Raw genomic sequence first — 260470 nt, 5'->3', positions numbered from 1 at the left:
GAGTCACAGGGAGAAATATTTTTTGCCACGAGTCTCTTCTTTAGAATTCTAATTGAACACCAACTATATGCCAGGCCAGGTCTGTATTAGACTCCCCAGGAGTCTGTTCTCCTGCTCTGTGCCTTGTGTATCTTTCCAGGGAGGTTCTGTTCATGGGCAAACAAAAGCTTCTTAAATTAATTAGCTAATTGATTTAAAGCATCTGTTATGTACTGACTGTATGCCAGGTACTGCTCTGAATAATTTGCATGTCAATCTTGGTTTCACTTCACCACAACCCTATAAAATAGGTAATATTCTGATCCCTGTGGTGTAGCAGAGGAAACTGGGGGTACAGAAAAGTCGAGAAACCTAAGCTGTTACATGTAGGGTAATGTCGGGTAAAAATTTAATGCATGAAAATGTTCTGAGCACCTCATTAGTTCATTCACTAGTCGAGTCCTTGTAACCAGCATTACTCTGTGAAATCAGCATGACTCTACAAAGCCAAAGCTCAAATCCCCGTCATCTTGAGGTTTTTTGCAAAACGACTTCCTACTTAGCTGCCTCTCTGCTTATTTAGATGCTTTGTCCTGGAGGTTCACATTGACCGTGTTGGTGGGGCTCAGAGTCATAACTTTAGTGATAATACATTTCAAAAGCCATTTACATCTTTTGAAGGATAAGTATATCCATTAGCACCACGAGAGCATCAGAGCAATCCTCTGAGACGGGACGAAGCCGATCTCACACTTCAAAGATCTGACACACCCAGGAACTTGAGATCTGAACTGGGTCCTCCGACTCTGGAGCTTTCTCTATCACACTAGGCTGGGAGGCCAAAGCACCCAACCCAGGGACTCTACCAAAGCACCCTGGGAGGACAAAGCTCCCTGAGTTTTCATCTCAGAATAGCTTCCCCCTCCCATGACACACAGAGAGTTGTTTTAATCTGTCTCTCTAATTAGATGGAGGCTCCAGGAGACAGGTAGCTACCTTATTTACCAATGCACTACCAGCACCTATCCCAAGGCTCCTGGAATCAACTGGATGGATGGATGAAAAGATGGATGGGTGGACGGATGGATGGATGGACGGATGGATGGATGGACGGATGGACAGATGGACAGATGGTTGATTAAATTGATGAGTATATGAATGAATGGATGTGTGTGTACGTGGAAGGATGGAGGGATGGTTGGACAAATGAGTAAATGAAGGGATGGATGGTTGGTTGAATGGATGAGTATATGAATAAGTGGATGTATAAGTAGATGGGGGATGGAGGGATGGAAGGATGGGTAAATAGATAAATGAATGGATGGGTGGGTGGATGGATGGGTGGACCGATGGTTGGTTGAACTGATGAGTATATGAATGATTGTATGTGGGTGTAGATGGAGGCTGGAGGGATGGAAGGATGGATGAAGGGAGGGAGGGAGGGATAGATGGATGGGTGGATCAACGGATGGATGGATAGATAAATGGATGGAAGGATGGATGGATGGCTGACTCTAAGAGAAACCAAGAGGAGTCATTGTCAAGGTCATTGGCCTCATGGAGATTCCCCAGATTCCCACTGCCTTCTGGGAAATAGAGATATCCATGAAGCTGGTATATATAGATCCGATTGTCCCTTCTGGCAGGGATCAATGGTATAAGAAATAAGACCACAGCCCCATGTCCTTAAGCAACACCAGCACAGACAGTTCTCCCAATGACCCACCAGGTCAGTGAGCACAGAACCAAAGGGTTCCTTTCCCCTTGGACTTCTCAAAGCAGAAGGTCTGCTTTCAGAACATCCCAGTTAGGCCTCCCATCCCTTGCCTTAAGCCAACCAATGCACCCCGCCCTTAACTCAAGCCACTCTCCACGTTCGGATGCCCTTTGAGATGACACCCATTACTGCTGGTGCCACCCGTCGGCCGTCTCTCACTCTTTCTTGGCTGGCAGTCCTCTCGTTGTCCAAGTATCCGCTCCTTCCTGTGGGAACCAAGGGAGATCTTGACGGGTCTAATTCCATATGGAAATCGCGTTTCCCATGCCAGGATTGGCACGTGACCCGGGTTTGCCAAAGAGATGAGAGACGGATGCAGGAGGAAACAGCCATGGGATTTACCCTGCATTGCGCAGGCACCTTGCTGACAACAGGGGGCGGGTTCAAGAGAATGTCCTCAGTGGGGACCTTCCCTGAAGGGCAGCGGTTCGGCCTCTCATCGCCTCAGACAATTGAGTCTGGATTTTCTGCCACTTGCCATTGAAGGCACCCCGTTGCAGAAACTCAGAAGAGCTGCGTTCTCTCTCTTCTCCCCCGAGAAGCGTCTGCTCTCTTAGCCGCCCTTTGAATGCTGACTCCCTTTTCCACAAATCTCAGAGGAAGCCTTGTACCCCGTTGAGCCAGATGTCATCATGCCAGAGAGAATCCAGATTGGCCCTGCGTCGTGACCTTGGGAAGAGCCCCGAGCTGATGCTGATGAGGTGACCCACAGAGAGGCCCAAGATTTAGTCTGATGTCAGGGTCGGTCCCACCCAGAAGATCAACCACGTGATCAAGGTCAAGTCAGGTGGGAGAGATCCATTCATCCTGTCCTTGGGGGAGAGGGAGGTCAAGTCTAGACCCGTGGCCAATGAACCCATCAAGTGCAGAATGAAGACTTTGTAATAATGAAGGGGAAAAATAAAAGCCCCACCAGTTTGGTGATCACACACCGATCTGCTTGCTGGGACATTGACACATTCTGAAAATCCGGACACTTCAGGTTTGGGATGCTCCCAGACCAGATCCCATCAAACTCTTCATTTGGATGATTTTGATTTGTGCCCTTCCTGAGAAAACTAATCATCGGCATGGTGGTTCTGCTGAGTGACATGAGTTGTTCTAGTGAGTTGGGAATCTGAGGAGCTAGTGGGAATGTGCTAGAATCCTAGGCCAAAGACCCGACTCAGAGGATGGGACAAGTCCAGCCACTTGCCCCCTGAAACCAAACAGAAGAGGTAATGGTGAAAAGTAGGGCAGGAACTTGAATCGGTGCCACTGCAGCCAGGAAGACAAGGGATCCCGTCCTCAGCCTGTCTTCCAGGGACTGACAATGACTTTGAGGTTTTTTTTTTTTGGTAGAAAGAGTTATGAGGGCCAGGGTTGAGGGAGGCTTCTCACAGCTGCCAATGCAGGTGATCTTGATCAGGTGTGGTCTGTCCCTCATTGCCTCAGGACGGGTCAGGTATGTCCTTGTCCAGGTTCAGACAGGTGCTGTCACCTAAGGAGATACCTTGGACTTATCTCAAGATGTTTATCAGGTCAGATCTTGTTCCTGGGTTCCAAGGTGACCCTGAGCAAAAGAGACACCTGCAAAATGGAGGCAGAGAGGTCAAGTCTTTAATCCGGCTTTCAGCCACCATTGGACATGGCAGGCAGGAGCAGATGCTCTAAGTCCTTGTGGTGGGAGTCCCTGAACTGTAACCAGCTGGTCAGAAGTCTAGGTGGCCGGGGGACATCTGAACCTATGGAGAGTGCCTTGAAGACATCCTTCTGGGGGCACTGCGCTCTTAACCTGGAGAGTTGACCTAACCCTAGGTAGTTAGCATCACAGTGGCTTTGCAAGAAGAAAACTGTAATCCAGATAAAGTAACACAGACCCTCAGCCCTATGACTGAGCCTCTGGCCAAAAGAAGCCCTAATTCAAAGGTGCAAAACAGCCCATTTGTATCTGCCCTCTTCTTTCAGAAGCAACCTCACTCCCACCCCAACTCTCATTCCCTGCGGATTCCAACCCCAGGCGTGGTTATGTGACCAAGACCTGGTCAGTCCAAATGGCTCACTCCATATAATCCAATCAAACTCGACCCCTGAACCTCTAGCAGGACTGCAAGAGAGAATGGGGAGTGTTGACTGTAAGATAAAACATACTGAGGGATTTGGGGGAGTCATCACACAGAGACCCAACCAGCAAAGAGAGAAAACCAAAGCTGATCCACGCAGCCAGAAAGAGGTCAAATCTTGATTACATCCCCTGAGCAGCAGGACCCAGCCAGAACTTTGAACCGTTCCGTTATGGGAGCCAACCAATTCTCTCTTCTGGCTTAGACCAGATTCCACGTGATCTCCTTCCTTTGCAATAAGATGCCTGATTAATGCAAAGGAGAAAGCCAAAAGATCTGTGTGTGAGCCCAGCTAAGTTCCAGATGCCCCTGAGGAAAGCCCCCTTCCTCTAACAGATCTGGGGAGAGAGTCCTCAATAATAGACGGTGCATGTAAAGCAAAGAGGAAATCCTGAATTAAACTCACAACATCCATCAGGAGAAAAGGGAAAAGCTAAGAATGCAGATGTTTTATCACTCAGTTATGCAGCAGGTGTGAAAGTGCCAATTTGGATTTAAAAGAGCATGAAACCAAGGCAAGGGGCGGGGGGATTGTTATCAGAGCCAACCCTTATGTATCTGCCTCTGTGGAACGAGGGGCTGGATAAGTGAATTTCCTAGCTCAGTGGTCTCCAAAGTAGGGGATGATGCGCCAGTCGGCCCATTAGGGAGCAGAAGAAAATATTGGAACGTATATTTACTGCTATCCTCATGGAAGGCGTGCTTTAGACTTTATTGGTAGTTTAGCTGCAGACTGACTCTGACACCCTATTTGGTCTATACTGAGAACGGCACCATCTGTCGGGTATCCGTTAAAGAAGGAAACCCAAGGGGAAAGGAAAGTTTTTTCCTTCGATATGAAGGTAGGATGGTTTAGATATGTGGTGTCCCTCAAAAGCTTATGTGTAAGGCAGTGCCAGAATTTTCAGAGGTGAAAGGATTCCATTTTGAGAGGCATAAATTCATCAGTGGATTAATCCACTGGTACATCTTAACTGGGCAGTAACAGTAGGCAGGCAGGGTGTGTGGACAAAGTAGGTCACTGGAGGTGTGAGATTGGGGTTTCTATGTTGTCCCTGGTGGAGCTGAGCTCCTCTGCTTCCTGGATTTTATATCCTGAAGCTGCTTTCCTCCACCCCATCCTTCCGCCATGATGTCTGCCTCACCTTGGACCCACAGCTATGGCGTCAGCCAACGGTGGACTGAACCTCCTGAAGTCATGAGTCAAAAATAACCTTTTCCTCCTCTCATTGCTCTGGTTGGGTTTTTTGGTCACAGTGACAAAAAAAAAAAAAAAAGCTAACTAAAAGTGAAGGGGATAACGAGGTCATTCTTGTCTTCTCCTCTTGAGTCTGGCTTCCCATAAATAGGTCTTACTTCCTCAGTCTACAGCGCCTCGCCTTTAAATCTCCTGCCATGTTGATTACAGAGTGTCCTGTATGTCTGTGAAATCGGCATTGCCCTCTGCACCCCGGCAATGCAGCCAGATACCGTGGTGCTCCGTGGTCATTGCTCTCTGCACCCCCAGGATGCATAACGTACCTTGGTACTCGGTGGCCCCAGATGGCTGCTTTTCTAATCCTCTCTCCTTCCTCTCCTGGGGTCTCTAGGGTATCTCCTAGAAAAAAAAACTGATGCTGCAAAGAGAAGCAATGTGCTAAACTTGTTCAAGAGAAAGCTGCAAAACTTTACACAACATTTCATACACACACACACGCACACAAGCATGCACACACACACACATAGCTCCAACTGAAATTGGGACACAAAACAGCAACTTCCATGTTCCAAAAAAGAAAAAAAAAATGCAAGTCACTTTTCAGGACACAGGCACAGCACCCTAGGACCTGACTCAGAGGACCTTGAGAGCCTGGAGGAACCCAAGTCTCCAACAAGCCTAGCAGAACCTTGAAGAATGAGAAAAGCGCCTTCAGGACCTAGAATAAAAGAGCTGTGGTCAACAGTGCAGGATGGACCCGAACAGTCAGAACAGCCAATCAGAGGCCGTGTCCCCTTACCCCGGGCCACTGAGATTCCTTTGCCACTGGGACATGGGGAAGATGGATCTGAGCATGCCTCCTGGGACAACAGGGTTTGGGTGTTGGGACTTGGATTCTGTTGTTTTTTTTTGTTGTTGTTGTTGTTTGTTTTTTTGTTTTGTTTTGTTTTTTTGTTTGTTTTTTGCAGTGCTGGGGTGTAACCCAGGGCTGTGGCATGCTAAGCAGGGGCTCTACCACTGAGCTGCATGCCCACCTCACTACTCCCAGTGCACTGGCCACCTTCCCCAGGGCTGAGGCCACAGAAGGTCCAACAGTCAGATTCCTTCGTTCTTCCCATAGATTGGCTCTTCTGATCACATTCTGATTGTCTCCCCCACAGTGTGGATAACAGAGAGGGTGGAGGTGTCCGGGGACTCAGAGAAGCAGAGAATCCACACCAAAACCATTCTTACTTGGGGTAACACCGAGACGCCACCACCCAGCCTTGATTAAGCAGCAGCTGCGTCTCACTGCAAGCAGCCCCAGCTGGGGAGAGAATGGAAAACAAGGCACAAAAACAATAAATGTGATGCTTGTTTTTTTCCTCTTTATATGAGCTCGTAAGAGGATTCCATTACACATGCAGCAACTCGAGGGCGTTGGAAATGTGGTCTCATTGACAAACATTTTATTTATACTTGATTATTTCGTGAACCACTGGTTGCCTTAAAGCAGGATCCATTATCCTCCTTCTCTCTTCTTCAAGTTAATATTGTTTTGTGTTTCCAGAAAACTCACCAGTGAAGAGTAGTAGCAGGAAAGCCAAATGAGCTCTTCAGATGGTAACAGATTCAGTCCTCTTCTCTTCCACAGCCTCAGTTTCCCCATCTGTAAAACGAGAGAGCTTGATTATAAGGCCTCCAGACCTACCTTTCTACCAAGACCAAGAAAGTCATACAAATCAATGAAGGGATCGGGTAGAGTATCATGTGTCTCCGGTTTGACAGGCATTGGGCAAACAAGGTACTAGAGACAAAGGGATAGATAAGCCATAGTCCCTGCCCTGGTGAAGCACTTGGCCTTGTGAGGTAAGCAAGCACAAACAAATGCATTAATCACCTTTCCATTGCTATAATGAAATACTTGAGCTAATGGAGTTATAGAGATGAAAGGTTTACTTTACCTCCCAGTTTTGAAGGTTCAGTCCATGATTGATCATTGCTTTGGGGCCCGTGGTGAGACAGCACATCATGGTGGGGAGCACACGGTGGGGCAGAGCTGCTCACCCATAGCACCATCCAATATGGCAGCCTCATTAGATGCATGTGGCTACCGAGCACCTGCAATATGGCCAGGGTACATTGAAATGTGCTCTAAGTACAAAGCACACAGGGGACATTGAGCACCAAGTATGTAGACTATCTCATTTCATACTGATGACATGTTAATAGGTTAAAATTAATTTCTCCTTCTTTTTACTTTTTAAATGGGACCAGGAGAGAATTCTGAATCCCATATGGGGGCTCACATCATAATCCCATCCGAGCTGAGTTAGAGGGCCTGAGATTGAAGGAAGACCAATGAGGAGACATCGAAATGTCAGGAAAGCCCGTGAGGTTCTGAACCACGCAGAGAGATGAAAACAGAGAATCAGAGGGAGACAGATGCAGGACTTTGTTGTAGGGCATAAGGATTCAAATTCTAGCTCTGACACTTACCAGCTGTGTGACCTTAGGCAAGTCATTTAACCCGTCTGCTGTGCCTGCATTTCCTCATCTGTACCTGGTGGATAGTAGTAGTACCTGCTACATAGACATATTGTGAGTTAACTCAATGAGTTCGGTCATTGATTCCCGTACTTGACTGCCAACTTGATTCACCTGGGGAGATTGGAAACTCCGCGTACACAGAGATTCTGATTTCATGGGTGCAGGGTGACCTGAGCATCAGGGCTTTTAATTACCCAGGTGACCGATGAGCAAAGTTTGTGAACCAAGGAGTTAGGATCGATGCAGCACCTGGCATGGGTAACCGGAATGTGTTTGCTATGATTCTACTTTATTTAAAATGCACAATGGACAGCCTGCTATGTGCTACTAAGTGCCACTGCAGAGACAGGACAGCTTCCAAATGAGCTCACGGCGCTCACAGTGACCGTTTCACCATGTCCTCCCCAGTGAGTACAGGTGGGCCGACTGGAGATGGAGCTCTGAGCTGGCAGCTCCTTCAGCAATTCCAACTTTTTGAAACCTCGGCTGGTGAAATGATACAGCCCGTTTCCCAAAATACTTAATCCCAACAGCAAGGCTTTAGTATTTGGCCATATGCAAAAAGAATGTCATTCAGCCCTGGAGCCCTGCACGGGATGTCTCCCAGCTGGAGCCGATGGGAATGCCCAGATCTCCCCCAGGCTGCAGGGAGAGCCCCTCACCCCACGGAGAAGGGCTCTTCTCAAAAGACAAAGGTAAATCAATAAAATCACAAGCACAGGCCCCAGGTGTGGAGGACTCGTTGGTGGGAACGTGAATTAGCACATCCGTTATGGAAAACAGTATGGAAGTTCCTCAAAACTTGAACATTGAACCACCCTGCCATCTGGAAATCTCGCTACATGGTGTACATGCAAGGGGAACACGCCAAGGACAGATCTGCGCGGGGGTGTTGACGGCAGCACTGTTCAAACCAGCCAAGGTGTGGCTCCTGTGTGACAGGCATTGGGCAAACAAGGTGCTAGAGGCACTGTGCCCACCAACGGAGGAGTAATGAAGACGAGGTGGGAAGTATGCACCACGGAATGCTCTCCAGGACTTCAGAAAGGTGAGAGCTTATAGCTGAGGTAACGTGGATGAACTTGAGACGTATTCAATGGGGTAAGCCACGCCCAGAAAGACACACACCAAGTATCAGTATCTTAACTCATCACAAGGCACAGTAGTGCACACCTATAATCCCAGCTATTTGGGAGCCTGAGGCAGGAGGATGACAAGTTTGAGGCTAGCCTGAGCAACTTAGCAAGACCCTGTCTCAAAATAAAAAGGCTGGGGCTGTAGCTCATGGGTAGAGAACTCACGGAGCATGTGTAAGACCCTGGGTTCCATCCCCAGCGCCACATACATACAAATCAAGAGGCTGATCTCACAGCAGCAGAGTGGTTGCCAGAATCTGGGGAAGGGAGACAAAGAGAAAATGGAGAGAAATCGATCAACAGACAAATCTACACTTGGAGAGGAGGAGTGAGTTCCGGTGTCCTACTGAGTGATAGGGTGACGACGGTCAACCCTATTATACTGTATAGATAGTTCAAAACAACTAGAAAAGAAGATTTTTCGATGTCCTCACCACAACAACAAAAAAAAATGATCCATTTTCGAGGTGATGGGTAGGCAATTCGAGGTAATTGATCATTACCTGATGAATAAATATATTGAAACATCCCACGGTACTCCAAAAATATGTCTAATGACTACGTGTCGACGAAAAACAAAATAAAACTTAAATATAAAAATATCGTTTAAAACTGATAACCATTGTTAGCGTGCATTGAGCATTTATTATGTGCCAGGCACTATGGGAAGTGCTTTATATGCATCACAGTTTTAAGATGCGTGACACCTCTGTGAGGAAAGGGTCATTATCAACCATTCACCATGAGGAAACTGAGGAGGCTCAGAGCAGGGCAGGGATTTGATTGCAAGGGACAGAGCCTCAGTCCAAAGTAACTCGAGGGGACCTTGTCTCAAGGAATACGGAGAAGGGTTGAAACATCAAACTACACACGTCCATCAATGGATGTTTGATGCGTCTGATACCGGGAGCCCTTTCTCTGTGTCCCCACCCTTCTCTCTGAAGCCCCACGAAGCCACATGCTATTGTGCTGCGCATCAGCTTCTAACACAGATGGCAACGTGACTTCTGGTCTCCTCCTCTGTTCTGGTTTCAAAAACAGAATTCCAGGGGAAAATCCTGATTGGCCCAGCTTGGGTCCTAGGTCCACCTTCGACCCATGAACACTAACCAAGCAGGAAAGACCATGTAGGAACAGGGCAGCTCACTCAGGTCACATGGGTGGGAGGCAGAGAATGGGGGGAGGGAGGATTTCCCAAAAGCAGCATGACACCTTTCTGTGGTTTAGATCTGAAGTGTTCCCTCCCAAAGCTCTGGGTTCGGATATGAGAAGATTGGATTACGAGGGCTCTGAGCTCATCGGTGGATTAATCCATTTGATGGATTCATAATTTGATTAGACTACTAGGTGGCAACTGTAGGCAGATGGGGCATGGCTGGAGGAAGTAGGTCACTGGGGACTTTATCTGTCCCTGGCCCCTTCCTGTCTGTTTCTCGTTCCCATGAGATAAGGAGCTGTCCTCCACCATGTCCTTCCACCTCCCTGGCCTCCAAATTGCTTTTCCTCCTCTAAATTGCTCTTGTCAGATGTTTTGGCCAACAGCCCCCCAAAAAGCAGACTCACATCCATGTGTTCCCAAAAGAAAAGAAAAATACCTTCTCGTAGTCCACTCCTTCCCAAACGGGCAGTAGCAGGGCTTCTAATCCGACAGGAATACTACTGCTGCTGATGGTTAGGCCACTCGGAAACTCCTTAGAGAATCTGAGGTTCAGACCACGTGTGCCGTTGCAGGTTACGTGAACATGCCTGGCATTTTTATGGTAGAGTGATGTGATATTCCAGGCTGGCACACAGTATGGGCTCAATGAATATCTATTGAATGAACTAATGCAAGGTCCCTGTACCCAAAAAGGCCCTGCCTTGTAGGTGACTGAGGAAGAGAAACAATCCAAAAGGAACACAGACTCTGAACGCTCAAATGAGAGATCACATGGGTTCATGCATACATGGGGGAATGATAGGATAGGAAAGCAATCGAGGGGAGGAGCAGCCCTTTGAGATGAGCCTTGAAAACAGAATAGACTTCAGCAAGCAGAAATGTAAAAATAACGTGTACCACGGGACCAGGTCTGGAGGGCAGGATGGACAAGCCGTACCACGTTTGGGAGTTTCAAAAGTGGGTCAAATCTACGTAGCACACTATTTGCCATCTTAACCATTTGTAAGTGCACAATTCAGTAGCATTAACTATATTGTTATTTTAATTATATTATATTATAATCATCATCACTACCTAGTCCCAAACCTCTTCTATCACCCCAAAAAGAAACTCTGCGCCTCCTAAGCTACAATTCCCACCCACTCCCCAGGAACATGGTGACCTCTAATCTACTCTCTGCCTTCATTAATCTGCCTCATCAATATATTTCATATTAGTGGAAATATGCAATATGTATTCTTTTGTGTCCACCTGGTATCACTTAACATAACGTTTTCAAGGTTCATTTATGTTGGAGCATGTACCAGAACTTCGTTTGTTTGGCTATTTGATATTGTATACTATTCCATTCTATGTATCCCGTATTTTGCTTACAGATTCACATGTAGAACAACTTCGGCAATTGTAAATAATGCTTCAATGAACGAGCAAGTTGTGAACAAGTTCCTGGATGATGACTTGGATCTGGAATGGCTCCCCAGAGCTCCTGTGTTAAAAACGTGGTCCCCAGTGCCGTAGGCTTCAGAAATGGGATTTTCAAGACAATGCTTGGATCATAAGGATGCTGAGCTCACCAGTGGGTTAATCCATTTTGATAGCTGAATGAACTATGGAAGGTCAGACTTAGTTGGAGGAAGTAAGGCACTTGGGACATGTCCCCAGAAGCGTCCCCCAAGCCCTTCCTGGGCCTCCATAATTTTTGCCCTGCCACACCCTTCCACCATGATGTTCTGTCTCACCTCAGGGTCAGAGCAGTGGAGACAACCAACCATGCACTGTACCTTTGAAACCATGAGCCCAGTTTTTATTCTTTCTGTGTCCACCTGATGTCCTTTAACGTAATGTTTTCAAGGTTAAACTTTTCCTCTCTAAGTTGTTTTTATCAGTTATTTTAATCACAGCAGTGAAAGGTTGGCTAACACACCTGGTTTTCGATTCCTTTGGTCACGTACCTAAGGCATGGAATTTCTAGATCCTATAACAATTCTATGGTTAGCTTTCTGAGGAACTACCATACCATTTCCCAAAGCAGCTGCACCTTTTTTTTTTTTCAATTCCACCAGCGATGTGCAAATGTCCCAGTTTCTCTGCATCCAACAACACGTTATGCTCTGTTACTTCTACTGCGACAGAATACAACATGGGATGGTCTTTAATAGCCATTCTAGGAAGTGTGAAAGCGGTATCTCGTTGTGGTTTTTATTTGCATTTCCCTAGTAACTAAAGACGTTGAGCATCTTTATAGATTCTTATTCAAGCCATCCAGCTTCCCTGGTGCTCAAACCCTCAGTGATAAAGCTAAGTTGTTTTCTCGCATAAAGCAATAGGGAGCCAATGATAGTTTGGAAGCAGAAGAGAGACATGATCGAAAAAAATATATAACCTTGACGGAACAGTACAGGATGGAGCCTAGGAAGAAATTAAGAAGATATTTCCATGGTCCAGGTGAAGGGCCGTGCAAACTTGAGCAAGTAGGTGGGAAGGACAAGAGATGCTTCAACACACTGGAAGCCACCTGTGCACAGTCTTCAGAGACTGTTTCCATAAGGACGCGACAGCCCCCCTCCCCCGTGACAAATTGCTCTGCATCCCTAAAAGTAACGATGCCCGTGAATAAACCATGAAGCAGAAAGATGTTCACGATATGTTAAGTGAAAAGCCATAAGGTTATGACCCAGAACCTACATCGTGATCCTGTTTTTCAACAGATGATATGTAATTAGATCAGAGTGGAGACAGAAGGACAGATACAGAGTGGGGGGCGGGGAGACCCAAAAACCACAGACCTGAAAAATGTGAATAATGACCATCTCTTGCTAAACTAAACTCCCCCTGAATTACTCGTGAGTTCTGTTTTATTTTCTTCCTTGCCCTTACCATGATCTGAAATCAGATACTTGGCTACTTGGTCAAGTCTCTAATTCATTGATTCATCCATTTATAAATTCCAGGAAGGAGGGTGTCTGTTCTGGTCTCCTTCTATTCCCAGGACCTAGCACCTAGCCATGGGAGATGTTCCATAGATTTTTTTTTTTTTTTGAAGATTTTTCTCAATGGTGGGATACAGCTTTTTTCTTACCTATTTCTGAAATGGGTACAATGAATTCATGACTTGTATCATAAGAAAAAATAACAAACAGACATTGTTCCCACCACCGCCACCCATGTCCCTACCACTTCCCACAATGCCATGGTTCTTTGGAGCACAGCCGTTGGCCCCAGAAGGTCCTCTAAGCCAGAGGCCAACACCGGACACCTCTAGGACAGCATCAAAGGGCTCTTCGCATCCTGCGAACCGACCCAATGCCTCTCCCGCCCTCCTCCTCCAGCTTCCTGGGTATCCACTTGCCCGGCTTGTGCCTGCTCAGCACAGGATGGTGTCATTAACACCGCCACGTCCCCAGAGCCCCAGATCCCCAGAATAACCTTCCCCGGGCAGGGTTCCAGGAACAGGAGGTCAGCCACGGGTTTCCTCGCTACTCATGTCCCTCGTCCCCAGTCCTGGGCACTGTGGAAACCATTTTGGGCTGACCCTGGAGAAGGATACCAGGCTGTGGGCATGGAAGGGCAGGAGCAAAGCCAAGTAGCCAACTCGAGATGAGCCTGCAGTCTTGGACTTTGGCACCTGGCTCTTTGGTCTAGCATTTCTGAACCAAAGACCAACCACCCCTGGGTCTGAATCCCTATGAGATAAAGTCCCAGACTTGGGCCGCTAACCATAAAGTGCTGATGTTGTAAAATAACTTAATATTCTAGAGTAATCTAGGATAAATTTATTGTAGGTGGTAAATATATTTCACTCCTGGGGCTGGGGTTGTGGCTCAGCCGTAGAGCGCTTGCCTTGCACATGTGAGGAACTGGGTTCGATCCTCTGCACCACATAAAAATAAATAAACGAAATAAAGGTCTTGTGACCATCTACAACTTGAAAAATATTTTTAAAATATAATATATATATATATATATATCTACACATATGTATATATTTCACTCCTGGATGTGCTACATAGAGAAAAAGCACATACATTACAGTTTACATATATGCTACATCGATTTATACAGATTACTGTTTTACCTTTACTTGCATGTTGATGTGTCTATAGAGAGAGAGGACATTTGATCATTCATTATTTTATCTGCTGTGAAACTGGGCCCTGATATTTTATACCATCTTGTAGGCTCAAAGTGGGGGACAAACACAGGATTTAAAGTCACCCACTTTTTGGGGGGGTGCTTTTCTGGATAGAGATTGAGTTCATCATAGGAGCTTGTGGGAAAGAGGCGGAGGGCAAGCTCTATTTGGTTTGGAGAGAACCACTCTTAGAAGGCCTTTGATTTCAACAAAAGAGAAGCAAAGTCCTCTTATGGAAAAGTCCTCAGTGAAGGCAGAAATGTATCTCCAAAGAAAGAAAGGTTCTCCTTCTCTCTGGAACAAAGTGGGGGTGGAGGGCCTCAGCCCTGACTGGGGAAGAGATGGTCAAGGGTAGCATTGACGTGGGAAGCCCGCTGCCCCACAGTGCGGTGGCAGGAGGGGAAGGCTCACCAGTTTGGGTGCCCACAGCATGTCACATGAGCTCTGGGAACCATGAAGTCCAGGACTCAGGGTCTGGGTATCATACACACCTTGGGGCATCCAGATACAGACTTGGGGCTAAAGCCATGAAAGATGTCCAGCAGAGAACTTGAGAGCAGGAGCCCAGAGGAACAGAGGGAGGCCCAGAAATACCCAGGCTGTGGGGGTGAGGGGAGGCTGGTGCAAACAAGACGGCAATTCCATTCAATCAACTTGCAAGAGGTCTCGAACACCAAGATTAATGAAGGTGATCCATGGAAGCTGGAGAATTCCAGGACAGCTGGATTCCGAGGAACTCAGCAGAACTATCAGGTCTTCATCCAGAACCAGAAAAACAATGGGGAGAAAGATGAACAGATCTTGAACCTCTCAAATGCAACAGTCAACAGAAGGTCCTAGTGAGTTACAATAGAGGTGACAGTCTAGTAAGAGTATCGGTTTTAATCTCAAAAAAAAAAAAAAGATAGTATCTGCTAACTTTTTCTGTAAAAGGCCAGATACATATTTGAGGCTTTGAGGCCTCTGTTGTAACCACTTAATGTTGTCATTGTAGCTCAAAATCAGTCACAGGTAACACAGAAACAAATAGGTATTCTGCATTCCAACAAAGATTTTTGGATACTAACATTTGAATTCCAAAGAGTTTCCACTTGGCAAAGAATATTACTCTTTTTTTTTCCAACTGCTTAAAAATGGAAAAACCATTCTTAGTTCATGGATCACACAAAAATAGGTGAATAGCTAGACCAGAGTATGGTTTGGCTAGTCCTGGCTGATGACAATGACAATAAAAACCTGTGGTTTTGAGCACTTGCAAGGGACCCAAGGCTACACTAAGTATACGTTGCTATAATGATTTTCAATGTATGATTCAGCTTTCCAGTGGGTTTTCTTGAATGGGAAAGATAGAAGGAGCCGAAGCTAATTTTCCGAGAATTGAGCCTAACTGTGGACGGGCTCCCGTTGTGAACAGCACCTGCTATGTCTGTCTCTTTGGAAGGCAAGCGTTGAAGCAGCTTCTCTAGCCACCCCTCTGCAAACCCACCAAATGCCCAGCAAGAAGGGATCATTGAGTCTATTGTCACCACTTGATAAAAGACTGTCTTTTATCAAGACACAAAAAAAATGCATCCAAAACAGCAGACCCCCTGCCACCTCTCCTGGCCCCATTTATCTTGACTTCCCCCAGCCTCCAGTGACTGTCCAACTTCAGGTCACACATGGGCAAAAGAGGTGGTAGAAAACCGGGTGACTTTAGCTCACCAAAGCATCTTGCCCCCCAACGCATCTTTTGGCCAGGAGAAGAGGAAAATTTAACAGGCATCTGGGAAGGAGGCACTGCCCGGTTTATTGATGGAAAACCGTTTGCCAGAGTAAGAGCTCTTTGGGGACTTTTGAAGATTTTGGCAAGCCCCGGTCCCAAAGACTGCCGTGCGCTAAGTAAGAACTCCTGGGCCTCTGAAAATGGAATGTCTAGAAGGTTGTCGCCCCAGAAACCTATTAAGCGAACAGCGTGTGATGTTCTCCATCCAAGGAAGGGAATCATTAGGTCTACCTCTGGGAAAAGTCACCACCCAGCTCTGTCACATCTGCTATTCCAACTCAGGGTCAGTGACATGGCCAAAACGTGTTCACCACAATGAGATATCATCAAATTTATGGTGTTGAGGACAAACAGAAGGGAACACAGTTAATATTTAATGTAATGATCGCAATTTTCTAAAATTGATTAAAAAAAATGGCATGGATCTATTGTAGGTTAAGAAGCCCCATGAAGCGAGGGATGGTGGTGCACATCTATAATCTCAGCTACTTGGGAGGCTGAGGTAGGAGAATTGCAATTTCAAAGCCAGCCTCTGCAACTTAGCAAGATCCTATATCAGAAAAAATTTTAAAAGAAAAAGGTCTGGGGATGTGGCTCAGTGGTAGAGTCTTCCTGGGTTCAGCCCCCAATACTGGGGAAAAGAAAAAAAAGAGGAGGAAGAGAAAGAGATAACCAACAAATCCTAACTAGAATAAATAAAAAATCTTATTAGACACATCATAATGAAGTTATGAATAATAAAACAAAGATCTGAAAGGCAGCCAGAAAGAAGAGATGTGTCATTTATAAAGAAATAACCAGTAAACAAACTGCACAAGTATTACCAGTAACCTTGAAAACCAGCCGAGAATGAAATCATTTTTATAAAATATGAAGCAAAAATAACTGTCATACTAGTATTATATACTCAGTAAAACCATCTTTCAAGAATATGGGCCACATAAAGACATTTTCCAAAAAGCAAAAACCAGAATCACTTATTACTCACAGACTTTTCTGATACAACCTCTAAAAGATGTATTTCAAAAGGAAGAAAAATGATCCCATAAAGAAAATCTGAAATATAAGAACAATATCAAAGACATTAGTAAGCAGGTAAATATAAACATACCTGTTTTAAAAACATAATCATAATAACTTATTTGTGAGTATAAAAATAGACTTAAACATTGAAAGTTATATTTCAAGAGTTCTATTGCACTTCTGAGCTCAGTGATGCACGCCTGTAATCCCAGTGACTCAGGGGGCTAAGGCAAGAGGATCACAAATTTCAGGCCAGCCTCAGCAACTTAGTGGAACTCTGTCTTAAAAAATAAAAAGGGCTGGAGGTATGTCTCAGTGGTAAAGTGCCTCTGGGTTCAACTCTCAGTACCCGCCCCCCCCAAAAATATAAACGGATTAATCTCATTAATTAAAAGATAATGATAGCCAGGGACTGCAGCACATGCCTGTTATCCCAGCATCTCGGGAGGCTGAGGCAGAAGGATCTTGAGTTCAAAGTCAGCCTCAGCAAAAGCAAGGCGCTAAGCAACTCAATGAGACCTTATCTCTAAATAAAATACAAAATAGGACTGGGGATGTGGCTCAGTGTCTAATGCCCCTGAATTCAATTACTGGTAACCACCTCCCCCCTAAAAAAAAGATAGTGATACTTGTAAAATCATCTATAGGCCGTTTCAAAGAACACACACAAGAAAATAAGAGATCATAGAAAAGTTAAAACAAAAATAGAGCCCAAGATCCATTCATATCTGACTAAATTGACATTAGGGCCAAAAGCATTCTTTGAATTTGCTAGGAATAAAGAAGAGCAATATATAATGACAGAATATTCAATTCATCAGAAAGCTTTAACAATTCCAAACTTGTGAACAATTAATAAAACAGTACTGAAATATGCAAAGCAAAAATTGAGAGCATACCAGAAGGAATTAACAAGTCCATCAGCAAAATGGAAGACTTCAACACCGACCTCTGAGTAACTGAGTGTGTGAACAACACAACTTAAAAGCGTGATTTAATTGATCCACTATATAGAAGTCAGTGCCCAACAATTACAGAATGCACATTCTTCACAATCATTTATGAAACATTTACAAAACCTTGACCACATTCCAGCAATAAAGCATATTCCAACGATTTTCAAAGCATCCATATAGGGTTGGAAATACAGCTCAGAGACAGAGTGCCTGCCCGAAATGTACAAAACCCTGGGTTCAATCCCCAGCACCAAAAAAACAAAACACAGTATCATAGAGACTGTGACCTCATGATCTCTGATCACAAGGCAAATCAATAATGAAGAGAAAACAAAAAGTTGGCATTAAAGAACTTTCTGTGTAATTCATGGGCCAAAGAAAATTGTAATGGAAATTTTTAAATACTTAACAATTGAAAATAATGAAAATGCTACAAATGGAAGTTTATGAGAATAATAAAAATGCTGTAAATTCAAGTTTGTGGGCTATAAATTCAAGTTTATGGGATGCTGTGAGAGAAGTACTTCGAACTAAAGGTATATCCTTAAATATTTATATTAGAAAAGAATGACTAAAAATAAACAAAGTAATAATAATAAACAAATATAATAATAATAAACAAACAAACAAACTTAAGAAGTTACAAATGTAACAAAATAAACTCAAAGAAAACAAGGAAAGCAATAATAAAAAGAACAGAAATCACAGAATAATAAGAGAGACATACCCCTCAAAAAGTCATATATTGGTTCTTTGGGAAAAACTAATAATATAGGCAATCTTTTGTTGAGATTGATCTACTCAAAAAGAAGTTAAGTACAAATGGAGAATGTGTCTAAACATGCCTAGAGGTGATATTTTTAAAAGATAAAGGAATAATGTGAAAACAACTTTATACCAACACAGTCAGCATTTTAGCTACATATGGAAAATTATGTATTTTATCAAAACTGGCTCAGGAAGAAGTAAAAATCATGAAGAGTCCTAAAGCCATTAAAGGAAATTAGTCAATAATTTAAAATATTTCCTCAAAAGAAAAAAAAAGGCCTAGGTATAATTCCAGGCAACTTGTACCAAACTTTCAAGAAACAGAGAATTCCAATGTTATGAAAACTTTTCTAAAGAATGGATGATGGGAAATGCACCCCAAATATTTTTAAAGCTTATATAATCCCGATACCAAAACTGAACAAGAACAGCAACCAAAAGGATCATGACAGTATAATCTTACAAATAAACTTAGATGCAAAAATCCTAAATATTGAAAGGCAAAACATATATATATACATATAACCAATGTTGCCAAGTTACTTTTGGACCAGGAATGTGGGATAAATTTATAAATTGCCACATTATCAGATTAAAGGAGGAAACAATATAATCATGTCCATCGCTGCAGAAAAAAAGTACCCCACCGAATCTCACACCTTAGGTTAGCTAAGGATATAAGAGTTTGGCAAAAATCAAGAGGATTCTGTGTGAACTGTAAACTTGGAAGTTGCAGTAAAGGAATATCCTGTGTATTTTTTGAGTGGGGCAATACAGGAAATTGAACCTAGGGATGCTCTACCACTGGGCTACATCCCCAGCCCTTTTGTTTTGTTTTATTTTGAGTCCCACTAAGTTTTCAAGGCTGGACTGGAACTTGTGATCCTTCTGCCCTGGCCTCTAGAGTAGCTGGGATCACAGGCATGAGACACCACACCCCATTGGAATATTTTGTATGGTTTACAATATTTGTAAACTGCAGGTTATGCATCCTGTATGTCAGAAAATGTATAACAAATGTATCTGTTATTTATAACATAGAAAAAAAGGATGATGAGTCAATACAGTGAAATGATAAAAACTGAGACTCTGGCTAGAGTCTTTACTGCACCTCTAAGTGTCTTCTAAGTTTCAATATTTCAAAATATCTTATTCAGAAACAATGCAGGTGCAATGTACACATATTTAAACAAGCAAAACCTGACAGATCCATTTCAGGAGACCCAGTACACTAAAAGAGACGTAAAGAGGATTCTTTGGGAAGAAGTCTATTTCTATGCAGTTAGAAATAGAAATTAAGAACACAGTGTGTTGGGCCTGGGGTTGGGGCTCAGTGGCAGAGCACTTGCCTCGTACGTGTGGGGCACTGGGTTTGATCCTCAGCACCACATTAAAAAAAAAAGAATAAATAAAAGCATTGTGTCCATTACAACTAACACGTATTAAAAAAAAAAAAAAAAAGAAGAAGAAGAAGAAGAACAACACAGTGTTTGGGCTGGAGATGTGACTCAGTGGAAAAAGGCTTGTCTGGCATGTGTGAGGCTCTGGGTTCTATCTCCAGCATCCAAACATATAAAGAAAGCAGGATGGAACTTCTTCAAGAAAAGACAAATAAATTTTAAAAAAAAAAAAAAGGAACAGAGTCACTTTTATTTGGGCACTCGATTGATGACATATTAAGAATGGTAGTGGATTAATGAGATTTCCGCAAGGGGAGCAGAGAGTCTTTACTCCTTTCTCACCCCATAAACTAAAAGTCCTCTTCCCACAAAGGACTCCATGAGATGTGCATTCGCCATTGGGAGATGGCATGTATCTTCACTCCACAGGGCAGAGGGTACCCCTGTGGCACTCCATCTCTTGGTAGGATTGAGAAATTGCTCCTTTGGCGGGGTGGGAATTGGGGGTTTCTAGGTAAAAACCAAAGTTGAGATATTCTCAAATGGCTCCAAGAGCAGGGTGCTGGAGCTAACAGACAGAAACATGGGGAAATTGACCCAGCGACCACAGCTGACAACCTGTCACATGCCTAAGTGACACCTCACCAGCTCTGCTATGCAGGAATGAAGAAGCTCTTGCAGAAGTCTGGGGAATGGGTGGGAGATGAAGGTGAGGGCCATCTGGCTGGTACTGGGAAAGTGATTCCTACTGAACCCAAGTAAACTCTAACTTAGGAACACCTGCGTGGTCTGAGTCAGGTCTTGCCTACCTCTGCAGCCTCAAAAACTGGCCTAAGGTAGATGACTTCATTTGCTAGGGCTCCTGTAGCCAAGGACCACAGATGGAGTGGTTTCAACAACAGAAATTCATCTCCGTCTGGTGCTGGGACATAGACGTCTGAGAGCAGGTGCCAGCATTTTCCTCTCGGGTCTCTCCCCTGGCTGCTCGGGGGGTGTTTTCTCTCTGGGTCTTCATAGGATGGCCCTTCTGTGCCTCTGTGTCCTCATGCCCTCTCCTCCTAAGGACACCAGGCAGGCATGCTGGATTAGGATCCACTCCTCTGACCTTGAGGTAACTCAATGACCTCTTTAAAGGTCTATCGTACTATGGGGTACGATATTGTTATGGCTTAGACACGAGGTGCCCCCCCACAAAGCTCAGGTGTGAGACGATACAAGAATTGTTCGGAGGTGAAATAATTAGATGGTGACAGATGTGACCGAATCCATAGGTTCGTCCACTGATGCAGTGACCACAGGCATGTCAGGTGTGGCTGGAGGGGGCAGGTCACTGGAAGTGTGCCTTTGAGGTTCCTATCTCATCCTTGGTGAGTGGAGCTCGCTCGCTCTCTGCTTCCTGACGCCGTGTCCTGAGCTGCTCTCTTCTGTCACACCCTTCCACCATGATGTCCTGCCTCACTCAGGCCCAGAGCCGTGGAGTCGGCTCACCGGGGACTGAGCTTCTGAGACCCTGAGCCAAAATACACGTTGCCTCCTCTAAGTTGTTCTTGTCAGGTCCTCCTGTCACCTCCTGTCACCTCCTGTCCCCGTGAAGAAGAGCTGATTAAGACAAGGATTGCAACATCTGAATTTCAAGAGACCCCCAGTCCACCCTTCACAGAAGGCATTCGATGACACCACACTCAGCGAGCGAGCGAGGGAAGGAACAGCGCAGGCCTCCATCACAACACGCCTTTCCTGGAGGAAGATCCCAAGCCCAGATGCCCGAGGCTGTGGGGCATTGAGTAGCATCCTGAGCTCCCTCCCTTGCAGCCAGCCGTCCAAGTGTAGAGAGTGGGTCCATCCCAGAGACACCAGGGAGCCAGGCTAAGTGCTCATCTACTTGTCATTGCCACAGAGCTGAGATCTTCAATTTCCCAGCACTAAACCCTGGGGCCCACTTCCCCAGCAGGAATCCACAATCAGATTCAGTCACCTTTTCAAATGAACCCTTACAAAGCACACGACACACACAACCCCCCACCCCCAAAAGGTTTCCCTTGTCACAAGGTGCGGTAAGACAAGAGTGTGCCTGGCCCAAGATGTGTGGTAATGTGTCCTCGATTTTCTAGGTCAATACGGTCACTAAGGCCAGAGTCCAGACTGGAGCTGGCTACCTCCTTGGTCTGTGGTTGCCCAAATTCTGGCAACTCAGGAAATGGTGGTGAAAAGCTTGGATAGCCCACCCTCACAGGCCCTGATCTCTAGATATATCATCACTTTAAAAAGGAATGCTTTGGTTTTTTTCTTTCCATTTTTATTCAATGTTTTTTATTAGTGCATTCTGGTGATACATAATTTTGGGTTTCATTTTGACATAATCATACATGCATAGAATATAATTTGCTCCACCTCAATCCCCAGTACTTCCTCTTTCCTCCCCTGCTCCTCCCTCCTCCCCTTTCTCTACTCCACTGATTTAGTTATTTATAGCTTTTTCTTTAAGTTAGTGCTTTACAGGTGTACATAAAGGTGAGATTCACTGTGCTATATTCACATGTGTGTGTGTGTGTGTTGAAAAATGGAAAAGCATCTGAGATTCATCTAATTATGTTTTTTTTAAAAAAAAAAAGGCCATAAGAAATCCCAAATTTTAAGATACCTTATTTCTATGCAATATCCCGTTTTTCATCACACGCTTATATTTCTAACATATTTTCAAAGCCATATATGGCTTTGAAATCCATATGTCACTTCATTCATTCATTCATTTAATCACTAGCTAACATTTACTACATGTGGGACACTGTCCTAAGCATTGGGATACAACGGTCAAGGAGAGTTTCTACTTCTATACATATTAGCCGGGCATGGTGGCGCGTGCCTGTCATCCCGCAGCTCCAGAGGCTGAGGTGGGAGGATCAGAGTTCAAAGCCAGCCTCAGCAAAATCAAGGCCTAAGCAACTCAGTGAGATCCTGTCTCTAAATGAAATGCAAAACAGGGCTGGGGATGGGGCTCAGTGACTAAGCTCCCCTGGGTTCATTTCCCAATACCAAAAAAAAAAAAGAAGAAGAAGAACTGTGATTTGTCCAAGGTCCCCCAAACAAGAAATACGGGAGAGGAGGAGATACCAGATGTGAGCCCGATGATTCTCAACACCACATCGACTACCATCATCCCTCGTATGAAGTGCATGACTCTTGACCTAAGCCAGCTCCTAAAATCCTGGAAGATCTCAAAGACTTCTCTGACCTTCCTAAGGGACCCTTACTGTTCCTCTAAAGCCATTTGGGGGCCAGATCCAGGTGAGCTCCATCTGAGTCTCTGGGGAAAGATTTTTAATAAACAGAGATGTCAGAATTTGAACCCAAGGCTGAACATACAGCTGCCTCTTTATTATTTTTTTGGAAAGCTCTCCTAGGCGATTCTGGTGAGCAGCCAGGAAGAAGACGGACCCATGCAGACAGACCTCCCAACCACACAGCCTCTGCAGGGAACCTCCCAGACACCAGGAACTGATCACATTCCAATTTTAATTCTAAGAGATGCAAACTTCTTTCTTGACTGCCTGAAGTCTTGCTTTTCCCAAACTTTGGCTGGAGAAACAGAAGCCATCTCATGCCGTAGGGTCAGAAATTCTGATAACTGATTATCCCACATCTTTCCTGGTCTTGTTTAGGGGTTTTGTAAGGAAAACAGAGCACCCCAGTGTGCAAATCAGAAGAGAGAAGAAAAACATATGTTGTTCCTCATTATATCCACTTTGCAAAAAAAAAAAAAGATCCATGAGACAGAAAGAAGAGGATTTGTGGAAAAGGGACAGGGGATGGAGGGAGCAGATTGATGGAAACAGGAAGAACAAGCATGGGTCAGACATGGGTTCTGCTGACCGTGGCTTTGACCTCGAAAAACCCACTTTCAGTGATATTTGAAAGAATAATCAAGAGATTCTTCTCTCAGCAAGAACATGTTGTATTTACATTGGCCAAAAAAGATGCAAGAAATTTCATCCCTTAATGTAAAAAAAAAAAAAAAAAAAATTCCCTAGGAGCCCAGGAAGAGCTTTCTCGCTGGATTGTGATGGCGAGTCCACTCCTTCATGTATAATTTAAGACATTCAGGACAGCATTAGAACCCTTCCTGCTCATAACACGGAACTGCCTTCCACCCCTGGCTAATGTGCAGTCCTCTCAGGAAGCTCTCCTAAGCTATTAAAAATGGTTAATTCTGAGTCTGAGAGCCTCCATGCAGCTGGAAGAGCACATTCTAGACTTAGTCACTCTTGAGCGTGCTCCCTCCTTGCCAAATGTGTAGGTGAGACTCATTAACTTTTTTTTTTTTCCAAAATAATGCAAATCATGAAGTGATCGTTTGGAATGAACATCTCCTTTTCATGTATCCAACTGATTTCTCATTTGCCAAGGGTAGGATGGAAAACTATCTTATGTGTGGTCCCTACCCCTCAGGAACAATTTTCTTCCGAGGGCTTAATGCTGGAATTCCCATCCAATTTCAAGACCTAATTTAATTCATATTGCACTGAAGCTTTATTTTGCATGACAACCGTGAGGCGTAGAGTCTCGAAAATGAGAAGGAAAAATCTTATTAGGCTGTGTGGATTAGAGTAGTGGTATTCAGTCTCTGGTCCACAGATCAGCGGTACCTGAGAGCTTATAGGAATGCAGAACGCTGGTGTGGTGGCGCACGCCTGTAAACCCAGCGACTCTGGAGGCTGAGGCAGGAGGATCAAAAGTCAGAGGACAGCCTCAGCAATTTAGTGAGGCCCTAAGCAACTTAGTGAGACCCCATCTCAAAATAAAAAGTAAAAAGGTCTGGGGATGTGAATCAGTGATGAAACACCCCTGGCTTCAATCCTTGGTATGAAAGAAAGAAAGGAAGGAAGGAAGGAAGGGGTCAGAACCCTGCTTCAGTGCAGGGATGCCCAACAGAGATGATGTTCCCTCCTCCTGGGGGACACTTGGAAGTGTCTGGAGACATTTGATTGTCACAAATGGTGGTGGGGTGCAATTGGCATGGGATGAGTGGAGGCCAGAGATTCTGTTTGACATCCTGCCATGCACAAGACTCCTGCCCCAAGAGAGCAACAGTGCCAAGATCGAGAAATCCTGATTTAGAGAAAAGTGGATTGGAAATGGTGGGATGGGAGAAAGAAGAGCAAATATGGAATTGTTTCACCTTGGCAAATAATGGGGGTCCAAGAAGGAGGAAAGAAAACATTGGCATGAGATTCATTGAACTTGGACTGCAGTTGCAGGGACAGGGTGCCCTTAGGAAAGTCAATTCTCTGTGGATTTCATTGACACATCCATCAAATGAAGGAGAAAATAAAATTGAGCTAAAAGGACGGAGTTACTGTCTACAAGGTTCTTTGCAGGATAGGTCCATCACATTTGGGATTTTCCCACACTTGAGTCACCCACACCTCACCCTCACTCTGCGCTGTCTTTGCTATTTTGGACTTATAACTCACATATCTCCTAGTTTAAATGTACTGTAAAGGAAATTGTACATCACTACCATTCGTTTAAAGCCACACCTGTTTGGAAAACTAGAAGTCAGCATGATCCAAAGAAAACCGTGTCATTAAATTTTAGCCAGATCTCATTCAAGGGTCTTCCCAATGGAGCTTGAAACCAGTCTCTTGGTCAAATGGTTGACCAGGAAGAATTAAAGGGGTTGAAGGCATACGAGCCCCAACCATCAACCTGGACTCTCTGTACCATCTTAAGTGATTTTACATCCTACACTTTGGAAGACCATGGTATAGAGGTTGAGAGGGGAAGCTTTGGAAACAAACTCATTTGAGGCCACAGACCCTTGACTGGCTATGGTTGTGCAAGCAACTGAATCTCCTTGAGCCCCGGGTTCTCCTTGGGAGTTAGTAGTAGGACCTAGGCTGATATGGTGGGCAGCCTCTGAGGTACCCCCCAGGGGTTTCCCATCTTCAGGCATGGTATAAACCTTGAGTGTGCACTGTCCCCTGGTGACCTTCTCATAGCCAAGAGAATACAGCCAAAGTAAGGGGTGCCACTGCTGAGATTCAGTTGCAAAAGTCTCCCCACCCCCTCCTCTTCTTGCCATTATTCTAGAATAAATAGCTGCCCTTTCCCATATGGCAAGGAACTGAGGTCTAATGTCCCCAGCCAACAGCCAAGAGCAAAACCAGCCAGAAATAATAGAAAGTCAGAGGGTAGCAAGGATCTGTGCCCAGAGGGACTCTTTTGAATCCAAGTTTGGGCGCTTTAGTTCTGAAAGGTTTCAGAAACAAGAAGAATGGCGGAGGGAAGGAGAAACATCCCAACTTCTTCAACTCCAAAGCACTAAAATTGGCTGTGAAAGTCTCCTTTTTTAGGGTGACGGCCATGTGGTCATTCTCAAGGCAACTCAGTTGATGATGATTCTCCTGGGGATCCTGAGTTAGTGTGTGCTACAGCCAGGTGCTGAGACGCCTGTTGAATTACATCCCTCTGGAGGTGAGATGAGCCCTTCACATCAATTCTCTTTCTCTGAGACGTGCAGGTCTGTGTGTCTCCTGCATTGCGGAACATTTCTCAATCCAAACCCTCTGCCGGCTCTATTCCTCCTGCCTAGCAGCCTCTTAGCTTTGTTCATGGCTCTTCTCCCTCTCCTGCTTCAGGTCTTGGTTTCAATGTTAACATCTTAGTGAGGCTTTCCCTGACCTCTAAGCAAGTCCCTTATTACTGTTCTGTTCTCAGGTGGTCAGTCCACTAATCCTTAATGAATACTTCTCTTGTGCCAGTCCCTATTTGGTCTCTGGACATGCAAGTGTGACCCAACACAAGCCCTGCCCTTAAGGAGCATTTTGAAATGATTTGTTGGTGCATTTTAAAATCATTTTGATTTGCTTTTATTGTCAGCATTATTTTGATTTGATTTTTGAAGAGAGAGGAGCCACCCCCCAAATATAAGCTCTATAAGGACCATGGACAAGGAAATTATGTAGCTCATCATTTTATGACCCCCACCAACACATAGGTCAGCTTAAGGCATGCATTTGCACAGTATTTGCAAAGAAATCAAAGAATAAGTGACCCCTTTATTTCTGCCATGCTGACCCATTAGAACCCACAGCACGCTGGTTCTGGGTAAAGTCAGGGTCTTTTTCCCAAGACTTTGGAGTTTGATCCATAGAGACTTGGTCACTGGGAGCCACACAAGAAGAGACTAACCTCTATGGTGAGGTCCCCAGATCAGCCTGGCTCCTGCCTATTTTGAGACCTAACTCTTCTGGGAGCTTATGAAATAAATCTTCCTTCCAATAAATTTCCCAAGGTCAGCTTTAACCCACCAGGGATAGGCTAACATACCAGGGATGGGCGGTGGGGCTGTCGCCATTCTTAAGCCTCAGGGGAAGAAGTTGGCGATGTTCTGGAATTCAAAGGCTGAGATCTGTGGAGTTAGCTGCCTCGGAGCACCTGTGAATACTTCAACTCGGTGATTCATCAGCTCTAGGCAACTCAGAAAGAAGGGGGTCAGGAAGGAAAATACTCTGGTATTCCTCTCCTCCCTTCCTCCCTTCTGCTAGGGGTCCCTGTTGGCCAAACTCATCTGCAACTAGAAGACAAAGAAGGAAGGCTGTTGGTATAGACTAGGAGTTGGCAACATTTTTTTTCCTAGTAAATACTTTCCGCATATTGAGTTATACAGTTGCATGCTCTATGGCAACTACTCAGCTCTGCCGTGATAGCATGAGAAAAACCATAGATGACACCTACCTGAATGAGGGTGGCTGTGTTTCAATAAAGTTTTATTTTAAAAAACATAGGTTATTGGCCCTTGAGGTAGAACATTCAGGATGGTCCGCTGGGGCAATGGTCAAGGTAGAGATGGTCGGCGAGTGACCTGGGGTTAAACAGAATATATCTGGCATCCTTTCCGCAGTTCCCCCCTCCACCTGAAGAAATGACCATAACTCGGACCTTGAGGGTCCCCCAAAGGCCATATCTTAAAGGTTTAGTCCCCATGGTGTGGCTATGGTAGGTGGTAAAACCTTTAGAGGTGGGACCTAGAGGGAGGTCTGCAGGTCACTGGGGACATGCATTTGAAGGGGATGGTAGGACCCCTGTCCCTTCCTCTTCCTCTTTTTCACTTCCCAGAGACCCTGAGGTGATCAGTTTTGTTCCACACTCATTCCACCATGATGTGCTACCACAGGCCCCGAGCAAGTGGCCGAGTGACCATGACTGACACCTCTAGAAATGTGAGCCAATATAAACCTTTTTCCTTTACAGTGGATTGTCTCAGGTCTTTGTGTGAGGGATGGAAATCTAACACAGTACTCCCCTGTCCTAAGTCACACCAATCATCCTGTTTTATTTCCTTCAGCCTAAAATGTAAGTATCTTACTTGTTCATCCCTAAGGGATAGCAATCATGGCTCTCTTGCTGGCCACTGTATGACTGGCGCCCTCATAGGGCCTGACACTATGGCCCACTGCCTGGTTTTGTCAATAAAGTTTTATTGGAACACACACATTCATCTGTGTGTTGTCTGTGGCTTTTCTAGTGCTACAGTGGCAGAGTTCAGTATTCGCAACAAAGACCCTTGGACTCAGAAAGCGGAAAATATTTACTAGAAAAAAATTTGCTGTCAACTCCTACTCTACACCAGCAGGCTATCTAATTGTGCATCTTTGAATAAGACAGGTTAACACAAATCCAGACTATCTGGTCTCTCTGATGTAGGTGCACCAAATGGCATGCTCCAGACATCGAAACTGGGTTCTCCTCTTTTGTTCACACTTAGCTGCAATTTCTGCCTATTCCATTTCTGTCTCCCAAACACCCACTCCAGACCAAGCCTGTTCACCCTTCACCCCCAGCACCACCACCATCCCTACTGCAGGCTGCAATTCCTTATGTCAACTTTCAGACTTTCAGACCCTCTGTGGTTTGGAGTCCAGAGCCTTTGGAAATATTCCTGTTCCATGAGACTTCTCTCCCATCCCTCCAGGTGGTCAGCTGGAGAAAACATGTTTTTCATGTCTCCATTTCACCCAATGAAAGCAAGGCATCTTCCTGGGTAGGGTGGTAATGGAAGGAAAAAAGAGAATAGAGCTTATGAGACTGTAAAATTCTCTGCATCCTTATTTTTAATCCAAACATAACAGATTCATAAAATTATCCGACATGAGGAAAACCAGTTAAATTGTTATGAAAGTCTTCAAAAATGATCAAGCAGAGAATTACAAGGTGGAAAGGATTTAGTATGGTGCATCAGGTTTCAAAAAATCAAGACACAAAATGAACACTTTTATTGCAAGTGTAATAACCTCAATACAAGGTCCACAGAGAAGATGGGAAATGTCAATTTATTGGGGTGTGGGTGATTTCTCCCTGATCAAACTTCAATATCTACCTCATTCTTTTGCCTCGATCCACTAGCAAAAACACATATTTTTAAAAAATATTTATTTTTTAGTTGTAGTTGGACACAATACCTTTATTTTATTTATGTATATGTGGTGCTGAGGATTGAACCCAGGGACTCCCATGTGCTAAGCAAATGCTCTATCACTGAGCCACAGCCCCAGCCCTGAACACATATTTTTCACCTATTTGGACCTCACACAAGCCCCTTTGCCTCTCTGATGCTGGGTTTTCTCATTTGTAAAAAAGGAAACTCTGGTCAACAAGAGTTGCTGTGGAATTTCAACGAGACAACAGAGGCAGGAAACACATTGAGTGCACACAGTAGGCACTCATGAAATGTATGCTGATGTTGAAGTGCTGGACTAGCATTGAACAGCTGGATGGTCCATTACTCCATTACCCACTTTTGTGTGGTGCTATTTATTATGAGGGGCTCATCCATGAGCTACAGAGTATGTTGTCTCATCCAATCTGCAAGAAGAGCGATGGAATGGACCCTTATTTATTATCTGGTACAATAAATGACAGATGGAAAAAAAGACGGACATTTTCAGCCTTGGAGAGTTTGTTTCAATGTTCCTCTGGACTCACTGAAACACCTAGTGTAAGAAATTAACGGTACAAAAATCTGTTTCCCCTTCCTGTTCCCTTTCCTCCAATTTTTTTTTTTTTAATTTGTGAGAGGACCAAAGTTGTGGAATCTGAAAAGATAAATGGTTTTCTAATAATATTAGCCAAAAAGACACTGTTCTTCCCCAGCAAGCCCCTGAGACCACAGCAGTTACTTTATGGCTGCTGAGGGCTGGGGCTTGAGGCTAATGTGTAGTTTGGCAGCGAACACATTCAACTTCTTGCCATTTCCTAAAGATCTGGACTCTTTCTCTTGCATTTCACAGATCAGCAGATTCGTATTCCTCCTCTGTGTTTCTTGCTCTCACTCTGGCTCCAGCCCTCCTTTAATTTTGAAGTCCAGCACACAGCTAAGACCTCAGAGCATCCATTTTCAGCCCCCTCTCTGAGATTCAATATGGCTCTACTGGATATTGTAGATGTGAGGATCCATTTGGCACCGGGAAGTCCTTCTCTGAATCCATCTCATTTCATCTCATTTGGAGTGCTTCATTTCTGTAGCCCACTGAATCGGTGATCCTTTCCTTGAGCTAAATTTTCATTCTCCCTTTGGCTCCCGTATTAAAATCCAACTTCTCAACCAGTCAATCTTAAGTTTTTTCTGTGCCCTTTCAAAGGTTGACATTTACCCTGTCAGATCATGAGTCACAAGGAGATGATCATGAATGAAGACATTTGGGTACAAAAGATGCTCATCATGACATTTTTTAAGTAATTTCTACAAAACCTTACTAAAAAATAACCTAAATCCTAGCAATCGGGGCGTGGCAACATAAATAAGAGCCCATCAAATCAATGGGGAACCATGCAGAGTATAAAAATGTCTGCAAAGAATGTTAATTGTCATCCAACACTGAGGAAGAAATCAAGAGAACAAAATGGTATATAATTGCATTTTGCAAAAGAAAATATACACATGGAGAAAGAGAACTAAAAAGAAAGAAGTCTTTGTGTTTGTGGTGCTTACCATTTTGTGAAACCTCTCTTTGTTTATGCTGGTCTTCGTTTTCCCACTCTTCTAGAATAAACCTGTATTAGGTTCACATTTGGAAATAAAACTTTCACAAGGATCAAAAAGACAAGTTGCTACATTGAATATAAGCCTTTCCCTTCTACACTGTGTATTGAGAGTTGCTTTCTCCTCTGTCTCATTTTAAAGAGGGAAGGTATTATCACATTATTAAGCAATCAGCCAGTAGGGTTCATCCAAGAGCAATAAACTGACCTCTCAAGAGAAAATTAGTGAAGCTCAGGAAATTAGACCTGGAAACCCCAACCAAGTGATCTAATGCATCCCTCAAGAATCAATGCCATATACATTACACTCTCTAGTGTGGGCACTTTCCATTCAATTTAATTTTAAATGTTTCAAGTGATTGCAATTTCACTGCTACATTTTAGACCAGCCAACAAGCTATTAATCCATCTTCCCTGAGCAGAATATAATGACTCCAACAAACTTCGGAGATGTCCAGCAAACTTTGGCGATGTCCATCTAATATTCTTCCCTGGACCTGATAGCTGAACGAGCATCTTAGATCTAGTTCAAATCCTGGAACTTCCACTTGGCTGTAAGATTGTACACAAGTCCCTTGACCTATCTGATCCTAGATTTCCTTATCTGTCAAAATAAGTAAATAGAAAGAAAAAGAAAAGAAAGAAACCTTGTCACCTACCTCACAAAAGTTTGCTGTGGGAGTTAAATGAGATGATGCCAAAGGAATGCTTTGAGTGTGCATAGTAGGTGCTCATTAAATGGTGATTTTGGAGGGCTGATCCATTGTTTTTCTGGCAGAGAAAATAGTCTATGCTGAGTCAAGACAGTGAAGAGTTATATTTGAGATGGAATCAATAGGGTTTAATGAATAGTTCACAGACAAGCTGAAAGAGAGAAAAATAGTGGCTTCAAGCCCCAAACCTGGAGGCCTAGATGCTGCTTGTTCGGTGGATGGATAATCAGTTGGGTACCTTTGAAGGACCAGGCACTGCTCTGGGTGCAGGGAGAGAACTCAGTGAACTAAACAGAAGAAAATTCTCTACCCAGTGGAGCTTCCTCCGAGTGAGGGAGACAGACAATGAGACAAACACGGAGGAGAAAGGAGACTTTTTAACAAGGGGTGCTGGGAGCTGGGTGGCGTGGCACACTCCCGTCATCCCAGTGGCTTGGGAGGCTGAGGCAGGAGGATGCTGAGTTCAAAGCCAGCCTCAGCAACAGTGAGGCACTGAGCAACTCAGTGAGACCCTGTCTCTAAATAAAATACAAAATAGGGCTGGGGGTGTGGCTCAGTGGTGAGTGCCCCTGAGTTCAATCCCCGGTACCCCTCCCCCCCAAAAAATGGTGCTGGAAAAACTGGATATCTGTATGTAGAAGACTGAAACTAGATACCTGTCTCTCACCCTGCACAAAAGTCAACTCAAGGTGTATCAAAGACCTAGAGATCAACCAGAAACACTTGCAACATAGTGAAAACATAGGGCCAACATATTGGCCCAGGAACTGACTTCCTTAACAAGAATCCTAAAGCACCAGAAATAAAACCAAGAATCAATAAGTAGGAAGACATCCCATTAAAAGTTTCTGCACGGGCTGGGGCTGGGGCTCAGCGGTAGAGTGCTTGCCTAGCACGTGTGAGACCCTGGGTTCGATCCTCAGCACCTTATAAAAAATAAAGAAATAAAGGTATTGTGTCCAACTGCAGATGGATAAAAAATAAATATTAAAAAAAGTTTTTTCGGGGCTGGGGATGTGGCTCAAGCGGTAGCGCGCTCATCTGGCATGCGTGCGGCCCGGGTTCGATCCTCAGCACCACATACCAACAAAGATGTTGTGTCCGCCGAGAACTAAACAATAAAACATTAAAAATTCTCTCTCTCTCTCTCTCCTCTCTCACTCTCTCTTTAAAAAAAAAAAAAAAAAAAAAAAGTTTTTTCACAGCAAAGGAAACAAGAGCATGAAGAGAGAGCCTAGAGAATGGGAGAAAATCTTTTGCCAGTACTCATCCAACAGGGGATTAGCATGTAGAATATATAAAGAACTCAAAAAACTTAGCCCCTAAAACACAACCCACTGAATAAATGGACAAAGGAACAGAACAGATGCTTCTCAAAAGAAGAAATACAAATGGCCAACAAAGATATGAAAAAATTGTCAACGTCCCTAGCAATCAAAGAAACGCAAATAAAAATTACATTGATAGTTCATCTCACTCCAGTTAAAATTGCAATCATAAAGAATACAAATAATAATGAATGCTGGTGAGGACCTGGGAGTGGGGGGGAAGATCCACTCTTACATTGTTGGTAGGATCGCAGATTAGTACAACCACTTTGGAAAGCCAGCATGGAGATTTCTCAAAAGACCAGGAATGAACCCACCATATGGCCCAGTTTTCCCACTCCTTGGTATTTATCCTAAAGAAAACTAAAATCGGCATACTATAGGGATTCGGGCACATCAGTGTTTATAGCAGTGCTATGACTAATTCACAATAGCCAAGTTATGAAGTAAGCCCAGGTGCCCATCAATAAGGTGAACAGGTAAAGAAAATGTGGTGTATATACACACAACGGAGTTTGACTTAACCATAAGGAAGAATGAAATTATTCGCTGGTAAATGAATGAAGCTGGAGAAGATGACGCTGGGTGAAGTGAGCCTGACTCAGAAGGTCAAGGGTCAAATGTTCTTTCCTCTGTGCCGATGCTAAACCAAAATAAGGGGGGAAGGTGGAGCAGGGAGTCCCGTGGAATTAGAAGAGACGTCAATGGAGCAGAGGAAGGAGATGGAGGAGGAGGAAGGAGGGATGGGAAAAGAGAAGAAATATGGAAGGAAATGGACCAAATATTGCTATGTCCACATATGAATATACCACAGTGAATTTTGCCTTTAGGGATATCTATAAAGCATTAATTTTAACATATATATATATATATATATATATATATATATATATATATATATATATAAAGAAGACCAGTAGGGTAGAGCAAGGAGAACAGGAGAAGGGGGGAGGAGAGGGGAAAGAGGAAGTACCAGGGACAGAAGTGATCTAATTATATCCCATGCATGTCTGATTATGTCAGATGACCCCCAATATTATGTATAATATAGTCCACTAATAAAAACATAAAAGGAAATAATTAAAAAGTAAATGAGAATTTTTTTCTGATTGTGAGAACTGACTTAGGCCATGAACAGGGTAGGGGGGTGGAGTATAATAGACTACTGTAGACAGAATGCCCCAGAAGGCCTCTCCTGGCAGAGAGGGGTGCACATCCTGAACAATGAGAAGAGGTCAACAGACAGAGAGAAGGGGAAGTCTCGAGGAGGGAGGAGCAGCAGATATGAAGAACTTGGGATGGGGAAAAAATTGGTGAGAAAGTGGGGGGGGGGAATTCCATGTAACTGAAGCACAGGCAAAAAAGGAAAGAATTGGTAGAAGGGGAGGTTGGAGAAGTGGTAGGACCAGGCAGCAAACAGGGAGCCGTGACAAGCAGGTTCTTATGGAACAGATGCGGTTTGAGGTGCTTAAGGGGGTCTCTAAGCCAAGGATCCAGGACTATAGTGGAGACAGTACAAGTACTTAAGAAATCATCCAGTTGCATCAGAATTGCCAGACAGGGGAGGTGGGAGTTCCTAGAAATATGGATTTCTCAGGCATTAAAAATTACAGAATTTCCTTTTTTTGGAAATTCTAATTCAAGCTAGGTCTTTCCCAAGTCCTGAAAATCATTTTTTTTCAACATTCCAAGTAGTCTTGGCCCACTTGAGTTAGGCCTACAGAAATTTGTCAATATTCCCAGATCCTTCTGGACCACTTATTCAAGAACTATTTCCTGCATCCTTAATGTGGACCTGGATAATTCTTTTTTTTTAACATTTTATTTTTTATTTTTATTTTATTGTTTTTAGTTTTCGGCGGACACAACATCTTTGTTGGTATGTGTTGCTGAGGATCGAACCCGGGCCGCACGCATGCCAGGCGAGCGCGTTACCTCTGAGCCACACCCCCAGCCCCATCAGGACAATTCTTAAATGCTGAAGATGCAACTCTGAACAGGTTAGAGAGCTTACAGTCTAGAGAAAGAAAGTGAATGAGTTAGTTAAAAAAAAAAAAAAATCACAACTGTGATACATGCCAAGAAAAAAAAATACAACCTAGTAAGATATAGAATAATTATGGGACCAATTTATCTATGTGCTAGATAAATCCAAAGACTTCTCTTTGAGGAAGTGACATCTGAATTGACCATTGAGAAATAAGAAGGGAGAAGCCATGTGACAGTTGTCAGGAGGAACAGCATTCCTGAGAGAGGGATCAGCCAATGCTAAGGCTAATCTTTTGGTTTATCCCAACTTGATTAACCAACCAAAACAGGGGAGAGGGCATGACGGAGAAGGTACTCTTTCACCTTTGAGTAGTCCTCCAGAAAGCTCTGTCAAGCATATACATTGTACCAGGCACTTGGTGACACAAACATGAGTAAGATGTTCCCCTCTCTCAGGGAGCTTGCCTTCCAGTTAAGGAGACAGATTACCAAATAAGTATGACCCCATGAGACAAGAGGGAACATCTCAGAAAATCAGTTCACGTTCTGTGAAAGTCAAGCAGATGATTAATACTTTTGAGTCTGATGATGTAAGCAATTGTTTTTGAGGCTGTGGATGACAAATTATGCTCGTTTTTATTTTCCTGCCAACTCAGAATATCTGAATATCAGGTGGAATATTTGCAACAGTGAATATTGGGTTTGAGATACTATAATCAACAATATTCGGGAGAAATAGCACCCTAATAATAGCTAACATTTATGAAGCACAAAAATTTGTCTGGCTTAGTATGTAAACTTGAGTCCCTCACAGGGACTATTACTCTCCTTTCTCAGATGAAGAATTCAGGGCCCAGTGAGGTGAAGGGACTTTCCTGATGTCATTCCTCCCCCATGTGACAATTTCCCAGCTTTGTCAGGGTTCAGAGGCTCAGTTCTTGTCACTCATGCATGACTTAGATGCTGATACAATTGCTGTCTTCACCCCAGTTTCCAAAGTGGATCCCTCTTTCTTCTCTCCATCCCAATTATGTATCTGAGTTGTCTACACCAGCTGGATTCCCCTGCATTTCTCTCCAGGGGTCCTATTGGTGAAAAAAAGTGGAGAGGAGAAAAATTCTTTGTTTCCACATTTGGGAGAGAGTGGAAGGCTCTGGTACAAGCCTTGAGTGACTCCAGTCTCCGGAGCCCTCTCTGGAGTGTGGGAAGCACGGAAAGCCTGTTATCAAATGGATAGGGTGTGGCTGGTCCCCTCTAAAGTATTCAAACTCAGATGCTTTGTTGGTGGGGGGGGGGGGAATGAACTGGCCATCTTTAACCTTCAGACTATGCAGTTTGAAGTGTAAAGGGACTTCTTGGCTTTCACCTGCCCTGAGTCTCCGGACCTAGTGTGAGTCCGTGCATCAGTCCAGTAGTTTCTGGGTGTGTCCAGGAGTGCAAGGTCTTCCTCTGCCTTTGCTCCATTTCTCAGGGTAACTGGCTCCTTCTCTTCTCCCTCCTTCCCTCCCTCCCTCTTCGTGGGGAGGCTCTTGGCCCAGGTCCCTGAGCCCGGGCAAGTGCAGGGGGAGGACGCAGGAAGGGTGAGATCACATCTCCCTGGAGTCCCGTGCAACCGGCTTTTCAGAGCCTCGCCATGAGCCGGCAGACAGAGCCCCACAAGGCGCAGACCGTGGGCTTCTCCGTCCTCCCTGAGCAGCCGACTTTGCCCATGTCTCAATACGGCCCCAGCTCGGACTTCAAGGAGGCTTTGGACAGTAGTCCCGAGGCCAATGCAGAAGATGAAAAGACAGAGGAGGACATGCCCATGCCCAAGAACTACCTGTGGCTCACCATCGTCTCCTGTTTTTGCCCCGCGTACCCCATTAACATCGTGGCTTTGGTCTTCTCTATCATGGTGAGTGAGTGAGGGCCAGAAGCAGCCCGGGAGGAGAGACCCTCTGGGCGCCTCTCCTAGGCACCCCCACGTGCTAGCACTTTGTTGCCCTCACCTCCTCCTCACTTTTCCTGGCCTCTTGGGCTGTCCCCCCAACCATTGGCACCTCCTAGTGGTGCTCAAATCTCTGACCAAGCTCCCCACCCCTAGGCTAACTTTCTGCTTCTTTCCAGCGGCCCCAGTGCGCGCGCTCTCTCCAACCCGGGGAAGTTCCTCAACTTTGCAGCTTCTCCCAGCCTCCTCCGATATCCCTGGACACTCGCAGGCCTCCCCACCCTACTTTCCTACAGCCCCAACAGCGCGCCACCCTAGCAGGCAACAGTATGCCTGTTCCCTGAGCGCGCAGTCTCCACGTCCCTTTCCTCACCCCACCGAGGGCTCTGGCGTAATCAGTGCCTGTGACGGTCTCTGACTTGCATTTACTCCTTTCCGTCTCCGCTATGAGCAGCGCACCACCTCCACCCCTCTTAGAGGGTCTGGAGGCGATCCCCTCCTTGGCTCTGGTGCAGGGCTTTGGCACAGCCCGCTGTCCCCTGGGCCACAGTTTATTTTCGCTTCGCTTCTTCTTCTGTCCAGCACCCTTTCTTTGCTCCTCTCCGGCACCGGCTTTCCACTGCTCCCTAGACTGACTCGCACCTGCTACCTCCCCAGGTCTGTCTTGGAAGCCCCCGCGCCAAACGCATGCTGCTCTTTTACTATATATACCCCAGCATGTTGTAGTTCCTCTCCCATTTGCTGCACTCCGACTCCGCACAACCTATTTCCAGATGCCATTCCATGCTCTGTCCTGCGCCGGGGGCGCTGTGCGAGAAGCACCCGGGACTCCACGCAGGGCGCTCCTGGGCTGTGAGCGCTTCTGCCGCTGGTGCCTCCAGTCCTCCCTTAAAGAGTCAGCCCTCTTCCAGCCTCGTAGAAACTCCCGCGCGAACCCCACCAGGAGGGCAACTAGGCTTGTGAGATTCTTGCCTTATTGACTGGAGCAGCTGGCCCGCGGGTGGCGGCGGAGTAAGGTTCGGACCGGCACTGTCCCGGAACAACCCTTGCAGTGGCGCTCCCTCCCCCACCGGCCCACCTCTCCCGCCGAAGGGCCCATGAACTGCCCGCCACGGACCTGATTCTGCTCAGTGAAAGTTGCAAGCAACCCAACCCTTCCTCTGCCCACCAGGTCGGCCCCCACGTGCACCCAATTCACCTCGCTGGCACCCACAAAGTCTCCATTTGCACCCGCAGATTACCCAACTCCCGGTTAGCAGGCTGTCTGCACCAACTTTCAAGTGCACAGTTTCAACTGCGTGCATTCAAATTCCGGTTCCACCGCTTGCTAGTTGGGTTGTATCTGCGAATCGCTGCTGTCTCTCCGAACCTCGGTTATCTTTGTAAAACCTGAATAATCAGTCATAGCCTGGGGTGGCTGTGAGCATTCATGATATAATTGTAAAGTGCTTGGATCAGTACCTGGCATGGAATCTTTTTAAAATGGCACTTCATGAGACCTGATTCCTGTTAAAAAATCAACCCCACCCCGACACACACACACACACACACACACACACACACACACACACACACACACCATATTCTATTCTCCCTTCCTTATCGCTTTTGATCCAAAGCACTTCTGTCCATCTATTATTTTATTTATTAATATGGTCACTGTCTGTGTCCCCTCATTAGAATATAAGCTCTATGAGGGCAAGGTGTTGGTCTTGTTTGTGGCTGCTTCTTCCCCACCCCCCCAAAAAAAAAAACTTCTGGCACCTTCTGGTAGAGCTTACCAAATATTATGAAAGGAATGCATGCAGGAGGGAAGGGTGTTAATGGATCCTCGTGTCTACTTTGCCCTGTTTTTTTTCCCCAAACTGGAGCCTGGAAACCGGAAGCCATCATATCAAGTTCCTTAGGACCAACCAGCCAACTTCCTTCCTTCCTTCCTCTCCCCCCAAGATCCGCCCTTGGGTTTTATGCAGAGAGGAGCTAGGAGAGATGAAGCAGGCAAATTCTCTATGTGACAGCAGACTGGCTGGCCGGGTACTGGTGCCCACCCCCCATCCTGTTTATTAATGAAGCAGCCAATTTGCCCCTTTCCTGTTGCCACTTAGAAATATGCCTAGGAAGGTTTTCCCTTCATTGGCCCCAAATGAGCTAACACAGCAGGTAGTGAGAGGTTGGATACTATTGCTACCACTTTGTGCCCTGGGGGATGACGTTGGTACACACTTTGAATAGAAACCTTTTTCTAACTCCTTCCTCTCCATTCCTTCTTCACTCCCATCCCCCATCTTTTTCCATCGTTTTATTGCAAAAGATCATCTTACTGTCAGAACACAGACCCCGGAGACAGAGGTTGATTGTGGGACACCTTCATACCTTTTGAAAATCTTGGTTCCTTCTCCTCTAGAATGGGAATGTGGACACTGTTTCATATTGAGCAAAACTGTTGTAAGAATGAAACCGAATAAAGCTTTGTCACGCCCCCAGCACTGTGCTAGGAATGTGCAATTACTGACAGACAGATGGGTAGATTTGGAATCTGGAGACATCGTATGTCACATATGAAAACAAGCAGAACATCAAACAAGTGAGAACAAACCACCCTCCCTATTTGGAAGGATTTCCCTCATTGAAACAGTACAGATCTGGGCTTGATTCCTTTCTATAAAGATTCCAGATTTATTGTTGTTGGTGGTGGTGGTATTTTTTCCTTTTATGCTAAGCTACCTCTTCAGTCATTTCTTTTTTTAAAAAAAAAAGGTTTATTTTTTAATTGCAGGTAGACACAATACCTTTATTGTATTTTTATGTGGTGCTGAGGATCAAACTCAATGCCTCACGCATGCTAGGCTATACCTCACTAGACTTCTGAGCCACGACCCCAGCCTCTCCCCAGGTCTTTGTATTTTTTTATTTTTTAATTTTGAGACCAGGTGTTGTTAAGTTGCTATGGTTACCTCGAACTTTTAATCCTCCTGCCTCAGCCTCCTGAGTTGCTGGGACGGCAGGCATGTGCCATCATGACAGGTTAAAGTTTCTGAAATCTGAGGGACAAAGAAGAAGAGGAAGGGTGTGCAGGGGGAAGGTGACACCCATTTTTTTTTGTTTTTGTTGCTAATAACACAGTGCCACAGACTAGGTCATTTATTTGTTAGAAAGAGAAAGGTTGTTATAGTTTAGATCAGGAATATCCTCCAATGCTTTAGTGTGTTGAAGGCTTGGTCCCCGGTGCAGGAAGGTTCAGAGGTGGGGTTTTGGAGAAGAGATTGGATCATGAGGGCCCTGACCTCATCACCGTATTAATCAATTAGTGGATTAATGATCTGAATGGACTTTTGGGAGGTGATGGAAATAGTAGGAGGTAGGACCCAGTTTAAGGAAGTAGGTAACTGAGGGCATGTCCCGGGAAAGGTAATTCTGTGTCTTTCCTCTCTCCATCTCTCTCTCTCTCTCTCTCTCTCTCTCTCTCTCTCTTCTTCCTGCCAGCCACGTTCCTCTGCCACACCCTTCTGCCACCATGTTCTGCCTCACCTGAGGCCCAGAGCAATGTAGCCAGGCAACCAGGGACTGAGACCCCGGAAGCTGTGAGCCCAAATAAATCTTTTCTCCTCTGAATCATTCTTCTCAGGTAGTTGTCACAGTGACAAAAAGCTGATTGAACACAGAGGTTTCATTTGGTCCAAGGTCAGAGGGCCACATCTAGTGATGAGGTAGCACAGGGCATCGCATGACCAGAGACAGGCAGCACTCCAGAGACCTGGACAAAGTGGCTTTGCGGCAGACCCTCCCTCTACATCACTCACTTGCTCACTAACCCAATCATCCATTTATGACGTGAATGGATTAATCCATTCACGAGGACAGAGTCGGAATCACTTCCTAGTGGTCCCAACTGGCCCGACCGCTTAATCCCTCATAATGAAGATTAAGTTTCACCCATGAGTTTTGGAGGGGACACACCATTTCCAGATCACAGCAGTGGTCATCCAATCCCGCTGGGTGTCTTGTGGTGTTCCATCCTGGCTGTTTTCAAATCTCACTTATCTGTAATCCATGACAAATCTGGGTACAGCAACAGTATGGCTGAGGGTCCTGACTGGAGTCGCACCATTTCTTAGGAAAGCATTTGGAAATGTGGGGGAGCACTTGTGATGGTGTCACTGATTTGAGACATCTGGCACTTGAGGAAAAGAGCCAAAGTGCTAACACCCTGCAATGCTAGGAATTGAAGAATGGATGCACCCCAAATACCAGTGGTACCCCAATGAAGAAACACCCTAAGAGAAGACAAATTGATATAAATGTGGATGGGTGAAATACAGGAGATGGCTCAAGGTAACTAGTTCCCAGAATGGTAAAAATAGCCGACAGTCCCCAAGCCGTCAATACCTTAACTTATTTCTTAAATCGAGTCTGGGGAACCTTCAGTAAAATGATGAAGTTGGAGTAGGTGGTGGACAATAGAACTTCATTGAAAAATACACCCTGGAGATGAGTGTTCTTCAAGCTGTTGGCCTCTGTGTTCTTCTGTCACCCGATGTGCAGCCATTATGCCATTATGTCGCAGCAGATCACAGATGAGTTCCCAGATGGCACATCTTGTTGTGTTGGAACGTTGGTGGCTCTAGTATTACCTGCAGCAGGAACACAGAAGCCTTTGTTCATCTGTTTGTTGTTATTGCTTGTTTTTTTTGTTGTATTTTGGGTTCCTTGATTTGTTTTATACCAGGGACTGAACCCAGGGGCACTTTACCACATCCCCTGACCTTTTATTTATTTTAAATTTGGGGACAGGGTCCCACAAAGTTGCTTAGGGCCTTGATAAGTTGCTGAGACTGGCCTCCAACTTGTGATCCTCCTGCCTTGGCCTTCCAAGTCACTGGGATTATAGGCCTGCCCCACTGGGCCTGGCTCCTCTATGTATTGAAAGTACACTTAATTTGTACTCAACCGAGGGGGACGTATATCTCAAGAGTACCACTCCCAGTCTATAGTGGACCAGTTGGGACCACTGCAGACTGAGGTACCGCTGGCCCATATGGCACTTTCCTGTGGATTTCAATATGGCACACTCCCTCCATGCAGACATAGCTCTGTGCCAGGGCACAGTCTGGTAGGTGGGGCACAGGCTGGCTTTCGGGCTTCTTTTGCCATGTTCCCTCCCATCCTTGGTTATCTCTGTTTATTCCGTCTGAAAAAAAAACCAAAAAACCCATGATTTCTCAATGAGGCCCTCCACTATGGAGAAAGAATACTTGTTCTTTCGACAAATATTTATTGAGCACCTATTTTGTGCCAGGCTAGGCTCCAGGCCTTGGTACTCCTTCTGATTCTTCTTTTTCCTTTTTTCTTGAGACCGGACCTTGTTATAATGCCCAGGCTGATCTCAAACTCTTGGATTTAAACTTTCCCCCTGTCTCAGTTTTCTAAATAGCTGGGAATATAGGCCTATCTATACCACCGTGCCCGGCTAGGTTTTCTCCTTCTGTCAAGGGGTACACAAACTAGCAAGGTCTCTGCCCTTCTAGATATGGAAGAAGTGAGGTCCCAGGCAAGTTTCAAGAATGTTGGCAAATTTAGGGTGAGTTCACTATCTACTGGTTTTGTTACTAGAATTTGCTCCCTGATCCAGAAGACTGTAACTGCGTCCATGGCCAAGGCTTGATTCTCAATGACATCTGAAGCACTGGCCACTCTAATTTGGATACCAGATATCCCATGCCTTTTGAATGGGTGGTTTATGAGCCTTCTTTCTGCAGAACCTCTTCTCCTTTTATTTCTATAGAAACTTCCTAGGGACCACCCATTGGGGTTCAAATTCATTTCTGCTGTGGGTTATGTCTGTGGTTCAAAGCATGTGTCTCAGTCTTTCTGGAGTTTGGTTTTTATGTCCTGTAAGACAGGAACCCTCCTGGGTTCAATCCCCTGTATAAAACAAACCAACCAACCCCAAATCACAACAAACAATAAGGGGTTGTGAGAGGACTTATCCAAGTGCAATTGTAGAGATTAAATGATAAAAGACAAGAGTTTTCAGCTCCCTACCTGGAATACAACTAGGGCTCAAAAAGTATTGATGATGTTGATGATGATGACGATGAACGTGATGATAGTGGTGGTGACGATAATGATGTGGTGATGATGGTGATGGTGGTGATGGTGGTGATGGTGGTAGTGGTGAGTGTCTATTCTAAGAAATACAAGCCATTAGCTTTTCCAGTGGTAGTTTTTCTGCTTCAATAGTGACTAACAAATTTGATAAAAATAAAATAAAATAAAAACCATGACCACGCCACTGGAATAAATACCTGTTGTCACCTGAAGGTAAATATTAATGCTAAATTGAAAATACACCAAGGAGGACTTACGGTTCAGCGTGGAGTATGGAAAATAACTATTCTTATTTCTTCGTTCCCTTCTGATACCATTCTAAATGACAGTACGTGAATTTAAAAAGGATGTAACACCTAAGGACAAATTAGGTCAGGAGAAGAAATAAGGGTGGTGACAAAATCTTAGAGGCTTGAAAACAGCTGGCTGAGCACTGGCCAATCTTACCGAGTGCTTCACACTGAAACCTAAACCCTGCAGAAAGAACAGCCCACAAGAAGAAAGTGGGTTTTCCCTGCAAAACCTAGAAAGGTTCAGAAATTGGAGGTACGAACTGAAGGTGTCGCCTTGGACGGTAGGAAGGAGAGGTAGGGCTGGAGACAGGAGGGGGCCGTGAGAGTCTGTTTAAGACATCGTCAGACAATCAGAGATTGTTGCCACCCCCAAGAAGCAGGCAATGGCTCCTTTCCAACTCTGACAGGAGATGAGGCCGTCTGGTGAGACTGAGGAGGATGATCCTAGACCCAGTCACCGCTGAGGCAGAGTGGAGGTGTCCTGCTGAAGATGGGATTGATGGAAAGTGGGTGTGGAGGAAAAAAAATGAAGATTTTGCCCACATTTGACTCCCTGCTTCTGGCATCCAGATAGGAGATTGGAGAATTTTCTCTCCAAGGATGTGACTGGTTCAAAAGAAAAAAAAAAACCTTAGGAGTCTTGCAGAGAAATGATGGAATCCACACCCTGTCATCCCACAAGATGCCCCGGCACCAACCAGCTCCATCCTTACACGTAAAACTCCCAAGAAGCTTTCCAGTGTCTCCCTTTCTTATACGAAGAGACAGCCAGAGACTGTTTAGACACTGAAGAAATTCTTCTGAAAGAAGAGAACTGTGGTTTACAGGTGAAATGAAGTAAAAGAAATAATTCAAGGAATAGAAGAAAAATTCAAGAATAAATAAATGATCAGGCCCTTCAGAGGGACATTTAACCTTGTCATGTCCACAAGACAGAAACAGGTTGGGAAAAAAAAGTAAAACAATCTGAGAAGCAAAACAGGGTTCTTAGCCATTTAAAAAAACGAGGGCGAGATTTAAAAAAAAATAGTAGAAGCATTGGAAGTTAATGTCTAGAGAACTCAAGGAAGTAAATGTCCAAACTCACAAAGATGGAAAATATGGAAGCAACCCAAGTATCCATCAGTGAAGGAGTGGAGAACCAAAATATGATGTTTTCATACAGAGGAATATTTTTTTTTAATTTTCATTTTTTTATTGATTGTTCAAAACATTACAGAGCTCATGATATATCATCTTTCATACATTTGACTCAATAGAGGAATATTATTAGGTTTTTAAAAGGAAAGAAATTCTAGCACACTCTACAACCTGGATGCACCTTGGAGACATTATGTTAAGTAAAGCTAGTCACCAAAGAGCAACTATTATATGATTATACGATTCCACTCAGATAAAGTACCCAGAGCAGTCAAATCTACAGAGACAGAAAGGAGAAAATAATTCCAAGATATATAACATTCCAAGAAAGTTCCAGAAAAAGAAAATGGAAGAGAGGAAATTATCAAATCAATAACATGAGAAAAATTCCCCCATGCATTTTCAGATTAGAAAGATCTGGAGGAGACAAGATACACAGCAAGACACACAAAGGTGAAATTTCAGATACAAGGACATCATTTCTCTCCAAATAGGGATTCATCAGGCCTTCAGAGTTTGTATCCATAATACTGAACGCTAGAGGATAGCAAGAAAATGACCTCAAAACCCCGAAGGAAAATTATTTCCAACATCTATTCTATAACCCATCCAAATAGTCCTTCAGGGGAGAAAGAAGAATAAAGACATTTCCAACCATTTAAGATGTCAAAAAAAATAAAATAAAAATAAAATGTCTCCCAAGCAATTTTTTGGAGGAAGCCTGGGGAACCATGAAGATGGGGTTTTCCCCCAAAAGGGGAGAAAATCAAGAAAGAGGAAGACATAGGATCTAGAAAAAGCACCCAACACAGAAAAGAGGCAAAGTGAATACTCCTCAAAACTAGGCAATCCATCTCACGAACCCTCAGAAGATGGAGCTGATGACGGGTGGATGGTGGAAAGCCACTGTCCCAACCCATCACCTGGCCATGGGCTGGCCTGGGAAGCCACAGACCTGCCCTGAACCTGACCACACCTGCCCGGGAAGACAAGGTTGGTAGTCACCAAGAAAATAAATGCCCACAGGCTGAAAGGCAAACCAGACTGGGGGTTCCTTCTGTCTGACCCAGACTCCATCAGGGACAGCTCATCCATCAAAACTGTGTTTCAGGAGGACTTTCCGGAGGGTTTCCCTTTTTTTTCCCAGTGACCAGGGACAAATTTGGAAATATCAAGTCTTGATCCAATCAACTTGCAGGGCTAGCTGCTACCTGTCTGTTGGAGGTGTGGACGCTGAATACTACCTGTTAGGTCTCTCCCAGGGACTTCTCCCGACCCTCTCTGGTTTCCTGTGATTGCCACCTGAGAAGTGGGGCATTGAGGTCATGGATCCTTGCCATCTGTCTCTTAGTACTCTCTGTGCTTGAAGCCCCAGAGAGCTTTCGGTGGTTCCACATGACCAAGACCTTGTCTGAGTGTGTCACCGTGTGAAAGCTCCCCTCCAGAAACCCAGATGTCATAGATCTGCATGTCACCCAAGCAGGCTCTGACTCTTTGGCCTCTTTCCTGACGTTCACCACCACGTGGGAGAGGGTGGCCATGCACCCTTGGTATTTGGGGATCTGGAGTGTAAACTGTAGTGGGGATCCCGTCAGTCCTTGATGGTTGGTGATACAGACTAGGTCTATTTCAAGATGTGAGTCTGCGTGTTCCTATCAAAGAATTTATATTTTAAATCCCATGTAGATTTACTGATGAAACGCTATAATGGCTGTACTTATTATAACATACAATGGGGGGGATATATGTAAAATAAAATAAAATAAAAAACTAAGAGTGGCTACTAACGATTGGTTGTTGGAGCTAGGTTATAGGACACAGGAATTCACTAGATTATCCTGTCTACTTTTAGATACTTTTGAAATTTGCCATAATAAAAGGAAAAGGGTTGGAGGAAAGGAGAGATGAATGAAAAAAACTCTCTTGGGCTAATTTTACTTCTTGGCGTGGGTTTGTGTATGTGAGTCCTGGGGGTAGCTCCGTCACCTAGCACAATTCCAGGCACATGGTCAGCAGGTAATGAATGTTTGATGAATGAATAAATGAACAGGCATAATTCTGTTCTATGATTCCCTCCCCTTCTCTAGTAATGGCCTTCAATTGTGCCAGTAACTTTTCTGGAAAATATCCAGGAGACCCAGGACAATGCTGTGGGTGACGGAGAGATTGGCCAAGGCTCAGCTCCCTAGGATAATTTTCCTGGCTGGTCCGGAGCTCACAGATATCCTCACACTCTGGACTAACGGGTCCGTATTTGGAAACTGGCCTTTAGTCTCAGCTTGCTCCTTCAAGACTTGCTATTTGACCATTCAAAGCTCCTTATCCAGAAAAGTGACACGTTCAGCTCATAAGCTGAACACGCCTGCAATCCTCCGGTTCAGGAAGGTCAAGAGCCAAGCCAGACTTTCCAAAGCAGTGCTTCTCAGACAGCTGGTTCTGCCTGATGTTCATACATCTTCCCAAAGGGACTGGGGCTGGAGGAGGATGAACTTGAGATGCCCCGGGGCTAGTTAAGGGTCCCTCTCCTTTGGAGCTTCATGGAGAGTTTGGCCAACAGCTGTGGCTTGTGGCTCTTCAGTGGGGCACAGGACGTTTAGTAAGCAGGTTGCTGGGAATCCTTTGATCATAAGGCTAAGATGCGGCAGATGCTGCACACTTCAGGGAATACTGCTCTTGATGACTCAGTGGATTTCGCTGGAATGGGCTGAGAGGTTGCTGATGTGGGATTGCTGCAGGGTGCTCCATCCCCAGTGCTCTGTGGACTCACCTTAAAAACACAAAAGTGTTCTTAATGGATCTCCCTAGCCAAGCTTTTGTTGATTTCTTCCTCCTTCTCTCTCTCTCTCTCCCTCCCTCCCTCCCTCCCTCCATCACTCAAATGAAATTCAGGACCTGGACTTTGTGTTTCCTTTACCCTTTATGTCACATCCCCTGCTTCATCCATCTGAAGAACACCACCTACCTACCTACCTCTTTCTTTGCATCATTTTATTTGTTCTTTGTTCTGGATTTTCTTACAGAAGGGCGGTATTGCTGTTATGCTTGTTACGTATTTTTCCATGGGTCTCTAAAGCACTTCTGTATTGACACTATTTTCACCTGTGCCTCACAAATCCCAGCAAGGTTTGCAAGAAAGCGGCTCTCACCATTTCCCCACGGAGGCTCAGACAGGTGACATCAGTGGACGAAATGAAACACCACAGTCCTTGCCTCCGTGCAGTTTACAGTCTAGTTGCTTGAAGCATTCTACAGGGCTGGCTATGATTTGTCCTTTGGTGGGGACACGGCTTTGATGGTCTGAAAGCTTTCTCTTTTAATAGACTTACCCCATCGATAAAGGAGCATCCTATAATACTGTCCATCAAGCCTGGCAGAATGCCTCCCTCCCTTTTGGCTTTTGATTGACAGGCAAAAAAAATAATTCTCACTTGTCCTTGGAGATGTTTATAGGGAGGAGAAAGAGCAAAGGCCCAAGATGAGTTAATGATGATCAAGAGGAAATGCACTTGTCATCTGGAAACCCAGTCTCAGAATTCCCAGAAATACCTGTAGGCGCAAAAACTCAGGAGCAAGCAAAAACCTAAACAAGAAATTCTAAAGTCATCTGAAAACTCAGGCTTTATTACTAAAAATACGTACCAAGTGCCTACGAACATCAAGCTACTTGGATGGGAGCCTTCTATCTGGGAGTTTAGACTCTAAAACAGCACTGATCTATATAAAGAAACTTCTTCAACCTGCACAAAAGGATCTCAGGCTGCCCTGAGAGACCGATGTCATTCTACAGGTATGTGTGGAGGGCAGGAGTCAGGGAGAAGGGCAGAGAGAAAGAGACAAATGTAAAGACAGAGAGACAGCAAGACAGAGGCACATTGATCAACTTTCACTTGATTCCCAAAGGCCAGATACGTCTCAGACATGCAAAGGCAAGAAGAGGAATCATTATGGCTTTGAAAGAGAAGAGATGGTTTGAATAAAAGGAACGTATTCTAAAATTAGAGTTTCAGAATGGCAATTCAACAAATCAGAATATTTGGTATACTCACATAGCAAAAATAAATAAATAAATAAATGATAAGTTTAAAAAAATTTTTTTAGTTGTAGATGGACACAATATCTTAATTAATTAATTTATTCATTTTTATGTGGTGCTAAGAATCGAACCCAGTGCCTCGCACGCACCAGGCAAGTGCTCTACCAGTGAGCCACAATCCCAGACCAAGATTTTATTTTTTGAAAGACCAGAAACAAACTTTAGTGCCTATGTAAGATTTGTACAAAAAAAAAAAAAAAAAAAAGACTTTAGCAAGAGGTTAAAATTGAAAATCAGGGTCTGGGGTTGTGGTTCAGCGGTAGAGCACTTGCCTTGCATGTGCGAGACCCTGGGTTTGATCCTCAGCACCATATAAAAATAATAAGTGAAATAAAAGTATTGTGTCCAACTACAACTAAAAAATATTTTTTTAAAAAAAAAATGAAAACCATTAATGAAATGGAAAGGCAGAATAGTACATACTAAATGTTCATCCCAGCATTAGTTATAAATTATAAAATGTGTTAACATGAAAATACAGTACCTAGCACCCAGCAACTGCTTAATTGATATTTTTGTTGTCGTTATTATAAATATGAAAAATTTGAGATTGATATGATTATTGATTCCAATACAGAAGATTGACTAAATAAAATACAATACATTCTGTGTGTGACGTGGGACATTATGTAAGTTTTAGAATCATACTTTTGAAGAATTCTCATAAGGACCTACTTAAAGGATGTCCCACACCCTTTATTGATTAAAAGTCTCCACACAGACAAGTGTGCATCCTGTAATCCCAACAACTCTGGAGGCTAAGGGAGGAGGATTGCAAGACCCTGTCTCAAAATCTAAAATAAAAATGACTGGGGATGTGGCTCAGTGGTAGAGCACCCTCGGGTTCAATTCCCAGTAGCAAAAAAAAAAAAAAAAAAAAAAAAAGTATCCTCATACCCTTTTATATGCAAGAAACGAACAGGGGAGGACAGACAGGGTTGGAAATATTCCAAAATGTCTATGGACCATACACAAATTAGCAAGTAAACAAGGTCCCTTTAGAGGAGAGACAAGTACCCAAGTACCGCAAAGAAAATAAAAAGGGAAGTCGGAGAGAAGGACCAGTGGAGGCGGATGGCGGAGAGAAGAGGCTCTACTTTGGAAAGAGTGACTTGCAAAGCTCAAGGCTGAGAAGCCCGCCCTGGGAATGTCAGGCAGCAGACAGGGCGTGGGGCAGGGACCACCTTGGGGCTCTCAGCTCCCACTCAGGACCCTCACAACACGCTACCTGAAGCCCCCTCCTGTGAGGGGGAAACAGGGCCATCTTGTGGTTAAAGTGAGAACGCGTGGCGACCTTGAAAAGAAAGCCCACGGTTTTGAGCATGCGCAGTAGCCCAAGGGTGTGACCTAAAGTTAATTTGTTGCTCATTCACATAGAACATAACTTGCAGTTTTCTCCCAATCCATGCATTTTGCCGGGTAGACGAGAGCAGGAAGCAACTTAGGCCTGGGTAGAAGGAAAGTAATTGTATAAAATTCAGTTGTCAATCAAGGTGCCAATCAACCCCAGATCCACCCAGAACTGAAGGGAGAGAACTAGCACAGCCCAATAAAAGTGAGCTTCATTGTGTCGACAGGGCCTTGAACTACTTCGCAGCTTGGCTGACTCTGTTCTTCCAGAGTATTATCTTGCTACTCCCAAAGTGTTACTTTCAAATAAACCTTTTCCTTGCTGGGCAACGTTTTACTCTTGCTCAATTCTTTGCCCAGGGACAAGAACCTGGACCAGGACCCCTGTGACCCCAACCCTTGTGCCAGAGACAGAAAGATTGGTGAAGGAACAGGAAATGCAAAGGCCCTGGGGTAGCAATAAACTTCCAAGCACATGTGCTATCATCCATGTTATTCACTTAAAATGAGTTTGTCTCCCCTAGGAAGGAACCCCAGGGTAGGCCATGTAACTGGAAACTGGGTCCTCTGTCAGACAGTGAGCTATCCCTCAAGACCTCTTAACAGACCTTTCTTGGTCTGAATCTCATCATTCTGATGTTTTGATTTTCATTTCCCCAATAAGTAATGGTGCTGGGCATCCTTTCGTGTGCTTATTGATCCATTTTTATATCATCTTCAAATAAATGTGCATTAGCCAATTTTTCATTGGGTTATTCTTTATTGTTGGATTATAACAGCTCTTTACATATTCTGGACATGTGGATATCCGATTGGCAAACACGCTGTCCTCTTTTGTGGGTCTTCTGGATCTTGCTTCTTTCACTGCTTTGCAGACCTTGCTGGAGAGGTCTGGTTTTGTGTCAGAGTCTTTAGTGAAACATCTCCTTCCATTTTTGCCTCTGTCCCCTCTCTCCCTTGGCTCCCAACGTGAACACTCGGTTGGGGACAGATTCCATTGCAGACACCACGTCAGTTCCGAATCTGAATGGAGTTCAAACTCCAGAGTTTGCATCCTGGTTCTGCTGCTTACCCTAACTTCTCTGAGCCTGGATTCTCCTACTCAGACATTGGGAATATGAATGCCAAACTCTCTGCATCGTTTTCAAAATTAAAGGCTATAAGGCTGGGCTCCCTTACACTCGTTATCTCATTGAAGCCTCACACCAGCCCACGAAGTAGGTAGCCTCCTCCCCATGTCACAAAGGAGGAGAGCAGGGTTTCACAGAGATCTCACAGGGGCTCATTTTCCTTTGAGTCCAGCTCTTACCCATATTAAAGCTCCATATGTCTGCTTTCTAACATTGTCTGCAAGGACATTGGGCATAGTGCAGTTCTTGTGCATGTACACAAACACTGGTGGCAGGCTTGGGAGTAGGACAGTTTCCACTTAGAGGGGAATGTCTAGTAACTCTGGCTTAGGAAATGAAGAAGAGCCCACCCATGTTCCCCACGGCAGGGCCACTGCCTTATTGCCTCCGAGATGCTTCTCCCTGCCTGAAATCTCCTTTTTTTTTTTTTTGTTTCATTTTTTCAAGACTGAGTCTTATTATGTTGTCCACATGGTGTCAAATTTCCAGACTCCAGCCTCAGCCTCCTGAGTGGCTGGGAATTTGGGGCATCCACCCCCCATGCCGGGTTTCCAGTTTTAATGTGTCTGAATGATCACTGTAAGGCTCCTTGTTGAGGGCTGGGACCTTGTCTGCCCCATTCATACCTGGCTGGTGTCCCCAGCCCTTACAACAGGGCTTAGCATATAGTAGTGGCTTAATAAATTCTTAATGAATGAATTCATGAGTTGGAAAAGTGGTTTACAATGCTTTCGTAGTCTGGGAAATGTCCCACTAGACCTACTGTCTCCCTGCTAATGGCTGAAAATAGACAATGGTTTCTATTTATTGAATGTTAGCCCCATGCCAGGCCCTGGGCCAAGAGCTCTGGGCAGAGTCATTCGCTGTGCCTGGAGATTCCATGAAGTAGGTACTTCTTTGGCCATCCCAGAAACAGCGTCTGAAGCACAGAGAAGGTAGGTAGCTTGCTTTAGATTCCACAAGTAGGTGGCAGAACCGAGACACAGGCCTGGCACACGAGCTCAGAGCCCCTGCGTTCAATCTCCGTAACGCTAACGCCTTCCTGTACTAGACACAAAATCTTCATCTCCAAGGCCAGCGTTAGGTGATGGTCCCCAGACTTCCCTCTCATGGAGGATTCTCCACTCAATAAAACAATCAGAGGCTACAAAGCACTCTTGCCTTTGAGAAACCTAAGAAGTCCTTGTCTGCAAAATTCTCACTGGGAAACAAGTGCATGCTAAAAAATTAGGCCAATCTTCCAAATCTGTAATCAGGCTTATTTTTTGGTAGAGAAAAAAAAACCCAATTCAGATAACCAAAAGAATAGAGCAGTTTAGGATCCCAGAAATAGAGCTTCATCTTTTTTTTTTTTGGTGGGGGCAGGGGTTACCAGGGATTGAACTCAGGGGCACTCGACCCCTGAGCCCCATCCTCAGCCCTGTTTTGTATTTTATTTAGAGACAGGGTCTCACTGAGTTGCTCAGGGCCTCTCTTTTGCTGAGGCTGACTTTGAACTTGCGATCCTCCTGCTTCAGTCTCCTGAGCTGCTGGGATTCATCTATTGGTTCCCCCAAATATTCTTTCTTACCCACGAGCAAATGTCCCCATGGCTAGATGTCTGGGCAAAAGCGTTCATAAGGCTGATTGCAAGTACGCATGATCATAAGCTGGGAAATGAAAACCTGGCTATATGAACTCTCTTCTTTTTCATTAGGAACACACAAGGGAAGGCCCACGTGTCTGACCCTCCATTAGGCATTGGAAATGGAATGACGAGTGGAACAAGGTTGACCCGTGTCTCCTGGCGCTCACAGACAGGGGCCAGAGACACGCTGAAGTCAGAAGGCAACTGCATAAAATAACTGTGACTTGCATTAAGAACCACGGGAGAAACAGACTCACAGAAGAGTCAGAGCTACTGACCAGGGTCAGGGGACCTGCTTAAGGTGCAGTGGCCTCAGAAGGCTGCCCCGAAGTAGGCAGGTAAACCTAGACAAAGCGGGGGTGGGGGGGGGGGCTGGCGACAGGCAAGGAGGAGCGCCCCCAAGGAGGCTGGGAAGGCCATGGTCAGTCCTGTGAGTGTCCCGGCAGGTGGATTCACACCCATCCCCGTCCTCCCACCCTGTTCTCATAAGGCAATGTCAGGTATCAAGAACATTCCAGAACCGAGGTGTCACTGGCTGCTGGGGCTTCACCGTTACCTGTCCCAGGTGACCGAAACACACCTTCTGTGTCACACCAAAGGACGAAGGGGTTTAGCGGCCCAGCTGAGTTTATATTGTACTTTTTTCCTTAACATTGGGAACAGTCGGGGAAGCTCTGGGCCAGGGGGATTAACACATCCCGGCTCTCGTCTTCACCTGTGAGCGTGGGTCAGAATAATGACATCAACAAGAGGCCATGCGCATATTGGGACGTTTTACCAAGTACCGCTCTGAGCTCTTGACTTGCAGTCACTCATTTAATCCAGAAGGACCAGGTGGCTAAAATAAATAAATAACTGATGATTATCTTCCATCAGTAATATTTTGTCTTTGGAAGCCATTTTTTTTTAAAATTTGGTATCAGGGATTGAACCCAGGGGGTGCTTAACCACAGAGCCACATCCCCAGCCCTTTTAATTTATTCATTTATTTATTTATTTATTTATTTATTTATTTATTTATTTATTTATTTATTTGAGACAGGCTCTCACTAAGTAGCTGAGATTGGCCTTGAACTTGTGATCCTCCTGCCTCAGCCTCTCATGTAGCTGGGGTTCTAGACGTGCACCACTACACGGGGTCACCCTATTTTCTTTATCAGTAGCCAAAATTTTATTAAGGTAGAATGAAGTCGGTTCTCTGGCGCTGGGGCTTCACGTAACGCATCCACTCTAACTCTTAGGCTCTTCCGGATCATATTAAAGTAGCATCTCGTAAAGACTTGGTCAATTCGAGATCCTTTTGCTGAAGTTCATGGCCCCTCTAGCAAGTTGCCTTTGGAAGCAGAGATGTCATTTGCTTCCCCCTCTCTGAGTCTCGGTTTTCTCGTTTGTAAAACTGAGGGGTAACCCTGCTCTTACCTGCAAGAGGGTTGTTATAAGGATTTGGTTAGGGGATGCATCTAAAGTGGTCAGTACAGGACCTGGCACAGAGTAGGTACTCAATAAATGCCAACTCCATATTAATGCAATTACTAATGATGTTATAGCTCCCAACTTCTTTTCCAGTGTAAATGGGAGATGAGACTCTCCCTCGTCACCTCTCTCCTCTCTCCCTTCCCTCTCCTCCTGCCTCTTTGGCATCTACCTTTCAGTCATGCCGATTTCTTGGGAATTTTCAACAACAACAAAAAATCCTTTCCCACCTCCGGATCATCACACCTGCAGTTCTTCCTGCCAGGCCTTCTCTCCCCAGCTCTTTGCAAGGTCTTCAGGTTTAATCTCCCTGCTCAGCCCCACTGAGCTCCCCTCCTCCATTTTTCTTAGCTTAATAATATTCCATAATCATGTTTATTGCACACGTACCTTTTTTTTTTTTTTTCAGTCTCCACAGAATGTAAGCACCCTGAGGTCAGGAAGCAGGGTCTGGCACAGAGTGGGGCTCAATCGTCTTTGAATGAATGAATGTGCATCTGGGACAGTGGTTCTCAACCCTGGATGCCTCTCAGAATGATCTGGGAAATTTTCAACAAAAATTCTTTGGGTCCTACACTCCCCTCCCCCCCCCACACACACACACACACAAACTCCTGATCCAGTCAGTGTGGAATGGAGCTTGGGCACAAAAATATCTTCAGCGCTCCCTCTTCAGGTGATTCTAAGTGGCAGGCAGGGTCAGGAACCACTGGTCCAAGGGAATATAAAAAGAGTAACTTTGGGGAGTTTCATCTCTGGTCTACACTGGCAACAACCCCATAGGTGACGCTCTCATCCGGGGTATCACGCGGGATGTAGCAATAGTTCTGCTGTAAAGAGCAGACAGAAGGACAAGTTCTTTCATATTTTCCTGGCTTAGGACAGCGGAGTAGCTTTACCGCCTGGTGTCAGGTGTCAGGACTTCCCGGAACACCAGACCCCCTGGGGTTCGGCTTCAGCTATCCAACTTCATGGGGCTACTCTGGTCTCTCCTTCTTTGAGGGGCAGATGTCAGGAGCCGCCTGTACTCCAACAGGTAGCCAGGAGTCGCCACCGCAGGGACAGTCACCTTGCTGCTCTCTGCTGAGGCTTGGCCTAGACACAGTCACCTCACTTCTGACTCCTGACCAAGTTTCCTTCTGTGGGTATTTGGGTATCGTGTGTCCATCCAGGGAAGGGGTGTATAAATAAGCTCGAAATAGCTATATGCTGTGACCATGACATCATTAGATTTACTACAGGAGAGAGGACCTGGCCCACTTTCTGTCAGTGTGACCTTCACCAGCTCATGGCCCCTGACCAAGACCCAGATGCTCCTATTAGGTTTGTGGGTTTGTGATGGTGGCCGGGAGTGGGGGGTGGCCAAGAGGCCCTGCAGGGCATTCCCGGGTGCCTTACAACACGCGTACTGAGAACCCATTTGTTCTATACTCTGATGAATGTTTGTTTGCATCTCAGAAGAAAATAAAAGCTGGAAAGAAATTAAAAGCCCTTTTTTTTAAAACATATTTTGCAAGGATGAACAGACACAGCAACCGGCTGTGTGCGTGGCACTCTAAATAACAGCAGGCAGTTTGTGAAATTATGAGATTGACAGCTGAGAAACTCCTGGCAATGTCCAATCACCACAAGTTAAGAGACAACGGGCAGCCGGACATGGTGGCGCATACCTGTCATCCCAGCAGCTCAGGAGGCTGAGGCAGGAGGGTTGCGAGTTCAAAGCCAGCCTCAGCAAAAGCGAGGTGCTAAGCAACTCAGTGAGACCCTGTCTCTAAATCAAATACAAAATAGGGCTGGGGGTGTGGCGCAGGGGTCAAGTGCCCCTGAGTTCAATCCCTGCTATCCAAAAAGAGAGAGACAGAGAGAGACACAGAGAGAGAGAGAGAGAGAGAGAGAGACTCATGATGTTTCTGTAGGTTTAAAGCTATTTAAAAATAAGAAGTTGCAAAGGAAAAAATTGCACCATGGAAAATTCAGATATTTTTCCAAGAATTCAACAATGGTGTGATATTAGGAAGCCTGTCGATGTAACTCAGTATCTTAAATCAGGAATGAGAAGGAGACAGGAATGAGTCAGATTGGAACCCACTAGCCTAGAAGGTCGCCCATCCCGTTCAGAGTGGGAGCAAGGGGGCTTCAGAACCAGTGTGGTAGAATGTTATTCATGTTTAGGGAACAAACACAGAATCTCTGTGTCAGACTGTTAAGACTGAGAAATAAGATTAGGAGAAGAGCTTTACTACGTACTGTATATTTCTGAAGCATTTAAGAGCTTTCGTGTTCACCAATTCCATTAGTAGTTTTTAAAAAGAATAAATAAGATCCATATAAAGTCTCTAAAGTCATTTTGAGTCTTTCTGGGTCTTCCTTTCTAGAGAGGAAAAGGACCTTTTGCATTCTAAGCTCTTCAGAGAAAGATTTAGAAACCAGGCATTTTCTCTAAAACCCATTTCCACCCCTTCAGTCTGTTGATTCTGCCAAGAAACCCTTTGAAGGCCATTCCAATTGGGAGAGGAAGAGGATGGTGGCTGAGAGTTGGAGGGTAGTTTAGAGGTAGAGCCCCTGCACAGCTTGCCTGAGGTCCTGGGTTCAATTCCCAGCACCACCACCAAAAGTAAAAATACCAAAATAAAAAAAAAATCACAGTGGACATGTTGTGAAGGAATAAAAGAACTCCTTCTGTTTAGTTCTCCATCCTAAAACCGAGACGTGCAGCCCCGGGAAGTCCTTCAGAATGAAGTCTGAGTGTCCTCAAGTCCCCTGCTCTGGTCCCTCCCCCATAGCCTTACATCCACCCACCAGATTTCCCTGTGAGCAGCTCCTTCTCCAAGAACCAGAGGACTCGCAGGGAGAGGAGAGTTCACACCCACACTCGATGCTGAAAGAGGCTCCTCAGCTGTTGTTCAAGCCGACAGCAGCCCCTATTCCTGGACTCATTCAAGGTCTCTCCTAGGAGCCCTGGAAAGATGGTCGTTTGCAGAGGAGCGGGTCACATCCGAGATACCGGACTGGCAACAAGCGATCAGGGCTTGGACCCAAGTACCCCCCAGGTCAGGTGGTCAGCATGGCTGCCCTGACCTGTATTGAACAACTCCAATGGCGCCAGGCCCCCCTCCCATCCCACCTGAGCTCATGGGCAATGGATGCCTGGTCGATGGAGGTGCCCTTCAACATGGCACAGAAGGGCTGCAATTCCCACACTGTTGGTCATTGCTGCTGAGAGCATAAAACTGTCTTCTTATTCAAACAGCCAAGAGTTGGCATTGTTTGGAGCAATATAGTGGCATGGAGTCTTATTATATTTCCTTGGGTTGTGGCAACATCAGCCATCATTAGATTATGACTAATCTCTGAACTATGTTTTTTAAGGAAGTATGAAAGAATAATGAGTAGTTTGGGAGAGGCCACATCTTCCTAGTTCTAGATTGAATGATGAGCTCTGGATTCAGAGTTCCTAATGTGCTGTGCAGGGACTTGGATTAGGAAGCATCCAGAACAGCTTCTCAAACTTGGGTCCTCAAAGATTTGGATCCAGCCAGGTTATTCTGTGGCACCCCAAAGATCTCAGCTTTTGGATAAGAATAGCACGGGGAGTAGCAACTCGGTAAAACGAACATTTGTTGAACATATACTCTGTGCTGGGTCAGTGCTGAAACCCTTGATGTGCATTAACTCACTGAATGCTCCAGTGTGAAGTAGGTGCTGTTACTGTTGTCCCCAATTTATGGACGAAGACACCGCCTTAGCTCTCACAGCTGTTAAGACATGGAATTTGAACTCTGGCCTCTCTAAGCTTAGAGTTCATAGTGTATTCCATAGTTCCTTGGAATATATTTCAAGATAGTGGGCATCTTGACCTCGTAGGGATCAGCTGCCTACACCAAAGGTTTTCGATCCTGTGAAAGTGTAAGTTGGAAGCAACCCAACTGTCCATAGAGGGATGGGTGGATACACAAGTCGCAGCCCATGCCTTGCTGTAGTCCGGCTGGGCTGCCTAAGTCCAGCTGGGCAAAATAACCGAGAGGTGACAAGCAACTTGAAGGTTGAAGCAGGAACTACTTTATTGCGAATGAACTCAGCAGGAACTGAGAAATCAAAGTAGTGGGCACCCAAGGTAGCAGGAGCCGCTTCTCTGCAGGACAGCAGAGGTACATATACCCAAATAATTACACAAGCTTAACTCAATTAACATCATCTAGATACAGCAGTCAGTCATTCAGGAATCATCCTCATCTTAATGGCCCGCTGGCGTTACTTCACAAACCACTCCTCCTGGCAAAGTGCCAGGCGCCCTCTTGACTTGATTTGCATCCCCTACAATGCCTGCCATAGAATATTATCCTACATTAAAAAGAAGGGGATTTCTGACACATAGGTGAACTCTAAAGGCATCAGCCAGTCACAGAATGGCAAATACTACATGGTCCTGCATCTAGGAGGCACCCAGGACAGTCAAATTCATAGAGTCAGAAAGTAGAATTATCATCTTCAGGGGTGGAGAGGTAGGTGGATTGAGGAGTTTGGCCTATATGGAATTTCCATTTAGGAAAGAAAAAGTTCTGGACGGGGTTGGTGGTGATGTTTGCACAACAATGTGAAGATACTTAAATGTCATTGAACTGTGCACCTAAAAATGATGGATTTTATGCATAAATCACCATCATAAATGCAACCCTCAAAATGTGTGCCTCGTCCCCACACCAGTTTAAGTCAGAGTCTCTCTGGGACGAGGCCCAGATATCTAATGATCTTAACTTCCCATCTGTTTCTAATTTGGCTCTCAGGGTGCAGAACTCCAGATCTGGGACTCCGATTTCTGGAACTCACCAGAAGTCCCCGAGTTGTCACAGGTCCTCACTCTTGTGCAAACAAGGTGCCTGAAGCAAGTCCTCCTCGTTACTGATCCTCTGAGGCTATTGGTGACTAAGGTGGCTCAGCTCTAGGAATTAATGAAAGGCTCCAAAACCAAAAAATCTCCTGGGTATTTCTCTGTCTTGGAATTGTCCGCATACGCCTAACCCCCCCCCACTTGATCATTCAGGAAGAGGACAATCATGACTGCAGTAATGATTTCAAATCAATAACAGAAGTTCCCAGTTAAACCTATGGTTCACACCACTGATGGAGACCCTCAGTACATATCTCTTAATAAATATGCCAGACTTCTTTAAGCTGCAGCTCAACTTTGGGGTGATTCTTAGCAGTGGGAGAACAAAGAGGGTTCATTGTAACAAAGATGAATAGCTCTGGGTCTTTAGCTGAGCTGCAAGGATTCTTGAGCACCTCCTCTGAGCCTGAGCCGGGCTAGCTCAGAGAATTCCAAGATGCCCTCAAGGCACGCACATTCTGCAGGGCAACAGCCATGTCCATACCTGTATTTAATCCATACAGATACCTTGAGCTCCTGCACTATGCCAGACACTGCTCAAAGAGCAACAAAGGGAATATTTAAATATTTAACAAGTTTGGCACAAACAGAATCAGAAAGGAAGTTCCCCTGAGCCCAGCAATAACCCTTAACATGCTGGATTATGGAGATGTGGAGGAGGGGACGGGATAGACAGGACATTGGGGAAAGGAGACAAAGCTTAGTGCAACCTTTTAATAGGGAAAGCTCTACCTGTAGGTACCGGTTGAATGATAGGCTTGGCCTGGGCATAGAGGTGGTCCATTCCATCAAAGTCCCTGACCTCAGGGACTGCCCTTCTCATGCAGAAACAGGTGAACTTTTATTGTAAATGACCAAATAGCAAATATTTGAGGCCTAACAAGCCCTACAGTCTCTGTCCCAACTATTTAATCAAAATAGTCACAGACAATAGTAAACAGATGGATGTGGCTACGTTCCAAGCCAATTTTTATAAAAAGAGGCAGAGGGCTGGATTGGGCTCATGGGTCCTAGTTTGCATAGTTAGTGCTAGTGGACAAGACAGGCATCCCCCTTCATCCTATCATCCTACAAATGTGTGCCAAGCATATTCTACGTGGCCAGTGTTCCTCTGGGCACTGGTATATGGTGCTGAACAAGTCAGACAACGGTTCCTGCCCACATAGTCATAATATTCCCATGGGAGGGACAAAATCAATCCTTTTAGTAGTCTCTGGGACATGCTAAGATGAAAGCAATCAGGAAATACAGAGAGGGCGGTTGACTGTACCTTGGAGTTGAGGGGAGGCTTTCCTGGAGGACCTGCAAACCATGCTGTGTGCTCCGCAGCCCAGAGCTGAGAGGAGCAGAGTCACGGAGGCCTCCTAGAGACGTTTGGTCAGGACAGCCTGCGAATCCTCAGGCCTTGTGGGTGTGTGACGTCACCAGCTCTTCCCTTGTGTCCCCCAGTCTCTGAACAGCTACAACGAAGGAGACTTGGAAGGAGCCAGGCGGCTGGGGAGGAATGCCAAGTGGGTGGCCATCGCGTCCATCATCATCGGCCTTCTGATCATCGGCATCTCTTGTGCCGTGCACTTCTCGAGGAAGTAAGTAGGCCTTCTGAATCCCTCCCCGCGGGAACGCCTCCTCCTGACTGCCCACTGGCACCTGCTAGGATGGGTTAGGGTCCACCGCAGTAACAAATAACTCAAAAACAAAAGGCTTTTTCTATCTGCTTCATGTGACCCCAGACCCTGTTGTCAGGAGGAGGTCTCTCCTCCACACAGTCATTCAGGGCCCCAGGGTGACCCAGCTCCGCCACCCTGCAGCTACTGTACCTAGAAAAGTGGGTGACTGGATTCAGCTTGTCATGACCACTGTCTTTTTGAATTGTAACCACCACGATTGCCCAGAATAATGCTAGTCGTTTGTCCTGCATAATTTCCCAGCAACTATAAACAGACAAAACCATCGGAGTGGTATGTGGGAGCTTTAAAACCAGATTCTGGCTCCAAGGATGCACCTGAATCTTTGATCTTAAAATAAACCAGATACATTCTAGCCAGGTTGGAGTTAGTTTTGAGGTGTAACCCATACACCCTCTTTCTGACCAAATTGTGAGGATTCAACTCTCTTGCTGCCATCCAGGATGACGCTTCTGTCAGCAAGAACCCTAATAAATTTCACCCTTGGCAATCCCAGCCTCTTTCTTGAGTCTCACCACATCTTGGAGTGGGTCCTCGTCCACTAGAACTGGGTTTTTCCAGAACAAGGGGTCAACAGGCATTACCTACAAAGGGCTAGGTTATTAAATATTTTAGGCCTGGCAGGCCTGTCTCAGACACAACTATTTGATTCTGCCATCCTAACACAAGAGGAGCCTTGGGCAATATGCAAATGAGCAAGTGCAGTATGCAAATGAGCGAGTGGCTGTGTTCCACTACAATTTTATATGTGAAAATAAGATATCTTGTCTGTGGTCCTCTGATCTAGAACAGGGTGTATCCTCAGGCTGAGACGGGGAGAAGGAGGAGGATCAGAGAATCTCATGTGGACTTTTCATGGCAGGAGTCTGGGAGTCACAAATGTCACTTAGGCTCACTATTAGATGAAGAAAACCAGTCACACAATCCCATCTAACCGTGACAGGGTGGGAAATGCCTGGGAGTACATGATGTATTTAGGAGCACTCCTTGATTTGCATTACCACATGATCTGTAAGATGATTTCCTGTGGGATGTGGCCTTAAACTAGCCCAATGATTCTTAGTTTAAGGGCCACCAGAAACACTGTGTGTTTGGGGTATCAGGGATGAGCCCTGATCTCATAAAGAGATGGAGGCTGTTAATTGGGACATGTTTCTTCTGATTTCTTCAGTTAGCTGAGCTAAGCTCCATCTGCTAGAATCAATGACCCTTTCCACTAGAGCTCTGACAGAGGACGAGGGGGTATGATGGACAACCCAGACACAGAAATTACAAGTCCACATCCATCCCTGTCTAGCTGGGTAAATTCTGGTGATACAGATAAGAATGCCAAGAAATTCTTTAGGTTTCTGCCGGAGAGGTACAACTAACTCTTCCTATACCCTTGACCCATGCACTTTGCCCCTTGAGCTGGGCAGGGCGATTCCTTGGCTCAGTTGACTAGAGAAGCTCATCTGGGTGGGCAAGGGAGGAAGTAGGCATCCTTCATCCCGCCAGATCAGCCAGCTCGACCTTGGCAACCAAGAGAGCAGCGGATGTCACAGTGGATCAACTTCCTATCAGACGTGCCAGAACCAGGAGCAGTCAGTGGCCAGATGGAGGGGGTGACATCAAGACAGAAACTGTCCCAAGTGAAAAAATAGGTGGCTCTGTCCCCAAAAGGGAGAAAAGGACACGGACACAGAAAGCTCAAGGCTTCTTGCTTTGACGGCACGGATGTCGATAGGGTCTAATTGATTGAAAGTTTATGATATGGGCCCATGAAGAAGAAGACGGTTGGCAAACAGTTGTGGGCACTCCTGACTTTATCACAACATGCTGTGTGTGTGTGTGTGTGTGTGTGTGTGTGTGTGTGTGCACGTGCACACGCGTGCATCATGGAGTACAGGATCAATGGTGCAGATCAGCCTGAGCCCAGGCCCTCGCTTAGCATTGACTCACCTTCAGCCATTTGTTTAACTTCTCCTAACCTCGGTTTCCTCATCTGCCTAATTTCATTTCATAAAGCTATTGTAAAAGTTGATTAGACTGACCCACAGAATTTGTGGAGTTTGCTGTCTGTTTCTTAAGTCGTACACTAAAAATGCTGACCATTTTTGAAGCCCGTTATTACTACTGTCACCAACATTATGGATAACGAGGATCCCAGGATATAAAATGCCATTAAACAGAGCTCAAGGCTCTGTGTCTGTGACTCACACTCAAAGGACGGTGTTCCCAGGGAATGAGACTAAGTCTTGGCTAAACTCCTGAGGATTAGGGAAATACTCACTGCCCAGATCAGAGCGTGAGCAGTCCACGCTGGTATTGACCTTGCCATTTGCCAGACATCATTCCAAACACTGACACAGATTAATCCTTGTTGAAGCCTCACAGCAATCCAAAGAGGTAGGTATTATTATCCCCATTTTTCAGCGAAGGAAACTGAGACTCAGAGATGAAGGGATTTGTGTAAATTTCCATAGCTAATTAGTGGGAAACAAGATGTGAGTGTGTTAGGGCTTGAGTGTGTGTTCTTCATGCTGTTCTTCACCACAACTGCACACGACCTCCACAACAATGTGACCCTTCTGGTATGCACAGAAACGAAGGCAGTACTTAGCACTTGCCTTAGAACTAATGCCAGCACCCCTGTACAAGGGGATAGGGTTAGGGTTTCCCACTTCAAAAACATGTGAGGACCACAGGCCAAGGGTCACCAAGTCCAAGGACTGCAGGACTCAGGCAGGGAGCTTACGTGAATGAAGCAGCCCGGTCATGGGGCAATAGGGAGTGGTGGGGACTGTGGTTGATTGGTTTATAGAGAACAGCTACCACTCTGCCCCAATTGTTACCACTTAGCACTTAAGGCCCCATGTTTCAAGAGGTGTTAGAGATCTGGGCTTTTGTATAAGCTCTTCTGATTTTTGGATGTTGACTGCAAATTCATAGTGTTAACAGCCTGGGTACTAACTACTTTGTATTTAGTTGGCAATCGGTGGTGGACAATTTGGTTTTCAAAGATTAGTTACCATGAGACATTGTCTAAGAAGTTTTGTAAGGGGAACAGAAGTCTTCCTAGATAAGGACTGTCTTCATTCCTCTTATGTTTCTTTCTGGATGTATATACACTTGTGATTGAAGTTTGCTTACTTAGGAATACGAAGTATGAGAGAGGGTGATTTCTCATTCCTTCTCCCCATGGTTAGAGCCTAGACTTTAGGATCAGTTTTAGCAAGATTCAAATCCTAGTTCCAACACACAGACCATATGAGCAAGTTATTAACTTCTCTATGACTCTATTTCCCCATTAAATAAAAACAGAATTATTTCCCTATCTATAAATTCAGATTACTTTTTTGGTTCTGGGGATTAAACCCAGGGTGCTCTACCACTGAGCTAAATTTCCAGTTTTGTTTTGTTTTGTTTTGTTTTGTTTTTTTCATTTTGAGACAGAATCTCACTAAGTTGCTGAGGCTGGCCTTGAACTTGCGATCTTCCAGTCTCAGCCTCCAGAGTCAGTGGGATTACAGGCTGCGTGCACCACCTCAGATTCCTTTTAAATACTTTTCCCTCTATGTTATCAAAGAGAACACACACACAAAAAAAGTTTCCAGAGTTAGAATCCCATGGAGAAACTCAAATTTTAAAGTGTTTGTCATGTGTGTGCAAGAGAGAGAGACAGACACACAGAAAAGAGAGACTGACGCAGGGAGAAGAGGCAGGAAGAGTAAGAAGGAGAGGGAGTAAAAGAATGAGGCAGACAAATAAAGGAAAAAATAATGGAGAAAGACAATAAGGAACTAATCCTTAGAAAATGAAATCAATTCTATTTTCCTATAAAGATCAAAAAATAGAGCCAATTTCTCAATAATCCTTTGGAATAAAAATTCCCCAGCCTTAGTTTACTAGAGGAATTGAATAGCAATGTATAGCCACTAAGGAAGAGTTCCCAACCCTTACACTGCAGAAGAATGATCTGGAAGGTTTAGAAGTCCTCATCCAAACCCACCTTCAAAAGATTCCAGCTCAGCCAGGCGCAGTGGCCCACGCCTGTCATCCCAGCAGCTCAGGAGGCTGAGGCAGGAGGATCGCGAGTTCAAAGCCAGCCTCAGCAACAGCGAGGTGCTAAGCCACTCAGTGAGATCCTGTCTCTAAATAAAATACAAAACAGGGCTGGGGATGGGGCTCAGTGGTCGAGGGCCCCTGAGTTCAATCCCTGGTACCTCCCTCACACCAAAAAAAAAGAAAAAAAAATTCCAGCTCACTAAAATAAGACGTGAATCCCAGGAATCCGCATCTTTTCATCTCTTCACACCACCCTGGAGATTCAGACACTGGTAGTTAGCAGAACCCTCTTTGCCAAGTCCTAGCAAATTTCCTCTCCCACGTTCAAAAGGAAGACCACACCTACGACGGTAGCTGTTAACACCGGGGTCAGTTTTCATTTACATCAGCAAACTCATCATCCCAATTTATTTCAAGTCAATGCCAAGGAGGAGAATAGGGTTACCACCGAGCAGATGTCCCCAGAGGAGGTTCTGTTGGAACAACCTAAAGGCAGCAAGGTCTTCCACAGAGGGTTGGGGAAATCTGACTTCAAAGGACACCAATTCCCAGATATGGTGGCTCGTGCCTATAATCCCAGTTACTCAGAGGCTGAGGCAGGAGGCTAGCTAGTTTGAGGCCAGCCTGGACAAATTATGAGGCCCTATCTAAAAGAAAGAAAGAAAGAGAGAGAGAGAGAGAGAGAGAGAGAGAGAGAGAGAGAGAGAGAGAGAGAGAGGAAGGAAGGAAGGAAGGAAGGAAGGAAGGAAGGAAGGAAGGAAGGAAAGAAAAAAAAATTAAAAAGTCTGGAGTCAGTGGGATTACTGACTAGTAATTAGGGATTAGTCAGTGGGATAAGTGTGCACTTCCTCAGATTCCTTTTAAATACTTTTCCCTCCATGTTATCAAAAAGAACAAGTCTGGAGATCAGATAAAAAGCCATTAATGTGTGTCTAAGTTTCATTCAAAAATGTAAACTGTCTTTTAGGCCTCGCCCTTCAAAACATTTGTCTTTATCCTCAACGTCCCACCTGTTGAAGAACAGATTGAAACCCCAAGTGGTTGAGATTCCAGGGAGTAGCTTTTTCGGAATAGCCTCAGATCCTGATAGTCTTTTCCCAAATTCCTCAGAAGTTCTCATTCATTCTAATTTTACAGGATATCTATCCCAGCCACCTAGTAGTTGGGCAAAGAAAGATAGGGTTTGGTGTCATCCAATTCATAAGATCTGAGACTCACTTGAGTCAAAATGTTCAATAAGTTTGACTTGAACACTGTGTTGATAGAAGTGTTCTGGTCCAAACGGAATCATAAAAATTAGTCTTCCCCATATTAGAAAAAAAAAATTCTGCCCTTGAGTTGCTGGGGAGAGTGAAATGATGAATGGCACAGGTGAAATTTCCACAAACGGTGGCCCTCTCTCTTTCCAGTCCTAATGAATTCCGACGCCCATCCTAAACCAGCGCACTGCAGGAGTTAGGGTCAGATCCCACCAGCTGATGCTCATTCTCGCGAGACTTCCCCTAGCCAGATGCCAATCATAAGCCCCAGACTCTATGACCTGTGCTTCGGACCAGTCCCGCATAAATCAGGAGTTTCCCAAACCCCTTCTTCAGGTTCTCTTAACTTGCTGGGAGGATTCACAGAATTCAGGGAAACATTTACTCATATTTACTCATTTATTATAAAGTATATCCCAAGGATGTAGATGAACATCAGAAGAAATGCATAGGGCGCGGGATGCAGGAAGGGGTACAGAGGTTCCATCCTTCTCTGAGCCGCATCCTCCAGGCACACGTCCAGCAGTGCGGGACCTACTAGAAACCTGTCTCTGGGGAGTTGTATGGAGGCTTCATTATGTAGGCATGATTGATTGCATCATGGGCCTTGATGGTCAATTAACCCTTCATCCCTTTCCCCCCTCCCTGGAAGTTGGAAGTGAAGAGGTCAGGCTGAATGTCCAAACTTCTAACCCTCTGCTGTGTTCCCCTGGCAACCAGCCCTCATCCAAGTCACTTTTTAGGACAAAAGATGCTCCTATCGCCCAGAAAACTCTAAGGGCTCTAGAAACTCTGTGTCAGAAACTTGAGTCAAAGAGCAAATATTGGAACAAAAGATTCTCTTAGCACCCGGATCTACAAGAGCATTGGGAACTCTGTCTTAGGATCCAGAATCAGGGACCAAATATAGGGTCCTATTGTCTCACACTATGACACCTAAGATGCCTGCTAGAATCCTTCATTCTTGTTCTTTTCCTGGGAAGGTAGTGGTTTCCTCTTCTTCCTTCCTTGTGGTCATGTTCCTGGTCACTTGTCTTGATGTCCTCTGAAATTCACTGGGATTTCCTTAGTGGCATAGTCAGTTGACCATGACAAAGTTTGGGTGCAAGGGAGACCAGTGTTCTCAGCCATAAGTATGATACTCTCAGATGACCCAGTGGTCATCTGGGAGTGTACAGTGGAGCTGAGTCTTTTTGAAGGTGTCTTAAGACCTGAAACCATGTTCCAGGCCCTTGACCATGGAGCAGAGTGGCAGCGAGAATGTTTTTGTTTTTGTTGGAGGCGGGGGGGGGGGGGGGCCCGAGTGTTTTTGGTTGTTGTTTGTTTTGTTTTGTTTTGTTAGTATCAGAGATTGAACCCAGGGCACTTTACCACTGAGCCACATCCCCAGCCCTTTTTAATGTTTTTATTTGGAAACAGCTCTCTTACTAAGTTGCTTGGAGTCTCGCTAAGTTGCTGAGGCTGACTATGAACTTGCAATCCTGATGGCTCAGCCTCCCACGTCACTGGGATTACAGGCCCATCTATGCCACACCATGCCCGGTGCTTTTTTCTTTTTGATTGACATAAATAGTTGACTTGCCATAAGCTAAATGCGTATACAAGGTGAGCCACTAAATTCACATCTCTGAGTGGTCTCAGAGATATCTAAATAGCCAGGTACACATCCAACCATGCATTAAAAGTGCTCACATGTTACTCTTCACCTTAGGACCCTTTATGTTCCAAGGTTTCTATTAAGGAAGAACTTGACCTTTGGGGAGGGCTAAGCCCATTAATAGGGACATGGAGGGAGGAGCTATTAATCCATCCTTCACCAGGAAAGCATCTCTCTTATAAATGCACTGACATGAATGTAGTTCTCTGGCCTCAAAACATCCTATCTAGATGGGAGGAAAGTATGTCAAGGTAGGCCTAAAGCAAGAATGTGGCCTTTTTGCAAAAAAAAACATAAATCAAATCCATCTTCTTTCCTGTACTATGGGTGAAGGCAAGGTTTCCCGGGAGTTGTTTCTACCCAGATGTGTCTTTGGAGAATTTTTGTGATTCTGTAATGAAAAATGAGGATATCACCCATTTCCCCAGGTCAGAAGGGACTTTGTTGGCTCAGATAAGTTGAGGGAGAGATAAGTCAGACCAAAGTTGCCAGCAGAGAAAGAATTTTTTTTAATATGAGGGGCACATAAGCTTATGGGATGTTGGGGAAGAAATCAGAATAAACATGAAAAAAGATGGTCCCCCTCACTAGCCAGCGGGGAAGCACAAATTCAAGCAATAATGAAATACTGTGTGATTTTGTCTGCCAGATTGAAACAATTAAAAAGATGGATAATATCTGTGTTGGCAGGGTGCAAAAAAATGGATACAATACTATTGGTGGAGGAGTGAATGGGACAGTCTCTGGCAAGTCAGTTGGATGTGTAGTCAGCACTCTGTATACACCCGTGGATTCTACCAATCACAAATTTGGGGAGGGGGAATTGCATCTATATTAAAAATGTACATATTTTTTTTGTCATTGATCCCTAACCAATAAAGTATAACAACGATTTACACAGGATCTACATTGCATTAGGGATTATGAGTGGTCGAGAGAGGATCTAGGAAGTGCAAAAGGGCTATGCACATACTCTGCCATTTTATATACAGAACATGAGCTGCTGTGGATTTGGGTGGCCAGGGTGGGACCTGGAACCAATCCTCCTTGGATTCCAAAGGACAATGATACTTATTAAACTTTAAAATCCACGTGCCTGCCAACCCAGCAATTCCACTTCTCAAAATCCACCCTGGATACAGGTGCACACAAATGCACGTGAAACAGTAATTCTGCACCCCGGCTACACAGCAGAATCACCTGGGGGGCTTTTTAAAAATTCTGAAGCCCAGAGCCCACCCTAGGGGAAATTTTATTAGAATCTCCCATCATAGGACCAGGCACCAGCAGGTTTTAGACTCACCAAGGAATTCTAACGTGCAGCCTGTGTTGTGAAACATAGATATGCAATGAGTTCATATCAGCTTGGTTTGAAATAAGGGAAACCTTGAAACAATATAAATGTGCATTTGTGGGAAGTTTATGTAAGTAGCAGCTTATTCTCAGGATGGGATAGTACACTGCATTTAAACATGAAAATATCTGTCCTACTATAACTTTACAAGGCCCTGCACGATCGGTTTGCTGCCTCTCTGTCCCATCTCATGGCACTCTCCCCATCATGCCATAGTGGATTATTCTGTTGGAGCAGTGCAAATATGTTCCTGCCCCAGGGTCTTTGCACTTGCTCTTGCCTCAGCCTGAAACTCTCTTTATTCTTATCCATGCAGCACATACCATCTCTTCCTCAGATGCTTGCTCAGCTATTACCTTAGCTTTATCCAATTTTACTTTTCTTCCTAGCATTTACCACTCCCTGGTTCCCCATACTGGGACGAAAAACCCAGGAATGTTTTCATTTCTGTCATTTCCCATAATTATAGACCACAGCCCTTAAGGATGCCTGCTTTGAAGCTAGAGCACTAGAGTTTCAATCCAGGGTCCTTGGGCATGTCTTTTAACCCATCTGTGCCTCAGTTTTCTGTTGTATAAAATGGGGATAATAGCAGTACCTACCTTCTGGAGCTGGAAAGATTCAATTGCATAAATCAGTGTCTGACGCTCTCTACTGTGTGATTGTCAGGTATTAAAAGGGTCAGTGAGAGCTGGGGTTGTGATTCAGTGGGAGAACATGAGGCCATGGGTGTGATCTTCAGTACCACATAAAAATAAAGGTACTGTGTCCACCTACTACTAATATATATATATATATATATATATATATATATATATATATATATATATATATATATTTTAATATATTATAATATATATATATATATATATATATAGTAGTAGATTGTGAATATATTATATTAATAATTATATTATTAGATAGTAAGAGTATAATTCGAGGTATATATATTTTAAAAAAGAATACACAATGTAAAGTGAATGCCCATCGTGTAATTGTTCAGCGAATAAATTAACAAGTAAACCAAAAAAATTGCAGAAAAGCATACAGTAAGCCCTCCATCTCTGTGGGCTCTGCATCTGACTATTCAACCAACAGCAGGGGAAACAAATTACTTTTTAAATTGCATCTGTACTGAACATGCATAGACTTTTTTCTTGTTATTATTCCCTAAACAAAACAGTGTAACAACTACTTACGCAGCAGTTACATTGTACTAGATAGTATAAGAAACCTGCAGATGATTGAAAGTATGTTAGGATGTTCCATTTTCTAGAAAAGACTTGAGCATCTGTGGATTTTTATATCCTTGGGAGTCTGGAACCAACCCTCCTTGGATACTGAGGGACAACTGTATACAGCATGAGCCCATTAAGTAAACACACACACACACACACACACACACACACACACACAATGAATATATAATTTCCAACTGCATGTTTATGGATTTAAATGCAGAGGAAAAAAATGGCTGTAGAGGCCCCCAGAAGTTCTAGCAGCAGCACTCTCGGTTGGAAAGGAGAGTGGGATTCAGACATGCTGGAGGCATTTGGTGGCATCTGTGTCATTCAGCTTTTTCCATGTGCCACGTGGACCATAAAACAGGCTTTCCAAATGTTAGATATTTCTCAAAAGGAATCCTCTGCTCAGGGTCCAAAGCACGCAGACCTGCTTGTCCTTCTCAGCATCTGTGTACCCAGACGAATCTCCTTTAAGTAAGGCAGACGACAAGCCAAGGAAGCCGGCCACCGAGGCTCCGGCGCTGTGGGTCTGCCTGTCTGTCTGTGTCTCACTGTCTGTCTGTACCTCACAGCTCCTGAGAAGCCTGCTGCAGCTGCCAGCGTGGAGGATGGTCCTCATCTGCACACCCCCCTTCCCCAAAGACACTGAGGGATGGATCCCCGACTTTGGACTGTGAGATCCCTTCCTCCAGGACTCTCCAGAGGCAGGTCCCTGGCCAACCAACAGCAAAAGTCCAAGATTCAGCAACCCAAGCAGCATGGCCACATCAGCCATTGTCCCCGATTAGTAGATAAAGAAGAGGAAGAAGAAGAAAAGAAGGCTCCCATTCGGAGTGGAGCCCAGCTCTGTGTCCATGCCTCCTCCTCGAGATGATCTCCAGACGTCTCTTCACAGGGTGGGGAGGTCTGAACTGGGGGGGAGTAGGACATTTCCAGAAAGCGCGGTGGATGCTGGGGCCTCTGCGGCATGGTTAAAGTTGTCTAATGCAGTTGGATGTGTGTGTGTTTGTTTGTTCTTTCATTTTTTTAGAGGTGGCAGGCAAGCTCTTTGGTTTTCCTGAATGCCACCCAGCTATGCCACCCCCTCGTATTGCTTTTCTGTCCGCAAACCCCTAAGGTGGGAATGCGCTGGCTTTGTTTTGTTTGTTTATCTATTTATTTATTTTGAGACAGGGTCTCACTGAGTCGCTGAGGGCCCCATAAGTTGCTGAGGCTGGCTTTGAATTTGCGATCCTCCAGCCTCAGCCTCCCGAGTCGCTGGGATGACAGGCGTGTGCCCCGCGCCCAGTTTGGACTGGCTTTGTGACACCATGATTCTGCCTGTTGGAACACGCTAACGGTGTCTTGCAGAGAGAAGGCGCCCGGGCTGGTTTCCAAGCAGTTGATAGACATACTGTTAAGTAACATTGCACCTCAGAGAATGTTTCCCCTTTTCTCTTCTTTCTCAATCCTGATTCAGCCAGGAGCAAGTCTCCATTTTGTGCCAGTGGGTCCTTGACACCTTCCTGACCCTATGGTTCTTTGTGCTTTTTAACAAAGAAGGAGCTGCCCTTGGGGTTCGGTCTGCTGCCTAGATGGAACTCAATGGTATTGTTTTATTTTCATGTTATATATTTTCTTTACTACCTTCCATTTGTGGCTCTGCAGAGATGGATGTGTTATGTCATTTCTGTTCAAATACATTCATATTTATAGATATGTGGCAAATATCAAAAACGAACATTAGAAACACAGTGATAATGAGTTTTCCAGAGCAGAAGAAAAAGCCGTGAATTTTCATGGAAAGAATAAGAAACTAAAAGTCAAACTATATCTGTTCCAGTGCCTTTTTTTTCCCCCCCTTGGCACTAACTAGCTATGCAAGCTGATGTCGGGCAAGTTTCTGGGGTTCTCTCTGCCTCCAGTTTCTTCCTCTGGAAAATGCAGATAAGAACACCTGCCTACTTACCTCACTGTGTTATGAAAATTAATTATCACAATAGGTGTGCTCCCCAGGGGGAATGCTAAGTGTTTTACCAATACAAGTCGTGATTCTTAGATGACTGTGAATCTCAGGCATTGGCTAAAATACTGAGCCGTGGCTAAATAAATAAATAAAAGTGAATGGACACCCGTTTCTACCCGCCATCCCACCCACATGCCCATTATGAGCCAGCTCTGGTCCCCGGAGGATGCTGGGACACGGGTTCTCGGCACACAGGGACGCGCCATTCCAGGAGATCGGATCCTCGTTTCCGTCTGTAATATCTGGTTGTTTGTTTGTATGTGTTCGGGTCCCTGGTCTTTTCCTCAAATTCAATGAAAAGTGTTGCTGAGAGGCAGAATAAAAAACGGTTTTAAGTAAAGCGTGTTTATCACAGTGAGTGAATTGTGTTTCCTTGGGGGCTCCCATCCTTCTGGAGATTTCCAGAACCAAAATGTGGCTCTCCCACCACAGTGTCCTTCCATAGAGAAGGCCACAGAGAGGCCAAGGGATGGGGGCTGAACGGGGCATCCATGCTCAGATAACCTAGGGCATAAAATGGCCCTGGGGTCCATATATTTACTGGTGCATGATAGTTGTACATCATGGTGGGATTTGTTACATATTCATACAGGCACACAATATGGTGCATTGTGCTTTGGCCAATTCACTCCCAGCCTTTCCTTTTCCCCTCCCCTCCTCCCTCCCCCCATCCCTTTCCTCTGTTTTACTGATCTCCTTGGATCTTCATGAGACACCCCCGCCCCCACCTTTCATTTCCTTCCTCCTCTCTCGCTTCCACCTAAGAGAGAAAAACCCATGACCCTTGACCTTCTGAATTTGGCTTATTCCCCTGAACATAACGGTCTCAGGTTCCATCCAATTTTTCTGCAAATGACATCATTTCATTTTTCTTTATGGCTGAATAAGACTCCATTGTGGGTATATAGACCAGATGTATTTGATCCATTCATTGGTTGATGGACACCTAGGCTGACTCCATAGTTTGGCAATTGTGAATCGTGCTGCTGCAAACTGGGGTGTGCGGGGATTGCTCTAGTATGCTGACTTTAATTCTTCGGGCTAAATACCGAGGAGTGGGATAGCATATATACATGGTTGTAGATGGACACAATACCATCTTTATTTATTTATTTATTTTTGTGTGGTGCTGAGGATCAAACCCAGTGCCTCACATGTGCTAGGCAAGTGGCTCTAACACTGAGCTACAGCCCCAGCCTGAGTTTACTGTTTACATAAACTGAAAATTCTGGGAGAATAGCTTCAGGCATGGCTAGATCTGGGGGCTCACTGTTAATAACAGCTCTTCCCTGTGCAATTCTCAGTCCCAGCCTAATGAGTTGGTTTGGGTTTCACGGTGACGAGATGGCTGCCCATAGAGTTGAACTTCTTCCTACCCACTTAGGAGCACCTGTGGAAATAAAACATTCCTTTAGTAACTACAGGAAGAAAAATCTGGTTTCATCCAAAATATTGCACAATTCATCTGAGATAGGACACAGCCATGTGGTCCCCATGCCAATACAAATTGCTGCTGTGGCCAGGGGTACTCAGCACCCTATGTGTCCACTCCCATGGACAGTGGTCAAGCCCTGGAGCTGAGTGCAAGGCTAGCCCGATGCAATCTTTACGGATGGAAGGTGTGGGCAGGGTGGTGTCCAGAAGAGAACCAAAGTGCTTTTTACCAGAAGGAAGGACAGATCCTGGCAGAAAAACAACCACTGTCCACATGAACCATTCTGCTCCCAACTACGCCTTCTACCCACAGGACTCTAGGGATCTAGTGGCTTTTCCATGTCACTCTTGTGTTATCACTGTCCTCTCCTTCCTACTCTGACCAACATGTGTGGGGCAGCTGCTCAGTCACAGAAGCTGGGGGAGGCTTTGGAAATTTCAGTACCACGAAGAGGGACCCCTGAGAGGCTGCCCATGGTCTAAAGAGGGGGAACAGGCACACACACACACCATCTGAAGGCCACACCAAAATGACAGGACAGGATGACCAGAGTACCACACAGTCACTTTGCAAGACAGAGCACCAGCAGTAGATGAGGGGAGGGAAGGTTCAGGAAACAAATGCCCATCTCACTGCCGTTGGCATCCCCAGGCTCGGAGAGCTGCAGCTCTTGAGGCTGCCCCGTCTCTGCCCACAAGTTATGGGCAGAAGCAGATGCAGACATAAAATCGCTGGCCTCAGCTCCTGGATCAGCAAATTATCTTTGGCCTACAGGAAGACAGCTGCATTCAGCAGAACGGCACCACGCATGAATCTTGATACGTAACCCTAGATCCAGGCTTCTAAATATAAAAGACAGTTTAGGGCTACCAGTCACCTCCCCCACCCCCTGGGAAAAAAAAAAGAAAAGAAAAAGAAAGAAAGAAAAATCTTCTAAAATAGCATCCACTTTTGTCACCACCAACCCTTAAAAAATACTCACGGACATGGAATATTTGAGCCTGGGGATTATCCTTGGAATCAGATCCCTGAACCCAGACATTTTTTTAATTTTGGTTTTGAAATAAATCCCTTAACAGGCAAATACGCTGCTCAGGCATCACCCCCTCATCGCTGGAGAAGCCTCAGAAAGAAGGAATTCTCTTTGCAATAGATGGATCGGTTGCAGCAGAGAGTCATTATCAGAGGTCGGAAGAGGGACGTTGGAAGTTCCCTCTCTGCGTTGCTTGCGTGGGGCATCTGCAAGTCATCTGAGGTACCCGCTCCCGTCCTCAGGGGAGCGCCCAGCAGGTCGGCAGGACCCAGGACAAAATGTTCACCTCTTCCTGCCTAAGTGCCGACTTGCCCAGGTCTCACCCACACACCAGTCCACGGCAAGCACTGCTATTTGTTCCCAAGCTGTCCTCTCCTGACACTGCCACCACGTGTTCATATCTGCCTCCTCCCTGAAGGTGACATGGAATCCCATGAATGGGAACCGGTTGTGCTTTGGAGTGAAGTATTGGGGGGAACTCATAAGAAGTCCAGTCCTGCCTACAGGGAGGTAATAAACAGCCTGGTGAACAACATGAAAGAGAAGCTGTATGTCTTGAACCATTACCAAAGCTTATCTAAACTCTGACAGTAGCCTCCTACTCGGGCTCCTGAGTCTTCGTATCAGATTGATGGTGTTACGAATATTACAGAGTGACTTAGCTCCAATTTATTATCTTACAGTTTTGGAGGTCAGAAGTTTCAAGTGGATCTCCATGGGCCAAAATCAAGATGGCGGCAGGGCTGAAGTCCTTTCTGGAGGCTCTCTGGGAGAATCCCCTTTCTTACCTTTTCTACCTTCTAGAGACTGCCTGCATTCCATGGCTCATGACCCCCTTCCATCTTCAAGGTCAGCAATGGCCACTTAGCTGTCACACCACACCTCTCTTGTTCTGACACCTTTCTCTCTCACTTCCTTATTTAAAGACCCCTGATATTACACTGGGCCCACCTTGGATAACCCAGCATGGATCTCCGTATATTAAGGTCTGCTAATTAGCCAGCTGAATTCCATCTGTTCCCTTAATTCTCTCTTGCTACGTAACCTAGTATATTCACAGTTTTCAGGAATTCGTATGGGGCTGTCTGTCTTTGGAAGACCATTATTCTATCTAACCCATTCTGTGTTCCCATTCATGCTTCATGCAACAGCCAGGGTGACCTCGAAACCTAAATGGAGGGACGGGGACAGTAGCTCATTGGTAAAGCGCTTGCCTCTCATGTGTGAGGCACTGGGTTCCATCCTCAGCACCACATAAAAATAAATAAAGATACTGTGTGTCCATCTACAACTTATATATATATAAACCTAAGGGAATCCCATCATTTCTCTGCTGAAACCTGACCCGCCGGTCCAAAAATCTCCCATGCAATCACCACAGCCCATGAAGCCCTACATGGTGAGTCCCATGGCCGCTTCTCAGATCTCCTCCCCTACTCCGGACTCCCCCTCACCCCTCTGCTGCAGCCACACCTGGCCTTCTATCCACCCCCCCCAATCATGCCAAGATCATTTTTGCCTCAAGGCAAAAAAATGTGCTTCCTCTACCCAGAACACCCTCCCCAGGGTTTTACGTGGCTGGCTCTTCCTTATGCCCCAGACCTCAGCCTCTCAGAGAAGCCAGCCTAAGATTCTAACTAGAGCAGCCACTCATCCCTAGTCACCTGCCGTCACATCACCCTGCTTTATTTTCTTTGTGGGACGACCTGTGACTTAATAACCACTACCTGTAATTTTCTTATTTATTCAACCACGTGTTCGTTCTCTTCTTTATTGTTTTACCTGCTGGTTGTCCATCTTCTCCCCCAGGCTGTCAGCATCCTGAGGGCAGAGACTTTGCCCGTCCCGTTCACTGAGCACCTAGAACAGGGCATGGCACCAGGTAGATCCGGGACCTATTGGCTGAATGAGTGAAAGTTCTTCTTCCCTTGGGCCCCTTCACCTGGTTAAGGTCCATTTCTGTGTGTCAGATGCAAGGCCTCCCTCTGTCTCATGTTAAGTACCTCTTCAGAGAAGCCTTCTTGGACATGCCAACCCTTCAAGAATGGGGGGGATCTCCCGTTCACCTGCTCACATGGTGCTGCTGTAGTTACCCTTTGAGATCTTATCATCACAGTAGCGGGGTACACTTGGTGTCATTACCACTTAATATCTGGCTTCCCAACTGAGTTGAGGTCCCATGAGGGTAGGGATGGTGTCCATCTTGTTCACCTCTAAGTCCCTGAAATCTAGCCGGGTACCTGACGTGAAGAAGGTTTTCCATGGATGGATGGATGGATGGATGGATGGATGGATGGATGAAGCTAACCAAGGTATTGGATGAAAATTCTGCAACCCCCAAACATTCTCACATATTCCTTTACCACTGATCATGAGGAGATGATGAAGCACCTATAGCAAAAAGTTATTTCAAGATAGGGACCCAGAAGAACCCAGACCCTCTGGGTGATCTGTCCCCAAGGCTTCCTCTAAGGTTAGGCTGCCCTCTGCTGGTAGCAATGGAAAAAGGCACTTGAATGAAGGGCTCTTCTTTAGTATCCTCTGAGTTTTTGGAATCTGGTTTAGAAACTCGCTGGGGATGTAGGTCAGAGCTCATGCTTAGTATGCCCTTTGATCCCCAGCACCACCACCCAAACAAAACAACAACAAAATAACACTGAAACAGAAGCTGAACTAATTCGGTTTTGTTTTGTTTGTTTGTTTATTGCAGTGAGTATTGGAGACTGCCAGGCAAGCAGCTATACTGCTGACTACACCCCCACCACTGCCACAGCTAACACTTTTTAGATCTTATGTCAGGCACTGTTCTAAGCACTTTGTGCTGCACATACATTTAACCTTCACAAGAACCCACCTGCGGCAGGTATTACGTACTTACCTGTAGGCACTAGAACAAAGCCCTGAAGTACAGTCAGCCGCTTTTGAACTAGATATTTGACTGATCACTGGGGTAATTTTTGGGCTAGCTCACTTTAAGATAAGGCTCAGGCCTGAATTTCACAAGAGTGATGCAGAGATAACTATTCATATCTCTGCTCCTTAGAAATACCCAAAGCAGACAAGACAATCAAACGCCTGGTGACTAAGAAAGACAGAGGCCAGATCAGTAGGGCTTGTTATTTAGCTCCAGACTCGATTCTAAGTTTATCTTTATTGGCTCGAAAGAAGTCATTTAGCCATTTAAAATAAATACTGGATAACAAATAACAAATATTATGGCTTGCTGTCTATTTGAGTACTGTGCTAATTCTTGACATGTATTCTCACTCAATTATCATTAGTATATATATATATAAAATTTTTTCTAGCTAGCAACCATATGTGTGTGTGTGATTTTTTTTCCTAGCTAGTCTACATTAGTTCTTTTTAAAAATTTTGTTCTTTTTAGATATACTTGACAGTAGCATGTATTTTGACATACTGTACATATGCGGAGTATAACTTATTCTAATTAAGATCCCATTCTTGTGGTTATATATGATATGGAGTCACACTGGTCATGTATTTATTTATGGACATAGGAAAATTATGTCTGATTTATTCTACTGTCTTTCGTATTCCCATCCCCTTTCCTTCCCTTCATTCCCTTTTGTCTAATCCAGTGGACTTCTATTCTTCCCTCCACTCCCCCCTTATTGTGTATTAGTGTCTGCATTTCAGAGAGAACATTTGGACTTTGGATTTTGGAGATTGGCTTATTTCACTTAGCAGGATAGTCCCCAGATCCATCCACTTACTGGCAAAAGTCATAAAGCCAATCTTTTTTATGGTTGAGTAATATTTCATTGTGTATAAATACCATACTTTCTTTATCCATTCATCTGTTGAAGGGCACCTAGTCTGGCTCCATAGATTAACTATTGTGAATTGAGCTGCTATAAACATTGATGTGGCTGTGTCACTACAGTGTGCTGATTTCTAATCCTTTGGGTATTATATGAAGGAGTGGTATATCCTGGGTCAAATGGTGGTTCCATTCCAAGTTTTCTGAGGAATTGCCATACAGTTTTCCAGAGTGGTTGCACCAATCTGCAGTCCCACTAGCAATGTAGGAGTGTATCTTTTCCCCCACAGCCTCATCCAAATTTATTATTACTTGTATTCTTGAAAATTGCCATTCTGACTGGATGAGATGAAATCTCAGTGTATTTTTAATTTGCAATTTATCTAATTGCTAGAGATGTGGAGCATTTTTTTCATATATTTGTTGGCCATTCATATTTTTTTCTTCTTTGAAGTGACTTTTCCCTTGCCCATCTATTGATTGAGCAACCCTGGATTCAAGGACACTCAGCCCTCAGTACCTGTGGGGAATCAGTTCCAGGGTCCCCCCTCCCTAGCCAGGATACCAAGGTTTGCAGATGCTCAAATGGTTTATACAAAATGGCATAGTATTTGCAGAGAACTAACACACATCTTCCCTTATTTTAATCATCTCTAGATTACTTATCTTACCTAATACAGTGTAAATGCTTTATAAATACTTGTCATACTGTATTGCCTAGGGAATAGTGAAAAAGAGAAAATAAATCTCTACATGTTTAGTACCAGACACAATTTTTTTATCCCAAATATTTTTAATCCAAGGTTGGTTGAATTCCCAGATACGGAACCAAGAGATACAAGGGGCCAACTGAGCTACTATTAACTCCTCTTGACCTCTGAAGAAACTAATGCACAAAGTAATTCAGTAATTTGTCCAAAGTCACACAGTTGAAAAGCTAAATAACTGGAGCCCAGCTACTCGATTCTAAACTCCACGTTCTTAATCATTACACTTGCCTAATTCCCGTAAAATTATAAAACGAGTCTCACAGTTTAGTTCGTAACTAAGCCAAACTAGGAAAATGACCTTTTTTCACATGACAGGATGAAATGACCTATTAATCACCTGTTACCCATTTTCCATAATTAGATGCAAACTTGACATAAATTTGTGTGAGCTGAACTTTTGGGATAGATTTGCATTCATTACAATACATTTTCTGTTCGGAATCTTATCAACTGTTTAAGAAGCACCGAGGTCTGACCTCTATGTCTAAAACATATTTTCTATGCATGGATAATTAATATTCAACAAGGAAGGAAAAAAAAGAACAACATCCTTATTGTTTATGAAAATGACCTCATCTGAGTATGAGTCAGAATGATTTTGGTGGCAAGCAACAGAAAATCCAATTGACTTAGCACGAGAAACATGAGAGAAGTTACTGGTTCTGAGACTGGAAAATTTCAGACAAAAACAACCTTCAAGGTTGGCTTGATCCAGCACATCACAGTAGGCTCTGTCTCTATTTATTTTAGATTCTCTCAGCTCTGTTCGTGGTGATATGTATTCCTGGTTCTCAGGTTGACTTTCTTCGTGAGAGAAGGCTCTGGGGCTCCTACCTTCTCCATCCACGTCCCAGGAGAAGGAAGACCTCTCTATTCAGACCTGCAGACAAAATGTATTCTGCATTTTCCAAAGGACTCAACTTTGGACTCAAGCCCATTCCGGAATAATTCCTGTAGCAAAAGGAGTGGAACTGTCCCGTGAGGACCTGCGTGCAGAATTTCTCAGTAAATTGTAGCTTTCAATTTTTATCTTAAAAAGATGAGAAGTGCCTACCTGGGTGAAGTCTCAGCAATGAGGATGACCAACCGTGAAAACTGAGTCCCTCTCACTCACAAATCGACAAATGCATCAATGCACAGGAAAAGGTTGAGGTTCCGTTTTACTTAGCATCAATGAGGGTGTGAGAGCCAGAGGCCCCAAATAGCATCGTGGTGATCTTCTTTGGAAAGAAATTGAACAATTTCTACAAATTTTGGTAGGTGTGTATATACTCTTGGGTCTAGTGATTCTATTTTCATTAGGAATTATCCCCCACGATTTTAATCGTAGGATATGGGAATGGGGCAGGTTGCATGGATACATGATGTTATTTATTTATAAAAGTGCAAAACAGAATACAGAACTGCCCATCCAGAGAGACCAATCAGTCTTCTGGCTTCTCACTGGAAATAAAAATAAGAATGCAGGAAACCACACCAAAGTAAGATGTGGCTTAGTGAATGACTACCCGGCAGATATTTTAACAACTACCACTCAGGCCGAGAAATGAAATTTTGTCAGACACCCCAGAAGTCACAAAATGAGACTGATTTCAAATTAAGATCCAAGAGTGGATACTTCTGAAATTCACAAGTCTCTATTTTTATAGCCAGCTGAATTCTTACAGGCAGTCCAGTGCCCAGATTCTATGATATTGTAAGATTTGTCATATTAATTATCACATAATAAACTGTCCCATGAATTCCCAGTAACTTGTCACAAAATCCAAAATTCACACTGTGGACACCCAGGCCCCACCGGGTCAAGTCTGTCCTCCTACTTTCCAAGACACTCCAGCCATCATACAAATGGCAGAGATGCAGAGAGAACACAGGCACGTCTAGCAAGAAAAAATGGACAAGTTTCTTATGATGGTTTGGAAATGGTTTGGTCCCCCAAAGATTCACGAGCTAGAAATTTGGTTCCCAGCACAGAGGGGTCGAGGTGGTGGAACCTTTGAGTAGCAGGGTCTGGTAGAAGGTAATCAGATCATGGGGGCCCGGTCTCATGAATGCACTGATGCTGTCTCTCAGGAATGGGTCAGGTCTCCTAGGGGTGGATTAGCCCTCATAAGAGCAAGTTGACATTAAAAGAGAAATCTTGCCCTCTCCCCGCATCTTTCGCTTCCTTTCATGCCCTGATTCCAGCCTGAGACCAGTGAGCCCATGGTGCCTCTGATACAGCAATGCCCTGACATTTGAACCCTCCTGGGAAATGCCTTCACAACCCCTGCGACGTTGTGGTCAGACGCCCACATCAACAGAGAATCAGAGAAAGCAGAGGCCTTTCTGACACCAGGGAGAGTCGTGAACTATTGTCACGCAAAGATAAATGACACAAAAAGTGATCCAAAGGGGACCCCGCCAGAACTTAACTCGTGCAACAGGAGGTCCGACCTCTCTGTGATCTTCAACATGGGGCCAAGAGCTGGTATCGATGTTCGTTTCTCTGTTCCAGGAAATCTTAATACGAAACGATAAGACTTTCCCATCAGTGGTTACAGGGACGAGTTTATCTCTTTGCCATCGCCCTGAGAGGATGTCAAAGTCAGTTTGAGGACAAAATAGAGCTTTGTAAGTCAGACCCACCATCCCAATCATATCTTCTAAATTCGGTGAAAAGTCATTGGTCTGCTTTCATATGAGGCAATAATAAATAGACAAAAATGATAAAACAAAACAAAAAACATTCTGAGCTCCATAAAGACTAAAAGGTCCTTTTGAAAGTAGAAACAGCCTAGATGACAGTGTGGTTTTTCCAGAATGTAACTGTGTGTACCCTGTTGTGGAGCAGTGCCATATATACCAAGGACCTCTGACTCCTCTGTTCAGTTGTTTCTGTCAGAGAGAGACCAGGACCAGTCCACATGGTGCATTTGTACCAATTAGAAAGAGGTACCCATTCCTCTAGGTAGCACAGCCTGGAGACTGGACCTCAGAGGAAATCAGCACTTAACCTGCTCCTCCATATGGCATCCCCCCGGGGAGAGCGCACCTGCAGAACCCCAATAACTGGGTGTCCCAGCATCTTCAGGATATCAGTTATGGTGTTTGGCATCAAGAGTTCATGCTTCACTGTTATCCTTGGTCACTATTTGCTAAGAAAGGCGAGGTCTTAAAACTATCTTTAAGCATCAAAGCGTCTGCCTCGACCAGATAAGGAGTCCACCCTTCTATGTTCTTTCTTATCTCTCAAGTTGTTTGGGAGAAAACCCCAAGCTCATGGCTTCCTCAGTGCCTTGGTGAGCAAGTCAGGACTGCTATTAGAAAAGACAGCCCAGAGTTGTATTCTGGGTCTTTGGCAATCGCTTGGCTTATCCAATGGAGCCAGCACATTCAACATTTCTGAATATATTGAGAAAATTTAGGCTGTCAATAATCAGCTCCAAGAAACTTTTCCTGATTCCTGTCCCCTTCCTTCACCTGGCTTACATGCCTTCTGGTCTTCTATAGAATCCCATGCCTCCCTATTGTCTTCTTGAAGATCTGTTGCCACCTTTGCTTTATGGATTCCTCTGGGTTTGGAACCACGTTTTATTTATTCTTGTTCACATCGTCACAGTAGAGAGACTTTCACACAATACAGAAACATGTAAACTAAAACGTGAAAGTCCCCCTTCTATCAGCTCCTGTCTCCAATCCCACTCCTCTCACCTAGGGACCACTAATAAGAGTGTTATGTATCCTTCCAGAACTTTCCATTAGCAAGTATGACGCTAATAAAAATGCTAACTATTATTGAGTGTTTACCAAGAGTCAGATGCTGCGCTAAGCACTTTTCATGCAGGTTCCCAAGTAATTCACAAAACAAGCCTATAAGATAGGTGTTGTCTTCATGCCCCATTTCACAGTAGAAACAGCCACGATGACAGTTGCTAAGTGGTACAGCCAGAATTGGAACTTAGGTGGGATGAGTCCATGCTTTTAACTTCTGTACCTGTCACTTACTTTTGAAGACTGCAATGTCATAGACCCTTCTCCATAGTTACCCATGTAATTCTATGTGTTCCTTTTCAACTCTGCTCCATATTCTCTAAAATTTATTTAGCCATTCTCCTACTTCTGAACTTATAGGGTGTTACATTTTTTTCATTTTATTATTTTATGAAATCTAAGATTGCTTTGACGGTAAGAGGCACCCAATTTCAGAAGGATTAAAATATTTTAAAATGTGCATTTTAGAATTAAAATATTATGGTCTTAGAAAGAGTGCTGTAAATGAACATGCTTGTGTATATAATTTTTCATGTGTGTATTTCCGTAGAAGTTTCCTAGAAGTAATATTGTGCATAAAAATGAAGATGCATTTTTTATTTTGATAGATACTGTTGAATTCCCTCCAGGAGACCATATGTTAGTCATCTGTGTTCCCGCTTACTTAGCAAAATGTCTGGTACACTGTAGGTATTAAATAAATAAAATGTTCAGCAGATGAAATGCAGAGGATGGCCCAGGGGAAAAAAAAAACAGAGTATTTTTGTGGAACACACAAAAGCAAAACAGAATAACAAATATATGACAATGACAGTGAGGAAGATTAGATTATTTTAGTAACCTAAGTGTAAGCTTCTTGCTGAAGCACGGGCCACAGTAAATGACAAACGCTAATGCGTTTTGTGCAGAATGTCGTGTCCAAAGTGATTATGAGAGAGCTTGAAAAATAACTTATCAGAAGGTGGTATGCTCAGTTGAATAAAAATACACTACTAACTCCAGTGTTTTAAAACCCTCAAGCTAAGGGTTGTAAGACATTTCTAGAGATCTTAGGGTCTCCCTATTTTTCTTTTTCAGATCATGCAATACTACCTGCCTGTCCCCAGGCTCCCAATCCTAATCTCCAGAGAGGATGGTTCTGTGGTTTGGAGTAAAGGGCTGCATTGTGAACAAGCACTCCAGAGGATGCTAATGCACTCTAAAGCGTGAGAGCATTAAAAAGAGGGCTTTCTTAATTCGATTTGCACTTTAGAAAGATGCCTTTGGCTGTCCAGAGTACAATCAACTGGAAGTGGACACAAACACCTACAGGAATCGCCACTCCGCCCCGAACATGGGGCGTGTACCCTACGGCCGGCGCACGCTAGCGCCTCCTGCTGGCCCTCAGCAACCTCGTCTTGGGCGCGGCCCTGAGCGACAGACTGAGACTGCGACTGCGCACTCCGAAGCCTGCGGAGGCTTTCCCCGGAGCTCCTGCGACCGCGCCAACCCAGACCGGAAGCGGAAGTGAGATCGAGTGAGCCCATCGCGCCCCCCATCCTCTCGCTATGGGTTGGGCCTCCTCTAAGAGTCGCCGGAAGCGGAAGTTGTTGAGGGGTGGGGGAGTTGTTGGGAAAGTGTGTGGTTAGCTTCCCGCTTCTTGGGTTCCAGGCGGGGCTCCCGGAGCCAGTGAAGCGCGACTAGCTGACCGCTTCGGGTCCCGAGCCGTCGCTTGAGGGGCGTGGTATCCCGGTGCTCCGACCCTTCCCCGGGACCCTGGGGAGCCCCTGTGGCGGGAGTGCCGTGTCCCCGCTGCCTTCCCCGGAGTGAGGCTCAGCCCGGCATCCCCGAGTCCCCGCAGATCCCGCCATGGGCAACACCAGCAGCGAGCGCGCCGCGCTGGAGCGGCAGGGTGGGCATAAGACACCCCGGAGGGACAGCTCCGGGGGCACCAAGGATGGGGACAGACCCAAGATCCTGATGGACAGCCCCGAGGACGCCGACCTCTTCCACTCGGAGGAAATCAAGGTGCGGAGCGTGAGGGGAGGTTCCCGCCACGGCCGCGCCGAAGCTCGCCGAGAGGTTGGGAAGGGAGGTTGGAACTTCGCGCGGTGAGGCCAGAGGCCGGGTCCTAGCAGTCCGGGAACCTGTGTCTAATTACCGATCCGAGAAAGTCAGCCTGCGGGGAGAGGAACTCGCTGCGCTTAACATCATTAAGGAGAAAGCAGCTCTGGGACCGAGTTTCAGGTTCTTAATTAATTCAGAGAGTCAAGCCAGCAGTAATTGAGCACCAGTCCCTGCTTTTCTCTTAGGTATAATTAATTAATTTCACAACTTGGAGAAATCTTCTCTCACCACGAAGCCGACTGGCGCTTTTATAAAAGTTAGTTTGGGAGTTTATTGCGATTTCGGAAGTAAACCCGAGCGCACGTGTGAGCTGAAAGGTAGAGTTGACTAGTAGAGCTGGCACTCGTTGCCAGAAGTGTTTAGTTCAAACACTTTTGATTGACCCTGCTTTTTTTTTTTTTTTTTTTTTGAGAGAAGGAATAGAAAAGTAATTCCGCTCCCAGGGGTCAGTGGGTGAGTGAAGTGTCAGTCTGAAGGAGGCAGCCAGCAGCTACTTAGGCTTCTCCCCCCACCCCCTTATTTAAATATGACTTGTACTTTAAGCAGACCAAAGCAAACATTGTCGCAAGTGGAACTTGGACTTCCTGCTGCAGTCTGCTTTAATCCCCTAAAACTTAACATGACTCTTGACTCCTGTTTCAACCACTTTCTGATGGTGTCCATCTGTTTCCAGCTGCTGGGCCCAGTCCAAGGACTCATTTTAATGATTCTGGGTCATTAAATCTGAAAAGCTGATATTTAATCTGAAAAGAACCAATTCCTTAAAGGAATAAAGTAGTTTAGGAAGAATGAGGGTGCCTCCTGCCCAGAATAATCTTTTACTATCCATGTGTATGTTAGTCAGCATTGTCCATTAAGTTAGTTGCCTGGCAACTCATTCTGCCTTTATTCACATTTCTCAGATACTGGATTAGGTAATCACATTATTATCTCACAATCTTAGTTTTCAGTCAAAAGTGCTTGCTTTTACATAGCCCTACATCCTGTGATTTGAACTTGTTTTCTGAACTTGTTGCATTCCTGAAAAGGTGTGTGCAGTGAACTTTGGAATCATGTTTCTCCAGTGACTTGACATGCCTTCCTCTTGTAGTAATTTTGGCCCCAGAAGGCTGGTTAAGACACCATAAGAACAAAACTGCTTTCTTGAAGAAGCACATGTTGTTGCCATCACAAAACTCCCACAAGAAATGCTTAGCATACAGATGATCTGTGGGGAATGAATTAGAAGCATCCATTCTCTTTTCATCAGAAATTACTGAAATGATGCCCCAGATACACACACACACACAAAAAAAAGTTGGGGATTCTTTTAACTACCCCAGTTCAGTATTTTGGCTGCATTCAGTTACTAGATCCTCCTAAAGATCCAGTCTCTTACTCTTTAATCTGTAAAATCTTGTTCAAATTCAAAGATTTCAGACATCTTTTAGTTAAGCTCAAATCAGTATTTGAAATAAAAGTACTAGAAGCCTGCTGGACTCCCTTCAAGGTCTCTCCCAGCATGGAACTCCTGCTCTTTTAAAGTCTGTCTTCTCACTAGGAAAAATGTAAAAGGTCCATAACCAGATAGATTTCACCCAGACAGGGTGGCTGTCTGTCATTTTGGAATGCTTCTGTTATTCAGTGCATACCATATTGGATGTTATTGTGAGGAGTCTTTTGTTTATCTGTTTCTCCTTAGGGATTAAATAGCAGTGAATGGTGTTCCTTCCTTGCAATGTGGATGTGCCAGTTTTCAAGTTGACCGTTCTTGAATTTTCTCCAATAAATTTTCATATAATTCAAATCTTGCTTAATAAGGGGGGAAGGTGATATTTATTAAGCTAGCATAGTCTCATATTCATTGCAGTCTTCTTCCAAGAAGTTTATTTAGTTTACTCAAGAATTTTTTATGTAGACCTCTTTAATAAACAGTAATAATAATAGCTAATTATTTGTAAGCATTCACAATGTGTCAGACACTATGCAGAGCATTTTACATGGACTGTCTCAATCTTCACAACCTTTAGAAATGGTTATTTTATTATCTTCATTTTGGAGATAAGGAAACAGGTACAACTAGCCAGGGACTGAACCGAGGTGGCAACAGCTGCCTCTTTAGAGTGAATTGTCAATATTAGCTTAACTGTCTATTGTAGGGAGCTCACCAGTGGCTTCCTGTCCCTGAGTAACTGCTCTGCTTCTAGGCTCCAGAGAAGGAGGAGTTCCTGGCCTGGCAGCATGATCTGGAAGTGAATGATAAAGCTCCTGCCCAGGCTCGGCCAACGGTGTTTCGATGGACGGGGGGAGGAAAGGAAGTTTACTTATCTGGGTCCTTCAACAATTGGAGTAAACTTCCCCTCACAAGAAGGTAATTGCCTGGGAAGTGTTTGTGTACTTGTCTTAACCCATGGATACTATTGTTTCTAAAGATTTCTGTGGGTGAATAGAAAAAAGGATGTCTTTATACAATGGATTCTGAATGACCAGAGTTTGCTTAATAAAACCGAGGGTCAAATTTTAAACCTAGGAAATCCAGGTTTAAGGCGCACTGTCTCCTCCCCAACCCTGACAAGAAGAAAAGCTGTCTTGGTGGCTCGTATTGCTCTGCCGTGGACATCTCTCAGTTCAGAATCCCAAACAGGAGTGTGCTCCCCGTGCTGGAGCGAGCGCTGGGCCAGGAGGGAATAGGCTCGGGTTGGAGCCCACTGTGGCTGCGCACATAGCCTTGCACGCCTGCACCTCTGGTCTAATCTGTATCAGAAATCCTGGCTTGGACTTCTTCTCAAATCCTCCCTAGTGAGGACTCTTGAAACAGTTACAGTGGTGTCCTGCGGGCTGGGCCTGGTGGTTGTTGGAGGCTGCCTGTGTTTCCCGCCACAACTTCCAAGGAGGGAGCCACTCAGCACCATCGTCACAAGCCAGTTCAAGTCAGGGAAACAAAAGAACCAAAGTAAAAATGTTCCTTGGATTTTTTATTTTATTTTATGCTTTTTTAGTTGTTGATGGACCTATGTTTTATTTATTTAAATGGGGAGCTGAGAATCAAAGGCAAGCACTCTCCCACTGAGCCATGACCCAACCCCCCTGAATCCTTTTTTTAGTACAAGTTTCTTTAGACAACCTTTGTGCCTACTGCTGAATTGATCCCTCCTCCTAGCCAAAGCAGACTGACAAAGGGTCAAACTAGATGACTCGTGTCTCAGTGTCCTCCTAGGCATCTGGGGTTGCCAGGTGGTGTTTTGCACACAAACTTGAGAAGCGCAGGGCCTCCCCTTTAATGTTAGGATTGTGGGTTCCTAGTAGTCAAAGAAAGTGATTTTCAGGAACGTCTCCTGCCCTGCTCCTTATATAGCTTTTCTAAATTGAGATCATTGCACTGAATTGTCTAAATTGGATAAAAATGGTTGCTCTCCAGCAGCTGGACTCTTGGTTTTACAGGGAAACATTTTGTTTTGTTTGGTGGCTGTTTGAGCTCAGAGGGCAGCATCAGCCCACTCAGCTGAAATGCTCTGCTTCCTTTCTCTTTGCAGCCACAATAACTTTGTAGCCATCCTGGATCTGCCTGAAGGAGAGCATCAGTACAAGTTCTTTGTGGATGGTCAGTGGACACACGACCCTTCTGAGGTATTTTTCCTCCTGCCCTTGGTCCTCTGGTGCCTGCATAATCCACAAAAGTCACCTTCCCTTGTGGCTTGTTGCCAGATCCTTTGGTTCTGCTGGTAAAAGTCTCTGTGTGTGGCTGAGTGAGATAGCACCAGTTGTCAGAGCATTGATATTCTTGACCAAGGTGAGCAGACTGGATGGCCAGGAGCTGAGACCTTCCAGCCAGGAATCCCAAGTCCTCTAAATAATAACTCCAGACCTTCCACGTTATGATTTCTGCCTGTCTGTCTTTTCCCAGCCAATAGTAACCAGCCAGCTTGGCACAGTTAACAACATCATTCAAGTGAAGAAAACTGACTTTGAAGTATTTGATGCTTTAATGGTGGATTCCCAAAAGTGCTCCGATGTGTCTGGTATGAACACAGTTATTTTATACCACATGTGTGCAGGCGGGGGCTACGCAGCCTAGAAATATTCTACTTTATCTTGCCTCTCCCTCTCGAGCTACAGTTGCCTAATCAGGTAGACAAGTAGCTCTCCCTGAAGGGGCTGCACATAGTGCCTACCTCTGTCACATCTGTTGATGTTTAGCCCTCTGTCATTGTCCCTGTCTTCTCGGGCATTCATTGGGTCCGCATGGCCATAGCAAACAGATGGTGGAAATGGCACCAGAGCTTGATGTCATGTGAGGGGCAGGGTGACACTGTGGTCAGTGGTGAGCTGTGGGTCAGGGTGAGCCGAAACTGGGGAGGCCTACCAGTTCACTTCCCACTCGTGGTGCCTGGAGAATTTCAGGCTGACAGGTGATAAACGGACACTTCAGTGACCTTGGCCATGACTTGTGTGATACATTAGCACCTTGTCAGACTCCCCGATAAGATGAGAAAACGGCTCTGTACAGGAAACAGGCTACATAGCACAACTGTCCTTTCTGGGGACCTTCTCATTACAGTTCCAGTAAAACTCTTCTGTCTTCCAATTACAGAGGTTTCAATAAATTGCTTTCCATCCAAACCCGGCAGGAAGACCTACCTGGAATGTACTACATACAATTCAGGGAAAACGATGTGTTACAATCTCGAGTGTCAGTGCCATTTGCACTTCCCTGTCCTGCTGTCCGGGGCTTAAGCAATTTTTGAGCCCTGTGGGCAGCAGTGAAGAGGTTCTCCAGGAGTGGCTGACAGTCTAAGGAAAAGGCAGCTGTTCAGTGTGCAGAACGGTTTTCTTCACTCCCTGACTGGACCTGCCATCAGGATCCCAGCGTTCTTAGTTCAGATATCACAGTGATAAATTGATGGTGGTGGGCTTGCTGTGGCTGAGCAGAACTTAGAAATCCCAAAGTAGTGCTCTTTTATTTGTAAACCTGAACTGATCTTTTAGCAACACTGTGTGTTCCTTCTTCACATGGGTAACGTTGGAGCATGGAGGAAGTACCCAGGTATCCAGCCCGTTGATACATGTAATGTTAGGTTGTCTACCTAAGCTTTTAGTCAAAGTTGTGCGGTCTAGATCAGCTGGGAAGAAAACTGACCCCTCTCTGTTGATAAAACAACTTCAGCCCTCTAGACATCTCATCTTTAGACACATTCTTAAAATAGGTATTTATTCCTTCTGCCTCAGTTTTCTGCACTTAATGCTCTTTTCAGTTTCCTGCTGTGATATGGTTGGATCATGTGAAGGGAGCCTGTCCCTGGGAAAGGACATTGAGGGAATTGGCAGAACCAGGCCATATCATTATTTATTCTGGACTAGCCATGGATCAGGTGACCAGAGCCCATCCCCCCCATTCGCTGGATAACAGCTCAATACCCTCAACTGGACAAACATCACTAAACAAGCTGCATCTGACATGACACAGTGCACTTCCAGAAGTTTCTTAACCTGTCTGAATAATCACGATACTCGGGCAAGAATTTGGGAGAAACCCAATTATGATAGACTCTAAGGGCCTTTAGAACATGTTTGTTGTTTTTTGGGTTTTGTTTTTTCAGTTTTCAAACGTGCTGGTGCCTTGCATAACCTGTTTCATTCTGGCTGGGCTGGTGATGTTCGTGAGCTTAGCCACTTAATCCTCACTTGAAGCCCTGAGCTGCTTTGTGGCATTTGCTAGCCCAGCCTGAGGTGAGAAGGAAGCCTTATTCTGCTGACTTGTGAGGTTCAGTGATTGAGAACGGCTCCTTGTTGCTTCTGACCCAGGCTCTGTCTTTGCCACAACCTCTCTCTTCTGCCAGGGCGTCTGAGTTCACTGCTGATTTCCATTCCAATCACCCAGATTCCAAAAGGGTTTTCTCATCTCCTGTGCTCTCCACCTTTGGAGGCTGTGTGTCTTTAAGAGAATATAAATTTGTACCAAGGGAACCAAAGACAAGGAAAGCTAGATAACACCATAAATAAAATGAGATCACTGCTAGAAATTCTCATTTTTCAAATGTCCTGACACCATCTCCCAACAGAACTGTCCAGTTCCCCGCCAGGACCCTACCATCAGGAGCCCTATGTCTCCAAACCAGAAGAACGTTTCAAAGCACCACCTATCCTCCCTCCGCATCTGCTTCAGGTCATCCTGAACAAGGACACGGGCATTTCTGTGAGTACCTGGGCATCTGCCCAGACCATTCTTCATGGTCATGTTCGTCTTCTCCCCCGGTCCACTCCTCGAGAACAAGCACCTTCGAGCTGGCTCAGTGTCACCCACTGATGTGAACTGCCATGTTCCTCCTTGGACATGGGGATGGGCTGCTTGCAAGACGTTCCACAGTGTGGATGTCGCATCCCTGTCTCACAAAGTCTTTCTGAACTTTTCTTAAATTTTACATCTGCCTTTAGCTTAGGCCCCATTCCATTTAAATTTTAGGAGAAAATACTTAACCACCTCTTCTTAGCAATGTATACATTGGCACTCTCCCAAATTTTAGAATCTAGTTCTAATCGTTAAATTGCTTTTAGAAACATGAGTGCTCCTTGATTAGAAAAATTGAGGTAGTTGACCAACACATTTCGTCTGGGAAATTGGTGTTCTATGCAAAAGAGGTCTGGGTCCAGGATCCAGAAGAGCAGTCAGTTATTCCCTGATGGCTCATTTTCCATTCTGTTTAACCTTGACTGTTTGATCCACCTAGCCCTGGAATTATGGCTTGGTCCAAGCCACTGTTCAAGAGGCACATGTTTGTAAGGTGCTGTCTTAAAAGTCTTTTATCTGCTGCTGCAACAGAATATCTGAGTCATTTATAAAGAACAGATTTGGTTTACGAGTCTGTAGGCTGGGAATTCCAGAGCGTGGCGCCAGCATCTGGCAGAGACCTCCATGTGTATCATTCCATCCTGGGGCTAAAGGTAGAAAGCAAGAGGGCGATGAACTTGCTTTTATAACAGTCCACTCTTGAGATAAGGAATCCACTCCCATGATAATGACGTTAATCCATGCTCCATCCCGGACACCTGGTCACTGCTTCCTAGGCCCCACCTGTTCCCTTGGGGATGAAGTTGCCAGTCCTTGAACTCTGGGGGACTCATTCAGACCATAGCAGAGGCTAAGATAACTGTACCACTCAAGAGTCCACCCTGAACTAGTAGACACAGGGGCTGAGATGAGCTACATATGTAAATTGTGCAGGAGTCCCCAGCAGTAGTCACTCCTGGACTGCCAGGGCCGAGTCTTGGTGTCTGTTAGCCCATCCTAACAAGACTCACCTTTCTTAGGGCACCAGGCTTGCCTCTGTGCCAAGAGTGCCCCAAGCACATGGATGACAGCTGGATTGGCAGTTCCAAGGGGCCAGTGCCAAGGACCCACATGTCTCAGAACCCAGTGGGCGGACCATGTTTCAGGGCTAAGTTGGCAACATCAACCCAATGGGTAAAGAGCTTCAAGGTCATTTAGCTTTTCTCTTAAATGTATCCAAGAGAGCTGGCTTCCCTCAACTCTAGTTTCACAAAGTTTGTAGGTTAGAAGACACTCTGCTCTCCTAGGCTGGCAAGGTGTTGGTTTGTTTGTTTTCCTCCTTGAAAAGGGAAACATGACTAGCCAGCTTCCCTGGTAGAGGCTGCTTCTGGAAGTAGACTAGCCCGGGGCCTGGGAAATGGAACAGCTTCAGGACCCCTCTGTCCAAGGCAGTAGAGTGCTAACAGCAGACTTTGGTTCTAGTTATAATACCGAATGGTTAATGTTGAGTGTGCCCTGGACTAGTCTGTCTTCACTCATTCCTGTGTTCTTTCCTAAGCCTCACAGCAACCTGGGAAGGGTTGAGGAGATTGAGGCACAGAGAAGTTAAGGAACTTCTCAGGGAGAGCACTCAGGCTCTTCTGTCTCAGAGATTAGAAGACACAAAACATTGTAACTAACTGTAGTGTCTTGCAGCACAGTAGCTCTTCCAGCAACTGAAATGTAGTGTCCTTTGACTCCATGTCCCCACACCACCCCCAGCCTGTGGTGTTTTAGATTTTAAGGTCATGTGGTGTTGCCTTTCTGTGCTGGGCTTATTTCTCTTAACATGACTTCCTCCGGGTTCATCCATGGTGTCAGTGGCAGTATTGCAGTCTGTTGAAGGCTGACTGGGATTCCCTTGCGTACATAGGCCACAGTTTTTAACTCCATTCATCCATTTGACATCTAGGCTGTGGTGGGTAGGTTGTGATGAACATGGGAGTGCAGGTGTCTCTGATGGACAGATTTTATCTCCTTTTCACACATACCCAGGATTGGGATTACACGATCATATGGTAGTTGTATTTTTTATTTTTTTGAGGAACTTCCATAATAGTATAAAAAATAGTCCCAGAGGCCATACTAACTGACATACCTATCAACATTGCAAAAGAGAATAGATTTGTAAGCGTTTTAACTACAAAAGTTTTCCAGGGTCACGTAGTAAGTGGCAGAGCCGACATCCAGGTGAGGCAGGTGGGCGCCAGCTCCTTCCTCTCAACACCTGCCCTGCGCAGCCCCCCATCAGGGCCGAGTCCTATTGACACAGAACTCATCTGCCAGCCTCTGCAGTGCTAAGCCTGAGGTGAGGTCAAGTGCAGTGCTTGATATCTCCCAATTGATGGTGGCAGAATAGGAATCGGGAACTGGTTTTCCCAATAGACTGTCCTCACCTTCCTTTTTGAGAAAACCAGCATGTGCGGCTCTTGTGGAATTGCAGTCTGTTCTGTTCCCAAGGAGATCTTCCCACACCTGAATCCTGAGAGAAAAAATGATTAGTGCAGACCTCCTAGACCAGAAGCCTTTGAGATGACCAGGCATAGTTTTGAAGGTGGCTTCAGCCTCTTCTTTGGGGAGGACCTCAGCAGTCCTGTGCACAGGGTAGAACCAGAGTTTGGTTCCTTACATCAATCTGGGGCCATGAGCATGGCCCTTCCCTTACAACGGGGACCTAAAACCAGGGGCCTGCCAGTGCAGTACCCCCACAGACTGGTTGCCTGTGTCTTTATGTGTCATGTGAGCTAGCATTTGTATAGTCGGGAATGAACAGTGGGGAAAATAAACACATTTCTGGCTCCTCTTAAAAATAGAATTTGTGGCAACATTAATTGCCTGTTCTCAGTAAGCATTTACAGAGTAATAGTGTCTCCTGCAATTACCCATTTCATTCTTCAGGCTCATTTTCTGAGTCTTAGAGACAAAAGTCGGAGCTCTGCTCGGGAGGGTTAGGATGGAGCAGCACGTCCTGCGCCATCTTCGAGTTCCATCTTCCTTCCTCCTGCCCCACCTCTGTAAGATGCACAGCTGTGGCCCACTCTTGAGAGGCTGTGCTGAAAGCCTGACCAGAGGCACACACCAGTATTCAGCTGACTTGAGGGGCTCCCTTGAGGTCAGAGGGTGCTGCCTTCTTGCCTCATCTGTCATCTTAGACAGGCCCTTCTGCTGCCCACTTAGGAAGAGAGGTGGGTACAAGAGTGTGCCTTCCTACCTGGAAAATAAAGGGAATTTATAAATGCTCACATCTGCCTTTGTTCCCTCCCAGTGTGATCCAGCTTTGCTTCCTGAGCCCAATCACGTCATGTTGAACCACCTTTACGCACTTTCTATCAAGGTAATGACCCCCATCTTTCACTATCGGAGCAGTTTCTCAGCATGTACTCTGAGGATCCCAGGCACTGGGAGTGCCTGGGGTGCTGGTTTAAGGGCAGCATCCAGGGCTGGGCGAGCTGTCTGGCTCAGTTTCTGAGGTGGGCCCAGGAGTATGTATTTCTCTTCAGCTCTGTGATGAGGGCTGTGCACGCTGAAGTCTGATCCCCTGACCTGGTCCCGCCTTCAGTCAGTTCCTCCCTCTTCCTCAGGACGGAGTGATGGTACTCAGCGCAACCCACCGGTACAAGAAGAAGTACGTCACCACCTTGTTATACAAGCCCATATGAAGAGCTGCGGCCAACGGTGGACCGAGGGACAATGGCACCATCAGGTTCCCTGCATGCATGCTTTCCACTAGAGGCATGGACTGTCAGTTTCTCATTTCACACTCTTTTTAAGACATTTCACACCTGCCCTAGTCCTACTTGAAGTTCATCCAGGCACAGCAGCTCCAAAAGAGCCTGGGCCTGTAACAGTCCTCTTAGCACCACGGCTGCGAGCCTTGGGGCTCAAGGCCAAGAAAGGCAAAATGGAAGGCGAAGGAGCCACAACCCCTGCACCACAGCGCGTGAGGATGGTGCGGTTGGAACACACCTCCCTCAACTGGTGTGGACACTCCTTAAGCCAAAAGTGAATGCTGGCCACCTTGCTAGTAAAACTCTGGGAAGCAGGGAACAAGGCCACACAAAATTCCTATCATCTGGGCATCTTTAAGGCCATCTGCCTGTCCTTCCAAATTGAAGCAATAGATTGCCCTCCTTTCTCTGCCTTAGGGAGGTGTCATTTCTAGTGAAATTAAAATCCGTCTGGTTTCCAGGTAAAGTCTTTAGTAGTTTCCTCTAAGTCCTTTTTTATTATCCAGAGGTGGCTAGCTGTACAAGCTAATAGCAATAAGTCACCATGACTAGAATATAGATCATGTGACTGCTCAGCAATAATCTGTTCCCCGAACAGACTTAAACATACTGCCAGATTTCTCCATTCACCTGGATGACCCTAAGGACTGACGACCATTAGCTGGAAGGTTGTCCAGCTTTTTATTCCAATTGTAATGACAACTTTGCAGAAGACCCTGAGCCCTCCTTTCTGCCACCTCTCTTGGGACTTGTGTCCCTAGTTAGAGAAGAAGGCTTCAGCTGTTGCTAGTAAAAGGGATTTAGAACCTGACAGCAGCCCTCTGAATTTATGCCAGGATGACACCCTTTGGACCAAAGTGGACATCTTTATACTTGGCTCAGTTTCCAGGGAGATGCCACACATGTGCCCATTGGTGCAGGTTCCTGTCACCCAGTCAGCAAAAGTTATCATTGCCTCTTTTGTTCTTGCTGGGAGAGGGAGGGATGAGCTTGCTGGTGTACAGTATTTATTTGGTAAACCTGAGTACAGGTACCCTTTTTTGTTACTGTTTTCAAAACACTGAATTGCTGTCACCTTGACACACAAGTTTCAATAAAGCTTTGTAAAAATAATTGGACATAAAATTGGAGGAAGCCCTGGTTCTTATTCAGTTGTTTAGAGACTAGAACTTTCCCAGGTTTTTTCAAGACCACCCTTGTGGCACTCTGGAGTGTGGGGCAGAATTGTTCCAGCTCCCTTGGGGTTGAGGGACATGACCTTGATCCACCCACTTAGGCAGAGTTTGGAGATACATTCAGAGGCCTCTGAGACTGACTCCCTTTGCCACTTAGACCCAAGCAGAAGCAAGTGGGCAGATCCCAGGCAGAGGTTTCGCTTTCTTTTGTTCATAAACAAGCCCTGCAGGGACACCTGGAATCGTGATTCTGGCTTGTGAGACACCAGGACATTTTTGAGTGAGCTGTTCTATTACCTGAAAGGGGCTCAGGCTCTCCTCCCAAGAGCATGAAAGGTTGTGGGTGATTTTTAAGCCTTTTCTTCACACATCAGGAAATATTTTAAGTAAATGGCAGAAAAAGGAGGCTCTGACTCATCTGGCCCATGGAGCCTGGAAAGCACCCCCAGCTGGTTACCTATCTTGCCCGGAAAGCTGGTGACATGGGAATCCTTGATTTTAGAAACTAGGGTTTCATCAAGTAGACCTAGATGAATAGAAAACAGTTCTCTCCAAATTGGATAAAACATTTTTAAACTATGAAAACATCTAAACTTAAAAGTATGAAAGAGGTAGTCAAACAGCAGAAACGAAGAAGCCCTGCCGGAGAGCCTGGAGCAGAGCGGGTGCCCTGGTAGAAGCTGGGAGGGCCCAGTTAGGCCAGGACCTCGCTCTGAGCTCCAGGCTGGGATTGGACCCCTACACCCGGGCCCCCTGCAGGAGTCAGCCCAGCCCCCCTGCCTGATGGGAGACTCCCGACTACAACCAGAGTCAGGGCTCAAGGAGCCATCAGCCCTGGGCAGCAGGTGGAAACAGTGAGAAGAGAAGCCAGTACACAAATGAGCTCTCCCCGGGGCTGTGCTGGAAAACCCGAGCTGAAAATCAGTTAGGAACTAGTGCAGAGCCAGTGACACTGTAACTCCCGGCTCTTGGTCCACAGGGGACCCCAGGGGAGATGACTGCTTAGGGCAGGCCCACCTGCAACTCATGAAGACAGGGGTGTCTGGGAGCTTCTCCAGCATTCTGTGTGTACATTTTAAAAGATGTCATTTTCTTGAAAAAGCATAAAACAGTTCATTATGATCCGGAACACTGCCCGCAGAGCCAAGTGAAAGATGAGACTGAAGAGGCTGGAGATCGTGGAAGAGGAAAAGCAGATCCTGCTCGGCACAGCACATAGGGCCGAAGCCACATGTCCAGCTGGGTATCCTGTAATCCAGGACATGCTCCCTCAGCACTCATCCTGTTTACACAGTTAAAGCCTAACTCACATTGCTTTTCAATGATGATACAGTTTTCCTCTGGAAATGTATATATAAATGAACTTATAGTCAGAGGTAAGGCCTGAAAAAGCTTTAAAATACAGCAATATTTCAGGGTAAATTGTTATTCCCCTAGTATCCTCAGGGGCTTGGTTCCAGGGCCCACCTCAGACACCAAAATCTCTGGACACTCAGATCTCTTCTAGTGTAGTATTTGCATACAAGCTGCACACAGCCCCTCACATTGTCTCTAGATTACTTGTAATACCTAGTGCAGTGGAAATAATCCAGCTGTATTATTCAGGGAGTGACAACAAAAAAGGACAGTACAGTTTTCTTTAGCTTGGTTTTCATTTGTGGTCAGTTGAACCTATAGAAGCAGAAGCCTTGGGAGGGTCCACTGTAGAACCACATATTGAAAACTGAGCCAGAGAGGACAGGACCCAGGCAAGGCTGTGTCCTTCCCTCTGGCTCCAGTTTACGAGTGTTAGCTGCCTCCCTACCATCCTCTCCAAGTGTGGACACTGGACAGAGATCAGGGTTGTTAATCTAGTCGGTTTGCTGACCAGCTGTGTCTTTGGGCCAAATTACATGCCCTCTCTGATCTGGATTTCATTCCCTGAAGAATAAGGAGTGTTATACCAGCACCTGATGAGGCCTAGAGCTCCCCTCGTTTCACCTGGGAGCCACGAAGCCTTGGCAACAAGGCTGGGATGTGGGCACAAACAGGAAGTCAAGGCACTGGGCAGGAAAACTAGCTTAATTAGGAAATCTCCACAGCTCCAAAGCTCCAGAACATCACAGTGATACCTCCTTGGCTCAGATCAGAGACAGACTATTTTAGGGAAAAACAAAAATTTTTGTTACTTGCCATTGGCATTCCACACATTCCTTCCTGCTGGAGAGAACAGCAACACAGTGCCATCTTGGGAGCAGACAGCAGCCCTCACCAGACAACTATACCTGCCAGCACCTTGATCTTGAACTTCCTAGCCTCCAGAACTGTGGGAAAATAAATTTGTTTATACATTCTCCAGTCTCAGGTATTTTGTAACAGCAATACTGAACAGACTGACATCCACCATGTATACAAATGGTTTGAATGAGTTCATGAGGACCCTAGTCTGTGGCTCACTCCGATCATCCAGCTTCTGAGGAGTTCCTCCCTCTATTGACTAGTGAATTGGTGGGAAACAGAAACTTGAGACCTCTGCCTGGAACAACTATTATGTCCTTAGAAGAAAACATGGAGGTTATGGACATGTAAACATTTCTTCTAAAACCCAAGTCATTCCAACTAATTATAAAATATCCACAGGGTCCTCCCAAGAGTTGTCACTGATGTGAGTTCGAACCTTGGAGGGGATCCTCAAAGCTGGAACTGCAGTCAAGAGCCTAATGTTTGGGGTCCAGTCACTGTCTCAGGGACAGATGCTGGGCTCTGCCCTCAGGGTTGGCTCCCTTGACTATGCTGTCTTTTTCTTGCTCCTCATACAACTGAAGGGCCTTTTTCAGATGAGGCAGCCCTGGGTGTCCCCACTGCCCCCAGAGGGATCTTCCATCTGCAAACTCAACAGCCAACAAGAGCGCAGCAGCCAGCCTCAGTTCTGTGCACTCTGGCTCCACTTCATCCATCCTGTTTGGTGGCTCTCTAAAGCAGCCTGAGTCATTAAAGTAGCAAAGTCATTTTCAAAGTCCTTTCCTCAAACAACCCCTTGAGGCCAAACAGAATTCCATTAATCATTGACTGGATGGGGAAGAATGGTCACCGCTCACTCTATTTCCATTAGCCCCATCCTCCCAGGCTTCAGGAAAATCAAGTTTCAACATTTGATTAAGCAAATGACAAAACACTTTTTTCCTGTAAACACTGAGTGCCTAGAGCCATAATCCCTTGCTCTGGCCATTAGCTGCAAATATTTAAACTGCTAAAAAAGAAATGCGACTAAACCAACTAGGACAGACAAGGTTTCCCAACTTTGGCACCTCTGACACTTGTGGCCAAATCTTTCTTTGTGGTTGGAGGGTGAGGGCTCCCCGGTGCTTGGAATGATGTTTAGCAGCAGCCCTGACCTCTGCCCTTTGGGCACTAGTAGTGCCCCACCCACTTATTGTAACAACCAAAACTGTCTTCAGACATTGTCAAGTGGTCTCTGGGGAAAGGAAGCACAATTTCCCTGGCTGAGAACCACAGGAACAAGCCAGTTCAACTGTCACCTTAGGAATGAAAGCTTGGCTGGCCCCACCCCTGTGGACCCACCCTTAAGTCTGCATCCAAGTGTTTCTAAAGCCAATCACATTACAGAGGCCCACTTCTGAAGACAGACCAGCTCTTGGGCCCCATTAAACAAATCATCTCTCTTTGGCCTAAGTGTCCAAAAGCTTTCCGGTTATGAAATTTCCTGTGTATTTGATGTAATCTTTACACATCAAATCATCCAACTTCAGAGGAATCCGTCCCTAACACTTCTCTTGACCAGCAAATTAGTGGGGACACTTGAGCCCTGGAACAACTATAGTGGTCTTCAGGAGGAAACGAAGTTAAGGACATGCACACATGTCGTCTAAAAGCCAAGTCATTCCAACTATGGTAAAAATCTACAGCATGGATTGAAGTCATAAGCATGAAAATTAAGTTGTAAGCACAGAAAACACAACATCTGATTTTGTGCATAAGAAACAGGAATGGCAGCAGGGAGGGCTGGGCCTCATTTTCTGGTTGTTTCTTTGAGGTTGTTCCTTAGAGTCACAGAAGGTATCTTGGTGTGTTTCTTTTGGAACCAAAACATGTTTACTTAGCTTTTAAAAAGTCTGTGTCTGCCAAGAATTCTCAGAACAATAACTGAAATGGTTGGTTAGTATTTAACATTAGAAGGAAATAAAGCTTCTAACATTTCATTTCTTCATCCTGTGAATTATTTTCATTCTTATAATTATGATCTTGTGGCCAATTTTTATGCCCAACAGTAAAAACAGAAAAGAGGAACAATATTGCCGATATGGCATTACAAGCCATCAGACATAACCCTGCATGTCAAATTTTGATTATGGTAAGATTGCCTGATTAGAAAATAAGATCAAAGACTAAAAACAACAGGAACCATGAAAATATATATACCACCATTGCCAAAACCAATGTTTTTCTATATCTAGCTAGTTATATAACAAAGCAGCAGAGGAAATTCACCTTGCAGACTAAAAATGGATTTAGTTAAAAACAGAAGTATTTACATTTTTAGTTACCTTGATCTAAACTGCTTCCTCCAAAGACACATACATTATTAAATTTCTGGTGACCTCATAATGGATGAGAGAAATCAAGTTGACCTGCTTTCCTGTTTGGCTGTGTTATGAGTGATCCATTCTTGAGAAATCCTTTTAACATGGCCTACTAGACTGCTTACAGAGTTTTCCGGTTCTGCAGTTCTTCAAAATGATCTTAATAACCCATTCCTGGTTCCCTGGAAGTACTGACCAAACTTCACGATGGTGTGCTTTGGAAGAGAAGCCCCTGAGCTCTTGATTCCAGGAAAGCAGGATATGCTCGTCACCATGTGCCTCCTGCCACCTAGAAACCTCCCATAGAGCCAGGAAGGCCCCAGGTCATGAAGTAAGCCAATGCAGACACTGGCGATGTTTTTTTTTTTTTTTTTTTATGGTTTCTGTCAAGAAAAGATGAGGTCATTGCACCAAAGCAAACATTTTTAGATCATTGCTTTATTTCACTATTGTTAACAACAAAGTTCATCCCTCTCAAGGTGGATCTTGAATTGTTCCTTATGTTCTCATCCTTATTCTGAATAAAAAAGGTAATGAAGAAAAAGCCTGTACTTTTGGAGACCTAGAATCTTATTTATACTAATAAGCTTTTGACTGCAATTTCATGTTTCGATATTTCCTGCTGGCATCTTGGTGGACACATGGAGCGCCCAACCCTCTGATGAAGATGGCTGTCCATAACTACCACCGTTGAAACCAAAAGTAAGTGTTGAAAAATGCACCTTTTACAATAAAAAAGTAGAAACCAATTCAATTTCCTTTTTTTTTTTTTACGAATATAAAGTTTCTTGTAAATATGTACAGTCTTTTGAGCTAGTTCTATATAGCAGGAAGCATTTCACAAATGAGACACACAATATACATTTTTCAGGGCTTGTGATGCCCTTTTTCTCATGGAGATCCTAAATGAAATGCCAAGACTGAAAGACCAATTATCAGTGACCTTTCCAAATACTTGTGGACCAAGAGACAAAAACTTCAGCAAACATTCGGTCAGATCTGCCCTAGGGGAGCGGGGAGAGAATATGATCCCAAGCAACACATAAAACACAGCAGCAGGACACTTGCCAATGGGCTTCAACACGGAGGTTCATGGGTGGTTCAAACAAGAAAGCACTTAGGTTAAGAGACGAGCAGGAAGGAGCCGATATTTGGGCCAGGTTGCAATCTGGAAAGTGACTTGAACTATGGACACATGGGTTGAAAACACGGTCACGTTCACCTGCTGCGGTGGAAACAGGTCTACCTTCAGCCCACCTAGGATGTGCCTTGGTTTTGAGGCATGCCTAAGAGTCATGGAGAATCCAAAGCAGGAGAGGCCTTGTGGGAGATTAAAGGCAGAAATAAGGCCGCTAGTTAGCTTGCCAACTGCAAAGCCTCTAGGTTGGTTCCATATCAGTTGCCAGGAACTCAGCCCTCTGAAAGAAGGCAGAGAGAAATAGGGGGCGCCGCACTGCACCTAGGGAGGACCAGCCAACCCAGTGGGGCTGGAAGAGTTGAGCTGCGGCTTCTCTCTAACATCCTGGTCTTAGGTCTAGCCCTAGGCAAAGGCTCATTTGAGAAGTCACAGTTTCAGGGTAGAACCGTGCTGGATTTTGTGTGAACACAGTCATCCGTGAGGAAGTCGGCGGGGGAGCGTGAGGGTCAGAGGGGAAACCGAGTGGGGGGCGGTTTGCTGAAGTCCTTCTCTGGTCGTAAGGCTTGAGCGTTTTGTTTGTTCAGTGCTACAGACTGCAGCTTGTTGTGGCCAGTTGTTGGCAAGTCGGCAGAGGGTCTCGATTCAGCGGGAGCTATGGGATGGCATCAACACATTGGCAGCGCAACCCAAAGGGGTCAGCCAGGTCAGGGGGCAGCACATGCAGTGAACCGCCATGCAGAGCTCCTGGACGGGTCTCCTCCCCATCCCAGAGTGGGGAGCAACACGCCATCAAGGACAGTCCCCTCCCAACCCAAGACCCCAACCCCAAGACCCATTAATGCTGGGCTCAGAGCAAGTCTATTGCATGCTTTCCTGGCCAAAGCTACATGGTAAGCGGGGACAGCAGGCTGGGGATGACACTGGGGGTCGAGGAAGGAAAGCTCGGTGAGGTCCCTTGGCCCCAGGTCACTGCCTCCAAGCTGAGGCCCGATGACCTCCGTACATTCTCAGCTGGTGGGAGGGGAAGTCGTCAAGGCCATAAAAGGCAATGAGAACAGTAAACATTTGGCTACGATGTCACCCTACATAAAGCAGGGCCATCTATGAAAATGGACTGGAACGAGAATGAAGCAACAGGAACGTGGGAGATTAGCGGAACAACGGGGACTCTTCTACACTACGTTTCAGTGGCAGAGACCTGATGGTGTGATCTAGCTAAAAATGACTACAACAGGAAATACACTGCTATTCAAATCTATTAAGAATTCTGTTGTCTTTAAAAAAAAAAAAAGAAGAAGAAGAAGAAGAAAAAGAAGAAACAAAGGAGAATACCAAAAAGAAAAACCAACCAACCCCAGGATCTTAAAGTAGCTAATTAGGATTCTAACCACAGTTAGTGTTCCGGTTGGTTTCCTCTGATGAACTGGTACAGGCTAGAGCTAGGTACAAAAGTTTATGAATGCTTGAAAGAGTAACAAAGTGCAAAGAGGGTGACTGCAGGAAGGTGCCTGGAGGAGGCCCCAAGCAATGACAGCTCTCAAGAGCCCCGGCCACCTGCACCTCTGGAGACAGGGGTGTCCGAGCCGAGGCAGGGCTGTGCCCAGCTGTGCCGTGGGTGGCTGAGCAGATAGGTGCTGGGGTCCCCTGCAGTGGAGTTCCATAGTGTGTTTGGTGTTTTCCTGCAGACTGAGATGAGGAGTTGTTTTGTTTTGTTTTGTTTTTTCTGGCTGAGATTTATACTGAGGACTGGTCCCAGACCTACAAGCAAAGTAAAAATGAGAAGGGCGTTAGTCATGCGCAGCCAGGACCTGTTGGGCTCACTCTGCACCATCTAAACAGGTATTTGGAGTGCCTGGTCTGTCCCTCTGGTGGCCAGCAGTGAGGGTAGTGCAGGGCAGCCCCCACACGCAGAGCCAGCCCTTCAACTAGGGTGGCAAGGGGGTGACAGTCACCTAGACATTTGCAGAGCTGTGAAATTCTCCTGAGGTGCACATGTGCACTGACAACACACACAGCCAAGTTTACTGACAAGTGAGAAGCAATCTGAAAAAATGGTTTTTCCTCCTTTGTCTGCAGAGGTGCCAACAGTGAACTGCAGATGACATTAGGAGGAGAACATCATGCAGAAAGGGGGACAAAAAGGTTGCTCAGCCATGCAGAGCAGGCTCCTGGATCAGGCTGGCCTGCAGAGAGGCAGCAAGCACGGGCCTGTCCTGCTTGTGGGAACCCCAGTCTTCCTCCTGTAGATAATGCATGCACATGATTTAAAAATTTTTTAAACTTCAAAGTTCTAGAAGGGCAACCCTGCTGAGTTTCTATGTAGCCTTCTTGGGGGGGGGGGGAATCTTGTGCAAAGAACATTTTGTACAACACATTATCATTTGTGTTTAATGGGGACACACACACACACACACACTTATTCACACAGAACACCCCTCAAAGCTCTGGAGCTGTTGACACTTGCCTCCTGGGAGGGGAACAGTCCCGCCCTGGAGCAACTCCCACTTGAGGACATCCTACACAGCCACACAGCCACCCTCACGCTTACCACACCCCCTATCTGCCCGGGCAGCACCTTCTTCAAAACAGTACACTCTCCTCACCAACCCAAGTACCTTACAAAACCTGAGTAACAGTAGTGACCTCAGCACCTAAGGTCACACCTCTGGACCTTGTGACAGACATGCAGGCCTCAGGATGTCGCCTCACCTTGTTGACCTGGGACAGTGGGGTCCTCACAGCTCCCACAGGCAGCCGGCCCCTGCTGCTGTCTTCAAACAGCCTCCCAGGGGACCGCTCCCTCCGCGTGCTAAGCATGCGGCCTGGGGACTTCTCGCGCTCCAGGGGGCGGCCAGGAGACTTGTCCCTGCGTAGCTCTGTCCGCCCCTCGCGGTAGCGGTGGGGTGTGCTTGGCTCTCGGGGGTGGCTGGGGCCTTCGGGTGGTGCCGGGCTGGAGGCCACGCGCTTGGTGATGTGCTCGTTGTACGTCGGTGGGCCTCGCTTGTTGGGGCTGCTGGCAAGAAGAGAAGGGGGCGGGGAGCTGGGGAGTCACAATCCCCAAAGGGGGTCCCCCTTCTACTCTGTGGCCCCACACCTCAACGTCACCACTACTGTTTAGAAAAAGGCCAGGCCTGGAGCCCGGACCTTCTGCTTCTTGTGTCTGGGCAGTGAGGACAGGGAAGGCAGCAGCTACCACAACAGGAAGCCAAGCTTCCTGGCCCCAGTTCAGGCCACGCCTCCTGTGCGGGCCCTGTGCCGAATCTCTTCCTGTGTGCGACCCCCTCATCCTGTTGGATCACAGCAGCCTGGGGGGAGCCGGAAGCAAGCAGGACCCTCACTGAACAGGCAAGAAATGGAGACACAGGGCAGCGAGGTGCTTGCCTGTGCTGGATTCCAAACCAGGTCAGTGTGACGTCATGATCCCCACTACACCCTGCTGCCATAGTGCCCTCCAGAGCTGGGAAGGGACAGAAGAAAGCCTTCCTTTGGGGTTAAGCCTGCTACGACCCAGAAGTCAGGGACCCACAAGGGCCTCAGTGCAAAGGAACAGTTTTCAGAAATCCTGTGCTGGTCACTGTCAGCTGCCATAACCTGTCCCACACCTAAGTCTGGTTTTGGGTCACCTCTTCCTGTAGGTGGCTTTCCACGAGTCTTTGTGGCACCTGCTGCAGATGTGGATGGTTCTAAGTCATGGCAGTAAGGTCATGGGATGCAGTGGCAGGCCGACACAAGTCAGGAGGCCGAGCAGGGCGACCACAGTCCAGCCAGCTCACCGAGCATCGCCCCCAGAGGCCAGTGGCCGATGACAGAACAGTTGAAAACGCTGGGGCCTTTATTAGGGGTGGGGATCAAGCCCAGAGCCTCGTACACTTCAGGCAAGTACTCTCCCACTGAGCCACAACCCGGCTCCACGGGGCTTTCTGAACAATCAATCCGGGCTGCGCCCCCCCAACCCCCCACCCTGGGCCGAGCCTGGAAGTTCCACATGAGGCCTTCAGCACATCCCTGGCCTAACGACCTCTGAAGAAGCCAGATCCAGATGCACAGGGAGAGAGTGAGCAGAGGCCACCTCACCATGGTCAGTTCACTGTGAATAGCTTCATGTCTCTCTTGCTTCCCAGGGGCTCTAACTGGGGACTCAGACAGTGCCCAGAAGGCCCACACCCCTGTGGTGTCTGAGAAGCAGTGACATTCAGATTCCTACATCTTGAAATCAAGGTTCATGTGCACATCTAGCCATACAGCTCTGAGATATGAAGACAAATAACAAATACACTCCAAGAGGAGAACTACATGAAGCCTACTGTAATGGCAGAGAAATCAGAGGGCCATCATAGAGCAGCGTGAGGGCGCTCAGTGCCCAGGGAAAGCAGGCTGGCCCAGGGAGGACGGCAGCCGAGATGAATGGGAGGAAGGAAACACTCATCATTGCAAGCTGAGCAGGCAGTCTTCCATCTACATAGCCATTAACGACCAATGATCTTCCACATCCATTTTATGTGTTTTGCAAAGAGTTATGTTTTTTGCTCTGCCAAACAGACCAGGAAAATGAGGCCTGCAGTGAATCACACCCGCCAAGCAGCCTTGTGCATTCTGACCTGCCCAGAGCAGTAGGCAGCAAAAGGACTGTTCCTTAAGGTGGGAGACAACCAAGACTGACTGCTGGCTCTCCAGACACGCCCGGGGACCCCAGGGAACCATACACATTATTTTTCATCCCTGTTCACAGATACTGCAACCATTTTCAACCACAGAGTAAGCAACTCCTTACTGGGAAACGTAGGGTCTTGAAAGCAAGGTGTCCTGCCATCTAAGAGGCAATGAGAGGGGATCTAATTGCAATATTTTGACTTGTTTCTGGCATGACTTGGAAAGCACTTAAGGAGGATCTAGATATTTCAGGGGAAGATAGTGGACCACTGAGTGGTCACTCTGGAGGCATCAGGAAGCACCTGGTTATTATAACTTGTGGATTCTTGGCAAGCTCCTGGGATTAAAACTATGCTTATGAGGGCAGGTAGAGCCCGCCCAGCACACAAGAGAACCTGGGCTGGATCCCCAGTACTTGCCAACAAACAGAACCACACTGACCAGACATGTAGAAGGGCTGGGGCTGGGGCTGGGGCTCAGTGGCAGAGCTCTTGCTTAGCACTGGTGAGGCACTGGGTTCGATCCTCAGTACCACATAAAAATAAATTAATTAAATAAAGGTATTGTGTCCATCTACCACTAAAAATATTTTTAAAAAGAACAAAGAGCATAGCATGGTGGTACATGCCTGCAATTCCCAGCATCTCTGGGGCTGAGGCAGGAGGATCTTAAGTTTGAGGCCAGCCTCAGCAATTTACCAAAACCATATCTCAAAATGAAAAAGGCTGGGGATGTAGCTCAGTGCTAAAGCATCCCTAGATTCAATCCCCAGCATCAAAAAAATTAAAAAAGAATAAGAAGGGTGGGGGAAGAATGTGCTATGGTTTGAGGGTTCATGTGTGGAAATTTCATCCCCATCATGAGGTATCAAGAGGATAGTAAAATAATTCAATCATAGTACACACAGGTGGATCCCTGGGGAGGGGCCTTCAACCCTGGACAGGACCGTGAGCCGGGGCTGGGGCTCAGTGGCAGAGCTCTTGCTTAGCACTGGTGAGGCACTGGGTTTGATCCTCAGCACCACATAAAAATAAATTAATTAAATAAAGGTATTGTGTCCATCTACCACTAAAAATATTTTTAAAAAGAACAAAGAGCCGAGCATGGTGGTACATGCCTGTAATTCCCAGCAACTCTGGGGCTGAGGCAGAAGGATCTTAAGTTTGAGGCCAGCTTCTTGTCCATAGTGTAATGAAGCACTACCCAGCATGGGTGCTCCATTACAATAACAGAAAATAGACTAATACACAGTGTTATTTTTAAAAAGAGAATTGTACACACATATGCTTGGATATGTACAAAAGATTTCTAAGTAAAAACACAAAAACTTAAAACATGGGTCCCTTCCTAGATGGGGACCTAAGTGGTGGGGGCTGGGGAGAGTTGAGAGGCATGACAGATCCAGCAGAGATTTTGTGCTGTCATGTGCCTTTCTCAGTCCTTTGCATTCTACACCCTGGGATTGGATCAACAATTCAAAAATTATGAAATGAATGAAATTTAAGAAGAATATCAGTGTGATCATGTTGGGGAGGTCCTGCATTCGTGGAGGCCACCACACAGGCTGGGAACCCAGGCCCGCACCCACTGCTTCACGCCTCTGGGCCTGCACCTCTGTTTGGCACAGCTTTCCTCCTATCAGTGTACTCCACTGCCCTCCCTGACTGTCACCCCCAGCCTCACTTCTCCCAGGCCCCCAAGTCCAGGCTGCAGGGCCCTCCTGAGCCTCCCTAGTGCTTAAACTACCCCACCAAAGCCTCAACCTATGCTGTGATCCCCTGACTGCTCCCATCTCTCTCCCACCAGGCTTTGAGCCCATCGGAGAGGACCACACCTTGCCGACTCCGCACTGCCTGTCTCCCACGTGGCCAACCACTAGCTCAGCAGAATATCTGCGAGCAGGGAAACACAATCCATGCTCCCAACTAAGCACCTCTGAAACACCCACCAGAGAAAGATGGGAAGGCTCTCTTTTCCTTTTACAAGCGGTCCTTTCCTAATTCTCCAGACGCTTATAAAGGCTTGTGCCATTTCTGGGCCACAGACCTCCAAGAAATGATTGGTTTGTGCTTGAGGGCAGAATGGAGACGAGAAACCTTCAACCAGTTTAGCAAGTTTCTTTGGCTTTTCAGAGCAGCACGTCAGCCCCAGTAGGGAGGAGGGTGAGCTGTTACCTGCGGGAGGTGGAGGGGACCCGGTGGTGGTCGGTGCCGGACTCCTTCACAAGGTTTCCTTTGCAGCATATGACCCTTAATTTATCCTGATACGAGGAGGCCAGGTAAATCGCTCCTGAGGAAATCGCAGGGCCCAGGTAACGTGGGTTCGGGATTTCCAGATACGCTCGGGCAGGGGTCCTACAGAGTTCCAGACAAGAGTTGGCAGTCACTGGGGAGTGGTGAGGAAGAAACACCTGCCCCTCCCTGGCACCCTGCCCCCACCCCTGAAGATGGAGTTCTCAGAGCACAGAGGCGCAGTGCTTACCCCAGCGAGGAGCGTGCCTGGATCTCAATGACTTCCAGTGAGTTGAAGTGGGTCACAAACAGATAGGGTTCTCTGTAGGCTGCATGGCCACCAGGCACCGTGGAGGAGGAGCAAAGGCAGAGGAGGGTTCAAAGAGGGAAAATTAAATCCTGGCTGTGAGGTCCCCTCTGATCTAGCACTCCCCCACTGCAGGACTCTATCCTCTAAGCACTTTACACACACACCCCTACATATACATACACAATGAAATTTTATAATTTTATAAAGGTGGGGATATATTTTATGAGATTATTTGCAAAAAGCACTGGAAATATAAGTGATTCAAATTTTTTCTTCCTTTAGTGGAGTACAGAGAAAGAATAAAGCAAATAGGAAACATGGAAGACTTCTCATGGTATACTATTAAACTAATTGTCTACATCGTCAAAAAATAAAAAGATTGCACTTAGCTAATTAGATATTTCTGGTCTTAATATTCTATCTCTATATTAAGTCACTCATCTCTCTATATAGTACCACTGAAACTGTAGAGGATATAATGGGCACTGTTGATTCTCACTATTATTCCTTGGGGCAAACCAGTATGTGGGTATAGACTCTCAGTCATGCTTCCCAGGATTCAAATCCCCACGCAGTTCCCTTGCTGTGAATGTGCACCGACCCTGTGACCCCTTGAACCAGAATGTGGAGGCAGTGCCAAGGCTGCCAGCCTGAAAGTCCATACTCTTTGAGGAGGCCTCCAGCCACCAGCCCCAGTGGAAGTCCCTACTGTGTGTGTGTGTGTGTGTGTGTGTGTGTGTGTGAGACTGTCAACAACACGTGGAGCACAGGTGTCCAACCAAACCACAGACTCATGAGCAATGACAATGTGCTGTTTTAGGTCACTAAGTTTAGGAATGGCATATCATGCAGTAATATATAAATAAAATGGCCTTAAAGGGTATTTCAGCCAAATGATATTCCAGAAAACTCACACAAGTTGTGTGTGTGCATATTTGCACGTACGCGGGTGTTTACTCTTGGACTCAGAAGCTCTACTTTTAGGGACCCGTCATCTGGAGATACTATTTGATAAGTGTACAAATATTTGTTCAAGGATGTTCATTACAGTGTTGTTGATGCTTATAAAGGTATGGATGTGGCTTAACCACTCTGCCTAATTAGAACTGGTTATATTGGCAGGTATTTGGCTATACTGTGGGACACTACATAGTGTTTGGAAATGATTTAAATAAGTCCACAGCAAATGGTCTTCTTTCTACGATGAGAGCTTAACAAATATTTTCCAAGGCTGAACTGTGGCCTGGTGGAGCTGGCTTAGGCAATTCTTCAGTAAGCCTCAGAATCTTCTGCCATGTACATTCACTTAGGTGACTGTTATACATGGCGTCCAGTGTCTGATGAAATGCATGACACAGTACTTAAGGTAAAAAGAATTCCACCTGCAACTCTTTCCCATAACACAGGCTCTGGCAAAACAGGAGCCCCCACACCATGCATCACGCACCAAAGGCCAAGGGTAAGCGGCTCCACTTGAGATCATCTGTGCGGCTACGTCTTCCGTAAGAATCCACGAACACCCCAAATTCTGCAAGGCATCAAGAGATGGGGCTTCAGCATCAGAGGAGTGGAGGGCATTGGGGACACACACCATGACACAAGAATGAGGACAGATCCCAGGGACAACTGGCCATATTTAACTGAATCAATAAAACCTGAAGACCTGCTGACCCTCTCCTTGTTTTATTTAAAATGACAATATAGTATTTATTTTATTAAAGAAAGAGGGATCAAACAAAAGGGAGGTGAGCGTAGGAAAAGAAACGGTGGGGGGAAAGCGGAAGAGAAAGGAAGGGGGTACAGAGATCAAGGAGGCAGAGACCCAGGAACAGGGGGGACCCAGATTTTTTAATATTTTTAAAAAGTAAAGAAAATATCAACAGAGAGAGGGGAAGGGAGAAAAAGAGGGAGGGAGGAAGACAGGCCGGCCAGAGGACGAGAAAGGAAAGAGAACAAGCAAGCGAGGGACAAAGAAGGAAAGATGGAGCTGCTCTGTGCAGAGGATGTGAGGGGGTGTGCCTGGTGGGCAGGAGAAGCCCAGAGGCCTCAGGTGCTGGACCAACACCCCTCCGTACTCTCAGCAGGCCCTGCCCCAGGTCCCCAAGGCCTGGCCCCGGCCTAGCTCCCAGCCCCACAGGAGCAAGCAGGACGCACCGTGGAAGCACAGCAGGTACTCCTCTCGCTGCCCTGCCCCGTTCACCTGCACGATGGAGACGGGGAAGCTGTTGGAAGAGGAAGCAAACACAGCAGGTGCCAAGGAGTGGTCGTTCTTGTCCAGGAATTCTGTAAAGGCAGGTAGGAGGTGGGCTTCAGGAGGGCTTTCTGACCCTGCAAGGCCCGGGACACGCAGCAGGTGGCGGGGGGGCACTGGCCCTACCCTCTAGCGTGTACTGCTTCATGTCAATTTCGTAGAATTTGTTGGTTCCGATGAGGATACTGTAATTGGTGAAGTGGATGCAGCTGCAGGGCTCTGAGGTCTCGATCTCCTGAGACAAAGGGCAGAGAAGGACAGGAGATGACACAGGACAGCTGGCTCCTCTGCTCTTCTGTTTCTGCCTGAAGCATCTAACCACGCTTTGTAGGTAGTCGCTGCCAGAACTGCTGACACTGTCACCCTTCACGCCTCTCAGGATGGCCGGCAGTCCCTCTGCTACCCTTTTCCAGATACTCTACACAACACCAGGCTTTTTTGGAAAAGAAAGCCAATTGCAGACAAAAGGCGGGGCAGGGCCGGAAGTGCTATTTCAATGAAAAGGTAGAATTTTAACAATTCGTTCTTATTGGAGAGAAAACTGGAAAACTACACAACTATTAACAGGGGTGGTGAGGAATGGTCTCCTTCCTTTTGCTGGCTGCTAAGTTTCTTTTTTTTCTTAACATTTTTTTTAGTTGCCAATGGATCGTTTATTTTATTTATATGTGTGTAATGCTGAGGATCAAACCCAGGGTCTCACACATGCCAGGCAAGGGCTCTACCACCGAGCCACAACTCCAGCCCCGGTTTCTAAGTTTCTAACAGAAACCTCTATTACGTAGTACTTACTGTCTTCATAATCACTGCATTCCTACCTTAATTGTCCGCTTGCTCATTATTTATATTTGTTTTTAGGCCAATCCTGTGGTCAAAACACCAGGGGTTCTAATCGGTGGCCAGGAATCATAAAGCAATAATGCGTTGTGACAATTTTCCTCAACTTACGGTTGGAACTCCCGCCAGCACTATCATCACCACTGACTATGGACTGGCCACCTACCAGGGATGAGGGAAGGGGAAACTGAAACAGCATGATACTAGGGAAAGACTAGGGAAACTGAACTTCAGACGTGGTCTTGACTTTGTAGCCTAGGTTGTCTCCTAGCTCCAACTGTCCTACCTGAACACTGGAGAACTGTCCTGCAAACTGTGGATGGCCAGCTTAGTCCTTGGTGCCAATGGGCACTCAATAAACCCACAGACTAAACTATCAACCACAGCTATGAGTGGCTCTGGGCTCTTCCAAGAGAGAAAGGTCTTACTCTCTAGGGAGGTGACCCCAGGCTGAATGGTGGCAGAATAGAAGGAGCACACGCTGCTCTCTGACACAAACACTCCACGTGGGATCCTTGGGAGAGCAGGATGGCAGGGCTGCAACTCACCTTCCGAATGCAGTACTTGCTGAGGTTTTCGTTGTAGCGAAGGATGACGACTTTGTTGGGCATGGCTGCACAGATACAGAGCCCATTCTCAATCTGCAAAGCCAAAGGGAAAAGAGAGAAAGAAAGAGTCACCCATGGGCACCCTGGCTCTGTAGCAAAACTAGGTGAGGAGCATCAGTTTGGAGCAGGATCTCTCCACCTCAGACCTACTGACAATCTGGACCAGTTTGTTCTTTGGTGTGGTGGTGGGGCAGAGGGTGTCCTGCATATTGCAGGATGATGGGCAGCATCAGGGTCTGGACCTATGAGATGACTATAGCACCCTCCAGTTGTGACAATCAAAAATGTCTTCAGACGTTACCAAATGTCTGCTGGTTGAAACACCACTGTAGCTGGGATCCAGGGAAGGCCTCAGGATCCACCTGATAGCACCCACGTTTTGCACACATGTGCCTTTAGCTAGAGACAGATTCTTCTGTAACCTTCCCCTGGGAGAAGGGGGCAGGACAGGATAAGGGAAAGGAGAGGAAAGGTAATAGAAATTGCTACAGGAATTTTAAGACAATTCCAGTATAAATGAAAATGCTCTTAGCTTAGGCCTGTACCTACAGATTCCACATCAAAACTCCCTTTTTCTAGAGTCGAATCCCTCTTTTTCACCCCCCTACAACCAGATCTTTGCCATTCATCAAGGGTGAAAAGATACTTATTGTTCAAATTGTCCTGAAATGAAGGTCAGCAATTGGGCAGGAAAGGAGAGGAATAGAGGAGGAACAGTTCTATTTCTTGGTTTGGATAGCAGGTTCAGGGGTGTTTACTACATCACTTGGCTTTATCACTTACAGGTTTATGTCTCATACTTTTTTTAGTATTTAAAAAATAAAAATATTTATAATTTTAAAATATGAAAATTTGGAAACTAAAATGCACATTTCTAAGTAACTCATCATTCACAGGAGAAATTTTTAAACATGTAGAACAATTATAACAAGTTATAATATCAAAATTTATAGGGCACAACTGACTAGTAGTTAGAAGAAAATGCGTGGCCCTAAAATGGTTATATTAGAAAAATACCCTGAAAAGTTAATAAGTTTAAATTATATTAAAACAAAGAATAATGGAAGAAAGCCAAGAAAGCTAAAGGAAGAAAAAACAAAGGCAAAGGCAAAAATTAATGACCAATGAAGCAATGCCACGCCAGAAGCACTTGTTCAATAAAACCCAAAGTGTCCTCTGTTTACAGTTAGTACAAGTGAAATCAAAGACCGAGCATCAGTAACCTCAGGGAAGGAAAAGGTCCCCTCCCCGTCTAGTCCTGTAGCCCTAGGGTAGAGGTCTTTGAGGTCACACACAGAGGGGTTTGCTCAGTCAATGCCATCTGAGTAGCCTTCTGAGCAATGACCAGCAAGCTATTTCTGGAGCGAGGGGAAGTGGCTTGCTCCAGGCTTCACTAGAGTTGTGTGTGGAGGTCTGTGTATGTCCATAAATATTCTTCACTTTTAATAAAAAAAATTATTTATTTTTTGTGATGCTGGGAATTGAACCTACATCCTCACACATGTTAGACAGGTGCTCTACAGCCCCAGACCATGATAAAACACATTTAAAGGAGAAGGCAAACAAACGTGTTTATGGGCAAAATTTCAATATACTAGAAATCACAAGAGAATCCCTTGAGTGCTGGTGAGCGGCTCCGTGGCATGCTTGGTTCTCAGCATCCACAGGCTCCACAGCCGCACGTTCAACTGACACAGACTGAAAATATTCAGCAGGAAAAAACCTGCCTCTGTACCAAAAATCATTATTCCCTAAACAATACAGAATAAATACTTAGATAGCATTTATATTGAATTAGGTATTGTAAATAATCTAGAGATGATTTCATGAACTTGGGAAAACGTACACAGGTCATATACAAAGGTACAAACACTACTATCCTACAGGGTACAAAGGACTTAAGAGTCCTCGGATTTTGGTGTGTTGTTGGGGGTGGTTCTGGAACCAATCCCCCTCAGACACTGAGGAATGACTGTTTAAATTTCGTAAGTTAGAATCTGTAAATCTCTAGTAATAAATTGTCTTTCCATCCAGATCAGACATGGGGTTCTATATTAGGATTTTTTTTTCTTAAAAAAAAAAAAATGCTCATCACACATACATACTTCTAAAATTACGGATCAATCTTTTAGTTTTGCTCATCTTATTCTTGTGTTTCTTTCCAATTCAAAACCTGTGCAAATTTCATGGCTACCCAGATCATTTTGCAGGCCCAAAGGAAGCAACAGCAATTCAAACCAGTCTGAGGGATGCTTGACTTTCAAGGTCAGGTTAAGGAGCTATTGGCAACTTCAAGGACATTGGAGATTCCACCAGCGGAGGCCCGAGGAGCACTAACCTTGCCAGCAGCAAACAAGTGGCAGCCCTTCACAGCTTCGAAGATGTTGGGCGAGATGTCTGGCTGGGCGGGAAGGTGCGACTGCGCCAGGGACTGCTTCACTTTCTTCACGTCCACCAGACACAGGGCCCGCTCTTCTCCTGAGGAAAGGAGCAGCCTCTGTCAGCGTAAAGGGAGTAGTGAAGACTGGGAGGGAGGTCTGGTCTAGTTCCAAATAGAAGCTGCTGAGATTTCCATACACCCCCTCTACACTGAGCACCCCTTATCTGAATTGCTTGAGATCACAAGTGCCTCAGATTTCAGATTTTGGAATATTTACATAAACATAATGAGATTACTTGGGGGTGGGACTCAAGTCTAGATACAAAATTATTTTATGTTTCATATATGCTTTATATTCATGGCTGCAAGATGATTTTATGACATACTTTAAGAGCTTCTGCAATTTGACAATGACTTGTCTATCATGTGAGGGCAGTTGGAATTGTTCACCTGTAGCACCTCATTAGCACTCAAAATGGCTCGGGTTTTCAAATTAGGGATGCTCACTATTTTAGATCTCAGATAAAAACATTTGGCCTTTTAGTCCAGATTCTAAGGGAGGAAATTCTGCAGACATAAGATTGGAGGAAGAACTGAACTTTTAAACATGTTCCTGGGTAAAGAAAGAATGTCTGAGAGCAACAAGGAGAAGAAATTCTATAAAACAACAGGCTTTGACTATGCAAATATGTCAATGTCAAGAAAGACAAATGGAAGGATGGGAACCATTCCAGATAAAGACAGGATTAAGCGCAACCTTGGGTTGAACCATGAGTTGAGGGGAAGACACTATAAAAAACATTACTGGGCCCCAGGTAAAATCGGACTGTGGGCAACATATCAGACTATTGTATTATGGCAAGGGTAAAATTTCCTGAAGGCAAAAAACAAATCATACCATGTGAAACTTTCCCACATGCACATACCAGCATAAGTTTGCCAAAACCCAGAGAAAGTGGAACACCAAGGGTGAGGCCAACAGACACTGTGGGCTTTGGGCAATGACAAAGTGCCCGTGCAGGTTCCTCAACAGCAACCAACGTACCAGGCAGTGTGGACGCTGTCAATGCGGAGGGCTGGGGAGTGGGAGGGGGCTGCATGCCAATCTCTGTACCTTCCTCTCAGTTTTGCTGTGAACCTAAAACTACTCAACAGTATAATCAGGAAGGAAAACAGGAATGGAGGAAGGCAACAGGCTGGGAGGAAAGGGACAGTACAGAGCCACCATTCCAGGAGGGCCAGTCTGTGGACCCAGCCACACCTAAAACATGTTTTGAATGCTGAGCCAATAATACTGTTTTTCCTCTGACAAAAAAAATTTGCCAACAAAGAAAAAAAAATTGTGCCATGGTCATGTGAAAGAATGCCCTTGCTCGTAGGATACCTGCACATGGAGGAAGAGAGGAAACTAACAAAATGTTAGCAAGTGGAAGCCAGGTGCAGAGGCACATCCCTGTGATCCCAGCAACTCAGGAGGCTGAGGCAAGAGGACAGCAAGTTCAAGTCAGCCTCAGCAACTTTTCAAGATTCTCTGAAAGACACTGCCTCAAAATTTAAAAAATAAAAAAGGATTGGAGAGGTAGCTCAGTGGTAAAACACCCCTGGGTTCAGTCCTCAGTACCAAAAAAAAAAAAAAAATGTGAGCCCATGGTGAATCTAGATGACATGTCTCTGAGTATTCAGAGACATAAGAAAGATCAGGAAGTAATCACACAGAGACTGTGAGGAGCAGGAAGCTCTAGGAAGGCCAAGGCCCACAGTGCTGCTGATGCAATCAGGACAAGGAATTTGACTTTGATGAATCTTTGAGGCTTGGCACTCGCCATGGTTTAGATATGCTCTGGGGAGCCCCAAGAGTCCATGTGATTGGAGTCTTGGTCCCCAGGGTAGCACTGGTGGGAAGTGCTATGGAATCTTAAGTGGTGAGACCCAGTGGAAGGTCCTGAGGTCCCTGGGGGCATGCTCTCAGAATGGAGTTCTTGTGAGACCCCTTGAGTGCTGGAGAGGGATATTATAGAGGAAGCAAGTCTGGTCCCACCCAGCTCTCCTGTGTGGAGTCAGCTTGCTCCTGAAAGCCCTCCCACCATGCTCTCTACCCATGAAGTAATGCAGCCAAGGGTTGGCCTCACCCAGTCAGCGCTGTACTGTTTGGACTTTGAACTTCCAGAACTACAAGCTAGATAAACCTCTTTTCTTCATTAATAGCATGTCTCAGGTGATTCATTATAGTAATGAAAAGCTGACTAATCTAAGCGTTCTTCACTATAGGCATAATGGTGAGATGTTCTTTGCAGGTGTCAGACTATGCTCAACTGAACACCAAAAGGGAACCAAACGTGGACAAAAAGGGCCTGTCAGCTGAGGCTTGGCATCCCTCAGGAGGAAAGAGCCACTGCTGCTCCAGCCTTCCACCAGGAGAGCCTGCTTTGTGCCTCACAAGCCTGAAACCTGGCTCTTAAGTTGTTTCCCTTAAAAGTAAAGGAAAGGGCTGTGCCTTGGCCTCACACCTGCTATCATGAGTAGCTTCTCCAGGTCCTTGATGATATAAATTTGGAAGACTGCTCCAACTCCTGGGACGTGGGTTAAGGAGTTTTTCAAGACATTCAGTGCATACAGCCCTTCCTCGGTGCCCACCAACACCACCTGTAAGGACAGAAGTCCAAAGTGAAGCACAGTCACGTCACCATAACAGTCCCAAAGCAGAAGAGCCACAAAGCCTACACAGTCCTCCCTTTCTCGACGGTGTGTGGCTGTAGCCATACACTGGCTGACAGTGCCCAGAAAATATGTTACCTGGTCACTGAAGGGCAGTGTGCAGTTCATGTCCAGCCGGTCATCACCTTCCAGTTTCAGCAGGGAGTTTCCAAGCAATTTCTTTTCATATGTGAAAGAAAAGATGAAACGAAAAAGAGAATCTTAAAGTCAAACTCAGAAAACACATTTTCTCCTAGCTCCCCACCCCCTTTTGTTGTTGCTGTTGGGTTTTGGCACTGGGGATAGCACCCAGGACCTGTGTAGGTTACGCAAGCACTCCACCACAGAGCTACGCCCCCGGCCTCTTGCCCAGTAATTCTATCTGAGCTCCAAAGGCAAGATGTAGATATTATGGGTTTCTCTGGGGCGGTTGTTAATTAGCATCAGAGTCATAACTTGGCTTGGACACAGAAGTGAGTGTGTAGACACAGAGCTGCTCTGGAATAGGAAATAACTGAAGCTACACAGATTTCACCTGCAAAGGGTTAGCAAGCCACATGGACAGCTCCTGTTGCCCCCACCCCCAAGACTGCAGCAAAAGTGCAAGGCACAGTGGGGTCAGCAGCAAACCAACAGCCTCTGAATCTCTTTACCTGAACCCACGCTGGCAGAAGCTCGTAGAAAACCCAGCCACGGGCCTATTGTACACATATCAACGTGGATCTCAGTAAAAGGCTCACATGTGAGATACAGAACATTCACAAAAACAGGCCTGCCCAGCGAGCACAGCTCTTTCCAGGAGGCTCATGGTTAAGAATTTTCCAACTGCAAACCCTTAAAGTGTTTATTAGGAGCTAAGTGTCTGAAAAGAGCTGTTGGGTCTTGAGTGGAGCAAACGCCAATGAGCAATGAGCACTGTTTGCACCTTCGAACGTTCTGGGGGGAGTGATGCCAATCAAGGCACACCCACGTTCCTAACATCTGAAGGATAAGTAGGACTTCAAACCTGCCCACAGAAGAGCAAATACTGCAGGAGCAACCAGGAAGGTTGGGAAGAGCCTCCCTGAAGTCAACGTGGCTGTGGCAGCCCGCTGCGCTGATTCATGGCCAAGTGCTTGTAACTCAAGCCTTTAAGCCAAAGAACTCATCAGAGTAAACAGCAGAGCAGATGCCCTTGAGGGAGCACAGGTGGCTGTACCGCTGTCACACACTCTCTCGGGCCCCAAGAGCAGGCTAGCCGCTGCCTCCCCTTTCCTCAGAGCTGCCTCAGAGGGCTCGAGATGCTCCATTCCCGCCTTGGAGTTTCACCTCACTGCCACAGAACTCCTGGTCATCACTGTCTAGTGCTGTCACCCCCCAGAGGGCAGCCCAAGGGACACCAGGACAACCCAGGGGATCCCAAGCTAAGTTACCGAACTCTGCCCCCGGGCATACTCACGGCATCGGCTTCTGCCTTCTCCCTAGAAACTCTCCCACCTGCGACAACTGATTCTAAGGCGGTGACCCAGCGCTGTTTGTCAGGAAAGCTGGGAGCTAATAGGTAGAGGGTCCTCCCGGGCCAGCACGTGGTGTGCGGGTGAGATTCCATCTTCAGAATGTATGGGACATCTAGGAGATTCCACAGAGAGCACAGGATTGGGTGTGGACTTCCCCCATTCCCACTGGCAGGGATGGCCCTGAGTTACAAGATAGCCTGCCAAACCACACGGTCCCCGTCACCATGAAGCCAGATGAGCCAGGGAAGGTGGGCTTCCTTGGCAGAGCCAACCCTCATGTTCCCCTCCAGGCCCTGCTGATCTGCCACGCCCGGCCCACCTGCCCTCACCTGCTTTGGCTGTATTTGCGAGTTCGGAAGCACCAACGGCACCATGAATAGATACATCCCCGTCGGGAAGGCACAGCTCAAATTCTTCCACCGGCCTCTGTCCAGCTTGGTGCAAAGAGGAAGGGGCAGAAAGAAAAACAAAAGAACAGGCACAAGAACGAGGGGAGAAGAGCAGAGCAGAGAGAGGGGGGGACAGAGACAGGGGACGCGTGTAGAGAGAGGCGCACGAGAACAAAGAAGGGAAAGAGGTGTGCAGAGAGGCAGAGAGGGAAGATAAAAAAAAAAATAAAGTGTGTCAGATGAGTGGCACAGTCAAATTTCTGATGACGATGCGGATTTATGGGTTAGTTGGCTGAGGCGGAAGTTCTCTGAGGCATTAGCAGGTGGAATCTTCAGGGCAGCACCCTGCGGGCTCTCCGGGGGGGAGACCTATAGATGTGAGTATCGCACCAATAACCTTTAGAGAAGTCATTTGGCTTTTAATTTTCAAAAATGGGAGAGCATAGAAGGCTCGCGAGGCAGTCCAAACAACGCCTTCACGCCAACGCTGGGAGACCTGGGTTAGCCACGTGCAGTGCAGTTCCCCCTGAATTATTAATTTACCTTCTCTGGCTTCATTGTCATAAATGAGGACTTTGGATCCCTCCAGGACAATGTACTTCCTGTCCCAGCCCTGCTGTCCTCGTTTGTTATTCCTGGGAAAAGAAAATTGGGAAAGGAAAATGCTCAATCAGTCTGAAGGACCCAGGGGAGGGGACCCTCAAAAAGGCATCAGAACAGAAGTGGCCCGTGGCCTTCAGCACCAACACCTGGGGACCCCAAGCCACCCTGCAACAATACCTGGGCACTTTCATCCACCCTTCCAGGTGCAGGCTGCTGCTGGGGTCCTTGGTCTGCAGACCCGGGGAGTTCATTTTGTCACGGCAAAAGGCCTCGGTGAAGTGTGTGGCGTATTCGGCGGGCAGGCCGCAGGTGGCTGGCAAGCACGTGGAGCACTTGGGGTGACACATCACCTGACATTCTAGGGGAGAGCAGTGAACACCCTGAAAACATGCTCTCTGGGCTCAGAATGTGGCCTTCCAGCCGAGCCTGGGGAGTCTCACACCCAAGCAGCTACTGTAAACAGGCCCAGCAACCAGCTCGACCTTAAGGCTTCCCAAGAGCAGGGCCTCTGCAGAGGCAGAAACAAGACAGCCACATGCTCCCAACCCAGTTTTCCTGGGTTTGATACAGGCTGCCCACAAACAGGTGCACAAAGGATGTGTCTGTGTGGTTCTGTGGGAAAAGACGGGGAGAAGCCATCCTGGCAAAACGGCTGGACACCGACAGAGATGAGGGCACTGCACAGCCTGAGCTGCAGCCAGGAGTATAGGATCATTGCTTCAATGGGGTAAAAATAGTGTCCTCCCACTAAAATGAAGAGCTTGGCTACAAATGCATCTCATGATGAGGAACTTAGGAAAACATGGCCTCCACCTGATGGGTTCCTCAGATGGAGAAACAGGGCCCACCACAGATACACCACCACTTCTCTTACCGAGACATTTGGATGCCTGGCGTCCGAAGTGTACAGTATCCAGACACACAGCACACTTTGTGGCTCGCATGTTCAGTCCTACGTTAAATCGGTGAGGAATATTGTGGTGCATGCGCTCCTTAAGACGCCGGCTATATTCTGAAAGGGGAAAAAAATTAAATCATCAGAGTACTGCAAATGAAGGTGAGGAGTCACCCACAAAATGAGGGGAAAATATTTGCAAATCATATCTGATTATGAACTTGTGTCTAGAATACATAAAGAACTCTCACAACTCAGTCATAAAAAGATAGCTCAATTAAAAAGTGGGTCAAGGATTTGAATAGATATCTCCCCAAAGTGGATAAATAAATGGCCAATAGGCACATGAAAAGATGCTCAACATCACAGCCATTAGGGAAATGCAAATCAAAACCACAATGCAATGCCACTTCACCACCACTAAGGACATCTACGACCCAGAAATGGAAAAAAAAGAGTTGGTGAGAATGTGGAAAAATTGGAGCCCTTGTACGTGGCCAGGGGGAGAGTGGAATGGTGCAGCCACTTTGGACTTGAGCCTGGCAGGTCCTCAGCAAGCTAAACAGAATCACCGTCCGACCCAGCAAGTCCTCTCCCAGGTACACACCCAAGAGAACTGAAAACACTTGTCCACACCAGCATGATTTATGCCAGGAAAAAAGTACAGGTGATCCAAAAGCCCTTTGATGATCATTCCCTGTGCCAAGGAATACCATGCATACAGTCATAAAAGGAAACTGCGTACTGACACCTGCTACAATGCGGGTGAACTTCAAATACATCACACTCGTGGAAGGAGCCAGACACAAAAGGCCACGCATGGTATGATCCCACTGATAGGAACCCAGAGGAGCAAATCCAGAGATAGAAAGTAGATCTTACTGAAAAACACTGAACTGTACAATTTAAATGGATGAATTTTATCATATGTGAATTATCTTTAAATAAAACTGTCTTTAAAAAAAAACATTAGGGTAGGTTAGTTGCAGCCTATGAAAGTATTTTGACACAAACAGATGCATCTAAATTTTTATGAATCAACTTCAAGTACCCACCACATGGTTATTAAGTTGTTTGTTTTAGTCTTAGGTGTTGAACCCAGGGGTGCCTAACCACAGAGCCACATCCCCAGCCATTTTTTGTATTTTATTTAGAGACAGGGTCTCACTGAGCTGCTTAGGGCCTCACTAAGTTGCTGGGGCTGGCTTTGAACTCAAAATCCTCCTGCCTTAGCTTCCTGAGCTGCTGAGATTACAGGCATATGCCACTGCACCCAGCAGGAATTGGGTTTTATTTCCTAGTGGATTGATCATCCTATAGTATGTGTTTGGGGACATAAAGAAAACAAGCTTTAAAATTAATTGTAAATATTTTAGCCATAAAGGCTTTGCTTTTCAGATGAAATCATATATCTAGAGCTTTTCAAAATCCAATTTAAAGGGGCAGGGAGAATGGAAGGGAAACCCCAGGGAATGACATTGGCCAAATTATATTGTCGTGTTGTTTGAATGTGTGAATGTGCAACAATGAAGCTCACCATCACACACAACTAAAATGCACCGATAAACATACGGGAGAAAAATCCCATTTAAAAGTAATTATTGTGAACTAAAGAATCTCTCAATTTTATGTATATGTACTGACTGAAGAATTCCCTATGTTATGTCCAGTTTTTTCAGGAATGATCTCCTTTCGCTCATAAATCAACTTTTTAGTCTCAAAGAACTGATTCTTACATCTATGCTGTAAGGCCAACCCTTCACCCTCAGTTTAACAGGTTTCCTCTCAACGGTGACTTAAGTAATTAGAGGCAACTTTAGATAGAAAAGCTCTGGACATGTCCCTCTGAACCCACTCTGGTCGGCTGTCTTCCTTTCCTTCATGAAGGATAACAGCAATGCACTGTGAGCTGGAAGGCGCAGCCGGAGAAGAAGAAGTGTTCACACCTCCCGGGAGGCTGCTCTCCAGTGCTCATCAGTGAGCACCACAGCCAGGAACCACGCTTTCCTCTAGGTTCCCACCACCATCTGGATGACTTCTAGAGCAAAGCTCTTTGACTCAAGGTGTTATGTAAACATAGGAAGAGACCACCTCGTGATGGAAAAGAAACAAGAGCAATAGTGAAATGCCGTGGAGACTCACAGCCCCAGCGGCTTTGATGGTGATGTCATGATGCTAAGCCACGGTTCTGCTCTGTTTTCCCCAAGCCTTTCCAAACCACTCTCCTTGGCCTTTGTAGAAGTCCTTTCCATCTCAAGGTGAACAGAGAATACTTAGGAACACAAATAAAACTCCTTACCCTGTCAATAGCTAAATAAACTGCCACAAACTATCTACACTTGAAATGTACGTAACCTTTAACCCAATGACTCATTTCCCAACAGTTTATTCCACAGCCACAACACCCACAGAGGTACAGGCCATTCTCTGCAGCATGTCTGTGGTTACAGGGAAACAAACTAAGTACCCAACAGCAGGGGACTGGCTTAATAGGTGAATCGTATACCCATACCATCTGGGTAGTCCTCTGAAAGCATGAAGTAAGTCCCTGTGTCCTGATGTGTGTCTAACATTTATCTGAAAGGCGTCTTGCAGCGTACAGTATAGTGTGCTATGATATTTATTTACAAGGTGGGGAGCTGAGAAAAATAGGCTTAGTTTTTTCACATTCTTTAAATCTGTTCATATAAGATACATGAATTAATAACATGGCTACATTCATGAACTCTGGCTAAAGAACTCGATGAGTAAAAGCATCTGACGACTCTGGGTTAAGGGATCTGTCAGGGGAGGGAAAACTCACATTTCGCTCTTTATTCCTTAGGATTAGTTGTAATTTTTACCATATGACTGCATTTCTTGGAAGGTTAAAAAAAATTCTACATAACTCCAACAGGCCCATAAGAATGAATATGGTCTGAATGAGTCCCCCAAAAGTTCTTGCATTGGAAATTTAATCCTCAAATTCATATGAAGACAGGATTTGAAGAGGGGCCGTTGGAAAATCATTAGGGTTAATGGAGGTGAAGCTAGAGCTCCCACAGTGGCATTCCTTTATACAAAGAGGAAGAGAGACCTGAGCTAGCTCACTTGCTCCATCCTGCCACCACATTATAATGCGGCAGGAAGGCCCTCACCAGATACTGAAGGCACACTCTTGGTCTTCCCAGCCTCCAGAACTATGAGCCAAATAAACTTCTTTTCTTGACTACCCAGTATCAGGTATTTTGTTATAGCAACAGAAAACAGACTAAGATAAGAATATACCTTCTGGGGTTGAAGACTCCTTTCTGCGGCTAGACGGTGGGGCAAGCAGGCTCATGGCACTGGGCTGGTGCTCAGGTGACCGCACAATGGCAGACATGGCAATCTGCTGCCTCGCTGTGGCTGGAGTAGAAGGATGTGGGTGGTCTGTGGCTTTGCGGTGGGCAGCTGTTGAGAGACCAGTGTGATTTTGAGTTAGCAGAGTTATCAAGAGGACCAGATTAGGCAGACTGCCCCTGGGCTGTCTTTCAAGGCCCCAAGACCAAATGAATATAAGTCATACCAATTTGGGAACATAGAGGAGGCTATAATTTTTTAGACTCGGGGTGTCTGGACTGAAAACTCAGAGGCCATAAACAAAAATGGTGCTTTGGCCAATCTCATGGAGCTCAGCCCTCTGCCCCGCTCACAGCCTGGAGTGCTTTGTAGATGGAGCCCCTACCTTCCTCCCGGGCAGATCGGAGCTCAATGCGGGTCTTCTGAAGGGCTTCCTCCAGCTCTGCACAGCGAGCTTTTTCCTTCTCCAGGGCCAGCTTCAGCTCATTGTACTGCAGAGGAACCTGTGTGGGTAAAGCAGGGTCCTCTTTCCGTCGACTAAATAAACCCTAGCAATGGAAACAGAGATATCTCCTAACTCCTGGAAACTGGCACTGTGCGCTAGCTAAAGGAAAGCTGACTCGGGAGGAGCAGACCACCAAGGCTAGGAACATACTCACTGTAAGTGTGTTTAGTAAAAATGGCATGTGAAGGGGGAAGGGGTAGGTTGAGCATCAGCGCATTCCAGCCAGCTGAAAAAAAAGTGAGGTGCGGACGTTTTCACCAAGAGGGTTAAAGATGCTTGAATTGCCACCATCTCTTCCTTTAGCATTCCCAAGACAGGAGAGCCATTTCCTGAGAGTCTTTTCCCCTCAAAAAAATGGAACCAGGAGAGATGGAGTATGGAGCCAGGAGAGATGGTTCAGAGGTCACTCTTGCCTTTGAATTTGTCTCATGAGGCTTAGTTACAAGACACAGAGAGGGGTGTTTTTTTTTTTTTTAAAAAAAAAAAAAGCAAAATTTGATAATGAAGGCTAAAATGATGGTAAAATAAGGGGCTTACTAAAAATGAAAATGGAAACATTTACTGTACACAGAAAAGGAAAATATAATAATGCAACTGAGACAAAATTAACTTAAAAAATAAGAGATGGAAACACCCTGACTACACCAAGTGACATAACCAAACACCAGTCCACTGCTAAAATAAAAAGATTAAATATCATAAGCTTAGCAATATATAGTAACATAGTATATGCAAGTTTGAAATCCAACCAGGCAGAGGCTGCTTAGCAGGAGGTAACCTCTGAATGCTGCACTTCCCCGTACAGTAGAGATGGCACCAGGAACACTGGGACCAACCACCAACTTAGTCCTCCAAGCCTTTCTCCTGGATATTCCAAGTCATTAGACCCTTTTCTATAAAAGTGCTGCCATAGCCACTAGGTTGTACTAAGGCCTTTGGAAGGAAACTGCAAGTTCTTAGAGGCCTGAAACTGCGAACACTTGGCCAAAACTAGTGTGAGGGCTTCTGTGTGTTGGGAAAGCCGAGACTGGAGAAGCTACTTTCTGGAGATGGAGGTGTAGCTCAGTGGTAGGATACTTGCCTACCAGGCCCAAGGCCCTGGGTTTAATACCCAGCACTGAAAAAATAAAATAAAGCAACTTATAATGTGTACCTATATATAACCCTGCCCATGGTTTGGGTTTTTATCCATAGTTAATTTTAAAAAGAATGGTATGGAGAGTATGGCTATCCAGTTGGGCACTCCAAGTCCCAGGGTTCAGTCTCTTCATTAGCTGATCAAAACCACTGGGCCAGATCATTTGTAAATCTTCCTGGAGTCCCATGCAGGTAACCTAAGGACCGATTCAGAGTCCCAGATGTACGACCTACTAATCCCTCTGAATCCCATACATGGGAGCTGCTAATCCTACTATAGTCCTACATAAGGACCTCTGAACCTGTTTAAGCAGGTTTGCATACATGACCTACCTGTAAGTCCTTCTCTCTGCAGAGAGGCACCCCAGCTACTAAGTGGGAGGGGAAAACCACTCCCCTAACACAGAAAGGCGCTACAACTTAAGGGGCCACGAACATCAAGTTAGACTTGATTGATGATATACTCTGCTAAAGGCTATTCTGATTATCTAAAAACCTATTTTTCAACCCAAAATGAAACAAGAAAATACACATTTTTTTCTTCTATGTTCCCAAGGTTATACATCACAGTGGTGTCCACTAAGTCAGGAACCATGCAGTCAAATGGCCAACTCCCAGCTGCCGCACACTTGGACCCACCTTTTTCTTTTTAGCAGGTTGATCCATTTTGGCTTGCAGAAAATCAATGAGTTTGGTTTGTTGAGAAATAGTGCCTTCCATCTTCACCTTTTCATGAGAGTAGAGAACCTGGAACCATGGGGCGGGGGGGGGGGGAAGATAACCTCAGAGCCAGACAGGAGTGTACTCCCAAATTTGGTACTTTAAGAAAATGAAAAGTAAAGTCGTTAGGACACTGGAAAATTCAACCCAAATAGCATGGGCTGAAATTTATGTGTGGAGTTTCAGTTTTATCAGAATAATAAAAAAAAAAGATGGAGAGATATATGAGAAAGTAAAAATAAGCAAATAGTTAAGTGTAGGATCCAGGTGGTGGTCACTATGGAAATCTTCCACTATGAATATTAAACATATTCATAATTAAAGTGTTGAGAAAGGTTCACACACACACACACATACATGCTGTGGGTGGAACCTAGAACATCGAGAGGCTAAGCACCCTCCTGCACTGAGTCACACCCAGCCCTGCAGAGGGCTCCTCAGCAGATTCCCTCTGTCCACCCTCACCTGAATGTTTTCCAGCTGATACTCTAGATCGCTTCTTTCTGTCTTCAGCAGATCGGCCCTATCCAAAGCTTCTTGCAGCCCTTGAGTCAGACGGAAAATGTGGTTCTTCTGCATGTCCATCTGCTGCTGTAGCTTGGCTTGCTAGTGGGAGAAGGGCCAGAGAAAGACTCGACACCACCCGGAACACTACATGTCCCCCGCTGCTCCTATTCTCAATTAATTCCAGACATGACACTAGAGGTTCAGCTTTGGAAGTCGTGTGCTTCCAGAAATACCACCTGTCTTTATTGTTAAATGACACAGGCATGGATAAAAAAGAACTTGAAAGAAAATCTCTGATGGCCAAGTCACAAGATCCCCACCATGACAGGAAATCCAGGCTACAGGTCTGCCTTCCCAGTCAGTGATACACTTGAGAATACTTTGATACTTAAGAGCTGACAGCAAAGTCAGCTCCCTGATAGCTAAGTTCCATTTGTCCCTATTTTTTGATCTTTTTAGGATCTTAATGGTCCTTAGGAGAAATCACTGTATGGGCAGTGTAGAATACCTATGGAAGAACTGTATCTACCCCCAACTTCATGATCACCATGACTCATACAGGTAATAGCCTCGATCACACTGTGGGGAGAAAGGCAGAGGATCCCAGATACAGTATATAAGTGGTAAAACCACTTTGTATTTTGAATACAAAATTCAATTTAGTATATTGGAAACAGTTTTGTTCTGAAAAATCTCCCTCTAATTTTTATGTAGAAGTCAACCAGAAAATAGGACAAGTTATAAAGATACTGGTTTTATGGTTCTCTTTCCTAAAATGTGTCTGTTTCTTTCTGAAAATGTGTTCCATCCTGACAAAACTTCAACTAAACCCTGGGTTGTCATCCAACCATAATGCAAGTGACCCAAATAATCTCTTCCCTGGTGGCCTAGACTCTCTGCACACTTAGAGCCAGGAGCTAGGAAAGAGCAATAAACATCACCATGGAATTTTCAAATGGTCCATGGCAGATCCCTCTCCCTCTAACTTTATTGCTCTCTGCTTATGTTTTTCTTTCCAGTTCTACTGCTCACCTGACCTTCTTCTTGAGAAGGACCTGAGGCATCTGGCTGTAGTCAAAAGAATCTACACCTTTGGAATCTTTCAGACCCTAGTTTAAATCCTGACTTTAACACTCAACAGCAATATGACCGTGGGCAGGTCCTGCTGCCTCTCAGAGCTTGTTTCTTCATCTGACTGTGGGTAGAACACCTGGCCTCACTGGATGACACACTGAGCACAGTGCCCAGGGAACAGCAGGTGCCTGGTGGATCTCGATGTTTTCCACCTCCTTTGTCTTGCTTTCTTTGCTTCATCCAATTCAGTGCCCTGATCATCTTCCCATCTGCCTTTCCCTACCAATCCTGCCATAAAACAGGAAATACTAACTAAAGATCACCTAGCCTGAGTGTACAACCTGCCTGGAATTTTTTAATACAATTACAGAATCCCCTAAGACACATAAGGAATGAAGGAAGGAAACAACTGAGATGCCCTCTGAAAGGGGGACTCCGTTCCCCACAGCACAGTGACTTCTTCCACAAATTACCCTCTTTAGTTTCTTCCTAGTGTTTTAGGACAACACTAATTACTAGGCAGGACCCAGAAAGACAAGTGCTGGAGACAGGGATCTATTTGGTGACAGCCAGGCCCAAAATATTTTTCTAGAATAAATGCATCAACTGTCCATTGGCTTTCCAAGAAATAGGATGGTTATTTACTATAATAAAAACCAAGTCAGAGAGATATTTAGAAATGTTTTTCAAAACCACTTATCTGCTTCCTGGAGAAAGGCAAAATGAGGCAACTTCCTGGGCCTTAGCCATTGCTTAGACCCACTGACTTCACAGGGGTGACAAGAACCTAGGAGGACGGATGAAGGAGCTGGATGGCAGAACCTGAGACATGGAAACCCCAGTGGACAGACAGGAGGATAGGTGAACCAGCAAGTTCAATAGAATGGTATTTCTTAAAACTTCAATTGAGTATATACAGAACATAAGGATGTTTTTAAAAAGGAAAAAAAAAAAAAAAAAGCTTGTGGAAGGCTAGATGTGATTTTACAGGTCCCTGAATGTCACTGGTGTGATTAAAGAACCCAAGCAATTGGCAGAGAGACGTTAACAGAGACCAGTATGGAGGAGGAAATATTCCACTGAACAAAGACCACAGGGACCATATATGAACCACATGCACTTCCAGAAACTCTCTTTGGAAAGATAGGGCTAGCCAAAAGGATCATTCAGAGCTTGGAAGGATATGAAATGTTTCACTTAGAAAAGAGAAGGCAATCTGGAGTAGGAGAGAGCCTCAGATACTGACTGTAACTGAGATAATAAAAGAAGTCATCTCATAGGACTGTTGATAATACGTGTAAAGTTTTCAGAAGGGGCCCTGGCACCTTGTAAGTGCTAACAAAACATTCATTAAATATTAATTAATTAATTTGATCATTAGTCAATATTAATCTCGATTTTGGTTGGATAGGCCTGACTACTCTCTAATTTCATGTTTTGATATAATAGGACCAGTGGGTGAAAGTTGTAGGTTTTATTTCAGAATAAGAAAGGACTTTCTAAAAATCAGAATTGCTGAAAAATGGGTTGGGATGTCCAAAGTCACTATAGGTATTTTGCCTGAGTCAATGAGGGATGCCCATGAAAAGTGTTGGAAAAGGCAGTGTCTATCTCAGTAGGAGACAAGGATTGGTAACTGGACTTCACCTCTGGCATTACTTCCAATGGGCTGATGGTGGTCTGTAAGTGTCAAGGCAAGAGAGCTTCTAAGGCCATTTCCGGCCCCAGAGGAAAGATGTGAGAGAGAGTTCTATTAGAGAAGTTTGTCCCAGTAAGGCAATAAGGAGACTCATGATGGGAATTTGGATTAGATGACATAAATATTCCTTCTAATTTTGAGACTCTGATTCTGTCCTACTAAAATTCTCTGTTCCTATGAAGAAGATGTTTAGGTTGGGGCCTTGGGCCCATGGTTACAAAGTGCACTCCACAACCAGGGATCTCAGCCATGTTTTGGCCAATAAAGACCATTCTCTGTGTGCAAGGCCCTGGGTTTGATGCCCAGTGTTGCCATAAATAAATGAATAGATAACTCTCATTCCCTGTTTCGTAATGGTTTCCATTGTCTGAAATTTGACTCAAGCTCAATGTCAGCCAGAAGCCTGTGCTCAAACATCTATCTGTGAGGGACAGACTGGGAGAATGGAAATGTTCTCACATGGGTTAGAAGTGAGAACTGGGGGACTGAGACAGGCTTCCAGCATCCTATTCCTAGCCTTGTCACTGACTCACCATGTCACCTGAGGCCAAAGAACTGAGCTGCTAGGGTCAACCTGCCCTCCTCAGGAAAACACGACAGTCAAGGGCATCTAGTATTCCTATTTTCTTCCCAGCACGAGCTCAAAGTGGGAATATTGCCTATTGATCCCAGATAAAAGACCAGAACTCTCTATTTGACCCCTAGGTAGAGTTAAAAACTCTAACAGGTTGAGCATCCCAATTCCAAAAATCCAAAATCTGAAATGCTCCAAAATCCAAAACATTTTGAGCATGAATATGACACTGCTTGTTGAAAATTCTACACCTGATCTCATTGTGCTAAACTGTAGTCAAAACACAGGCACATTTTAAAAATTGCATAAAATTCATCAGGCCTGGTGGTGCACACCTGTAATCCCATACATCCAGGAGGCTGAGGCAGGAGGTTCACAATTTCAAGGCCAACTGGGTAACTTAGCAACACTGTGTCACAAAATAAAAAATAAAAGGCCCAGAGCTGTAGCTCAGTGGTGAGCATCCCTGGGTTCAATCCTCAGTATTAAAAAAAAAAAAAAAATTTGCGCAAAATTACTTTCACCTATGTGTGCACGATGTATATGAGTCACAAATGAATTTCATGATTAGACTTGAGTCCTATCTCTAAGATAGCTCATTATGCATATATAAAAATATCCCAAAATCTGAAAAAGAATGAAATTCAAAATACTTCTGGGTCCCAGTATTTTGGACAAGAGCTACTCAACCTATATAGTAATATTCTTTGGGTCACTTTCAATGAATTTCAATCATATATGTGTGTGTGTAAAACCAATTTTATTTTAAAATTTCTTATTGCAGCGAGGTACACATAATATAAAACTTACATTTTTCTTTCTTTTTTTTTTTTCGGGGGGGGTCACCCAGGGCCTCCCTCCTGCATGGTGGGTCATTGTAGCCATTTGTACACAGGTCAGTAGCATTAAGGACATTCACACTGTTATGCAGTAATTACCAACTATCCACCTGTAGACTTTCTCAAATTCCCACCCTTATTTCTCAAGTGTCATTCTATGAGACATTGTATACTCACCTGCAATAGTCTCACTACCCTTTTCAAACTTAACAGCCTAGTGATATTATTCCTATCAGCAGGGCTCAGGAGCTGTGAGCACCATGTGACGACAGGGGATTCTGGGTAACGAAACTGCCGGGCTCATTATGGGTTAAACAGAACACTCTTTGGAGTCCAACTTTTCCTTAGATATCTTTACAAAGTACATTTGCCCTTGCAGGTCAATTCTAATGAACAAAACAGAATCATTAGTGATTCAACATATAGGGCTTTGGTTGGGAGTGGGAAGTAATCATTAATTTAAATAGCAATTTCCAGAATTCTGTGAAAAGGCACATGAAATAACATAAGGGATGGGGTTAGGAGATCAATTTGAACTTGTCATCTTATGTCTCAAAAGCAGGGCACAATTATTTTTAATTGAATTAAGTGCACATTCAAAAGTCCTCATGAAATTTGGCACTCAGCATAATCTGATCAAATCCCTGCCCTGTGTGGGAAGCTAATTTGCATGGATGTTCTATCAGCATGAAACATAATACACTTTGAATATTAACTCTAAAGAACAATTTAACTCAATATTCATTCAGCCATGTATTTAATAAACCTCTATTCAGCACGTACTTACTATGTGCTTGACACTCTGTTAAGCACCATGTAGGAGGATACAAGCAACAGGGAGACCCCGCCAGTCAGAGACATATTATTTTAATGTGCTCGACATCTTATAGAATGTATGATGGGACCACCCTACTCTACCTCAAAGGTTCTTACTTCAAAATCTTAAAGACTGACTTGGATCTGACCACGTGAACATAACAAATTTTCACTTTCTAAATCCCCCCTGGCTCTACCTCCCAGGTAATTTGCACTCACCTCTTCCAGAAGCCTCTGTTTGAGCTCTCGTTCTGTCTCCAGTTTCTGCTGCAAGCTTCGGGCATTCATTTCAAGCATGGCGTGCTTCTTCTCCAGGTCATTGAGCTGGACATTGGGAAAAATTGGCCATGATGCCACATTTAGGGATGCTAGACACTAATGACTGTTCTAAATGTCCACAGGCCTTCACATATCAAGGACAATCAAGTTCAAAAAGTCAGAATGTCAGTAGTGTTTTTGAAAACATAGAAGTCCATATAACAGGTAAGTCTCCCATATTGAGGATAGGAATTGTTTCTATGGGATGAGTCACATATATAGCTACTTCGAGTTCTGAGAGGATGACGGTGCGAGAACTTATGGATCTGAAGTTCTTTGGCTGAATTTAATTAAACAGTCCTATGCCAGGAGCTTAATCCTTGCCGAGCATCACAGGTTCTAGGATGAAATGTAGGATCTCATCAAGTCACATGCCCTGACCATGACACTTTACCATGTGAAAATGGATAAGAGAGGTATGGAAAAGAGAACTTCATCCCAATAAAACAAGACAGAGAAAAGATCATTCTGAAATTTCTGGATTGCTAAAGGACAGCTGGCAACCAAATATTTCAAGAAAAGTCAGTTGGAAAAATAAATCTTCAAGTTAAACATAAAAGGATTCACTTGTCTCTAAATAATACATCTACTTTCCTCACACTTACAAAAAAGAAAGAAAACAAATCAATCTCAGGGAATTCAGGAGCATTCCTGAGCAGGAAGCACCAGCCTTGAATCCAAAATTCTGTTTCTATGAATTTCCGGTAAGGAAATAATCACGAATACTCATAAAAACTTACGTTCATCAGGTTATTTATATGGCTCCCCCCCCCCAAAAAAAAGATTGGAAGAAACCCAAATTCCCAACACAAGGGGAAATGTATAAATTACATGCCAGCATGCAATTTGATTTTTTTCAGGATTACATGTTCAAAAAAACATTCAGTAACTCAGGAAAAGCTTCTAGTTATACGATGTTTTTTAAAAACAAACAAACCTAAGTTCTAAGTTTACAAAATAAATGTGTGGGTATAGTGTGTGTGTGTGTGTGTGTGTGTGTGTGTGTGTGTGTGTGTGTGTGTGCAAAACATACACAAACAAGATACTGCGAATAAAGTCACCAATGTAACAAGGTAATAGGTTACCAGTCATTTTTCCCTTTACTATTCTGTGATTTCTGTATGTTCCAGAATGATCCTAAATAATTACTTTTATAAATGTGGAATAGCAAAGTTATATAAAATACAAAATCCATATTTTTCTTTCAAGACTAGTAGATAAAATGTCCAAAACATTGGTCCATTGCTCTGCAAATTTCAAGGAATGGTGCATAGACAGAACACAATGTGTTTCCAGTATGAAATACTAAGGATCACATGTATCATTAGACCCTGCTATGTTTGAATGTGCCCCCCAAAAGTTCTTGCATTGGAGACTCAATCCCCAAATTCACATGTTGATGGTATCTGGAGGTGGGGCCCACGGGAGATAATTGGTATTAGATGAGGTTATAGGGGAGGGGCTCCAGGATAGCATTAAGGGCTTCTTAAGAAGAGAAAGAGAGACACTGGAGCTAGCACACTTACTCTGCCTCACCATGTGACATCCTCCCCCATGCTATCATGCAGTGAGAAGGCCCTTACTATGTGCTTGACATTCCCAGCCTGCAGAACTGTGAACCAAACAAACATATATTTATTCTTTACATCTGGCTGCAGGTATTTTGTTAGAATGACAGAATACAGATTCAGATAGGCCCTTTTGTGTTCCTGAACTTGGAAAATGGAGAAGCTGAGCTGTCTATGATTGCAGCAATAGTAAACATTAGTCATTGCCACCATGCTCTTCCCAAGCATGCTCAACATTAAATCCCAAAACCTTCTAGAAACAAGATCCCAGAAAACCAAAGAATGGTGCACCCAGACCACAATTTGGACTCTGGAGCCAAGGCAGGTAGATGTTAAGAAGCCTCTGACCAGCTGTGATAACCCACTTCCTACCACACCCACCTATGCTACTGCCAACCAAAGATGTCCCACAGTGAGTCATAACTGACTTTTTGGAATGAGTGAATGTATACTTATGAAATCTGTTTACCACAGATTGCACTTGAATTTGTGTCAAGCATGCCTTTAAAAGAAGGAAACAAAAATGTTGTCCTAAAAGGCAGAAGGCCTGGGCGCTGACCTTGTCAGAGAGGCTCTCAGCTTTCAGCTTCTGTTCTTTGAGAGCCTGTTGCAGAGCGAGAATCTCAGCCTTGTGCTCTTTCACTGCCAACTCCACCACCTGGCGAGACTCAGTGATCCGCTGGTCAGCTCTCGCCCTGCCAGGAAAACACAGGCCTGCTTTCAGAAGCCCCACCACTGCCCACCTGGAGAAAGGCTGCTGCACCTCCAGTCCTGATGAGCAACTCCACAGGCCTTCCTCCAAATTACATCTTCTTTTCTGGCAGCTTACGGAGCAAAGATCTGACCCACTTCAGATTCTGGGTGAAATAACCCTTGAGAGGCAAAGTTCCTGGAAGACTGACTTTCAAAAGCTGAAGGAAAATCGGCATTTGCAAATGCAACCAGCTGAATAAGGATGTGTAGAGCCCACCACTCTCTCCCCACGGGGGTGGACATGGAATTGAGTATCCCCTGAAGAACCACTGGGAGACCCCATTCAATAAAACATTTTCTCTCTTTAAAGCATATGCAGGGGATAAGTGTTTTGGGTGCTCATTAGGAAACTGAAATCTGAATCTGATGAATGCATGCCTAAATAATCTAAATAATGTTAAAGGACACAAAAGCCAGAAGCAAACTGGAGAAAGTCACTTCCTTACCCCCAGTTAGGTACCACGTTTTCCTGCTGCTACGTTTGGCTTGTACAATCTCCTCCACGGGCAAGACTCTCCTTCATTACTCTAGGGACTCAAGTCTTACCCCGTCTTTAAGGATAAACTCAAATGCTGTGTCTTCCATAACCTCTTCCCCAATGTCCCTTCTCCCTCACCCTATGTCTGAAACAGCAGTGTACTCCTCCCCTAGCACACCTCACTCTTTCAGGTGCAAAGAGAATACACAGCTCCCCTACTCTGCTAGACTCTTAGCCTGTGGAGGACAAGGATTAAGAATTATATTTTACTCACCTCAGTATCCCACTTAATACCAAAAAAGAAAACAAAAAGACAAGGAAAGAAAGAAAGAAAGAAAGAAAGAAAAAGGTAAGACCTCTCACAATTGCCCTGAAAGTAGATTTGAAAGTAGGCTAAGGCTAGTCTTCCAAGCACAGTCCATAATTACACTTTCCATGTGTGCCTGCGTATTTTTTGATTCTGAGGCTAGATCCGACCCCCAAAATTATCCCTGAAGTACCCTAGAAACAACTCAGATAGGAGCTGGACTTGAGGGTGGGAGGGAAGGGGTCTGTGGGAGAGCAGTGAGAACTTCTACCAAGACGGAGGAAAGCAGGAACAGGGTCTTAAAACAGCAGCCCCTCACCTCAGCAAACACCGTGTACGGGAAAATGTTCAAAACAGAACTACTTCCATTGGTTCCCTTGGAAACTTGAGGGTTTGTGTTTTCTGCTCCAGCCTTCCCAGCTCAACTGAACTTTGCATATATCATCCCTGCAACACCCCGCACTGAGCATACTATGGACCAATGCCAAGTGGGAGATACCAACATGAGTAGAATACAGCCTAATTAAGCAGTGGGTATTTCTCAGTATAGTTTATCTTGCTTAAGGAATTCAGAGAACCACAGGAAGGTGAGATTCACAGGAAGGCAACATTAGCAGAGCTGTGAAGGGCAACTACAAATCCGCTTTGCAGACAGAAAATCACAGGGCCACTGCTGGCCCACAGTGTCCTCCTGCAACGAGGAAAGGGTTCCTGCTCTTCCAGGTCATTTCCTTCCATCAGTAAGCATTTACAGCATGCCAGTTATGCGAGAACAAACACATTCCTGCCATGAGTTACAAAACTTTCATGGTAACTCTTCAAACTGAAGGCATCTTCATTGTAAATAGCCACCCCTGCATCATGCACCTTCTTCCTTTGCAAGAAGGAAACTCCATGCTTAGGGAGATATGGAAACAAATGCTGCTCAAACTCATTTCCTACAACGTGGGGTGGAGGAGGGGGAGAGGGGAAGAGGGGAGGGGGAGAGGGGGAAGGGTGGGAGGGGGAACCCACTCAACTATTCTTGTAGAGTGGTGGTTCTCAACTGGGCGCAATTTCCCCCCCAGTCTAAAGGACATTCCTAGGGGTTACTCTGGCTGGATCAGTGTCAGAAAAGCCCAAGCTCCTGACTACAGTCTGATATACAGTTTGCATTTCTCCTTTTACATCCTAAGGCGAGTGGTGGGAATGGGTCAAAAGCCTCTTATGCTGCCATCTTGGAGCAGAACCCAAAGCCAGCCAGCACAGGGGCGACTAAGTTTAAAATCAAAGCGGCTCACACTGGCCTCCCAAAACTTGGAAAAAGGGCTGCTTCTAGTATCTAGTGAGGTTGTACTCCACAGCCTCCAGTGCAAAACACAGCTCCCCCACAACAAAGAATCATCCAGCCCAAAATGTCAGCAGTGCCAATGCTGAAAAGCCCTGGCATAAGGGGAAGACTGGCAAGCACACATGACAAGGGTTAAAATGGTGATGGCCTTGCTACATGGTCACAGTGATAAGGAAATGATGCACACTGGTAAAAATGATTCTGCAAAGACAGCACTGAGTTATTTGCAGTGGCTCCCAGACCTTTGCCAGGGTAAAAAGATACCAGCCACATGTCACAGAATCCAACTGATAGTGTCCAGATTTACTGTCAGGTGACCACCCATCCTGATCTGCCTAAGAGTCTCCTGGTCTTGCAACCTGGTTCTAGGACCATGGGCTCAAAACTCTCAGGAAGACCTAGCCAAAGTCATCTGCCACTGGCTTTCTGCAACCAGGAAGTCCCACCTGCTCTGCTTCTCCGTGTCCAGCATCCTCTGTAACTCTCGAACCCGACACTCAAACTGGGACTTCTCGTCACCAAGGACACTCCTCCAGGCCTCCCACTGGCGCTCCTTCTCCAGCAGCTCATCATTCAGGGCCTCCAAATCCATGACCTGCTCCTCCAGCATCGTGCACGTGGTCTTCAGAGCCTCCATCGTCTGCAAATCAATACCACTGGGTCGTGCTTTGCAGCAACAAACGTTTCCTAGGGATTACTCTGGCTGGATCAGTTTCAGAAAGCCCAAGCTCCTGACTATAGTCTGAAATATGGTTTGCATTTCTAAGGCGACTGGTGGGAATGAGTCAAAAGCCACTTGTGCTGCCATCTTGGAGCAGAACCCAAAGCCAGCCAGCACAGGGGCCACTAAGCTTAATATCAAAGTGGCTCACGCTGGCCTCCCAAAGCATCCAATTTTAATTTTAATCTTTGTTGGTTCTTTTTAGTTCTCCATGACAGTACAATGTATTTTGACATATCATAGATACATAGAGTATAACTTCCCATTTTTTTATTCTTCATCTTTTAAAATCAAAATTAAGAAGAACTACTATCTACTTTGTAAAGCCACTTTTTAAAATCTCAAAACCTTGGCAATAAGACATGATTGAAAAGGAGCCTGGTTACTGAACAAAACTTGTGTCTTAGAACCCTCCTTCCAAACCCTCGTGAGTGTCCTCCAGGGACCTCAGGGCCTTGCTTAGTCTCCTCACTTGCTTCTGGCTGGTGAGCTGCATCTCCCTCTCGGTGATCTCGCGGCGAAGATGGTCCACCTCACTTCGAAGCTGGACTATCTCATCATTGGCACCAGATGCCTCATCGAGTTGTTTGGACAGATAGAAGTTTTGGTTGTTGAGTTCAGCGTTGTCCTCAGTCAGCTGGTTTAGCTGCTCCTCCAGGTCTGTGATGACCTGAAAGGGGAAAGGAATCCAGTAATGCTCCAACAGAATTAATTTTAAGCAATGAACTGCTTAAAAACCACACTAGCGATGGTTTTTGCACCTGCGTGACACTGGCAATCAAAGCACAGCTGTCTACCCATGAGGCCAGACCTCAATTCCCACACCCACCCAGGTCTCCACTACACAGAGGGAGAAAAAGGAAAGTCTAGGTTCCTCGCTAACTCAGGGTTCATCTGGAAAACACGGCAAAGACAAATCAATCAAAAGTGGCTGCTGTGTGGATGAGGCAAGCTGGCATGAGAGCAGGTTAAAATCAGGGGGACAAAAATACAAGGGAGGGGGAAATGCAAGCCATGAAAAATTTGCCAAGGTGTCACAATCACCTAGTTAGGCTAATGACCTCGACACCATCTACAGATGCTGTCATCAGAAATGGCCACAGTAGAGAGAGCCAAATCAAGTTCCTATCAAGGAATACTGACAGGGAAGGATAGTTAGTTGAATAATTATCACAGGCAATGGATTTAATTTCATGTAATCAAGAGGAAAAAAATCTTAAGGGAAGCTTGGAAAAGTCCTGAAAATACAATACTGCATAACAGCATTGCTTCAATGGATTTTACTCTACAGTTAGCTCTCAGCCTATATGAAATTGTCATTTTTTTGAGAGAGATTTAATCTGGTTTTGCTAAATTATTTCCCTGCTCAATGGCAGAATGACTTCAATTCCAGTACATTTAGCTTTTCTATTCTCTTAGCTGAGGTTTAGTATCGGTGCTTGCAGTGAGCTTTTATATAAAACACTTTAGAAGTTTAAGGGCAATTTTCTAATAATAGTTGGAATGAGGCATAGGGGCTGTAAATTAAATTTTATGCAACGAAAAGAAGTAAATTAAAAGGAAACGTCTTTAGCGTATGGTTACTTACTTTATGAAATGTTACCATTGTTTCCACTACTAATTCCCTGTTTTAATCCACTCTGATTATCAATTTGAAAAGAAAACAATCTTTCCAAACCCATAAAGTTAGAGAACATCAATTAAGGACATTTGTTCAATGTGGCTTGGAAAACACAGCTTTTCATTTTGTTAACTGAGCTGAGAACCTTCTGAGGTAGGAAAGTGGTGTAGTAATTTGGTTTTTAATGTCAGAACCCATGTTGATTTTAACCTGAGGCACGCTGGCAGCTATAAGAGGGGGATAAAGGTTATTGGGTGAGGCACCTTCTTTATCAAGGGGGAAGGCATACATCTTTGTCATTCCTAGCAGACAGTTAACACCTTGGAGGGTCATTGTGTCACCCTTTCTGTGACATGGTCAACTCTCCCACAGTCAGTAGCAGTGAACAAACAACGACCATGTGTTCAACTTATGCCTTTCTCTAGGGAGCAAACCCAACCAATCGGATACTTTTGCTCCTGGTTTTAAGCCTCTCCACCAATTGACTGTACTTCCTTCAACCTTTTCCCCAAAGACAGTGAGACTGTGGCAAACCAGCTGGGAGACAGGCTGCATAATGGATTCTGGAACCCAAATGGGCCACCTTGGGCTCAGCTGCAGAGGCATCTCCACCTGTGACAATATGTACATACTGGGCTGACTTCTCATATGTTTGTATTGTTTGAGTTTTCTTGTACACCATTTGACCTTAATGTGTCCTGTGAAATATACAGAATAAAAACTAATGACCAGGGGCTGAAGCTGTAGCTCAGTGGCAGAGCGCTGGCCTAGAATGTGTGAGGCACTGGGTTCGATCCTTAGCACCACATAAAGAGAAACAAAATGAAGGCATTCTGTCTATCAACCAAAAAAAAACTAATGACCAAAATGTTTAATTTTTCAAGCCTCTTGGGGAACAGACTATAGGAAAGAATGTAGAGAAGTATACAATTCTCACAGAATATATAAATTTACTCGCTAGTCAAAATGCCACTTAAGTCTTCCTTTGATTCATGAAAAAAAAATAGTTTATTATGAGCCCATTTCTGCCATCTCTTCGTTTCTCCCTTAATTTAGGTTATAAAAGGCTAAAGGAGAAACACATGGAAAAGCCGTGGGGGGAGGTTTTCACTTGCACTTCAATTGCAGGGGGATCACTGGAGTAGGAAGAGCCCCTCCATTTCCCTGTTGTCGCCCATGTCTCTGATTCCTATTCCCAGCTTGTGACTGCTGGTTCTATATTTGGTCGTTGTCCCTATTTTGTGCATTTGACAATATGAGGATTCTGAATCCATGTCAAGCTCCCATGCAAAGATTTAAAGCATTTTAACTTCTTACACGTTCTGTCTGCTCATGTCACAGCACATCAGCTGTGGACCTGTTTCAAGTGGCTGGAGCTATAGTTAAGTGCTAGACACATCTATATACGCATATTAGTGAGTTTATAGGCGCAAAGCCGACTTGAAACACAGGCAGTAAATTAATGGTCCCAATGGTTAAAAAAGAAAAGTATAATAGGCAATGTTTACAGTGTCCTTTGAAGTAGGTATTATTGTACCCCCATTTTATACATGGGGAAATTGGGGCAGCAGGGAGGGAGGTGACTTGCCCAGCAACACGCTGAGAGTGGATAACAAAGCCAGATGCAAAGCCGGCACTCAAAGTCAAGAACCTCTGCTCTTATCCCTACAGCATGCTGCTCCTCTCCAACAGGGAAAGAGCTATTTGTTTCTCTTTTTTTCCCTCCCAGATCTTTGAATCTTGAAATGATCGACCACTCAAGGTAACCCTTCTTGCTTTTGAACCAGGTCATATGCAAGATGCTTAAGTCTATTTTGGGGCCATGAGTATGCTCTCTTTATACCAAGGGCAAGTGATCTGTTTATTGACAGACTTAGGTTAAGAGTCTGCTAACCTTTGAACCCCAAGGATAGAGGGTAAAAAAGACAAACTGTAAGGCTGATTCCATCTCAACAGTAAAGATAAGGGAGACAGGTTCCTAAGGCAGGAGCCAGCCGAACTTCCTTATGTGCTATTTTTGCAGATAAGAAATCTTGCTGCTGTTTTCTAAGAGAGAACAGGGATATAAAGAATTATCTACTCTGTGTCCAATTTTTTTAAAAAGTAAAAGTCTCTGTGTGGGGTTATCTGTTGGTTTTCAAGGCTGTCGTGCAAACCTCATGGTTCTGAGAAGGAGATCTTGACCCCTCATAGCTAACTAAGAGATCAGGAGAGGTGAGCTGCCAGGTGAATGTCCAGTGAACATTAGGGGTGAAGAAACCAGGCAAATAATGAGCATCAGGCTAAAACCACATAGGCCTGAAATCCTATTTTAATGCCTCGCTCTTTCCTGAAGGCAGCTATTTGCATATTATTTATTTTTAATCTTATAGCTGACAGATTGATTCATAATTAAAGCTGTGTCATATGTTTGCCCACCAACTCCCCTCTAAAACAGACTGAGGTAGGGTTTTAGGTGCCAGATTGAATCAAATCCTTTTTTAAATCCCTTCAAAATAGAGCAATGGTCTGAGCTTGACAAATCTTATTGCTCCAGCTTGTTGGAAGCTGCTAACTGGGTGCTCCTATCAATTGAGCTATTATAGGAAGGAGTTCTCACCAGAAACAAAGATGACATTTCCTAGCAGGGACAATTTTGGACAGCACCAAAAAGAAAGGAATATCCATCATTCTCTCCCAAAGCGTCTTTAAAGGGGCCTTGAACTTGCAAAAGTATCACTGATATCCGCTTTTGTGATTGAATGTGGCTCTAAAGTAGGGGTTTTCAAGAAGCAGACCATTTTCCAAGCTGGAGGTTATAAGCCCACGGTAATAACACTGCTCAGTGCCTCCCATGGACAAGGCCGTGTGCAAGTGCTTTGTGTGTCTCATCTCATTTAATCCCTGCAGGAAACCTACGAGGGAGGTATTATTACCAAACTCTGTGACTCAATGTTTCCTAAATCTTACTGTTTCTGAAACTTAAATGTACACTGGAACTAAGCAGCTCTCTCTCTTCCATCACCCAGAGAACAGTTATTAAATTGATTATGTATCAGACAAGCAGTGGCATATTACAACTAAGAGTAGGCCATTCTATCCCCATTTTACAGACAAAGAAATGGAAGCTTGGGAGGATAATGTCGCATAGGTTACTAGGAGGCTAGTTTATCATTTGAGCTTAATGCCTGACTCCAGAGAGCATGGCATAGACCATGAAGTCACCCAGTTGCTCAAGCTGACCTGTGGGTGGGGGTCACTTTCTCAGGTTCTCCCTCCCACTTGGGAAGGTCCCCCAGAATACCAGAGGTAAATGAAGCAATGATTAGAAGTCACTGTTCCAGGAAGAGGAAAGGTGGACAGTCCAAACATTATATAAATAAACCAGACACCAAATTCATCCCACCTCCTGGCACTTCCCATTAAAAATAGACATCCAATTGTTAAAATGGGGGGCAGTGTGGATTACAAAAGCGTAGCAGGGAACCTTTAAAGAGTGATGGGTACGTTCACCATTTTGATTCTTTTGGTTTCACAGGTACATCTACATTATAACACTATGTTAATTATATACCAATTATATCTCCATAAAGCTATAATTCCTTTTAATTTCTTACTCCAAAAGAAAGAGAGAAAGGAGAATTTCAGATAAATGAAACAAGATTACTGATGAATAATACATTTTAAAACCATTCAAGTTTCAAGAAAACTATGATCTGTATTCTACTCACTGATCATTCATGAATGTGTATGTAATATAAGCAAATAACTCTGGTATAAAAATAAGAAACCAAGACAACAAGAAACTAAAAACTAGGCAGAAGAGAAGAGATTACACGAATAAGATCCACCAACTCCTTAAGGAAGGCAGGAGGGATGGAGAAATCAACAGGCATTTTAAGGCATGTCTACCCTGATCCAACCATCATATCTGGAAACATGAACCAAAAATCTGTCTGCCAAACAGAGGCATATTCCACTCCTGGCTATAAGCTCACCAAAAATAAGTATCTACAGCCACCAAAGGCCTGCAACAGGGATATTTTTCTAAACAGCTCCATGCATCATGGAAACAACCTAAAATGTCCATCAACAATGAGAACTGATAAATAAACTACACAGATCTATTCATACATTGCAAATACTACAGTAATAAAAAGGAACAAACTATTGACAGAGGCAACAACATGAAGGGACCTCACAGACAATTTAAACAACAACAATAACAACTACTACTAAGCCCAAAAGAGCACATCCTCTCTGATTCCATTGACATGAAGTTCAAATACAGGCAAAACGAATCTATGGTATCAGAGACCAAAATTAGCAATAATACTTTGAGAAAAGGATGCCAATGAGAAATGAGTACCTGAGGGAGACTTCTGAGGGAAACATCTGCAGCTTTCCCCCCCCACCTTTTTGGTACTAAGGATTGAACCCAGGTTTCCCCACCTCCCCAGCCCTTTTTATTTCTCATTCTGAGACAGAGTCTCACTAAGTTACTTAGGACCTCACTAGGTTGCTGAGGTTGGCCTTGAACCTGCAATCCTCCTGCTTCAGCCCCCGAGTTGCTGGGATTATAGGCATGCGCCATTGCAGCCAGCTCAACATCCTGCATCTTGATCTGTACCACAATTGCACAGTTGTCTATAGGTGTAAAAATTTCACTGAGCTGTACACTTAGGATTAGTGTACTTTATGCACTTCACTATCTGCATTTTATATCCAATTTACCTAAATTAAAAAAAAACACACACACACAAACTGTTAGGACTTAATGTCCCAGTTATAGTAGCTAAAGAGGAAATAAAGAGCTCATCATCATAAAAACATAAAATATGTATGAAGGGAGGTGTTCCTGGAAATCCACAGATGCAAACAGTACAAACGAGGACAGTATCACTAAGGACTAAGAGGTAATAAAGTGGTGAACAGACCAAAGAAAAGAGATGGGAACACAACTAGGGACAACATTCCCATCTTGTGAAATGGGCCTATTTTTGTCTTTCGTTTTGATAAAAAATAAACTCTGCATTTCCATTGACTCTACCCTATTATATAACCTATGAATGTTGTTTATCTGCTAATAGAATTTACTTCTCCTGATATAAGTACCTTTGCACAAAGGGCCCTAGGCCTTGAATTTGCATGTTACGAAGCCAGACTATGTCTGTTAGGAGCCAGACATCTAGATGCACAGGAAAATTAGCTGGTCTTGACTCAGCAGAGGCAGCAGGCTGGAGAAGCCTTGTGGATACAACTGTCCCTAGCATTTGGACTCTCTGGCCTGGGGTGGCCCTGGAACCTTCCACACTGAAGAAGGAGGAGGAGTTGCCCTGGAATTTCTGTGCTGTGGCTGAGATCCAGTGGTAGTTCCACAGTGAGAATTATTTTGACCATCCCAGCTATCCTCTTCCCCCAAACATGAGGAATACTCTGGTTTTGATTTTTTAAAAAACTGATAGAACTCTGAGAAACTAGTTATTTGGTGCTCAAAAAAATTTGACTACATTATCTGCTTCATGTTGCAAGTTCATATCAAAATTCAGTCACTGGTATTATAAAGAGATGTCCCCTTTTCCTTCTTTGTTTTAGTTTCATAGTATTTTAGCCATCTTTGGTTAATTAATACTCACAGTACAGCTGTTACGAAGGGCATCAAATTTGCGCTGGATTTCATCTCTATGCGCCTAAAAGGTAAGAAGTTGATTATGAATTTTTCATAGGGTAGAAAGCAACTGTACATGCTACGGGTCAAACACAGAACACAATCTGTCTGGAAGGCCGAGAGTGCTGTTGCAGTAGCCCCAGCACCTGTTCCACAAGGACTCACTCATCAAGGTGCTCCCCACATCAAAAACAGGTTACAGGAATATACAACGCTGTTAATAACAGGGGACTATTGAGACCACACATGCACACCCTGTACACGTATTTCTACATTCCTATTGACATCTAGGGACTTCTGGAAGAAAAGGAAAAAAGCAATAAAGGATGCAGTTTGGACTCTCCTTCACTTGTCCTACTCACTGTTCTCTTCCCTCTAAACAACTCCTCCCCAGCCTTCTAGACACACACATACACACACACACACACACACACACACACACACACACACACACACAGAGAGAGATAGATAGATAGAGAGAGAGAGAGAGAGAGAGAGAGAGAGAGAGAGAGAGAGAGAGAGACATGCAGACACAAGACAATTGCCAGGAAAAAGTAGAAATTTTTTTTTTTCCTTTTAAATCAAAAGCTGCTGAGATTCAGAAAATCTTACATTGACCTTGAAGCAAATGAACAGGCATTCTCTGAGGCAAAGCTGCTCCAAAACAGCAGTATTCACTTGAGTTGACAAAATTTTTTTGAGTGTATGGAGTATGCCTAGCGGTGTGGTAGGGTTAGCAACATGTGGCCTACACCTTCATTCTGGTGAGGAGAGACAGGAAGTAGATAAGTGCATGACTGCAGACTGGATCAGACACCATGAAGGGGTCAGTAAAAAAGAATAGGAGAGAGTTGATGGGAACTTAGACGAGGTGGCCAAGGGGTTTCTCTGAGGAGGTGACATGTACCTTGAAATCTACAGGAGGAGGAGCTAACTTTCAAAATACAGGAGAGGGCAGAGGGCATAGCATTGGTAAAGTCCTCAGGCAAAAAAGGGTTTGGTGTATCTGATGAAGAAAAGCGCAGAGTGGCCACAGGGGGTTGCAAGCTTCAGAGTAGGACCCAGTGGCAAGCATGGAAAGTGAGGTTTTTAGATTTTTGGTTTGCTATATTCAATGAAATAGAATAAACAGGACAGAAAACATCAGAATATGCCTTGGTTAGTAAAGGTGAGCACTATCTTAGTAAACTTTTGTTAAGATACCATAACTCATCAGATTCAGGTGGCTATCAACTATTAAGGTCTATCACTAATGTACATATCAGTGAGAAAGAAAGGTGTGTCAATTAAACCAGGGCATGTTCATGTCTAAAAAGACTATAAAATGCATCCTGATTTCAGATGCCTTAAAATCAATGAAATACACCATAGAGTTGGCCCTCTATCTATGGGTTCCACAACCACAGATACAGCTGTGGACAGGAAATAGTAGGGGGAAAAAATTTACTTTCTTACTAAATACATACATATATATATATATATATATATATATATATATATATATATTTTCTTATTATTCCCTAAACACTATACTATAACAACTAATTACATAATGTTTACATTATATTAGGTATTATGAGTAATCTATATTTAAAGTACATGAGGAGATGCACATAGATTCTATGCAAATACTAAGCCATTTCATATAAGGGACTTGAGCATGTGCAGATTTTGGTATGTGTGGGGTATGGTCCTGCTAAGAATCCCCCCCCATACCAAGGGATGAGTGTGTACACATTTAACGAAAAGGATTTGCAGATGGCTTGGGGGTGGACGCAAAAGAGGAATCAAAGACATTCTTGAGAAATTAAGTAGATTATGGTATCATTTGCTGAGCTATGAAAACCCAAAGAACTATCCAGTTTCAGGCAGAGGTAAAAGTGGTCCTTCTCTTAAAAAAAATAAAAAAAATTAAAAAAAAAGGCTCTCCATAAAAAGAACTTATGACAACTCAAAAATTTTAGATCTATTATGTATATTTCTCATAAATTAAGGTAAGCTTATAATAGCAGATTACATACTTTAGAAGAAAAGATAAGTAAAATTGAAGAGACAGCAATAGAAACTACCCAAAATGAAGCATAGAAAAAAATGAACAGAGCATCAGTGAGCTGTGAGACAACTTTGAGAGGTCTAATATCCACATAGTTAGTGTCTCTGAAGTTATACACAGGTGAGACAGAAAAAAAAAGAAGAATAATGGCCACAAATTTCCCAAAGTTGATGAAAGCCATCAAAACACAGATACAAAATGTTCAAAGAACCATTAGCACACACACAAAAAAAGAAGAAAATTAACCTGAAGTACATAGTGATCAAACTGCTTAAAACCATGAATAAAGGGGGAAATAGTAAAACAAACCAGAAAAGAAAGACCTGTTACATTTAGAGAAACAAAGACAAGACAGATTTATCATAAAAGATAGTATATGGGGGCGGGGCTAGAATAGCAAAATCTTTTAAGTACTGAAAGAAAAAAAATAACTATCAACCTAGAATTTTATACGCAGCAAAAATCTTTCAAAAAATGAAGATGAAATAAAGGCCTTCTCAGACATACCAGAGCTGAAAGAATTTGTCACCACCAGACTTACACTATATTAAAGGAAGTATTTTGGTCAGAAGGAAAATGACAACAGAAATTTGGACCTACACAAAAGAATGAAGAGCACTGGATAAATGATAAAACAAAATAAAGAAAAAACAGATAGTTACATGGACAGATTCATAAATAAAGTTCAAACTAACTTCCCAAATAATTTGTCCATGTTTTTAATGGACTAAATTAATGAATCATAACTTTTCAAAAAATTTTTTCAATCCAATTTCTGCTGAGTGATATAGTCTAGATACTGAAATGTCCCCAAAGGTCCATGTGTTAAGGTTTAGTCCACAGAGTGGCACCATTAGAAGGTTCTGTTGTCCTTTAGGTGGTAGGACTAGTGGAAGGCCCTTACATCCCTGGGGGGCATGCCCCTGAGAGGGACTGGGGACCCTGGCTTCATCGTCTTCCTCCATCTTTGCTTTCTGCTCATGAGTTGAGCCATGTTGATCCACCATGTACCCTCCATGTGCTGCCTTGCCACAGGCCCAAACAAAAGGAATCAATCAGTCCTGGACTGGAACAACCAAAACTGTGAGCCAAAATAAGCTTTGCCTCTTTATAAGATAATTATCTCAATATTTTGTTATGATGGTAATTACCCAACATAAGAATATGGCCATCTGCACTATTGTTGAGATCTCATTTGTGATCAATGACACAAGCAGCCTGAGGCCAGCAGCAGCCTGGCCCCAAGGACCACCCAACCCCCTCTAGTGCATTCCAAGATAAAAGGCAAAGATCCTTCCTAGAGGAACCATAAGCCCTTACATTAATCAAATTTAGGTCAGGGGTCAACAAACCTTTTCTTAAAATATACTGAGTTTGCTGGAACTTTGGTGGACTCAGATCTGAACTCATAGACCAAGAGCAGCCATAGATAATATGTAAATGAATGTGACTGTGTTCCAATAAAACTTTATTTACAGAAAACAGGTGACAGAATGGATTCTGTCCACTAGCTATACTTTCCCAGCACCTGCTCTAAAAGACTATTTGGTGTTAAATGTTTCAAAGACAAATGAGAAGCCAAGGGTGGAATCAACTCCTTTGAAGTATAAACATTGATCATAAAAACAAATTCACTGGCCTATACATGGAGACAAAAACCCTGTTCCACTTTCTTATTATGTTCTACTTTCTTATTAATAGCATAGTTTCCAAATAACACTGCACCATTAAAAACTCATTTATCTGTCCCATTGGAATCTAAAATTTCAATCACTAATAAGAGTTCATTTCCATTAAAATCAACCATATGGTTTTTGGATCATTTCAACACATCAAATAGCAATTCTTTCTGAAAGTACAATGTAATAAACTACAATGGCTAGGACTTTTGATTTATTATTGATTATGAAAAAAAAACTGATCCTGTCGAGGATGCTGGAAATACTATAAGCACTAAACTACTGAACTGATTTGAGTAAGAAAATAGTTAAGAAATACATGATTCAAGTTTCTTTACAATAAATTGTGTAAAAAAAAAAAAAACAAAACCAAAGGTCACAAAATAAAATACACAAGGCCAGTAAAATACATAAGATAAACTTTGGATTCCCTCAATGAAAAATATGAATGCTAACTGGGTATTAGGCACTACAGGGAATAATATCGACACACTTAAAAATGATTGAGGGTCCCAGAGAGTGCAAATGTTAACAGTTAAAAAGAAAAAAAAAGTCAAATGATATCTTAGTATTGCTACCAAAATGGTCTGACCTTGAGACCCACTAGGGATCCACAGACTGGCTTGCAAATCACTGACCTAGGAGTTCGGTGACCTCAAGGTAGGCTGAGCAGACTGGCCTTGCCTGAGGACCACAGGCACCCTCTTTTGGGAGTTTTTATACGGAAAGCTACAAGATGAAGAAAGGTAAAGGAAATTACAATGAGGCCACGATGAGAGGAAAGACTTGCAGAACTGAGGAAGGAAACAGGCTTCAGATGTCTGACCACCTCCTGGGGTCAACAGTCAGGATTCTAGAACCCTCAGGCTTCCATGCAATCCATCCCTTCCCTGGTGGGCAGGCACCTCGCAGGAATGTCACCTTCCATGCCCCAGATTTCATATCTTGACTATCATGCCGATGGCTTGCTAATTAAATCCAGGGTTTGATAATTATGTAAAAAGAATGAGAGCGTGCACTGATTGATGATTTTAAGGAATCAAAGAGGATGACTTTGGGATCCTGTGATTCTGCTATGCGGGGAGAAGGATCCTTTTCATTAGTGTCTCTGGCTTAGGACTCTTGATTATTCATCTAGTTTCTTGACTGAATCAGTAAAAGAACATGGAAGCAGGAGCACAAAGCATGTCCCTCAGGCCTTGCTGGTGTTCCCAAAGCACATGCCATCTACCAGGTTGTCCCACACGTAACACATCACATGACAGGTCTGTGCACTGCTCAAATTCTCTTCCCCAGACAAAGGGATCACATGGAGTGTTGAATGCCAAGTCCAGATCAAAAACCAAAAACAAACAAAAGAATACTTTTCTAGCAGTAAGTAATAAGCAATAAAGTTATCTTTAAAAGCAGGTTTCTGTTTAAATTTGACTCTGTTGGTCTCTACCTTGATTCAATCTCAGCTTTTAATAGCCAATTTCAATGCAAGTACAATTAACAGGATGGGTAAAGTGAGAGTGGGAAGGAAGGAAGCATTAGGAAGGCCAACAATCTTCGACCCTGCCAATCTTCTTCAACGGTGACCTTTAATTTAACTGTGCTCCACCAAATTTGGCTCAGGGGCGGAGGCCAAACAAGGTAACTGCTCCTTCCAGGCCAGGAGATGGACACCTCTTAGAATTAAACAATAATAGCCCACTTGACCATTCCCTTTTATTGATAAAACATCATGCTGCGAAGCTCACAAATCTCCTAGGAGATCACTTGAGATCCAGGCTGATTTAGTTTGATGGATGCCTGTGTTGAGTCTGAACATGGGCCTCCCACAATAGGAAAGTATTACATTTGTGACCATTTTCTTCTTCTATTGGAAAATATACTCTTCAGAACAAAAACAACCAAGCCACGTGCTCCCATATATCTATACTCCGGTACTCCCATGTCAAGAAGAAGGAAGGGGAAATGCCCACGGCCTCAGAACTGGACTAAAGCATATTGATACGAGCCTTGGATTTCCACAGGACGGGTTTACCAGCAAGGCACTTTAAACAGATATAGTTTCCACAGCACCTTCATCTGCAAGAGCTATCGATAGAGCCCTAGTTTTTAGACCTCAGGAGTTTTTTCTTTTTTTTAAAGAAGACTCTTTGAGGCAGTGATCTCATCTGACTAAATTAAGTCGTGACTGCTGTGCTAGGCTTCTAGCAGCCATTAGACACAGTACATTCCAACCAGCAGCAAGACAGGATTTAAAGGACTGATTTCCCCCAGATAAACAGCAGTGACACATGCTCTATTTTATATCCTCATCCTCCTCCTCCTTTCAAACAAGAGCAGGATAAGATACATGGTCACCACCTGCCCTCCCAATTCCAACAGAGCAGCAAGGTAAACCGTCCTCCTCAGCTGCTCTGAAGGAAAAGGACTTGGGGAATCACAGGCCCATCTCCTGGAGAGAAAAGCTGGAGAGCGAGCACTGGGCAGGTAGCAAATTCTCATTAAATATGGATCACATTGCTGACGTTTCTTTCTCTTTCTTTTAGAGCTTGGGTGTTTGTACAGGGGGAGAAATATCAATATACAATGGGTTAAACAACAGAGGTTCAAACTTGGGTGTCTCCCCCTAGCGGCTAAGAAATGCAGTCTGTGGTGCATTTCTCTTCGCCCACCCGCCCAGCAAGGGCCAGGCCTTCTTGGCTGCACTCCTGTACTTAACTTTCATTTTGAGCTCCCCTTTGCTTTTTCAGGCACTTATTTTCTCTTTGCCTTGTCCCTCTTCTTGTGTCCTGGTTTTACCGTTTTGTATCTTGCCAAACTGTTTTTGATCCATTTTAAAACAAAGCAGAATATACAAAGCATTTCGTGACTTTTTTTTTTTTCCAAACTAAATATTGGGTGTCACTGAATGAGCGTCCTCATACAGATGACAGAATTTAAAGTCTCAATCAATACCCAGAGTTGGTACAAGTCCTGGACAATCTAAGCTGCACAAGTATTTTCCACCTGGATCATATAAGCCGTTGTATTCCTGATTAGTTCCTAAGGATTCTGGCACTCAAAGATCACATCCCCAATTTGGTTCAAACACTGGGATCCCCAAACCCAACAGTAGAAGATAACTTCTAAGAATAAAACTGGTTTAAAGATACACATACACACACACACACACACACACACACACACACACACACACAGTGCTATTTTTAAATAAGGTAATCATTAAGCACTAGAGATATTAGCTGATGGTGGTAAGGCCAGCATCCAAGTTGAATCAGAATGAACAAGGTACCCATTTAGGAAACACCAAACCCAATCAGCTGCATTGTACCCTGCCCACAGGAGAGGGCACCCTGACCAGAAGGCGTGAGTATACCCATCTGCTTGGCAGGTACAGAACGTTACTGGGAGAACCATGTGTGCGTGGCTGACATTAGCTACGAAAACTCATTCGGCTTTCTAGGCTCGGGATCCAGGCCCACCAAGCAGCCTTCTAAGAGTAATAGGGTTTTCTAAGTAGAATTCCCTAAAGGAGAAAGAAAACAGGAGGACTGGCCACCCAGAATGCCCTAGTTAACTTGGCACTTGTATCTCTCTAAGTTGCTGATGAGTTGGCATTTTACTTTTAAGACTCTTGCAAGCTTTGTTAACCCTGTGAGACTGCTTGGCTGTGGGAAAATAACTAAAAAGTCTCATTTTTAGACTCCCAGAAAGAACCAAGTTCCGAGTCCAGTGAAGCCCCTCCAAGCTCTACCTCCTAACAACACAACCAGCTGAGTAACTCAGTCTCTCAGAAAGAGCAGGTAAGACAGGTCCCTCTTAGAGAAAGAACCTCTGACTCGGAAGACTGTCCCATCCAGCTCATGCCAGAGGCATACAAAGGACATGAAGCAGAATCTCCAGCTTAAAATAAAGATAACACCAACGAGTTTAACCAAAATAAAAAACAGAAATATGGTAGCAAGACTGCTGTAAGATAGAAGATCATCGTCATCATCATTATTATTATTTTAATGACTATTAAAAATGAATGTAGAAGACCCAGGTAAACAAACTGGCTGAAATCGCATTTTTTAACATGATTGTTTTAAAAAGATGGAAGAAACATAAAGGAGGAGTTTTTCAGGGTACCAAGGAAAGCTCAGATTATTATTATTACCAGTCAAGCTTATATACTAATTCCAACATAGGAAAAGTCTACCTGAGCCAATTTGCTGCCCATTAATTATCTCTGGATGGCTTATTCCCTCTTGGAGTCTCTAAGAGTGAGCAAAAGTCCTCAGTGCCACACTCACCCCAGCCCAGACCTTCTGAGCCTCCTGGACCTACCGTGAGAGCCTGGATCTCCTCTTCCGCTTCTGCTGTAGTCTCCTCCAGCTCTGTCTTAGCTTGCCGAAGCTGGCTCTCCAGGGCAGCCCGGGCGGCCTGCAGGGCTGTCAGCTGGGACTCGCGCTCCTGCAAGGACAGCTGCAGCTCCGTGAGCTGGCGCTTCAGTTCCAGTTTCTGCTCCTCATGCTCCAGGCTGACCTGAGGAGAGACAAGGGAAAGTGAAGACCCTCGAGCTGCTCAACCTACAAGCTTAAACCTGCTCTTGGAACCATCTTCCAGGGACTCACTAGGGGCAGGGAAATGCAAGAAAATGGGCCTGACTTCCAGGTGTTTCAGAAATCAGCAGAACTGAGAGCACACGGGAGGATGCACAGCTGGCCCTCCAGATCCCTAGCTTCTGCCCGAGTTCAACCAACCATGGATTGAAAATATTTGGAGAAAAACAAATTGCATATTTACTCAACATGCACAGACTTATCATTATTCCCTAAATAATACAGTCTAGCAGCTATGCACAGAGCATTTGCATTGTATTAGGTATTTCTAAGTAATCTAGGGACGAGTTAAAGTATATAAGAGGATGCGTGTGGATTCTATGCAAACACTTCTCCATTTTATAAGACACTGAGCAGCTGCAGATTTTGGTATCTCTGAGGGATCCTGGAACCAAGGCCCTGAGGATACCAAGACTATATATACTAACCATCCGCTACCTAAAAATATTCAAAGGCCTGGGAAAATGAGAAGAATATCAAATGAAAATTACAATTATTCTTTTTTTTTAGTTATTGATAGACTTTTTTATTTTATTTGTTTATTTATATGCGGTGCTGAGAATCAAACCCAGTGCCTCACATGTGCTAGGCAAATGCTCCACTGCTGAACCCTAGCCCCAGCCCCACAACAATTATTTTTACTAGAAATACTTAAAGAAATACAAATAGTCTCATATTAGTAACAGGAAAGACTTTACAATTATAATGTAAATGGAACAGCAAGTGAATTGTACTTATTTCAACTGTTCACGCTCTGACTCGTTCTCATTAGGTGCCCGAGTTCTTTTCTCACTTTGAAATGTATTCAGCAATTTCTGTGTTAAAAGGAATATGGAGATGAAAGACAGTCTGCCTTCAAGTTGGTGAGAAATTAAAAACCATCTACTCCCACATACTGTGGTCACTGCAACAATCAGGACATGTGGGGACTTGGAGGGAACATATCAGGGCGGGGGGGCAAACTCTGAATCTGAATTTACAAGAGTCAAACAAGCAGATAAGAGGGATGGAAAATTCCAGACAGGGGAAGCAAGACACTCAAACATACAGAGGTGAACGAGATCACGGCACTTCTGTTGACCTAACAGACACTGGCAAGGTCATTCTAGGGACCAAGGCCAAGCAAATGAGAGATGCCCTCTGCCTTCAGGGGCTCACGGTCTAAGGAGACCGCCAAGAGAAACCCAGGTGGTGACCTCAGCACATCAGGCTGTAGGGTCCAGAGGAGCCTTCCTGCTGAGAAGCCTCCCTAGCAAAGGTGGCATCCAAGTCTAAAGGCCACAGGCACAAAGAGAAGGAGGACTTATAAAAACCTTGACCAACAGGATCTGGCAGTCAACTTGAGCTGGGGCAGTGAACAAAGGACAGAGGGGAGTTAGGTAGAGTGAGGCCAGAGGCCACGACGGGGAGGAGCAGGGAAGAGCCAGTGAGAGGAGACAGGTACCAAAGTCCATGCTAAGGTGTTGAACCTGAGTTCCCTGGGAGACAACGGGTCAGAAACTCATGAGAAAGACCTCGCTGGAGATCCAGATCTGGGGCTTCATAGCAAACCAGTGGGAGAATCGTGCTCCACAGCCTCTCTAGTAACGATGGCAACTACGACGCTGTGGTGGCAGCAAATGGTGCCTACGACGTGCTGGGTGCTGCGTAAACTCACCACACCTCGTAAAACCCAACAAGGGAGGTATGCTATCACCTACACGTACAGATAAGCGCACTTGGTGGTGAGACATCAGACCACTGGGCAAATGTCACATAGCTAAAGATGGCAGGGGTAGCATTCCAACTCAGGAACTCTGGCTCAAGCCCATGCTAGCAAAGACTGTGAATGTCTATTAGAATGCCAGCATCAGGGCACTGGGACTCTAACAGTTAGCCTGAACGTCCCTGATGCCCCTCAGCAAAACCACAAGAGGTAGGAAGAGCGAGTCCAGTGCCTTTGGGTTGAGGCTAGGGCCTTTGCCCTCGGTCTCAACAGCAGCGTGTTGCCAGGAGGAGATGGACTGGCCTTGTTCTATTTAAAGCTAACTCAAAAACACCCAGGGAGAATACAGAGCCTGAGCCTCTCATGAAACATTTTTAAGTTTCTTCTATCATCCCAGGGCCACTAATTATACTAATTTTAAAAGAAGAAAAGCAGCAAGCTACCCTGGGGTCATTTTAACTGTCCAGATGTGCTACAGCCGCAGGACAGGCTTGGTAAGACACACGTGTGTATGTGGAAAGGGAAGGGAAGAGACAGCCAGTCCCAGCTCCCAGGCTGAAGAACTCTGCCTGGGTTATTTACACCCACACCTGAGGCTGACTCTGCCAGCAAACGTAAACAAGATCACGAAAGGCTTTGGACATCCCAGAACAAGGGCTCTCCAACTCCAGGGAGCGTATGAATCACCCAGGTGCTTGTTAAAAACGCAAATTCCTGTACTCCTTTCCAATTTCATTTTCAAAAGCTAAAGATGACATAAAGGATGCTACACTTTACCATGCTCCAGATGATTCTAACGGAGGGTCTGCACTGCTGACAAACATGAGATTATACATTTTTTTTCTGTCCTTTGGAAAAGAGGCTTGATTTTAATACTCATGTATAAATTAAGACACACCACAACACTAGTATTCCTCAAGGTCTAGTCCTCGGACCTGTCTGCTTAATAGTCTTTTCCTTAAGGAAGAGCATCAGCTTTCTGAAGAACTCCATCACAAATATTTGAACACCTACTGCGCCCTAGACATGGCCTTCACTCCCAGCCCTCATCCTACTTCCAACAACTGCTCTCCGTACCTCCAGTCCTGCTTCTGTAGGTCCAGCTAATCCTGGCCACCCGGCTGAAAGCCCCCAAGATCAGGAACAGTCTGTCCTCACCACCGTATCCCTATGCTAATTACTGGCACACAGCAGGAATTTAATAAATACACAGTGAATGCACAATGTGACTTTATGGCTTCAACACAGCTACAATCAAAGTTGCTCTACTTTCCTCTCAAAAACCTGGTTTCTCTTCCAAGCTTCTATGTATCTCTGAAGAGAACTACTTCCATGAAGCCAGCTCAGTGTGGCTGTGTCTATTAATCTACACACTCAGCACTGCCACACAGCATGTGTGGACGACCCGGTGAGGCCCTCATTCCTCCTGCTGAAGGAGGAATCATCCCACTCCCATTTGACAGATGCACCAATTTACATAATCCCCATGTGAGCCAGGGAGGAGATACAATGACATTGCACAGATGAGGAAACTAACGCACAGAGATTGAGTAGCTTGCAAAACTAAAAAAGAGGTCACAAAACTAATAGGAAGTCTAAACCACTAAGATGTGAATTCTAAGCCAAATCCATGGGGTCCACTCTGTTCCTGGTCACCATACACAATGCCTCCTGTGTATGTACTGGCTGATGCTTGGAAGCAGGCTGGTTTGGAGCTTAAGTCCCCCACCCCCTCCTAAAAGCTCGGGAGACCACCCCCCGCTCTCACCTCCCTCAGCCTGGTCTCCAGCTCCAGCAGCCGACTCTTGTCACTGTGATCTTGGTGGCTGATTTTCTCCAGCTGTTCTTCCAGCTTTCGGTTCTGGGCCTCCAATTTCCCAGCCTGCGTCTCCAGGTAAAACTTCTGCTGCCTGAGTTCTGAAATCATCTCTTCCTGGGCCTTCCTGGTAGGGGTGGTGGGAGGATCCAAACAAAATCACAGCCACATCAGAGGTGAACACGTCTCCTCAGGACAGACAGAAACAGAGTGAGACGCGAGTCCTCATTAAGCAGACTGTAGTATTTCTGAAGTTATCTCCCTCCTGATCTGGCCTCATAGGCATGAGCCAGGCCTGGGGATCCTAAAAACCATTTAGTCACCACTGCCAGATTCCCTCACCTATGGGGTTAGGGGTGGTCAAGACAGATGCAAAATATGCTAACAGTTCATTCACAGGGTAGGCCTTTTGAGTTTTTTCTTTGAGAGCTGCTACAGGAGAGCAGAAAGGGGCCTCCTCAGAGCATAGGAGTGTCCCCAGCAGCTCATTAACAAAGGCTCTGGGAAAGAAACTGGAATGCAAAGAAATAATGCTATCTTTCCTCCTCTCCGCCAAACTGCTTGCAAACATCACAAATCTTAGTGACCCAAAGACCAAATCTAGCCCACCAAACTGCTTAAGATTAAAATGGGAATCTATGGGGGGAAAAAAATCATAGAGACTGTAATTCTCTGGGTAGAGAGATTATGATTCAAGTGCTCCTGAAAACAGTCCCTACTGAACCCCAGTCCTCCCGCCCTGGGGTACAGTCTAACCACAGCAAAACGATGCCTGACAGGGTACACACAAGATCACCTCTCATTGTAAGAGGCAAGACTGGGAAAGGAGGACAGCACCTTTCCAAAAGCAAATGATAAACAGTCTTATTAAAGCAAAACACTCTAATTTGAGGTGGTAATTTGAGGCATTTAAGAAAACCCAACTCAAAAGAAAGGCCATGGTGAAGTGAGACCACTAAAGAGGACAAAATTATACAAGCGTAGGCAGGCTAGGCCAAAGTACAGAAGTAATTAACTCTGCTCCAGCTCTATCAGAGAGAAGGAAAACAGAGTTTATGTGCCAGAGGAGAAGACCAAAACATAAAAAACGTACACAGTTAGAACCTAAACACTTACATGTTCCTTTGGGTGAAGAGACTGCTATTTGCTGCCAGTTTATTGGCTTCAGACAGTTCCACAATCCTCTGTTCCAGGGATCTGATCTTGGAATCCATAGCATTGATCATCTGAAACACAAGGACCTCTGACCCTCACACTCAGAGTTACACTAGAATTGGATTCACATGGGCCAGGTGAGCCAGGGTAAAGTCTCTCTGAAATGCCAGCAGTTTGGCCACAGGTAACAAGTGCACCAACTAGTCTGTACCCTAAAGATCACAGATGTCACCAAACAGATGGCACTCAGTTGTTTTTCCAACCAAAATTAAATGTCTCCACACTAGCTAAGTGGCTGGCATTAAAACCACACAGAAGGACCTGCTCAGGAACCTGGCATCCAGTTCCTGTAAGAAGCAGACCTCTTTACATCCCAGTTGTCATCCACATGTGAGCTGGGCCTGCAGGGCCTCTAACCTCAACCTACAAGTTCATATTTAGAGCATCATATTTTTTTCTTTTTTAAAATATATTTTTTTAAATCTTTTTTGTAGTTGCAGATGAACAGTATACCTTTATTTTATTTATTTTTATGGGTGCTAAGGATCTAATCCAGTGCCTCACATATGCTAGGTAAATGCTCTGCCATTTTGAGCTATAGCCCCAGCCCTAGGGCACCATATTTTTCTACTTCAGAGTTTCCACAACTTATTGAATCATAAGAACTAGGGTGGGGTAGGATGGGCACTGGTTAAAGTTATACCTTCTCAGGACCCCCAGCCACACACACACACACACACACACACACACACTTAGAGGGTCTAATGTGGAGAGTTTCAACAGAGTCTGAGGAAATATGAATACAGTATCAATAAGCATCACAGGTGAATCCTATGAGCTGCGAGTTTCTGAAACAATGGACTATGAGGATTAGCAAGGAGAGAGATGCAGGAGAACAAGGACCATCTTGTCAGGGGCATTCTAAGGGACCACATCCTAGTGGGTACAGACGAGCATGGGTTTTAAAGAAGAGCAAGCACTGCCACCTGGAGCCACAGCTCCGTTGTCTTCAGGACAGGAAGCAGTTTCAAAGGTAGCTTCCTATTACCTATAGGACTGCACAGGGATAAGTCACCAGATGAAATGGAGTCGCCTCAAATGAGTGACTCTTGGCAGGTTTTAAAAACCCTCCTTGAAAAAAATGGGCTCTTTGAGCCCTTCTACCTACCGCCTTCTGCTCGCTGAGAATCTTGCCCTTCTCATGGGCCTCCTCCTCGTGTCTCTGCATCAAGTTCTCCAGGCTCTCCTTATCTGCCAAGTCTTTCTTTATCTGATTGTCCAACACCTACAGAAACAAGAGAAGACGCCAACATCACAGGTAGCCAAGCGGGGAGCTGAGGGAGCCCAAACAGGGGCACTTGAGAAAAAAGGAGGAAGGGAGGGGGAAGCGCAGAGAAGCAAGGGCCTCCAAACTCTAGAGCTAAGAGAAGGCCAAAATCAGGAGGTGTCTGTCTGTCAAACAGGATGAGATTAGGAACTCAAGGACCAACATCGTCGAATGGCGAGTCACAGACAGATTTGAACTAGGAACTTATGTGAAAGTCAGCAGCCAAACAGATCAGAGCAGGACATCCAAGAATGAGCAGGAGGAAAAGATCTTTCCAGTGATCTAGAAAATAAAGTTCCTATAACTTTCAAATATTACGACTTTTTCTCAGCCAATGCACCAGTAGCTTTCAAAACATTGCTTGTTCCTAATTATACAGAATGAATTCTGGGTTCTCCTGGGATGTGTGTGGAGGAACAGGAAGTCTGACCAAGGCTGATATTCAAAAAAGGCCGGGGACAAGAGGATGTTGCCCACCCATGAGGGAGGTGGATGGGCAATGGGTGGGAAAGACAACATAAAAGAATGCGGGGGAAATGCCGCTTTCCTCCATTCTTCTTCTGATCCAGCTAGGGGGGAAGAAGTTATTGGGAACAGAAACTTTTCCCAGGGGAAGAGAAACCATGTATTCTCTGAACCAAGAACACCACTGTAAGCACCTACTATTCCCAAGAGGAAAAAAATAACAGTGATGGTGTCTGTCACCAAGCACCAGCTTGACCTAATGTTCTGCAGGGCACACCCAGCCCTGCCAGTTGCCAAAACAATAAGTGAAAAAGAAAGGAAGAAAGAAGACCTTATAAATTGCCCAAGCCTTTGACCACGACTCTATGTCTCTCATCACAGAGGATCCCTTCTCCTTCCGCAAATGGCACCAACTGCATCAAGAAGGACAACAGGATACTGGGAATAAAGCTGAAAGAATTGGGGTCACGGACGGGATTGAAATGTGCCTTTCCCACAATGTCTATTGTGAAGGGGCCTGCATAGCTCATGGGGACACTGTTCCTAAAAACAGCCAGTCCACAGGGAAGGGGTCCACATGATAAAGGAAAGAACAGATTTCAAAGAGGGCTTTAAACCAGAACTGATAGATGAAAAAAAATAATAAATAGAATAGGAGTTGGTGGAGAGGAGCAAAAGGTGGAGAGCAGGGTCATGGGAGGAGGGAAGCAGCTAAATAGGATGATAGGCCGCCAACTCTCTTGGACGTCTGAGGGTGATGCTAAAATTATGAGCCAGAGCAGGGCAGAATCTAGGGTATGATCATAATTATTACTAAAATGGCCTTACATAAGCTAGAACAAGGCACAAAAAGCAGAAAAGGTTAAAAAGGAATGGTTTTGTACAGATTCCAGTAGGGCACACGGAAGAAAACAGATCTTCCCTTAACACTCCCTGGGATCTATAAAACAAAGCTCTTTCTCTCTAGAAGGTAGCAGAGATCATATAATAAGCTCCTTTTTCATGAGGAGCTAAAGCAATGAAAGACATGTGCCGGAAAAAATCTGTTCTAAGTAAGACCTTGACTTTGGCAGTGATGGATACCAATGAGAGGTTGTGGACCAAAGAGACAAGCCTCTATCGTGAATGGGAAGCATCTCTCACCTTGACAGGACTCAACTGGCAGAAGGACAAACAAGAAGATGTAGTAGTTTGGGAGATGAGCAAGGACTTTGTTTGAAATGAGGGACCAGTGAAGACACCTAAATCAACCCAAGACAAGCATGGCTTTTGGCAGGAATGACAGTTTAATCACTCAAATCACAGAAAGGGCTTTACAAAGGGTCATGGTCATCATACTAAACTGCCTTGGACTACTGTATACAGTCTCATTATTTTCTGAAAACTAGTTTATTACAAAGATAAAAGCCTGGAAGCCAGTAAGAGTTCCAAACTAAAAGGAATAGCATATAAAATTTAAAATTCATTAAAGTAGGGCAGTTCACAGGAGAAAACTACTTCTTTTTTTTTTTAATTTTTTTTGGTACTGGGGATTAAACTCAGGGGCACTCCACCACAGAGCTACATCCCCAGCCCGTTTTTTTTTTTTTTTTTTTTTTTTTTTACTTAAGAGACAGGGTCTCACTGAGTTGCTTAGCACCCTTGCTTTTGCTAAGGCTGGCTTTGAACTTGTGATCCTCCTGCCTCAGCCTCCCGAACTGCCCCCGGGGCCGCTGGGATTAGAGGCGTGTGCCACTGTGCCCGGTGAGAACACTTTGAGGTTGAGGTCACTTCTGGGTTATTTCATACATATACACGTATATGCATATATATATATATATATATATATATATATATATATACACAAATACATGGACATATATACATATTTTTATTTGTTTGTTGTTGTTTTCTTCTTTCTGCAGTGCTGAGGATTGAATCCAGGGCTCAGGTCTGGTAGGTAAATGCTCTGCCACTGAGCTACACCCCCAACCTTTTTTATTTTGAGACAGCATCTTGTTAAGTTGCCCAGGCTGACTTTGAACTTGTGATCCCCCTGACTCAACCATCAAGCCTAACTCCTACACTTCTTTTAATAAAAAATAACTGAAGTCAAGTCGGGAGTAAAAGAAGAAAGACGCCCAGGTAGTGCTGGTGGCAACGCTGTGTGAGCACATACTACATGTTAGTCTCATCCCCAAGAAAGGGCCACTCAACAGAGGATTCCAGCTCTGGAAGTCCATGACAAGACCGTCATAAAAGTTAACAGTCTCCTTCAACATCCCAACTGGGAAGGGGAAAAGATAATGCTGAGGTATAAGGACCAACATCTGATTCTCAAGAACCCGACAGTGGATTAAAGGCCTGGGGAACACTGTAATGGAAACCTGCTGTGATTTTAAAATGCAACTGATAGGCTGACATGTTTCTGGAAATACAGTGGGCCAAATGAATGGGGCCAGCCCTCCTCCAGAACATGATCTAGAATTATAGATAAAATACAGAAATGTTTTCCCAGAAGGATCTATAAGCTGGCAAGAGAATCAAGATGTCATAGACCCCGCCCCAAAAAAAAAATCTAAAGGAAAACAGGAACTGGGAGAGGTAAGAAAGATATAAAGCTGTCTTTAACCTGAGGCATTTGCTCAACCAAATGAACTTGAGCTTCAGTTCTGACAGCCTCAAACATCAAGAAGAGACAGAAATCAAAAGCCAAGAGTTACCCCTTATGGTGGGTGCACATTTTCATCCAAACCTTAAAAAATTCCCATTAATAATTTTCCAAGGAAAATGAACAGCATTCCAGGCATGCAAAAGGAAACAGGCACTGTGAGGGAAGGGCAGGGATGAAAACAGCAGCAGAGTGAAAGCAGACCTTTGAAGTACAGATCATCAAACAACGACACTTCATGCATATCAAGAAATTAAAGACTTTAAAAAAAAAACAACTTGAAAATGAAAACATGGAATTTAAAAGTATTGTTTTAAACAATCTAACAAACTTGGGAATGAACCCAACAGAAATTCTAAAAATCTGGACATGATAGCACATGCCTGTAATCCCAGTGACTCAGGAGGCTGAGAAAGGAGGATCACAAGTTTGAGACCAGCCTGGGTAATTTAGAGAGACCCTGTCTCACAATAAAAATAAAAACGGCTAGGGTGTACTCAGTGATAAAGTGCTTGTGGATTCAAATCCCAGTACCAAAGTGAAACAAAACAAAAAACTATTACTAAAATTAAAAACTCAGTAACAGGGCTGGGGATGTGGCTCAAGTGGTAATACGCTTGCCTGGCATGCGTGGGGCGCTGGGCTCTATCCTCAGCACCACATAAAAATAAAATAAAGATGGTGTGTCCACCGAAAACTGAAAAAAAAAAAAAAAAAAAAAACTCAGTAACAGATTAGACACTGCTAAGAAAGAATTAGTAAACTGGAAAACAAGTCAGAAGAACTTACCCAAATGTAGCACAAAGAGACAAACAAATGGAAAATAAGAGAAAGGACAGATTTGAGGTGATAAACAAACACCTAATCAAATTCCCAAAAGGAAAGACAGAAGAGATAATAACCATCAAGTTCTTGGAATTGATCAAAAAAGACATTAACCTATTCAATACTCCAGTAAATCTCAAGCAGAACAAATCAAAAGAAATCCACATCTAGACACCTCACACTAAAACTTCAGAATTAAAAATGCAGCGAAATTTTAAAGAAAAACAATAGATTACTTTCAAAGAGAACAATGTAGACTGACAGATGACTTCATAATGACAGTATTAAGAGCCCAAGTTAATGGAATGTGTCTTCCAAGAGTGTTTGTTACAAGAAGACAACAGCCAATGTACACTTTGATCCCATCAAAACCTCTTTAGAATAAGGATGAAAAATAAGCACATATTCCGACAAACACAGAAGACAGCTTGTCACCTGCAGTTCTGCACTAAAGCAAGTTCTCAAGGATATACTTTAAACAGAAGGGAAAGAAGCTGAGGTTTGAGATGCAGGAAGAAAATTAAAAGTAAGGAATGTGGTGCATGCATGGCTAAATCTAAATTATCATAAACTAGAAAGGCCCAGTGGTGCATGCCTATAATCCCAGTGGTTCGGGTGGCTGAGGCAGGAGGATCACAAGTTCAAAGCCAGCATCAGCAAAAGTGAGGCTCTAAGCAATTCAGTGAGACCCTGTCTTTATATGAAATATAAAAAGGGCCGGGGTTATGGCTCAGTGGTGGAGTGCCTCTGAGTTCAATCCCTGGTACCAAAAAAAAAAAATCTAAATTATCATAAACTGAGTGGTAGCAGTCTTTAAAAAATGTTTTTAATGGAATTGAAATATATAATGGCCAAAAAAATATTTTTGAACTTCAGACCCCAAAACTTCCCATCATAGAGTGAGTATAGCATTTACCCCAAACAGTCCTTTGGTTTATCAAGAAGTGGCCCTAAGTACCCTGGAAGAGAAGAAAGCCATATGGTCCTATAGAAGGAAGGCCAGAGAAGACCAGAAAGTATCTTTACTTTAATTTTTTCCTCGTAGTGCTGTTCTTTCTGCTTCAGGTGTACTTCTAGGTGCTGGGCTGAGACTTGGGCCTCCCGGTGTTTCTCCTCCAGCTCCTGGACACGAAAGGAGAGATGGTCAGGTGTGCCAAAGGAAGGACACAGCCAATGTACCTTAGACACCCACAGGAAACAAGACTTTGGCACAGGTGCCACAGGTAATAGGTAGCTGCTTCTCCATTACTAGCCTAAGGCTCTCAGGAAGGAAACCACCACAGTGCCTTGGCCCTGGTTTTCCAAGTCCAAGTGTTCGCACCACATATGTATACACGGCTGTGAGGCTGTGAGGCCTGGGATCAGAAACATGTCAGCACGACAGGTCACACAAAGGCAGCTGTTCAACTTTGCACGGAGAAATGAGGATTACAAAGCAACACTTGGAAGTTTGGTCAGCACAGAGCCCTTGATCACTGTCTTGAGCCTCAGGCCATTTTCGCTCTTATGGCAGCCTTAAATGAGAAAAGTAATTTTGATTTATTATGATGATCAACAACATTTTGTGTTTCGTTCATTAACAAAATTATTGCTCAAGAACCCTAGCTAAAAAGGAAAACTAATGTTACAATTCAAACACTTCGAGATCTGAATGATTATTTTAGCCAGCTGCTATGTGGAGAATGTGAAGATCAGGAGATGTGTATGTAACATAACGTAGACACGAAACAATGCTCATGGGAACAAAGACAAACACAAAACACACTGGTAATAATGACAAAAAATACATGCATTCGTATTAAAGATGGGAAGAGAATCTGGAGTAATATAAATAACTTAAATTTGAGGTTTGCCGAGTCCTTTTATTGTTAAGCTTTCTGCTTTTAAATAAAATTGTAATTTGAAAATTATAGCAACTCATTTGCCAATGTATTATAAACTGATCTTTTAAAGGTAGTATTCAATTCATTGAACCATTCTCTAAATGCACAGAGAGCTGCATCTAAGTTAATTCTTATGAATCTGGACCCATTAGTTAATTACTGATATCAAAAGTCATTACTCCAAGTTTTCATCTCTTCGCACTATTATGAAATTTTTCTTTGAAGTAGAAGCAATTATGGGAATTTTGAAGAATGAGGAAATTATACAGGATATGTCCATAAAATGGGAGGAAAAAAGTACTTTGCGATTCACATGCACATAAAATGTTAGTGATTAAGCTTTTGAAATTTTAAAGTCTGCAAGCATGGGCTTTGTTTGGGGGCCATTGAAATGCTCAATCTTAAGACCAGGTGCACAAAATCTACTGCAATATAACAGATGTGATCTTGTAAAGTTGAACGTAAACAGGATTCTAATTAATAAAAACATTGTTAAGGGCTTTATGTGTACTTACTAAAGTATTGCCTGCAATGACTTCTCTGATTAAAGCAAAAGATTTTGCTGTAATAAGAGTCCCAATTATCTGTTTTGAAAGTTCTTATCAGAATAGCAAATATTTTAAAGCAAAATGACATTCTGGAGTCTGCTTCCAAGCATCACCATTACGTAACAGTATTAAGGACCACTCTTTGCCCATGTCCTAGATACTCTGCAGCCTCAGCACAGGGTTCTTGAGCAAAAGACACCTTCTGTTAAATGAAGTCACAACCACAAAGGTACTTGGGCAGGTGGCAAGATACATTCGGACAAAGAAATCCACTTGTTTTTCCTTTCAGTTAGAAATCACTTGATAAGCATCTTTCCTTATTTCAGTCTTCATAACATGGCACAGAAAAGGAAATCAGAATCTAAAAATAGATCCAAAATCAGATACTGATACTGATGACTTTATGACCAAATTTCTGGTCTACATATGAATAGGAGTTTATAACACATAATCCAGGAGTGCAGGACTCTATACTGTTACATTTTAATTACCAAAAAACCTTTGGAGAAACAGAAATCAAAAATCTGGCTGTTTGGTGGTTTGGCATTTTTTGTTGTTGTTGTCATTTTTCAAACGGATCTTTTTCTATATGTTTGGATCGACCCTTTAGTCACGTTATACAAAGACTGTTGTTGTTCACTGCTATATTTCCAGCTCCTGGAACAGTGCCTGACACATAGTAGAAGCTCATTAAATATTTGTTGAATGAATGAATGAACACATCACCATTAAACAGAGAAACATTTTGTAACCACAAGAGAGTTAACCACTTTGTACCATACAAGAGATACTGGTGGTGGAATCTAATCTTATTCACGATAAAATTTCACATACTTAACGATAGCCAAGAGAAACTTAGATGATGGAACAAGAGGACAGAAAGGGTAGACTAACAGTCACATTCGTCTTTGTGTGCAGACATATAAATATATAGTATGTGTGTGTGTGTGTATATATATATATATACACACACACACATGAAGACTGGGTGTCAAGGGAAAACAACTCAACCAATCCCTCTTTTACCTGTTTGTTCAAGAACATCCATATATTCACTGGTATACACAAACGAGAAACAGTGTCAAGTGTCAGGGTGTTGGGGTTTGATGTTAAGTACTGTATGAGCCTAGAAGTTGGCCATTCTTTAGTTCATATAGTTGCTGGTGCCTCATTTCCCAGAGGTGATGCGAAGAGAGAGAGATGACTTGGCCTGCCCTCCACCTCACCTTTCGTGGAGAGGAACCGCCCAATTACTTTGGAGCCTTGCCAAGGGGTAGGACAGGAGGGAGTTATGAAGGGATCCCAGGTCACCACTGAGTCTTTCAAACGTGATATCAAATTTCTGGTTTGGGGACTGAGATCCAAGGAAAGAGCCCTTCAAGGGCCTGCCTTCTTCCCTGGCAGGGACAAAACTTCAATGTAACTGCACCTTGAGCCACCTGGGCCTTCCTCCATCAGGTTAATTTGGCCATCAGAGCATGAGACAGAATCAGAATAAGAAACCTTAAAAAAGACCTGCCATATCTAAGGAAATTGAAAAAAAAATAATAATAACCAACTGTAGCAGAAAAAGTGAGTGGGTGAACATGGATCTATGACAAATACTACTCTGAGAAAAATAATTCTGTATGACTAATTTCTTCTCTCAAAGCAAGAACACAGGTTTCAGCCTTAAAGGTCTAAAACCCCAAGAGCTTTTTAAATTGGCAATGCAAAGTTAATGGCCATACAAAGCTCTGCTAATAGAAGAATGTAAATCCTCCTATAAAAATATATCAAAAATAATAGAAGCATATTCGACTAAAATAAAAAATGCCAGGCAGTAGCAAACAGAGCAAAAAATAGTACTGATGGATCTATTACCAGTGCCGAAACATCCGATATTAGGTCATTCATACTGTTCTGGGATGTGGTACACACTGAAACCACCTCTCTTAATTCACCAAGTTGGTGAAACCTCCCGTGTGATAGCATTTAATTCTCCTCCTTACCCCCTTCCCTTTGCAACCTCTGACCTGTTATCTTTGAACTTTCCAACTTTCATTCCTGCTCACCAGAATTTTATCAGCCATCTGCTGGATCTGTTGGGATTTTGTCTGGATGTCATCCTTCAGTCTGTTTTCTCTACGCTCCATGGTCTCTAGTCTCTTTACCTTGTTCTCCAGAGAATGGCGGCGTTCCTGTAGATCATGAATCAATCAGAGAGTTTTAATGGAGCAACCGCTACGGGCATATCACCTGCACCATGGGAAAGAGCCCTCAAGAAGCATACACTCGAATCAGGAAGAAAAGTCTCAGGCACCTGAAGCAACAGTGAGGAAAATAAGACTCTATGATTCAGGTGCTCAGCTGTGTAGATTACAAGAGTGCATTCATTCATTCAAATATTTACCAAGCACCTACTATCTGCAAAGTACCACACTAGGCCTCATGGGAAATACGAGAGGAAGAAGAGCAATCCCTGCCCTTGGAAAGAGAGAAGGCGTACACAAGTCATACCACACAGGCTGAGAGGGGGAAGACCCACAAAGCACACAGGGACAAGCACTGTAGGGGGGACAAGCAGGAAGGGGGACTTTTAACAGCAGAGTGATACAAGTGCGAGCTGTGAGGAGGGACGGTGTTGGGAGGTTTGGAATGGATAGGGGTGGGGGACAGGAAGGCGGATGGCGTTGCACACAAAGAAGGCCCGCTACCAGAAACATGGAAGTGGTTGAGAGCCAACTTAGGCCCCAAGGAAAGCCAGACTGACTACAGCACAGGATAGACAGGGGACCAAGCAGCTGAGAAGGTGAAAGGATAGCATTTGTGGGTTAAATGTGAAGAGCTTCCTGTACTAGCTCAGGGGTGCACCTAGGATACATGGGACCCCTGAAATAGTTGGGGTGGGGCAGGGGTCCCCAGGGGCCATGAATCTGTGCCAGTGAGGTGGAAGAAGAAGATCAAGAAATCACTCCATTAGTTAGCTAAAAGGAAAAGGGTTCGGACCAGATGGCAACAGGAATGGCAAGAGGGGGTGAAGGGGAGGGAGGGAGCATCTCTTATGGGACTGAGTGACTCATTGAATGGTAGGGTCCAAGGACTCAGAGAGGACATCAAGGTTTCAAGCCTAGTGTGACCAGAAGAACGATGGTGGCCCTGACTGGTAGGAGAAAACTAAAAAGGGGAACCAGCTTGTGGGGAAAGAGACTCGACTAAGTTCATTCTAAATTTAAGGCACTGTTCAGACATCCAGCTAGGATTTCAGGGGAGCAACAGGAAATAGAGCCAGGAAAGAGCCACAAAGAGCCACATACCAACAGATTCCCACCCAGACTGTGACGGGAAATGCAAAGACCCAGCAGGAGAGAGAAACAACTATAGCACATGCATTCTGCGGGACAATCACCAAGGGCTGGGGAGGCAAAGAAGTGTCACTTTTTACCCTACACTTATCTGTGCAGTTTTAAGTTTTGACAGTGAAAAGGCACTCCCGTATTTTCTGTGTGATTATATAAATGATTTCAAAACAACAACAACAACAACAACAACAAAGAATTCGAGGGAGACAAGAGGCCCCAAAATGTGGATCCGAGAGTCGTCCACACACGGGGAACAGGGAAAGCCGTGAAGATCAATATGTTATTAACACTGTCGAGAAGACAGCAGGGCAAACAGGAAGGGGAAGGAAAACTCCGAGGTGGCCAGACAGGGGGCCGACACACTATGAATGCTCCAGATTGGCCAGGAGCTCGGAGGGAAGCGGGTAGACAGGAAAGCTCTGGTGGAAGCATCTTTTGCTTTGGAGCTGTGGAGACAGATCTCTTTTCTCTTGGGGAGAAGCTTTCCCATCCTGTCAAGTTTCAAAGGGATCTTCAGAAGGGAAGCAGTTTGGTCAAACATAAGCAAGTGATGCTCTGCAGTTTCTTTCCCTGGGCACAGCCGAGGCCGGTCGAGCAGGCGCCTGAGGGCAGTCCACCGCAGGCTGGAGGCCCCTGCTCACCTCGGCTTCCACCAGCTTCTTTCTTATGCCTTCAGAAGAGTCTTCTCGGTTCTGCAGCTTCTCCAGCTCCCTCTCGGCTCGCTCCTTGGCCTGGCGGATGTTCTGCAGCAGCTCAGTGGCCTCTGTGCTGGCTTTTACCGCCTGCGAGGAAAGAAGGTGCAGGGCACAGAAGTCCAAATCCACTCAGTGAAAAAGATGGTGACATGCCCTAAGTGGTACTTTCAGGGAACACTGAGAGTACACTCTCTCCATCTCCCAAAACAGTAAAAGCATTCTTTCTATTCTGTATTCCATCTATGCTAAGGTGCTACTTTATTTTTAACATCACTTAATTTGGAATCATCCTACAATGAAGATTGATGCATTTTTCTTTCTTGTAATACATAAAATAATGGTGTACCTGATAATCATTTGTATCTTTAATTCAATGTAATGTCGTGAATGCAAACAAAAAGGTCTAGATGGTTGACCTACCTAGCAATTAAAGTATTTACCTCTGATCATTAATTTCCTTCTTATTTTAATTATCTCATTTGCTAATTTTCCTATGGGGAATTTGCACTACTCTTACATGAAGAAAACAAGATAAAAGCTATAATTTAAATATTTTTCTTTAAATAAGTCCCTTTCAAAGGTTAGGCATAGTATTAATGATAATTCACAAAATCCATATTTACAGGGAAAAAAATAAACTTCTTAAAGTTTATTCTGTATTTACTGATTTTTATTTGGGCCCTAAATACACTAGTGGTCTTATAGCACCATAGGAAAGGAAAGACCCAAATTCATGAGACTAACAACTTCACATGTATTTTGCTTTAAATCAAAATTTTAAAAAGTAGTGGGCTAGGGCTGTAGCTCAGTGGTAGAGCACTTGCCTTGCATGTGTAAGGTACTGGGTTCGATCCTCAGCATCACATAAAAATAAATAAAGATATTGTACCAGCCACAACTAAAAAAAATTTTTATAAAAAGGAGAAACTGCAAGAAAACGCCAACTCCAAGATACGCACTGTCCCGTAAGGGAGCCTCTAGCCCCATGTGGTCCCTGAGCACTTGAAATATGGCAGAAAATTCACTTTTTAAATTTTACTTTGAGTTTAATTTTAAGTTAAATGAAAAGGGGAATTGGTGTCTGGCGAGTATAGAGTTTTGATATAAGATGAAAAATTTCCAGAGATATCGCCCAACCATGTTGAATGTACTTAACTTTACTAGACCGTACACTGAGAAATGGTTATTTAATGTTATGTGGAATATTTTTAATCACAATAATAAAAATAAATAAATATTGGCTCTATTAAATCAAGCCAGCCAACACCTACACAAACACTCTGACAGGAGAGGCATACCCAGAACCAAATTCATTCCAGCCCTTGAGTTAAGCATCTATTGATTGGACAAAGGCAAGGCTTGAAAACTGAAAAGTTCTCACCACAAATAAATAAACAAATATATGAAGTGACAGGTGTGTTAATTACCTTACTTCACAACTGAGGGGAACAAATCAGAGCACCATGGTATACGTTATAAACAGAGGCAATTTTTATTTATCGAGTTATATCTTCATAAAGCTAAGGTAATAACAAGTCAATAAAAATTATTAAATAAAAATAGAAGCACGGGATTAACAAAGATTTTGCAGGACACTATCTACAAACACTACCCCCCACCATCACCAACCAGGGGATGACTCCAGGGATCCCCCAACCATCCTCCGGGCAGCCATGCTTCTGATAGAACAGCCCAGGCTTCTCCCACAAATGTGCAAACCGGGGAGCCTGGCCCCCTGAGGCGCGAGAAGCCGCCTCCCGGGTGCTGTTGTAGTATAATTAGAACTTTTACTTGAGAGTCTCACACAGCTTGGTTTTTAAAAATAAACACTGCTGACACGTCTCAAAAGGAAAAAGTATATTCAGAACTCTGATATTTTCAGGTAATAGCTCCCTCCCCCTTCATTTTCCTCGGCTCTGAGTGACTAATTCTATTTCTTTCATCTTCAGTGCTCTGGGACGAGGCAAAGAAAAGTCTAGGGAAATGGGGGGAAGTTCCTGAGAAATCACCCTGGGCTTACCTTTTCCAGCTTTTCTTGGAGCTCCCGGATTTTGAGCTGCTGCTCGGCATTGATCTATAATTGAAATCCCAGGAAATAAGGAAAAAGGTAAATCAGCATTAACATCTGCATTTAGTGCAGTTCCAGTCCCTGGAGGTTTTCAGGGGGGTCTTGGGGGTTTGTCTTCCAAGACCTGCTCAAGGCGAGGAGGAGCGGTGGCCTATCAGAAAAGTCTGTGGATGTCGGGTGCAAACTTCCATGAGGACTTTTCCTCTAGGACAAGTAACACGTATGTAGCCAAAAGACTAGAAGTCGCAGAGTGCTCCCACGCAATGGGAACTCTCATTCATGTTTTATTAAGTGTCTGCGTTTATGTGTTACTGTGAGGAAGATTGACAAAAAATGAAGTGTCCTTTATCCTTCTGAGAACCAGAGCTAAAGCTCGACATGGTCACCCGAGGCAGACCATCAAGAAAACCTGGAGGGGCTGGGAGCGCAGCTCAGGGGTTGGGCATGTGCTCGACTTGGGGTTGCATCCCTGGCACCAAAAAATTAAAGAAAATAAAGTAAAATAAATGTAGAAGAGATTTCTCGAGTCTTTAAGAAAGTATTCTTAATCGATGACTCAATACTGACAGCAATATTTAAAAATCTACCCCACAGAGCAAAGCCAATCACAGAAAATATACCTTCTCAAGTTTGGAATATTCTCCTGCTTCAGGCTTCCCTTGATCCTTAGCCTGTAATTACAAAGATAAAACACACTGGGAAATCTTAACAACCTAAAAGTCTTATAGACAACACCACCAATTTTACTTTCTTGGTCTCTGAGACCAAAATAATAATAATAAACAATAATAATGTTATCTCCTGTAAGAAAAAACATCAGGAGTTTCCAAAAACATCCCATTTATTTCTCAAACCTATACTCACTAAGCTAGTGCTCCCTTGTGTCTTGCTAAGATCATCCATGACTGTGCCCAAAGAGCATCCTCCTGGGGGATGGCTGACTACCTTCATCAGTTTATGCTGACATTCTGTCGCTTTCCGCTTGAACTCTTCGGCAGCAAGCCGAGACTCTCTCAGCTCAGATTCGTACAGATCGCTCCGTCTTCTTGCTGAGACAAGATCCTCTTCCAACTGATTCATCATCAGCCTCATTTCTTCCACTTGAGCCTGGTACTCCTAAAGAGCAGGCAATGCAACAAAGGTGAACTCTGGAACTCCGGGAGGAAAAGACAGGCTACCGACCACGGAGGGAGAGCCACGTTGACAGAGAAGGACAGAGGACCGACCCACAAACAGAGAGAGGTGAGTGGACAGACAGACCCAGCAAGAGACAGAGTGGGCAAAGGGGAGGAGCACCAGGAAGAGGAGGGAGCAGATTAGATCTCTACACTGCCTTCCTGTGTATCATGCATCTCACATGCCGAAAATAGGATCCTCTGAGCAAATGACACCACACATTATGAGCTGCACCTTAAGGCAGAACTCTGGAGCGTGCAGAGGGCTGTCCTTTAGACGAAGATAAACTGCTTACGTGTAGTTCTCCTCCAAGGGTAATCATTCCTATAGATTTGTCCTTTAGAAGTCATGTGCTCCTAACACAATTAGACATGGTACTAGTTTTAAAATTAACCTTTCAGACGGCACCAGAGGGTAATTGGAAGTCTCAGTGGAAAGCATCCGAGAAGGTGAAACTCATCATTGTCAGTTTCTCACCATTAATTTTTCTGGCCCCAAAATTGAAGGATGAGCTTAACATTGCTCCTGCAAAGCAAGTCACCCTGAAATCTGGAAGAATCACAAAACACTAGCTCTGGACAAAATAACTCGTGAGAAAAAGTCTCAGGAAAGAATTATCTCGTTCCCCAGAGCAAAAATTTTTCAAGTGATCCAAACAGCCCTGACCTTTTCAAAAATGAATTGCTAAAATGAAAACACAACATTTGAACGGAGATTTTTTTTTAATTCCATGATGGGATTTACCAGATGAAATGGGCAATGGTTTTGAAAAATTCTGGATCAAGTATAAAGAAAGATATTCTTCATTAGCGAAGTCAAGGCTAAGTATAAGGATTATATCTGAATAAGCACTAACCAAATCCAAGGTGACTGGGATGGGGAGGAGGTATAATATGAAAGGTACAAGGGATTAAACAAAAGACTGTCTTCGATGTTCATAAAACACGGTAACACCTCCAAGACCTCTTCTCCCAGGAAATAACTGGTAAGGTATCAACTGAGCAGGGATTTTTTTTTAAGCCATTAAGTTTGCCATTTATGCTTTTTTAATAACAGGATATTAAAACACTTTTTGTCCCACTATAACAGGTGATCTCTTGATATGCATGAAGGGGAGGTGATGTTTTTTACATAGAGCGGTGGTTTCCATGTAAGCAGCTCTCCTGCTTCAAAGGTAGAGAGGAAAGGAAAATGTGAGCCCAAGGAAGGGTGTGAGTCTCACTTCACTCTCTCCCACCCAAAATACACTGTCACTCAAGTACAGTTTAGGACGTTGGGCACGTGGACCCTGGGTGGGGCACACTGAGTATTGATGCTTCACAGCCTGCATACGATCATCAGAACTCATCAGAATTCACAACACAAGTGAAATGGTGTATATGCTTTGCTTGGGGTTTCTGGACCCTCCTCTGCCAGGGCCACATATGACTGTGACTTTCGTGACTTTTGACACTAGGCCTGCCCTGGCTTCTTCCCCCAATCAAAAGAAAAAAAAAAATTACATGTATATATAAATGCACACATGTATATACACACATATGCATAAATATTTTATAACTGCATTTATTTAAATATAAGAATGTCAATATTATCTATGTATTTGATATAAAAGTTCAATTCTTTTGGAAGGATTTAAAAAATAAGTATTTTACATGACCCTAAAAGTATAGTGGTCCCTTGGCCCTGAGCCTGCTGTGCCTAATGGGAAAACCAGTCCTGCCCACACATAAACCCTAACAATGAGGGCAGCAAAGGGCTGAGGAGTCTCAGGCATCTATTGTCCTCAAGCTCCCTTTACGGTCTTGGATTTATGTGAGCGCCGAGGGAACGTAATTTTTGTGTTTTGTCAGGAGCAAGGATAGAACGTCTGTCCCACTGGGCCCCCGACATCTCTCCTTCCTGAGCTGTCAGCACCCAGGGGAAAGAAGGCAATATCCTTGTCATCTATTGGAGCTCTTGGATCACCTGATCTGCTACAGGCACCAAAAGGAACCTAATGCATTTGCTGATCTTCTGTTATTAGGCTGGAGACTTCAAGGAAATCCTATAAATCCAACAGCTAACCAAATCCCTATTTGGGGAGAAAGCTGAGAGATGATCGGTCTGTTCCTAGGGTTGCTGGGAGATAGCTGTCAACTCTGAGTATGGGACATCTGTGGGCAAGAGCTGGGCAGGTCAGAGGAGGAACCAGGGACAACTTTGATGGCCCATCTAAAGTAACTCTTCTGAATGGAGCTTCAGAGTTTGGGGGAAGGAAGGAGCAGGCATGGTCCTATTCATCCAGATACCCCCAAAAAACAAAAGGCTTTGGTGTACCCATACCTCTATTTCCTTTCCTGAGGAGGAGATGGGTGAGGAAGAATCAGCAGTTGCTACAACAGTGCCTGAATTAAACTATACCAAGTGACCTTAAGGTGTTTTCATTTAAAGTCGAATCCAAATACTCTATAAGGGGTAGCTAGGTAGAAGGAATACATATTTTTTAAAAACTAAACCGTTGTACAGAAAATTAGCTTTTTAAAGGAAGAACAGGGAATTAATCCCAAATCTGGGAGGAATCAATATGCTGAAAGACAAATACTGGAAGTTTGCTGTAAGCATTAAAAGCTTTTTCCTGGTTTGCAAATATCCTGCTCTCTCACAAAACATATCACAAGTTATTTCAATGTGTCCTCCTTTCAGTGAGAAATAAAATCTGAAACCAAGAAGATTTCTTCCCCCAAATGGAACTTTTAGTAGTCATTAAATCTAAAACTCCACATGTATGCCAACTGTGATATGAATCATAAAAGACATTTCTTTGAACTCAATGACCGGCATAAACCTTTTCAAAATGTCCTGATAATTCTGTTTCTATGGAATTTATGGACCCCAGCTGCTCCCTCTGGTGGCCAAACACAGCTTTCATTTCCCCAGGACGTCTCCAAAAAGTAAAATTTCCAAACACATTGAACTAGTCAGAGAACAAGAATCCTACCTCCTGAAACTTTTAGGATGAAAAACTACATTGATAAAAGGGGCATGAGTCACCTGTCAAAGCAGAGTTCTCAGAGTGTGCGTGTTCCCTTCAACATCTCTAAGGTTAGTATTGTTCAGAGGAGCCTGGTGATCCACTTGCAGTTTCCTATGCACATTTATTTATAACGATTTTATCAAGCAGGGGAATATTAACCTATCACTTAAGATATCAAGGGGACAAACATAGTATGACAACAGGGCGCCCCCCCAAAGCACTCTTTAAATGGATCAAGTCCTTTGCAGGAGCTTCTCGGGTTCATACCACCCAGATGGCCAAATCTGTGCTACCCCGAGATGAAAATGCTCATTTCCATCAGTGTTCCCATTAGGTTTTCTGAAGTGAATGAGAGTTGCCTGGCAGCTGATAATTCAGCTCTCCAATTACTCATTGCCATCTATTCATTAAAGTTTCTATTTACAGTTTCTTCAAAAGACAGAAAAATCTATGCTAAAAAGGAAACAATGAGGCAATATAAAAAATGAGCCATCTAGAAAGAAAACCCTTTTAGAAAAGAGGAAAAAAATAAAGAGAGAGGGAGAGTGGGCTTTTTAAAGACATCGGTTCCCTTTTCTGAACACACAGGGGACAGTTTTCTGCTTTCGGATATGGTTATGTTCATGCTGACTTGGCCTGAATGGCTCAAAGTTTTCTTCTAGGATATTTTTTTGCATAAGTAAAACTATGAATTATCCTGGCTACTCTCAATGTGGGTCTGGAAGGCTATAAAAATATTTAATATTTTTGGAAACATCTAAAGCAATGGTTAGCAAATTTTCTCTACAAAAAGTCACAGAGTGAGCAGTTTCAGCTCCGCAGACCAAACAATCTCTGTGACGTTTCACCTCTGCCTCCACAGAGTGAACCGTAGCAGTGACAGACAAGTTAATGAATGAGCATGGCTGCGCTCCAAGAAAATCGTACTTATGGACACAGAAATTTGGATATCATGAAATTTCCACATGTCACAAATTATTATTATTTTTCTTTTGATTTTTTTTTCCAACAATCTAAAAACATAAAAACCATTCTTGGCTTATGAGCCATAGGAAAAAAGTGGTGGGTCAGATTTATCAGAGGCTGAAGTTTGCCTAACTTTGCTCTGAACCAACAACTTATTAAAAAGAGTAGACATTATGGGATGAGACTTCAAAAAGAGTTGCACAACAAGCACAGTATGATTTATATAAACCATGGACAATCTCAAGTGACCTACCTACCTTCTTCTCCCCCTCTAACCCTGTTCTCTCTCCTCCCCCACTCTCACCCTCTCTATCTCTCAAACATGCCTGAACTTGGAGGACCCAGCCGGCCAAGTGGCTGCTCTGCTCCAGGCAAGCTGTCGTACCTGCTCTTTGATTTCTTGGAGTTTCCGGCTCTGCTCTCTGATGTCATGGAGAAGCTGCAGTGCTTTGTCATCCTCCTGGGACACCTCCATCCGTGCTTGCTCCAAACTTCGCTTTAAGCTCTGCAGAAAGCAAAAATTTTAATAGGGATGCTCCACGGATCCTGCTCTGGTTGAAAAGATTCATTAAGGGAGCCGCAAGCTGCTTCGCCGACACCAGCACAGTTTCAGGTGACAGACCAAAGTTGACAATTTCCAGTTGGTTGCCGATTCCAGTTTTTCATCCTGTAAAACCCCTTGGTTCAAGAAACATCTCAAGCTTGTGACCTTATGGATCCAGCCTAAAACTCTATCAACCCTGCCACCATCTACCTAATTCTCACAGGTACTTACTTGTATGTATAGGAGTAAAAACCAGTAAGATCCCTCGGCCATTAAACCACCATCTAGTCTTTTCTGTTACATCAACTATTCAGGGACCCTCAGGTAGATATGCTTCTTTCAAAGCTGCAATTATTTTCTCTACCCAGTTGCTATTTGAGAGTTCAGTGGACTATCTCCCCTTCCTGGCTAATTTTTCTTGAACACCTATCATCCATAAGGTTCCCTCAATGCTTCAATGGCACTGAAATATGTATCTGAAATACACAGCTGAATAACTTCACCCACCACTGAAAGGCAGCCAAGTCTGGAATGGAAACATAGCAGTTATTCTTAATCAGCCACGTTCTATAGATTTCCTCTCCCTTGTGGGGAGAAAAAAAAAAAACTTTAAAAATGTGTGATTCAACTTCTTAAGACTGTTTTTAATTGGGCACATTAAAAAAACACCTGAATGAAAAATTTAACGAGACAATGGAGAAGACAGTCTACTCTTGTGAAGGAAAGAAAAAACAAAAGTCACATGGTAAATGACAGCTGTCACTACACTGTTTCTAGGGAATGGGAGATTGATTGGGGGCAGGTTGGAAATGTTTTCTTGTAAACATTTGGGAGTTTGGTTCCCAAGGCTGATTGTTTCGGGCATGGTGTGGACCAGAGAGGTTGGGATGGGAGATGTTAGGACCCTCTGCAACTTGCTGCAGTGACGGCTGATTCCCATCTCCAGGCTCCGTGGTACCAGCAGCCTATCTCGACCTTCTGTGGGAAATGAGTGCAGCCTCCTTCCCCAGGGACCTCACACCTGGTTCATGCTGCTCTGAAATCGCAGATCTAGTCTTGTACTCTCCCTGTCTCTACTCTCTGCCACTGGCTGTGATGTGCCTCATGAAGCTGTCATGAAACAGGATGAGACACATACAACAGGAAGTGCCGCCTCCAAGGGAAGGGGGCTTTGGGGAAGGCTCACACTGCATTCTGTGATGTAGGTGGCAAGGTCCTGCTCCAGGAGGGATCTCTGAGTCTCAGAGGCCTTCAGCTCCACCTCCTTCTGACTAAGCACAGCCTCCACCTCTGACACTCTCCGATGTAACCGGGTCATTTCCTGCTCCATCTGAAACAGACACATCGACAGGTTAAAAGGGCCCCTGGAGGTTCTTCGGAGCAATCAAATCCCAAGCAGCCTCCGAAACCACCTGGTGGTCTGGGCTACTGCTAAATCGCCAAAAGTTGGGGTTGGAAATACCATTGTTTCTTCGCCTGGGAGCACACAGTTCTTCGCAAGGACAGTCACCAAACGCTAAGTCACTCCTCTCATCCAAGTCCCGCTTCACACTTGGTCACTTCTCTAACCCCGTTAGCAAGGAAGCCACCATCATCATTTTTCACCTGTTTGCTTTTTGCTTTTGTTTTTTGTTTGGTTTTTGCAGACGTCACTTTAAAATTTATCCCAAATCCATCTTGATCCCCCCCATCTCCTTGCAAAGATCTAGAGGGCAGATCCAGGACAGGGCAAGGAGCTATGTGTGTGCGTCTGCACTCTCAGGAGTCCCAGGCAAGCAGTGGCCTTTATTAGTTTCCAGAGAGTTGTCTCTGGGCAGGAGCAGTGAGTGTTAACAGACGTGGAGCATAATCAACACAGTGGCCGCAGTGACAGAAGCAGGAGTTTTTAAGGACTAGGAAGAGAGACTTCTCATCACTCAAAGCAGATGGAATGCATCTCAGCCACAGGTGAGGACCCCCGCCACCTGCCGGAAGGAGCAGACTTCGGGCTGGGTCATGCTGAGAAGCGGGCCGTTTTAAATCCAGGGCCTCCTCTGGTTAAGATTTAAAGGATTGACGGCAACGTCAAGGCCCGAATTCATCTCCCTCTGGGCTGCTGGAGGCGCGACTTCAGCGAGGGAGGGACGGCCTCGCTCTCTATGGATCAGGCGGCTCAGTGCCAGCAGCGGCCCCAGGCGGGTCCCTTGGCATATATTGATGGGAGGATCCTGGAGCAAGGAGGGAGGCCGACTGCAGAGATAAATACCTTGTGACACTTGTCCTGAGAGTCTTGCAGCTCTTTGCTTTTGATGAGAAGTTTCTTTTCCATGGAGCTAGTCTTGGCAGGGGAGTCCAGACCCGACACAACAGACCTGGACAGAAGAAAAACAGAGTCAAGGAGGCCCGCAGGGGAGCCTGAGGCACGAGGCAGAGATGAGGGACTTTTCAGTGTTCTGGAGCCACCAGCAAAGCTGGCTCAAGTGGCTTCTCATGACATCAAGGCCGTGAGGCAGAGGGTTGGAAGTGGGGGAGGACTCTGATGCAGGTAGCCCTGTGTGAACCGAGGCACCATGGACCTGAGGCAGGGACTCGGCCTCTCTGAGCTCAGTCTGCACATCCGGGGGGGTGGTGTGATCAGAGGAATGAGCCCACAGGTGAGTGCACATGGGAAATGCCTAGCATCATGCCTGGTGTGCTTCCTCCACTCATACACTCAATAACCTTCTGGGCACTGGCACGAGACAGTGATCGAGACACAGGGGTCCCTGCCCTCTGGGAGCTGACGTTCTGAGAACATCAGGTAGATTCATAAACAAAAAGGATAACTTTAACAAAAGGAAGAAATGGAGTGGGGCTGGGGACCTGTTTTAAGCCAGGGAGATCAGGGAGGGCTTTTCAGAGGAGAAGACATTTGACCTGAGACCTAAAGGATAAGAAGGTGCTGGCCATACAAAGCTCTGGAAGGAAACAAGCTCCAGGGAGAGGGTGCAAAGGCCCTGCGGCAGAAAGGAGCTGACACAGCAAGTTCACGATGAATGTTGTTAGTCACTACACTGATCAAGGTGTCACCCCTTGCCCCAGCCCAACCCAGCCAGTTTGGTTTTGTTTCATTTTATAAAAACAGCTAATGCTTATGATGATGTGCCAAATAATGCCCACTTTCCCTTCCCCAAGGAGGTCTATGTCCTAATCCCCAGAAGCTATGAAAATGTTACCACATGTGGTAAAAGGTGCAGATTGGTTAAGTTAAGGGTCTTGAATTGGGGTGCTATCCTGGAATACTGAAGTGGGTCCAATGTCATCACAAAGGTCCTCACTGATGGAAGCAGAGGAGGGCAGGAGACGTGACAATGGAGGCAAGGGTCAGAGACTTGAAGACACTACACTGTAGGTAGCCGCTAGAAGCTGGAAAAGGCAAGAAGACAGATTCCGCCCTAGAACCTCTAGGGAGTGGACAGCCCTGTCTAGACTGATCTCAGCCCAGTAAAACCCATTTACGATTTCTGACCCCCAGAACTGTAAGATGATAAACTTGTGTTGTGTAAAAGCCACTATGTTGGTAATGATTTGTTACAGCAACAACACAAAACTCATACTCTTATTGAGCCCTGGCCCACACCTGGTTCTATTCCAATGTTAGCCATGTTTTAACTCTTTACTCCTCACAACAAGCCGATAAAGTAGATATAATTTATTATCCTCATTTTCTGATGAGGAAATTGAGGCCTAGGGAGGTTGAGTAACCTGCCAGTTGACAAATGGCTTCTGTTGCTCTCAATAGGGAGCTGGGGGAAAGAGCTGGCTTTATGCACCCAATATAACTCTCTGGAAAACATCACAAAAATAATGTAACAGGCAGTAGACCAGGATGCTCTCCCCACAGAAAGGACAAACTTAACCCCACACAGTGCTCATCCTGAGAAGTAGTTGACTAACCCCAGAGGAGACGCAAGTTCTCATTCAAGGCAGCCTCCCTCAGTGGTTGGTGCCTGGGTACAAACCTGGCATCGATGGAGAGCAGGCCCAGGTGATAGCGAGCAAAGCCTTTCACACACGGAGGGACATGGCAGACCCCACTCCTTCCGCACAGTCTGTCTTTGTCACCTTGCTCACAGGATTGTAGGACCCGGTTATCAATGACTCCTTGGGTCTTCCTGTCAGACAAGTTCTGCTTTCTGCTGCCCCAAATGACTTCCCTGCCTAAAAGAGGTCAGTTCCCTGCAGCAATGCAAAACACCTCTCTGCCCAATGACAAGGGCTGGCATGATCTGTGCTGGCTGGCTATCCCCCAGGGACAGTTCTGCACACTCACACCATGGAGCAGCCAAGAGCGTCAACACCCTAAGTCCCACTGCTCTGTTCAAAATCTGACCCCAGCACTCAAGAGCTATGGGCCTTTCCGAGCCTCAGTTTCCTCGTCTCTTAAATGGAGACGATTCTCACCCTCCTTCAGAGTGCCTAGGACGGTACAGTGGATGGTTCACACACGGCCCTCAGCACGGCGCCAGGCACCTCGAGAGGGTTCAGTAAATGTCAAGCGTTACCATTATTGTTTTGTTTTTATTATTACTCTACACAACTCTGTAAACAGCACGTGCCTCGCGAGCCTAAAACAGTTGCTTGAAATGGTAACACAGGGGGCTGAACGTGCTCTGTGCCATTATTCACATTAAAACAAGTGGCGATTATTCACAGAAATAGGCAACAGGGAATGAAATCCAGAAATAAGTCTTTTTAAAGATCTCATGTTGGGCTAGAAATTTTAACACCTCTCAACAGCCTATTTTCTAGCCAACACACACATACACATACACATACACACACACACACACACGGACACACAATTTCTCTTCGTTTTCATATGAGATGCAATGCTCTGCTGGCCTGGCCTTGAGTTTCCTCCACTATTTCCTTTATTCTTAGTGTGTGGGGCAGGGAACAAGATTGATACCACCCAAGTGGGAGGAGTGATCCCTGGTCCTTCCGTAATCAAGGGTCACCCACGTGTCACTAAGTCACAGACATGACATGCGTCAAGGTGACAACATGGGCCACAGCTCTTGGTGCCTCAGCACAAAATGGGCCCCCTTTAAAGAACAATTCCATGGGCCCGTGATGGGGGATGGGCGTGGCCCACAAAACTTAATGACTCGTGGAGGGCAGGGCAGGCCCGGCAGGCCATACTGGATGTTTACAGGGCCCTGCTCTGTGTCCAAACAGACTGCTTATTCACAAAAAAGAAAAAGAAAGTATCTCTAGGTCATTCATTAACGGGGCCCCGATTTGGAGAGATGTGCAGCCAGCACTCGCTGGGGACAGTGCGACAGCTCTCCTCGTCACCGAGGTCCAACTCCGCAGTCTGCTATTTTGATGCTTGACAAATGCTCACTGTTTAGAAGTTCTAAGTACAGCAATTAAGAGCTCTTCAAAATAAATACGCTAAAGAAATCATTTTTCTTAGAATAAATTTAAAAATCACATCTAAAAAAAACTCTGGTAAAAAAAAAAATGCTGTGACTAAACCCAGCGTAGAGCAATAGTCACATAAATAATAACGGGATTGGAGGGTGAGGCTGGAGGGTGGAGGGGAAAGGTCAACACGGCCTCCTCTAACTTCCCTGGTCCCCAGCCCCACTGCACGTCTGCACCAAACACTGATGTGCAGGGCCCACCCAGTGCGAGTACAGCTGAAACCCATGGGCAGGGAGGGCAGCCTGGGCACCACCATTTTTATAAAGCTCCTAAGTGACTCTAATGCACAATCAGGATTGAGGACCATCATGCTCATCAGAAGAAAGTGCTTGTGATTTAGGATCCAAGCATTCAAAACTCATAACTCTCCCCAGCATTTGGTTCCACATGGCATTCGGGTTGGCCATTCGGTATTGGGGCCTTGTGTTCATTATTTGAGTGTGAGAACCCCATTTAACATTCAGCATGGTGGACTATGAATTTCATTCAAGACAAAGTTCAGGCATGAGACAATAAATCTCATTGACTATTCTAAAATATACCATCTCCATGAACTTCTAGAAAAGAAAATATTAGACAGGTACAGCTCACTTAGAATATTTACTTTCTATTTATTTTTCTTATAGACATGAAAATCAGTTCCTAGCACCAATGGCAAGCTCTCAATAGAGAGTTCTGAAGGAAAGAGATCCACACACTGCCAATAGACATTTTGAAATACTATCATAATTCATTTTTATAAGATTTTCATTAGCCATCCTTCTGACTTTCAAAGCAATATCAAATCACTGCTGATAAATGTGTTATTCTAGAATTGAGTGTAATGTAAATCACTGCTCAAGAGCTTCCATCAATGCTGGCCTCAGAGCCACCAAACTATCACCAAACACAGCTTCTTGTTCTTCAAGCAGTAACTTGCTGGTCTTTGAAATCTTCCAAAAATATACCACTTCATCAAGCACAATATTATTTAAAGGTTGACACCACTACTGCTTTAAGGAGTCTGCAGAGACTCCTGCAGCTAGTCAGAACTCCGAGGCTCTGAGCAATGTGGTACTGAACTACAGCTATTCATCTAGTCATGAAGTTCCATTGACCCTGGAATGGGACAGAGTCTACCTGCTAGCTGGGGAGTCTTCCAAGAAGTGGCCTTTGTTCTCAAAATTCTTAAATGTCAACAAATTTTTTTTATGCATTTCCATGAATGTGAGCGGGGGGAGGGCAAGAACACAGGATCTAGGAGGCCACAACCCTGAGCCTCCGGAGCAGCACCTGCAGTCCAGCGCTTCCCAGCCAGAGTCATTGCGCCCCCCAGTGGATGTCTGGCAGTGTCTAGAGACTTTATTTTCATGACTGGGGTGGGAATGCTATCAACACCTAGAGAAATACTATCATAATTCATTTTTATAAGATTTTCATTAGCCATCCTGCTCAACAACCTACCTGCCCAGGACAGTCCCCACCACCAGATTCATCCAGCTCAAAAGGTCAAGAGTACCAAGCTGAGAAACCCTGCTGTAGAGGGTATAAGGTAAAGGGAGTGACAATCCAAGAGAGAGACCTCTTGCCATAGCCCACATCGGGAGGACTGATGCCCGATTACGAAGCCCTCGCTATGTGCCGGGCACTATGCTCACCCTCCTCAGATTGTCCCCTGGATCTTCGGGAATCCTATGACCTGGTATCATCATCTGCATGGTCCCAGGGAGAGGAAGAGCTGATGTGGCAGCTTCTCCGCCTCCATCACATGACAATGATGATGGGCGGGCAGGTGCAGGGCAGCAGAGCTGGGGGTTCAGAGGGGAGGGCTCTGAAATCAACACTCATGAGTTCAATCTTAACTCTGTCACTGCTGGCTAGACAGCACCAAGAAAAGTGCCACAGACGCTCAGAGGGGCAAGGGCGCGGAGGAAAGGGAGAATGGGTCACCGAGAGAAGGTGACCTCTAGCTGTGATGGGCTAAGCCTGAGCCCAGGACAACCTGGGGACCCAGGAACATCGATAAGCCAGGTCAGTCTACTGCCACCCCCGGAAACAGCTCAACCCACACAAGAGCTGCTCTCCCTCCATCGCGTGGAGGCTCACGGGGGTAATTAAATGGGAAACAGGATGAATATTAGAACCAGACCAGTTCGTGCTCCGGGCTCGCAGAGATGCAATACAATGAGGCTGCTAATAAAAGAACATGCAGCCTGCCCACACATTGCTTGCCTACTCCTCCTGGTCACATCTCGGATACACAGCCAGTTGTCCCCATGGAGAGAAACGGCACTTCTGAGCAGCGGGTGCATGCAGCCACCCACCCACACACAGCAGTGCTGTCTCTTCCAGCACGAAGCCAAGTTTGGGTTTTCCTTTTTTTCCAGCTTCTATTTTCTAGAAAAATTTACTCTGAAATCAACTTCTCTTCCTGATATACACATCTGCTTTATAATTATAGAGGCGCAGAGAGTATTGAGAGAGGCAGTGGCACACGACATGGGGAGGGGTTGGTTGGCAGCTGCCAGTGTGACACAGAGGACGTGTCTTCTTAACATGTATTAGACATGACCTAGAAACTGCTTCACATGGAAACTCAACATCGAAGTGAAAATGATTAAATGTGGTTTTCTCAATGATGGGCCTATAAATAATCCCACATCACCAGAAAGAATCCCTGAATAAAGCTCTTCACAGAATACTTCATATCAAAAGAGAATACAATGTGTCTTGTGTGAGTACTCACTGATCTCTGCTGTAATGATTAGGACCACGCGTGAGTATCAAGCCATCCACCGCTTCCCTGAGGAAGAGGACCGGATGCCTGCAAAATATGCTGCCAGATCCCATGTCACAAGTCATAGACATTCCTGAGATAGCCAAGGGCAGATGCTCCATGCTACAGTGAGAGTAATCAAAATTAGCTCAGCGGAGGGCCTCACCTTCATTGTGGTCAATGGCACTAAAAACTCATATATCCAAAAGATGTAATGTGGTAGAAAAATTTAAAAACAACCATCAGGATTCTGTTCCCTCAAAATATAGGGGCTTTTAAGATGCTGCATTCTGAAATTTGTGAACTAACTTTAAAAATGCATTTTAAAAGACACAGTGGTATCTGTCATGAGCACTTGGAAATATCGAAAACACTGCTCTCCCAAAGAGCTGCAGAGCCTGTCTAGCTTTGGGGCCACACACACACACACACACACACACACACACACCCCACATATATATATATATACACACACACACACACCACATACATACACACACACACCCCACAAACATACACACATACCCCCCACATACACACACACACCCCCTACATACACACACACACCCCCACAAACACACACACACACCCCCACATACATACATACACACACACACACACACACACACACACACACACACACACTGATACACTCTACCAGCAGTGGTTTCCAGATAAATTAGAGCATTTGTTTTTAAATAATTAATATCTAGCTCAAAAATCAATTATTAAAAACTATACTGTTAATAAAAGTATAGCTTCCTTGTGAGATTTTTAACACATTTCCCACCTCTAAGCCAGTGCCTAGCTTTGCAGGCTAATTCATTGACACCTTTCCATCTCTTGCCTGAATGAGTACAACAACCTAACTTACCTCCTGAATCTCACTCAACTCTCTATTGCTCAACAATGGTCAGAGGGACCTTTGTAAATGAGGGACAGATACTCCAAATCACTTCTCAAAATCCTACAAAGCTTTCCTACCCAGGGTATGCAGAGCCACATTCAGGTTCGGCCAACCCCAACCCAACCATGCTTCCCATGATCCAGCTGCCCCAGTGGGCTTCTGTTCACTGGGACCCACAGGCTAGCCCAGCCTGGGGGTCTCTGCCCTTTTACTCTCTGCTTGGAATACTCTTCCCATTTCTTTGGCAACCAGCTCCTTGTTATCATTCTGGCTGGACACACTGTGCAGCAGGAATGCTTCACTGCTGCATCCCCCTTCCAAAGTGCTTGGCACACAGTAGGCTCTCAAATCTTTATTGAGTGGATGAACGAACACATGAATAAACGTCCATCTGTCCCAGCAGAAAGCAAGCTCCATGAAGATCCTGCATTCACTGCCATGTCTCAGGCTCCAGCACAGAAGGCCTTCCTGAGTGGACCACTAAGTGCTGGTTTCAGGAAGTTGAGTCACCACCCACAGGGACACAGGGAGCACTATGAGGCGACTTGTAAGTCCATGCTGAGCACCTGCTCTGAGCATCGAAAGTGACCATCCCAACTCAGTCCCCATCCCGGTTCCGATTTCTTCAGAGCCCAGCCTCCATCTGAAACCGTCTCACATGTATACTGACCGCCCTGAGAATGCCGGCCCACGAGGGCAGGGAACTGGCTGTCTGGCTCACAGCTGGGCCACAGCTTAGAACAGCAAACCTGAGGAGTGAAGGAATGAATGAACAGACGAAGGGCGAGCCAGCACTTCTGTGTCCCTGGAGGCCGCAGTTTAAAGGCCACAGTGGATCAAAGGAATCCAAAATGAGAAGTACAGGGCACGGACGCTGGCACCAAAGACCCTTCTGGCCTCTGCATCAGAGATGACCTACATTGGTTCTGAGACGGCAATGTCACAGTGACGCGCACACTCTCCATTCAGGGGACACTCAAACTCACTAAAGGGGGTGGGAGCACATGACATCCATGCTGGGCACAGAACACAGTTTCCACTGGAACCGGATTGTGCCGGAACCTCGGGAGTGTTTCATGGAATACGCAGATTTAACCAACACATCATCGACTCCATTCAGAGTGAAAAGTTGGATGGAGATATTAGGACATCTGTCAGGCACCCCACGTGGAGCTGGAGTCTCTCAATGGGCAGAAACCAGTGAGATGTCTTTATAGAGTGGAAGCAAAGGGAAAAGGAGAGTCGACAGCACCCCAGCCCCAGCCCCACCCCTAAATAACAATAACTACCATGAAATGAACACCCGTCCCTAACGAGGGCTCCATGCAGCTCCCCAGGAAACCTACCAGAGAGGTTCTATTACACCTCCCACTTTAGAGGTGAGAGAGCTGAGGCTGCAAGAAGTGAAATGCCCTGTTCACACAACTAGGAAGTGGTGGAGCCCAGATCTGAACCCAAGTCTCTCCAATTCCAAAGCCTGGACTTTCAATGGTATGCTATAGTTTGCTCCTAAAAATAAAGCTTTCATCAGCTGTAAAGCTAAAAGTTGGAAAAATTGGCCACCCTCTGCTATATGCAAGCTCTGTGAGCTTCCAGAAGTAACCCAAGCTTCATGATCACCAGCTTTCTTATCTGTAAAATGACGAATGTTTCCGGGACTAAATGAGAATGCTTACTAAGCACTTAGAATGGGGCCTGGTACACAGTGAACTCTCAGGAAAGCCACGCTTTCACCTTGATTATCAGACAAGTACATAATCTTGTGTGACCTAGCAAAGTCATGGCTGGTAGAGGCAGGGTTGGGGGACAGAGATCTGGAGGCAACTAGATACAAGGCTAAGTCTCAGCTTGGTTATTACTTGCGAAACTTCAGGAAAGTAAGCTAAGCTCCCAAGCCTTGGTGTTCTCATCTGTAAAACAGGGATGATATTAGCCACTTCACAGAGCTATGGTGAGATCAGGAGGACTGAGTGAGATAATGCATGTAAAACCCCCAGAATAAATAGCTCTGGATACACGGGAGGTGCCTCCAAAAATAGGCTTTCATTAGCAGGTATATGAATTGTGCAGAAGGATTTGGCATCATCCCTGGCCACATTAGTCTAATTCAATTCAATAAATGTTACACCTGCCCTGTCTCAGGCAAAAGAAGAAAGACTTGGTTCTGCCTCAGTGAGCCTGGGGGAGTTTGGCCAGACCCAGAGAACCAGGAGGAGGTTCAACTGAAGAGGCAGGCTAGGGTCCTGGCATACCAGACTTGAATGTCAAGTTCAGGAGAGGCCATTAATTCTATGCATACTGGAATGCTGTTGAAGGTCTCAGCAGGCAAATGACATCATCCAACCTATGCTTTGGAAGAATTCCACCCTCTGAAGAATGGAGTACAGCCAGGAAAGCCTGAGGCAGAGCAATCAGTTAGGAGGCAACTGCAACAGTCCAAGCAAAAGTCCATTAAGGGTGACAGTGAGGACAGAACAGTGCGCACAGACGAGATATAACGTGGAGGACTTGGCAACTGATGATAGGCAAAAAGAGTTAGAGATGACTCCATTTTCTTGCCTAGAAGGGTAGGGAAGTGGGGGGCGGTTCTGAAATAAAATTAGGAAGAAGGCCAAGGGGGAAGTGGGAGTTAAACTCAAGGAATGGAATGAGATCACCAAGAACAAACTAGAAAGAGAACTGAGGATGGAACTTCAGGTGATGGGCATTCATTTTAAGGGCCTGAAACAAAGATGGTGGCCACAGAATTGGAGGGGAAACCCAGTATCCAGAATGCAGAGGAGACAGAGCAGAAAGCCATCCAGAAAAAATAATTAATAGTGTCACACAATGAGGTAGACACCACTGGATTTGGGGGCTGAGTGTCACCAGCGGCTTCTTATAAGTCATTTCAGTAGAGGGATGGAAGAAGAGGAATGGAATAGAGACCATTCTTTCAGGACGTTTGTCAGAGAGAAGAGGAGATGACAGGCGAGTAAAGGGAACCGAGAGGAATCCACTTCAGCAGAGAGGAGTTGCCAAACTGGCGCGGAGCTCAAGAACATGTAGCACCATTTAGTCAATGACTGCCTTCGAACGGGATCCGAGGCAACCATGCAAATTAGCAAGTGTAGGCCAGCACAAAACACACTTGACAGATCTTCTGAGCCTAATCTTTAGAACTGGGATGGGACTGTTGGATCTGATTTCCTAAAGGTATCTTTAAGACAAGTGAGAAGGCGGCAGAGTGGTCCTGCCAGGGCTGCAAGGCAGCACGCACAGTCTAAATAGAGAACAGAATAAGGCAAACAGCAGAACAGGATGTGCTTGACTAGGAGAGAGAAGAAGTTGAAGGAGAAGAGGAAAATCAACACAACTCGCCCAGGCAAGCGTCAGACATGCAGTCCAGACGACAGTGGGACAGAAACAGCACAGGGCACTTGAGGGCAGCCACCCTGAGCAAAGACTCATTATGGTTTCTTAACTTATTTGGATAATACAGCAGATACATGCCTTCGGGAACCAGAGAAGACACTGTCATTGTTGCTGACTATTTAAAAAAATCAAATCACAGATGAAACTCTTTGCAATAGGGATCTGGGCAGCAAGCACAATGTCAAAGAGCCTTTGGCTGCATGTGGAAGGAAAGCAATCATTAAAGAGATGATCCTCCAACTCCCAAGTATTTCAATAAAAAGGGACTGGTTGGAGAATTGCGGTCCTCTTCCGCCAGAATGAGTTATCTCAGGCAGATGGGAGGCACCTGGAAGGATAAAACAAATATTTGAGGAGACATGATCCGAGAGCCATCACGAAACTGAGATTTGCTCCCACAAAAGTGACTTGGATCAGCTCATCAAAGGCTTGCTGTGCAGTTATGGACGATCAGCTTGAAGCCTGGTAAGAATCAGGTCAAGGCGGTTTGCTGTCCTCGTTGAGCCTGCACTCCAGCAAGCAAGAACTCTCAGGAAGAGCGGGCACAGCACGTGTCGTGCGCATGCGTGCAGACATACCAGGTGAGAGTCTCTAGAGGAGAAGAGGAAGAAATAGAGAAATCCAACAGCTCTACAGTCCACCTACTCAACAAACCCACAGAAATGGAAAACAAAGCCCAGCATTCAGACCTGCCTGGCAGCTCCCCTGATCTCACGATCTCCCTGCCCCAAATGCATGGCTCTTCATTCCAACAATGGCCTCCACTTCTGACAAGCATTTGACCCTGAGCATCCTACACAAAGTTCCTGATTTTTCCCGTCTGTGGCATTTATACGTGGCAGTGGAGCACAGAGGCTATGAGACTCTGGAGCCACACTGCCTGGGCTCAAGTCCTGACTGAGCTACCAAAAGCCGCAAGATCTTGGGCAAGCTGCTGGGTCTTCATGCCTCAGTTTCCTCACATGCAGGACGAGAGTGATGCGTCCACATTCCTCTTGAGACTGTTGTGGAGTTTAAATGAGTTAATCTGTGCAAAGAGCTCAGAGCAGGGCCTAGTGAAGAGTCAGTACCCTGTAAACTATTGTTATCACTCTGCCCACCTGAAATTCTCTCTGCCTTCCTCTCTACTGATCCAAATCTGTGGCCTTTTAAAGAGCCAACCCAAATATCTCCCTTCCATTAGCACACTTGTAAGCCTGGTGCCAGCACATGTGTTTACTGAGGGCCTATCCTGTCCTGAGCTCCAGGAAGACCAGAATAAATAAGCCCCAGCCGAGCCCTGGAAATCCCAATCTTTACAGGGAAACGAACAGACATTCCAAGAAGGATCATCATTGTCATTTAGCAAGAATTGTGAGTTGGCAGTACCCATTAAGTGCCCCCTGTTACATTTTGCCTTACTCTCCTGACTTGCCTTAAGCGGGTAATGTCCAATTTGTACCACGCTGTTCTGCAGCAAAGGTGTGTGCTTTGTGTTCTCTGAATAGTTTCAACAAATCTGCTTTGACAGAGAACACCAGAATGGGGAGGGACCCATTCTGGGACTGGATCTTGTAATTCTGTCCCCCACAGTATACTCTTCTCCAATGGCCACCTTTTGCCAGTGAGGATTTGGCAACTACAGGTTAATCTTGCCCTTGGTCAAGGTGGTTAAGCACTTCCAGGAGAAAATTCCTAAGAGCTGGGAAGCTGGGTTTGGGTCTGATATGACTTTAGACTACCTAATATTTGCCAAGTCCTTTCCAAATCCTCTTGGCAGAAAGATAGATACAAACATAGACTGGTGTACTCGTAAAAACAAAAATAACGACAATGAACATTTATTGAGGCTTTCTTGTGCACTGGATATTAGAGCAAGGGCTTTGGGTGTTTCATCCAATCCTCCTACCTTCCTACAGAGAGGCACCACTGCTACCCCACTACACAGATGAGGTACCTAACTTACAAAGAAGCCCCAGCAGAGCAAGAGCAGGCATCAAAACTGGCTTTCTGGAAACTTGGAAAGGTGGGGTGGTGGTGACTCTTCATTCCTCCACCGTGGCTGCATAGCTGGTCACATCACTACACTCAGATCCACCCAGAAGGAAAGAGCCTGCGGGCAAAAGGAAGAGAAGGCCCCCTTCCTAAAGCAGGGCCCCCAGACACTATGAGCCCACAAACCCAGTGTCGCCAAGATCCCAGTGCTCCTGCAAGATTGCCAACTTCTCCAAACACAGAAAACCAGCATGTGTGGAACACACCAGAACCAACTGGTTTTTACCTTGTAGGTCCCCACCTTCTGAAGGCCTGCAGAAATGCACTGTGTGCCAGCAAGAGTTCAAATGAGGCAGTGCCTCAACCTAAGGGGAAGGAGGAAGGACGCAGAGAAATGTGCCCCATGCTTATGGGGAGGCAAGAATGCTGTGGTCCATTTATTTTTAAACCTTGAACACACTGAGATATCTGTCACTACTCAACTATTGTAAAGTTCAAGCAAACAGTTCAAGAAACAACTGAGCATTCAGAGCTTGGGAATTTCATTTGGGGTTCCTGTTGGTTAAAAAGGAAAAGAGGCACCAGAAAGACACTGTCTAAAACTCACCTTCCCATAGTGCTGCCCCAAAGATCGTGGCCTAGTTCCCCACGATCCCTCCTGCTCTCCCCAACCCAGGCTGCCAGGAACTCCCCCCTCTGCCTTATCCACTGAAATGCTGAGATCAAGATCGCTGCTAAACCTAAAATCAGGATGCACTCAAAGCTGGCTGGGGTTCCCCATCAAAAAAAAAAAAAAAAAAAAATCCTAAAAAGTGAGAAGCAACCACAACAGTAAAAATTATTTCGTGGCCAGAGTCTCTGTGAAAAATTCCTCGCTCATTCAGCTCCACCTCCGAATGTTTCATTCAATTCACTGGCAACAAATCTGGGGTCAATTTTCCTGGCACAGTACAGCGGCATCTGCAGTTGCCTCTGTGGTGTGAACAGTGAGTAACAGCACAGGTAATCGGCGTGTGTAAATAAAACCTCTGATGCCAAAAACATGGAGAGGGAGGAAAGGAAACTCAGGAAGACCCTGGAGGTCGCTGGGTGGCAAAGGTGACACCTCTGGGAAATGCCTCCCCCCTGCAAATTAATTCCCAAACTGCACGTCAACAGAACTGCAGGAGCTGCTAAGCAATGTCATCCCTGCGTCTCTTTTATTGGATTTCTAATTGATCCTAATCTGACATGTCCAGGGTCACCTACATCCAACAGGTGGAGAGCATTAGGAAATGATGCTGTAGGTTGCATCCACAGAGCTGCCCTTGGCACAGCAGCCAAGTCCGACGACAGCTTCACAGAACCAGATGAGAAGGGAAAGAAAATCTTTCTGACTCCAACCCCAAATTGGCATGGAAAAGGCACTGGAGTTCCTTAAAGATGGGAATACACCGATTCCATCCTCCAGAGAACAAACACACAGTTTTGTCTGTATGGACTGTTTTATTATTTTTTTTTTATGAGAATCGTATTAAACATTCTGTCGGGGCATTAACAGAAGCTCATTGGATGCTCCAGAGAGAGACTTTGAACTCCCAAAGATGAAATCGCAAATCTTCAGACACAGTAAGCAACATAAACACATTCTGGGAGAAAGGACCCTGAGTAAATAAAATCAAGAAATATTTATCCAGGACCCGGGCCTTAACACTGAGATGCCCTGTCAGGGAGCTCCCTCAACTGAGCTTTCTGGGAGCAGCAGGAAGATGCAATTAGAGTCTTCCTGAAAAATAAGCAATTAATCACACAAGCTTCAGATTAATTGCCTTGCCTGAAATCCTCCTTACCATTCTCCCTTTGCCCCTGAAATCCAACTCCCCAGTGTCCTCCCTGATTGTTCAGATCAAGATTACCACCCTAAACCAGCGCTCGCCCTGACCCAAACAGCCCACTGCCAACCGCAACTATGACTCCCCACATGCCTCCTTCCAGCCCGCTCAGTGACCTTCAGTGTGTCGTGAGTGTCAAGGTGGCGCTGCCCACAGGGCTAGCATCCTTCGACGCTGGGCCTCCACTCCTGCCCTGCTGTGACACTGATGCAACCTCCCAGCCCAGCTGGGCCACCGCAAATCCATCCGATGGCACATTCAACAGCTAGTCAGGCTGCTGCCTCTCCTACCACCATCCAGATTGCTTTGGGAGGTAGAGCAAAGAATCCAGAAAGGCACATCCAACGCGCCCAAATTCCACCTGAATTTTCAACGTGATCTCCAGCAAGGGAATAAAGAAAGCCCACCTCAACATGGCCCACATAAAAACCTCTCCCAAATTCAACCACAGCCCACGGCCCTATCCCATATCAAATGCCCAAATCCCCATAATAATCTGAAATCTTTTCAGGAACCTTACAGTCAAAACGGCACCCATGGGGAGACACCATCCAGGAACCAGTGCGACATCCCTTCAAATTGATATCTAAACTACAAACACAACAAACAGGGAATGGATGCTGCCAAGGAGAAAATCAAATTCTGCTTATCTCCTAAGTGGGCACCAACTAATTACCCAACATCACCCCCAAGAGCCTCGAAGTGAGGGAGTCGAGGTGCCTGGGGAACAACACAGTAGGTCTAAGACCTTCCTGGGGAACTTCCTTCTCTGAAAACGGAATGGCATCAAGCTCCCACATACAGAGACTACTGCATTTTGCAGAAATTCTAGGAGACTGGAAGCCAGAACCCTCCGATCCAAACACAGTGTAAATGCATTTTTCAATAGCTTTTTATAAGAAAGGAGAAAGACCTGCTAGGTTAAGGTGTTTGCAGCGATATTTATATTTCCATTTTCTAGTTTCCTGGTTGGTTTGCCCCCACCCCCCCGCCCTCATGAAGCCCAGTTTCTGTGAATCAGTGACTCGGCTACATCACACTCTCTCCTGGTGGCTCCCACTGACGGGGCTTTCTCTGGCCGCCAGTGCTCTCCTGGCTCAGAGGCTCAGCTGCCAGATCCCTGATCTTGCAGCATACTTGGAGAGGAGCCCAGCATCGTCTCCGTTAGAGCTCTGGTTCAGCCACTTGCAGCTCAGTTAAACCCATCAGGAAACCTTTAGCTCACGAGCCACAGTTTGGAGGATTCTGTCAATACGGCAAGACAGCAACCATCCACCCACTCGAGACAGACAGATACAGAGATGATGGATACAGAGATGGGCAGCTCTTCTTAACTCCTGCACGATTTCCCTTTGACCAAAAATCTGCACTGCTAGAAATCCACTCTCTCCTCACCAAAGACTGGAAAACTAGCCCAAAGTAACGAATTCACAATGATGATGCCACAGACAGGAGCAGGCACCTCACAGGCTGCAAAGCAAGGATATTAACAGTCTAGCCCCCCAAAGCCCAAACAGGTAGCCTGCTCTCCAAATGCAGACAGATCAGCAGCCTCCCTCCGCCGCACTCCCCCCACCCTCCCACCGCCACCACTGCCACCACCACCTTTGGCTCTGTTTGCCGTGCATCAATGCAGGTCCCCCAGAAAGTCCGATTTTCACTTACTCAGATCTACCAAGAATCCCCAGTGCCTTGCTGTACGAAAACCCCACAAACGGCAGTTCTTCACCCGAGAAACCCGAGGGGCTCAGCTGGCACAGAGAGGATGAAACCCACGAATTCTTCTCTGGTTCATCAAAATTGGAGGTGTCATCGTCAGACTTGAGGGTGGGGACGAAGGGGGGAGGCGCTGGTTAAAGAAAAACAAGAAGAGGTGGGAGAGAAAAAAAAATTCAGATGGATTCCACACTGTTGCGGAGCAGAGCGTCTGACTCCTTCAGCGTTGGCGACAGCACTGCAGCGCCTGCTTTCAATCTAGCTCCTCGCAGCAGACCCAGCCTGGCTCCTACAGCAACAAGAGATTAACCCCTTCCCTGCCAACATGGCCACCGACCCGCAGACAGGCTGCCTCCCCAGTGGGGGCAAAGTGAAGAATAAACTCAAACAGGTCACCCGGTGCCACAAAGTGCTAGACCACCCACAGGAGCCCCTGCCTGACATTTCCAGAAGGCTGCTATGGGGCATCAGCTGGCTGGTGCCAGGTGACCTAACCCTACCTAGTCTCTCCTGGTCTGAGTTATTAACATCGAGTGTTGATCAATGAAATCAGATGGAATGTCTCTATCGTGGATTAACCAAAAGAGGATGAAGGAACAGAAAAGGGGACTTGGGAGGTTTTGGAACTCGGGCTGGATACCACCGCAGTGGACTTCACTCATCTCTGGAGGAGTCTGCTAGGAGATCTTAAGAACCACTTTTTTTTTTTTTAAGTTCATCACCCCTCCTTCCCAGCGCAATCATGCCCCTGGAATCCACTGCAGTTTAATCAGCATAATGAAACACCAGCCAAGTAAAGTTCCTCCTGGTGATCCACAGCACCCCGCACGGAGGGTGGGTGCACAGAGGGGCAGCTGGGCGCGGGTCCTACCTCTTTACGGCATGACTCCTGGCTAGGGTGCACCACATCCTCTCTGCTCCCTGCCACCTACTGAGCTCTCTCGCTCAGGGAGGTAGACACCTGTCCATCAGTCACCAGGAGGCTGCCCATCACCGGGGGCTCCCAGGGGTACCTCCAGCCAGAAGCGTTACCATGGCTGCCGGCTGGGGCGTCTGTGGTGGGCAGGTGGCCAGCCGGCATCACATCCCCCGCAGTGCAGGCTGCACGCTCCCCACTCTGAGGCGCGTGCTCTGGCGGTAACCCCACCTGGCCGCCTGCGTGGCCGGGGCCAATGCCGATCTGAGTGACAGAGCGGCATGAGTCACTGCCCGCCAGGGCTCGCTAGAGCTCCCCCTAGGACAGTTGTCATAGCCCTTCACAGCCCAGGCTTCTTTTTTAACTCCTTCTTTTCTGGACAAAGCTATAAGCCAGATAGGAGCAGCTCTCCGTTTTCCACTTGCAGACTCAAAAAACTTCGGCTGTCTCGAAAGCACCCCAGGACAACATCCAATGCCGGCTGAGAAGGAACCAGGCGGTGAAGGGACTTAGAGGAGCCAGGGTATGAGCAGAGATCTGGCTGCTAGGGAAAGTGCAAAAGAACATGCTCAGAGCTTCAGGTGCACTGGGATGAGGTGGGAGAGGTAGGAAGATGGAAAATGGAAAATATGCACTACCAGAAAATTATCTAACACCTCCAAGCTGCCTCAAGAGAATTTGAATCTTCCCTGTAAGAATTACATGCTTAATACTTTAAAACTTAGCTGATGGGAAGAAAATTTAGATTGAATGCTTCAGCCCATATCCCATGTGTACGTCCATCAATACAAGCTCAAATCCAATCCAAGTTCAATCACTCAATAGCTTTTTTGAAAAGAAAAAAATTAGGGGAAATTATAATTCATAATGATCAAAAAGATAAGTTTCCCATCCCATAATAAGGAAACTTAGATAAAGAGAGGAAATTTATGCAGAGAGATTTGCAGTTGACACTAATTAGGAACACAGTGGTTAATAACACACGCACTAAAATCTGAGTTAAAATCCCAGCTCTACTACTTACAGGCTGTGTGATCCTGGGAAAATCACTTAACCTCTCTGTGCCTTTAGCTACAACACAGGAATAACTACTTCAAAGGGGTGTTGAGAAGTTTAAATAAAAGAGCACACATAAAGAGCTTGGCACAGCTCTTAGAATACAGCTAATACCCATAAAGACTCTTTGCCATTATTATTATTGCTCACATGAGGTGCACTTTTATGGCAGATCTTGCAGTTATTAGGAGTAAGGTACAGTAGAATCTCTACTGAATATTTTCTCCTGTGCAAAGCACAGACCCATCAAGGTGAATGTTTATGTTAATCCTATCGTATCATTTAATTCCTAGCAGAAGCTTAATTCCCTTTCCACTATATACTAATTCATCTTTAGGAGACTAAAATAGAATTCCATTTCTGAGTGAGGAGTATGATTAATAGAGGGGTAGGAGCCACACTCAGAGAAATAATTATGACTTTTGAGTTTCTATACTATAAAATAAGATTCATCCATAAAACTCCGTCATGCTCAAAGTACCTTAATGTGGTCAAGATTAGAAAGAGGGCTGGATCATTTTCATATTAAAAGAAAGGAGAAGTCATTGTGAAATTCTCCAGCTAGTAACAGGTAAGATGTTCAAAAGTGAAAAGGTAGGTTGCAACCTCTAGACAGGTAAGTGCAAGAGGAATTCTGAAAAGAAGGGCTTTGCAAGAACACATTTATGCAGGGGCAAAACCAGAGAAAAATGGAGGAAATGAAAATAATCTGCTCTCCAAAAAGTGCTGAGGATGCTCGGCAGGGTCCTTTAGTGGAAAAGAAATAAGGCAGCTAGGAGAAACCATGGTCTCAGGTGGGGTGTCTACGTTCACAGTATCCTGCACAGTGTGAGAATCACAGTTCAGGAAATTATCAAGAGGACTGTTCTCTTAGAACATTGGCAGCACAAGTGGAAAATGACTTACAGGGACACTTTCACAGCCCAGGGCACACAGGAGGTTGGTGTCTGCCTGCCTGCCTGTCTCCCTCTCCCTCTTTTACACACACACTCTACCATGAAAGAACAGGAGCAGACATAAGAAAGGAGAGAATTTACCCTCCAAAAGCTGTAGCTAAAAGAAAAATCTGAAATGGACCATAAAATAAATTTGAATTTATTATCAATGTAAATGAGTAGAAATTTGAATAAAAGAATAAGACTCTTTGAAAAAGAACCAAGCTTTGGGGCTAGGGTTATGGCTCAGCAGTAGAGTGCTCACCTCGCATGTGCAAGGCCCTGGGTTTGATCCTCAGCACTACATAAAAATGAATAAATAAATAAATAATAAAGGTTATTGTGTACAACTACAAAAAAAAATATTGAAAAGAAAAAGAACCGAGCTTATTTTTAAACGGAACAGAACTTCCAGAAATGAAAAGGACTGTTGAATTTAAAGTGTAAAACTCACTAGATATGTTAAATAGCAGGTTAGACACAGCTGAAGAGAAACTTAGTGAACTAGTGATTAGATCTGAGGAAATCACATAGAACCATGATACTCAAAGTGTGATCCATAGACTGGAAGCATCACCATCGCCCAGGAGCTGGCTAGAAGTGCAGAGTCTCAGGCCTAACTCCACTGAATGACAACTTGCATCCTAACAAGATCCTCAGGTGATTTATAGGAATTTGTGATTGAGAAGCACTTGTGTAGAAGGCAACACCCAATGACAAAGAGATGGGAAACCTGAGAGCCTGGGAGACAAAGAACCACACAGCTGAACACACTTTTAACAGGGGACCAGCAAGAGACAGTAGCAAAGTCGCTTAAAGTCTGGATGCCACACTTCAAAACAATTATGTAAAGCTCCGTCAAGTCTAACACCTACCAAAGTAGAGATCACGTCTATCTTAGGAAGTAATTCTCCAGTTCCTTGTGCCTTATGAAAAAATGTTTCTTTTTGATCCTCAAAAACCCAACCCTTTTTTCTTTTAAAAACATCACTGGAGGGCTGGGGTTGTGGCTCTGTGGTAGAGCGCTTGCCTAGCATACGTAAGGCACTAGGTTCAATCCTCAGCATCGCATATAAATAAGTAAATAAAGTAAAAAAAAAAATATATATATATATATATATATATATATATATATCTCACACTGGACTGGGCTGTAGTTCAGTGGTAAAGTACTTGTCTGGCATTCATGAGGTCCTGGGTAACCTATGGCATTACAAAAACAGCAGGGGCTGTGAGATTTTAATAGGTTATTGAAATCATACCAATTGGTTTTGATGGAGATACATATGGCAATCCAGCATACAGAGTAGCACCAGGCACATAGTAGGTACACATAATATTTTAATATGTTTTTTAGTTGTAGATTGACACAATGCCTTTATTTATTTATATTTATGTGGTGCAGAGGATCGAACCCAGTGCCTCACACGTGCTAGGAAGAGCTCTACCACTGAGCTAAGCCCCAGCCCCCTCAATTACATATTTCCTTATTGAATAAGGAAATATATAATTAGACAGCTTGAATATGGGTCTTTCAAAGAGAGCACCTAGCATAATACAGACCACAGAGGCATTTGATGTTTGAATTAAATGAAGAGGCTTTGATAATCGAGATTGTTCCGTCTGAAAACTATGTTAATGAGTACCTCCGTTCCTATCTCCTGATACAGTGCTATGAGATCATCAGCTCTCTCCGCCACAGGCCCACTGCCCTCACCAACGACAAGGAAGAAGTCTTACATCACGCTCTGGGGTTCGCTGGCAAAAGCCACTGGGGGGAAAAAATCTTTCCCCGTATAGTTTTTAAATAAGTTAACCTATTTGAGGTGACATCAGGACATATTCTCCTTAGTGGCAAAGGCTATACAAGTAACGTTTTAAGGATTTTTTTCTTTTTTTTTTCCAGCAATAAGATAGATGGCAGAATAAGGCTTTCAGAAACAAAGAGCTATTTTAAGAACTGTGGTTAATTTCTCTTCTATAAATTCTCTTTCTCTCTCTCTCTCTCCCCCCCACTTTTTTAATACTGACATTCATTAAAAACCTTGGGGGGGAAATTAATCATCTTCAAAAATATTTTTAAAAAACAAACAAGGAAAAATCAAATGGATTCACCCAGTTGGCTCTGCTTCTTTCTAACATGCTCCACTGAGCCCTGGTTACTCCATTCCCATCTTTAGTTTTTCAGAATGCCAAACATTAATTTTAAAAACAGAAAATATTTTCTAATTAGCCAGGCATGGTGGTGCCCTCCTGCAATCCAGCTACTCCAGAGGCTCAGGCAGGAGGATTGTAAGTTCAAGGCCAAATGGGCAACTTAGCAAGACCCTATCTCAAAATAAAATAAAAAGGACTGGGAATGCAGCCTAGTGGTAGAGCACCACCCAACCTGTGTAAGGCCCTGACTTCAATCATCAGCATTAAAAAAAAATAAAAAAATTCTAATTTTGTTCTTATGTTTATTAGCTTCTTTTTGCACTGGAACACAATTTCCATGACAGGAAAGACAGTTGTGTTCACTACCATACAACTAACCAGAACAACGGCTGCCTGTCCCGATTCAGGATTTACTATTTTGCTAAAGGAATCAGTGAATAACAAGAACCTTAGGTGGAATAATTTCTAAGACCTAAGAAGCTACTGGGTACAAAATGCCACTTTAAGAAACCCAAGTATTGATGTGTCACAGAGTATGCAATTTAGTCATGAAGAACTGATGTACTTGAAAAAAGCTGACCCTAGTAAAACTTATAAGATGATGATGATGATGATGATTACCAGGGACTGAACCCAGCAGTGCTTAACCACTGAGCTATACCCCCAGCCCTTTTTATATTTTATATTTATATAAAATATTTTATATTTTGAGACAGGGCCTCTTAAGTTGCTCAGGGCCTCACTAAGTTGCTGAGGCTGGCTTTGAACTTGGGATCCTCCTGCCTCAGCCTCCTAAACTGCGGGGATTACAGTCCTAAAGCTTTTAATATCATCAGTATTCGTTACAGACACTGGTGCCAAGATGCGGGTGGCAGAAGATGATGAGCAATACCAGCTCTGTATCCTAAAGGACACGATCACACAAGTAATTATTCTATGATGAGACAATGAATCAGGGCTGTGCCCAGAACACAGTGGGCACTCAACACATGAAACCAAAGACATGCTCAGCTTCACTCCATCTACCATGGTGCCCTGCCCCCTGACTGACAAATTAGACGCTGTATTCAGATTCAGATGTAAAGGAATATTGCCCCCAAGTTAGCCATCTTACCTACCTACGAAGAGAGCTGTGAAATAAGTGAAGAGGAAGAAGAGATCTACATCAACTGGAGGTCAGGATGTGGGTATGGAAAACAGAGAACACCCCCTGAGCGGCACAAGCTGTGCTGACTGGGAGGCAGTGAATTCTTGCTCTGTTCCTTCAAAAAAGTGTCATGGAGGTGACTGAATCTCAAAGTTGGTTAAAAGGTATCCAGCCGGGGGCAGCGACACACGCCTGTAATCCCAGAGGTCAGGAGGCTGAGGCAGGAGGATAGCGAGTTTAAAGCCAGCCTCAGCAAAAGCAAGGCCCTAAGCAACTCAGTGAGACCCTGTCTCTAAATAAAATACAAAACAGGACTGGGGATGTGGCTCAGGGGTTGAGTGCCCCTGAGTTCAATCCCTGGTAGTCCCCCCGCACCCGCCCCCCAAAAAAGGTATCTTCATGGGCTGACGTGGGAAAGAGCGCTATTTCAGAAAAGCCACCATGGCAATAGTAGTGGCCCAAGAGTGACATGGGTAATGAGGCTGGGGAGTGGAGAAAGTGAAATCTGGGCAGGACCTTGAAGGTGGAGCCCTGGATCCAACAGGCAGACATAATAGCAGACAGGCATTGCAGTGGCAAGAGGAAGAGGTCAGGGCTAGAAGCTGTAACAGAGGAGTCTATAGGCAAGTCGACACCAGAGGACCTACACTAAGGAGGTGGTGAGAGAAACAGAGAGGCAGTGACGGACAGGAGACAGGCTACCGCAATAAGTGACACAATTTGACAACTGACACAAGAGCAGAGAGTTTAGGAATATTGAATGACAAAATACTCAAAGAGAAAGGCTTCAATGGGAAAGAAAAGCAAGATACACAATGTTTGAGGCCTTCTGGGAACTAACCCCAAAAGTAAGGTAGGGGCTCAGCAAATAAGTTGGTTAGTAAATATACATGAGTCATTTCACCCAAGAGAACAGGTAACATTATCTAAAGCCTGAGGTCCACCCTGCACCCTCTCTCCTCCCAGTGGGAAGCCATCAGATACGATTCATCCACACCATGCCTTGCATAAGAAATTCATAAAGAACACAAAGCAGACCCAGTTTGCAACAGCTTTAAGTAAAAAAAAAAAAAAAAAAGTTATCCCAACTCTTTGACTCCCCCAAGAATCATAAAGAGATGTTAGGATAATGGTGCTCTGGGCTGGCTGGCGATCAATTTTTACAATGCTGTCTTCAAAGTAAATGGATAAGGAAGCTAGCATTACTAAAGTTTCCCTCGATCAATCAAACTAAAGAATGCTGTGGGCACCCCCCACCCCGACCCCGCCCCGCTGGCTGCCAACAGCTAAGCAGATGTCCTCTCTAGTGGCCGATCTCGGTGGATGTCAATGGAGTTTTCATTCTGGCTCTCGCCATACTCAAAAGCCATGTTCCTTCTTCAAGGCAAGTTTTTGGTAATCAGCTTGTGTTTTCCCACAGAGGGAGAAGTGCCAGACGCTTCCCCTCATTCCTGCACTGGGCTTTGGCCAGCCTGCATATCACTTCAGCTTGCTTTGTTCAACCCACCTTGGTCTGGGTCCTCAGAACATGGAAAGAAGCCTCTCCATGAGCTTAGATACACATTCAAGGGGAACTTCTCCTGTTGCTACCAATCTCTGCAAAGCCCTGTTCAAATATAGCCAGTGTCTCAGGCGGGTGGAGCTCCCTCGGGACACATTTAGATAAAAGTGAAGGAGCTAGTTCATTGGCTTCCATTCCCCAGGACCTGTTACTAGCAGCCTGGCAGGTTTCACTTCCAACCCCTTCCCCCTGGGAATCAGCCACAGCCAAGATCACAGCAAGTGCAGTGCATTCTTCGCTGCTCTCCCGGCCCCACCCCACGCCCACAGGTTCTCACTAAATTGCCCAGGCTGGCCTAGAATTTGGCAATCCTTCCTGCCTCAGCCTCCAGAGTAGCTGGGATTACAGGTGTGCACCACCAAGCCTGGATGCCTCCCCATCTCTTTAGTATTCTTTTCTCCAACATTTTAAAATTTTATTCTTAACTTTTTATGATAATTTTCACACACAACAAAGAAGGGAGTGGAATGAACCCCCAGATGCCCTTTACCCAGCTCCAACACCTAACAATGCCCACTCTTACTCCTCTCATCTCATCCCCCCCTTTGTTTGCATACTTGTTGATTATTAAGAGAAAAGCACAGATTTGGGTGGGATGGGGAGGGGTACCAGAAATTGAATTCAGGGACACTTGACCACTGAGCCACATCCCCAGTCCTTTTTTATATTTTATTTAGTCACAGGGTCTCACTGAGTTGCTTAGGGCCTCGCTAAGTTGCTGGCTTTGAACTCGAAATCCTCCTGCCTCAGCGTCCCAAGTCACTGGGATTAGAGGCATGAGCCATGCGCCAGCACCCCAGCAAACCCCAGATATGCTATCATTTCACCTGTAATTACTGCAGGAGGTACCTCTAACAAGGGTTTCTCATTTGTGCACTGCTGACAATGAGGAATGCAGAATTCTTTATTGGGGGGCAGAGCAGTCGTATGTGTATTATAGGGTGTCTGGCAGCATTTTTGACCTCCAGCTACAACATGTCAACAGCATCCCCCCCAAGACCACCAAAAATATCTCCAAACACTGTCCAATGTCCCTAGGGGGCAAAATCCCCTCCCACTTGAGAGTCACTGCTCTGACAGATAGGGATGCTTTTAAAAACTTAAGCACGGTGTCATCATCACATCCAAAAAAATGAACAATGCCCTAACATTATCTAATACCATGCCTGCGTTCAATTTTTTCCAGATGTCCCCAAAATAACTCTTTATACTTGGTTTGTTTGAACCAAGGTTCACACTGGTTTGGTTTGATGTGTCTATTTCAACCTCTAGCATTCCTCAACTGTATTTTTTTTTAAAATACCATTTTTTGGTTTGAGAAACTAGATCAAGCATCCTCACAGAATTTCCCACATTCTGAACTTGGCTGACTGCTTCTTTGTAGCATCATTTAACACATTTCTCTGTCCCCTATGTTTCCTGTAGATTGGTAGATAAATCCAGGGCCTCTGGACATTCATATGCAATTTTTTTGGCATGAACATCGCCCAGCATATGTTATCGGACTTGATTTCACATGACACTAGGGAGCACACAGTGTCTGCTTGTCTCGCCTCTTGTGATATTAAGAATGATCCACGGGTTCTGATGATGTCAGCCTGATCCCTCCAATTTCTCACCTAATGGTTTCAGCATCCATGATGATCATTGCCTGAGGTCACTATTTCATAAAAAATTGCAAAATGGTAGTTTTCTAATTTCATCCTTCTACGTTTATTAGAGCACATCAACATTCTGGTTGCCCTGCATACAATTCAAATAAGAAGGCAGGATTAGTGCTTGGTTCTTTCCCTATATTTAGCAACATGCCGAGTAATGATTTAGGGCCTTAGCAACCTCCAGGAGTGACCAATGAGATTTCTCTTTCAGTATCATCATGAACTCATGAATGTTTATACCTTCCATGTTTCAAGCCACTGCAATCTTGCTGATACTCAAATTGTTCCATTCTAGGCCAGTGAATGCCGATGAGACATTCTTGTGAGAAAAAGTCAAATCAGAATGTATTTGAACCTTTGGAGCTGCATTCCCAGTTTACAGGGGCTGGAAGCACAAACACCCCATCCCCCACTGAAGTCACAAGGAGACAAATCCAGAATGTGAGAGTATTCTAAAAGAAAATGACCCAGGTTTCTTGTCAAGTCAATGTTGTGAATATCCATATGCCTGTCCAAGAACTTTCTAATTTTGAAGAAATTCAAACCCATCTCCACAGCAGAATCTATTCCAAAATATGAGTGACTTTAAATCCAGCGTTGGAGTGTTAGCAAGGATGTGGAGGAAGGTCTCTCATACACCGTTGGTGGGAATGTAAACACTACAGCCACATTGGAAAAGTATGGTGCACTCTTAATAGGTTAAACACATGGCTGCCGTGTGATCAGCCATCCCATTCCTGGATACTTACCCAAGAGAAATGAATGCACGTGCCCGGGGCCTGTGATAAAAGCAATCTTATTTAAATGTTCTAGAAATAATTGCAATGTTAATTATTTAAATATTTAAACAGCCAAAAAACTGGCAACAACCCAAACATCTATGAGCAGGTGAGTAGATTAATAAAGCGTGATACATCCATACAATGGACTCCTACCCAGCAATGAGAGAAACCAACGTGTGATACCCCACATCTACAACACAGGTGGCTCTCGGAACAACGCTGAATAAAAGAAGCCCGGTAATGTAAGTACATGTTCAATTGACATAAACTTTAGAAAACACAAACTGAGCTACACTGAGAGAAAACAGACCAGCCGTTGCCCTGAGGGCAAGGGACAAGGAAAAGGAGGAATGAAGGGAGGATGACAAGGGGCAGAGGACAGGAGTGACGGACATGCTGGTTCTCCTAAGCCTGGTGATGGCTTCACTGGTGTGTACCAAGGATGCTTTGTCCCCACTCCTTTCCTGGCCTAAGGGGCTTCCACGAAGGCTTGTCCTGTAAGGCAGGGGTGTTGGATAAGCACCTCCAGTCTCATCCTTTACTCCCCACTCAACATGAAGGCAGGAGCTCCTGGCACTCGTCAGAGCTGGACAGATGTCACCGGGCCATGCTTTACTAGGCAGGGGACTCACATGCCTCACGAGTAAGGCCCATCCTTAACACTCCCTCTCTCGGGGCCCACATTCCCCCTTGGCAGGTGTTCAGTTGAGTGACAGTGACGGTCCTCCTCAGTGCCAGCAGCCCTGTGGCAGGTCCTCCTGTCCATGAGAGAAGGCCCACCATCCTAAGGTCATTAGGTTGGGGAATTTACCAGAGACCTCCATAGAAGGTTACTGAAAACCCATCTTTCTAAGAACACAGTGGGTATTTTGGTCCCTAACTGGCTATCAGTTCTCTGCATGTGTCCTTTGTAAGTCAGAATTTTGAAGGACAGAATGGAGGGCTTAGATCTCAAACTGCCAGCTCTGAAGATGCATTTTCCACCCCCCGGGATAAACAGAGTTGGCCATGTTTATTTCCTCTGAAATGAGACACTAGAAATCGTTTCCAAACCCTCAGTCCTGAACCACCTGGGCCTCCCACTCTGTCTCTACGCTTTCATCTCTTGTGACTCCCCGCCAACCATTTCCTTTAGTCTATCCAACCTTCACCCTCAGAAAATGAGTGCAAATGCAATCACCATACTTCATAGAATTGATTAGGAAGCTGGCTGCTGAATAGAGTCCCAGATGTTTAATATAATTTTGAATCTTTGGCCAAATCATTTCTATTCTTGCTTGTTTGTGATAGGTTTTCCAGCGAGTGAGAATTTAAGGGTGGAAGACTCCAATTTATGAGCTCTCTAACAAACCTAGTCCCCATTTCTCATCTTCTACCAGGAAAGGCATTGCTTTATTCAACTGGAATTGATTCACCCAACTGGAATCTGGCCTGGAACCACTGGCTTCTGCTGAGTGGCTCTATAAAAAGCAGCCATATGGAACTTACCAGGGCACATATAGGAAGGATGGTGTCCACCTCATCACAGGGGGCTCATTTATTGGAAACCTGATGGTGAAATTCCTAAAGCTCAGTATCCAGAAAATTGGATCTTCACTGAGCAAATCATTGTGGAGTAAGGCTCTTGGAACCGGTCATTGTCTCCTTTCTGCTTTGGCCACCAGGAGACTGGGGAGTCCCTAAGTATTCTTCCTCTGGCAACGTAACAGATCCACCTTTGTTCTCACTTTTAATCCTGACTTAATTTACCTTACCCAGATACTTCCTTCACCCACATGTCTACATTAACTTATTTATTTATTCCTATCTTCTTAATATTGCAATTATTTCTAGAACAAGCTTTCTCCATTTATCTTGAACTAAAGTGGACTACTCCATATTTTTAACATCTCTAGATGCCGCCTGTAAATTCGGTCTGGAGGGGGAAATCCTATAATCCTAATTCATAACATTTAGCTCTTTTTAGCCTATTTCCTCCTCTTAGTAACTTAACCTCTAAAAACAGAACAGCCCCCAAGAGACACATAAATATTCTCCGGCATATCCCAGAAGAGACTATAAGAGCTACTGACTACATATCTTCATTTCGCCTTTTTTATGTTCCAGCAGGTGGTGCCTGCATGTCCCTGGGGTTGAATTTCTTCAGTCACTACTGTTGCCTCCTCATCTTTCCACCCTCCTTTTCCTCCATGAGAGTGCCCCAAACTGCCTCAGCCCCTCTTCCTCCTGCCCTGATGGGGAGATATGCACCAGGGTGAACCGTGCCCCAAAGGGAAGTCCACCTCCATCCTCCCCAAACTAGCTTAGAAAATGAAACATGGCCAAATACCTGCTCAAGTGATGGGAAGCCCCAAACAAGCCGGCCTTCAAAAGGCCCAAAACAAATAAACACACATACAAAATACACAAGGCACTGAGATGATGCTCTTCTATAGGCAGAATGCTAAAATAAACAAGCAGAATATGAATGTTAAAACCATAGGGGTTTTCACTTGGGAGGAAGAGTGCTACTTGTCAGAAATCAACAGCAGAGCAGCAAACCCAAAGGATAAATGTAGCACAGTCTTATAAAAACCTTTCCTCCATTTTTTTTCAATGATTGAGGGAAATAAACTGCCAATAAAAACTCCTAAAATCTTGGAAAGCAGTATAAATACACTGCTAAGAGTATAGTCTGGCCCGGCTTAGTGGCGCACACCTGTAAACCCAGCAGCTCAGGAGGCTGAGGCAGGAGGATTGCAAATTCGAGGACAGCCTAAGCAACCTAGCAAGATCCTAAGCAATTTAGTAAGACCTGGTTTCAAAATAAAGAATAAAATTGACTAGGATGAAGTGGTAAAGTACCCCTAGGTTAAATCCCCAGTTCAAAAAAAGAGTACAGTCTGTGCCGGTGTTTATATTAACAGAGTATTTGGGAAAGCTATACAAAAATCCAACAGCAGGAGTTCACTTTGGGGCATGGGGTGGGAGATATTTTTCACTGTATAACTTTCTGAACCACTTGAATTTTTACCATAGAATGTACTACTTTTTCAAAAAATAAAAGCAAAGAGAACTTGAGTCAGAGAGACCTGGGTCCATGACCTTCCCTCGGGGGCTCCTCTCTTCAGGCTTCGGTGTCCTCATATGTACTGTGGGACTAATTAGAAAACCTAACTCATAGGGGGTTGGGAAAAGTAGGCAGGACAATAATATGATTTGCAGACTCTGGAACACAGTAGGTACTCAATAAATGACATGGCAATAGACATATTCATGAACACCACTTAACGCATCGTAATTAAAAGTGAACCAGGAGCTCATGGTAAAGAAGAGAGGGTGGGGGAGGTATGAAATGTCTTTTTGCTATCAGAAGATAGATTAGGTTAGGCCTGAGGATGTGGCTCAAACTGGAGCGCTCGCCTGGCATGCGTGCGGCCCGGGTTCGATCCTCACCACCACATACAGAAAATAGATTAAGTTAAAACAGCAAACTGAAGGATATAAAGTCAGAGGGGAAAAAAGCTTTAAATTCCTCAAAAACATAGAATAAAATCCAACAGTTCTAAGCAGTCCCATCTACCCATGGAATCCTTTGCCAAAAAACAGCCTCCTCCTAACCTGAGCCCAGAACAAAATGAGAAAGACACAATGATAAGTCAGAAACTCCAAGGCTGACAGGTCTGATTTTTCTCTTCCTGCATGGCTTTGTAAATGCTAATATGCACAGGATTACCTGGGGATCTTATTAAAATGCAGCTTCTGACTTAGCAGGACTGAGTCTCTGCATCTCTAACAAGTTCCCAGGTGATGCTGATGATGCTGGTCCATGGACCACACTCTGAGTAGGAAGGTCCTACTGACCCCAGATAACACTTATGCGGTTTGTTAGCATGGTGGTCTCAAGGGATTAAGATTACTAGAATGTTATCTCTGCTGGTAACAACCCAGCCAATTCTTCTAAATCAATGGTTCTCAACTGGCACCAACTGACACTGGGCAGTGCCTGGTGACATTGTGGGTTGTCACAACCACAGAGGAATATGCTACAGATATCTGTGGGTAAAGGCCAGGGATGCTGCTGAGCATCCTGCAATCCACACACCACCCCCCACGACAAAGAATTATCTGACCCCAAATGTCAACAGAGCCCATGTTGAGAGACCCTGTTCTAAATAATAGGAAACAAGATGAACCCTGAGACTCCTCTGTTCCTTCTGACACTATAAATCCTGACTCTAGAAACGGGCCATGGATCCCACATGTCTTAGACTAAATCTGAGATATGAGGAGGATAACAAGTTAGCAAGATGTGATATGTGGAGAAGGGGTCAGGGGTCACAGGTCACAGTCTATGGTCTATGTTTTGTTTAAAATCAATGTGGTTCAGTAACCCCACAGGGAATCTACAAAGCATGAAACCTCCTATCACTTTGAGGTACAGCAATTTCACAAGACCATGAATCTGTTCAAGCAAAGGGCCAGTTAGGATCTTAGACTGTAAGCTATAGGAAGGCAGGGCCACGTCCAAATTCGATTATCAGTAGAGCCACAACACCTAAAATAGCACTTAGCACACTGTAGATAAATCTTGCAGAATCAAAAGCTACTGCAATTCCAAATGTTTTTAAATAGACCCAGAGGTTATCTACTCTCTATTGTGACATGGTTTATTATTTGCCATCATCAAAACATTATTACTAATAACAATGCCAAGGCCCATATGGTTCTGTGGAAAGAACACAGTCTGTTGTTTGCACCAGGGCCTAGTGCATGCTGGACAAGTATGGAGCTACACCCCCAGTCTTATATTTTGAGACAGTGTCTCCCTAAATTGCCCAGGCTAGCCTGAAACTTGCAATCCTCCTGCCTCAGCCTCCCAGGTAGCTGGGATTGCAAGTGTGTGCCACCAGGCCTGGCTAAACACACAGATTTTGAACTGCACAAAATTTGACCCAAATCCAGACTCGCTTACTTGTTATACAACCTTGGGCAAGTTGCCACAGTATCCATGTCTATAAAATGGGTATAAAGTTCTTACATTGAACAGAATTTTTTTCTGAAGCAATACAGTGTGATATACTTGAATACCACACAACTGGCACAGAATAGGTGCCCTCTCCACATATCATGCTAAAGGACTGGCATTTTAAAACTTGGCAAGTTACATGGTGTTCATTTTTTGCACACAAAAATTTTCAAGAATGCCACCCGGAGCTTGGTCAACATGGCATGCCTCTCCTCTAAGCCAAAGACCCTCACAATTAAGGTTAAGGTTCGTCAAGCAAACACAAGGTATGCATTTGAGGTCTCACTACACCCATTCAGAGCCAGGCAGTGAATAAAGATCCACGACAACAAGGACACATGTTTGGAAGGACAACAACACGGCATGACATCAGCACGGGATCACCATGCACTCGCCACTCACAAAGACAAAGGGCCTGAAAAATCAGGATACATTGGCAGGAATTGTACCTTTCTGAAAATAGTGAAAGGAGTAATTGACAACATGGTTCCCCAGAGCATCAGCCATAGTGTTGGAGGAAATCACCCACAATCATCACCCCCCCATTACGCCCTTCTCTCTGTCTTGGATGACAGGTACAGGTGTGCTGGTTCCAGCCACATCACTCTGCCCTGTGGGGAAGGGCAGGGTTAAAAAGATGTGACAAAGAGTACCAGGCAGCAAAACTCTTCCACCAACAGAAGCAGGTAGGATACACCAAATAAGGCAGATGTGACCCCAGAGGCTCTAACTGGCTCCTGCTTTTGCAAAGCCCAGAAAACTCAAGCAGAGTGTGAGCAGAATCCCGCCCCAAACCTGAAGTGTCACTGAAGGGCACAGCCTGAAGCAGCTGGTGGGCTTAAGAAACCCCCTACTGAAACTTGGAGAGTAGCCTGGATACAAGGATGACTATAAGCCAGAAAAACACAATCTTGTGTGAGGCTAGGGGCAAAACATCAGAGTGATGGGCATCTGGAGACCCCAGGGGTGGCCGCAACTCATCTCGGGGATTCTCACTTGCTGGGAGACTCAGTATCCCTCAATTGGGTCAGATCCCTGGTTCACACGGCACTGCCCACAGCATCCCCCCAGCAGCAGGACCTAGAAGGGCACAGATGCTCTGCCTGACCTCAGTGTCAAAGCCAACGCATGTCCTAGTTTCTCTCAGTAGCCACTCCCAATTCTGTCATTCATAAATCTGTCCAGACCCTTCTTAAATTGCATTTATACCTCCTGCCAGGACCACCTCTTGAGATAATGAGTTTCAGAAGATTATTACCTGCTGTGTTAAGCAGTACTTCCTTTCATTGGTTACAACAAGAAAAAGAAAAATTAGGGGTGAAACAGCAGAGAGGCTAATGTTGCTTTCATCAAGGGACCATCTTGTGTTGTGGAAAGCAGAAATGTTCAGCAGCCTGGAACCCAAGGCACTGAAGCAGCAACCATGAACTTAAGAAACTTGATGATTTCAAGTGTTTTGGTTGATGAATGTCACACCACATGTGTTTATGAAAAGCAGGACTGGACAAAGGCATAATTTATGTTAGAGTTACCTAGTTAGCAAATGGCTCAAAGAGCACAGAGTTCAACAATGCTCTCAATCACAAAATCCTGTGCTGATTGCAAACAGGCAGGGCAAACTGGAAGATCTGCTAGAAGACACTGAAATTCACACCATGCCGCTCTGCAGAATCAGAAAAAGGCTCTCCTGAACCTCAGTGGGTGAGAAGCTCCCAGCCCCCGGCTGAGCTGCACCAAGTATCTACGCTGGGCTGAGCCCCTTCAATATAAACACCCTAATTGCAACATGGTACCCTGGACTGATTCCCTGGAACAGCAAAGGAACATGAGTTGGAAAACTGGTGAAATCTAAATAAAATCTGAAGTTTAATTAACAGTAATATGAAAATATTGATCTTAGTTTTGACAAATGTCAAACCATTAAGTAAGGGGTTCCCATTAGGGACAACTAAGTGAAGAGTAGGCTGGGACTGTTGTACTATCCTTTGACTTTTCTACAAACTTAATATTCCAAATTTTTTTTTAAAAAATTAAAGCAAATCTATTCTGTGAGTCTTTAGAGCCACTACACTGGGAGTTGGGAGTCAATAAAAACCATCAAAGTTTTTAAGACTCAGGATTCAGTCCAGGGAAGAGAAGTCCCTGATACAAAACACAACGAAGGTAGGAGGATGTGGGTTAAGGATAAGAAAAACTGAAAGACTAAGCGAATATTTATTAGGGTAAGGAAAAACTAAACAGAAGGCCACAGAAGGTGTGGTGGACCCTACAAGGCCTCATGTGAATGTGACCAAGTCTAGAGTGACCTACCACAAAGCTGCCTCATCCCAAGGACAACCAGAGCTTCTCGAGGACATGGGGCTGGGGTGTAGCTCAGGGTTAGACATGTGCTCAGCTCTCACTAAGGCCCTGGGTTTAATTCCCGGCATCAAAAAAAAAAAAAAAATGGGCCTCATGATGGACAAATGTCAAGAACCACATTTGACAATGGCATGTACCCTCCCCAGGCTCTGTACGATTCATAGAAAAATAGTTAAAAACTCAATAAGCCTAAAACCTGTAGGGAGGCTAGAAGGAAAAGACTAGAACAAAATCTAGGAATCCTGTCACAGTTGGCCCTGAATGTCCACAGATTCTATATCTTCAGATTAAACCAATTGAGGATTGAAAATACTCCAAAAAACCTGCATCTGCACTGAATGCATACAGACTTTTTTCCTTAATATTCCTCGAGCAATAGAGTATAACAATTATTTACATAGCAGTAAATCACATCAGGCATTATAAGTCATCTAGAGATGATTAAAGTATACAGAAGGATGTACATAGGTCATATGCAAATACAGCTCTGTTTTATATAAATAGAGACTTGAGCATCCTAAGATTTTGCTATGCCTGAGGGGTGCTAGAGCCAGTCCTCCTCAGATACCAAGGGAACACTCTCATACCAAAACAACATCAAGGTTTACCAAAACAAAGAATGAAGTTACTCAGATAATTAATCGCCATTCACTGACTTTCTTAAGTAGAGACATGTAGTTGGGCATAATCAGCACATTTGTGCATAAAAAATTAATTGCTTGTTCAGAAAGATAAGAGATTAAAAAGGCAAGACTAGGGAAGATTAAGTACTTGAACAGCAGCTAAAAATTCTATCAAAATCTTTCAAAAAGCATAAAAGGAAGAATGCTGAAAATATATTACTGATTTAAAAGTCTCAACTTTAGAGGTTTGGTGGGAGGATTGTCTAAAGATTAGAAAAAATGAAAATAGTGTAGCTACCAAAATGATTTGGGTTGGATCTTAAATGTCCCCCTAAAGGACATGTCTGGAAGGCTTGATTGCCAATTTGCGGCACTATTGGGAGGAAGTAGAACCTTTCCAAGACAGGGCCTAGTCAGGTCTAGGACCCAGGGAATAGGCTCCCTCCAACATGTATTCCTGCTATGACATACTGTGCCACCACAGGCTCAAAGCCACAGGGCCAGGTGACCATGGACTGAAACCTCTAAAATCCCGAGACAAAACAAACTTTTCCTCCTTTTAAGTTGATTTTCTCAGGTATTTTGTCCAAACAACGACAACCAGAACTACAATCCAGAAGAAAAACATGTGCCAAAAAAATATTTATGGAAATGCTCCCCAGTGAAATATTTTGGCAGGAGGTTAGAAAAACCATCAAAATAGCCTTCAACTGGACAATTCTGGATCTTAACGACTCCTATGTCACAGCCAAGTGCACAAGAGGTTATACAAGTTGAATATACCTCATTTGAAATGCTTGGGATCAGAAGTGTTTTAGATTTCAGATTTTTTGGATTTTGGAAAATTTGGATCTACATAATGAGATATCTTGGGGATGGAGCCCAAGTCTAAGCACAAAGTTCATTTATATTTCATATGCGCTTTGCACACACATACATAGGCTGACGGTAATTCTAAGCAGTATCTTTAGGGTGCCATGTTTAGACAGCAACCCCTCATGAGGTCAGATGTGGAATTTTCCACCTGTGGCATCGTGTTTGTGCTCAAAAACTTTCAGATTTTGGAAGCGTTTTGAACTTTGGGATTAGGGAAGTTCAACCTTAATTACAACATTAGGTATCAAAACCAGGCTTCTCCAATCAGAAGCCTGGTTTTGATACCTAAAAACAAGTCCCACCTCCCCTCTTTACCAAAAATAAAACACTCAAACAGGCAAACTGCTCTCCCCTTGACTCTAAGCCAAACTGATCATTGGGTCAGGTCATTAAGTCACATGTAATCAACAACATGTGTAAGAAATTATCCTAAAAAGAAATTGCCAATCTGTTTTAAAAAAAAAAAAAAAACCAAGCTCTTTGATTTTGTTGATAATAAATCAGGTTTTTATTTATAATTGATGGATTCAGTTTGCAAAGCTGATCACACAGTGATGTGTGCATGAGTCCACAGTACATACACATTAGATATTATACGTATATGAACAGGGAAATATCACAGAGGGAAACAAAGGAACACAGCAGGGAGCTTGCCTCCCCTCGGAGCAGCCTGGGCACCCTGCCTGATCTCAGTGTCCTCTTCCTAAGCTGTGAATGAAATAGATAGGTCCATGTTTCCTCTGGGAAGAAACTGTCAAACCAGGAGACAAGCTTCAAGCCCCATCAATTTGTACCTCGAACTTACTGTGAGGTAATACTCTAAAAGACCACAAAACTGTAGAGTTTGACAAATGACCCAGTTGTATGCAAATAATGCTAAAGCAGAATTACTCCTCAGACAGCTATGTCAATAGCCCTTTTCTCTTCCTACATGTAACTAAAGCCTTTATTTATGTCATTTACCCCAGCTGCTTTGAACTGGAGTAATTTCAGGTTGCTCATAAATATTTTTCAATCCCAACACCCAAATTTAAGAAACATGCTCTACTTACAGTTACGAATGTCATTCCAGTCGATTTTAGAGAAGAAAGGGTGGCAACAGAGGCCCTCAAACTTCAACCTCTCTCTCTGGCCACACAACAAACTTTGAATGAGATCAAGGAATCCACTGCTCACTTTGGGATCATCCGGAAATTTCAAAAACCGCTGCTCCAAAAAAAATACAATAATTAAATTCTTTAGCAGTGATTCAATTTCTCACATCCCAAAGAATATTTCTCATATATGCAAGTTTTTTTTTACTTTTATTTTTTTTTTAAAGAAAGTTTTATATCCTCTTAACTTTGGACCAAAGGCATGTTCCCAAAATAAGTGGCCTGTTCACATCAATAGACCTGGCTCCTTTGTAGGGGCTCCATATCCTCCTCAGCTTGACCTCTGCTCCCCTCTCCAGCTCATCTTGCATGCTCCACATCTCTCTCTTTGCTGTCCAACAATGATGAGCTATTTAAAGTTCCCTGGACACATCACACTGTTCTCCCGGCCTAGAACTCCCTCCCCACCCACCAGCCTTCCCTGGCTCCCTTTCCTACCCTGGTGCTCATTTCCACAGGCTCCCTCTGTACTCTGCTCTTGCCCTGACACAATGTACTACAGTTTTTGACTGATGATGAGAAAGGGCAGCGAGGGCCTCCTTGCTCATCACTGTGAACCCAGTACCTCCCGGTATCTGCTGCAATTCACTTGTGACTGAATTACTCAATGAGTGAGTGAACTGAAATGAAGGAAATAAATCAGCCCCAAGAGTCATCTAAGGGGAAACTTCAACTCAAGAGGAGACTCAAGAATAACAATGTATGTACATTAAGAATGTGTATTAACCATTACAGGAAGATGAAAATTGAATGAGATACGAAAACCTAAGAAATAAGTTCCCTTTTTTCCTTTTGGTTGAAACTGAAAACTACATATTTATCATGTCCTTAAGAATGAGCTTAGTATAGTGAAAATTACAGTTATTAGAAAACAAGTGATCCTTTGCTTGTTTGGTTTTTTATTTGTTTGTTTGTTTTTTTTGCAGTACTGGGGACAGAACCTAGGCCTCTCCATTTTAGGCAAGTGCTCTACTACTGAGCTACACTCCCAGCCCAGAAAATACTTTTATTTTATATACATATATTATTATAATTCTAATTAATTTTCTTATTCAATTTTACTACCATATTTGATAATTCTCAGAAGCAGTACAACATAAAATCAAGAGCATGGGCTTCAGAGTTGGGCTGCCTGTGTTATATGAGGCAAGTTACATAACCTCTCTGTGATTTGGTTTTCTCATCTGCAAATGAAAATTATCATAATAATAATACCTACCTCAGTGTTGTCTGAAGATGAATTAAGCTAATAAACTATATTTCATCAATTCAAAGACTCACATTTATGCACATTTAACAGAAGTGAAATCAAGATGCATTTTATAATCAATAAAAATATTAAAATTAATTGGCAGCAGTTTTTCCTTTTCTAGTGATACATGAAATAATGACAGTCTTACAATTACTGGCAATTACAATTATAGTTTAATTCTATGAACTATAATTAATAAAGTGTTAGCACAGCTTTTGGCACAAAGTGAGTGTCATGCTGGTTTACACAAAAACATTCATTCACACCATTTTTAAACGGCATTTCTCAATGTTACTTTGAAGTCTAATGGCCCTTTACCTGGAAGTTCATGATGTTATTGAAGGTTCTGGCTGAGGTTCCCTCCGTGAACGGGGTTCTCCCATAAACCATTTCGTAGGCAATGACTCCCACGGACCACCAGTCACAGTCTGGACCGTAGACACCTTTCCCGTCCCCATTCATAATGGTCAGCACTTCAGGAGCCATGTAATCTGGGGTGCCAATCGGGAGTTTGGAGTTCACCTAGAATCCCATCAGTAAAGTGAATTCAGCAAACTTTCAAGTGTCCTCAAGTAGAGTGCCACAGCCACATCAGACCCAAGCTGATCTGCCACTGATCAAACCTCTGTCAAGTAGCACATTATCAGGAAACGCAAACATTTACTAATTTTCTTTTTTAAAAGCACACAATACAATCCAAAGGCAGCAGGACAAAATATGTTGATGACCTTCACCCCTTGGTTGTATAAATGGAAGCTGGGCATGTGGCATCAAAGAAGGTGTTTCCTGGTGTCTCCTGATACAGGTTCCTGATTTGCTAGAACTTCTTTTACTTAAGAAAACAGCAAAATGATTATAAAGCCTAACAAGCAATCTAGAAGATCAGTCTAACCATCACTAAGGAACTGGCAGCTAACAGACAATGCAATATTACAAATGCAGGTTAGATCTCAAGTTCAAAAAAACGGGGAAATAGATTCTGGAATCCGCATTCCCATGTTAGCCTGCCCGCAGGGTGTGACATGACTAATACCTTCCACCCAGAGTTGGATGTTAATGAGTTCATTTTTCTCACCTCACTCTTTCTCCTGTGATCCCTCCCCACTGTTTAAAACCTAGGGGTCTACAATCCAATGGTGCCCCAGCACCTGACCTTGGCAAGGCATTAGGACAACGTAGGAGGTGTTTTCATAAAGGTAAAAGTATTCCATTTTTAGGAACTGTCCTTTTCTCCCTGAGAATTTGTCCTTCTGGATGTTTTAGTGTTTAAATATGCTTTGTTTCTTGAAATGATACTGATGAAAGAATTAGGTCTTCTGTCCCTCATTCCAAACCACTCACTAGGGGGCCCCGTACGTGGCAGCCCGTCTGGTCTTCAAAATTGTTTTGAAGTTTTAATGAGCCATGAAATTTGAAGTCTCAGGATCACCTGTCTAACCTCCCTCCCCATCAAAACAGGAAGGCCCTGACTTTAGTCACATACCACGTTAACCAGATGTCCTATTACCCCACGTGGCAAATGGGCTTCTCTCGGGTCAGCAGTTAAATGGTGTGAAAGAACCTTCTCCTCATTAAAGGATGTTAAGTGCCCCCAAGAAAGCCCAGAGATTGGGGGTATGGCCACACACCTGTAAGACTGGACTTCATATCAAGAAAGTAAATTTGCTTTGCTTTAATTAGGTATTGAGAGAAAGGGGAATGTTTAGAGAGGACACTGTGAGGCCTCCTTTCCCCAGTGATGCTGGATGAAGCTCTTCCAGCCCGAAACTAAGCTTGTTCATTCCTTTGACCAAGATCCTTTTATTAAAAGAAATGAGATTTTTCTGGAATTTTCCCATCTCCTCTCATTTTATACACACACACACACCCCAATATGTGTGCAATATAGGAATATATAAATCATTCCTATAATTCTCCTGTCCCTCTTCCTTATCCCTTTCCCTTTCCTCAGGCCCACATTCTGATACAGGACTCTGGGCTAGGAATGGGCTCAGTGACACAGCACTTTGTCTGCTGTGCACAAGGCCCTAGGCTCCATTCCCAGCACCAAAAAAAAAAAAAAAAAAAAAAAAAAAGTTCAGTGGTGTAGGTTTTTCCCATTTCTGACACTAATCACCATTGCTTTGGGCAACAGGATCTCCTCTACAAGCCCCCACTCAGGAAAGCTGGACAGTCCGATCACCCAAGAAACCTGCAAGCAGACCTGTGCTAAAGGACAGAAGTGAGAGCAAAGGGGCCACATTGTGGTCCAGACAGAACCACAGCATGATTGAGGCTTAAGTCAAGGAAGGGAAAGCCTTGACATTGGGAAGTCTAAGCCAAGACGCTGTCCTATGAACTCAGCACAGGGTTAGGATTAAACTACAGGATCTTGGCAAAAATCACAATCCTAGCACTGAGCAAGAGGTATTCTTTAACAAAAAAAGAACTGTCACATCTTGGCTTAGCTAAAGAATGATAATGTCACTAGATTGTTGATCAAATGCCTAATTTTACCTTGCAGGACCAGAACTACACAGTTGTCAAATAAGCACTATTGGATTTTATTTTATTTCCATATAGGCTGTTCCAGAATATTGCTTTTCTTGTTTGCAGCTGACAGGACAGAGTCACTCATTCACATCCAGAGAGTTGAACTTGACTTGGTCACATATCAGGGTGACCCAGTCAGAAAGCATAAAATATCAGTGCCTCATTTCAAAACTAATGATTAGACTTATTAAAAAGAGTCAGATAACACATACCTTGCCCCATCATAGGAATGTGATTAAATACATTTACATCCAACAATTTTCTAAATTTCATTATTAATTTAGAAAGCTATGACAGGAAAAGAAAAATACCAACTGGCTTGCTCACTATACAATTCCACATAGTGTTTACTTGCCATTAAAAAGACTTCTGGTGACTGACCATTAGTCACTGACCTCCAAGCACCTTAACCTGGTCAACACACACATAAATTAACATGTCCTGATGGGGATTTTGCAGTATGCTTTCACTCTCCTCTGGTGGCAATTCAACCAGCTAAGCAGAGTGAGATGTTAAAAGTGAACATGCACCTGGAGTCCAACCAGCCCACAGTACACTATTCCACAAGGCTCCAATAAATTTGGTTAATTTTTACTATATTGACAGGGAAAATAAACCAGCTCAGCAGGAGACAATAAGAAAATGGCCAGGGGACAGAAGAGTCTGCTATATTTGAGGAAACAGAAGGAAAAGGAAAGAAAGGAAGGGAGGGAGGGAGGGAAAAAGAAAAGGGTTAACTTAGCAGACTCTTATACCAAAAGCAAATGAGGAAGTAAGAAAACCATCCCAACCCCTTTTCATAAAATGCTTACATGTAAAACTGTTTAAAACCTAAGTCTCTCCATCTAGATGCCCAGGGCATACACACATACCTGCAGAAACAGGGAAAAGGGAATTCTCACTATGTTGTTCCTCTTGTGCAAAAGAAAATTACATCTTTTCACTCCTACATAAATCTAAACAGGAAGAGTGCCTATGGGCTTCCAACTGCTCAAAGGGGCTCTTTATTGCTGAAAAATGCTACAATGTGCTTAACTAGAATCTCCTTACAACTCTTTTCAAGAAAGAAGAATAACCGATTGGAACTGGGAGAGGTTTACCAGTCTCTCAGATTCTTATAAGGTGAAGTGGGTGACCCAAGTCACACAGAAGGTCCTGTGGTCACTAGGCCTCTGCTCCTACTGAATAACATAAAATACTCCAAGGTAAAACACAAAATACTTCTGAATAAGAAACTTGAGATAAAGACAATGGACAGTGGAAAAACCTCAATGTATCTAAGATTCAGAAATATCTAAAAAACAAAGATAAAGTTTGGGAAAGGCAGGAGAAAGGACTGATTGACTTTTGGGTGACAGTAATTGAAATAAATGTAGATATATTTTTCTAGTATACTCTGAGTGCAGAAAATATATCCAACCTACTTTAGGCCTATAAAACATTCTATTCAAAGGAAACACATATTTAATCCTCCAACATTGATCAAAACTATTTTTTAATTACTAATTCTATATTCACACTTAAAATGATCTAGAATTATAAATTATTGCTCTTCTGTAATAAAACAGCCTTTACATGTAAAATAATGCTAAAAGTTCACTCTTATCTATTTCTCACATTTTGATCCTAAAGGCACAGGGAGAAAAGAGGTACAATATTCTAAGTGTGCATATGCAATGATGTAACTCCCTGACCAAGATAATGGGAGACTGAGCTTTGAGCTGCAAATAAACCTGAGTGCCTCCAAGAGGATCCCGCCTGGAGTGAAAGTCGCTACAATTAGAGGAATTGTAGGCAATTGGCAGCACCAGAAGAGAGAAATTTGACTAGGAACTCGCCTCCCCACCAAGTGCTCTGAAGAGAGTTCCTCTAGATGTGGAGATAGGCTCTTATTCTCAATTCTTATTTACGAAGCAATGACTATGGATCTTAATCCAGTTTCCTGGGTAGGTTTTCTATGGCAAGCATGTTGCCAGCTCTCATTAATGAGCTTCTTGAGGCTTCTCAGTCTACTATAGACATTCTCAACTCAGAGTGGTAATTTTGCTCCCCTCCCTCCAGGGACATCTGGCAATGGCTGGAGACATTTTTGGTTGTCATAATTGATAGGGAAGGTACTTTTGGGACCTGGTGGGTAGAGATCAGGTATACAGCTAAATATCCTAAAACACCACAATAAAGAAAAGGAAACAGAGCTGAAGTTATACTGTCAAGACTACAGACATACACTGCAATTTATTCTCAAATGCATGAGTTTCTGGGTTTTAATTTTTTGAGATGGGGTCTAAGTTGCAAAGGCTGATCTTGAACTTTCAATCTTCCTGCCTCAACCTCCTGAGTAGCTGGGGTTATAAACATGTGACATCATGCCTAGCTCTGATGTGTGAGTTTATTAATGCCACTAATACAATGCATAAGTTTTTTAATCTTAGAAGACAGTTTTGTGTTATTTTTTCCTCTGCCTTAATCTACTAAATTTAATATAAGTTTTCATGCCTGTTTTGGAGTTATACTTAATTTTTCTTGCAGGGGCACTAGGGCTTAAAACTCAGTGCCTTGCCAGTGCCACCCATATGCTCTACCACTGAGCTACATCCCAGTCCTTCTATATCATTTTTAAAGCATAAAATGCTTTGAATCTATAATCTTATTCTTACTGTGATGATTGAGTGAGCAGATTATAAGAATATAACTCGAAAAAAATAATAGTGCTGAGGTTGAGAAATCCTAATTCTGGACAGCATTTGGAGCCTGTTTTCCAAGGGCCCAAACATTTAAGTAAATTATGTTCAGCAGGTCTCAGGTCCTCAGAACACACAGGCCAGACGCTGAAGTACAGTGTGTTAACCCAACTCTCAGCCTTCTCCTAGTACCAACCTAATAACACCCGCCTTTCCTCCAATGCATTTTCAGGCAATTTTACATACTGTCCTATTTATAAAGGACTTAACTTAGACCCGGGGAGGCATTTTGAAAAGCAGCTTCTAACCTCTTAATTTGTGCATTTTAACTAGAAACAGTATTTTCTAGAGAAAAGAATAAAGGCCAAGTTCTTAAGGATTTGTCTAGGTCACCAAGTGGTTCAGTTGTGAAATTAATCTTAAAACCTAAGTCAATTTTCTCTTAGACCATTCTTTTTGCAAGCTGACCTCAAAATTCACATTTTAGTAAGAACCAACTTTCTTAGAGGATTTTTTAACTCCAGTTTTTTTAAACTTTGTCATCTTTTTCATGAAGTGTTCTTACTCTTGATCTCAATAGCTCCACTCCTGCCTTCCTAATTAGCATGTGGAATACAGTTTAATTTACTAAAGGTCCAAGACTTAAAAATGACATTTTGAGCACTGGTTCTTGACACTTAAGGATATTTAATTCAAATGCTCTGATTAGCTTCAGTTTTGTTGCATAGGAAACGAAGGATTTGAGAAAAAGAAGGTTACATTACATAAAATATTTCAACAAAATATTTTAAAGTAAAAACGATACTACATCAGAAGTTTCTAAGAGACAAGAAAAATGAAGGCAAAAACAAAATAAACATTTTCCTTTCTTTTTAACCAAACTGTTCCTAAAGATGTTTCATATGGTCTAAAAAGGCATTATACATAAAAAGGTGCTATGAATAATTCCACATCCCCATTCCCACCCTATCCCTCTAGAAGTAGTAGTATTCTGGCAGACAAAGTCTCCAAAAGGTTGCTCATCACTGTATCCCATTATTTTCCAAATTTATGAGGCTCAAGGAATGCTTTTTTGGCATAACCTCTATTAAGCTATTTTATTCCATTGTTACCATTTGATTTGAATTCATTTTAGCAGCTGATCCAAAATCCACCAACTTGATGTGTCCTGTTCGGTCAATGAGAACATTCTCTGGCTTGATGTCGCTGTAAGAAAATGAGGACCCTGAATTAGCACTGTGCTTGATAATCAGCAAGCAATCGCTAACCTAGGATCTCAATCAAAGCAAGAACCTTAGTGTATGTATTCCACTGCATAGAACCTGCCTATTGATGGATATAATTGGCATACATTTTGAAAAAAAAAAAAAAAAAGGAAGGAAGAACAGAGAAATAAAAAGGAAAAGAAGCAAATCCATGTTATTATATGGATTATTTCTCCTACAAACACATATTTTACATTACAAAACTAAGGCTAAAGAAGCTAAATGAGAACTTAACCAAGGTCATGCAACTAGCCAATGAAAAAGCTGAGCCTTTGCCCAGATTTTATGAATATTGCTCTGTCATTATATTCCCACAACATTCTCAGATTTTAAAAAACAGTATGAGTGAAGACGAGAAGAAGCACTTATCACTGAGGATTTTGTGGTGCACCTTTATGAATTATTAATGGATATAGTTAAAAGTGTGCTATGGTTTGGATCTTTAGTGACCCCCAAAGGCCCATGTGTTAAAGGCTTAGTTCCAAGCATGGTGATTTTGGGAGGTGACAGAATCTTTAAGATTGGATCCTTGTTCTGTTGTAGATATGAGATGTCTCCCAAAAGTTCATATATGAGGCCATGCAAGAATGCTTAGAGGTGAAATAATTGGGTTATGAAGCCTTAACCTAATCAGGGCATTAACCCACTTGAATGGGTTAACTGGGTGGTAACTGTAGGCAGGGAGGATGTAGCTGAAGGCAAGGTGGATCACTGGAGTGTGCCTTTGGTGTACTTTGTCCTTGGCAAGCAGAGCGGAGCACTGTCTTCTTCCTGGTGCCCGGTCCCATGCTGCTTTCCTCTACCATACTCTTACACTCTTTTTTTTTTTTTTTCCTTTGCACTTACAGATGTTTTATTTAAGAGAACAGGAAGTAGAAGAAAGATAAGATGGCTCCTCGGCCACACTCTTCCATCCTGATGTGCTGCCTTACTGCAGGCCCAGAGCCACGGAGTTGCCCCTCCATGACTGAGGCTTCTGAAACCATCAGCCCCAAAATAAACTTTCCTTCTCTAATTGTTTTTGTCTTATTTTTGGTCACAACATTGAAAAAGCTGACTAAAACAATGCCAGATCACTGGGGGCTTGGCCTCAAAGAGGGCTGTTGGACCCTGGTCTCTTCCTCTGCTTTGTCCCCCACTGGTGAATAAGTGGTCTTGCTCCATCATGTGCTTTTGCTGTGGTGTGTGACCTTACCACAGGCCCAAAGAGACAAGAGAAAATCCATCATGGGCTGAAACCTCCAAAACTGTGAGCCAAAAACACCCTTCTCCCTTGTAAGCCGATTATCTCAAGCATTTGACACAGGGGAAAGAGAAAGCTGACTGACGCAAAGTACACTCCATGTCTCCCTGTGGCACGCCAGGTCCTTCCACAAATCAAATTCCACGTATCTACCATATAACTCAAAGAACCCATGCAAGGGTTCCTGATCCTATTAGCTACATTAACTATTAACAGATGGTACCAGTAAATTTGGTGCTAGTAAACTTGAGAATATTACAATTTTAGATCTATTTCACTGGTGAATTCACAAGCTGTCATGTCTGCCATTTTGGAAAGTTTTCTTTCAATTATTTACAGGTAAGATTGTCTAAAAACTGGATGAATCGTTATTTTGATCCTGAAATCTTTCATCCACTCATTTCCATTCAGTAACTCTTCCATGATACAGATAAATTCTCAGTATGCTATTAAGGAATCTCACTTACCGGTGTACATATCCCATCTGATGAACACTGTGAACAGCCAAAATCAGTTCAGCTAGGTAAAATTGAATCATGTTTTCATCTAATTGGTCCTCATATCTATTCAAAAGTGACAGCAAATCCCCTCCAGGCTGATATTCCATGACCTGTATACAATACCAAAGTTATTAATTTTTCACACACCCCAAAAAGAGGGAATGCTTCAATTAGATCTTCAAATACCACCTGACATGTTATAATTACAATGTCTCCACAAAGCAATGAAGATGTGTGAGACATAGTGTAAGACATAGGATAAGGTCCCTGCCCTGCAGAAATTACATCCATTACCCAAGAGAATTGATATAATGAAAGGCTAGTCCCAGGCACCGTGCACAACATTTACAAGGCAAAGCTTGAAAAGTTATATTAATTCCACCTACTCCCCCATCCACCCACCCAACTTAATACCCCATTCCCTAGGATTCAGTACATACTGTAGATGGATATTCCTGGAGGGCAACAAACTCTCTTACCTCCTTTTTGCATTCCCCTCAGCATCCAGCAGAATATAGGAGGCGTGCAAAAAATGCGTCACTATTTTTTCCTTTTACAGACAGTGTAGAGGCAATTGACAGTCTCTATTAAAAATCTAACTATGAATATGTGCCCTTTGACCTAGTAATCCCACTTTTTAAAAAAACTATTTTTAGTTGTAGTTGGATGATATCTTTACTTATTTTTTAATGCGGTGCTGAGAATTGAACCCAGTGCCTCATACATGCTAGGTAAGTGCTCTACCACTGAGCCACAACCCCAGCCCTGTAATTCCACTTTTAACCATTTATTATTTTATGATAATTTGCAAATAGGTAGATAAATAAGTAGATCCACTGAAGCATTGTGAGTAATAGAAAAAAAAAAAAGAAAGAAACCTGGAAATCTTCCAAGTATCTATCCATAAGAGAATAGCTAAATTATGATATATTGAAACGATGGGATATGATACAGATATTAAAAACAAATGGATTCCATTTATTCCTACTACCATGGAAAGCTGCCCATGATAATATAAAGTGACATCCTGTATAGGATAAAGTATAACCTCTTTTTTATGAGAAAAAAAGTAGCAGATTTATTGGTGGATACAGGAAAAATCTAGAAGAACATAAAGCTTCAGGTAAATGTTTGATTAGTTTAAAAAAATTTTTTTTCTTTTGCCCCAAGGACCTGAAATCCTTCCTCCTTTTGAGGATAACCAGCTGTGATATTCCTGAGTCAACACAGGGCCTTCAGGCCAGTTAACCAGTTGGCAGCAGACTCCACCTGATAACTTCACCTCTTTACCGTTCAGTCTCATTCCCTGTAAACTAAGATAAGACTAATCCCCTTGCAATATTTTTTTATATTCAGATTAAACAAGACAAGGTCCTGGGAGGTCCTGCACAGTACCTGGTACCAACATGAAGTCAGGCACCATTCAATCCCTTCCTGTACTGTGTGCATGCTTTCCTGGCTGGAGAGAAGATGGGGCCCATTTTGACCACTGCTGCAACCAGGTTGACCTTCATGGAGTTTGCCTGTTCTTTGTTCTGACTTGAATTTTACTGACCATTCTACAAATATCTTTTAAGTTATATTCAATCTTTCCTAGAAAAAGGCAAGATTCAAATAGCCTTCTTTTGAAAAACCCTGAATATCCCAAACACTATATTCTGAAAACCAATTTTGGGATATAAATTCTCACTATTATCCCCCACAAAACTCTTGTTTGCCTTTAGTTAAGAATTAGAAGAAAGTTCTAGAAAGTCTAAAATAGTTGAATAGATCCCTAAATGCCCCAGACTGGTTCAGTAAAGATGCCAGAAAGTCTGCCCAGCACCAGGTCAAGCCAAACCAGATCCCCCTGGGGAAGCCAGGGACTTACACATCCTCCCTGAGGGCTCCTTGGAACCTGGCAATCTGCCACATTCGCACAGCTTCTTACACTCAGCAGACACCCAGCCAGGCTCCGGACAATTACATTAGAAGAGCACGATTCCATTTTCACTGCAATTACGGAAAACAACTGGATTTGTGAACTAACAAGGAGGACAACACTTAGAGGGGCAGCACCTAACATGCATACCATTTCCCCAAATTCACAGCAGATGTAAGATGTTTGGCCCAGCCCTCGAATCCACAGAAGCCACCTGGTTCCCTCTAGCCACCCACTCATCCCAACCTGGCTCTCCATAGGCCTTAGGTATGTGGGTGAATGCTAATTTGTACGTCTGTTTTAAATATATATTGCCATCAAAAGGTCTTAAACATAAAAAAAAATGCACAGATAATAGCAGAAGTACTCATACTTTCAGAACTCAAATGCCTTAAAATAAGAACAATGCATATTTATGATGACATGCTGCAGTTGTAAATTTCCTATGGTTCCATTAAAGATTTGAAAAAACAGAACAGCTTTTAAGTTTAAGGCTCAGAAAGTCTAATATATAACAGCCACTGGCAACTTCTAAGAGCTCTCAAACTGATCACTACTTGGTTCTTAGTGTCTACTCCTAAAGATTTGATTTGTTGTGACCAGCAGAATAGTACAGGAAAATAAGAAGCATCTCTTTCAAGACAAAGAGGCATGTATTCGTTGCTCCTATTCAGAAGACTCCCTGCCAAACTACATTAATCTTTTCTATGGATCAAACAACTTTCCATCTCTTCAAAAATCCTGGATTGATGAGAAAACAGCCAACAAAAACCAGCATGCTTTACTATGTGGGGCCAAAATAGACATTCTAAAAGACAAACATTTAAATAGGCAGGGTCCTTATCAGAGAAACTAATCAAACTTGACTCCCGCCCCCCAACACAATTCCAGATTACAGCATTAAAAATTGAACTGTGCACATTAGGAGAACATAGTTTGGCCATTTACTGGGTAAATTTGGCTATCCCAAGATGTTATTCATATTCCAAAACTACAGTATGGGGTATAGTTGTTCCTTCTGGAACACATGGAGTCCCTGGGAAAGAAAGTTTGTGCAAATCAAGAATCTTAATCAATCTTTATGCTATAAGGTTTAAGGATACAATGAAGAACCAGGACTTGGGGACTTTCAGAAACACTTTGGGACTGTTAAAAATGGTACCAAATCAAGAGACTCCAAAAGCATCACCGAAAGTCACAAACTCTAAGTCTTGAAGTCTCCACACCAGATGACCTACTGTGAAACAAAGAGCAGTGTCAGCAGATGCTATGAACTAGTTAAGTCCAACATCATCATCCAGGCTATCCCAGAGTCTCCATACTGCGTCTGGTTTTATCCAAAAATGTGACTCTGACCCTGACTTTTACTACTCAGAGATGCCCAGTGAGGTGCTCACGTATCTCCCTCAGAAAAAATGTGGCTTCTAATTCAAGAAGACTTTCAGCTATCTAAAGCATGGTTTCCCAGGCCCACCTGCCCATCAGAATCACCAGAAGAAAGACTTTTTAAAAATAAGATGATGCAGAGGTACACACCTGTAAACCCAGTGACTAGGATGGGCAGCTGAGGCAGAATGATCAAGTTCATGGCCAGACTGGACAACTTAGCAAGACCTATCTCGAAATAAAAAGGGCTAAGGATGCAGGGTGCAGTGGCGCACGCCTGTAATCCCAGCAGCTTGGGAGGCTAAGGCAGGAGGACTGTAGTTCAAAGCCAGCCTCAGCAAAAGTGAGGTGCTAAGCAACTCAGCGTGACCTTTTCTCCCAGTAAAATATAAAATAGAGCTGAGGATGTGCTCAGTGGTCAAGTGCCCTTGAGTTCAATCCCCGATAGAAAAACAAAAGGACTAAGAATACAAAGTGCATTGGTAAAGCACCCCTACATTCAATCCCTAGCACTGCAAAAAAAAAAAAAAAAAAAAAAAACTATTCATCCAAATAAACACCTGAGTGCCTACTATGTGCCACTGTTCTAGATATTAGAAATAGAGCAGTGAATAAGACAAAAATCCCTGCCTTCATGGCAGGCATCCTAGTGGAACAGAATTTCAGATGATAATAGTCATCATCATCAACAATGTGCAAAAACAGTAACACACATCTCCTTCCCACCCCAACCATTGAGGAAGCTTGTTAAAAACATGGATTCCAGAGACTGACTGGCTCCAGACTTCACAGATCTAGCTCCATGGGTGGAGTCCAGGAATCTGAATATTTAAGGAGCTCCTAGGGTGATTCTGATGTAGCTTAGTCCAGCACTGAAGTAGTACCCGCTGCTGACAAGGCTGTGGAACCAGTGTGGCTTCTTATTCAAACTGGATTAAAAGGTTCCACAGCAGAGGAGAGGTGCCCTTGAATGGACCTTGGCTTTAATACAGCCATCACGTCTGCTGTGCGTATTTTTTTCAGTGACTACCTGAATATCAAGACAAGATCACTGACAACAAAGGGCTGGAAAATAACCAGTCCATCAGCACTGAAGCGATGAGCTTCCATCCTTGCAAGGACTGGAGATGTCTCCTGCACACAATGAGCAGCTGTAGGTCACCCCGATGGTGATCACTAAGGACAGTAATGCGAAGCAGACAGACAGGAGGGGGGAAGAGCCCTCTAGTGAAAAATGTGGCAACCCTGCTGACGCTGAGAAAGCGCAGCAGCTGACAGACGAGCCCGAGCCAGGCTTGGAGCTATAATGGACTTGCTCTTTTAAAGCAAAGACTTTCAGGCCAACAGAGACAGACCCTTCTGATGGCAACAGCTGCAGATGCTAATTAAAGGGCAAATCTTACATGTGTTCAGTTTGGAAGGAGCGGATGCTTCTCTGTTGGTGTTTCCATCTATACCCCAAGTACTGAGATAGCAATTTCCAAGCACTGCATTGAATTTAAGTGAAGGACAAATGCAGGCCCTCATGCATGCTAGTGTGCCCGGGCGTGCTTGCATGCACACACAAGCATGTGGGGGAAATGAACGTTTAATAGTTCTTTAGTACTGCTGTGGTTTGAATGTGTCTCCCTGAAGTTCCTGTGTTGGAAATTTAACCCCTAAACTCATACCTTTTTTAAAAAAAATATTTTTAGGTATTGATTGAACTAACTTACTTTCTTTCTTTCTTTCTTTCTTTCTTTCTTTCTTTCTTTCTTGCTTTCTTTCTTTCTTTCTTTCTTTCTATGTGGTGCTGAGAATCAACCCAGTGCCTCACACATGCTAAGCAAGTGCTCTACTACTGAGCCACAACTACAGCCCTAAACTCATATCTTGATGGGATTTTGAGGTGGGACCTTTCGGAAGTAATTTGGGTTAGATGAAGTCAGGAGAGTGGGGCCCCTGCAGTGGCATTAGTGGCATTATAAGAAGAGGCAGAGAAATCCAGACTCACATATTTGCTCTCTCTTGCCATGTGATGATGCAGCAAGAAGTCCCTTACCAGAAGCCAAGCAGATACCAGAGTCATTTTCATGGACCTCTCATCCTCCAGAGCCATTAGCTAGCTAAGTCTCTATTCTTTATAATTTACCCAGTCTCAGGTTATAGCACCAGAAAACAGACGAAGACAAGGACTCTGTTATAATTTGAATAGGCATCATTAGAGGCATGCTGTTCTAGGGTGGCTAAGAGGGTCTTGAAAGTGTTACCTTGAAATGCTTGCACATTCAGCATGACTGAAAGTGACATTTATAAAAAAAATGTGATGATACCAATGGCTTCCATGGTATCATCTTCCAATTCTCCTGATCTTTGGCACATGGGAGGAAGGGAAGGCATTATTTAAGCAGAGTGACACCTGGCAGAGACCCTATATTATTCTTCATGAAGGGCTGGGTGACCCAGAAAAAAAGAGAGAAGGCCCTTTGTCTCAGAAAATATGAATACCAGTCTGATTCATATTTCATATTCATCTATTAAAAAAGCCCTTATTGAGGATTGAATCATCCAGAATCTTGGCAAGAGAGAGACAGTACACTCAAACCAGGTAATTGTGGACATTAATTAATGAAGGAGTTATTTACAAAGGTACAAATAGCTTAAAAGGAAACAAACATAGTATGATAGGACACCCCAGGGCTAGCAACAGCAAGAACATGTGTGTCACTCCTGGGCCTGGAAGACAAGGAAAGGGATTTCAGATATGTACACTATTGCTGGCAGGACAAGAGGAAGACGCAATGATCAGAAAATAACCAGAGCTACAGCGGCAGAAGACGATTCTCAAAGTGAGGTCCCCAGAGCAGCAGCAGCAGTATCACCTGAACACTTAATAGAAATGCAAATTTCAGGGTCCCACCCAGAGCTACTGATCCAGGGGAACAAAGGAGGACAATGTGATTAAACTGTGGCTCCTAAAATGGCAAAACACAAAACAACTATTTTAAAGGCACAAAAAACTCATAGAACCCACCCCCACCCCCCACCCCCCAGCTGCCAAGGCAATAACACACTCAGCAACTGAATTGGGGTCAAAAAAAGGAATTAATATCTCATTCGACAATGAGAAAATTGAAGCTGAAAAGGCCAACAACTCTGGAGAGACCAAACAAGGAAAAGTAATAAAACATGAACGATATTCCAAGGAACAGCCTCTCTCTGAAGGGCAGCTGGCTTCGAAACCCTGGCTTCTGAAGTGGCAGCGCGTGAGCACATGCCTGGTGAGTTTTGAGAAGTGCCTGAAAAATCAGATAATCTTAGCCAAGAGATCAAAACAGCACATGTCTCGCTGTCAAAACTATCATAAGCTGCACATTTCAGTAAACAATGGAGTTGCATTCATTAACTCTCTCCTGGCTCCCAATGACAAAAACATCATGGGGGGGTGTTCACTAAGTCCCTGGGGTCAGTACCTAGAAACAGTCCACTTCCAGATTACTCCAAATTGCACAGGTGCAGTTTAAAAGTGAGAAAGGATATATAAAAAGCTAATCCCAAGCAGCACATCACAGTCATGAGGCAATCAGCAATCATTTCGGATAAAGTGGTGCAATACAATGAGTCAAAATATGGAAGGCGGAGTTAGGAGGCCTGGCTTCAAATCCCAGCTCCTCCTCTGTGGCAGACTCAATTGTCCCCACAAAATCCATCCTTCCTTTCTTCCATAGTAATAACAATACTTGGACATAGGCCATGCAGCTAGACAATACATGCCCAAGTCTCCCTGGTGGGTAGATGTGCACTCACATGACTAAATTCTGGCAAGCAGAATGTGGGAGGAAATGGTGGCCCCACTTCCACATCATTCTGTGTGAAAGAAACTTGCCTGCTCTGAATTCCTGCTCTTTTTTCTTTTTTCTAATATGTATTTATTTATGTATCTTTAAGTTTTATGTGGATACATTAGTTGGTTTTTATGTGGTGCCGAGGATTGAACCCACTACCTCATGCATGCTAGGCGAGCACGCTATCACTGAGCCACCACCCCAGCCCCTGCTCTTTTTTCTTAACAGCCAGCTGGAACAAAAACATGAAATGGTCCAACTTCAACCATGTAAAAAGATGAAAGGAATGGAGGAGCCACAAGATGGAAGGAACCTGGGTCCTTGGATTATCAAATACAACAGAGCTGTTCCATTAGCCTAGAATGGATACTGGAGACTCTTTGTTATAGCAGCTGAGCTTATACCATAACTAATACCTCTCAGTCCAACTGGGGACAAACATTTGGAATGAACAGAGAGAAGATAATAGAAAGTTACAGGAGGGAAAGAAAGTTCATGGGTCAATTATAGGCTGAGAGCAAGGGCAGTCTGAAGAGCCCCTAAATGTGAAAAATATCAACCCAAAAAAAATCTCACAAAAAAATTTAGATACAACAATACTGAAAGTGGCAGGTTGTAAAACAATGTTTTCTTTGTTAAGATCAGCTCCTTCACTGAAGGACACTGATGAAGGCATCTGTTGCACAGAACTGAACAGATTTCTCCATGAACCAGATCAACAAAGCACTGCTTCCATGGGCAGCCTGCCAGAACACCAGACTAGTCTGTTATATAGAACCAGACAGTAAAAGGGAATTCGCGACCATTTTCTATGCACCAGAAAATGGTAAGCCTCATTCATTGGTATGTCACTACAAATGGAAATTTTTAAGCCTCAAAATTCGAAAGAAACCAAGTTCAATTTCCCTGCATTGCATTCCAATTTTTGAAAATCTTATTGGGTCTATCTTGAATTACGTACTTTAGAGAGCAAAACTCCCACTGCTAACATAATATGATTTTGTAACACAATAAGTAAATTTGTATGTAAATCAGATTTCTATGAAATTAATCATACTCTCATCTAATAAATATTTCCTAGGCATTCATTTGGCAAAGCTCTATTGGGAACAAGAGAGAGATAATTGCTCCCCTCATGGAGAAAGTAGCCTAGTGGAAGAGCCCAGCTGTCACTCATGTAGGCAAAGTAGAGGGTGCTATGGGCATAGAGCAGTGGGCATTCATCCCAGAAGCAGAGGGTCCAAGAAGTTTTCTAGAAGCAACATCTGATCCAAGCCCAGAAAGAAAACCAGGAGTTAGTCAGGTAAATAGAGAAAGAATGAACAGCATGCAGAAGAGTCAGAAGCAAGGTCAAAGATCCAAAGAAAGTTCAGAATGCAAATAAAACCAAAGGAGAGAAACGGTGCTGGATGAGTGCACTCGGAGGCATGTGAACCACGCAGAAGAGTCTGGACTTCTTCCAGGTGACGGTGGGGCGTCTTGAAGAATTCTAACAGCAAGATGACTCGGCTGCAGTATGTGGTCGACCTGGGGGGTGGGGCAAGACAGATGGCAGGGAGAACACTCGGGAGGTTACGGCAGTAATGCAGGCCAAAGAAAACAGAGGGGTCTCACTCAGGAAAGGTAGGACTGGAAAGCAGGGATGGCTAAGATGCACAGTAGGTAGAATTTTATTTGTTTTTCATTGATTTAAAATGTATCTTTAATTAAACTATATTAGCATTACAAATTGGCATTCAACTGTCAGGGGAGCTTACCACAATATCTAAGTTTCACCAAGCTCCAAAGATTTAGTGATCTATAAGTGGTCAATAAGCATGATGGAATTTCAGTTCTTTACAGTGCCAATACAAATCCAGGATTCCCTTAGTTTGCAGCAGAATGTGTTTGGAGACTCAGAATGTTTCAGATTTTGGAAAGGCCAAGTGAAGCATACACTTTATATTACATACCACCTCAATAAGGGGCTGGATCAGCACCTCATAATCAAATGCATTCATAATTTTGTGGCAAAATATGTGAATAGTCACACTAAAGGGAATAAATAAAGAGACAAGTGGCCTGAAGAGTTCAGGTCAGACTTTGCTGCAAACTGAATTCAAGTCAGTTCTGCTGCCAAACAAGTGAAAAAAAGAACTTGAGGTTATTCAGAGCTCTGGGCATTTAGGAATTACAGATAAGGGATAGTAGAACTATCAACACATCATCATTCCCATGCTGTTTGAGTTTCTATATGAAAATCATACCTCTATAAAGCATTTTACTCCAAAATACCAAATCACTTGAGAACAAAATACAGACAAGGAAATAATTGCAAGATCCCATTGGTAATACTCAATTGAGCTACTAAAGAAGGGTATAAAAATGTATCCAAGTATCAATGGTCTGAGGCAAATAACACTTAAGAAAATAGCTGTTTTTAAGATGTTTCCCATCTTGCAAGACGGCAGATGGAAAGTCTGAAAAGAAACTGAAGATGTCAATGCCAGGGGTAAGATCAAGAGGGATGGCCCACAGCCAGAATGACTAAATAAGAAAAAACCCCACAGCTGGGACCCTGTCCTAGAGGAGGAACCAGCAGCCATCACCATTCTGAGAGGTATGACCAGAGGGCTTTATCCAAGCAGAAGTTCCCAGGAGCTAGATCCACAACTAAGAACTAAAAAGAAAGGCACGGTTCCTTCCACTATGACAAAGCCAGGCTGTAGTAATAAGAATGATGACACCAAAGCAGGAAATTCTCAAAATGCCCAGATACCACCCTCTGAAGATGTCACCTGAAAACAACTGGACCATGAGAAAGCACTAGAGTCAGCAGGGAGGAAAAGCACAGCTGGGGTTCCCCACAAGACCCCTCTGATCTTCATCATTGACCTCCAGGAAGGCAAGCAGGTGCCCATCAAGCCACTGAGCAGTGGCTTACCATATGTGACTAGACCACTAAATCTTCCACTGAGTTCCATTACACAGAAACTCAAAATTGGCCATCACCTGTACCAAAACTGACCTTCATAACATGAGAATCCCAAACAATGTTGAACTGTAAGAAGCAGCAGCTTCATGAGACAAGGCATCAAGGTGAGCTCTTTAATCCAAAGGAAGAGAAAAATGAGTTTACAGAACAGTGAAGGGCAAACAGGAAAACTGTGGACTCTCAATATTTGAAAAAAAAAAAAAAAAATCTCAGTCATCCTGACCCCAGGGCTGCCTATGCTCTATGTTGCCTTGAAAATGAGGCTTAACCCCACAAGCTAGTGTCCTAACCTCTTAAAAAAGAGCTCTCAGTAAAATACCCAAAACAACACGAACACACACCCAAGAAGCAAATAAAACAAACAGAAGTGCTGCTGTATCCAGAAAGCTAACGAAGAAGCCCATCCATCCAAACAGGACAGGCTCCGCGAGACACGGAGAGCACAAGGCAAGTGTCCCCTGGACAGCAAGTGGCCTGGAACAGAGGGGACCCCAGAAATACACCAAGGTCAACAGAAGAGGTGAGGGATCCACACTCCAAGTCCCAAGGAAAGAAAGTGTCCATGGAAAGGGACACGCCAGTGCACGGCCAGGCTCCCAAGGCCTCATGTGACAACACACTCATTCAGAAGGCTCGGTGACGCCAGGGGCTTCTCCACAGGCTCTGGGTTCTCAAATAGTAGGAAACCAAGGCAGATCACAGACAAAGTGCCCAGCAAGAGTCCAAGACAGATGACCGTTCATCTCTCTTCACTTTTTGTTACGTGAGCTTCTATTAAAATTTATCTCCATCCAAAGTAATATGATAAATTTTGTTTTGTTTTTGATACTGAGGATTGAACACAGAAGTGCTTTTCCACTGAGATATATATACCCAGCCCTTCTTTTTATTTTATTTCTTTTTTTATTCTCAGACAGGGTCATACTAAGTTGCTGAGGCTGACCTCAAATCTGCAATCCTCCTGCCTCAGTCTCACAATCACTGGGATTACAGGCAGGTGCCCCCACACCCACCTTAGCCTTGTTTTAAGGGCTGAGTCAGAAACAAAAATTGTTTTGGACACAATATCTTTATTTTATTTATTTATTTTTATGTGGTGCTGAGGATGGAACCCAGGGCCTTGCACATGCTAGAAGAGTACGCTACAACTGAGCCACAACCCCAGCCCTAGGATACATGTTTTAAACTTATGAATGTCATCCCCCAAGAACCTAAACAAGGCCCTAAATCAGACTCCCCGCGTACCAGGGAAAACTATGCTGCCATCCTGAAGAAAGAAGCAGGGGCCAGCTCAGTGAAGTCCCTGGGTTCAACCTCCAGCACCAAAAATAAAGAAGAATGAAGCATACCTCTATGTACTGACATGCAAGGGTGTCTGGGATAAAGTGTTAAAAGGAAAAGAAAGAAAGAAAAAAAAGCAAGCTGAAGAGTCAGATGGAGAGTAACATTTTTGTATGAGCAGATTCAATCCCCCCTGCCCCCCAGGCCATAGTTAAGGGTCAAAAAGAACATCACCACCCGTTAACACTTGTCTCCCTAGAGGGGGATTTGTGGGGGGAAAAAATAGAGACCTATCTATCCTACTTCATACATGTCTCAGCGTGTAGGTTCTCTCTTTTTTTTAACTGACACATAATAATTTTACACATTCGTAGGGTACCGTGTGAGATTTCAAAAGAGGTATACAATGTACAATCATCAAACCAGAATAATTAACATACCCATTGCCTCAAATATTTATCATGTTTACGTTGGGAACATTCAAAATCTTCTCTCCTAGTTATTTTGAAATGTATAATAAATTGTTAGCTATAGTCACCCTACCGTGCTAGAGGACACCAACACCCAAGCCTCCTTGGTGTTGGTATTTTTGTATACACTAACCAGCCTTCCTCTATCATTGCCCTCCCCACCCTTCCAAGCCCCTGGAAACCACCATTCTACTCTCCACTTGTAGGAGATAAACTCTTCTAGCTTCTCCATGAGTGAGAACAGGCTGCATTTTCTCCTAACAAATTAAATCAAAGCAAGATTCTATTAAAAGCAGTTACAGATGATTCCCACATAAGCCATTTCTTGTTATTACCCTTTAAACCAGAGCTGCAGGACTCAGGAGTCACCAGGTGTTTCTAAATGGGCTGGCTTTTCATCTTAGAACAAGGAGAAAAGGGAGACACCTGGGAGTCAGAAAAGTGACTGAATGAATGAGAGGTGCCATGGATGTCAGGGGCAAGAACCACATTCAACTCTGCAACTGTGGCACCTGCCTGTCAGGAGCTCGGCTCATTCCAGAGAGATGGATGTAAAGACTCACCAGGTAAAGGTTATTTTTATCCTGGAAGGCATACTGTAATTGGGGGATCCAAGGGCTTGTACTCCGAGATAATATGTTCCGTTCTTCCTCAAAAAATGAAACCTAGGGAAAAAAGAAACCCTTTAGATAATTATAATACAAAGAACTGAATTGGGGGTAGAGGAGTGACCTTTGCTCTGTCTTGAAGCCTAAACTTGCAGTTCTTTTTTTTTTTTTTTTTTTTTGGTGGTGGTGCTAAGAATTGAACCCAGGGCTTGTGAATGTGAGACAAGCACTCTGCCAACTGAGCTACATCCCCAGCCCCCTAAACTCACGTTTCCAAAGAAAAAAAGCCATCCCATAGCTTGGCATTCCACAAATCTGTTATTCACCTACTTGGTCACAATGTTTGCCAGAGCCACATAATAACTGTCCAATTATTTACTTAGCATTTTTCTTTAAAGTCAACCTACTTCCTTGGAATCTAAATATCTCTGTCCCTCACATTCCTATGTTCATATAGGAATACACAACCAGTGTAACTCCACATCATGTACAACCACAAAAATGGGAAGTTACGTTCCACATATGTCTGATATGTCAAAATACACTCTACTGTCATGTAGAACTAAAAAAGAATAAAAATAAATAAATATCTCTGCCCCTCTTCACCGTCCCTTCTTGAACAGTTCGGTCTGAAGGCCAGCGGTGGAATACAAGGGAAGCACTGGGGAACCTCAGTGCCAACAGCAGGGCGTCAGTAGCTGGCAGTGCACAGGGCGGCCACCAGGCATGAGGCAGCCAGTGTGGCTATCAGGGGCCAACACCAGGGAAGGAGGACACCCACATGTAAGGGTGATCTCAAACAAGTTATTAGGATTCACCAAGGGGACAGGGGATAACAACAAAGATAGTAGAGAGGATGCAGGCAGATGAAAAAGTACGTAAAAATATTAAATTTACAATCTCAGAGAAGAGGGTTACTGCTATGATTTGGATAAATGACCCCCAAAGGCTCATGTGTTAAAGGTTTGGTTCTCGGCCCACTGTGCTATGGGGGATTTTTAAGAGGTAGAGCATGGAGGGAGGTCCTCTGGTCACTGGAGGCATGCCCTCCAAGGGAATGCATTCCTTAGCACTGTCCCCTGAAAGGAGTCTGAGAGCAGTGTCATCCCAGTAGCAATCAGAACATCCAGTGTCCAGATCTTGGCCTCTAAACACCATTTCCACAAAACAGGGCTCCTTGGAGAAAAGACTGATGCAGGGAAAGTAAGCATATGTGAAAACCCAGGACATCCTGCAGTACCAGAAAACAAGAAAGTACTCAAGAATGATGTGTCAGAGGGACACAAAAGCCAACCTAAAGAGACAACTTGGAGACAATTCAATATAAAAATAAATAATGATAGTAACAGATTGTTACAATAGTAACACATTGACTGAAATAGAAAAAAAATCACATCCACATAAATACAAATGAATAAATCGTGAGTTTTATGAGGAATAGGATATTTTCATTGTTGGAAGGAATCTCCTCATAAAATTCTGATTTGGGTACAAAGGAGGAAAGCTTAACTCCACAGTAGAAGAGCATGGCAAGCAGATTAATGCAGTAATCAAAGTGACCATCACCCAGAATGTGACAAATGGAAACCCCTGGGAAGCGGAATAGTGAATTGGAACAGTATCTCCCATCTGCAATATTTCTGCCAACAATCTATAACCAGGATCTAAGCCTGAGCCATATCAGACATATCCAAGTTCTACAAAACAACTGGCCTGTAATCATCAGAATCATACAGGTCACAAGAGCCAGGAAAAATTAAGAAAGAGACTGAAAAATTAAGGAAAGAGACTGAAGAGATAGGACAAGTAAATGGCAGGTGTGACCCTGGACTGGTTCCTTGATCTAAAAAATGTAATGGGGACAGCTGGTGAAACCTGAAGGGAGTCTGAAGATTAGCAGGCACTAAGGCCTCATTACTCATTTCCTAATATTTGGGGAAGTGGGGGTACCTGGAATTGATCTCAGGGGCACTCGACCACTAAGCCACATCCCCAGCTCTATTTTGTATCTTATTTAGAGACAGGGTCTCACTGAGTTGCTCAGTACCTCGCTATTGCTGAGGCTGGCTTTGAACTCTTGATCCTCCTGTCTCAGCCTCCCCAGCCACTGGGATTACAGGTATGCACCACTGCACCCAGATCATTTCATGATTTTGACTGTTGTGTGGTAGTTCCCGAGAGAATGTCCTTGGTGAAGGAAATACATACTAAAGTTTCAGAAGTACTTTAGTTTAGAAGTACAGGTCAGGTTGACAACTTACTTTTAAAGGGTTCAGCAAGGGAAACATTGTACTTTCCAACGGCTAATTCTTCCTATTGACCTGGCTAGTTCACAGCACTCAGTTATTCATTCAAACACTAACCCAAGTGTTGCTGTGAAGGTGTTTCATAGATGCAGTTATCATCTACAATCAGTTGCCTTTAAGGAGATGTTCCTCAGTAACCTGGGTGGGCCTCATCCAATCAGTTGAAAGGCCTTAAGAACAAAATTGCAGTTTCCTTGAGGAAGAAGTTCTGCCTCAGGACTGCATCATCAGCTCCTACTCAAGAATTTCTGCCTACTCTCCTGCCCTACAAACTTTAGATTTCCAGTTTCCACATTATATAAAAATCAACCACCTGAAATAAATTCTACAGAAATGTATATACACATGCATTTTATGTGTATATTCTATATGATCCTTGTGTGTATGTAAATTTTAGTGCATATATATTGTGTGTATACATGTGTGCATGTATGTATGTATGTGTGTGTTTGCACACACAAATACAATCATCACTTGGTATCTATGGGAGACTGGTTCCAGGACCCCTACAAATACCAAAATCTACAGATCCTCAAGTACCTGATACAATATTTACATAGAACCCACACACTTCTTCCCATATACTTAAAATCTCTTCTAGGCTACTTATAATACTTCATTATAAGTGCTATGCAAATAGTTATCCTATATTTTTTTAGGGAATAATGACAAAAAGAAAAAGCCAATACATATTCAGTACACATGCAATTATTTTCCCCCTAAATATTTTTCTCAGTTTTCAGTTCACTGAATCCACAGAAGCAGAACCCACCAATATGGAGAACAAACTATAAACATCAAATATTTCAGGAAAAAACATACTGTATGTGGGGCTGGGATTGTGGCTCAGTGGTAGATCACTCGCCTAGAACGTGTGAGGCACTGGGTTCGATCCTCAGCACCACATACAAATAAATAAATAAAATAAAGGTATTTGTCAATCTACAACTTTAAAAGTATTTTAAAAATATATCCGTACCATATGTGATGGTTATATACACACATGTATACTGGTTCCATTTCTCTTGAGAACCCGACTGATACATTACACTTGCAACTTTTCTATAAATTTGTGATTGCTTCAAAATGTAAATAAATGTGATTTTTAAATATACCTCCCAGGATGGGAAAGGGTAGGAAATACTGAATGAATTTAACAAAATCATGTTATATGCATATAGAAATGTACCACAGGAAATTTCTTTATGTATATGTAGAGAGTAGCAATCAAAAATAAACAAACACTAGTGAAAGGAACATCAGGAGAGAGGAAGGAGAATGAGGAATGAGGAGGGAGGAGGGTAGGAATGGGAACTGAAATCCTTACATGTATGAGTTCATCAAAATATATATAACTACTATGTATGATTATAATGCTCTATAAAAACAAACAAATAAATAAACCTCCCATTTAGTTCCAACAACTGTGAAAGTACAGGCTTTGATGTGCTAGTTAACATTGTTATTAAATGTTTTTAAATAGTTTGTCCATGCACACCCCCAGGGATACATCCAAGCCATGTGGAGAACAGCCCCCCCAGCCCCAGTCACTGGCTGCCCCCGAGGCTACCCCTTCCTTTTGCTGACACAGAAAAGGTGTTCATGGAGATTGGCAGAATGCAACAGTCTCCACTTTTACTTACTTGCCACTCACTCTGACCCCTGAAACTTCCATTAAAGTAAATGGTCTCTGAGGACCTCTTCTGGTTGTCACAGGACTCTGGGCTCCCAGGTGACAGGCTTTGCTTGCAGGATACCACTTCTCCTTAACCTCCTCTCCAACTTTTCCTTTCAGTTTCTCCCTGTGCTAGCCTCTCTCTCTCATGTCCTTAAATCCCAAACCCTTACTAGGATTCCAAGAAGGACCCTTCTTTTCTCTTACATTCACCCTCTTAAGAAATGGGTGGATGGTTTTCATTAACTCCTGCATGTGTGTGATTTTAAAAAGCTCAGCCCACACCTCACACGTGGTCATTTCAGGTTATTCATCTGGAGAAGGACACATCTGTCTGAACATCTGTATGATCTGCCTGCAGTGTGGAATGCTGAATGTGTTTTTTTGTTGTTGTTGTTGTTTGTTTGTTTTTTTTTTTAACCCAATGCCTTTATTTTTATGTGGTGCTGAGGATTGAACCCGCCCGTGCTAGGTGAGCACTCTACTGCTGAGCCACAATCCCAGCCCCCTGAATCCATTTCTTACATGCACTATTTCCCATCTAAGACATAAGCATTTCAAGGTTGAGCTACATCTAAGGCCTCTACCCGAGGACCTAGAAATACACCCAACACAGTAAATGCTCACCAAGTGTGCACTGATGATGGATGGTTCCTACCCTGACGTGGGAGGCTGGGTGAACAGCTCCACTCCTGTCTTCCAAACTATTTGCAACATCCATCATTTTTCCTTCCTATGATGCTGCTCACATTTTATTCCAAAATACAGAGGCCACATCATCTTTGGTCTCTGACAAGCAGCTTTCCACTCTCCACTGCTTTTCTGACTAGAGGCCACACGCAGTCACTCAAATCCACTGGGAACCATTCTCTGATCCCAACCCCTCCTTCCAAAAGCCTAAATGATCCCAGGTACCTCAAGAAGTGAACTGCAATTCAAAACAACAGTTCTTGGGGGGAGATGGGGAGGTATTGTGTAATGGGTACAAAGTTTCTGATTGGGATGATGAAAAATTTCCAGAAATGGATGGTGGTTGTGGTTGTATGACATTGTGAATGCTCTTAAAATCACTGAATCTTACACAAAAATGGGGATATGCAAGGAGATTTTGTTATGTTTATAACACAATTTAAAAAAATAAGATTCTTGAGATTTCCCAATTGTCCTCTACCCAACCATTTCTCTGTATATCTCTTCTAAATCACTAAAAACACACACACACACACACACACACACACACACACACACACACACACACCCCTACAGAGTATTCTGGTGTCCAGACCTTGTCACTGATGGCCACACTTCTACCTCACATGCTCTCACCACTTCTCTCTGCCCAGAACATACCTTCATTTTCATCAGTGAGGACTTTCCCTAACTAACTGTCTTGGGCTACAGGACATCTCTCCTCACATCATCATTAATGAATTTGCTAATTGCTCTCCCCCTCTGTGATGCTTTAGCTGGTAAGCACCTGCTTTCAATGCTTGCATTTTTTTCTCCACTTTCCAAGGCTGTTATTAAACCCTGAAAGTAATAGCCGTGGAACTTCAATTCTTTCTGTAGGCTTCCTGTGGAGCTGGGTACATTATCGGACACATGATGTGCACCAGAATGCCTGTAACTAATAAATTACTCTCTGAACTCCAAGGCTGATGGTAGTCTCTCTAAAACACAGCAGATGAATCAATATGCCTAGAGACAGCAGCCTTTCTTAAAAGAAAGAAAAATACCACACCAAAAAAAATAACTTCTTAACCTGTTATCAAACAAGCAACTCTCTAGCTACGTAACAATTTTATTTAACTTCTTCAAAGGCCTATTTTAAAGTCAAATATACATGTCCACAACACAAATATCTAAAGCACATATAAAAGCAAATGCTATCTGATTTCCCCTATAATATGCACATCCCTGGATCCCCAGCTGACAGTCATAAAAGATCTTAATCATGAGTTAAAAGACCAATTTGGTTCTGAAAATAAAAAAGTATAGAATCATGATACAGAAATCAATGGAAATTTGTGAGCCTTCAAAATGAACTAACATCAGAGAAGAGCTAAGAACACAAGAGAGCTTTGTGCCCATGCAACCATAATTAACTATGGAGTCAGAGGAAAACTTGCTGGATCTTAGGTGACAGCTCAGCAGATTATAGTCTTTGCAATGAACATTCTGGCACAGACAGGGGAAGGGCCAATGTTAAAATGCTCTTACCTGCTCCTGGGCCAACAAGGCCTTCTTCTTCATGATTTTCATGGCATAGATGTCCCCAGTTGCTCTCTCTCTTACCACCTGCACTTCAGCAAAGTGGCCACAACCTACAAGACTTCTGACTTCAAAGTCCTTTGCCGAAGGCTGGAGCTCCTGTAACTCAGCTATGATGTCAGAATCTGAAGAAGAAGGGAGTCACGCCCAGGTAAATAAAGCACTTGGAATATATGCATCTTTATGAAACAAAGGAAAAAGAGTTATGTCTTCCCTGTCAAAAGACATTTAGTCACTTTCTCATCCATCATGAATAATTATAAAATCAGCACAAAAGTGTTTTTATATGTTAAGTTAAAATTAAGGGCTCCAGAAATTCCAAAGAACGGTTTCCATGGTAGCCATAATTTGAATCCTGTAGACTCAGAAAATAGGGAGGAAGGTTACAAACCTTGCTTTCTTCTTTCTCCGAGGGCTGCAGGGCAGTGTTGGCCCAATGTGCTCATCAGTAGACTGGCTTATAATGTCAAACAAGCAATATGATTGCCATTTCAATCACCTTTGGTGTTAGCTTCCAGATCATTCCATTCTAACTCCATGTGCTGTGCTCAATATTAACCCATTAACCCAAGTTTATCTCCCTTGCACTGTGTCAGCTCTAGGAACTCCTTCCTTGCCTTATGTTATGGTTTGGGTCTGAAACATCCCCCCCCCCCCAAACCTCATGTGTTGAAGACCAGTGCAGCAGTGTTTACAAGTGGGGGCCTTGGGGATCATGAGGGCCCTGACCTCATCTATGGATTCAATCATTATGGATTCTTAGCTTAATGGGTTTTTAGGGTAGGGGCTTGGTTATAAAAGCCTCTTTCTCTTTCCTTCCCTCCCTACTTCTCTCTGCTTGCTGGCTGCCAGAGTTGAGTAGTTTTGTTCCCTGTCATAACGTTCTGCCTCATCACAGGCCCAGAAACAATGAGGTCAAGTGACCATGGACTGAAACCTCTGCAATCATGAGCCAAAATAAATCTTTCCTCCTTTAAGTTGATTTTCTTAGGTTCATAGTGACCGAAAACTAAGACATTTTAACATGTGGCAGAGCTTAAAAGAGGGGACAGAGCTTAGCCCAAAGGACCAAACAGAGGTCTGACATTTACTCTGCAGGGTAACATTATCACACATCTGGATGGGCTTGCAACTATCTTTTGCTTAACACAGTCTTATTCCTTTTACAAGTCCAGTCCCACAGTCAGAGATCAGCAAGGTATGCAGTGTGGACTAAATAGATGGTGGGTTTGGAAATTCATATGCATTTATTAACTCTAACTACACTAAGCTGAGACATGGCTGTACCTACAATGACTTTACTGACTTGTAAGAATGGAGAAGAGCTGCAATGACTGAGCTAAAAATAGAATCCTGCACATTATGAAAGAACTGTGTCACATACAGGGGTTATACACCCAAAAAAAGGCAAGAGATATCCATAATCAAAACTATCCTGGGCTGGGAGTGTAGTTCAGCAGGAAGCTCTGGGTTCAATCCCCAACACAAAAATATATATATATCCTGGAGAATCCCACAGGAAAGTGTCATGTGGAAAACCAAGAGGCTAACTTGAAATTCCCCACCGATACTAGAATCCTCAAGAAACTGGAAGGGATGGTCATTCCAGTGGTCAGGCACTAGACAAAATTAGGAGCAGTCAGCTCTCCACATCTAGATAACCTGCATCTGAAGATTCCACCAACCTGAGGTGGAAAATATTTGGAAAAATCAAAAATTCCAGAAAGTTTCAAAAACAAAACTTGAACTTGCCATGCACCAAGTACTACACTGAACCATGCAAATGAAGTGATGTGTAGACACTATACTGGGTATCATGAGAAATCCAGAGATAATTTAAAGAATACAAGAGGACGTGTACAAGTCGTCACTTCATATAAGAGAATTGAACACTTGACTTGTGCACAAGTTACTATATCACTTCATATAAGGGACTTGAGCATTTAAGGAGTTTAACATCTGCAGGTGATCCTGGGACCAATTCTCCATGAACACCATATTCTGGAGTCACATTCAACTCTATGAGTCATTCACACTATGAGAACAACAACAAAGAGACAGGCCATTTCATACCACAGTCATTGAGTGGCATTTTGATGAATTAGCCAAAGCAGCTGTAATTATTATTATCCATTCCTTTGTCTTAAGGGTGGAGTTGAATTCTCTAAAGCACAAATGGTGAACTCCACCATATTGAGGGTTTCCTACCCAAAGACCACACTCACTTCATCTAGTCATCCTTGATCTCTTGGGGATCCCCTCTGGTGGATCCACATGAGTTCATTGTGACCACTATAAAAAATAAATCTAAAATACTCCATGAAGAATACAATATGGAGGCAACGTTGAGAGCTGCATGGCATTTTCCTTTGGTTCTGACAACACTGTGCCAGCCAAGCCTTGTCTTCCTTCCCAGTCCCTTTCCAAGTTTCTTTCATGTCACGTATTTGAGCTTTGAATTACAATTCATCAAATACGCTGACTTGCACCTCTCTGGGTTGAACCCGATTTCATCACTACTTGGACTCAAGGCCAATCCCTCTTAATTTCCTATCAGGCCTTGGGCCCCAAAGTGCCTTATGGCATTGCCCAACTTAATAACTCTGGGTCTGCCACTGGAGACTGCCAGGCATCTCAATCATACAAGCAGACAAACTGCTTTGTAGGCAAAATTGCCCCGATACTCTGAGAATTTAAAGAAACCATTCCCAATCGCCATGTTTTTATCCAATGTCTTTTGGATTATTAAGGAGAAGAGGCAGGATGCTAAGATCAAGTCTATGACTAGAAAAAATAAAAAACTTGGGGCTGGGGATGTGGCTCAAGCGCTGGCGCGCTCACCTGGCATGCATTCGGCCCAGGTTCGATCCTCAGCACCACATACAAAAAAACAAAGATGTTATGTCCGTCGATAACTAAAAAATAGATATTAAAAAAATAAAATAAAATAAAAATAAAAAACTTCACAATTTGTCTCACGATATCAGCTGCTTCTATAGACCCCAGAACCACATCAACCCTTCAGCCCTATACACTTTTTAAGTATTTGTGGGCCCAGTACCGAATACTGAGGTGAAGATAAAGACCCAAAAAGCTCTATAATGACAATGTAGACAAGGTATGGCTTTGTCAGGTAAACACTCAGACCAAGGAGCAAAATGCAAAAGTGAGTGCTACATGTATTGCTTCTTTTTTTGAAACTCAGTAATCAAACATGTCAACTTCTAGGAATCCATCATTCACAGAAGCCTCACACATGTCCTCAGAAAAGATCCATATGAAGATGCTCATGATGGGAACAGTTGTCACAAAAATATCAGATAAACACTAAAGGACCATCGAGAGGACAATGGAACAAATCTAAAAACCCACCCACACAAAAGAATATTAATTAAGCTCATCTTGAAAAGAATGACAGGTGTCTATCATTATACATATGTTAGAATGTATATTCCCACAGGAAATGTTTGTCTGTTTCGATCACCGCTGCAACCCAGTCCCTAACATAGCTAAGTGTCAGGAGATATTTGTTGAGTAAATATTATCACTAAGGGAACAAAGAGAGCAGAAAAACATTGTACACTGTGATCTATGTCATGTAAAATTAAACAAGTAATGTTAGAACACGCACAAAATGGGCCATAAAACCCGGGAGCCAGTTGACTGGTACACAGGGATTCATACTATTCTGTTTGTAAATTTCCATAATCAATATTTTTAAATCATACACACACAAAAAAAATGGAACATTATGCACAGAACGTTGGCAATGGTTATCTCAGATAAAAATTCTGAGGGATTTTTCTCTCACTACTTATGTATATAATGTGCTACGGTTGAAATGTTTGTGTCTCCCCTCCCCCAAAATTCTTGTCTTGGAATATTTTTGAATGTGTGATACTAGGGATTTAACTCAGGGGCACTTTACCACATCCTCAGTTCTTTCTATTTTGAGACAGGGTCTGGCCAAGTTGCTGGGGCTGGCCTTGAACTTGCAATCCTCTTGCCTCAGCCTCCCAAGTACCTGGGAATTGCAGGCCTGCGCCAACATGCCTAGCCCTGTTTCGAAACTTAATCCCCAGAGTGAGAATATAGGTGGAGCTTTGCAGGAGTGAGTGAGCCCTGAAGGCTCCACTCTCAGGAATGGAATTAGTGCTCTTACAGAAGAGGCTGAAAGAAGTGTATTTACTCTTCCTGCTATATAAGGATACAGCAGGAAGAGGCCATCTTTGAAGCAGACAGCACCCTCACCAGAACTGCTCTGTTGGTGCCTTGATCATGGACTTCCCAGTCTGGAGAACTGTGAGCAATAATTTCCTTTGCTTACAAGTTAACCCACCTTAGCAGCCCAAAGGATGAATACATGATGTTTAACCTTTCACGTTTGTCTTGTATTTCCAGCTGGGAAAAAAAAAAAGTTTCTCAAGAGCTTTGTAATGTTTTGAACAACCAATAAATAAATAAATAAATAAATAAATAAATAAAATAAATATTTTAAAAAAAGTTATCATGCATTCATAAATTCTAAAGTTGTGAACGTTCAGAAGATTATTGACTCAGAGAATTAACGACAAAAAAAATGTATAAAATTTCAGCTACTCTCAAATTACTAAGAACAGCCTAACTTTGATCATTATCAATACTTTTCTGTACATTTTATCACATTTGCTATTTTTTTAAACAAATCATGACACTGCACTTAAGGTGTGCCACTTATTTTGTTTACTTAGAAATATGTTCATTTGGTGAGGGAGGAACAGGAACTGAAATGGAGTGGGTCAGATTCCATGCATGTACGATTTTGTTGGGATGAACCCAGCTACTATCTACAACTATAATGCTCTAATTTAAAAAAAAAAATGCTCATTTACTAAAAGTTTATTGAGCATCTAATATATGTCAGACACTGTTTAGGCACAGGAGATAGACTGGAGAGCCGAATCATGCGCTACATAACACCATTTGGTCAACAAGGGATAGCATATGTGATGGAAGTCCCATAAGGTTAGAATGGAGCTGAAAGATTCTCGTTGCTTAGCAACATCACAGCCATCCTAACTTCATAGCACAATGCATTTCCTATGAGTTTGTGGTGATACTGGTGTAAACAAACTACTGAGCTGCCAGTCACATCAAAATATAATGTATATAATTACGTATAGAGCATAATATTTGATAATGATAATAAATGATTATCTTCATGTATTTAATATACTATACTTTTATCATTATTTTAGAGTATACACCTTCTATTTGTTATTAAAAAAGTGGGCTAGGGCTGAGGCTCAGTGGTAGAGCTCTTGCCTCGCACATATGAAGCACTGGGTTCGATCCTCAGCACCACATAAAAATAAATAAATAAAATAAAGGTATTGTGTCCATCCACAACTAAAAATATAAAAATAAAAAAAGAAGTCAGTGTCAAGTGATTTATGTATCTATCTCATCCAGGTTTTGTAAGTACACTCTATTTCACCCACCAATGACAAAACCACCTAAAGACACATTTCTCAGAACACAGTCCCACAGTTAAGTGACACGTGACTGTAACAGAGGAAGACAAAAATCATTCCCGGCTCCCAGATGCTCCTTTCCTGTCCCTACACCCCGACTCTGCACAAGATCGGGGCATCCTGCTAGAGACACTATTGCAGAGAGAGTCTCCGTCCTATTTCCACATCAGCCCCCAAAGAAAATCTCCATCTCTTCAGAGACACCCAAGAAATTAGCAGTAGCAGCTGAAAGACACCTCTCCACATGGAAAAGCAAAGCTTACATTCCAAAACCAACACTCGAAAGAACAAAAACAACTATATTAATGTAATCACCTGATTTCAATCATGACTTCTTCACGTCCTCCCTGGAAAAGACTCTTTAAAAATGTGAAAAGTTACATGCAAGAGATTTCTGCTAGAACAACATGAATTTCCCTGAACCCACTCCCAGATGACTCAATGGTTCCTGATAATCGACTGCTTTTAAGAATCCAAGACCAGGGTTGGGGCTGGGGCTCAGTGGTAGAGCGCTCGCCTAGCATGTATGAGGTGCTGGGTTCGATTCTCAGTACCCAGAAAAATTAATAAATAAAGATATAAAAAAATCACATCAATCTTTAAAAAAAAAAAAAAAAAAAACCAAGGCCAGCAGGAGGGGTCTGGAGATGGCTGTCCTTGGAATGCACTTCCTTTCCCTTCCCACTCTTCACTTGAGAATTTCAACATTCAAGAAAAGAAGGCAGAAGCATATTCAAATAAATACATAATGATGAATACCCCAGGTACATTTTGAAGGTACACAACATATTAAATATTGTTGAGATTGATGACTATCATTATTGAGTAACAGACAGTGTCTGTAATGAGCCAGGCAACATAAGTCTAGTCTGCCTATAAACTCATTCACAGCCTTATTAGATATACATCACACCCTTTTCACAGATGTAGAAACTAAGAAGAGACAGGTATGTGTAAATACTGAAAGTGAGTAGAGTGGAAATGCATCCATTTTGCTTATTCAGCACCCCAAGTTCCTCTGGGTAACTGCACATCCCCATCCCTTGAGGTACTGGTAATCACCATGCCCTGACAACTTGGAGAATCCAAACCAGATGGATCACAATACTTCACCTCCTGACAGTCAAATGACCTAAATCAGAGCCAATTAAATTTTCCCTGGTATTGTATAAATCTATTTAATGGAATAAAATAATTGGGAAGGGCATGGAAGCTGGTCTCCAAAAACGGTACCCAAAGAAACATGCCACTTGGGATTTGTGTCCTTGTGGAGCATGCTCATGTGTGGAATCTGGGTGGCCCTATGATTTGCTTAAAATAGTGTAACACAGCTGCTCTAGATTGGGTCTGGAATATCCTTCAAAGGCCCATGTGTTAAAGACTTGGCTGAACACTACTGGGAGGCAGTGAAACCTCACAGGCTGTAGTTCCCTGACCCAATATATGAGCCCACATCACAAGCCACACAGAGAGCAAAAGGCCACCTCCTTTTAAGATGTGGGGCCTAGGGCTGGGGATGTGGCTCAAGTGGTAGCGTGCTTGCCTGGCATGCATGCGGCCCGGGTTCAATCCTCAGCACCACATACAAACAAAGATGTTGTGTCCCCCGAAAACTAAAAAATAATATTAAAAAAAAAAAAAGATGTGGGGCCTAGTGAGAGGAACTGCAGTCACCAAGGGCATGCCTTTACAGGAGACAGTGGAACCCCAACTCTTCCTCTCTCCTTTTTGTTCCTAGCCATGAAGTGAACAGGTGTCCTCCACCACACACTCCCACCATGATGTACTGCCTGGCCACAGGCCCAAAAGCAATGAGACCAACCAATCATGAACTGAAACTTCCAAATCTATAAGCCAAAATAAACATTCCCTTAGCCAATCCCCAAACAAAATGCCGAATGTTTTCTCTGATATAAGGGGGGTGACTCAAAGTGGGGCAGGGAGGGAAAGCATGGGTGAAAAATTACCTCTAGATAGGGAATAGGGGTGGGAGGGAGAGGGAGGGAGAAGAGGAATAGTAAGGATGGTGGAAGGAGATGGTCATCATTATACAAAATACATGTATGAAGATATGAATTTGGTGACAACATACCTTATATACAAACAGAGATATGTTAAATTGTGCTATAAAAGTGTATTAAGAATTGTGATGATGGGGCTGGGGATGTGGCTCAAGCGGTAGCGCGCTCGCCTGGCATGCGTGCGGCCCGGGTTCGATCCTCAGCACCACATACCAACAAAGATGTTGTGTCCGCCGAGAACTAAAAAATAAATATTAAAAATTCTCTCTCTCCTCTCTCTCTCTCCTCTCTCACTCTCTCTTTAAAAAAAAAAAAAAAAGAATTGTGATGCCAAAAAAAGAGCTCATATATAATGGCATAATTTGGTGTGAACATACTCTATATACAGAGTTACAAAAAACTATGCTGTGAATGGATAATTATGAATGTAATGCACTCCACTATTGTCATGTATGTAAGAAAATAAATAAATAAACAAACATTCCCTTTCTTTACATTATCTCAGGTACTTTGTTATAGTAACAAAAAGCTAACCCAGCAGCCAAAGAGATTCCATGTCCATTCTGAGACTAAGCCTTAAGAAAGCCTGGAAGCTTCTACTTTTATGCTCTTGGAAACCCTGAGCTACCATTTGGGAAGTGTGGCTATCCTGCTGTACACCATGCACTTCAGGGGTCAGTAAAGCCTTTTCTTTTTCTTTTTTCTTTTAATATTCTTTTTTATAACTTTATTTATTTTTTTTAATGTGGTGTTGATGATCGAATCCAGTGCCTCGCTCATGCTAGGCAAGCGCTCTATCACTGAGCCACAACCTCAGCCCAGTAAAGCCTTTTCTTAAAGGACCAGAGAGTAATTGGCTTAGGCTTTGCAAGCCATTTGATCTCTGTCCCAAATCCTCAAATGCTGTTGTGGTGTGACAGCGGCCACAGGAAACACAGAAACATGCAGGCATGGCGTGTCCCAGGAGAGCTTTGCACATCACAGACTGCAGCTCCCTGACCCCTGATGTAGAGGCCACATAAGGGAGGTGCTGAAACTTCATGAGGATGGATGGAGAAAAAGAGAGTGAGTACATCTCAGGGTCACAGCTGAGCCCAGCCTTCCAGCAGGGAGCCAGACACTAAGTGAGCCATCTTGAACATTCCCCGCCCAGGAGAGTCCCAGATGACTGCAATCTTGGCCAGTGTCTCACAGAGCAGAGGAATCTCCAGCTGAGTCCAGTCAGCCCACACACTCATGAGAGGTAATACGACGACTATTGCTTTAAGCCACTCAAGTTTAGAGTGGTAGGTAACACGGCAATGTTGTAAAAGGCAAGGTTTCTCAAATTTGGCACTATTGACACTGTGGGCCAGAAAGTTCTGTGCTGAAGGGGCCCTTCCTGTGCACTGTAGGATATTTAGCCGCATCTCTGACTCACCCATTAGATGCCCCTAGTTATGACAACAAAAAGTGTCTCCAGATATTACCAAGAGAGCCTGCAGGGTAAAATCACCACTGGTTGAAAACATTGGTATAAACTAAAAGAACATAAAACTGGGACAGAGCAAACACTGAGGCACTTCCCCACCACAGGGAAGCTGAGCAAAGTGTGAACCAGGGTGAAGGCAGGGCTGGTTTATGACTCTGAAAGGCCCTCAGGCTCTTTTGCCTTCACCAGCCCCTTCTCCATAAAAAGAAATAAAATAAAATTACATTTATGACAACAAGTTACACTTTATGACTACACTGATATAAAGAATTCAATCCAGGGAGCTAGAGGTATGGTTCATTGATAAAGCATTTTGTTAGCATGAACAAGGCCCTCGATTCAATCCCCAGCACAAAAAAATTTAAAAATAAAATAAAGGCCATAGTCTAGAATCATTACTATATTCATTTTTTTATGATTTGAGATTAAATAAAGCTAGTTAAAACAAATCTCTTAAATATCATGGGCCCGTAAGCACTGTGTATCCTATAACTAATGTATCAGGGGACATCACTGAGGTTCCTAGAACCAGCTATGCCTGAAGTTTGACTCGTCTCTGGATTTCCGAGTTTCATGGTCAATACATTCAATCTTCAAATCGAGTTTCTGTCACTCACAACCAAGAAACTTGACTTACTTGATCTCCCAGCTCCAACAAGAGGAACATAAGTCTGGGTCTGTGTTATTCAGACCAGAGTTTTTAACCCACTACCACCAACCACTCTCTCATTCCACCTGCAGCACTGTTCTAGTGTTCTATATCAGGACAGTTTTTGAGAAAAAGTTCCTTACTTACACTTCCGGACGAAGTTGCTCACGTGCTTAATCTTCATCAGAGCAGGCTGACTGCATTCTTCAAAGAGAACAAAGAGGGCATCTAATATCCCTTCTCGGGAAAGAGGAGACATCTGCTGTTGAGTCATAAAGGGTGGTTTCCCCTAAAAACAGCCAACAGCAGATGGAGACACTGTCAATAACGAAAAGCTTTGATCAATAACATCCACACAGTAAATTACAAGCCACCAACTCAACTAACTGCTCACGACACACTACCAGCACAATTTGGGGGCTTCATTCTATAAAGCAGCACCAATTGACAGTCATCATCACTTGCACAATTCCATTACTGTGGGTTTCTCTTGCTAGCAGCTGGAAAGAAAAAAACATCACAAGCATGTCACAAATAAGAAAGGGTGCTGACCCAGGAACAGTGGCATGCACCTTAATCCCAGCTATTTGAGGGGCTGAGGCAGAGGACCATGAGTTCAAGACCAGCCTGGGCAACATAGCAAGATTCCTTCTCAAAAACAAGGTCCTTCATTCTTAATGGTCTGAGGCTCCTGGGAACACTTACTCTGGACGTGCTTGTTCTGACCCTTTTCTGTGTCTCTACAGTATGTGTGCCCAGAGTCTGTTAACACAAACTTCAATTTCTTTTATTTTAAATTGATTTTATTTTTTTAAATACACGATAGGAGAATGCATTACAATTCTTATTACACATATAGAACACAATTTTTCTTTTTTTTTTTTAAAGAGAGAGAGTGAGATTTTTAATATTTATTTTTTAGTTTTTGGCAGACACCACATCTGTCTTTGTTTATGGTGCTGAGGATCGAACCCGGGCCGCACGCATGCCAGGCAAGCGCGCTACCACTTGAGCCACATCCCCAGCCCAACAATTTTTCTTTGTATACAAAGTATGTTCATGCTAATTCATGTCTTTATACATGTACTTTTTTTGTTTTTTGTTTTTTAGCATTACAATTCTTATTACACATATATACCCCAATTTTTTATATCTCTGTTTGTATATAAAGTATGTTGACACTCAATTCGTGTCTTCATACATGTACTTTGGATAATGATGTCCATCACATTCCACCACCTTGCTAATCCCCTGCCCCCTCCCTTCCCCTCGCCCTATCTAGAATTCATCTATTCCTCCCATGCTCCCCCTCCCTACCCCACTATAAGGGAGGCTTCCTTTTATCAGAGAAAACATTCAGCATTTGATAAACTTCAATTTCTTTAATTCATTCAGAGTAGTTTAATTCATTTAGAGTAGTGTGCACAGAGTGACTATAAGCCGAATTTATTCATGATCAGGAGGAACAGTTACAAACTGGCAGACTGTGTCTAGCCCACAGACATGTTTTGTTTGGCCTGTACTGTTTAAAATAATTTGAATTATCTGCCAATATTTAAAATCAGGATCTCTTTCTCTCTCTCTCTCTCTCTCTCTCTCTCTCTCTCTCTCTCTCTCTCTCACACACACACACACACACACACACACACACACACACACACACACACACGGCTTCTCTTGAAATTGATGGATCTACCAACACTGCCCCATGTTCCTGCCCGGTGACACTGCTCGGGAGCTGAATGACACTACCCACCTCTTGGCAGTGGATATGCTCCGGAGTTCACTACAAACTTGACCCCTTCATACCCAGTGCCTGGTCCCCAAAGACAGTGTTATACAGCCCATAAAATATAAATATTTTATTATTTACAGAAAAAAATTAAGAATCCTGGGTTAGACTACTGAGTAATGAAAGACTTCATGAAGAAGAGAAGCCATATGAGGGAAGGAAGACTGAGGTACCCCAGCCAGCAGTTGGCACCCAGATTTTCCAGTCCCAGATGGGACCCCAGCTGATATCACAGGGTGGAGTAAAAGAAGCACTTCATTGAGTCTAACCAACACAGAATGGTGAGAAAAAGTAAGACCCTGTGGCTTTAAACTTTGTGAGTGGTTTGTCCTACAGCACTGGACAAGATGAACAGACTGGCTACATTTGAGTTCTTCCTAGAGAACTGGAGAGATAGTTAATGAAAAAAAGAAAAGAAAAAAGAAAGAAATGAAAGAGAAAAAGAAAAAAAAGATTCTCTGGTCCTATCCCCAACCTCCCGAATTAAAATTTTCTACATTCTAGCTTAAAATCTGTTTTCTAACAAGTCTTCCAAGAGATTCAGAGTTTGGTTGGGTTTGGAAAGCTGGGCCACATTTACTAATAGTTGCCACTAACTCAGAAAAATAAGATTCTTTGTTTTCTTCTGTTCCTAATGAATTTAGGCCAACTAGACCAAGGGTTGCCAAACACAGTACCAGTTCTTACCAAGATTTTCAACAGCCCACAACGAAATGCAATGAAACAAGCCCCAGGTAACACCTCTTTCATAAAGCGAAACATATTCAAATTTTTAAATGGTCCTTTATTCTGAGATGCTGCTCGTCCCCTCTTGGTGTTTCTTAAGATGCCCTTTGTTTAGAAAATAAAAAAGAGGAGAGCAGGCTTTTCTTCTGGTTTTTTGACATCCTGACTTGGCAAACCTAAGTCTGCCTAACAATTTGTGGAACTTTTCTGGGTCTGGAAATCTGCCAAGACGGACTGAGAACAGTCTAGGAAGCAGGGTTGAGTAACAAGGAAAACAAGAAAAACTGAGATTGTCCAGGGTACTCACCTGAATGGAAAACAAACTCGCTACTGTATCTAAACCTCAATAAAATAGCACAGTATGGGAAAAGAACAAGGCAAATGTCAGAAGCATGCTACACTTGCAATAATACCTTTTCTGGCAGCAGGAGGGGATCTTGCTATGGTCTAGATGTCCCCCAAGGGTTCTTGTGTTGAAGACTTGGTCCCTAGTGTGACAGTGTTAAAGAGGTGAAGCTTTAAGAGGTGAGGACTAGTGGAAAGGGATTCTGTCTTTTGGAAGGATTAATGCTTTTTTTACCCTCTGAACTATGAGAGCATGCTGCTATAAAAAAGAGCAAATCTGTCCCTTCCTGGGTCTCTGGCTTCCTATCTTATCCAAGTGATCCCACCTTTGTGACACCATCCACCAGGAGGCCCTCACCAGAGCCAAGCATAAGTTCATGCTATACTCTTGAATATCCCAAACTGTGCTAAATAAACCTTTTCTTTATGAATGCCTTTCTTCAGGCATTATGCTATAGCAACAGAAAACAAGACTGAGACACACAGCATTAAAAAGAGACCCTGCATGCATAAGGCCCTGGTTTCAATCCCCAGCACGAGAGAGAGAGAAAGAGACAGAGAGAGAGAGAGAGAGAGAGAGAGAGAGAGAGAGAGAGATATGAACTGAGGGTTTACTTACAATCCTTACTGATATAATGACACTTAAATATAAGATACACTTAATAAACCCTGATATGTACTAGAAGCATGGCCCAGCGTTTCTGTGAGCAGCCTCTAGAATCAGATCCAAGATGAAGACTGACTCTGCCACACTTACAAGCTGCACGATCTTGGGTAAGTCCTTGTCTACCTCTATATTTATTTTCTCATTTTTTTTTAAGTATAAATAAGTATAGTCTTTACCTCTGTTATGAGGCTGAAGTGAGATAATAAGGAACATGCTAGTCCTGTGCCCAACACTGCAGAAGCTACAGCTACTATAAAGTCATCACATTATGGGCCATTAAGTTATTTTGTAATAAGTGGGAGACAGGTTGAAGTTAAACAAAAAAAAAAAAAGGCTTAAAAGTAACAGCACTTCCACCATCTAAGATTAGAGACAGATCACACATTTGTGAAAAATATCTCATGATTTAAAAATGATGATGCGGATGGACCCACAGAACGACCTAATCTTCTAATCTAATTCTACTCTGATCTGTATGGAAATCCCCCAACACTAATATTTTATGGAAGAAAAGGTTAGCAAGAACATATTACTATTAACCATCATTTAGGTATCCCACATATATACCTAATTATTATTCTGTTAACAGACAAGTATCGTGACTATAACTATACTATGCCACACTTGGGATGAACTATAGTTACCATTTATAAAGGGCTTACCAAAAGCCAGGCAAGGTGCTAAGTGCTCTATATGGATTATCTTATTTAATCCTCACAAAAACTGTGATTAGGTGCCGCCTGTTTTAAAGAGCAGATCCAAAGAAGGTCATTGACCCATGCAAAAAAACAAAGCTAACAAGTGCTGGCTGGTAGCAGGATTCAAATCTGAAATCTTTACCACTATCTGTTCTCTGAGCTTGTGAATACATCAGTCAAATAAGGATTCCTACTTCACCAGCATTCCATATATGCCAGAAACAAAAGGATTAAATATCTACTTGGAAATATCTTCATGACATTAAGTTTCAACACTTCTGGGATGAAGGAAGTATTATATATCTTGAGAAGGATGGGAATTACACAGGTGTAGTACTTATCAAAACTGGCTTTCCTTTTTAAATCTAAAAAGCAAACATCCCTCAAATGAAATAAGATTAGACCTACAGAAATTTTGGTTAAAAAAAGAGTGCCTTTGTTCATTTGTTCTGCTTTCTTTAATAAAAGGATGAAGTTTAGAACAGAAGTGAAAGTGTGAGAAATGATTTAAAAAAAAAAAAAAAAAAACATTTCTCAAGGGCAAGTTCAGCTATCTACCCACTGCACAGTGGATCCTTTTTCCAATACAATCATTACATAAAAAATATCCAATTGGATTTCTCTTAAAATATTAACCTCGGTCCTATGAAAAAAACAGCAAAGGTGAATGGTAAAGAACTGCTAAGGCAATAACACAGGTGAGCACTATTGGCAGGAAGCTTGTTACCTGGAAGAAGAGATTCAGCCTGGAGGCCCGGCTGGCAATGGGCTCAACGGCACCAGCATCCTGTGTATTCCGTGATCCATACTTGAACTTCAGCATCTCCTCACTGGTGCTGAAGGGATATGAGAAAAGGTCAAGTATGCAGTGACATTTTGAGCAGGAAGGGCTTGAGAAATTCCCATCTCCCTCAAGCTCTCAGGGATGGGGAGATGAAAATCATCCACTCTCCCAGTTTTAGGAAGCTCAGTCTGGCCACAGGGAGGAAAAGACAGATTTTACAACCTGTAACAGGAAGGGATACACTTCCCTGACACACTCTTACTTATAAATGTGTTAATTATCTGCCCCCCCCTGCCACTCCTTTGAATACAAGCTCAGTGTAGGCAGGGATTTCTGTCCCCACACAGTCGGCACACACATAAACTAACAGGTAGTGATTGAGAATAAATAGTTATTACATGTGTAACTGACATAAGCAAATTACATTGATGTTGAAAGGTGGGAAGTGCTGTCTTTTGTTTTAATGAGCAAGGTAGGGGACAATGAGAGTGGGGAAGAAGAAGTGGTGCATTTTTTTTTTTAAGTGCAATCTGGATAAACTTCACTGACAAGGTAGCATTTAAACCAAGACCTGAAGGGGGTGACCAGCAAGCTTTGCTGTCATCCGGGAAAGAAAGGTACAGTATCCCTGGCAGAGGGAACAGCCAGGGTAGTGGTCCTGAGGCAGGTCCTGGCCTCCTTCGACAACAGCAGGAAAGCCATTGGGGCTAAAGCAGTGAGAGGTGGAAAGGAAAAGATGATGAGAGTATGGAGACACTGGAACAGAGAGGGTAAGTAAATTGTTGTGGTCACACAGATAATGAAGAGCTGAAGACGCCACTGGAGAGAACAATTCAGGGAGGAATGCTGACAGGAAGCAGACTGTGACGTTTAAGAGAGGAACAAGCCCCACTTCCCCAGGCACCGCGGGGCAGACCCTTGGGCTCCCGTGGAGGGTGGGCGCGTGCCCTGCCAGCCCGGGCGCGCCCTCCCGGCCCCCGGCAAGCCCAGGAAGTGGAACCACCGCCCTCCCCGCCGCGGAAGGGAAAGCCGGGATTGGTACGGGTGGAGGTGACCCTTCCCCTGGCCTGACAGAGCTGGGTGAAGAATTGGAGCGGAGGACAAGACTCACCCTCAGCCGACCCTGCAAGCCTGCGCCCCGCGCCTCCCGCCGCAGCGTTTGAACCCGGGGAACGGCGCAGGCGGGGCTCAGCCGTGCCTGGACCAATCATCGCGCGCAAACCTATGATAGACAGGGGCGTCTCATCCAGGCCCCGCCCAAGTCCTTAAAGGGACAGAGGAAGTCGAAAGAAGAGCCAATCAAATTGCTTCTTCCTTTGACTTGTGACCAATAGGAAAGGGGGAAGGGCAAACCGGGCAGGGCCGGTCTTGGAAGTTTGAAATTGGCGGTTACGCAGGTTGTCGTGTTTAGGGACGCTTCTGTTTGTCGGATCCCTCGGGGAGGTCGC

The 260470-nt window shown here is 44.1% G+C and overlaps 3 protein-coding genes and 1 long non-coding RNA gene across 14 annotated transcripts; 3 read left to right on the top strand and 1 right to left on the bottom strand.

Moving 5' to 3' along the window:
- The first annotated feature begins 36624 nt into the window (after positions 1-36624).
- Positions 36625-72597, top strand: Tmem233 (transmembrane protein 233). The gene is made up of 3 exons (XM_078030337.1): positions 36625-36888; positions 60473-60609; positions 70842-72597. Exons 1-3 carry the CDS (start codon positions 36628-36630, stop codon positions 70846-70848), a joined length of 405 nt encoding a protein of 134 aa, XP_077886463.1. The 5' UTR covers positions 36625-36627; the 3' UTR covers positions 70849-72597.
- Positions 72598-84619: 12022 nt separating this feature from the next.
- Prkab1 (protein kinase AMP-activated non-catalytic subunit beta 1) lies at positions 84620-95632 on the top strand. The gene is made up of 7 exons (XM_005336823.5): positions 84620-85056; positions 87342-87505; positions 88668-88761; positions 89039-89153; positions 91194-91327; positions 94704-94772; positions 95020-95632. The coding sequence occupies exons 1-7, from the start codon at positions 84898-84900 to the stop codon at positions 95095-95097; spliced, it is 813 nt and encodes a 270-aa protein (XP_005336880.1). The 5' UTR covers positions 84620-84897; the 3' UTR covers positions 95098-95632.
- A 5707-nt stretch (positions 95633-101339) lies between these two features.
- Positions 101340-259074, bottom strand: Cit (citron rho-interacting serine/threonine kinase). 11 transcript variants are annotated; one of them, XM_078039028.1, is made up of 47 exons: positions 258966-259074; positions 254158-254299; positions 244306-244481; positions 238060-238161; positions 225608-225750; positions 223745-223838; positions 217738-217941; positions 216066-216219; positions 195883-196066; positions 180091-180196; positions 179032-179175; positions 177687-177806; positions 173011-173262; positions 172767-172817; positions 172099-172152; positions 170025-170165; positions 168097-168222; positions 164638-164733; positions 159513-159629; positions 158306-158415; positions 157142-157316; positions 153394-153591; positions 145307-145360; positions 138543-138740; positions 137796-137989; positions 135041-135176; positions 132815-132919; positions 127552-127692; positions 127006-127113; positions 125110-125272; positions 124671-124835; positions 121383-121520; positions 120686-120866; positions 120449-120540; positions 119846-119950; positions 119459-119628; positions 118120-118200; positions 117834-117969; positions 115285-115424; positions 112887-112979; positions 111628-111736; positions 111405-111533; positions 110698-110778; positions 109191-109269; positions 108884-109063; positions 104769-105072; positions 101340-103817 (listed from the first exon to the last, which is right to left on the bottom strand). In XM_078039028.1, exons 1-47 carry the CDS (start codon positions 259059-259061, stop codon positions 103794-103796), a joined length of 6291 nt encoding a protein of 2096 aa, XP_077895154.1. In that variant the 5' UTR covers positions 259062-259074; the 3' UTR covers positions 101340-103793. The 11 variants fall into 11 exon arrangements, with proteins under 11 accessions (XP_077895154.1, XP_077895155.1, XP_077895156.1 ...); XM_078039029.1 differs by having other exon boundaries at positions 104769-105069; XM_078039030.1 differs by having other exon boundaries at positions 125110-125227.
- Positions 105063-110917, top strand: LOC144375194 (uncharacterized). Its single transcript, XR_013434683.1, has 2 exons — positions 105063-105461; positions 110657-110917. It is a non-coding gene; the product is annotated as an uncharacterized LOC144375194 (long non-coding RNA).
- Positions 259075-260470: the final 1396 nt, after the last annotated feature.

This window comes from Ictidomys tridecemlineatus, chromosome 2 (genome assembly GCF_052094955.1).
Source record: "Ictidomys tridecemlineatus isolate mIctTri1 chromosome 2, mIctTri1.hap1, whole genome shotgun sequence".
In the NCBI taxonomy this organism is placed as follows: domain Eukaryota; kingdom Metazoa; phylum Chordata; class Mammalia; order Rodentia; family Sciuridae; genus Ictidomys; species Ictidomys tridecemlineatus.
Note: the sequence above shows the minus strand (reverse complement) of the source record. Positions and strands in the feature narration are given on the sequence as shown.

What these genes read in the sequence shown, in the direction of transcription:
- Tmem233 (XM_078030337.1), top strand. Translation starts at nt 36,628, where the DNA reads ATGAGCCGGCAGACAGAGCCCCACAAGGCGCAGACCGTGGGCTTCTCC. An exon ending in CTTTGGTCTTCTCTATCATG is followed by an intron (nt 36,889 to 60,472) that starts GTGAGTGAGTGA and finishes TGTGTCCCCCAG; the next exon opens with TCTCTGAACAGCTACAACGA.
- Prkab1 (XM_005336823.5), top strand. Translation starts at nt 84,898, where the DNA reads ATGGGCAACACCAGCAGCGAGCGCGCCGCGCTGGAGCGGCAGGGTGGG. An exon ending in AAACTTCCCCTCACAAGAAG is followed by an intron (nt 87,506 to 88,667) that starts GTAATTGCCTGG and finishes TTCTCTTTGCAG; the next exon opens with CCACAATAACTTTGTAGCCA. An exon ending in GGACACACGACCCTTCTGAG is followed by an intron (nt 88,762 to 89,038) that starts GTATTTTTCCTC and finishes GTCTTTTCCCAG; the next exon opens with CCAATAGTAACCAGCCAGCT.
- Cit (XM_078039028.1), bottom strand. Translation starts at nt 259,061, where the DNA reads ATGCTGAAGTTCAAGTATGGATCACGGAATACACAGGATGCTGGTGCC. An exon ending in ATAAAAATAACCTTTACCTG is followed by an intron (nt 225,751 to 238,059) that starts GTGAGTCTTTAC and finishes TATTGTATACAG; the next exon opens with GTCATGGAATATCAGCCTGG. An exon ending in CGCAAATACAGCCAAAGCAG is followed by an intron (nt 119,629 to 119,845) that starts GTGAGGGCAGGT and finishes GGAATCTCCTAG; the next exon opens with ATGTCCCATACATTCTGAAG.